General features: G+C 41.5%; 5 protein-coding genes, 1 non-coding gene and 2 pseudogenes across 14 annotated transcripts; 5 read left to right on the forward strand and 3 right to left on the reverse strand.

The window, feature by feature from the left end:
* Positions 1–9778: 9778 nt before the first annotated feature.
* RFTN2 (raftlin family member 2) lies at positions 9779–103351 on the forward strand. Of its 2 annotated transcripts, none has more exons than XM_050750721.1 (9): positions 9779–10543; positions 39640–39823; positions 42031–42145; positions 46527–46806; positions 49290–49499; positions 64066–64187; positions 65965–66068; positions 85047–85125; positions 101878–103351. In XM_050750721.1, exons 1-9 carry the CDS (start codon positions 10405–10407, stop codon positions 102148–102150), a joined length of 1506 nt encoding a protein of 501 aa, XP_050606678.1. In that variant the 5' UTR covers positions 9779–10404; the 3' UTR covers positions 102151–103351. The 2 variants fall into 2 exon arrangements, with proteins under 2 accessions (XP_050606678.1, XP_050606679.1); XM_050750722.1 differs by having other exon boundaries at positions 101881–103351.
* Positions 57116–61105, forward strand: LOC126932139 (glutamate dehydrogenase 1, mitochondrial-like; annotated as a pseudogene). The gene has a single exon (XR_007718120.1). The product of XR_007718120.1 is annotated as a glutamate dehydrogenase 1, mitochondrial-like (transcript).
* LOC126932308 (HIG1 domain family member 2A-like) lies at positions 102814–108719 on the forward strand (annotated as a pseudogene).
* Positions 108720–113401: 4682 nt separating this feature from the next.
* Positions 113402–167876, reverse strand: HSPE1 (heat shock protein family E (Hsp10) member 1). Of its 2 annotated transcripts, XM_050750747.1 has the most exons (9): positions 167541–167868; positions 166741–166905; positions 142898–142960; positions 129658–129758; positions 125093–125135; positions 124815–124901; positions 117451–117530; positions 115649–115760; positions 113402–115522 (listed from the first exon to the last, which is right to left on the reverse strand). In XM_050750747.1, the coding sequence occupies exons 1-9, from the start codon at positions 167541–167543 to the stop codon at positions 115391–115393; spliced, it is 786 nt and encodes a 261-aa protein (XP_050606704.1). In that variant the 5' UTR covers positions 167544–167868; the 3' UTR covers positions 113402–115390. The 2 variants fall into 2 exon arrangements, with proteins under 2 accessions (XP_050606704.1, XP_050606703.1); XM_050750746.1 differs by lacking the exons at positions 113402–115522; positions 115649–115760; positions 117451–117530; ... (2 more) ...; positions 129658–129758; positions 142898–142960 and adding exons at positions 164583–164817; positions 164897–164986 and having other exon boundaries at positions 167541–167876.
* HSPD1 (heat shock protein family D (Hsp60) member 1) lies at positions 167871–183388 on the forward strand. 2 transcript variants are annotated; one of them, XM_050750720.1, is made up of 12 exons: positions 167871–167983; positions 169121–169296; positions 170580–170832; positions 173540–173622; positions 174787–174882; positions 175292–175385; positions 176054–176222; positions 179018–179117; positions 180062–180307; positions 181132–181306; positions 181589–181767; positions 182771–183388. In XM_050750720.1, exons 2-12 carry the CDS (start codon positions 169123–169125, stop codon positions 182921–182923), a joined length of 1722 nt encoding a protein of 573 aa, XP_050606677.1. In that variant the 5' UTR covers positions 167871–167983; positions 169121–169122; the 3' UTR covers positions 182924–183388. The 2 variants fall into 2 exon arrangements, with proteins under 2 accessions (XP_050606677.1, XP_050606676.1); XM_050750719.1 differs by having other exon boundaries at positions 167940–168200.
* A 14327-nt stretch (positions 183389–197715) lies between these two features.
* On the reverse strand, positions 197716–220636 carry COQ10B (coenzyme Q10B). Of its 3 annotated transcripts, none has more exons than XM_050750750.1 (5): positions 220402–220636; positions 213600–213749; positions 210923–211115; positions 203055–203156; positions 197716–199099 (listed from the first exon to the last, which is right to left on the reverse strand). In XM_050750750.1, exons 1-5 carry the CDS (start codon positions 220491–220493, stop codon positions 198932–198934), a joined length of 705 nt encoding a protein of 234 aa, XP_050606707.1. In that variant the 5' UTR covers positions 220494–220636; the 3' UTR covers positions 197716–198931. The 3 variants fall into 3 exon arrangements, with proteins under 3 accessions (XP_050606707.1, XP_050606706.1, XP_050606705.1); XM_050750749.1 differs by lacking the exon at positions 220402–220636 and adding an exon at positions 220323–220347; XM_050750748.1 differs by lacking the exon at positions 220402–220636 and adding an exon at positions 220017–220298.
* A 13717-nt stretch (positions 220637–234353) lies between these two features.
* SF3B1 (splicing factor 3b subunit 1) lies at positions 234354–283789 on the forward strand. 3 transcript variants are annotated; one of them, XM_050750677.1, is made up of 25 exons: positions 234354–234478; positions 248521–248687; positions 251748–251852; positions 252338–252452; positions 254282–254361; positions 256308–256478; positions 264620–264857; positions 266254–266466; positions 266727–266848; positions 269360–269557; positions 269656–269757; positions 271053–271232; positions 271788–271874; positions 272001–272271; positions 272692–272837; positions 272933–273079; positions 273618–273743; positions 274257–274478; positions 274760–274942; positions 275028–275139; positions 276613–276733; positions 277077–277208; positions 279445–279717; positions 282583–282799; positions 283302–283789. In XM_050750677.1, exons 1-25 carry the CDS (start codon positions 234451–234453, stop codon positions 283458–283460), a joined length of 3915 nt encoding a protein of 1304 aa, XP_050606634.1. In that variant the 5' UTR covers positions 234354–234450; the 3' UTR covers positions 283461–283789. The 3 variants fall into 3 exon arrangements, with proteins under 3 accessions (XP_050606634.1, XP_050606637.1, XP_050606636.1); XM_050750680.1 differs by lacking the exons at positions 277077–277208; positions 279445–279717; positions 282583–282799; positions 283302–283789 and adding an exon at positions 276156–276225 and having other exon boundaries at positions 276613–276689; XM_050750679.1 differs by lacking the exons at positions 234354–234478; positions 248521–248687; positions 251748–251852; positions 252338–252452 and adding an exon at positions 252691–253975.
* LOC126933272 (small nucleolar RNA SNORA4) lies at positions 269982–270117 on the reverse strand. Its single transcript, XR_007718511.1, has one exon. It is a non-coding gene; the product is annotated as a small nucleolar RNA SNORA4 (small nucleolar RNA).
* Positions 283790–288358: the final 4569 nt, after the last annotated feature.

Genomic DNA, 288358 nt, shown 5'->3' on the forward strand with positions numbered 1-288358 from the left:
GATTCACAGCTGAATTCTCTCAGGCATTCAAAAAGAATATACCAACCTTACTTAAACTATTCCAAAAGATAAAGAGGGAATTCTCCCTAAATAGTTCTGTGAAGCCAGTATCACCCGAACACCAAAACCAGGAAAGGACATAACAAAAGAATAGAACATTACCGACCAATATCCTTGAAGTACATAGACGCAAAAATCCTCAACAAAATACTAGCTAACCAAATCCAACAAATACTAGCTAACCAAATCCAACACTAGCTAGCCGAATATCAAAAAGATAATCCACCATGATCAAGTGGGTTTCATACCAGGGATGCAGGAATGGTTTAACATATGCAAGTCAATAAATGTGATACATCACATAAATGGAATTAAAAACAAACATCACATGATCATCTTAATAAATGCATAAAAAGCATTTGACAAAATCCAGCGTTGCTTTATGATTAAAACCCTCAGCAAAATCAGCATACCGCAAGGTAATAAAAGCTATCTATGACAAACCCTGTAATCCCAGCACTTTGAGAAGCTAAGGCAGGTGGATCACTTGCAGCCAGGAGTTTGAGACCAGCCTGGCCAACGTGGCGAAACCCCATCTCTACTAAAAATACGAAAAAAATTAGCTGAGCATGGTGGCTCCTGCCTGTAGTCCCAGCTACTCAGGAGGCAGAGGCACGAGAATTGCTTGAACCTGGGAGGCAGAGGTTCAGCGAACTGAGATCGCACCACTGCACTCCAACCTGGGCCACAGAGTGAGTCTCAGCCAAAAATAAAAAATAAAATAAAATAAAAAACAATAAAAAAGAACCCAGACACAAAAAGCCACATACTGTATGATTCCATTATATGAAATATCCAGAACAGGCAAATGTATAGAGATGGGAAGTGGGTAAGTGGTTCCCAGGGGCTCTGGGAAAATTGGAATGGAGAGTGAATGCTTAATTGGTAATGGGGTTTCTTCTTGGGATGATGAAAAGTTCTGGAGCTAGATGGTGGCGTTCATTGTACAACATTGTGAATGCACTTAATGCTATTGAATTGTACACTTGAAAATGCTCAAGGTGGTAAGTTTTATACAGTATTATTTATACTTTGCCATAACTTTTTAAAATGTTACCTTACTATGGTTTGGATTTACATTTCTCTAAATACAATTGAAGTTGCGCATCTCCTCATATATACTTGAACCATATATGTTACTTTGCCTGTGACATGCCTATTTATATTTTGTGCCTGTTTTTCTATTGGCTTGTCTTTTTCTTTACTTATTTGCAGGAGTTCTTTACATACTTTTTCTCTCTGCATTTTTTAGATTTATTTTTTAAATTGGCACAACTGTACATAATTATGAGGTACATAGTCATGTTTCAATACATATAATTTATAGTGATAAGATCAGAGTATTTAGCATACGTCATCCCAAACATTTATCATTTATTTGTGTTGGGAACATTCAGTGTCTTCTCTTCCAGTTACTTGAAAAATATATATAATATGTCATTGTTAACTAAAGTAACACTACAGTGCTATAGAATACTGGAACTTATTCCCCCTATCTAGCTGAAATTTTGTATCTTTTAACTAATCTCTCCTTATCACCCCCACTTCCTTCTACCCTTCTCAACCTCTAGTAACCTCTGTTCCACTCTTCTATAAGATCAGCTACGCTGGATTCCACATATGAGCGAGCTCATATGGTATTTGTCTTTCTGTGTCTGGCTTATTTCACTTAACATAATGGCCTCCAGATTTTTATGTGTTGCCACAAATAACAGGATTTCATTCTTTTTTATGACTGAATAGTATTCGCGTGTGTGTGTGAGCACGCTCACACATTTTCTTTATCGATTCATCCACTGAAAGACACTTAAATTGCTTCCATGTCTTGTCTATTGTGATTACTGCTACAATATACATGGGGGTGCCAATATTTCTTTGACACACTGACATTCTTTCCTCTGGATAAATATCTAGTAATGGGATTGCTGGATACAATTCCTTTATTAGTTGATAATTTGCAAGTATCACTCACCAATTTGTATCTTGCCTTTTCACATTAAGGAGTCTTAATGAATAGAAGCCTTAATTATATTTATTAAATTTTATTTTATGGTTATCATTTTTACCTTAAAAGCACTCTTGTACTCTAAGCCAGAATAAATAACCACATTTGCACATAAAAGTGTAAAATTTTTGCTTTTTATCCTAAGCAAAAAGAACAAAGTTGGAGGCATCATGCTACCTGACTTCAAACTATACTACAAGACTACAGTAACCAAAACAGCATGATACTGGTACCAAAACTGAGATATAGACCACTGGAACAGAACAGAGACCTCAGAAATAACACCACACATCTACAACCATCAGATCTTCAACAAACCTGACAAAAACAAGCAATGTGGAAAGGATTCCATGTTTAATAAATGGTGCTGGGAAAACTGGCTAGCCATATGCAGAAAACATAAACTGGACCCCTTCCTTACACCTTACACAAAAATTAACTCAAGGTGGATTAAAGACTTAAATGTAAAACTCAAAACCATAAAAACCCTAGAAGAAAACCTAGGCAATACCATTCAGGACATAGGCATGGGAAAATACTTCATGACTAAAACACCAAAAGCAATTGCAACAAAAGCCAAAATTGACAAATGGGATCTAATTAAACTAGAGAACTTCTGCACATCAAAAGAAACTATCATCAGCATGAACAGGCAACCTATAGAATGGGAGAAAATGTTTGCAATCTATCCATCTGGCAAAAGTCTAATATCCAAAATCTACAAGGAATTTAAACAAATTTGCTAGAAAAAAACAAACATCCCCATCAAAAAGTGGGTGAAGGATATGAACAGACACTTCTCGAAAGAAGACATTTATGCAGCCAACAAACATATGAAGAAAAGCTCATGATCACTGCTCATTAGAGGAAGGCAAGTCAAAACCACAATGAGATACTATCTCACGCCAGTTAGAAAGGCGATGATTAAAAAGTCAGGAAACAACAGATGCTGGCAACGCTGTGGAGAAATAGGAACGCCTTTACACTGTTGGTAGAAGTGTAAATTAGTTCAACCATTGTGGAATACAGTGTGGCGATTCCTCCAGGTTCTAGAACCAGAAATACCAGTTGACTCAGCAATCCCATTACCAGGTATATACCCAAAGGATTATAAATCATTCTACTAAAGACACATGCACACGTATGTCTGGTGCAGCACTATTTACAATAGCAAAGACTTGGAACCAACCCAAATGCCTAGACTGGATAAAGAAAATGTGGCACATATTATGCAGCTATACAAAAGAATGTGTTCATGTCCTTTGCAGGGACATGGATGAAGCTGGAAACCATCATTCTCAGCAAACTAGCACAGGAACAGAAAACCAAGCACTGCATTTTCTCACTCATAAGTGTGAGTTGAACAATGAGAACACTTGGACACAGAGGGGGAACATCACACACCAGGGCCTGTCGGGGGATGGGGGCAAGAAGAGGGAGAGCATTAAGAGAAATACCTAAGGCGCATGGGGCTTAAAACCTAGAAGACAGGTTGGTAGGTGCAGCAAACCACCATGGCACATGTATACCTGTGTAACAAACCTGCACAGTCTCCACATGCATCCCAGAACTTAAAGTAAAATTTTAAAAAGTAAAGAAAAAAAGAAAAAGAAATTTTTTTAAATTGCTTTCGATGTTTAAGTTCTTTATATATAACTGAAACTTTTTTATATAACAGGAGGTAGGGATCCAATATTTCCTCATATGGATAACTAGTTGTCTCAGTTCCATTTCTCCACTGACCTACCACGCTACCTTCATCATATATTACATTTTCATGTGCCACGTCTATTTCTAGGCTCTTTGTTGTATTGGCTAATTTATCTATGCCTTGCTAAAAACACTATTTTAATTAATGTAGTTTTATACTAAATTTTAACATATGAAGAACTTGTCTGTCCTCCTTATCCTTCTTCAGAAGAATCTTAGCCATTTTTTGCCCTTTTATCTTCCACATAACTGTTAAAATCAACTTGACAAGTTCCCTGCAAAAGACCTGTTGGGTTTAGGTCACCATTGCATTAAACGTATAGCTCAATGATAGGTGTCAAGGGCTGGGGGAGGTTGACATATTTACTATGTTAAGGGTTCCTAAAAATGACTATGAATATATACCCATTTACTTAAATCTCCTTTAATGCTGGTCAGTAAGGCTTTATGATTGTCTACATATAAGTCTGGCTTAGTATTTTGATGGATTTATTCCTAGTTTATTTCTAATGTAAATGGTGTCATGTTCTGATAGTTAGCGCTTTTACATTCTTTGTTACTGGTGTATAACACTGATCAAAACTAGGCTGTTCTGTTTGAAGAAAGGATGGAGGGAAACCCAGAGCCTGCCTGCTTGGCCTCCCCTCATGATCAAACCCCCTCTCTTCACCAAAGCTGGCACGTCTTTGGAACCAAAGAGTTCTGCCATACGCAGTTTGAAAACACTGCTCCAGAAGACTAAATAGTTAAGAATAGTCAGTAACTTTTTAAAAAATATATATTTTTTTGTAACTTCTGGACATTGAAAAATTATAAACCCATAAACATTTTGAAGTCTGTGTTGCTGAAAAGCCAGACTATAGAACAAAATTAAAAGTCAAAATACAAATCATAGTTTATCTAAACCATAAGGTATGTGATAAATGTATCATTTCTAAACATTAAACAAAGAATGGCTTTTTCAATAAGTGATGTTTTTCAATAAGTCATTAACATCTTGGGACACTTGACTACATGATGAAACAGTAAGTAGTTAAAACTCAGGCCGGGCGCGGTGGCTCACGCCTGTAATCCCAGCACTTTGGGAGGCCGAGGCGGGCGGATCACAAGGTCAGGAGATCGAGACCACGGTGAAACCCCGTCTCTACTAAAAATACAAAAAATTAGCCGGGCGCGGTTGTGGGCGCCTGTAGTCCCAGCTACTCGGGAGGCTGAGGCAGGAGAATGGCGTGAACCCGGGAGGCGGAGCTTGCAGTGAGCCGAGATCGCGCCACTGCACTCCAGCCTGGGCGACAGAGTGAGACTCCGTCTCAAAAAAAAAAAAAAAAAAAAAAACCTCAGCATTGGTCTGCTAGCTTGTGAATTCTGCAGAGCATAAAATGTGGCTTTTTCATCTTTGTGTCCAGGTAGTGCCTTACATATACAGTAGACACTCCATAAATACTTGAGTTGTTGAATTTACTTCTTTGAGAAGGGATATCCAAGATAGACTACATTTAAAAGTTACTATTGTGCAAGTTTTCTCTGTAGGGAATGGGTTGGATGATACATAATTAACTCTTAGAAGCACTGTGCCTTTGGTAAACTCAGGTGATCCAAAGTTGCCTAGTAGCTATCAGAATATATATTTTTTTTTTTTTTGAGATGGTGTTTCGCTCTTGTTGCCCAGGCTGGAGTGCAATAGCGCGCTCTCAGCTTACCACAACCTCCGCCTCCCAGGTTCAAGCGATTTTCCTGCCTCAGCCTCCTGAGTAGCTGGGATTACAGGCATGTGCCAACATGCCCGGCACTGGTACATTTTGTATTTTTAATAGAGACGGTTTCTCCATGTTGGTCAGGCTGGTCTGAAACTCCCGACCTCAGATGATCCGCCCACCTTGGCCTCCCAAAGTGCAGGGATTACAGGTGTGAGCCACCATGCCTGGCCTATGCTACATTTTCATAAATTTCCTTCATTCATTCAAGGACTAAGGGAGTCCGTACTAGAGCACAGGCAAGAATTGATAATACATCTCCATCATACCTAGCCACGTACAAACCTGCACTTGGGGAAACCCTATTTACAATACAGAACTGAAAGCTGTCCCTGAAATCTGCCATTGGCAGCAAACAAATATAATTCATTACAGAAAATATGACCAGAATTAGAAGACATTTATTCCAAAATTGTATCCTAATTATTGTTAGTATTTAATATATGATAAGCCTGAGGAAACATCATTGATAAAAGGTTCTCTATGGAAACAAATGTGGTTGTGACAGTTGGATATCAGGCTGGAAGAGAAATGACTTGGATCTATAGCTTATCCTTTATATTACCATTGCCAGATGAATCAGAGTTAAAGCAGTAAGGAGGAATGAATAAGTGGACCATAGAGTTTTTAGGACAGTGAAACTACTCTGTGTAGCACTACAATGATGAATACATGTCATTATACATTTGTCAAAACTCATAGAATGTATACCTGGAGTGAACCCTAATGTCAGCTATGGACTTTGGGAGATAATGATGTGCCAATGTAAGTTCATCGATTGTAACAAACATGCCACTCTGGTGGGATGGTGATAGTGGGGGAAGCTGTGCACGTAGGAAAATGGAGCAGATGGGAATTATCTGCTTTCTGTTCAATTTTGCTGTGAACCTAAAACTGCTCTAAAAAAATTAAGTGTATTAATTTTTAAAAAACTAACAAAAAACAGAAAACAATATTTGTTCCAGAAAGAGAAATATACTACTGAAGAGCTGTAGATTACTCTTTAGGACACAAAGGAGAGGCAGAAAAAAAAATTTGTGTGTGTGTGAAACAGAGCCTCACTCTGTTGCCCAGGCTGGAGTGCAGTGGCGCCATCTCGGTTCACTGCAACCTCCGCTTCCCAGGTTCAAGCAATTCTCATGCCTCAACCTCCTGAGTAGCTGAGACTATAAGCATGCACCACCACATCTGACTAATTTTTGTATTTTTTTTTAGCGCAGATGGGGTTTTACCATGTTGGCCAGGATGGTCTGGAACTCCTGACCTCAAGTGATCTGCCCACCTCGGCCTCCCAAAGTACTGGGATTATAGGCGTGAGCCACCACACCCATCAGAGAAAAATTTTTGAATGAAAGTGTTTTTATGTAAATATATAGGCATGAAAGATATAGGCAAAATATGTAGTAACAACTGATAAAAGCTTAAAATATATAAGATTGATACCTTAAACAGTTTTATGGCCAACCACAAATTTAGGTAAGTAATACACGTGAGTTATTTAGTCATTAGAATGCATTTTCTCTGCTTATTGCTTCCTAATTGATTTCCTTGTCTTGAACTCCTAGCCTCAAGTGATCCTCCTGCCTTGGCCTCCCAAAGTGCTGGGATTACAGGCATGAACCACTGCACCCATCCTCTAACTGGTTTCTTATATGTAAACTACTTGACCATTTATGAAGTAGAATCTAAGTATTTAGAAAATAATCCAAAGTGAGGAAAAAAGTAACCCTTACAAAAATCCTCACAGTAAAAGTTTGAAAATGACCAAAATGTTACTTGGTAAGCATTGTATTAATGCAGTGAAATCCCATATAATTGTTATAATAGCAGGAATGTGTGCCATATTGATAAATGAAAATGTTTTTAAAATATCATTGAGTCTAATAAAATTTTATTTTGTTAGAATTTGGAGGAGAAAATTACTTAAGTGATTGTTCAATTATGAACTTAAGGAACTATAGTTCTTTTTTACTAAAGGTAAAAATAATTCCTTAAGGACCTACTGATGTACCACATTCGTTCAGTCAGCAGCTCTCTACTGGACTATTGCATTGACCCTCTTGACTGGTTTTCATTCTTGCTCTAAGTAAAACCATCTTCCTGAAATCAGCCACCGTAACCAATCTAAAAGGCAAACTGATGTCACTTGCCTGCTTCGGACTCCTCACTTGATTATTTGACTCATCTTTGTTGCCTACAAAATAAAGTCCAAATTCCCTTTTGTATGGTATACAAAGTTCATTACAGCTTACCCCTTGCCTCCCTTACAGCTTAGTCTTTTCTCACATTTTATGTTCTAGTAATTGTCAACTGTTTCATCTTCCTTCGACATGCCATACTTTTTCATGATTCCATGATTTTGCTCATGCTTTTCTCTTCTCCTGGCACAGGCTACCCACCTTTCTTTATCATCTTAAAAATATTTATCCTTGATGACAACTCAGACATCATCCTCCAGGCTGAGTTAGAGGCCCCATCTTGAGTTTCTGTAGCATCTTTAAAATACTTTTATTGCAGCATCTACCAAATTACACTGAAATCATCTGCATATAAGTCTGTATTCCCCATTACACTATAAGTTTCTTTAGGGCAGAGGCCATGTTTAATTATCTTGTGTACCAGCACCTAGTTCAGTGGCTGGAATATAGCATGCATTTAATAAATATAATGGGTACTTAAATAATCTTCCAGGTACTTCAGGAGATGCTAGTGACCTTCAAAGATACCATTTCTGCCATACAGGACCTCACAGCCCACCATACCAAAGAGGATATGGAAAATGACAGGCATGAAAGTACTGTGAACAGTCAGATGAGTCACACTGGGTCAGGGTTGGCTGTCTTTTTAGTCAAAGTCATCCAGAAATTGCTTACCACTGACAGTGCTCATCCTGGAGCATGAAAGACTATGGAATTTTTCTCTAAGACATTTCTGAGAAATGAAACATTTAAAGGCAAGTAGGCAGTAGGAAAAGAAAAAAAGGTAATAGTGATCTATAAAATAAATATTCCATCCCCCTTTTGAGAGTTTTCATGCTCAGGCTTCAATGTGATTGAAAAAATTTTTCAGGCTTGTACTCTCTAGAATCTCAACTGTGATAAGGGTTTATTTTGTAAATAATGGAAGCAGTGGCAGAATCACTTCCTTCCTATTCCTACTCCTAACACTGTTTTAGAATGTGCACACATCAACAAATATATTTTGTGCCATTAGCCAGGCCTAGTGTTAAGATATGAGATAAGATTATCTCATTCAGCCTTCATAACAAGCCTATGAAGTAAGTACCATATACAGAGGAGGAAACTGAAACTTGAAGAGGTCAAGTAACTTGCCCAAGATTACATCTCTAGTAGGCCTAAGAAGCAGGATTTGAACCCAAGCAGCCTGATTCCAGGGCTCGCCGTTTTGATGAGTGTACCATACTTCCTGACCTATACAGGGTAAAACACAATAAACATTCATTACAATTGGTCCATTATAAATTGTTCTTGAGCTTGGCTAAATGGCAATTTATAAGACTGAATGGGATTGGTAGTGGCTCACGCCTGTAATCCCAGCACTTTGGGAAGCCGATCCAGAAGGATCACTTTAGCTGAGGATTTCAAAACCAGCCTGGGCAACATAGTGAGACCTTATCTTCACCAAAAATACAAAAAAGAGCCAGATGTGGTGACATGTGCCTGTGGTGTCAGTGACTTGGGAAGCTGAGGTGGAAAGATCGCTTGAGCCCGGGAGGTCGGGCTGCAATGAGCCATGATTGGGCCACTGCACTCCAGTCTAGGTGACAGGCAAGACCACATCTCCAAAAAAATAAAATAAATAAATGAATCAAGTTGTCAGTTTTGTTTTATTTTTTAATGATGGATACTTTGAGATCTATAGAAGTATTAGTTGCTATCATAAGCCTTCTAATAGTAGAGTGTTTTAAACTCTTTAAGGATGTTGGGGAAACTAATTACACACGTAACTGTCTCTCCTTTGCAATTAAGTAAAGTCTTTTTATGAAAACATTTTAATATAAATTTTTTACACTTTGCTCTTTTAATTAGCATATGATTTTTCCAACAGAAAGAAACTTCATGTGGAAAGAAATTCTCAAAAGTACTATCTCAAGACTAAAGTGCTGTTTTTTTAACTTTACTTTTCTCCTTTTAGACTCCAGAAATAGTTTCCTCATAAAACTGACTTCCTTTCTGGAAATGATTTTTGTTTCTAAATATGTTGAGAATCCATTCTTTTCATTTTCTCTTTCTCTCCCTCTCTCTCTCTCTCTCTCTTTCTCTCTCTCTCTCCACCCCCCTACTGCCTCTCTCTCCCTCTCTCTCTCCTTTTGCTTTCTTGGTAGTAGTTGAGAGGAAGGAGGGTAGCAGGACAGAGAGAAGAGGGAAAACAGAAAAAGAATTGTATGCCACTATGTCTGAATATATCTTCTACTTGTAGATAATTACATCCAAGTTACCCTTTTGCCTTTTTATTTCCGTTTTTGGACACCTCTTTTTATCATCCAGCCAACTGGGATAGACAAAGCACCGCTGGTGCCCTGAGCGACAGAACTCTGGTAGGGGGCTGGCTGTAAATTGACGTGGCATGGAAATTCTCCGCTAAGTTGTAGCAGCTTGCATGTTTCTCTAAGATCAAGCCCAGCCTCCTGGAGCTGTAGCTTAATCATGGGTTCAATGACTTTACAGAAAAATGGATAGAAAAATTCTTCAACTCCTTTCTTTGGACCCAGATGTTTTCTTTTTGGTTATCTATGGTTTAGCTGAAAACAAAATCAAAGCAGTTAAGTCTATAAGTTTCTTTTTGCAGCTTAAACAACAGAATTTGCTGCTCTCCCTCCCCTTTCCTGCAATTTAATTCCTTACAGATTTTGCCATGGGGTGCGGACTTAGAAAGCTAGAAGACCCTGATGATAGCAGCCCTGGAAAAATATTTTCTACCCTGAAGAGACCGCAAGTGGAAACAAAGACAGAATTTGCTTACGAATATGTATTGCTGGATTTTACTCTACAAGGTACTTTTTGCTTCTATTTTGTTTGTTAAATGTTTCAGAGATAAGAGACTACTAGTTGTTTTTAAGTGTGGACTTACAAATTTTTAAACTGTTCTTCATAATGAGATTGTATATTCAAACAATAATGCTTTGCTTCTTAATTATACTTTGTAAGATTTTTGTTTTGCTGTTTGCTTTGTTTTTTTGGTAACATGGCTCATATGTACCTTCTAAAATTAGGAAAATTGCCTGGAAATACTTCTTTCGTTTTTAAATCAAATACTTATTATAGAAGGATTTATGAAAAATGCTTGATTTCCAGGACAAATAGCTATATAGCCTCAGTGACGGTTTGTATTGTGAAAAAGATTTGAAAATCACAAGAAGGTATTATGTAGGAAATATTACTTGCATCATATCGTGGAAGAGTGTTTGCTAAGACAATTCCGAGGCTTCCAATTGTGTTAGACTCTGTGATTATGGTAGTCATTTGATATTTTTGACCAAACTAAACTGTAAGTTTTGAATATGTAGTTAAAAAAAAAAAAGATAGCCTTCTGTAAGACACTTCCTTTACTCAGTGCCCTGTCCCCAACAGAGAAACTCTCTGTTCCCGAAAGTTGGAAACACAAATAAACAAGCCCAGATGGCAGCTCTGTGGAGGGAATCGAGGTGGTTCGATTTCACAAATACTTTGCCTCGTTTCTTGTGGAAACTTTAGAGTACTGTACAACTGCATAGACAAAGCACCTTTTAAAAAGAGCTAAATCTTTAATGATGAGGTACTGAAAATGAATTTTAGGGTGCCTTGCTTGCTGTTAAAGTTATCAGATATTAGTATTTAAAGTTCTTATTATAGTTATATTTTTAATTCTAATGAGCCACACATTTTATCCATTCTCAAAAAGTTTATACTAAATTATCATGTTGAATATTATCTTAATTTTTTCCAAATGTATTGTTTACACACATTCTCCTTTTTTTTTTTTTCCTTTGCTCTAGAAACAGTGCATCTTTGTGCAAGAAGCAAGAGCAGCCCATTTTTCTTTGTCAAAAATTAAGCTGGCCAGCAAACAGACTCCCTTCCAGGGACATACACAAAATCTGTACATAGACTTTTAATATGTTCACATCCTATTTTTGTTTAAAGCTAAGGCTACCAAAGGAAAAAAATTAATATTCTTAATTTCTTAATTTTCTTTTTAATTATGAATGTTAAAAATGGATTAAGATAATGACGATTATCAGAGAAGTATCCAAACAACCGTTTGAATTTTTTCTACACTTTTTCAAAAACCTTCATTTGAGAAAATATTTGTAATATGGTGCTATGTTCACACCACTGATTTTCCTTGTCAATTTTTTTTTAGGACTAGTTTCTGTAAATCCATAGGAGACAGATACATACTTTCCTTAATCTTGAAACACTGTCTATTCATGAATTTAGGTCAGAACCATTTTGATCTGTACTTTAGGATTCTCTGCACAATCCATCCTAGGATCATAGGGTTTAAAGTAACTTGAAAAGTTTTTCTGATTCATTTCCTTGCAACAATGTTAACATCTCAAACAAATTTGTATAAATGCAGTCATCCTTGAATCAGAAAGATCTGCAGCTTTATTCAAAAGTCATTTGGGTTTTGTTATTCTCAGAAGCCCTTCTCTCTGTGAAAGGAGTATAATTTCTACCTTCCACTCTAGGTGCTTAGAAGAGATAACAGAGTATTACACTGTAAAAGTTTAAGTACGGGCAGACTGTGCAAATGTTAACACATAAAGCAGGCACATACTTTAAAGCTGCACCTGGTTCCTATTTGGTACAGGCGCCTAGTCTCCTGGTGCCCCATTGCTCTCCCATTTTTCCACATGTTTTAGTTTTAGTCTTTCTTTGTTTCTGTCTTCCCCATTGCCTTTGCTTCAGAAGCCAGGACTCAGCATCAGCCCAGCTCCACAAACCACCTTCCAGGTCATAGTTTCCCTGCTGCTCTTCTGTTGTCTCTGACCTCCGGCTGCCACTCCAGTGTATATAGGAGCGGGTCATGGGTGGGTTAAAACATGCCAGCCTTCTGTTTGGCACTGGTAATTCTGTCCTGGGGTTGCCGGGAGGAGTCCTGAATAGTGGCACCTCCTGCCTGTCAGAGGCTACCATGGAATGAGCAACCTTTCAGGAAATAAAACGGCCTGGTGACGGCCGTGTGTGCTCATGATGAGCCTGTCTCTTACGTTATTTTCCTCTGTTTTTTCCAAATAGAGGCCATGGCACAGAAAGTAGATCCAATGGGGGCAGGAGGAGGAGACCCTCTGAAAATTCACAGTGCCTTGTCCTGCATTATGGTGGTTCTAACTTTCTTGAACAACTTACTTATTTTCCATTCAATTATATATCACTTTCAAAGCTCCACCCAGAAAACAAAACAACTTACACCTCCCATTCTCTCCTTATCTCTCTGTCTCTGTCTCTCTTCCTCTCCCTTCCCCACACTTTTTCTTTTTGGCCTTTGAATCATTATTTGCATCTCTATAGGAGAAATCATAGTGTAGACTTGAAGCATACAAAGCTCTGGAGTCATGGTTTTGGGGTCCTAATCTAGGCTGAAAACTGTGGCAAATTTTAAACGTTGCTCTACGTCAGTTTCCTCATCTATAAAATGGGTGTTCTCATGGTGCTGACATCACAGAGTTGTTTTAAGGATCAAAGGAACTAACATTAGATGATCTACTTGGAAAGGTATCTAGCACTTAGTAAGCACTTGATAAAAGTTAACTGTTACGATGCTTCCTCTGAGAATACCCTCTGTCTCCATATTCCTCCTTAAACCCAGCTCCTGCAGGATGCTTTTTGACCAACCTATTGAGGTCATTAAAATAATTCCTACATTTCCCCTCTGATATGTAATCATCAAGTATTGGTTACTTATATGTTCTTTGCAAAGGTTCATACACATTTTTCTTATTCTGGCCATAAAATTATTAGTTTGTGCAACTGCAACTAGACAAATGTTTTTGGAGTAGTTCCTGATTGCGTTGCCATGCTGAGTATCTTAGGTACTATGAAAGAAATAAAACACATAGCCCCTTCTTTCAAGAAATTTAAAGTCTCATCCAAGTAGGCCGAATTTTTCTGGAACTTTATGCCAAGTCTACCAATTGCACTAATGAGCCTTCAGTAAAATGTTTGTGATATGTTTTCTGGATTATTGTATAGTAATGACTTCTTTCACTGTATTATGATAAAGTAACAATTCATTATTCCTGCTTATTAGTGAGAATTTGAAGTCATCTAGAGATTTCTTATAGTATATCTATCTATATGTGTTTATGAAAGTATATGATGTATGTATATGAGTGTGTTATAGGGTTTCTTAACAAAAAGTTAAAATAACTCTACAAGTGATCCAAAAGGGTTAATTTACCTCCTTGTACAATTCCAGGAAACAACCTGAATAATAACAGCCTTAAGAATTTTTAGAGCATTTATAGCTTTGTGAGTAAAAAGAGGTTCTACAATACTAAAACCCAACAGAAAATTGGATGGTAGCTTCCTTATCTGAATTTCTGCTAGAATTACATAAAATATGAGTGAAATTTTGCTAGCCTCTAGCTTGCTTCATTATTATTAGAACAAGAAATTATATTTGCCTTTCATCATCACCATTAACAGGAATAGATATATATTATACATGTACTCTGTGGCAAATGCTGATTAGCATTGGAAATATAAAAAAGAGTAAGACAGTTTCAGCCCTCGAATATTTTGTATTCAACTTGGTCAAACTGGACAAGATCATGAACTCATCAAGGTTAGGAATTATATCATCTACATCTTTATACACCCTGTGTCCAGCACGAAGTTTGGAATATGAGTGATGATCAATATTCTTTGTCGAATGAGTGAATGAACAAAAAATTATAATACAAGGTACATGTGGAGGAAATAGTGTGCTACAACAAGTATCAGACAAAGGAGAAATCAATTTTGAATAGGATCAGTTAGAACTAGAGTTAGGACTTTAATTGACCCTTGAAGAAAGTGGCTTAAACAGAAAAAGATTCAGAGGTGGGAGTAAGTTCAAGGGCTAGTGAACAGAGCAATGAGCTAAAGGAGGTTTTCTAGAGAGGAAGCAAAAAGTAAGATTCTAAACTAATGGGATATGGGAAGGTTCTGGCTTAGCTAGGGAGTTAAGACCTAATTCTGTGGAAGATAAATGGCAGTAAAGGCTGTTTGAACAAGTAGTTGATAGGGGCAGAAAAGTGTTTTAAGAAGATTCATGTGGAATTGCAGTGAGAAGGGATGGAGGCAAGAAGTCAAGGCCAATGATGAAGAAGACCTGTGGGTGAAGGTCAGTAATAGGGATAGGATACAAGGGGTAGATATAACAGATGTTATGAAGGAGGAACTTGGCCTGTGACTGGCTGGATATGAAGGGATGGAAAGAATGAGGAATCCAGGATGACTTCCCAGTTTCGAGCCTGAGTGACTATGGAAATAATGAGTCCTCTTACAGACGGAGGGGCACCCCAAAGGGAGTCTGTCTGTAGTCAAAGAGCAATTTCATTGCAGTCATGTTGCATTTGAGGTGGCAGTGGAAGATCTTAGTTGAGGCAGTTATGGATGCACAGCTGACTGAAAATTTCAGGAAGGAATTGAAATAGATTTTTTTTTTTGAGACAGGATCTCACTCTGTCATCCAGGTGGAAGTGCAGTGACTCAGTCACAGCTCACTATAAACATGACTTCCCAAGCTCAAGCAATCCTCCTGCCTCAGCTGCTGGAGTAGCTGAGACTACACATGTGCCACCTTGCCTGGCTTATTTTTTAATTTTTTGTAGAGATGGAGGTCGGTCTTGCTATGTTGCCCAGACTGGTCTCAAACACCAGTGTTGGTAAATTGTTAGAATCATTTAGGAAAAAAAATGTGTGGCATTATCTACTTAGCTAAAGATATACCCAACAGAAATGAGTGTACATGTGCACCATGAGGCACTACAAGAATGTTCACAGAAGTGTTGTTTGTAATAACTCAAAAGTGTAAACAACCCAGAACTCCAAAAAACAAAAGAATGGAAAAAATAAATTGTGGTGTACTCACACAATACTGCAGAAATCAGCAAATACTCTGTAAAGGGTTGGATGGTAAATATGAGGTCTCCGACATAACTATTCAACTCTGCTGTTGTAGCGCGAAAGCAGCCGTAGACAACATATAACAAAACAGACCACAGGCCACAGTTCGCCAATTCTTACCACACTGCAGTGAAAACAGAGGAACTCCAATTACACAAGATGAATTCCACAAGCATGATATTGTGTGAAGATAGACACATAAGTCCATGCTATATGATTCCCTTTATATGGCTCAAACGGAAGTATAGTGTTTAGGGCTGCATTCTGGGAAGTAAACTAAGAAGAAAGGCAAAAAAGTCATTATCATGAAAATCAAGGTATTGCAGAGAGGACGGGAGCATTGTGATTGGAAAGCGTAAAGGCTTCTGAAGTGCTGGCTATTTTCTAATTTTTGAATGAATAGTGGTTACCCTAGTGCAGGGGTCCCCAACCCCCAGGCTGCAGACTGGTACTGGTCTGTGGCCTGTCAGGAACAGGGCCACACAGCCAGAGGTGAGCAGCAGGCCAGCGAGCATTACCGCCTGATTAGCAACGGCATTAGATTCTCATAGGAGCATGTATTGTGAACTGCGTGTGCAAGGGATCTAGGTTGCACACTTCTTATGAGAATCTAATGCCTGATGATCTGAAATGGAACAATTTCATACTGAAACCATCCACTCCCTGCCTCCATCCATAGGAAACCTGCTTTCAATGAAACCAGTCCGTGGTGCCAAAAAGGTTGGGGACTGCTGCCCTAGTGTTGGTAGTCTTAAGCATGTTTTGTGTCTTTTTCTTTTGTATGTTACATTTCCACTCACCCCAACCCAAAAAAAAAGTTGAAAAAAAGAAAAGACTGAATAGGAAGTGAGTAGGGATAAGGCAAATATGGCTGAAAGACAAAATGTACAAATACTCAGAAGGGACAGAAAACTCCGTGATCTGTCTGGAAACTGAAAATAAAACAGAATGGTAGGAATGTAGCATATTAAGGAGATAGCAGTAAACATAAGACTTCAGGAGTTTGGTCATAATTTGGTCCTTCCTATATCTGCCTATAATAATGAACTACATAGCTCAATAGAGTTGTATTGTATTTTAAAATTGCAGTTAGGAAGAACCAAAACAGTGAGTAGATAGTCACACATTGAGTAGATCATCCAAGAGAAAAAACTGGAATTCCACAGAAAGTGACAAGAAATACCTAAAACAAGGAAGGAGAAGGAAGTGAGGCAACTTGTTCGGTTGGGATCAGCTGAGGGCTGAGAGAGACTTCCCAGTATGAGGAAAGGTTAAGGGAGAGACCCTCAGTACTTCACCTTCCCACTGTGGACCCCTGCAATTCTAACCATGGGAGAGCTCCTCAACCCTTGAGGCCCTGAAACTAACAGGGAGCTGCCAAGAGATTGTGCCACAGGACTGTCCCAGGGAGGAAGGGCATACTGGGTCCCAAACACCCCCCGAGACTTAGGCAGCTACAGCAAGGCACCATTTTAGAGCCCCACCCCCAATAGACTGAGTACTGTCGTAGATCTCAGTGATGCTAGGGCTGAGCCACAAGAGATATGCGGACTATTGCCCTGTGACTGAGGCACAAGCAACTGCATGCAGGCTACTGCAGCCAGGCCTGAGGTACAATCCAGGTGCAGGCTACTGCCAGGTGCAGGTACATGCGTCTGGGCTGAGGCATCAATGACCACAGGCTACCATGCCCAGAGCTGAAGTGCTACCAAGGCATAGGCTATCACGGCAGAGGCCAAGGCACAAGCATCACATGTGTTCCCCACCTGTCCAGGCTGCCACCACTGAAGGCAGCACCTCCCACCCCAGTGACAGGACAGCAGCATGGCCACTGCTGCCCCCAACCTGAGCATTCCACTGGTGGCCTGGGGATCATCCCACTCCTGCTTACCATGACTGGTGCCTGCACATGCTATCGGAGGACTGAGGACAGCCCCTCTAGCCTAGCTTCACTTCCCTCAACATGCCAGAGCACACAGCCCAAAGGTCAGGGGATTGTTCAGCTAAGTTCACCACCACTGGCACCTGAACACTCCTTCCAGAAATCTACCCATCTGGCTGCTGCCACCATAGCTGGCACCTATCTGCATGCACCCACCTGCAGGTCTAGGGACTGGCCTACTCAGCCCACCACAGACACTGCCAACACCAGGTTGCACTGCTTGCAAACCAAAGGTTGCCCCATCACTGTCACTGCAATCACCCATGCCACCCTGGCTCTCCAGGGGGCCAAGAACCCTCCCACCCTCCCAACCCACTGCTACCACTACTGGCAAAATTAAGCTTCCTGGAAGTCCAAGAATTGGCCCACCTGGACCTGCTAACACCACTGCCAACATGTGCCTCACTGGGTCCCAAAGACAGGCATGCTCAACCCTCTGCTGCCACCACTGGGGCCCAAAGACTGGCCTACCTGACATCCCAGTCCCCAACAAAACCTCACCACAGCATCCACTAATAACCACACCCTAAGCCTCCATGGAAATCACAGCTACAACTGATGTTGTTTACAGCCAATTAAATCATACAGAGACTACACTATTCCACACACCTAGAATCAAAGCCAAAGCATCCTACCCAACCAACACCATAGATACATCCTCAGGAAAAACCTTTTCCACAAAAGAAAATTCAAAAAACTGGAAGAAGTGGCTGTTACACCACACGCATAGATATCAACATATGAATGCAGGACACATGAAAGTACAAGGAAATGTGACACCTCCACAGAAATGCAATAATCCTCAGGCAACAGATCATAAACAAAAAGAAATTCATGAAATTCCAGAAAGAATTCAAATTATTAACTCTAAAGCTCAGTGAAATACAAGAGATTTCTGAAAAATAATACAAATAAATCAGAAAAGCAATTCAGGACATGAATGACAAGTTTACCAGAGAGATAGATATAAAAATAAACCCAGCCAGGCACGGTGGCTCATGCCTGTAATCCCAGCACTTTGGGAAGCTGAGGCAGGCAGATCACTTGAGGTCAGGAGTTTGAGACCAGCCTGGCCAACATGGTGAAACCTCGTCTCTACTGGAAAAAATAAAATAAAATTAGCTGGGCATGGTGGCACATGCCTGTATTCCCAGCTACTCAGCAGGCTGAGAAAGGAGAGTCACTTGAACCCAGGAAGCAGTGAGCCGAGTACCACTGCACTCCAGCCTGGTAGCCTGGACAAGTAAGACCTTGTCTCAAAAAATAAAAATAAAAATGAACCAAACAGGAATTCTGGAACTGAAGAATTCCTTGAATTAAATATAAAATACATTCAAGAGCTTCAACAATAAACTAAATCAAACAGTAGAAAGAATCTCAGAACTCAAAGACAAGTCTTCTGAAATAATCCAGTTAGACAAAAGTAAAGAAAAAAAAAGAATTTGAAAGGATGAACAAAGTCTTCATGACATGTGGAACACCATAAAGTTACCAAATACTCAAATTATTGGAATCCCAGAAGGCAAAACAAGAATGAAAGGGTTAGAAGACCTATTTAACGAAATAATAGATGAAAACTTCCCAAGATTTAGACATTCAGGTACAGGAGACTCTGAGATCCCCAAACACATACAATGCAAAAAGATCTTCTCCACAGCACATTATAGTCAAACTGTCTAATGCTAAAGACAAAGAGAGAATTCTAAAAACAGCAAGAGAAAAGTATCCTGTCACCTATAAAAGAACCCCTATCAGACTAACAGCAGATTTCTCAGCACAAACTTTACAGGCCAGGAGAGAATGGAATGACATGTTCAAAGTGCTCAAAGAAAAAAACTGCCAGCCAAGGATACTACATCCAGCAAAATTCGCCTTCATAAATTGAGAAATAGGGCTGGGCGCAGTGGCTCATGCCTGTAGTCCCAACACTTTGGGAGGCTGAGGCACTTAAGTTTAGGAGTTCAAGACCAGCCTGGCCAACATGGTGAAGCCCTGTTTCTACTAAAAATACAAAACTTAGCTGGGCGTGGTGGCAGGCACCTGTAGTCCCCACTACTCAGGAGGCTGAGGCAAGAGAAATGCTTGAAGCTGGAAGGCAGAGGTTGCAGTGAGCCGAGATTGCACCACTGCACTCCAACCTGGGTGACAAAGTGAGACTCCATCTCGAATAAAAAATAAAAAAAGGAGAAATAAAGTCTTTCCCAGACAAGCAACAGCTGAGAGAATTCACAACCACTAGTACAGCCTTACAAGAAATGTTCAAGGGAGTTCTAAACCTGGAAAGTGAAAGGACAACATTTACCATCATGAAAAGTATACAAAAGTATAAAACTCACTGGTAAAGTAAACACACAAATGAGGAAGAGAAAGGACTCAAATGGCACCACTGCAAAAAACCACCAAGCTACAATGATAAACAGGAAGAGCAAAATAAAGGAACAAAGAACATACAGAAAACAATTAACAATATGATAGGAACAAAAACTCACATTTCAGTAATAACTTTGAATGTAAGTAGATTAAATTCTCCACTTAAAAGATATAGACTGGCTGAATGGATTTTAAAACATGATCCAATTACGTCTTGCCTATAAGAAATGCACTTTACCTATAGAGACACATATAGACTGAAAGTAAAGGGATAGAAAATGATATTCCATGTAAATGGAAACCAGAAGTAAATAGATATAGCTATACCTATATCAGCTAAAAGAGTCAAAACAGTAAGTCAAAAACAGTTTAAAAAAAAAAAAAAAAAAAAGAAGACAAGGCACATAATGAATGATAAAGGAATAAATCCAGCAAGAGGATATAACAATTCTAAACATATATGCACCCAACACTGGAGCACCCAGATTCATAAAGCAAATATTGCTAGATCTAAAGAGAGAGATGGACTTCAATGCGAGATTAGTGGAGTACTTCAACCCACTTTCAGCATTAGACAGATCATCCATACAGTAAATAACAAAGAAACATTGGACTTATTTATTATAAACCAATAGATTTTAATTTTGAGCAGTTTTAGTTTTACATAAAAATTGAGCAGAGAGCATAGAGGGTTCCCTCATATCTCTTCACTGCTCCCCCCTACCACCATTTTCCTGATTATTAACTTTTTAAAATAATGTCAATTTTTATTTTAGATTCAGGAGGTACATGTGCAGGTTTGTTACATGGGTATATTGCATGATGCTGAGGTTTGGGGTTCAACCGATCCTGTCACCCAGGTAGTGAGCGTAGTGCCCAATAGTTAATTTTTCGAACTCTGCCCCATTCCCTCTCTCTAGTAGTCCCAGTGTCTATTGTTGCCATCTTTGGGTCCATGAGTACCCAATGAAACACTGGATTTAAAACGGACATTAGATCACATGAACCTAACAGACATTTACAGAGCATTTATTCAACAACTTCAGATTACACATTCTTATTAGCACATGGAACATTCTCTAGAATAAATCATATATTAGGCCAGAAAATGAGTCTCAACAAAAAAAATTTTTGAGATAAGTTCTCTCTCTGTTGCCCAGGCTGGAGTGCAGTGGCACAATCATGGATTGCTGCAACCTTGACCTCCCAGGCTCAAGTGATCCTCCCACCTCAGCCTCCCAAGTAGCTGGGACCACAACCATGTACCACCACACCTAGCTAATTTTTTTTTTTTTTTTGTAATTTTTGTAAGTTTTGTAGAGCTAGGGGTCTCACTCTGTTGCCCAGGCTGGTCTCAAACACCTGAGACAAGCAATCCTCCTGCCTCAGCCTCCCAAATTGCCAGGAGTACAGGCATAAGCCACTGCACCTAGCCAACTTTTTTTTTCTTTGAGATGGGGGTCTCCCTTTGTCTCCCAGGCTGGAGTGCAGTGGCGCAATCATGAATCACTGCAGCATCAACTTCCTGGGCTCAAGCAATCCTTCCACCTGAGCCTCCTGAGTAACTGGGACTACAGGCACACACCACCACATCTGGTTGATTTTTGTATTTTTTGTAGAGACTGGGTTTTGCCATGTTACCCAGGCTGGTCTTGAACTCCTAACCTCAAGCAATCTGCCCACCTCAGCCTCCCAAAATGGTGGTATTACAGTCATGAGCCACCATATCCAGACACAATTTTTTAAAAAATGGAATCATATCAAGTATCTTCTCAGACCACAATGGAATAAAACTAGAAATCAATACCAAGAGGAACTTCGTAAACTATACAAATAGATAAAAATTAAACAGCATACTACTGAATAACTATTGGATCAATGAAGAAATGAAGAAGGAAATTTTAAAATGTCTTGATATTAATGAAGATGAAAATATAACATATCAAAAACTGTGGGATACAACAAAAGCAATACTAAGAGAGTAGTATATAGCAATAAATGCCTACATCAAAAAAGTAGAAAGATTTCAAATAAACAGTCTAATAATGTATCTGAAAGAACTAGAAAAGCAAAACAAACCAAACCCAAAATTAGTAAAAGGAAAAAAATAAGAAAGAGTAGAACTAAACAAAATACAGACAAAAACAATACAAAAGATCAATAAAACAAAAAGCAGATTCTTCAAAAAGATAAACAAAATTAATACACTGCTAGCTAGACTAACCAAGAAAAGACCAAAATTAGAGATGAAAAAGGAGTCATTATAACTGATACCACAGAAATACAAAAGATCATTACAGACTATTACAACTATACACTAACAAACTGTAAAACCTAGAGAAAAATAGATAAATTCCTGCACACATGCAACCTACCAAAATTGCATCAGGAAGAAATGGAAAACCTGAACAGATCAGTAATGAATAGCAAGATTAAATCAGTAATGGAAAGTGTCCCAACAAAGAAACTGGACAGACACACCACCTCAAAACTGGACAGATTCACTACCACATTCTACCAAACATACAAAGATGATCTAATAGCAACCCTCCTTAAGCCATTTCAAGAAATTGGAGATAATTCTCCCTAATTCATTCTATAAGGCCAGCACAATAAAAAAAGAAAACTACAGGCCAATATCCCTGATGAATATAAATGCAAAAATGCTCAACAAAATACTAGCAAACCAAACTCAATAGCACATCAAAAAGATAATACACCATGATCAAATGGAATTTATACCAGTGATGCAAACATGGTTTAACATACGCAAATCAATAAACATGACACATCACATCAACAGAATGAAGGCTAAAAAACATATGATCATCTCAATAGATGCAGAAAAAACATTTTAAAAAATTCAACATCCCTTCTTGACCAAAACTCTCAACAAACTAGGCATAGAAGGAACATACCACAAAATAATCAACGCCATATATGACAAACCCACAACTACAAGAAAACTACAAAACACTAAGGAAAGAAATTGAAGGCAGCCAGGTGCACTGGTTCACGCCTGTAATCCCAGCACTTTAGGAGGTCGTGGGAGGATCGCTTGACTCAAGGAGTTTGAGACCAGCCTAGGCAACATAGTGAGAACTCATTTCTAGGAAAATTTTAAATTTTTATTAAAAAATTTTAAAGAAAGAAATTGAAGAGGACACCAAACAAATGAAGACATCTCCTGCTCATGGATTGGAAGAATTAATTCTGTTAAAATACTGCCCAAGGCAATCTACATATTCAATTCAACCCCTATCAAAATACCAATGTCATTTTCACAGAAATAGAAAAAAAATACTAAAATTTTTATGGAACCACAAAAGAGCCAGAATAACCAAAAAAAATTTAGGAAAAAAAGAACAAAGCTGGAAGCATCACACTACCTTACTTCAAAATATATTACAAGGCTATAGTAACCAAACAGTATGGTATTGGTATTGACCAATGGAACAGAATACAGAACCCAGAAATAAATTTGCATGTTTACTGCCAACTGATTTTCAACAAAAGCGTCAAAAGCATACTCTGGGGAAAGGGCACCCTCTTCAATAAATGGATATCCATATGCAGAAGAGTGAAACCAAACCACTATCTATCTGTCACCACTACAAAATCAACTCCAAATGGACTAAAGACTTAAACATAAGACCCAAAACTATAAAACTACTAGAGAAAAACATAGGAAAAAAACTTCAGGACATTGGCCTAGGGAAGATTTTATGGCTAAGACGTCAAAAGCACAGACACCTAAAATAAAAATAGACAAATAGAATTATATTAAACTGAAAAGCTTCACAGCAAAGGAAGCAATCAGCAGAATGAAGAGAAAACTTACAGAATAAGAGAAAATATTTGCAAACTATTCATCCAACAAGGGACTAATATCCAGAATACACACAAGGAACTCAAACACCTCAACAATTTTTTAAAATCACGTTGAAAAGTGGGCAAATGACACGAATAGACAATTCTCAAGAGAAGACATACAAATGGCCAACTGGTATATGAAAGAATGTTGAATATCACTAATCACCAGGGAAATGCAAATGAAAAACCACAATGAGATGTTATCTTACCCTAGTTAGAATGGCTGTTACTACAGACAAAAAGAGATCCTGTGGAGATGAGGAGGTAGACAAAAGGCAACTCTTATACACTGTTGGTGGGAATGTAAATTAGTACAACCACTGTGGAAAACAGTGTAGAGATTTCTCAAAAAACTAAAAATAGAACTACTATATGATCCAGCAATTCCACTGCTAGGTATCTATCCAAAGGAAAATAAATCAGTATATCAAAGGGATGCTTGCACTCACCTGTTTATCAGAGCACTATTCACAAAAGCAAAGGTATGGAGTCAACCTAAGTGTACACCAACAGAAGAATGCATAAAGAAGATAATACATATGTACATGGTGGAATACTTTCAGCCATAAAAAAAGAATGAAATTCCAGCCTGGGCACCATTGTGAGACCTCATCTCTACAAAAAAATACATATATACATTTTAAAATTACCAAAACATGGTAGCATGCACCTGTAGTTCTGACTACTCTGGAAGCTGAGGTGGAAGGATCACTTGAGCCTAGGAGGCAGAGGTTGCTGAGAGCCTTGATTGCACCACTGCACTGCAGCCTGGGCAACAGAGCTGGAGTCATGTCTCAAAAAAAAAAAAAAAAAAAAGAAAAAAAAATGAAATGAAATCACGTCATTTGCAGCAACATGGATGGAGCTGGAGGATATTATGTTAAGTGAAATAATCCAGGCACAGAAAGACAAATATGGCATGTTCTCACTCATATATGGGAGCTAAAAAAGTTGATCTCACACAGGTAGAGAGTTAAATGATGATGACCAAAGGCTGGGAAGGGTGAGTGGGTGTGAGCAGGGGATAAAGAAATGTAGGTTATCAGGTACAAACATACAATTAGATAAAAAATGTAAGTTATATTGTTCAGCAGTGGAGTAAAGTGACTCTAATTAACAACAATATATCGTATATTTTAAAATAGCAATAAGAGAGGACTTGAAATTGTTCCCAACACATAGAAATAATAAATACTTGCCCAGGCACAGTGGTTCACACCTGTAATCCCAGCACTTTGGGAGGCCAAGGCAGGCAGATCACTTTAGGTCAGGAGTTCAAAACCAGCCTGGCCAACATGGGGAAACCCCATCTCTACAAAAAATACAAAAATTAGCCAGGCGTGGTGGTGGCACACGCCTGTAATCCCAGCTACTCGGGTGGCTGAGACACGAGACTCACTTGAACCTGGGAGGCACCACTGCATCTTGTCGCCTGGGCGACACAGTGAGACTGCCTCAAAAAACAAAAATTAAAAAAAAGAAATGATAAATACTCAAAGCAATGAATACCTCAAATACCCTGACCTCATTATTACACATTCTATGATTGTAACAAAATATCAATGTACTTCATAAATATGTAAAAAACTGAGTCAATTTTTAAAACTGCAGTTATATTACTTCAATTAATACATAAATGAGTGACTGAAGGGATGGAAGCTTTCATTGAAAACATAAGCAATAACAATTGAGATGTTATTTATATAGTAGTGTATATTTCTAAGTTATTGAAAACATTTTGATAAATAACATAAATCAGAAACTCCTTCTAATAGCCATGCATTAAATCGGTTAACAATTTATTATGGTTTAAAAGCTTTAACCCAGCTCATGTCTGAATTTTATTTTCACAAATTCTGAATTAATATGATCCAGATCAATGAAGTTTTGCTTCTCTGTAGGCACTAGAGTACACTGGCTCTGGACTCACTCTGTCTGGAGTCAATCACAGCCTCACAAATTAGTAGCAATTTGGGCCAGTAACCTAGTCCCTTTCTTCCTGAGTTTCCTCATCTGAAAATAACGATAATACTTACCTTATAGGATTTTTGCAAAAATTAAGAATTGGCACATAAAACACTTCACATATTGGCTGGCACAAAATATGTACTTGGTATGTTACTTGTTATTTTTTAGTATAATTGCTAGATAAAATATGGAGATTGACAGTCTATTCCCTTTTGAAAATGTGGACTTGCTAGTGTTTGTACATAGTTTTTTTGTTGGTTTTTTTTTTTTTTTTTTTTGAGACAGAGTTTTGCTCTTTTTTGCCCAGGCTGGAGTGCAATGGTGCCACCTCAGCTCACTTGCAATCTCTGTCTCCCGGGTTCAAGCAATTCCCCTGCCTCAGCCTCCCGAGTAACTGGAATTACAGGCGCACGCCACCACGCCAGGTTTATTTTGTATTTTTAGCAGAGGTGGAATTTTACCATGTTGGCCAGGATAGTCTTGATCTCCTGACCTGTGGTAATCCACCCGCCTCAGCCTCCCAAAATGCTGGGATTACAGGCATGAGCCACTGCACCAAGCCTGTACATTGTATTTTTCTCTGAGGAAATAATATCTTTTTTTTTTTTTTTTTTTTGAGACGGAGTCTTGCTCTGTTGCCAGGCTGGAGTGCAGCAGCACGATCTCTGCTCACTGCAACCTCTGCCTCCTGGTTTCAAGTGATTCTCCTGCCTCAGCCTCCCAAGTAGCTGGGACTACAGGAGAGCACCACCATGCCAGGCTAATTTTTGTATTTTTAGTAGAGACGGGGTTTCACCATGTTAGCCAGGATGGTCTCGATCTCCTGACCACCTGATCTGCCCGCCTCAGCCTCCCAAAGTGCTGGGATTACAGGCGTGAGCCACCGTGCCCAGTCCTAATATTTCACAAGTATTTCAAAAATACACACCAATCATCACAAGTAAATTGGTGGAAAGAAAATATGTATGTCTTGGACTATTTTCATAGAGTTACATCATCAGAGCAAAACTTTTAGCACTGAACAAAGTCAGCTTTAATATATGACTTTATGTTAAAAGTCATAGTATATGACTTTTTCTATTTTTAAAATTCAATGTTTGTCTATGAAGCTTTTAAGCAAAAGAGTATAAAAAGTCTTTGATGTTTTATTTTAGAAACTGTAAGAATAAATAAAAATGTTACTTAACCTTCAGCATGTTTTAATTTTAATAATAACATTCATTTTGCAGTTTTCAAAGTAATTGCAAAATGCTTTCTTTCATGAATTCCTCATGATAGCCTTACAAGATATATAAAGCTCTTACAAATAATGTAGCATCAATTTAACAGTAACCAACCACACCCATTAAAGCTGTAAACAACCCCATTTGTTTCTTACCCCAAAGAACTGAGAAAGAACTGCTGGTGGTTGGGGAGCTAAGAAGAGAAGGCTTGCAGCTACTCCTAACCACCTGCGCTGTTCAAATTCTAGCTAAACTACCATTACCTCCTCCTTAATTTCCTCTGTTTAAAAAGTAATAGGGGCCAGGCGCAGTGGTTCATGCCTGTAATCCCAGAACTTTGGAAAGTCTAGGTAGGAGGATAGCCTGAGTCCAGGAGTTCAAGACCAGCCTGGGCAACACAGAGAAACCGCATCTCTGCAACAACAACAAAAAAAAAAACTACAAAAAATTAGCATGGTGTAGTGGCATGCACCTGTGGTCCCAGCTACTCAGGAAGCTGAGGTGGGAGGATCACCTGAGCCCAGGAGGTCAAGACTGCAGTGAGCCAAGATGATGCCATTGCACTCCAACCTGGGCAGCAGAGAGAGACACTGTCAAAAAAAAAAAAAAAAAAAAGACAACTATGTGCATGCTTAGGGGTCACACACCCCACATAAGTAAGGTTTATGAAGACCAGGCATTGGAAGGAAGTCAAATCCAAGTCCTTAAAGGATACTCATTTTTTTTCTAAAACATCTATATTTTTAAGAAATAGGTCTTAGACAAGGTAGCACGAGGGGTGAAAAAACATAATAAAGGCTCTGATATTACTGCCCCAGCATAAGGACATCAAATCAAAGACTTGGCCTCAAACACTCAGCCTACCGTGGAAACATAATTATTCACTCTGGTAAGTGCTGATGAAAATTCCTCGCTCTACAGGCACAGCTCTCCCCTTCTTCACATCTCTAAACTGAAGCAGGTTTGAACACCCAGCAAGTTCCTAACAGCCCTCCTATCTCATTTCTGCATGGTTTTAAACATTATTAAGAACCAGAGGAATTACGTGAATGAATGTTCTCAACAAAATTCCTACATTTATTGTTCCTCTTCTTGCTCCTGAATTTACCTTCCTTGAATGATGATGGCATGTTTACAGCAACTCCCAGTGTTTACATTACAACTCCCAATGTTTACACTCCTTTTGTTTACATCAGGTCTCAATAATGAGGACAACTTTCTTATAGAGTGAACCTCAGCCCCCCATCACCATGATTCTCCCATCCCTACAAATGAGGAAAATGAGAAAAATGTTTAAATAACATGATGTTTAAAACCATGCGGAAATGAGATGGGAGGGCTGTTAGGAACTTGCTGGGTGTTCAAACGTGCTTCAGTTTAGAGATGTGAAGAAGGGGAGAGCTGTGCCTGTAGAGTGAGGAATTTTCATCAGCGCTCACCAGAGTGAATAATTATGTTTCCACAATAGGCTCAGTGCTTGAGGCCAAGTCTAGGAAAACTAGATTACTTTTTCTGTATCCTAGAAGGCTGAACACTGACTGTCTCAAATGGTCTAGGTGGCCTGACCTGGACCTGGGCAAGATCTGGTCTACAGAATCCCTGGGGTGACCCAGGGCAGAAGTTACAATCTAATGAGACTCAGGCTGTATTTAGCCTTCAGACAGGTCTCCTTTCTGGTGGACAGTATTAAATATTTTAATTAATTATCACTTTTTTAAATTGGGAAATATTACATAAGAATTGGATTTAGGGGTTTTCTTAAAAATTAGATGATCCTTGGCCAGGAATAGCAGCTCATGCCTGTAACCCCAGCCCTTTGGGAGGCCAAGGCAGGAAGATCACTTTAGGCCAGGAGTTCAGTACCAGCCTGGCCAAATAGCAAGACCCCATCTCTACCAAAAAAAATGTATATATTTTTATTTTTTTAACTGAGAAGATCCAGTGACCTGGGCCCACAATTCCACATGGCAGCACTGGGCCCAGGGATGGTGCAGTCTTTGGATGAAGCTTTGAGTGTTCTCCTCCAGGTCCTGCAGCCTCCTCCTGTGTAGCTCCTTTCTTTGTTTTATCAGCCTAGTACATATAGGGCATTTGAGTCAAGGACTCTATGTAGTAGATGAGTTTGAGCTAGAGACCACTGATCTTAGATCTAGGGACTCCTGATCTAAGTCTGAGTTAGGGACCCAAGATCTAGAGCATGAGTTCAAGATTTCTGCTCTGGAGTGTGAGTTAGAGACCTCTAATCCAGAGTTCTGTAGTTTGGGAACCAGGCCATGTTTTTGGAATATATTCAAATCCCTACCATGATCTTCCTGGAGATTTTTTAAACCAACAATGACTTATCTCCAAGGGCAGCTTCATTTGAAACTATCTTCTCAGAGCTGGACCATCAACAAATGGGCAAATCACTGATGTTTATTTGAGTGTTTACTTTGTGCCAGGCCCTGGACTCATGTTTTACAATTATTTTCACAATAACTCTGTGAAGTTAATACTATTCTTTATTCTTGTTTCAGAAAGGAAAGGTAACTTGTTCTAGATCACATACTTAGTAAATGGCATAATCAGGATTCGAACCCAGGTGAATTGCTTCCAGAGCCTAATGCTCTTAAAGAGAATAGTGTACCGCCTCTCTTTCCACAGAAGAGGACCTTATTACAAAGCAACCAGTGGTTGTAGAGCACTTACTATGTGCCGGACACTCTCTAGGAACAAAGGTTAATGTATTAGTCCTCCTAACAACCGTATAAGGAGGATTCTGATGATTCTCATTTTGCAAATGAGGAAACTAAGGCACATGGAAGGGAAATACCTTACTAGGTGTGGCAGAGCTAGGATTTGGATCCAGGAAGTCTGGTGCTGGAGTCTATGGCCTAAACCACTGCTCCATGAGTACCCTGGAGCTCTGTTAGTGAAATATATTAATAGTATGCCCAAGCTTTCATTCAGTCGGTCTTTTAATAAGTATTTTTAGGTACTTACCATAATGTCATCTCTGTGCTAGGTGCTACAGTTTTATGAAAACACATTGACCTCCAGATAGGAGAACATGCACACTTGAAACAGTTGAATATTAATGTAAAGCAGTGGGCCCAAAACAAATAGGGTGTGTTTTTTTGTTTGTTTGTTTGTTTGTTTGTTTGTTTGAGATGGAGTCTCTCTCTGTTTCCAGGCTGGAGTGCAGTGGCGCGGTATCGGCTCACTTCAACCTCCACCTCCTAGGTTCAAGCAATTCTCCTGCCTCAGCCTCCCGAGTAGCTGGGACTATAGGCACACACCACCACGCCTGGCTAATTTTTGTATTTTTAGTAGAGACGGGGTTTCACCATGTTAGCCAGGATGGTCTCTATCTCTTGACCTCGTGATCTGCCTGCCTCAGCCTCCCAAAGTGCTGGGATTACAGGCATGAGCCACCGAGCCCAGCCCCATGATCTTTACATAAGCTTATGTTCAAATGTGTTTATTAGCACCGATGTACAATATTTGTTCTCCCTTTCTAACTTTTCTGGATTTCTCAGTTTGTAATTCCTCCTGAAACTTTTATGTGTGTGTGTGTGTTTCTTGCATTAACATTTCTACTATGGTGAGACTCAAGACAATATCCTTACTTTATTGAGAATGCAAGAAGATGTGGATTAGACCAGAAAAGCAGAACTTATTCCAATGATGCAAAATTTTTCTGACATCACCAGAGACGAGGTATTTCTTGGGAACACATTCTGCACCTAAACAGGAGCCTCTTTAAGCATCAGTTTTATCCTATTATAGCTATCTTCTTGGTGATTATTTTAACATGTTATATAATTCTGCTTTTAAGAACTGTGTTCTGAAACAACAGAATGAAAGGGGGATGATTTCATTATTGTTATCAGTTTAAATGAATGACGTGTGTAAAAGCCCTTTATGTTGTGGCCCCAGACCAATGTTTGTATAGTTACTTTTTCTTTTTTTTTTTTTTTTTAGACAGAGTATTGCTCTGTGGCCCAGGCTGGGGTGCAGTTGCCCCATCTTGGCTCACTGCAATCTCCGTCTCCCGGGTTCAAGCAATTCTCATATCTCAGCCTCCAGAGTAAGTGGGATTACAGGAGGGCACCATCACTCCAGGCTAATTTTATATTTTTAGTCGAGATGGGGTTTCACCATGCTGGCCAGGCTGGTCTCGAACTCCTGACCTCAAGTGATCCTCCCACCACGGTCTCCCAAAGTGCTGGGATTACAGGTGTGAGTCACCATGCCCAGCCTATATTTGTGTAGTTATTTTATCCAGTTTTGTAATTCATTTTATTCCCTCTGGTGTCATCTGTCTCTTTTGCTATTATCATTGTGTCCTTGCTACTTCTAACCCAGTGGATCTCCAAGCCTCCACCAAAAGACTTGGCACTGGACATGAGATGCTCTTAGATTGTGTACACAGACACAGAATTAAACATTGGATCACTTAAACAGAAGAGTATGCCCTTTTCAACTTCATTTAAGCCACCCCATCAGTTTGGAGTTAATATGTCTTTAACACCCCTCTAATGGCTAATTTTTCTCCTTTTTTTTTTTTTTTTTTTTTTTTTTTTTTTTTTAAGACAGAGGCTCACTATTGCCCAGGCTGGAGTGCAGTGGTGTGATCATGGCTTACTCAAGAAGTTGCAGCTTCAAACTCCTGGGCTTAAGCGATCCTCCCACCTCAGCCCCCACATAGCTGGGCCTTATACACACGTGCCACCATGCTCAGCTAATTTTTAAACTTTTTGTAGAGACAGAGTCTCATTATAGCCCAGTTTCATCTCAAACTCCTGGCCTCAAGTGATCTGCCCACCTCAGCCTCCCGAAGTGATGGAAATTACAGACATGAGCCACCATGCCCAGCCTAATTTTCCTTGGCCAGCCCTGTGGCTCAGTCTTTGGCAAATAACATTATCTAGCTAGAATGTAATAAGTTTTCTTTTCATTGTATTTATTTGTATGACAGCTTTCTACTTAAGATAAATGATTCTGGTGTTATGGTTATATGAGTGATACAAATTCTTTTTGAAATAAATTTATTTTGCTTAAAATTAAAATTAAAAGAAAAATTTAAGGATATGACGAAAATTGTGAAAGTGTACTCAGACAACTAAAGTTTGGGAAGCACCACCCCAGTTCAGTGAGCAGTTGGTTGAGAGAGTTGTTAAGGGAAGGTGGCTCCATGCCTTTCTTATGGAAAAAGTGGATGGACTTTCTGAGAACTTTTTCTGGTAAATTGAGGTTATTTCTACTGTTCTGTTATTGCAAAAGTAATTGCTTTACCATTGAAAGCAACGGCAAACACCATAATTATTTTTGCACCAATCTAATATATTTTTGAAGTTGCTGGCAGTCTGCTTTCTAGTAAAGTTGAACAAAAATCTCTTTCACCTCTATTGGTTTAGCCTTTTTTTTTTTTTTTTTTTTTTTTTTTTTGAGACGGAGTCTCGCTCTGTCTCCCAGGCTGGAGTGCAGTGGCACTATCTCGGCTCACTGCAAACTCCGCCTCCCGGGTTTTACGCCATTCTCCTGCCTCAGCCTCCCGAGTAGCTGGGACTACAGGCGCCCGCCACCTCGCCCGGCTAATTTTTTTTTTGTATTTTTAGTAGAGACGGGGTTTCATTGTGTTAGCCAGGATGGTCTCGATCTCCTGACCTCGTGATCCGCCCGTCTCGGCCTCCCAAAGTGCTGGGATTACAGGCTTGAGCCACCGCGCCCGGCCCTTTTTTTTTTTTTACTAACCAGATAGATATTTTTTAATGAGCATGTCAGAGTCCCACTCCGCCCTGCCACATGCAGTTTGGGGTAGTATTCCCATGTGTAACTGAATCTTCCATTGCTTCGTCAGTGTTCTATCTGCCAGCCTCTTCTTTGTGACAGCCCTTCAGATATATCCAGATGGTGCCCTGTTCCTCACATATTATTTTGCACAGAGTTGAAGGACACCCATCAGGGTCTCCAGACCCCTCATTATCCTGAGCACTTCCTTTTGAATGTACTCCAGCTTGTTATTGAATGTCTCTAATTTCACCTGTAAATTGAACACAGTTTACTTATCCATTTGACAGATATTAATTGAACATCTGTCTGCTAGGCAATACTCTAGGTATAGAGATATGGCACTGAACAAAGCATGAATATCCTTGCCCTCGCAGAGCTTTCATCCTGGAAGGCAGATATTAAATAACATAAGTAGGTAAATAGTGTATTCTGGTTATTATTATTTGGATAGTGATTAATGCTAAAGCAAGGAATATACTAATGAGATGGTCTGCTCAATACAGAATTTAGTGAGCCTCCTGTCTTTGGAGGTAGTCTTTTTCCAGATAGCCAAAGATCACATTAGATTAACTCTTGGCTTATCATTAGTTTGCAGTCAGCTACAGACCACAGGATTTCCTCTTCTCCCTTAAATGAAAATATATTAAATCAGAGTTCTGTCACTCCGTGTTTTGAACTTAGACTTTATCCCTGTTAGATATTTTTGTTTGGGGACCTCTGTACCACCAAACCAAGAGCTCTTCAAATCTTCACTCTCTTAGCCAATGTATATACCACCACTTCTTTGCTATATAATTGACTCTAAGACACTGTTGATTATAAAACACACTATTATTTGATGTACCATTAAGAAAGAAAGGCGCACCAATTAAACTATAACTACCAGTAATTTTAGGTTTTACCCATGGCAAAAGCTCTTTTAGACATTTTAAACATAAGTATTTCATTATATATCTCACATACATAAGAAAAGGAAATTAAATGAAATGAAGATATTTCTAAAAGTTCCTCACACTTAAGATCTGACTCTTGTGAATCACTTTTACAACTTAGAGCCCTCATTTCCCCATTTTTCCACATAATCTTCCTATGAGCAGTCAAGAGAATTGGTAATGCCGCATTTCTTAAGCAAGTTCTAGGGTTTTCTTCCACGTAGCTGACACCCAGTCTGCTAAGTTTGAGACGGGGGCTTTCCTCATATTGCCAGAGGTTACCAATGGAAAGTTTTCAAGCAGCCACCAGGACTCATATTCTTTTCTTAAGTGATCCTTGAACAGTTTGTTGACTGAAACCTCAAGCACTCTGGGTTGTCCAGCCATGCCACATGGAAAAACAACCAACTTTGTGCAGGTAATGATAAGCACATAACAATCACCACCTGGCCCACAGCACTGAAAGATCCCGGGAGGATTTCCAAGGCTTGTTATTGGGTTCAATTTTATAATTTATAAAGACACCTTCACACAAATGAAATGCTCACCTCTACTCATATTTGTAATCAACCACAACCTACGGATTTTTGTGTTTCACTTTAGTCATGTAAATATTATTTTTAAAATAAGCCTTAAAATTCCTTACACTGTCATTAATTTTTAGGTTTTCATTTTGCAAACTACGTTGCTGGATAATGAAGTAAAACGGCTGGGAAAGTATCAAAGTTCTTTATTTTTCTTGCATCATTTTTGAGAAAGAAAGCATATGCCCTTTTAACCAATAAAATAGATGCCATTGTACTTTTTAAAAATTGTTGATTTAAACATAAGAAATAAACCTATAAAACTTCTAGAAAAAAAACAGAAGAAAAGCTTCATGACCCTGCACTTGGCAATGATTTCTTCCTTTTTGTTGTTGTTGTTGTTGTTGTTGTTGTTTTGAGATGGAGTTTCACTCTTATCGCCCAGGCTGGAATGCAGTGACACGATGGCTCACTGCAACCTCTGCCTCCAGGGTTCAAGCAATCCTCCTGCCTCAGCCTCCCAAGTAGCTGAGATTACAGGCATCCGCCACCATGCCTGGCTAATTTTTGTATTTTTAGTAGAAATGGGGTTTCACCATGTTGGCCAGGCTGGTCTCAAACTCCTGACCTCAGGTGATCCACCTGCTTCAGCCAGGTGATCCACCCGCTTTGGCCACTGAAAGTGCTGGGATTACAGGCGTGAGGCACTCTGCCTGGCCTGACAATGATTTCTTGGATATGACACCAAAGCACAGGCACCAAAAGTAAAAATAGATAAATGGGACTATATCAAACTTAAAAGCTTTGGTGCATCAAAGGACACAGTCAACAGAGTGAAAAGTCAATATGTGGAATGGGAGAAAATAATTTCAAATCATACATCTGATAAGGGGTTAATGTCCAGAACATATAAATAACTCCTACAACTCAACAACAAAGAAACAACCCAGTTTTTAAATGAGCAAAGGGTTTGAACAGACATTTCTCCAAATGGCCAAGAAGATGTGAAAAGATTCTCAATATCACTAATAATTAGGGGAATACAAATCAAAACCACAATAAATTATCACCTTATGCCTGTTAGAATAGCTACTATCAAAAAAAAAAGGGTTAGTGAGAATGCGGAGAATTAGAGCCCTTGTGCACTGTTGGTGGGAATGTAAAATAGTTCAGCCAGTATAGGAAACAATATGGAGTTTTCTCAAAAAATTATAAACAGAATTACTATATGATCCAGCAATCCCACTTCTGGGCATATATTTAAAATAATCAAAAGCAGGATCTCAAAGATATATTTACACACCCATGTTAACAACATTATTCACAATAGTCAAGAGGTGAAAAAAACCCACACGTTCATGACAGATGGATAAACAAAATGTGGTATATATATTCAATGGAATATTACTCAATCTTAAAAAGGAAGGAAATCTTGTAACATGCTACAGCATGGACGAACCTTGAGGACATTACACTAAGTGAAATGAGCCAGTCACAAAAAGGCCTACAGTGTTGTAAAGATACAAGGAGGATTCCCAAGCCAAGGCACATCCCTTATTCTTAGAGTGAATTTTACAATTTACGAAGACACACTTTCACAAAAATGAAGTGCTCACCTCTACTCATATTTTTTAAGTTATCAACCACAATCTATGGACTTTTGTGTCCATATGATTTTGCGTCAATATGATTCCTCTTATATGAGGTGTCTAACGCAGTCAAATTCATAGCAAAAGAAAGTGGAATGATGGTTACCAGGATCTGAGGACAGGAAGTAATGGAGAGTTGTTTAATGGGTATAGGGTTTTATTTTTTCAAGCTGAAAAAGTTCTGGAGATTTGTTTCACAATAATGCATGTATACTTAACACTACTGAACTGTACACTAAAAAATGGTTAAAATGACAAAATTTTGTTTTTACTACAATTTTTATACCTGTTAACATATATTATGTATCTTCTTATTATAGTAAAACATACATGACATGAAATTCACCATTTTAACTATCAGTAAGTGTACAGTTCAGTGACGTTACATACATTACTTTGTTGTGCAGCCATTACTACAATCCGACTCCAAATGACATTTAATTGGGTGGTGAAGGGGTTACTATGGAACTAAAATAATGATATAAAATTAATTACTAACTGCTGAGTATCTGGTAAAAATACAGAACAATTGAAATACTTTCAAATAATCAATATGTAGTAGCATCTTAAGTGCCTCTTTGAACTGCGTAAGTGCCTTTTTTGTGTGGGCTTTTGCAGTTCTTCACTATCTGGGATGACGGTAAGATTGCAAAGAACAGAGTGTTGACCTGCCTAAATTTCCCTGAAGTCTAACCCAAAAGTAACTCAAAGCTCCGGGAGGGTGGACTTTTCCCAACCCTGAGTTCTTGATTTCTGGAGTTTCCTTCCAACCAGTGATGCCAAGGTAGATGAGGTGAGGCAACATGAGGCATATGCCCTGACAGTGACTTCAATCAAGTCAGCAAGAGCAGCAAGACCAGCAGTATGCAGAAGTTCTCCCAAGCCCACAAGCTCGTGTGAACTTTTCTGAATAAAAGCCACATTCTTCTCCTTCATTAAATCATTATTAGTGGTACAGCCTTCTCCCAAATTTCTTTCCGGATTTCATTCAAAGATGGAGCTAATTAATTCCCATGTAGTTCCACCTCTCAGTATTTTTTCTTCATTTGCAACATGGCTTTTTCTCATTGTAATATCATTAAAATGAGGAACATGCAGTGGACCCTTATGCTAGAGACTCCTGAAGTGAATATGACCTTTAACTCTATTTGGATTCTCACTGTGTTCTTAACCATCCCCACTTCCATGATGAAAAGAATTTTTACAAATTCCACGTCACCGCCTATGTTTTTCTCTGTTCTGTCTCTCTTCTCCAAAGCCTAGATAACGTGAAGATTGTTCCTGAAATTGCTAGCCTAACTTTTTTTATTTCCACTAGCTAATCTCAATTGCTTGCCTCTTTTTATGCAATAACTTCATTTCTTAATTCCCCTTATGAGCAGTATTTCCAATTTAACATAGTGACCTAAGGAACATGCTAGACACAGAAAGGCATGAATACGATAGGTTCCTTACCTTAAGAAATTCTCAGTCTAACAACCAAGACACATAAACAAATAACTATAATACAATCTGATAAGGGCACTAGTAGAAGGACATGCAGCTCAGAGGAAGGAATAATTAACTCAGGCTGGGAGAACAGGGAAGGAAATGAAGTTCTGGTGGCATGAAACAGAGTGGCAGGTTCAGAAATTCCAAGTCCTTCCAGCATCCCAAAGCAAGACATGTAAGAGAAAGACTAACACAAGTGGAGGCTGAATCAAGAGGCAGAGGCCAGACTATGAAGATTCTTTTGTATCACGCTAAGGCATTTCCACTTCCTGCAGTAAATAATTTTCTTTAAATTTTTTAAGGATTAGTATATAGTTCTAAAAATAAGTTTAGGTTATGTTTCATTCCTTAGTCTTAAGAGTTGCTTCCATTTTGTTACAGTTTTTCAGTTCCTTTGTTTAGAAATCAGAGTTGATAGTCAAAATACTAAAGAGTAAAATCAAATGAATCACAGAATTACCACACCAACAAGCAGAGCTGGGCTGTTTACAAGGAAGTCCAGCTGTTTCTTCAAAGTCCAGGATCATTCTCTTTGTTTTCATTCCTATTCATAATGATGAAGAAAATATATTGTAAGTAAAATATTAATTTAAATCCAAAAGAGGGTGAAAATTGGAGGAAGTGGACCCTTCCTGGTTTATATAACTTTTCTGTTGAGCGCTTGTTTTAGTTTTCGAAGTTGGCATGAATACCCACTGATGGTGGATTTGTTTCATCTCATGGATACTAATGTAAGGGGAGGAGGGGATTTCCTCTGGCCCTTCCTCCTCATCTGCTTCTGAGCCTCCTTCCTGTGCTCAGGCAATCAGCAGCAGTTCTTTGCTGGACACCACTCACCGCACTGACAGAGGTCAACAGCCCACTAGGCCCATATCTAGAATTAATTTCATATGTCTTGTTACTTAAGAGCTAATCAAAATGCAAGTCTATTTCTGGATATTACTTCTTGATTGTTTTTCATACAATGAGAAATACTGTAACAAATAAAGTTGTTATTTAAATTAATACTGCTGGAACATTAAGAACATTTTCCCAGATAGCACACTCTTTTCCTTTTACTATTCTAAAGTCTGTACAGATAGTGCTATTCTATAGTTTCTACAGATTTGCTCTCCTTCAAGGAATGGTTTAATTGCAAATCAATTTTTCATTCAAATTTCCACTACGCTTAGAATTTTTATTTATCAAAGAGAACTACTGGATATTTTTACTTTTTCATTCACCTTTACTCAAGCATTTACATGAGTGCCATGAGAAATTATATGTTTAGCTTCCCAGATAAACTTAAAACACAGTGCTTTGAAAGAGTAATTAGAAATAAGAAAGCACTTGACAAGTGCTGCTTAATAAATGCCATTTCTCCCATTTTAAATTATTAGATTATTATGGATTTTATTTTTAAGAGATTATGCATCTTGGCTGGGAGCGGTGGCTCACACCTATAATCCCAACACTTTGGGAAGCCAAGGCAGGAGGCTTGCTTGAGCTCAGGAGTTTGAGATCAGCCTGGGCAACATGGTAAAACCTCGCCTCTACAAAAAATACAAAACTTAGCCAGGTGTGGTGGCACGCACCTATAGTTCCAGCTACGTGGAAGGATTGCGTGAGCCCAGGAGGTGGAGGCTACAGTGAGCTACGATCGTGTCACTACACTCCAGCCTGGGGGACAGAGTGAGACCCTCTCTCAAAAAAGAAAAAAAGAAATGATGCATCTCATCTTGTTCAGTCATAAAAATGACTGGCTCTTCAAATTATTGTATCTCCTATGTATGTCTTCAATATCTACTAATGGAAATAAAGTCACTCAAATGAAATCCTAAAAAATGAAACTGCCTTAATTGAAAAAACTCATTGTATTTCTGCTTTAGACATAGTGGTGATATTATGTATCTACTAATTTTTAAGGTCACTTTCCTTTTTTCTGAAATGACTTTAAAAACGTAGAAATACATGTTAATGTAAATTTATCTGAGATTAAGCCATTGGAGATGTTTGTTTGTTTGTTTGTTTGTTTGTAGAGACAGGGTCCTACTATGTTCCTGCTATGTTGCCCAGGCTGGTCTCAAACTCCTGGGCTCAAACAGTCTTCCTGCCTCAGCCTTCCAAAGTGCTGGGATTACAGGCATGTGCCACTGCACCTGGCCAAGATCTTTTCCTGTTCATTAGCATTATCACACATAGGTAGAAATAATGTATAATTCAATTTTAAGAATGTGCAAATTTCTCTTTGCTTTTGATATTTCAGCTTCATCAAACCCAGAAGTCATCAAGATAAATTCAATTCTAGATATAGTAACAAAAGTGGAAGACTATTATCTTAAAGGATATATTGTCGGGGCTATTCATCCTGTTATACAACCTGTGGGGCAGCGAAAACACCTACCTGCAAGTTACCTATACAGAGTGGTGCTCTCACGCTTGAAATTAAGGTAAGCATGCTGTTCAAAAAAGAGGCAGGTGTGGGTGACAGTTCTCTTTGTCTAAAAGAAAAACAAAATTTTTGAATCAAGTGACAGAGAATAAAGGACACATGGGGGTTTTAATTTAAAGCACATTTTCCAGCAGTGGAACCTGGATTGAAGCAAGGAAATTTTATACCTCTTTCCTTAAAACTCCTGATTGATTTTTGCTTCTCGCAGACAAATGTGTCCTAAGTGAGAATGTCAATGAACAAAGGGAAAGCAAAATAGATTCCAGAGGCACCTGGAAGCTCCTGTAGCCACTTCAGCAGACGCAGGAGTACCAGTGAGCTACAGATACTAACACTAGGCTAAAGAGCTGAGCAGACCTACCAAGTCCACTTTCACTAAGCTTTCTGACTGTCCTACATTGTTTTATTAATAGTGGCAACATAAACTGTCTCTACATTCTAAAACTTTTTTTTTTCAAGACAGAGTTTCGCTCTTGTTACCCAAGCTGGAGTGCAATGGTACCATCTCAGCTCACTGCAACCTCTGCCTCCCGGGTTCAAGCGATTCTCCTGCCTCAGCCTCCCCAGTAGTTGAGATTACAGGCTTCTGCCACCACAGCCAGCTAATTTTTTGTATTTTTAGTAGAGATGGGGTTTCACCATGTTGGCCAGGCTGGTCTCGAACTCCTGACCTCAGGTGATTCACCCACCTCGGCCTCCCAAAGTCCTGGGATTCCAGGTGTGAGCCACTGCGCCCGGCCCATTCTAAAACTGTTAATGACAGAAAGGCCTACTATGACAAGTTCTCACAAATTGGACAGACCTCCTGTTAACCTTTCTCCAAAATCTAATTGAAAAGCTAACCATTGCAGTGTTTTTTATTTTAATAGCTACTTTTCCAAACAATACTGCAACCATTTTTGCCAGCCTAGATTGTGAATTTGATAGTTTTCATGGTCAAATACTGTTGTTCTTTCCAATGAAGAATAAAAATAACCAAATATCTTAGATTAACACATTTAATATTTTTTTTACACAGCCTTTCAACTAATATGTTACTTAATGACAGGGATGCATTCTAAGAAGTGTATCCTCAGGCTGTTCTGTCATTGTGTGAACATCATAGAGTGTACTTACACAAACCTGGATGGTACAGCCTACTATGCGCCTAGGCTAGATGGTCTAGCCTATTGCTCTGAGGCTACAAACCTGTACAGTCTGTTACCGATTGAATACTGTAAGCAATGGTAACACAATAATAAGTATTTGTGTGGCTAAACATACCTAAAGATAGAAAAGGTACAGTAAAAATATGTTACTCTATAATCTTACGGGACCACCGCTGTATATGCAGTCCATTGTTGAGAGAAACATCATTATGCAGTGCATGACTGTATATCCAAACCATCCTAAAGACCAGGGGAAAAACTATGTTTTCTCTTTATAGTGATGGATCAACAACAATCACTTTATGAGAGGGCTAAGCAGAGAAGGAAAAAATGAAATTAGAGGAAAACTAAGAAAATAGGAAAATTTCAAGAAACAAGAAAGGGCCTTAAAAAATTCCAGGTGTGATTTTAAGGAACACTATCTCCCATGGAGTAATTGCCTACTTTAACATGTCTGGCAGGGTGTGTACAGGCTTCAGCTTTCACTAGAATATGAAGCCTCATCAGATGTTTACTAGTTCAAGCATTACTAAGCAAACATGACATTTTTGCACAGTAGTAATGCTTATGTCCTAATTACAAATCTTTTCAACCATGTGTGAATTATCTTTTCTGCTTTTAAGATTACTTCAGACAGACTTAGCAGTACCCTGGCAAGGCTAAGAATAAGCAAAGAAAAAAGATCAGAAAAGAAGAAAAAGGGAAAAGGGCAATATTTATTGGCATTTAAATGGAATTTTTACTTCTGCTTTTGTTCGATAAGATATAACAACAATCTAAAATTATTTCTTATAACTTTTATTAAAACTACAGACATGAAGCTTTTCTTTCTAAATTACAATTTAAATTAATAGCGGTTTAAATTAAGGAAATTTGAGTTAGTAGAAGTTATTGTGTTTTTCTGGTATTTTTTAATAAGGAGATAACCATCAGGCTTGAAATAACAAAAAATTATTACCTTGACCCTGTTTGTGAGTTGCTCACTCATTTTCACTGAGCATATTAGCTGAAAAACAACAATTGGCCTCCAACCATCAACATGTTTCCTCTGTTACAGCCCAAAGAATTCGGCAGCACCCAGTGGACAAAGACGCCCAAGGCTTGTGATTGAGGAATGTCCCCTAACTTCTGAGGCACAAACAAATGACACAGCAAAAGAACTGATAGAAAAGGTACTAAACGTATGCATTTTTTCATGGTATATTAAGAAACATTTGGTATTTCATCTTCATCAATTTCCTTTTTCACCCTAAAAAGAATAAGGAAATGACAGGCAACTTTTCTACCAGAATTTAAAACATATCGAAGTACTTGTGCCAAATTGTAAAGAGTTTAAAACAGAAATACAGTCCAGCGAAACAAAATGGACAATCAGAACTAAATTTAACCAAATATAAGAAGTTTAATGACAAACCTGATGAAATAAAATAGAGGAACAACCATTATTTAAGGAAGACTGTTGGGAAAGTAGGCAGTTGTTCTGCAGAGAATAAATTCCGCAGTTCAGATGAGATAAAGAAGTAATTTTTTAATATAAAAAAAAGAAAACAGGAAGAGTAAATATATTCAATGAATAGATTAAGGAGTTTGAGTATATAAATATAAGTTAACTGTACTAGGAAAACTAAGCTTAAAAAAGAAGAATCAAAGAGAAATCAGCAACAGACATGTCCTATGGAGCTTCATTTTCAAAATATACATTACAGGAAAGGAATACAAATCCATGAAAGTAATATGCAATCTTAAGTGGACAGAGACCATGGACAGCAAATGTAAAAGAAAGAAACATCAATAATTAGGAGACAGTTGGTAACAGGTTCAACCTAATAATGTTTAATGTTAATAAAACCTGAGAACTAATACCTCACCAGTATTAAACTGGGAAATTTAATTAAAATCCAGTATTGCAAAGCTTTAAGACAAGTTAAGGCCAGGTGTGGTGGCTCACACCTATAATCCCAACACTTTGGGAGGCCGAGGCAGGAGGATCACTTAAGGCCAGGAGTTCCAAGACCAGCCTAGGCAACACAGCAAGACCTCCAACTCTACAAAAACTGAAAGAAAAAAAAATCAGCTGGACGTGGTGGCACATGCCTGTAGTACCATGTACTCAGGAGGGTAAGACAGGAGGATCACCTGAGCCCAGAAGTGAGCCTGCAGTGAGCTGTGATCAAGTCACTAAAATCCAGCCTGGGTGACTGAGCAAGACTCTATCTCTAATAATAATAATAATAATAATAATAATAATAACAACAACAACAACAAAGAAAAGCTAACATTCATAGTACAATTGGCATTGTAACAAATTAATGCAGTATTCTTTAATATCTATTTAGTAAGAAGAATCATAAATCCTGTTTTGCCTTTTGTTGTTGTTGTTAAAGAAAATAGGCTGGAGTATAGTGGCACAATCATAGCTCACTGCAGTCTCCGACTCTTGAACTCAAGCAATTCTCCTGCCTTAGCCACCCTGGTAGCTGGGATTGTAGGCATTGACACCATGCCCAACCAATTTTTTTATTTTGTAAAGACAGGAGTCTGTGTTGCCCAGGCTAGTCTTAAACTCCTGGGCTCAAGCGATCCTACTGCCGTGGCCTCCCAAAGTGCCGGGATTATAGGTGTGAGCCACCACGCCTGGCCATAAATCCCATTTTATTTTTTAATCCCCTCCTTAGGAACTGATTGTAAGAAAATAATTGAAAAGGGGAAAAAAACATTTTTATACAAAGATATTTAATGAACAGTGAATAAGGGTCCAAATTCTCAATAACTGGAAGACTTTGAAAGAGACAACGATGGATTAATATAATAGAATATTTTATAGGCATTAAACATGACAACTATATTGACTGTCAAGAGAGAAAAGTCTATACAATATAACTTAATTGAAACTTAAATGAAAAGTTAAATGCTATATGTATATTGATTAATTAAAACAAAAAGTTGTACATTCATAAATACTCTAAACTGATGGGATTTTATGGTGAAAGGTGTTTCTTTTCCATTGCATTGACATATTTATAAGGTTTTACTTTTTATTTAAATACATACAGCTAAAATCTAAGGCATTTCCTTTCAGGTAAGAAAATGAAATGTGTTCACTTTTTTCTCTAGTTTTTTCCAAGCATTAAATACCATGTATGTAATATCTGTGGTTTGGGGATAGCCAGTTATAGTTGCTAATGATTATTTCCCATTTAGGTACAAAGTCACTAATCAATAAGGGTTTTTAGGAATAGTCTTTGAGACTAAATTTTATTAACAAACTACATATATTGTTTATTAGTACTATTCTGGGAAATTTTTTTCTGGTAATAAATCCACGCCAGCAAATTTCTTTTGAAAACAAAAATGTAGCTGCTAATTTAGTCTTAATAGATCACCATCAGAGCCCTTGTTTTGCATTTGACTTCCTGGACACAGTTAAAGATCTATTTAAACAGGAAAGTACTGTTATTTCAGCAATTCGAGTAACGGGGTTATTTCATTAAGAGAAAAGCTTCAGGAAACTAGCACATGAAATATTTGAGCATTGCTCCTGGTAAGAACAAGAGCCTGAGATGAATTGCCAAATATTTTTGAGCAGCTGCCTTGTGTAAAGAGTTGGTTGTTGAACAGCTAACTTTTAAGTCAAGTTCTAACATTATACCAGTGTTCACTCTGATTTTAAAATTAGGTTTACAAGTATTTTTCTCAGAATTTTAAACTAAAAATAACATTTTAAAAATATCAATCCTCCAACTTAAAAAATGGGAAAAAAATACTATATTTCTTACCAGTCCTTTCCAGATAAAATTTCCTAGTAATAGAAAAAAGCTTTTCTGCATATCTTCACTCAAATCGACTAATAAGACCTAGAGGAAGCACTGGCGACAAATTCACCCATTTCTCCCTGCAGAATGCCATATCTCTATCCCTCCCTCTTCTTCTCTCCCAGGACAATTGATATAAAGGAAAACTAGTGGTTGTTTTAAATTGTTATAATCTCAATATGTTAATTCATAGGAACAAATGATATTTCACCAGCCCTAGTCCTTTGTCCTAGCTCCACACACCCACACTCTCCCCGCTCTCAGAATTCTCCTGCCTCACAAGCTGGAGCTGAGTGAACTAAGTTGCCCCCATTGACTGGGCATTGCTCTCTGTTCTGCCCCAGTTCTTCCTGGCTTTTCTCATTCCATTTCATTCTGATTCTAAATGTTTGCATTTGCAACCTCCATCATAATTCTTTCTTCTCCTCCCAGATAGCATTTACATTTAATTTAAATGTTTAAAACAGTAGCCATATAAAAAAATTGCTATTTCTTCATTTAACTAATTTAACAAGTACTTACAGAGCACCTATGAATACAAAACACTGCAATACAAAGAAGAATAAGACATAGTCCCCTATGTCAGCCTTCAAAGGAGCTGCCAGTTGAACACATGAAGAAGACAAATAGAACAAAGAAACGAAGTAAAAGCAGAGAGGAACATGCCTTAGGTTTTTGGCTGTTACATTTAAACAAAAGCTAAATCTTACAGATATGTCAATGGGAAAAGTGTTAAATGTAAAAATAAGCATTCTTAAGTTCTCGAAATTATTTCACTGGTATTATATTATATTATATGCTTCAGAATCCTATTCTTTAATTGGTAGGATTAAATCTAATCCTATGTATTTGGCCCAGATGGGAGACAATAATATAAAGACGTAAGCCGATCAGAAAGCTTTGTAAGAGTAGTGGTATGAATTGGGCTTATGCTTTATACCTACACATTTGTCAAGCATCAGTCTTTTAACATTTTTCTTTGTTACCATCAAATAAACAAAACTAAAACCTATTCCAAGAAATCCCTAAAAATAACATTACCAAATACATCTTCATTAACAAAGAAAAGCTTTATTAATTTAAAAGCAAAATACATATAGTTTTATATACATATAGTTTATAGTTAACTAATTTAACAAGTACTTATAGAGCACCTGTGAGTACAAAACACTGCAATACAAAGAAGAATAAGACATAGTCCTCTATGTCAGCCTTCAAAGGAGCTGCCAGTTAAACACATGAAGAAGAAAAATAGAACAAAGACTCTTTTAATTAATTTAATTAAATTTAAAAGCAAAATACATATAGTTTTGCTTTTAAACTAACAAAGCTCTTCTTTGTTAATGAAGATGTATTTGGTAATGTTATTTTTAGGGATTTCCTGGAATAGGTTTTAATTTTGCTCCAACTGGAGACATCATTGTTAAATGGTCTGCAAAAATCATGCTACAGAATTATTAGTTCTTCCCAAACAGTGGCCCTTCAGAGAAAAATAATTCCTGTTTTCATAATTTATAAAGTATGTTTGGTTCTGTTTGAAGGTCATGATGATCATGTGGCATGGTCTTGGGGGCAGTGCTATTTTACAGGTGATTCATTAGTTTATGAATGAGTCTTTTGTTACTGGTCAGGTTACTCCATCTTCTAGTGGATTTCCTCAATAAGCCTAAAAGTTAATTGATAAAATAATCAATGAAAATAGAGTTTATATTTTGTTCTGCCATCTCTTTTTAAATATCAGATTAATGTCGCTGCTAAAAGAGGAATGAAATTTGTTGGATTCATATCACAGCATTATTCTCCATCTAAATTCTGCAATGGAGCCAACCATGATGGAGATATAGAATCAATGCTACATGTGAGACACGGTTCAGATGAAAACTGCAGAAGTTGGAATGAAGGGACATTAAGTGGGCAATCATCTGAAAGTGGAATTGAGGAAGAACTTCATCATGAAAGTGGACACTATCAAATGGAACAAAATGGCAGCCCTAGTTCCTCTAAATCAAGAAAGGAAGAAGGTAATAGACAAGATTAGTAGAAAGAGAATATACTACAGTTTAGATTAAGCAAAATAAGTTTTTGAGGTTTTCTTTTAGAAATATGAGGCAAAGTAAATTGCTAAAGATTATAATGACTAAATGAACTAATACAAACTTGTCATGATTTTTAAAAATTATTACAGCCAGCAATAAGGCATGGCAGTTTTTTAGACAGTTGTTTCTGGCAGCACATACAATGCCATCCACATAATGAAACTTTGTGTTGAAGATTGGTTTCTATTTAGTCATCCAAAACTCCCTTGTAAATTGGAGGCTGTACTTGTGTACCAAATAAGTGAGTCTATTAAGTCTAAAAAGCTGTTCTGATTTATGTTTGTACTAATAAACAGCGTGTGAGAATTTTCATTTTGGCCTTTCCCATTTCATGGATGGTTTTCACCTTTGAAATTAATTGGCTTTCTTTGATCATCAACTAGAATGTGAAACTGGCACATCACGATGAAACAATTAATATAACAATAGTGCCTGCATCCTAAAATAACTTTGAACAACAGTTGTATTCTTCTGTGCCAGCTAGCAAGTCTTCCCAAGAAATTGAGAGTATTTTATTCATGCATTTGGGACTGTTCAAAATTTTCTGATACCTTTGTGGGCATGCTTTAAAAAAGCACTATCAGAGAAAAGCAAAGGCTACGTATACCTTAGCATTAACAACATGGGCTCTGGAATCAGATACCTCAATTTCTTTATAAAAAGGGGTAATAGTAAGAACTCCCTCATTGGGTTGTTGTGGGAAGTAAATAAGAAATATCTACAAAGTGTTTGACCCAGTGCCTGGTACAGAATAAGCTCTATATTAACTGCTGTTAACTGATCCTTCAGTCGGTGTTGGCACTGGAGGAGCACGCCTTGGTGTCAGGCTTTCTGGGTTATGTTTTGATGTGCTTAGCATCCTATACATGGCAGAGATTCATTTAGCCACATAAGCTCCACCTCCTGAAGAAATAATTGGGAGCATTTACCAACTTAGATCTCACCCGTCTCCACCACCATCACCACTGCCTTCCTCTTTTCTCACTCATTCCCTAGCTAACAATGTCCCTGATTTTTTTGCAATGTAAAAATTATAGGAATGTGTATTAGTCTGTTCTCATGCTGCAAATAAAGAAATACCTGAGACTGGGTAATTTATAAAGGAAAGAGGTTTAATTGACTCATAGTCCAGCATGGCTGGAGAGGCCTTGGGAAACTGACAATCATGGCAGAAGGGAAAGCAAACATGTCCTTCTTCACGTGGTGGCAGGAGAGAGAAGAATGAAAGCCCAGCAAAGGGGGAAGCCCCTTATAAAACCGTCAGATTTATAGAACAGGATGGGGGAAACCGCCCCCATGACTCAACTGTCACTATCTGATCCCTCCCACAACATGTGGGGATTATGGGAACTACAATTCAGGATGAGATTTGGGTGGGGACACAGCCAAACCATATCAGAATGTAATAGTGAACAAGAGGTATGGGAATTACGGTCAGAGAGGTATTCACTATCTTCCACCCATTCCTACCTTTACACTCCATGTGAGTTCCCACCCTTACTTTGAGCAAATCAGATGTCTATTTCTATTTCTTTAAGTTCTAAATCCAATATAGTACTTAATGTAACTGTAAATCTTTAGATTCTCTCTCTCAGTATTTTTAAACTACATACTTCTCAATAACTTTTCTGTAGTAGTGGTTCTTAATTAGAAGAGGGAGAATGGGGGTAGCAAGAATTCACAAAAGACCTCTTTGAGTATCTGGTGAAATCCATGAAATCCAGATACTTTTGTCTGTCATACAGGTGATGTTAAACTTCCTAAAACACAAACATAGGTGTGGATCCATTGACCCCACGTTAAGAATTTGCCAATTCCTAGTAAAGCAGAAGATATGATCCAGCATTTCCATGTCTGTTCTAGAGTCACTCTCACACGTGTCCAAGAAGATATAAAGTTTGTAATAACAAAAAAACTGGAAATAATGCATATGTCCACCAAAAGGAGACTAGACCATTGGCATACTATGTAGCAATTAAAATAAATGAATAAGATCTATATGGTTATTTACATTTTAAAGGCATGTCGAACAAAAAGTCAATTCATATCTACAGTAGAATACCACTTTAAAAAAATTTTTCAAACTGTAAAATGTTACATATCATTTATGGGTTTATTAGTGTGTATTGAAAGATTAAAAGCTTGAATGAGAATGATAAACACCAACTTCATTATAGTACTTACTTCTAGAGAATAGAATTAGAGGATACTACATAGTAGCCTCAACTGTATCCAATTCTCATTTCTTTGAAAAAATACTCTGAAGCAAATATAGCATAATATTGACATTTGATTAAGCTGAGTGCTTGTTTGTATGCTTGGAATATCTCATGATTACTGAAAAAAATTAGGAATCTTTGATCAACAAAATTATAATTTTCCCTTTTTTTCTCCTTCTGAATGTCTAGCCTCAGACAACAAACTGTATACAGTCTTCAATGTTTTTGATGATGATTCAACCTCCTTGGCCTATCAGGAAGGCATCCTGTCAATGAAAGTAACAAGAAAAGGATCAGTCATTAGTACGCTTGATGCTGATTGGCTGGAGTTAACTACCTTTTATTATAAACAAGGCTTGTCTTTAATTGATTCTTTTGTATTCTGGGAAACATCTAAAGGTAAGTTTTATGTTAATGATATTTTATATCTGAAGAATTTGAACTTGTATCAAAATCAGTGAAAATGTTTTTACCTCTCAAGTTCTATGGCTGAAAGGACAGATACCATTCCTAAGGAAATAAATTCCAGCTGTTACACAGATATGTAGCTTTAATTTAAAAGCTTAAAGCTCCTTCAGCGCAATGGACACTTAAGGAGGGTGGGCAGAATTATAACATAAAATGTTCACTGTTGGGTTGTAATTGGGAAACCACCGTGTGATTGACTAGGAGAATTTTCCAAATAAGATGTACTATAATAGTCCAAATGAGAAGTTTATGATGGCATTTCATGGTTACTATTCATATTTATTACATTATCCCAATTTTGAATGCTATCTACCATGTTTATAGTCAGTCTATACCTGATTCTTTCTATAATTTGTATAGAAAAGTCATCTTTGGTTTAGAAAGTGACGTTGGCTTTGTTCTTATTTCTGTTTTCACCTTGTCTTTCATCCCTCTCTAGCCTTTCTCATTTAGTTACAATGGAGTTTGTAATTATTTGTGTCTATCACGAAAACAAAGAGAAACTATAACATATTATCAAAAATGACTTTCTAGGAAATTTTTTTCAGAGATGAGTGTTAAAAAAAGAAAAAGAAAAGGTAGTAATGACACTAGAAAAATGCATTAGGAAAGGTGAAGGTTATGAAATCCAGGATAATTAGGAACTCAACTCTGTGAGGTTAAAGGAAATAATTAAAAGCCAATAAGATCTCCCTGTACCTTACTACTGTTAAATCAGCCTAGTATTACCTTAACTGCTCCAACTAGAGACTTTGGATGATATTTTAAATTATCAGGAGTCATGTTCCAATAGGCCCTTTTAACTAGCAGTATTAAGGACCAAACCCATTGGAGCACCCCAGTAATACAACACCTTGCAGAGTGCTTGGCACATAGCAGGTGCTTAATAAATATTTCTTAGTATTTTTCAGTAGGCCAGGCACCGTGGCTCACACCTGTAATCCCAGCACTTTGGGAGGCCAAGGCAGGCAGATTGCTTAAGTCCAGGAGTTCGAGACTAGCCTGGGCAATATGGCAAAACCTTATCTCTACAAATAATGCAAAAAGTTAGTCAAGCATGGTGGCAGCCACCTGTATTCCCAGCTACCCAGAAGGCTGATGTGGGAGGATCACCTGAGCCCAGGGAGGTCAAGGCTGCAGTGAGCTGTGATTGTACCCACAACATTCTAGCCTGGGTCACAGAGTAAGACCCTGTCTCAAAAAAAAAAAAAAAAAAAAATATATATATATATATATATATATGTATATATGTGTGTGTGTGTATAAATTAAAAATATTTCTTAGTATTTTTTGGTTATTGGAAGCTTCTTCCACTTGGTCTTTTATTTTATTTTATTTTTATTATACTTTAGGTTCTAGGGTACATGTGCACAATGTGCAGGTTTGTTACATATGTATACATGTGCCATGTTGGTGTACTGCACCCATCAAATCGTCATTTACATTAGGTATTTCTCCTAATGCTATCCCCCCCCCTTCCCCCCACCCCAAGACAGGCCCCAGTTTATGTGATGTTCCCTGCCCTGTGTCCAGGTGATCTCACTGTTCAATTCCCACCTATGAGTGAGAACATGTGGTGTTTGGTTTTCTGTCCTTGCAATAGTTTGCTCAGAATGATGGTTTCCAGCTTCATCCATGTCCCTACAAAGGATAGGAACTCCTTATGGCTGCATAGTATTCCATGGTATATATGTGCCACATTTTCTTAATCCAGTCTATCATTGATGGACATTTGGGTTGGTTCCAAGTCTTTGCTATTGTGAATAGTGCCACAATAAACATACGTGTGCATGTGTCTTTATAGCAGCATGATTTATAATCTTTTGGGTATCTACCCAGTAATGGGATGGCTGGGTCAAATGGCATTTCTAGTTCTAGGTCCTTGACGAATCGCCACACTGTCTTCCACAATGGTTGAACTAGTTTACAGTCCCATCCACTTGGTCTTTTATAGTAACAGCAAAGTTTCATAGGAAAAACATGGGCTTTAGAATCAGACCAAGGTTTAAATCCTATGTCTTCTACTTATTAGTTGTGTCATCTTGGGAAGTTAGTTGAGCTCACTGAGTCTCAGTTTCTTAAAGAGGAATAAAAATACTCCTACTTTTTATTATTGTGATGATGTAATAAGATATAATAAAATAAAGTGACTTCCAGAATGCCTAGCCTACAGTCAGAGTTCATTTTCTGGTGTTAGTTTTCTTTCCTGCCACTTGTTATGTGCAATTACAGTACTTTTAGTGTGGATCATCTATTTAGAGGTTGGTTTGTGCTTCATAATCTCTCTCTCTCTCACTCTCTCTCTCTTTCTCTTTCTCTCCTGTTTCTCTTCTCTCCAAAAAGTTTAGTTGAAGCCATTTCGAATTTTGGTGTGTGACTTACTGCTGAACAGAAAAACAAAACATACGCTTTTCGCAATCTCTCTCAGACATCCCTGCCTTGGGTCTTGCCTGATGAGAATAAAATTAGCCACAGCAGTTGCCAGCCAGGCTCTGTGTGGCTTTTGTTCTTAAAGCCTCAGAATCTATTTAGAGAGCCCCAGGGTGACTCCCTCTTAGCAGCTCATGGGGCGGAGCGGGGTCATGGAGGGGGGTGCAGAATCTTCCCCTCTCAGCAGCTCTGGAGTGTCTCATTAGACATTTGACATTGCAGGCTATGGAAAGCCCCTCACGAGCCACATCAGTCTGCGGGGTCTGTCACCTGGGCACGTCATTTGGGACTTTCCTGGGAGTACACAGGGAAGCTGCCGAGGGGAAATTGTGACCAATAGCTGTGTCACTGTGCAAAGCAAGTCAGAGGAAGCAGGGCTGAATTGGTCGCTTTGTTTTGGTATGTTTGATGCTTGACATCTAAAGCACATGGGGAGGGTGGTAGGGGCAGACAATGCATATTTTGTTTGGTCTTGCTTCTATCCTCTTCCAAAATACTGTAAGAAGTTAGCCCACCATGAGGAATGGGAGAACAAAACCAGACAGCGCTCAGAAATTTAAATATATTACCCCACAAATCACATTGAATAAAATACTTCCCTCCAGAAACACAGAGGTGGGGGACAAATGTTTAAAAAGTTTTCTACTTCAGCAGTCAGAGTGTAAAAGTTGTAAGATCTGTGAAATTCCTTCTCAGGGTCCCTCCACGCTCACTCTAACAGCCTTTCCTGCTGTGAAGCACACCCTGGGACACACACACACACAATGACCCTCAAGGTGCCTACACTTCACCAGCCTCCAAATGCCCCACCACCCCCGGAGCACAGTCTTTCCCCACCTTAGGATACCACATCTTAAGGCTACATTTTGATTTTTTAAGAATTCTTTTCAGACTTCACTTGTTACTCATTTCAATCTTTCCACTCCTGTAAAAATGTTTGTGTGGCACTAGTGGAGGAGAGGTAGCACAATGAAGAGTGGGGATGGAGTAATAACATTGAAACTCATTCCATATATGCCAGGTCTCATGCCAGGCACTGGGTTTATAATACTCTTCCCTACTCGCAAGGTGCTAGCCGTGTGGCATTGGGCAGACAGGCAGTGAAAATGTCAAAACAAATGTATCTAATTTCAAAACTAAGAAAATTGTGTGACATGACCGTAGAGGATATTATGATGAGAGTACCAGGGAAGAACCCACTTAAAGAGGCGGTCAGAAGATCCCCTCTGAGAAGGCAGCAATCACACTGAGACTGGGCAGCTGGAGAGGAGCAGACCTGTGAGAACCAGATGTACGCCATTATAGGCTGGAGAAACACATCTAAAGGTACAAAGACCTTAGGGCAGAGAAGAGGAACTGGGAAACAGTCTGTGTTTCTGGAGCAAGGCAAGCAAGAGTATGGCTCTGGACACAGTGGAAGAGGTAGGCAACAGGCAGTCCCTACAGGGTCCTAAACAGGAAGAATGCAACGACAGCAGCTAACACCTATTTTGCACTTGCTCTACACCAGCATCGTGCTAAGCATTTTGCATTCATTAACTCATTTAGTCCCCACAGCAACCTGTGAGGTAAAGATGATTGTGGCCAGGCACGGTGGCTCACGCCTGTAATCCCAGCACTTTGGGAGGTTGAGGGGGGCAGATCACGAGGTCAGGAGCTTGAGACCAGCCTGGCCAACATGGTGAAACCCCTCTCTACTAAAAATACAAAAAATTAGTTGGGTGTGGTGGCATGCACCTGCAATCCCAGCTACTCAGGAGACTGAGGCAAGAGAAGCATTTGAACCAGGAGACAGAGTTTGCAGTGAGCCAAGATCACGCCACTGCACTCCAGCCTGGGCGACAGTGCAAGACTCCGTCTCCAAAAAAAAAAAAAAAAAAAAAAAAAAGGAATATATATATATACTTTATTTATTTATTTGTAGATGGGGTCTCACTGTCACCCAGACTGGAGTGCAAGGGCACAATCATAGTTCACTGGCCTTGAACTCCTGGGCTGAGGCCATCCTCCCACCTCAGACTCAGTAACCAGGACTCCATGCATACCACCACGCCCAGCTAATTTTTTAAATTTTTTTGTAGAGATGGTCTCACTTTGCTGCCCTGCTTGGTCCCAAACTCCTGGCTTCAAGTGATCCTCCAGCCTTGGCCTCCCAAAGTGCTGGGATTCCAGGCATGAGCCGTCGTGCCAGGCCATGCTTATTCTCCTTGTACATATGAAGGAACTGAAGCACAGAGATTTTACATAAGGTGCCTGCATTCACACAACTGGAAAGTGGTGGAGCCACCTAGATGGAGTGTGTGCTTTTATCAAGATACTTATTCCAATTCATTCATTAAAGATTTAAAGAGGGAGTCATGATCTCATTTGCATTTTTTAAAGAATTTCTAGCCAGGTGCGGTGGCTCTCGCTTGTAATCCCAGTACTTTGGGAAGGCGAGGCAGGCAGATCACTTGAGGTCAGGAGTTCAAGACCAGCCTGGCCAACATGGAAAAACCCCGTCTCTATTAGAAATGCAAAAATTAGCCGGGCATGGTGGGCGCCTGTAGTTCCAGCTACTCAGGAAGCTGAGGCAGGAGAATCTCCTGAATCTGGGAGGTGGAGGTTGCAGTGAGCCGAGATCACACCACTGCACTGCACTCCAGCCTAGGCAACAGAGTGAGACTCCATTTCAAAAAAAGAAGAAAGGAAAGGAAAAGAGAGGAGAGAAAAGGGAGGGGAGGGGAGGGGACGGGAGGGGATGGGATGGGAGGAGGGGAGAGGAGAGGAGAGGAGAGGAGAGGAGAGGAGAGGAGAGGAGAGGAGAGGAGAGGAACTTATTTGCCCTCATTATGAGAAATGGATCACAGAGGTCAAGAGTGGAAGTGTGGTGGGGAGGCTATTAAGAGGCTGTTGCAGTGGTCCCTGAGAGATGATGGTGGCGATGGAAAGAAGTGGATAGGCTAAGATTCTTTTTAGAGTTACCATACCTGCCTGCCCTCTACTTCAAAGATGCTCCTGGGCCCAACTCTGGGCAGCTGAATACCAAAAATGACATGGGAACCAAAAATACTACAATGGAGTGTTACCTCTCTGCACCTTTACAAGAATGTCAATGTCATGTCCTGCTAAAAGACATGTCCAGAAAAGTAAACCATTCTCTGGGAGCCCTTCAAACATGTGCTTTTCAAACCAGGGTTCGAGTACCCTCAGGATATGCAGCCTTGTGCCAAGGAGTACACAAGTTCCCAAGTTTGCAGAATATAACTCTTCCTGGAGTGTCAATATTACTTTAAGACTGAGTGGCTTTTATGTAAGATGAATATATTTGAAAAGAATGGGCCAGCACAGTGGCTCATGCCTGTAGCCCCAGTACTTTGGGAGGCCGAGGTGGGAGAATCCCTGGAGGCCTGGAGCTTGAGACCAGCCTGATGGTAGAGGGTCTTGCCTCTGTGTTGATGGCGGCTGAATGATCAGGGTGGTGGTTGCTGAAGGTTGGGGTGGCTGTAGCAATTTCTAATTTAATTTTTTTCTCTTTTGGCATAGAGTCTCGCCCATTCGCCCAGGCTGGAGCACAATGATGTGATCTCAGCTCACTGCAACCTCCGCCTCCCGGGTTCAAGCAATCCTCCCACCTTGGCCTCTTGGGTAGCTGGGACCAAGCAAGGTATGCACCACCACGCTGGCTATTTTTTTAGAGACAGGGTCTTACTATGTTGCCCAGGCTGGTCTTGAACTCCTGAGCTCAAGTGATCCACCTGCCTCAGCCTCCCAAAGTGCTGGGATTACAGCATGAGCTACTGTGCCTGGTCAACTGTGGCAATTTATTAAAATAATACAATGAAATTTGCTGCATCAATTGGCTCTTTCTTTCACGAAAGATTTCTCTCTAGCATATGATGCTCTTTGATGGCATTTTAACCACAGTAGAACTTCTTTCAAAATTGGAGTCAATCCTCTCAAACCCTCCCTCCAACTGCTTTATCACCTAAGTTTACGTAATATTCTAAATCCTTCATTGTCATTTCAACAGTGTTCACAGCATCTTCACCAGGAGTAGATTCCATTTTAAGAAACCACTTTCTAGGCTGGGCACAGGGGCTTACCCTTGTAATCCCAGCACTTTGGGAGGCCGAGGCAGGAGGATCACTTGAGGTCAGGAGTTCGAGACTACCCTGGCCAACATGGTAAAATTCTATCTCTACTAAAAATACAAAGACCAGCCTGACGAACATGGTGAAACCCTGTCTCTACTAAAAATACAAAATTAGCCAGACATAGTGACACACCTGTAATTCCAGCTACTCAGGAGGCTGAGGCAGGAGAATTGCTTGAACCTTTGATTGATCTAGGCAGAGGTTGCAGTGAGCCAATATCATGCCATTGCACTGCAGCCTGGGCAACAAAAGCAAAACCCGGTCTCAAAAATATAATAAATAATAAAAATGCAAAAATTAGCTGTGCATGGTGGTGCATGCCTGCATTCCCAGCTACTCAAGAGGCTGAAGCACAAGAATCACTTGAACCTGGGAAGTGGAGGTTGCAGTGAGCCGAGATCGTGCCACTGCACTCCAGCCTGGGCAACAGAGTGAGACTCCATCTCAAAAAAAAAACAACAAAAAAAGAAAGAAACCACTTTCTTTCTTTGCTCATCCATAAGAAGCAACTCCTCATCCATTCAGGCTTTACTACGAGATTGCAGCAATTTAGTCCCATCTTTAGGCTCCACTTCTAATTCTAGCTCTCACTATTTTCACCACATGAACCCCTCAAAGTCATCCATGAAAACTGGAGTCAACCTCTTTCAAACTCCTGTTCATGTTGATATTTTGACCTCCTCCCATGAATCATAAATGTTCTTAATGGCATCTAGAATAGTGAATCCTCTCCAGAAGGTTTTAATTTATTTTGCCCAGATCCATCAGAGGAATTACTATCCATGGCAGCTATAGCCTTACAAAATGTATTCCTTAAATATATGACTTGAAAGTCAAAATGGCTCCTTGATCCATGGACTGCAGAATGGATGTTGTGTTAGTAGGCATGAAAACATTAATCTTCTTCCTCCCTAGTAGCGGGGACTCTGAGAAAGCGCGCCTGTTCCGCGACCGTCACGCACCTCCCCTCCGCCTGGCGCCATGTACCGCTGCCTGGGCGAGGCGCTGCTGCTGTACCGGGCCGGGCCCGCAGCCCTGGGCTCAGCGGCCGCAGAGTCCGCCGCGTTGCTGGGCCAGGCCCGGGGACAGCCCGCCGCCGCCCCGCAGCCGGGGCTCGCATTGGCCGCCCGGCGCCACTACAGCGAGGCGGTGGCCGACCGCGAGGACGACCCCAACTTCTTCAAGATGGTGGAGGACTTCTTCGACCGCGGCGCCAGCATCGTGGAGGACAAGCTGGTGGAGGACCTGAGGACCCGTGAGAGCGAGGAGCAGAAGCGGAACCGGGGGCGCGGTATCCTGCGGATCATCAAGCCCTGCAACCAAGTGCTGAGTCTCGCCTTCCCCATCCGGCGCAACGACCGCTCCTGGGAGGTCATTGAAAGCTGCCGAGCCCAGCACAGCCAGCACCGCACGCCCTGCAGGGGAGGTATCTGTTACAGCACTGATGAGAGTGTAGATTAAGTAAAAGCTTTGGCTTCTCTGATGACATACAAGTGTGCAGTGGTTGATGTGCCATTTGGGGCTGCAAAAGCTGGTGTTAAGATCAATCCCAAGAACTATACCGATAATGAATTGGAAAAGATCACAAGGAGGTTCACCATGGAGCTAGCAAAGAAGGGCTGTATTGGTCCTGGCATTGATGTGCCTGCCCCAGACATGAGCAAAGGTGAGGGGGAGATGTCCTAGATCGCTGATACCTATGCCAGCACCAAAGGGCACTATGACATTAATGCACACGCCTGTGTTACTGGTAAACCCATCAGCCAAGGGGGAATCCATGAACGCATCTCTGCTACTGGTCGTGGTGTCTTCCGTGAGATTGAAAACTTCATCAATGAAGCTTCTTACATGAGCATTTTAGGAATGACACCAGGGTTTGGAGATAAAACATTTGTTGTTCAGGGATTTGGTAATGTGGGCCTACACTCCATGAGATATTTACATCGTTTTGGTGCTAAATGTATTGCTGTTGGTGAGTCTGATGGGAGCATGTGGAATCCAGATGGTATTGACCCAAAGGAACTGGAAGACTTCAAATTGCAACATGGGTCCATTCTGGGCTTCCCAGGGCAAAGCCCTATGAAGGAAGCATCTTGGAGGCCGACTGTGACATACTGATTCCAGCTGCCAGTGAGAAGCCGTTGACCAAATCCAACACACCCAGAGTCAAAGCCAAGATCATTGCTGAAGGTGCCAATGGGCCAACAACTCCAGAAACTGACAAGATCTTCCTGGAGAGAAACATTGTGGTTATTCCAGATCTCTACTTGAATGCTGGAGGAGTGACAGTATCTTACTTTGAGTGGCTGAAGAATCTGAATCATGTCAGCTATGGCCATTTGATCTTCAAATATGAAAGGGTTTCTAACTACAACTTGCTCATGTCTGTTCAAGAGAGTTTAGAAGGAAAATTTGGAAAGCATGGTGGAACTGTTCCCATTGTATCCACAGCAGAGATCCAAGACAGGATATCGGGTGCATCTGAGAAAGACATCGTGCACTCTGGCTTAGCATACACAATGGAGCGTTCTACCAGGCAAATTATGTGCACAGTCATGAAGTATAACTAACCTGGGATTGGACCTGAGAATAGCTGCCTATGTCAATGCCATTGAGAAAGTCTTCAAAGTGTACAATGAAGCTGGTATGACCTTCACATAGATGGATCGTGGCTGACTTCCTCACTGCCCTCTTCACCTGTAACTTCTGCAGACCTATCACAAGTTTACATGTAACCACAGAAATCCCTTTCCCTCCTGACATTAATAATGGATACCATTCTCAACAAGTCAGTCCAAATCAGCCCTTTAAGGAGAAAGAAATTAAGGTTAGGGGATCATGTACAAGCTGAGTGTGAAAGTAGAAATCACCTACACCAGAGAGCCATTTTGGTATTTTGCCTTTAAATAAAGTCTCCTCCATCTGGCTGTGCAGCCTTGCTCTGTGGCTGTCCCCAACACCATCAGTGCTATTGCTGGGGAAGGGACAGTCAAGAGCAGTCAGTTGCTCACTTATTATGCTCTGGACGAGTGTGGGACACACTGTAACTGTAACCCATTTAAGAAGTAGGTGTGTGGCCTTTTCAGAAGGTGGCATGGTCCTCAAGTGAGTTCTTAGTGTTTTATATCAGCAAAATAACTCAATTTTGCAGGTTGCAAACAAATATAAAAGCTGTTTCTGTTTATCAATTTTATTCTTTTAGAATAAAATAAGTACATGCTGCTGTCATAAAATTGCTTTTAATCACTTAACAAGCCTAACCTTGACTCAAACAGTGAATGCCTATAAAAATAACAAATGAAAAAAACTAGTATTTTTATATCATAAAACTGTCATTTATAGCTTATCAGTCATGTATTGCTGTTCAGCAGACATTAAAAGCCCTGTGGATAAATAAGTTATCGTCATACTTGCAAAAAGGTGGAGGCTATTTTCATTAAAACTATCAGAATTTGCTAACTATAATTATGACACATAGTCCAAAGAATGCAGTAACCTTTTTATCATGTTAACTAATTGGTCTCTTTTGAAGACCTATGGTTGACTAATTAAACAGTAATTCAAGTAGAGTGTCCCAGAAGAAAACCAGACTCCCTGTTTGGAGTCTGGCTGGCTCTGAGCATTGCCAATGGCCCTACTCACCTGATTTTGTGTCCTCTCCTTTTAGAGGCTTTGCATTCTGCACCCAGCTTCATTAGCAGTGGGCTGAAAACAACCTTGGGTTGAGTGTTTCATTTGGGAGTTATTTGGTCAGGGCCTTTTGAACAGTAGTGTCCCCATGAAGTGCTAGATAATATATGTGTAAGAATCAGCTTTTTTTTTTTTTTTAACTATAACACCCTTTCAGAAATTTCTAACTACTTCGTAACTGCATGGCTTAACCTGGTGATAAAAGCAGTTATTAAAAGTCTACGTTTTCAAAAAAAAGAAAAGAAAAGAAAACATTAATCTTCTTGTATATCTTGATCAGAGCTCTTAGGTGATCAAGTACGTTGTCAATAAGCATAATATTTTGAAAGATATCTTTTTTTCCGAGCAGTAGGTCTGAATAGTGGGCTTAAAATATTCAGTAAACCATACTATAAACAGATGTGCTGTCATCCAGGCTTTGTTTTCCATGTCTAGATCACAGGCAGAGTAGATTTAGCGTAATTCTTAAGGGCCCTAGGATTTTTAGAATAGTAAATAAGCATTGGCTTCAACTTAAAGTCACTAGCTGCATTAGTCCCTAACAAGAGAGTTAACCTGTCCTATGAAGCTTTGAAGCCCGGCATTGACTCCCCCTCTCTAGCAATGAAAGTCCTGGATGACATCTTCCACTAGAAGGTTGTTTTACTGACATTGAAAATCTGTAGTTTTAGGCCGGGCACGGTGGCTCACACCTGTAATCCCAACACTTTGGGAGACTGAGGCAGGTGGATAATTTGAGATCAGGAGTTCGAGACCAGCCTGGCTAACACGGTGAAACCCCATCTCTACTAAGAAAACAAAAATTAGCTGGGTGTGGTGGCATGCACCTGTAATCTCAGCTACTTGGAACACTGAGGCAGGAGAATCGCTTGAGCCTGGGGAGGTAGAGGTTGCAGTGAGCCGAGATCGTGCCACCATACCCCAGCCTGAGTGAAAGAGTGAGACCCTGTCTGAAAATAAATAAATAAATAATAAATAAAAATCTGTAATTTTGTGTAGCCACCTTTATCTATTCTCTTAGCTGGATATTCTAGATAACTTGCTGTAGCTTCCACATCAGCACTTGCTCCTTCGCCTTGCAATTTTATGTTATAGAGACAGCTTCTTTCCTTAAACTTTATGAACCAAACTCTGTCGGCTTCCAACTTTTCTTCCACAGCTTCCTCACCTCTCTCAGCCTTCATAGAATGGAACAGAGTTAGGATCTTGCTCTGGATTAGACTTTGGCTTAAGGGACTGCTTGTGGCTGGTTTGATCTTCTATCCAAACCATTAAAACTGTCTCCATCCATCCTGGCTAACACGGTGAAACCCCGTCTCTACTGAAAAATATGAAAAACTAGCCGGGCGAGATGGCGGGCGCCTGTAGTCCCAGCTACTCGGGAGGCTGAGGCAGGAGAATGGCGTGAACCCGGGAGGCGGAGCTTGCAGTGAGCTGAGATCCAGTCACTGCACTCCAGCCTGGGCGGCAGAGCGAGACTCCGTCTCAAAAAAAAAAAAAAAAAAAAAAAAAAAAAAAAACTGTCTCCATATCATCAAGAATTCTGTTTTGCTTTCTTATCATTCATTCACTTTTATTTTCCTTCAAGAACTTTTCCCTTACATTCACAACTTGGCTAACTGACACAAGAGGCCTACTTCACTGCCTGTCTCAGCTTTGACATGTCTTCCTCACTAAGCTTAATAATGATTCCCAGCTTTCGATTTAAAATAAGAAACTTGTGACTCTTCTTTTCACTTGAACACCTAGAGGCTGTTTCAGAGTTATTCATTGGCCTAATTTCAGGGAATGGGGGCTCAAGGAGAGGGACAGAGATGGGGGGAGGGCCAGTCAGTGGAGCAGTCAGAACTCCCACAACATTTATCAATTAAATTCGCCATTTTATATGGGCATGGTTCCCGGTGGCCCAAAACAATTACAATAGTAACATCAAAGATCATTGATCACAGACCACCATAACAGACAGAATAATAATGAAAAACATTGAAATATTGCAAGAATTATTAAAATGTGACACCAAGACATGAAGTGAGTTCACACCTTTGGAAAAATGGCACTAATAGACTTGCTCAATGCAGGATTGCCACAAACCTCCAATTTGAAAAAAAAAAAAAACAATATCTGCAAAACACTGTAAAGCAAAGCACAATAAAGCAAGGTAGGACTATGCTAGTGTCTTCAAATACTGAGAGCAAGAAAACAGACTTGGAGCCACAAAGCCCAGAGTTTTCACATTATATAATCCCAAAGTAAGAAAGGAGGAGATTATAATTAACTGTGTAATTATCACAGCATACAACTAATTTTAAAACACATACCTCTAAAAGGGAACTTGGGGCATGTACAATTGTAAAGATGATCTAGTGATGCCCTAAACTTTCAATCAGAAACAAATTTGATTCCACTGGTCACTTTGGTGTGATGGTAAATAAGTACATTTAAAGGAAATGAAATATATACAGTAATTAGAAAACCAATTTGAACTAGGAAACTAAACTTTACTGTTTTTTTTGTTTGTTTTTCATTTTTCTTTTTGTTTTCTTTTGTTTTTGAGATGGAGTCTTGCTCTGTCATCCAGGCTGACGTGCAATGGCACGATCTCGGCTCACCGCAATGTCCACCTCCCAGGTTCAAGTGATTCTCCTGCCTCTACCTCCCAAGTAGCCAGGATTACAGGCATGCGCCACCATGCCCAGCTAATTTTGTATTTTCAGTAGATATGGGGTTTCTCCATGTTGGTCAGGCTGGTCTTGAACTCCTGACCTCAGATGATCTGCCTGCCTCAGCCTCCCAAAGTGTTGGGATTACAGGAGTGAGCCACCGCGCCCAGCCTACTGGGTTCTTGGGAACCACTCTGAACAATGCAAATTCTTCATGGTGTTCTGCCATAACCATGAATGATGTCAAAAAAATAATAATAATGGTTTAATACTATGCAGCCATAAAAAAGGATGAGTTTGTGTCCTTTGTAGGGTCATGGATGTAGCTGGAAACCATCATTCTCAGCAAACTATCGCAAGAACAGAAAACCAAACACCGCATGTTCTCACTCATAGGTGGGAACTGAACAATGAGATCACTTGGACTCGGGAAGGGGAACATCACACACCGGGGCCTATCATGGGGAGTGGGGAGAAGGGAGGGATTGCACTGGGAGTTGTACCTGATGTAAATGACAAGTTGATGGGTGCTGACGAGTTGATGGGTGCAGCACACCAACATGGCACAAGTATACATATGTAACAAACCTGCACGTTATGCACATGTACCCTAGAACTTAAAGTATAATAATAATTTAAAAAATAATAATAATAATGATTTATCTCTTAAAATTTATAGCCTGATAATAAAAATTAAAACAGAAAATTACATTAAAATTACTTTTGTCTTTTTTATCTTTAAGCCTAAAAGATCATTTGAAAACTTTTCAGACCTTTAGAATTTAGAGAGCTGTCAACCAGAGAAACTTCAATGTGACATTGTGCTGCACAGAAACCAAAATGTTTAATTAACCAGCACATGACCATGGGAAAAATGTCTCCTATAGCAAAATAGGAGACAAAAGAACTTCCATAGAATCAGTTTGTGTAGGCCAGCTGGTTATTGTCAACTATTCAAGAAAAAGTCAAAGAGGCCCTCCCTTAAAACTTCCTTCCCAGCAGGAATTCTTTTGACAATGACTTCTGTTTAGGGTCTTCCTGTCCCTGTTTTTCTTTTTTTTCCCTTTTAACCCATCAATGAGGTAAAGAATTGTTCTGTGTTTAGGTCTTTTGAAGTAAACTTACCTAGCATTAATTTTAATATCATGCCTTTAATTTCCAATATTAACATTTTTATGCTGTTTCTCTTAATGGTATAATTAACATGCATACAACGGATAGACCCGCAACCAAATTTTGATTTCAAAATGAAGATCACTTCCAGATGCCTTTTAGATTGATTTTCCACTCTCTTCTCACTGTGCCACACTATTTTATCTTGGTTTTGCTATTGTAGTTTTTATGTGTATAGTTGGATTTTAATTCAGTGAAGTGAAAAAAAAAAAAAAAAAACTGTTGATCTTTGGGGAGAAAGAAAAACTTTCCATGAGGAGGAGGATATTATTGATTCCGCCAAAACAAATGTTTTTTAATTGCAATGTTTTTCCTTCAGTTTCCTATGTGGGTTATTTAAGGATTTAGATGGCTTTACGAGCCACTTGGTATTTACAGCCCTTCTTAATTGTATCCTCTTCCTCACAGGGGAACATTTGCCTAAATCTTTGGAAGGATTTTTTATCTATGAAGAAGAAGGTTCTGGAGTTCCAGGTTCTAGTAGGAAAGGAAATGATGCCATCGTAGTAGAACAATGGACTGTTATTGAGGTGAGCTGCAGTTTTCTGACAATTTAGCTTTACATATATAAATATAATATATATAATACATATATGTTTGGTTTGGGTATTTTTTGTTTTTTGTTTTTTGTTTTTTGAGACAGGGTCTTACTCTGTCACCCAGGCTGGAGTGCATCACAGTTCACTGCAGCCTTAACTTCCCCTGGCTCAGGTGATTCTCCAACCTCAGCCTCCCAGGTAGCTGGGGCTACAGGCATGCACCACTATACTCAGCTAATTTTTTTGTATTTTTTGCAGAGATAGGGTCTCGCCATGTTGCCCAGGCTATACATATTTTATTTTACATGTTAAAGCTCTTCAGTGCCTGGCACATGCGGTATCCTTAAACACATATTTGTTTAGTGTTTAGAATCTCATCACAAATGCATGAACACACTTCTTTCGGATTTGTGAGAAGGTAATTTGCTTTATCCAATGTTAAATGTTTTTGCAAGATAGAGAAATAATTAACTATGCATAAGTAGCAGTAATTTCCCAAAAATTTTAAGCCGAAAAAACATCTCCTGGCACTGAGCTTCTCTTTACAGCATTCTGTGACAACTGATTGAAATAAAAAAATTCAGTCACTCACCTAGTGTTTTGTCTCCAATCAACCAATGTGACTGAGGTTTTTTTAACCTTATGAATGACTTTCAAAGGCAAAAATATCCAAAAGATGTTCTCTCTCTCACCAGGCCAAACATGTACACACAGCATTGTCCTTCACAATCAGAGATGACATTGCTGCTGATGTTGTGCTCCCTGAATTCAGATGTCACTGAATGGACTGCCCTTGAGGTGTACACACTGAATTCAGGTATATTCTGTTTTGTATGTGAGGCCTTCCCTGACAGGCTGTTTCAGGGACACTTTTACCTTTCTGACCGTACAAAGGTTAAAAGACATAGCCCATTTTCAAAGAAACCAGAAAACCCATTGAGTGGGGAAAAAGGATTTGGGGGAAGAGGTAAATCTCCAAGCAAAACTCAATTCCAAATTAAGTAAAAAGCGGTGAAAAGACTCCCCACACCCAAGCACCTCTCATCTTCAATACCACTATCGTCACTCTCCACTCTTGTCCTCACTTCCTGGTCCCTAGGCCAGTGTTTCTGAAAACGTGTTCTAGAAACTTCTTGGATCCAAATCCCCTAAGGAGCTCGTGTGAAAATGCAGACTCTGCCTGGCACAGCGGCTCATGCCTGTAACCCAGCACTTTAGGGAGGTGAAATGGGAGGATAACTTGAGCCTGAGAGTTCAAGACCAGCCTGGGCAACATAGTGAGACCCCATCTCTACAAAAAAATTTAAAAAGTAACCAGGCATAGTGTCATGCACCTGTAGTCCCAGTTCCTCAGGCGGCAGAGGCAGGAGGATAGTTTGAGCCCAGAAAATTGAGGTTAAAGTGAGTTATGATTGTGCCACTGCACCCTAGCCTGGATGGAGGAATGAGACCCTCTCTTAAAATAAAATAAAATAAAATGCAGATTCCCAGCTTCCCAACCCCATATATTAAATTTCCGGAACCACTGCCCTAACAAGACCAAAGGAAGGCCCAAACTTCGGACAACGGGATGGAAACCTCTCTCCTTTACCAGTGTTTCTAACTTGGTTCAATTATTAGAAGGAAGCAGAGCAGAACATGAAGCCCAGGAAGGCTGCAACGGATGAAAGTGAACTCCCCTCATCCTAACACGTATCACCCTTTGTTGTAATTGTGTAGTTGGTTGTCTCTGCCATTAGAGTATGAGCTCTTATGCTTATTCATGCAGGGATGTGAAATCAAAACAGATTATGGCCCTCTGCTGCACACTCTGGCTGAATTCGGATGGCTTCTGACAAGCGTGTTGCCCACACCTGTATTGAGACATGACAGGTAAGGCAAAAGCATCCTTACATACTATCACTTAATTCTAATATATGACTTCATTTGTTAGATAGTTCAATTCAACAAATATTTGTTTAATGCCTACAGAAAACATTTCACTGAGCTTCTAATTTGATTTTATGGACCTTAGAGGTTAGTAAATCTAGTCCTTAGCATTATAGATGTATAAGCTGTTAGGCTCTGCAGCACATGTGCAAAACTGTCCCCACCCCAGCACACAGCCTGGTTTAGGACACAGTAGGGTTCCGAAGTGAGCAGGATGGAGGAGCGCTTCTGCCACCTCCCCTCCAGTGTGGTGAGTTAGTTCCCCTTGGCACATGGACTTGGTAGCTGTTTCCATTAAAATAAATACCTACATTAAAACCAAATGCCAATATTTTATAAATACTAATTTTCCTTTTCCTTTTCTCCTTTTACTAACTTTCTTGGAAAGGAAAAATTAAATGTTACTTTTTTGAGAGAGGGAAACAGAGACCAAGTAAGTCATTATGTAAAATGCTTTGCTATTCCTGGGACCCAGAGATGTGTCCTCTGCCTGCTTTGGCATCCAGGAAATGACTGGCTGCCAAGGCTGTCCTGCCTGGACAGGTGACTACCTGCAGAGGACAGCACAGTACCAACTGGGCCTTCCCTTTTAGCAGAGTCTGAGTGATTGGCAGGTGTGACTAAGGAAGGCAACCTCCCCTTCCTTAGTCTAACCCACTTCACTCACCTTCTCTGGCCTTCCCAGTTTAGCAACTTAGCCCTGTCCAGTATCCCAGTACCCCACATTTAAAAATCTTTGATTGGCATGGCTTTATCTGAAAGCCACACCTTCTTCAGGTAGGGAAAGGAATTAAGGTGGATATAAAGTAAAGATACTCAAGTTTAAAGAACAAAAAAGGAATGTTTGAAGTAAGCAAAGCAATTAATCTACTTTTCTTCCCAGAGCTCTGTAGTAACTGTTCTCAAATTGAGTGATGACTCCTGGAAGCATGATTTCCCAACCTCTTCTACTCTGTGACATACCTATCAAATAACGGAACAGTGGTAATTCTCAAGATTCAGTCTTCATGAAACGGGAGAATTCCCTGATACCCCTGCCCCCAACCTTGCAGGACGTGTAACAGGGGTGTGGCTTGTCTGTTCACCCTCCGCATGCTCAAACCACTTATGGGAGGGGAAGCACACAGATGGGCAGTTGCAGGAGCTGGGACGAGTGTTCTGGGGCTCTGGCCCCATGGTAGCGTCTGGGGTGGGTGCCTGCGACTCCCAAAGCCCAAGTAGGCATGTGTTACAGTGCTCTTTTAGTTTTGCCATCTGCAGACGGCTTAAGTGTTAACCAGCTCAGTGTCCTCTCAGTACCTGGGTCTTTGTCCAGCGTCCAGGAAGAACCAAGTTGCACAGGGAATTGAGGATGGTGATTGTGCAGGTTTTATTGAGGGTGGAGGTGGGATGCAGTGGGAAGATGATCATCTCCTGGAGTTTGACCATCCAGCAGCCTCTTTCTTCTCCAACCATCTCTAGCCAAACTCTTCTCAGCATTCAGACGCTCCTTCTCTTATCTCTGCCACGCCTTTCTGAATTTTAAATTCTAAAACTCAAATTTAAAAGGCAAAAAGTCAATCAATCAATAAAAATATGTGGAAGCTGTACATGGTTTCTGGCCCTGAAAGAGCTTGTGAGCTGGTTAAGCTTACGTTTCATACGTACAAAACAAGGGGCTTACATTCTGGTCAGAGCAGATCAAGCTTATGTATTGTGTAATATAATACAGTAACTCATCAAGGGCTACTTGAGGTGTCTTAGTCTATAGGTTCTATATTAAGGAATATTAAATATTAAATTGAAGGAATATTAAAAAGAAGAGACAGACCAGGCGTGGTGGTTCACGCCTGTAATCTCAGAACTTTGGGAGGCCAAGGCGGGCAGATCATGAGGTCAGGAGATCGAGACCATCCTGGCTAACACGGTGAAACCCCATCTCTACTAAAAATACAAAAAATTAGCTGGGCGTGGTGGTGGGCACCTGTAGTCCCAGCTACTTGGGAGGCTGAGGCAGGAGAATGACATGAACCTGGGAGGCGGAGCTTGCAGTGAGCCGAGATTGTGCCACTGCACTCCAGCCTGGGCAACAGAGCGAGACTCCGTCTCCAAAAAAAAAAAAAATTATAAAAAGAAGAGACATTTTAAACTGTCAAAGTTAGATGGGATCATCAAATACTAAAGAGATTAGAGGGCAGCATCATCACCATTTAGCAGATTTCCATTTAGGAATCTGCTACTAATTCTGTATAAAAGGTAGCCAAAAAACGTAATTTTAACAGTAATTGCCATTATGCAACGAGGCTCACTACAACACACAATGTCTACTCTTCTTTTGTATGCCAAGGAGCATTGTGCAATATTGGTGTTTATTTTGTTCCTTTGCATTTTGTAATTGGAGTCCTGCCAAGTGCCTGCAACATAGAAAATATAGGATGAAGGTCGTTTGGTAACAAGGATTGTTGGTAAAGCTTGTTTATCCTCTGCCTTTTTATTCTTGCACAAATATACTGTCCCTGTGACATGTCACATCCTGTTCTTAGCTGCTTTAGTACACACAATGATGTAATCATTGTCAATTATGTTATCTTTACAAATAAAGAAAAATGTTATATACAGTTGACCTTGGTCAAGGTAGAGGATAGAGCCCGAAGTTTTTAGTCTCTGAAACTAGAGGAATGGTTACAAGCTGCCCAGGCTTTGGAGCTAAGCAGATCTTGTTTTAATTATAGCTTCATCATTGTCTAGCTGTATGATTTGGGCAAGTCATCTGACATTTTTAAGATAAATTTGCTTATCTGAAAAATGGTACAATAATATCAATTTTAGTGGATTATCACGATGACTAAGATAATACATGCAGAGTACCTATACAGGGCCCAGGCATATTAGGCTAATGAATTAGGGCTAATGTTTTGGGACCTAATCCTTAGCAGAACCAAAATTTCTGATAAACTGAAACCAGTGTTCGGGCATGATAGCTTGGCCTGTCCTAAATCAGGATGTTTCAGAAAATGTAAATACTGTAGGTCACTATATACAAAATCAGCACTGAAGATGACAAGAAAATAAAAGCAACAGAAATACATAAGGACATTATTAAGATATCTGCTTACACATATTCTCACACCCAGAAAAACAAACGTCTATCATCATCTTCCTTTTGTGGCCCACATGTTGAAAACATAACTTAAAACTACTGCCAGTGAAAACGTTCTTCCTTATATATGTTTGTCTTATATGCAACAATAGAGTCTTAAGTAATTTCAACATTTTCCCTACTCTTTTATCACCTAAGCCATACTTGAATGGCCTATATATAAGATATTTTCCCCTCACTCAAATATATCCTGTTATTGGATTACATAGATATAGTGTGTCCCTAGGTTAAAGTTGTTGCTTCAATTACCCTAGGCAATATCTCACCAGTAAGGTTTAAAACTGCATTACCATGGAAATGTCATGATGCTGTAATCTTATATCACCACATTATTCCAGAGTTATTGTTGTCGGTCCTGAAAACATGCCAGAATCCCTTCTTAATCGTTATCACTATTAATAATACCCATGGGCTCAATCCTTTTTCCCTTCAAGAGCTCAAGGTGGAAGTTGACACTAAACTCTTCAGAGCAAATTTGGTGGAGGACCAAACTAGCTGAGCTAGCAGCTAATATCGTTGACCTTAAAAAACCACCAAAATAAAAGGGAAGGAAGAGCCAAAGTTCCCTCTGTTTGGCTACCTCAAGAACAGCAGCATGGCTCCATCTCCGAATTCTGGAGTGTGAGCAGGAATGTGCATTGTAACAGGAATCCCAAAACGATTTTGATGCACTTTCGGAAACAATGAATTCTAACCTTACATTGAGAGAGAGAAAGTGAGAAGGGTAAGGGAGGGGGTGAGAGAAAGAGAGGGAACTTTAGAACACAGGATAGAGAAAGACATGCACTCATTTATATCTAGAAGGCAGAATTTAAAGGCAGGGGCCTTTTGGTCCAGTTGAATCAAGTTATACTATACCGAGAACATTAAAAAGTCTGATCTTCAAGTGGACCTAATAGACAACTACAGAACTCTCCACCCCAAACCAACAGAATATACATTCTTCTCAGCACCACATCACACTTATTCTAAAATTGACCTCATAATTGGAAGTAAAACACTCCTCAGCAAATGTAAAAGAACAGAAATCACAACAAACTGTCTCTCAGACCACAGTGTAATCAAATTAGAACTCAAGATTAAGAAACTCACTGAAAACCTCACAACTACGTGGAAACTGAACAGCCTGCTCCTGAATGACTATTGGGTAAATAACAAAATGAAGGCAGAAATAAAGATGCTCTTTGAAACCAATGAGAACAAAGACACAATGTACCAGAATCTCCGGGACACATTTAAAGCAGTGTATAGAGGGAAATTTATAGCACTAAATGCCCACAAGAGAAAGCAGGAAAGATCTAAAATCGACACCCTAACATCACAATTAAAAGAACTAGAGAAGCAAGAGCAAACAAATTCAAAAGCTAGCAGTAGGCAAGAAATAACTAAGATCAGAGCAGAACTGAAGGAGACAGAAACGCAAAAAACCCTTCAAAAAATCAATGAATCCGGGAGCTGGTTTTTTGAAAAGATCAACAAAATACATAGACCGAGACCACTAGCCAGACTAATAAGAAAAGAGAGAAGGATCAAATAGATACAATAAAAAATGATAAAGGGGATATTACCACCAATCCCACAGAGATACAAACTACCATCAGAGAATACTATAGATGCCTCTATGCAAATAAACTAGAAAATCTAGAAGAAATGGATAAATTCCTGGACGCATACACCCTCCCAAGACTAAACTAGGAAGAAGTTGAATTTCTGAATAGACCAATAACAGGTTCTGAAATTGAGGCAATAATTGATAGCCTACCAACCAAAAAAAGTCCAGGACCAGACAGATTCACAGTCAAATTCTACCAGAGGTACAAAGAGGAGCTGGTATCATTCCTTCTGAAACTATCTCAATCAATAGAAAAAGAGGGACTCCTCCCTAACTCATTTTTGAGGCCAGCAGCATCCTGATACCAAAACCTGGCAGAGACACAATAAAAAAAGAAAATTTTAGGCCAGTATCCCTCATGAACAACGATACGAAAATCCTCAATAAAAAACTGGCAAACCAAATCCAGCAGCACATCAAAAAGCTTATCCACCACGATCAAATAAGCTTCATCCCTGGGATGCAAGGCTGGTTCAATATACACAAATCAATAAACGTAATCCATCGCATAAACAGAACCAATGACAAAAACCACATGATTATCTCAATAGATGCAGAAAAGGCCTTTGACAAAATTCAACAGCCCTTCATGCTAAAAACTCTCAATAAACTAGGTATTGATGGAACATATCTCAAAATAATAAAAGCTGTTTATGACAGACCCACAGCCAATATCATACTGAATGGGCAAAAACTGGAAGCATTCCCTTTGAAAACTAGCACAAGACAAGGATGCCCTCTCTCACCACTCCTATTCAACATAGTATTGGAAGTTCTGGCCACGGCAATCAGGCAACAGAAAGAAATAAAGGGTATTCAATTAGGAAAAGAGGAGGTCAAATTGCCTCTGTTTGCAGATGACATGATTGTATGTTTAGAAAACCCCATCATCTCAGCCCCAAATCTCCTTAAGCTGATAAGCAACTTCAGCAAAGCCTCAGGATACAAAATCAATGTGCAAAAATCACAAGCATTCCTGTACACCAATAATAGACAAACAGAGTGCCAAATCATGAGTGAACTCCCATTCACAATTGCTACAATGAGAATAAAATACCTAGGAATCCAACTTACAAGGGATGCAAAGGACTTTTTCAACGAGATCTACAAACCACTGCTTAAGGAAATAAAAGAGGACACAAACAAATGGAAGAACATTCCATGCTCATGGATAGGAAGAATCAAAATCGTGAAAATGGCCATATTGCCCAAAATAATTTATAGATTCAATGCCATCCCCATCAAGCTACCACTGACTTTTTTCACAGAATTGGAAAAAAACTACTTTAAATTTCATATGGAGCAAAAAAAGAGCCTACATAACAAAGGCAATCCTAAGGAAAAAGAACAAAGTTGGAGGCATCACGCTACCTGACTTCAAACTATACGACAAGGCTACTGTAACCAAAACAGCATGGTACTGGTACCAAAACAGAGATATAGACCAATGGGACAGAACAGAGGCCTCAGAAATAACACCACACATCTACAACCATCTGATCTTTGACAAACCTGACAAAAACAAACAATGGGGAAAGGATTCCCTGTTTAATAAATGGTTCTGGAAAAACTGGCTAGCCATATGCAGAAAGCTGAAACTGGATCCCTTCCTTACACCTTATACAAAAATTAACTCAAGTTGGATTAAAGACTTAAACGTAAGACCTAAAACCATAAAAACTCTAGAAGAAAATCTAGGCAATACTATTCAGGCATAGGCATGGGAAAAGACATCATGACTAAAACACCAAAAGCAACGGCAACAAAAGCCAAAATTGACAAATGAGATCTAATTAAACTAAAGAGCTTCTGCACAGCAAAAGAATCTATCAGCAGAATGAACAAGCAACCTACAGATTGGGAGAAAATTTTTGCAATCTATCCATCCGACAAAGGGCTAATATCCAGAATCTACAAACAACTTAAACAAATTTACAAGAAAAAACAAACAACCCCATCAAAAAATGGGTGAAGGATATGAACAGACACTTCTCAAAAGAAGACATTTGTGCAGCCAACAGACACATGAAAAAATGCTCATCATCACTGTCATTAGAGAAATGCAAATCAAAACCACAGTGAGATACCATCTCATGCCAGTTAGAATGGCGATTATTAAGAAGTCAGGAAACAACAGATGCTGGAGAGGATGTGGAGAAATAGGGATGCTTTTACACTGCTGGTGGGACTATAAACTAGTTCAACCATTGTGAAGACAGTGTTGGTGATTCCTCAAGGATCTAGAACTAGAAATACCATTTGACCCAGCAATCCCATTACTGGGTATATACCCAAAGGATTATAAATCATACTACTATAAAGACACATGCACACGTATGTTTATTGTGGCACTGTTCACAATAGCAAAGTCTTGGAACCAACCCAAATGCCCATCAATGATAGACTGGATAAAGAAGATGTGGCACATATACACCATGGAACACTATGCAGCCATAAAAAAAGGGATGAGTTCATGTCCTTTGCAGGGACATGGATGAAACTAGAAACCGTCATTCTCAGCAAAGTAACACAAGACGAGAAAACCAACCACTGCGTGTTCTCACTCATAAGTGGGAGTTGAACAATGAGAACACATGGACACGGGGAGGGGAACATCACATACTGGGGCCTGTTGGGAGGTGGGGAGCTGGGGGAGAGAGAGCATTAGGAGAAATACCCAATGTAAATGACGATTTGATGGGTGCAGCAAACCAACATGGCACATGTATACCTATGTAACGAACCTGCACGTTGTACACATGTACCCTAGAACTTAAAGTATAATAATAATAATTTTTTTTAAAAAAGTCTGGTCCCAGCCAGGCACAGTGGCTCATATGTATAATCCCATCACTTTGGGAGGCCAAAGAAGGCAGATCAGTCAAGGTCAGGAGATCGAGACCAGCCTGGCCAACATGGTGAAACCCCGTCTCTACTAAAAATACAAAAAAATTAGCTGGGCATGGTGGTGCGCACCTGTAGTTCCAGACCCAGGAGGCTGAGGCACAAGAATCGCTTGAACCCAGGAGGCAGGCGTTGCAGTGAGCCGAGATCACACCACTGCACTCCAGCCTGAGTAACAGAGTGAGACTGTGTCTCAAAAAAAAAAAAAAAAGAAAAAAAAATTCTGGTCCCTAAGGACAAGATGTGAATAACAAGAGAAATTGGTCTTCTCACTGTGATGCTGAGCTCCGTTCCCCTCTTCCATTTTCTGCAGCCCCTGTAGAACAGGCCCAACAGCCTCATGGGCATCACAGCTCAGAAGCACTGGAAATCTGTGGAGTCCCAGTCTCAATCTTCATGTGGCAGCCAGAGCAGTTGTTGCACATTTATATATATGCAGTTGAGGGAGAGGTTAGGATTTGGCCCATTCTAATGCAGTTCTCTGCTCTTACTAATTTAAATTCTGTAGAAACAGTGTCATGTAAGTCCATCATGAGTTAAGCTCATAGTAATCTTTTGGTAAGGCCACATTCTTAAAATAATCAATTTTGTCTATTATATGTACTTCCAGTTACCATCACTCTGTCTCATCTGAACGTAAATGTTTAACATTTTGTGGGGTGGGGAGGAGTTGGGACAACTACATTGTAGTGTGCCCTTTTCTTTGTTTTTAACACATACTGATACCTGAGAAACAAATTCAGGGTCATAGGCAAAGGAACTTTGTGACTAAGCACATAGCTGCAAAGTTGGAAGTCAACATTTAATTTTATAATTTTCCTTTTAAAAAGCAAAATTATATTTCAGTTTTCAAAAGCAAGAATTAACTCATTTACTTTTGAGTTGGAAATGTTAGGCCATGACAATTAATTAATGTGTAAGATGACGCAAAAGTCAACATAAAGCACAAATTAGCCTAACAATTCTATTTCTTTTACTCTAATGAATTTTGGAACTATAAATGAAAGCTTTTTGTAAGAGTATATTTCACAAGTGACTGAGCAGTTACGGATAAGCCCACTCTTTTGAAACTGGCTTAGTTGTATTGAAACTGATTCAGATTCATGCGTTTATTTTAACCAGAATGATCTTTCTGAATGCCTAATATTTCCTGAGTGCCTAATATGTGCAAGACAATATTTTACCCACTCTAGGGACAGACATATAGGAAGTCACACTCTGCTTTGAGAAACAACACAGTTCATGACAGGTCCTGCATGAAGGTCTAGAGCATGTATTCTCAACGGGAGTGATAAGTCCCCAAGATGATGACAATTGGTTATTGAGAGTGCGAGGGAGTGGAAAAAATCTCAGCTATTACAATGGTTTGTGGCCCTCCAAAAGGCCACACAGTATATACACAGATATACAGCATATCTTTGGTATTAAAATTTAACGGGGAGATATTAGGGGGAAAATATCTCAATATTGCTCCTCAGGGAAGCAATAATGAAAAGAGAGTTAACTATAAGGCAGGTGAATATGGTAGAGGAATCAATAAAGAAGGAGGGCAGGTCTGTGAAGCTCATGATGTCTGAGGGGGCACCATGATGAAAGAATAGTGCTTCTAAAATCAGTTTTAGAGAGGAAAGGTATTCCTTCTGGCAGATAGGGCTCACTTGGAGTAGTAAATGGGTTTCCTCTTACATGCCAGCACTAATCTGTTGGTAGTGGCTGTCTGGAACATTGCAGTAAGGATTCTGAGACTAGAACCAGCTCAGCAAAAAAGAATGTGGCACTCAATTAGTGATGTCTACTACGTGCATGGGAGCGGATGTTGCAGTACGAATACCACAGATTATTTGCTTTCTCTGGCAACCTTAAGCAAAGCATAGTCAGAAAAGTGCAGGATATACTTAAGGAAGAGTGAGTTGAGGTGAATGAATTCCTAAAGACTTCTCATTTAAAACCTAACAAATTCAAGACCAATTTTTCCGAAAGAATAAATGTAAAGGGGGAGGGAGCTTTTTTATCATGTATAAATCTACAACTATTCTTCTACTTGTCACCCTTAAATATACAATTTTAAAACAATTTTTGTGGCATAAAACACTCATATGGAAAGTGCATAAAACACACACTGAGTGCGGTGGCTCATATCTGTAATCCCAGCATTTTGGGAGGCCGAGGTGGGCGAATCACCTGAGGTCAAGAGTTCAAGACCAGCCTGGCCAACACGGTGAAACCTTGTTTGTACTAAAAATACAAAAATTAGCTGGGCATGGTGTCGCATGCCTGTGGTCACACCTACTTGGGAGGCTGAGGCATGAGAATCGCTTGAGCCCAGGAGGCAGAGGTTGCAGTGAGCCGAGATTGCACCACTGCACTCCAGCCTGGGCAACAGAGTGAGGCTCTGTCTCAAAAAAATTAAATAAATAAATAAATAAATAAATAAATAAAACGTGCATAAAACACAAATGTGCATAATTATACACAAAGACCTGTGTCATCACTGCAGGCCAAAATAATGAATATCACCCACACCCTAGAAGCACCCCATGTGCCTCCCCATCACCCTCACTTCCTCCACACAGAGATAACATTATCCCACTTTTAGGATAGTCATATCCTTTCTTTGCCTGATAGTTTTACCACTTGTGTATGAATCCCTAAACAATACAGTTTAGTTTTTTAACTTTATATGAATGGAATCATATCATATATATTCTTTTATGTGTTGCTGCTTTCACTTAACATTGTAAGTTTTACCCATGCCGTGTGTAGCAGTTTATTTATTCATTACACTATATATGGGTACATTCTGCTGCTGGTGGTTTGCTGTCTCCAGTTGTTGGCTATGACAAACCATGCTGTTCTGAGTATGAGCAGAGATCTTGATGCACACATGTGTGAGTTTCTAGAAGCAGAATTGCTTGGTCATAGGGAACTTCTTTAGCTTTGTTAGATAAATACCAGATTCTTTTCAAATAGATTGTTTCCATGTACACTCCTACTAGCAGAGGGTCAGAGTCACCATTGTCTCAACACAAAATATTATCATACTTTTAAATTTTGGCATTCTGATTGAGAGTATGTAGCGTGATCTCAGTGTGACTTCCATTTGTAGTTTCCTAATTACTTCCTGAGATTGAGCACATTTACATATGTTTATTGGCTACTTGGATTTTTCTTTCATATAGTACCTGTTTAAGTCTTTTTGCCCACATTTAAAATTCTATGTTTTTTTGTTTTTTGGTTTTGCTTTTTTGAGACAAAGTCTCATTCTGTAGCCTAGGCTGGAATGCAGTGGCATGATCTTGGCTCATTGCAGCCTCCACCTCCTGGGTTCAAGCAATTCTTCTGCCTCAGCCTCCCACATAACTGCGATTATAGGCACCCACCACCATACTGGCTAATTTTTTTTTTCTTTGTAGTTTTTTTAGTAGAGATGGAGTTTCACCATGTTAGCCAGGCTGGTCTCAAACTCCTGACCTCAGGTAATCTACCTCTCTCACCTCCCAAAGTGCTGGGATTACAGGCATGAGCCACCACGCCCAGCCTAAAGTTCTATTCATAAGGCTAGGCACAGTGGCTCACACCTGTAATCTCCACACTTTGGGAGACTAAGCTGGGAGGATAGCTTGGGCCCAGGAATTCAAGACCAGCCTGGGCAATATAGCAAGACCCCATCTCTATAAAAAATTTAAATTTAAATTTAAAAAATCTCTACTTATAACTTACTTAAATAAAACAAATAAAGAGTCCTTTATTTATTATGCATCTGCAATTATCTTCACTAATTCTTTGGTTTGTCTTTTCACTCTATGATGTCTTTAATTAACAAAAGTTTTTAATTTTAAAATCAACAAATGTATCTATCTTTACCCTTTTTAATATATTGTTTAAGAAATCCCTCCCTTCATTGAAGGTAGTGGAGAAAGAGTGAATTATTTTAAAATATGAGACATTTTAATAGTTCAAATTTATATAAAATTCTGTAGGCTATGGTTATTGTAAGGTCACGTAGCTGAAAAGTTTTGTGAGGAGTAGAAGGAAAAGTTAAGATTCATACTAAATGTCAATGAACCTCATAGCTGTAAAAGACCTAGCAAAATAAAAAATAAAGACCTAGCAAAGTCTTTCTTTTTTTTTTTTTTTTTTTTTTTTCAGACAGAATCTCGCTCTGTTGCCCAGGCTAGAGTGCAAAAAAGCAATTATGACTCCTCTAGCAAAGCTTTTATCTGTTCTGCAAGCTTTGCTCACTTGTCATGATCGGTTTTTCCTTTTTTGAAGCATGTTCCCTGGCATCAATATATTATCACAGAAACCAAATGACATTTATTTATAAATTCTTCGACTCTTTAAATATCTACTGAGCATGAGTTTCTGGTCATTAATGTGAAAGCTGCAGAGATGAGAAGACAAGCTCCTCAAGGACCTTAGATCTGGTGGAAGGAAAATGTGTACCAGTAGCTATATCATCTGGCCAAAGGGATTAAGCTTCCTAAGAGAGACCTGTGGGAACCCCGAAAAGGGGATGCTGCTCTTCAGTTGGAGGGTTACTGAAGACTTTATGAAAGACATCACACCTTAAACTAATCTCAAAAGATGGTCAGAATGGGAACAAGCAGAGGTGGTGGAGTGGGCACTCCAGATGGGAGGGAGAATGCCACAAGCAGAGATTCAGAGACCATCAAACATGACTTTGGTTTTTATATTTTAAAGAATATAGAACAACTCTCTCCCACCTAACCATAAATTCTAAGTACTCTATCTCTCAAAGATGCTTGAAATTATAGGCACATATTGAACCAAGAAGAAGTTCAGGTTGTCCTTGTAACTTCCTACAAAAATAATTTATAAATTTAATTATTGGCTGGGGACAGTGGCTCACACCAGTAATGCCAGCACTTTGGGAGGCCGAGGCAGACAGATCACCTGAGGTCAGGAGTGAGACCAGCCTGACCAACATGGTGAAACCCCGTCTCTACTACAAATACAAAAAAAAAAAATTAGCCAGGCATAATGGCACACGCCTGTAGTCCCAGCTACTCGGGAGGCTGAGCCAGGAGAATCACTTGAACCTGCAAGGTGGGGGTTGCAGTGAACCAAGACACACCACTGCACTCCAGCCTGGGCAACAGAGCGAGACTCTGTCTCAAAAAAACAAAAATTATCACTAAAGATATTGCCAAACTAGGCCAGGCGCGGTGGCTCATGCCTGTAATCCCAGCACTTTGAGAGGCTGAGGCGGGCAGATCATGAGGTCAGGAGATCAAGACCATCCTGGTTAACACGGTGAAACCCCGTCTCTACTAAAAATACAAAAAATTAGCCCGTGGTGGCGGGCGCCTATAGTCCCAGCTACTAGGGAGGCTGAGGCAGGAGAATGGTGTGAACCCGGGAGGCGGAGCTTGCAGTGACCAGATATCGCACCACTGCACTCCAGCCTGGGCGACAGAGCAAGACTCCATCTCAAAAATGATAATAATAAAATAAAATAAAAGATATTGTCAAACTATAAATAGAACTTTTTAAAGTTTCATTTTTGTTGCTTGTTTGTTTTTACAACCAGTGCTAGTCACTGTTGTGCAGAACTGAATTCATTTGGGGGAATGTTAAGGCAAAGCTTTCAATTATTAATCTTTTATGTCACACTTTAATACCGTGGATCATGAACTTGCTCCTGTCTCTTCTTGCATTTGCCACACTAACATCCGGACCTGTATGGTCTGCTTAAGTAGTCTAATTAGCCCAAGAAAAATGAACATTTGTGTTTATTTTCTTCATTATTCTCCACTATAACTTCTGAACATTATAAGCTGGAATGCTTAATTTAGGATGCTAAATAAAAATCTAGACTTTGGCAAAATAATCTTAGACTTATCCACGAATTATAAAGTTTTCTAGTCAGAATAGAATTAAGCGACATCTTCCTGTAGTCAGGGCTTCAGTGAGCTCTACAAGCAAATGTTGTCACTCTACATTTGCTTGTAGAGCGAATGCAGTGTTGTGGAAAGAGTGGGACCCAGAGGTGACCCAAGACAAAAACCTTAAAAGCTCTGAGTCTCAATTTCCTTATCCATAAAATAGAGAAAATCTCTGCTCTGCACACCTTAAAGGATTATCATAAGAAACAAGCATGTTAATGTACGCAGAAAGGACTTAGAACGCTGAAAGCACTACAGGAGTCAAAGTTGTTTTTATTAGTTCAGTCCATGAGATCTTCTGTTAGCGGGAAGTCCCAGTCTTCTTGATAGTCAGGTTCTTGTCACAGAAAATCCCTCTCCCTCAAAGGACATTCACGTAGAATCTTCTTTGTGCTTTCTTATGAAGTGCATAGAAGAAGGCAGGGAAGAGAAAAGGCAACATCTCTGAGCATCTCCTGTGCTCCAGGGTCCATCTCCAGGGTCTAGGAACTTTAAATCCACTATCTCATTGACAATGTTCAACCACCTCTGCCTGCAGAGAACTCAGCCCCTTCAAGGCCTGCCCCAGCTGACCTGTCCTTCATGTGGCCTGTGCCCTCGTGCTGAACACGGCACCAGGGATCATCTGCTGCCCTCAGAGATGAAGGGACTAGTCAATGTTCTCACCACTTCTCTGTAGACTGTTCTCTATACTTGTCACCAAAACAGTTTGTACTAGAGCTTTTTCAGAATTTAAATTACTATCTCTAAATCAAGCATATTTTCCAAAGTTGCCTTTGTTTTCTAATACATCAAAGCATGACTGTCCATTAAAGTCCAAAAGAGAACCAGAAGATTCTTAAATCCCTCTCAGGAAGATACTAAGTCACTCAGTTAACTAACTGCACCTTTTGGATAAACATTTTTGTAGGGAATAAGAGATGTGGGCTCTGTCCTCTGAAACCATCCAGGGCATTTTAACATTCTCTCAGGTCCCATAATGACCACCAGTTTGCTAAGGGAAGAATATTCTATCCTAGTTCTGTAAATAGAATTATCTCAGGAACGACTGGGAACTATAAGGGACTTACTTGCTTTACCAAATAGGTGTCCGTCTATAAGGCTTCAGACCTCTTTCCCTTAGGTCTGCCGTGATTAGAGTCTCGAAACCAAAACAAGTTCCACATGGTCTCACAGCTGGTCTAAAAATAGCAGGACCTATTTTAAATCAAAATGGCCCTCAGAAAACCAGGGACATAGAAGTTTCCAACATATCTCAAATTAAGGATCTGACTCTGAGGACCTCCCCAAAAGGCAGACAGATGCTGACCTTCCAAAGTCTTTTTTGAGCATCTGGATGCTGTCTAAAGTTGTCAGCCTTTGACAAACCATCTCCACGTTTGCTGTTTTATCTCATTAGATTCCCCAAACAGCACTCCTCATAGGGCCACTGGAAGGCATTACTTGTCAGTTTCAAACGAATGGTTTTAAAGCTCGTGCTCAGGCCAGGCAAGGTGGCTCACACCTGTCATCCTGGCACTTTGGGAGGCCAAGGTGGGTGGATCATCTGAAGTCAGGAGTTCAAGACCAGCCTGGCAAATATGGTGAAACCCCATCTCTACTACAAATACAAAAATTAGTCAAATGTGGTGGTGCGTGCCTGTAATCCCAGCTACTTGGGATGCTAAGGCAGGAGAATCCCTTGAACCCAAAAGGCAGAGGTTGCAGTGAACCCAGATCACACCACTGCACTCCAGCCTGGGCAACAGAGTGAGCCTCTGCCTCAAAAAATAAAATAAAATAAAATAAAATAAAATAAAATAAAAATAAAACAAAGTTTCTGCTTAAAAAGCTTCTGCCCTTTCAGAGGCAATTCCCCTTCACACCACAGGAGGAGCAGATTTGACAGTGCTCTTGCTTCACTGAAGAGGCTGTGGAGGGTTCGCCCTCCCCTGTGCCACATGTTTCACCTCTCTGCATACTGTGTTAAATATCAAGCAGAACACTGGCAGAGAGAATCCTATTTCAAACATACAGGCAATGATTCTCAACCCAGGATCGAGCAGTGGACTTCACACCATCTGAGGACTTTTTTCCTTGACATAACACCCCTAACCCACCTACCTCCCCCTCCAACCCACCGAGCCTTTGATAAGCCACGTCCTTCCTCTTTCTCCTTCCCACACTGCCTCGGGATCTGCTGGTAGAGATATTCTTTCATAATTTGGGGTTGCTGCCAGAAATTGTGTCAGACTGCAGAGGGAGTAACTCCTTGCTCACATTCCATATTTTAGACAATTCAGGTCAGGAATACATTGATAAACTAAAGATGGTGAAAAATATGTATCCTCAGCGTGGCTCTAGGCAGCCTATCTGGCTAAAATTGTCCAAAACATTTAAGGACACAAGTCACATTACAAAAATATGATAAAATAGACATCAAGGATGCTTCCAGAAACTAAGCCCTTTTTGTTTCCACACTCCATACCAAGAGGAACTGTTGGTGGGTTTTATTATTCAAGGAAAACAGTGAATGCCTTTGGTAGTAGCAAATATTACCAAGTAATCCCCAGGGCCTGAGAAGTCCACACCTCCAAGTATGTCTCTTCTGGTGATGGTTCCCAAATTTACTGTGCATCAGGGCCACCTGGGCAGCCTGGTGAAATGGAGATTCCGTAGACTGGAGTGGACCCTGGAATCAACAGGCACCTCAGTGTTTGGAATGCACAGTAAAGTCTGTAAAGCCTGCCATAGGCCAAACATTAGATCTTAGTGCATTCAGAATTGTGCCATCCACAGTGAGTGTGAAAGAACTGCCTGTAAGGTCTCCCACAATCCCTACCCCGATGCGTTCCTGCTTTCTCCTCAAGAAGAAGAATTCTACCCTGATCCCTCCTTCCCATCTTTGGATCGTTCCAGACCTGGTTCTTTCATGTGATTCTCCACCTGGATCACACACCTGGAACGTTACCCAGAGGATCTCTTCTGCATTCCCACGTACCCTGTCCCTTGAATTTGTTTTTCCTTTTTTCTTTACTTTTCTTTCTTTTTTTCTTTTAAGATAGGTTCTCTTTCTGTCTCCCATGCTAGAGTTCAGCAGCGTGATCAATAGCTCACTGCACCTTCAACCTCCGGGCTCAAGTGATCCTCCTACCTCAGCCTCCCGAGTAGCTGGGACCACAGGCACGTGCCACCACACTTGGATAACTTTTTTAAAAAGTTTTTGTAGATGCAAGAGTCTCAGTATGTTTCCCAGACTAGTCTCAAACTCCTGGACTCAAGGGATCCTCCGTCAGCTTCACAAAGTGCTAGGATTACAGGCATGAACCACCATATCTTTCTGTCCCTTGAATTTGCTCTCTGGAAGATATTCTTGATTCTGAAACTTTTCTTCCCTTCCCTTAACTGCACCCTATGTTTCACTAAATGAATGGAAAAGTGGAAGGAAATCACATTTGTTGTGCTCCTTCTCGTGGCAAGCACAATGCGAGGCTCTTCATGCACTCTTATTCTTCACTTATCACTTATTGAGGTCCCTGATAGAAAAAAATCAGAGAGACTGGGTGCAGTGGCTCATGCCTGTAATCCCAGCACTTTGGGAGGCCAAGGCAGGCAGATCACCTGAGGTCGGGAGTTCGACATGGAGAAACCCCGTCTCTACTAAAAATACAAAATTAGACCAGTGTGGTGGCACATGCCTGTAATCCTAGCTACTCGGGAGGCTGAGGCAGGAGAATCACTTGAACCAGAGAGGTAGAGCTTGCAGTGAGCCGAGATCATGCCATTGCACTCCAGCCTAGGCAAAAAGAGCAAAACTCCATCTCGAAAGAAGGAAAGAAGAAAGAAAGAAAGAGAGAAAGAAAGTGAGAAAGAGAGAAAGAAAAGAAAGAAAAAGAAAACAGTCAGAGAATTTAAGGATTAACTGATCAAAGGCATCAGCTATTAGGTACTATGACAGAGTTTGGATTTGAACCCAGGAACTGTCTGGTTCCAAAGCCATGGCTTTTTCCAGTATATGTCATGCTCCCAAAACATGTGACCAGCCTTTTCTGTACACATGCTAATCCCGCCCGTGTACCAAAGCCTCATGACGATTTGTTCCCAAAATTACTACACATTTTATAAATGTTTTTCGTTCCAATCAAAGATGAGGTCAAAATGGAATGAGATTAGACTAGAAATAGCCTTTCAAATATAAAAAAGAAGCAGTCTCCTCTTATCACTTTGAGAAAGATTTGATATTTCTCTAAATTCAGTGGCATCAGTAAGGTTGGGATTTTCAAATGGTGTGCAGTTGACACATAACTCTAAAGCCAGAGTTTCAGTGTTGCATTCATTTTCCAGAAAAAGGGCTCAGCATAAAATGCAGCTAATAGTAAGGTTTTGTTGGGGTTTTTTGCATAATAAAAGTCGTAACTGAGCAACATTAGCTACAGACACTCCTCCCCATAAATCCATGGAGACTCTGTGAAAAGCATTTCAGAGGAATACAAACCCCAAGTAGTCTTTGGCAAGGGGTAATTTGCCATGATGATAGTTAAATAAGGAGAATACTGAGTAGCTGACTACAAAGAAGCATCTGAAAATAAAACTAGCTATAGTTGAAGTCCCTCAATTGAAAATGGATGTAAATTTTCTCACATGTGGCAGCCTAAATTGGTCTCTTCTGTTTAGAAGGCAAGTTTGACAATGCATACCAAGAAGCTTAAATCATAAGGTTTGACCTAATACTCCCCCTCCTAAGTATTCATTTCAAGAAAATAATTCATAAGAGGAATACAATACATATTTTTATCTCCTAAGTATTCATTTCAATAAAATAATTGAATACAATACATATTTTTTGTTTATAACTGGCAAGAAACTGGAAGCAACCTTATTTTCCAATAATAAAAAAAAGACTTAGTACATTTTGGTATCTTAATTCTTTGAGTTATTATGCAACCATTAAAAATATGATTACAGTGTACAAACAAGAAAAAGAGTGTTCAGTGAAGGGCATAGAAACAAAATATAAATGTGCAGTGATTACAGACATGCAAATTACACAAGCTGATAAAGACTAAGAGGGGAAACAAAGAAATGAAAATATTGATGTTAGCTTGGTGAGATTACAAGTGTCTTTAAACATTAAAATTATTTTCTTTTATAGCGACCATATTCAGTTTTTAGGGATTTTTCTTGTTTTTCCAGATGTGGTTTCTATAAAATTACATTTTACATTTTTTCCATCACTGGAAAAAAAAAAGATTTATATTTTATAATTATTTTTGGTCAGAAGATTATTTTACAAAACTGCATATGGAATGTTCTAGTCAATTATGAAATACGGAGAATTACTAATTCGCAAATACTAATACTATTGTTTTAATTTGCAGTGAAGGGAATTTGGCTACAAAGCAGATCGTATTCCTTCAGAGGCCAGTTATGTGGAATTCAGCTGCTCAAACACCAGATGTGAGTAAAATTGATGCTTTATTAACTGAATGTTATATTGAAGCATTTAATCCTTAAACTCTCATTGTAATTCCAAATAAGAAAGCGTGGACATGACATGGAAACAGTCCTCTGAACCAACCTATAAGGGAAATGTGCTAGCAATCAGGCAACATGAAATAGTTCCAAAGGGGATTCTAATATGCCATCTCAAAATATGCCACTTTGGCATGAGGATTACTTTGAGCTAAAGGCAATTAAGAAACAGCAGACACAGGAGGGACTATCTGTCCTCCACCTTTCTGCTGAAAAATGGGGGCATACATTTCACTTTATAAGGGTGACATAAATTTCCATTTGTAAAGGTGTCAAATCACCAGAAACAATTCACAGTGATGAGTCTGCAAAAACAAACTGTACTAAAATAAGCTTGATCTTCCATTCGTTTACCCCATGTATTTGCCTTCTCATGATTTACTTCCCCAGAAGCCCAAACTCCTTTTCCCTCATCTAGTCACCTGTCCGCAACTTATCACCCTTTGTTAAAATGGTTTATAAACTCCCAGGTCTTCTATACCAAACTGCCTCTTTGGGTTTTTGCTACTTTTCTGTGAAGAGACTGTGTGCATTGAAAATAAACCTTTTCTCCTATTAATATGTCTTTTTGTCAGTTTGATTTGTAGTTCTCAGCTACTGAACCTAAGAGGATAAAGGAACAGTTTTTTCTGTCCTTACAGTTCTAAATCTTGTGAATGAATGTGCCTGATCTTGCAACGCATCCATGCAACTTTGGCTATCTTGACCTTTAGCAACACTTTTCTTTTATATTATCTAGTCAAGTTTGTATTTTTTCAGCACTTTGCTGAAGGGCTATTCTGAGCCTCAAGTCACCTTGATCTTACTGGATGCACAGCTAGAATACAATGATTGAATGCGGCACTCTGTGCATTAATAAAGCATAACTTGCAAAACAAGAGATTTGCAAATGGACCAGAAAATTTTTAAAGTGATTCTTTTTCTGTATCTACATCAAGAAAACGTTGTTTTATGTTTTCAGGCAAAGCTGCAGAGATTTGAAAAAAAGAAGACATTGTTTAGTAAACTTTAAAGTTATCTAAACTATCAAAGAGCTAGATTGACTGTATAATACAGCCATGCTAAATTATTTCACGTTAATTTTGAAAAAAGGCTGGCTGGGTTGGTAGGTAAATCAGTAGAGAGGTAGAGAGGTAGTTGGGAAGATGGAGAGGCAGGAGAATACAATGACCAAGTACACAGAATTAGAAACCACATTAGAGCCCACAGGTGAGCAGTGCAACCCTCCACAACAATGAGGATGACTCAACTTCATGAGTTTATTAAAAACTATCTGTCAAGGTCATGCACAGGGGCTCACAACTGTAATCCCAACATTTTGGGAGGTTGAGGTGGGAGAACTGCTTGAACCCAGGAGTTTGAGACCAGCCTGGGAAACATTAGCAGACCCTGTCTCTACAAAAAATTAAAAAATAAATTAAGCAGGCATGGTGGCACATGCCTGTAGTCCTAGCTACTTGGGATGTTGAAGTGGAAGGATCACTTGAGCCCAGGAGTTCAATGCTGCAGTGAGCTGTGATGGTGCCACTGCATTCCAGCCTGGGTGACAGAGTGAGACCCTGTCTCAAAAAAAATTAATTAAATAAAAGAAATATTCTGGCCCAGCCCAGTGGCTCATGCCTGTAATCCCAGCACTTTGGGAGGCCGAGGTGGGGATCATGAGGTCAAGAGATCAAGACCATCCTGGCCAACATGGTGAAACCCTGTATCTACTAAAAATACAAAAATTAGCCAGGCGTGGTGGCGTCTGCCTGTAGTCTCAGCTACTCGGGAGCCTGAGGCAGGAGAATCGCTTGAACCCAGGAGGCGGAGGTTGCAGTGAGCCTAGATTGCACCACTGCACTGCAGCCTGGCGACAGGGTGAGATTCTGTCTCAAAAAAGAAATATTCTACCTAAAAGCAGCAAAGGTGGGTATATGTAGAGAATGACCAGAAAAAGTTGTCCTTTCTTCTTCCCCCAAAGCAAACTTCTCATCATGTCACAATCTTTTTATCCTTTCTTTTTTTGTTTCTCTTTTTTTTTTTTTTTTTTTTTTTGAGATGGAGTCTCACTCTGTCACTAGGCTGGAGTGCAGTGGCGCAATCTCGGCTCACTGTAACCTCCTACTCCCTGGTTAAGCGATTCTCCTGCCTCAGCCTCCCAAGTAGCTGGGACTACAGGCATGCGCCACCACAACCAGCTAATTGTTGTATTTTTAGTAGAGATGGGATTTCACCTTGTTGGCCAGGATGGTCTTGATCTCCTGACCTCGTGATCCGCCCACCTCAGCCTCCCAAAGTGCTGGGATTACGGGTGTGAACCACCGCACCTGGCCTCTTTCTTTTTAACATTCTACAAATGGCCATTATTTTTAGGAAAAGTCATCAGAATTCACAGCCTCATGGGGTTTTGATCCATGAGGGCCATGGAGTTGTGTTTGTGACGATGTAAGACCTACATCCAGCTACCTCACAGTCTCCTTTACTTAATATTAGATATAAGGTTTTTAATTCCCTGAAAATGTTTAGGCCCTTTTGTTTATCATGTTTTACTTTTTTGTGAGACATGGTCTCCCTGTGTTGCCCAGTCTGGTCTCAAACTCCTGAGTTCAAACAATCCTCCCACCTTAGCTTCCCAAGTAGTTAGGGTTACAGGTGCTCACCACTGTACCCAGCCCTTTTTTGTTTAGCTTTAGATACTATCCAGTAGTCTCTAGTCACGGCTCTTCTTTGGGTAATCTTTATATTTCATTGTAAGGTAAAATTACTGGTTCATTTATATAATGGGAAGCAGATATAGTTGGTTTGTATCAATGACAAATCTAATAATAATATATTTTATAACTTACAATTCTGCTTCTAAATGGATTTACCATTTCTTCATTTGACAAATGTTTAATTTTTCTAGCAAGAAGCCACAGGATCCTGAGATTATTTCAGGGCAGAACTTGTAGGTAGGAGTCAAAGTGTCTAACAGCTATAACAGAAAGCTGATTTGCAAATTCTTTCAGTTTTTACTTAAGGAAACAATTTCTTACTTTATCTCAAAATGGTAGTAATACTTTCAGGAAAGTAAACTATTAATATCAATATAGAGTTAATTTATTACCAAAATGTTTTAGCTATCTCATATATATTTTGTGAAAGTTGTATTTACGGCTGGGCACGGTGGCTCAAGCCTGTAATCCCAGCACTTTGGGAGGCCAAGACGGGCCGATCATGAGGTCAGGAGATCGAGACCATCCTGGCTAACCCGGTGAAACCCCGTCTCTACTAAAAAATACAAAAAAACTAGCCGGGCGTGGTGGCGGGCACCTTATAGTCCCAGCTACTCGGGAGGCTGAGGCAGGAGAATGACGTGAACCTGGGAGGCGGAGCTTGCAGTGAGCCAAGATCGCGCCACTGCACTCCAGCCTGGGTGGCAGAGTGAGACTCCGTCTCAAAAAAAAAAAAAAGGAAAAAGAAAGTTGTATTTACAATATGCCTTGAAAAAATTTATGCAGTCACAGATCCATAATAGCACTGTTCTTTGTTAATACCTTTAAATCAGTTATTGTTTGAAAGGGCAAGTTGATGGGGGGATTGCTTTGTTTATAAAGTCTTTCAAAGAATTTTTTCAAAGATGTTTAGTTTTAAAAACAGTTGGTAGATATTTCAGACATTACAAGTGTTGTCCTAGGATTCTCAATGCGTTTTCATTAAACAATAAATTTCATGGGCTAATAGAAATTAACCTAGAGTCTGACCTTTGAAAAAAATTTCTCAGCTGAGTGCAGTGGCTCACGTCTGTAATGCGAGCACTTTGGAAGGCCGAGGCGGGCAGATCATCTGAGGTCGGGAGTTCAAGACCAGCCTGACCAACATGGAGAAACCCTTTCTCTACTAAAAATACAAAATTAGCTGGGCGTGGTGGCATATGCCTGTAATCCCAGCTACACAGGAGGTGGAGGCAGGAGAATTGCTTGAACCCGGGAGGCGGAGGTTGTGCTGAGCTGAGATCATGCCATTGCACTCCAGCCTGGGCAACAAGAGTGAAACTCCATCTCAAAAAAAAAAAAAAAAAAAAAAAAAAATTTATCTTGCTCTTTCTACTAAGACTAATGTCAAGATTTTTCCTATCCAATTTCACTAAGCACAGAACAGTACTGTTATGTTCAACAGATCCATTTCATGCCCCTGTTGTGGGGAGGAAATCGAGGATTGCACTATAAAGAAAGCATGTTGTTGGGTTTTTTTCTTTGGAAGTTACAGAGACCTTTACTTTTGGAATTTGTTTTATATTTCACAAATATATCTTATGCAATATTCTAGATACTTGTGAATGTTTTTAAACATGAAAAATGTCATTTCAAAATATTTAGACTCTCATTTACTGCCACAGTTTTCTCTAAGCTATTAAGAGATAATTCATTTTAGTAAAACTAGAAAACTATTAGGAAAAAACATAGGAGAAAATCTTCATAAAGTGGAGTTAGGCAAAGAGTTTTTAGGGGCCAGGTGCGGTGGCTCACACCTGTAATCTCAGCATTTTGGGAGCCTGAGGCAGAAGGATCACTTGAGTCCAGGAGTTTGAGACCAGCTGGTCAGCATGGCAAAACCCTGTCTACAGAAAATACAAAAAATAGCTGGGCATGGTGGCACACACGGGTAATCCTAGCTACCTGCAGGGGGTGAAGAGGGTGGATCGCTGGAGCCTGGGAGATTGAGGCTCCACTGTACTCCAGCCTGAGCAACAGAGTGAGACCTCGTCTCAAAAAAAAAAAAAAAAAAAAAAAGAGTTAGAGTTTTTAGACATAACACCAAAAGCATAATCTATTTAAAAATTGAAAAAAGAGACTTCATCAAAATATAAAACTTTTGTTCTGTGAATGGCACTGTTAACAGAAGAAAAAGACAAGCCACAAACTGGGAGAGAAAAACTCAGAAATCATATACAAGACAAATGATTTTACCCAAAGGGTATCAAGGACTCTCACAATTCAAGAGTGAAAAAACAACCCAGTGAAAAAAATAGTTAAAAGACTGGAATGCTTCACCAATGAGGATATGTAAATGAGAAGTAAACACATGAAAAGATGCTTAAATCACTAGCCATTAGGGAAGTGCAAATGAAAACTCATAATGAGATATAATACACCTGTTAAAATGGTTAAAATAAAAAATACTGACAATACCAAGAACTGGGGAGGATGAGGAGCAATCAGAACCCTCATACACAGCTGCTGGGGATGCAAAATGGAATATCCACTGTTTTCACGCTGCTGATAAGGACATACCTGAGATTGGGTAATTTACAAAAGAAGGAGATTTAATTGGACTCACCGTTCCACGTAGCTGAGGAGGCCTCACAATCATGGCAGAAGGCAAGGAGGAGTAAGTCACATCTTACATGAATGGCGGCAGGCAAAGAGAAAGCTTGTGCAGGGGAGTTCCCTTTTTTTTTTTTTTTTTTTTTTTTTTTTTTTTTTTTGAGACAGTCTCACTCTGTCACCCCGGCTAGGGTGCAATGGCGTGGTCTCAGCTCACTGCAACCTCCACCTCTCCGGTTCAAGCAATTCCCCTGCTTGCCTCAGCCTCCTGAGGAGCTGGGATTATAGGAACTACCACCACATCCGGCTAATTTTTGTATTTTCAGTAGAGATGGGTTTTGCTATGTTGGCCAGGCTGGTCTCGAACTCCTGACCTCGTGATCCGACTGCCTCGGCCTCCCAAAGTGCTGGGACTGCAGGCATGAGCCACTGTCCCTGACCCCATTTTTAAAACCATCAGATCTCATGAGACTTATTCACTATGATGAGAAAGCACAGAAGAGACCCATCCCTGTGATTCAATTATCTCCCACAGGGTCCCTCCCACAACACGTGGAAGTTATGGGAGCTACAAGATGAGATTTCGTTGAGGACACAGAACCAAACCATATCATCCACCCTGGAAAACAGTTTGGCAGCTTCTTATGAAGTTAAACAGACATTTACCATAGACCCAGCAGTCCCTGTCTTGGGTGTTTACCCTAGAGAAATAAAAACTGATGTTCACACAAAAGCCTACACACAAATATTCGTAGCAGTTCTATTCATAATCACCTCAGACTGGAAACTGGAAACAACCCAAATGTCTTCAACAAGTGAATGAATAAACAACAGCGGTACATCCATACAATTAAATACTCAGAAATAAAAAGGACTGGGCATGGTGGCTCACATCTGTAATCCCAGCACTCTAGGAGGCCAAGGCAGGTGGCAGCCTTGAGGTCAGGAGCTTGAGACCAACTGGGGCAACTTGGGACCCCATCTCATAAAAAAATAAAATAACATAAAGTCTGTCTCTACAAATAAAAAATAAAAATAAATAGGAATGAACTCACTGGTACACATAACTTGGATTAATCTCAAAGATGTTTTAATGAATAAAAGAGCTAGCCTCAAAAGATTGCAGACTGTATAATTCTATTTAAATGACATTCTTAAGAAGGCAAAACTATAGTGTGGAGAACAGATCAGTGGTTTCCAGGGATTAGGGGTGGTGGAAGGGTGTGATAGAGGGATATATAGAGGAGTGTTTTGGGGTGGTGGAACTGTTCTGTGTCCCAAATGTGGTTAAATCTATACACGTATTGAAACTCATAGACTTGTACTCCCCAAAGTCACTTTTACTGTATGTTCATTTAAAAGATAAAACGTCAAAGATCATTTGCTCTACAAATTACATAGATTCTTATTTTCTATGCCTTTGTCCTTCAGTAAAGACGGTCCTTAGGTCATGGAATGCTTATGAAGCTTAGTGAAGTTGCTGACTTCTCTTTTCTCTGTGTGATGTCAAAAGGCCAGGGTCTTTTTATCTTGCTGTTCCTTCTATCTATTTTTATTTTTCTTTATTTTGGGGAGAGTCCTCTAAATGAATTCGAGGAAATGATAGCTATGCTGAGTAGGAAGAATGATCCCTGCTGCCATAAGGGCAGATGTAGGATGGGAGAGCAGCACTCTTCTGGCCACCCAAGCTTGTTTCTATATTCCTTATTGGTGTTCTTTGGGTGGTAAGGGACATAAACTCTGTTCAGACTAGCCTATGTATATAAGGGAATTTATTGGCTTCTAGATGGAAAGGCTATACTGGCATAGCTCACAACATTGGAAAAAAAAAAAAAGGCCGGGCGCAGTGGCTCATGCCTGTAATCCCAGCACTTTGGGAGGCCGAGGCGGGTGGATCACGAGGTCAGGAGTTCAAGACCAGCCTGGCCAAGATGGTGAAATCCTGTCTCTACTAAAAATACAAAAAAATTAGCCGGGTGTGGTGGCACGCACCTGTAATCCCAGCTACTCCGGAGGCTGAGGCAGAGAATTGCTTAAACCTGGAGGGGTGGAGGTTGCAGTGAGCAGAGATCACGCCACTGCACTCCAGCCTGGGCGACAGAGCGAGGCTCCGTCTCAGAAAAAAAAGGACAGCTGGGTGCGGTGGCTCATGCCTGTAATCCCAGCACTTTGGGAGGCCAAGGCAGGCGGATCACAAGGTCAGGAGTTCGAGACCAGCCTGGCCAATATGGTGAAACCCCGTCTCTACTAAAAATACAAAAATTAGCCTGGTGTGGCGGCGAGTTCCTGTAGTCCCAGCTACTTGGGAGGCTGAGGCAGGAGAATCGCTTGAACCCAGGAGGTAGAGCTTGCAGTGAGCTGAGCTTGTGCCACTGCACTCCAGCCTAGGTGACAGAGTGAGACTTCATCTCAAAAAAAAAAAAAAAAAAGAACAAGGAAGGAATGAGCCTGAACAACATGGTGAAACCCCACCTCTACAAAAAATACAAAAATTAGCTGAACATGGTGGCAGGCACAGGTGTCCAGAGTAATCCCAGTTACTCTAGAGGCTGAGGTGGGAGGATCACTTGTACCTGGGAGGTTGAGGCTGCAGTGAGCCGTAATTGCACCACTGCACTCCAGCCTGGGCTACAGAGTGAGACTCTGTCTCAAACAGAAAAAAAAAAAAAATTTAAAGAAAGAAAGAAAAAGAAAAATAACTGAAGACCTCACTTACTGACATCAGAGATTCCACATTGTCAAGACTTTTCCTCTCATCTATTTGTTTGGCTTCTGTGTGTGTTGTGTGTGTGTGCAGAGGGCTTCTTAGGAGGTAAGCTTGGCCACCTTGTCAAAAAGAAAGAACTTGTTTATCCTAGAGTCAGTATAGTAGTCCCAGGGAATGACTCTGGTCAGGTCTGACCGGGTCACCTGCCCACGCTGCAGTAGAGAAGAAGATGGATAGGAAAGCTGGCTGGAGAGGTAGTAATAAGTCAACCATACCCTTCCCCCTTCCTAGGCTTCCATGATTTTGACAGCCCCAACCTGGGAAGATCCAGGAATGTGTTCTGTGAGCGGTCGAGGGTAGCGCCTCTTGTGTTTCAAAACCTCTAACTCTTCCAAGTGGCCCAAGAGCTACACTTAGGATTGCAAGGTTGAAGAAGGAAAGAAATCCTGAATGTCCATTCCATGTTTTTGTCACTTTATAAACTAAATTTCTTAGCTACACTTCCCTTGTATCCATCATAACACTATCCAAGATTGTGTCCAACACAATGTTTTATGATTGCCGGTAGAATTCTGACTTAAGTCTTTTGCTTTTAAGATACCAACAGTGAAGGCCGGGCGCGGTGGCTCAAGCCTGTAATCCCAGCACTTTGGGAGGCCGAGGCGGGCGGATCACGAGGTCAGGAGATCGAGACCATCCTGGCTAACACGGTGAAACCCCGTCTCTACTAAAAATACAAAAAACTAGCCGGGCGCGGTGGCGGGCGCCTGTAGTCCCAGCTACTCGGGAGGCTGAGGCAGGAGAATGGCGTAAACCAGGGAGGCGGAGCTTGCAGTGAGCTGAGATCCGGCCACTGCACTCCAGCCTGGGTGACAGAGCAAGACTCCGTCTCAAAAAAAAAAAAAAAAAAAAGATACCAACAGTGAAAACTGAAAGGTAGAATGGTAGAACACCCTAAATTCAACTAATGTGTCACTAGGACTCATGCATTTTTAATGGGTCACCCCTTTTTTTGTAAATAGGAATGGCTCTGAAAAGGTAGTAGATTTTATCAAAGGTTTTATTAGTTCTGCATCCAAATCTTAGTATAATTTCCTCCAATTTTACAGTGAAAATATCAGAAGAAAGTGAGGACATATATGAGTAAGGCTGAAAATGTAGCATGGGAAATCTTTATTTCTTTATTGACATAGAGAAATATTCACAATATAGTACTAAGTGGGAAAGTGAGGTATAAAACGTTTCATGGGCTGGGCATCATGACTCACACTTATAAGTAATCCCAGCACTTTGGGAGGCCAAGGTGGGTGGATCACTTGAGGTCAGGAGTTCGAGACCAGCCTGGCCAACATGGTGAAACCCCTTCTCTACTAAAAATACAAAACTTAGCTGGACGTGGTGATGTGCACCTGTAATCCCAACTACTTGGGAGGCTGAGGCAGAAGAATCACTTGAACCTGGGAGGCGGAGGTTGCAGTGAGCCAAGATCGTGCCACTGCGCTCCAGCCTGGGTGACAGAGTGAGACTCTGTCTCAAAAAAAAGTTTTATTTACTGTTTCTATACATCATCTGTGTGCATGCAAATATATATATATTATATATAGAGAGAATATATGTAGAATATATATAAATATATATATATATTTAGAGAAAAAAATAGGAAAATATGCCAAGGTTTTAACAGTTGCATTTCTAGAAGACGGAATTATAGGTGGGTTTTGCTTTTTCTTTGTTTTTGTCAAGTTTTCTATATTGAATAGGTGTTATTTTTATGATTGAAGGAAATTTTTATTTAGGAAACACACAGATCTTTTACAGCAAACCTACTCATATTTTTGCAGATGTGGGTAAGATAGTGTGAAAAGAATAAGGTGAGAGACTCGGGCTACAGTTCCGGGCCAGCGATTCCATCACCTTGGACAAATCCTGTTTTCTCTCTGGGTCTCAGCCCCGCCTCTGTAGAATAAGGGGACTGAAGTAGATAATCTCCAAGAACTAGTTGGGCTTCAGACTTCTACAGTCTAAGTTATGAGAACATCACAGTTTGGTTTGTTGGAAATGTTATTATTTGCATGTGGAATAAGGGTGGGGCAGGAGAGGTGATATGATTGCTGAAGCTGTATTTATTAAACAACATGTCACATGCGTCCGTGTGAAGAGACCACCAAACATGCTTTGTGTGAGCAATAAAGCTTTTTAATCACCTGGGTGCAGGCAGGTTGAGTCCAAACAGAGAGTCAGTCCAAAAAGGGAGACAGGGGTGGGGCCGTTTTATAGGATTTGGGTAGGTAATGGAAAATTACAGTCAAAGGGGGTTGTTCTCTGGTGGGCAGGGGCGGGGGTCACAAGGTGCTCAGTGGGGACCTTCTGAGCCAGGAGAAGGAATTTCACAAGGTAATGTCATCAGTTAAGGCAGGAACCGACCACTTTCCCTTCTTTTGTGATTCTTCAGTTACTTCAGGCCATCTGGATGTATACCTGCAGGCTTGGGCTCAGGGGCCTGATGTAACAGTCACATGGTAAAAAAAAAGAAAAAAAGTGTGTGTTGGTTCAGAAGTCTTTTTTAGAGGTGCAGTGCTAAGTATTTTGGCATCTTCTAACATTTGAAATTTACATTTGGTGGCTGTTTACCTATTAATGCTTATTTTAAAGTGAATTACTCTGAATATCTTAGTATTCTGAATAGCATCCCATTTTTATTAAGAAAATCCTTGTTAAGTATGTGAGAATTGGCCTCTATTAGCTGATACATAATGAACAAAGTATTGCAAAATTTACCTTTGGCCCTAGCGCTGGTGAGGAAGGCAAGATCCAGGAAGCCCCCAGCGACCCCCACCTTCCCATTTTGATTCCAGTCAATGTTGAGAGCCTTGAAAGCATCATTCAAGAGTGAATGCATTCCCGCCGTTGTGGTGGCTCATGCCTGTACTCCCAGCACTTTGGGAGGCTGAGATTTAAGCCTCCAAAGTGATCTGAGATTAAGTGATCTGAGATTAAGGCAGATCACTTAAATCCAGGAGTTCAACAACAGCCTGGCCAACATGGCAAAACCCCATCTCTATAAAAAATAGAAAAATTACCCAGGCGTGGTGGTGCACGCCTGTAATCCCAGTTACTCTGGAGGCCGAGACAGGAGAATTGCTTGAGCCTGGGAGGTGGTCAAGCAATTGTAAATAGTAATGACTGAAAAGTCAGGAGGTGGTCAGTGCAGTGAGTGGAGATTGTGCTACTGCACTCCAGCCTGGGCGACAGACAGAAACTCTGTCTCAAAAAAAAAAAAGAGTGAGTGCATTGTTGTGCATGTGGGAAAGATAGCCACTGGCCAGGCTTGAGAAAGGAGCACAGTCTGGCCGTGTTCATCAGCCGTATCTGAAGCCAAAAATCTGTATCCTTGCTGACCAATGCCCCAGTGCAGGGAAGAAAGTGCCATTCTCAAATTTTGTACATTTCTGAGAGTAAATCTGTCAGGTTCCATCGCATATATTAATTTCAATAAATTTGGTGAATAGGAATAAACAGGAAAAGAACTAAAGAGCTGATATTTGGCCAGGCACAGTGGCTCATGCCTGTAATCCCAGCACTTTGGGAGGCCAAGATGGGCGGATCACGAGGTCAGGAGATTGAGACCATCCTGGCTAACATGGTGAAACCCTGTCTCTACTAAAAAATACAAAAAACTAGCTGGGCGAGGTGGCGAGCGCCTGTAGTCCCAGCTACTCGGAAGGCTGAGGCAGGAGAATGGCGTAAACCCGGGAGGCAGAGCTTGCAGTGAGCCGAGATCCGGCCACTGCACTCCAGCCTGGGCGACAGAGCGAGACTCCGTCTCCAAAAAAAAAAAAAAGAGCTGATATTTGCATTTGATGAATGCAAGGGTGCCCATGTAAAATGTGACAACCACCAAACTGTGTCTAACTTGGGACCACAAAGGTGGGCCTTTGTTGAGGGACAACCTACTGTAGACTTTGTGAACCCCAAATATATGAGATAGGTCTCCGTTAATTTAGAAAGTTTATTTTGCCAAGAAGGACACACTCAGGAGGTCCTGATGACATGTGCCCAAGGTTGTCAGGCACAGTTTGGTTTTATACACTTTACGGAGACATGAGACATCAGTCAACATGTAAGATGAACTTTGGTTCCATCCAGAAAGATGAGACGAAAGGCGGGACAACTCGAAATGGGGAGGGGTAGATAAAAGTGGCTGCAATATTTTGAGTTTCTGATTAGCCTCTCCAAAAGACCAATCAGATATCCATTCATCTCAGTGAGCAGAGAGGTGAATTTGAATAGAACGGGAGGCAGGTTTGCCCTAAGTCATTCTCAGCTTGACTTTTCGTTTTAGTTTGGTGATTTGGGGGCCCCAAGGTTTATTTTTCTTTCACAACTTTTTCCCTTAAACTTGCCCAACTCTGGTAACTTGGCCAAGAAAAAGATGCACTGCCTCTGTGCTGCCAATAAACTTTCTATGCAACCCGCTGGGGCTGCATCTTCCTGTACAAACAGTGTCATGAACGGTATTACATTCCACAGTAGCGCACAAAATCCACTTTAATAAAGCTGCTTGTTTGCTTTGTGTATTTGCTGTAAAAACCAGTAGAAAATACCCCAGTATTTTATGCACTGCATTTCAACAGATGAATCATTAACAAACTTCTGTAAGATCAGCCTGGGCATTTGATTTCTACAATTTTTCTAAGAATTTTTTAATTTTACCTCTTACTTTTAGGAAAAATGCAACCCTAGTTCCCAAATAACATATAAATGAATTTTCAGTAAATGAGCTCTTTGTAAACTGGGAAATTACTGTGATTTTAAATGTATCTTTAAATCTATGTTCAGTTTTATGTGCCTAGGAGGATATGATCATATTCTCTAATATCTGCCATGTTGTCAGTATTAAATAAGCTCTTAAGGGCCAGATACAGTGGTTCACACCAGTAATCCCAGCACTTTGGGAGGCAGAGGTGGGCAAAACGCTGAGGTCAGGAGTTCAAGACCAGCCTGGTCAACATGTTGAAACCCCATCTCTACTAATAACACAAAAATTAGCTGGGCAAGGTGGCACATGCCTGGAGTCCCAGTTACTCAGGAGGCTGAGGCGGGAGAATTGCTGGAACCCGGGAGGCAGAAACTACAGTATGCTGAGATTGCAATCACTACATTCCAGCCTGGGCAACAGAGCAAGACTCTGTCTCAACAACAACAACAAAAAATGCTCCTATAATGAAGTCTCATCAGGAGTCTGAACATCACAAGTTAAGCAGCTAATTCTCCTTGTTGTGCTTTCCCTTTTTTGACTTAGCTATCTTATTTTTTTCATATATATATATATATGAAAAAAAAAAATATATATATATATAGGACCTGAGGTCTCGCCATGTTGCCTAAGCTGGCCTTGAACTCCCAGTTCCAAGTAATCCTCCCATTTCAGCCTCCTGAGTAGCTGAGACTACAGGCTCATGACACTTTGCCCAGCTAGATACCTTATTTTGACTTAAGTTGCCTGGGCAGAGACCATGTCCCCTTTATTCTGGACTGAACCAAGAACATTCTCTGCCCTCAGTAAATATTTATCAGCAAAAACATCCACAGTTGATCTGAGAGTCTGAATGAGCTGGATTGAATTGTTGAGCATGTATACTGTGTCAGGCAGAAGCAGTTTGCAGCAGGACAAGGAAAGGGTCCACTTCACCCTTGAAGACATTCTAGACACTCACTCAAAATAAACTCAGTCTGAATTATCTGTGTATATTAGTCTGTTCTCACGCTGCTAATAAAGACACACCCAAGACTGGGTAATTTTTAAAGGAAAGATGTTTAATTGGACTCACAGTTCCACGTGGTTAGGGAGGCCTCACAACCATGGCAGAAGGTGAATGAGGAGCAAAGTCACGTCTTACATGGAGGCAGGCAAGAGAGCATGTGCAGGGGAACTCCCCTTCATAAAACCATCAGATCTAATGAGACTTATTCACTATTGCAAGAACAGCATGGGAAAGACCCACCCCCATGATTCAATTACCTCCCACTGGGTCCCTCCCACAACACTTGGAAATTATGGGAGGTACAATTCAAGATGAGATTTGGGTGACAACACAGCCAAACCATATCATTCTGCCCCAGCTCCTCCCAAATCTCATGTCCTCGCATTTCAAAACCAGTCATGCCTACCCAACAGTTCCCCAAAGTTTGTTGTTGTTTTTTGTGGTTTTTTTTTTTTTTTTTTTTTTTGTTGAGATGGAGTCTTTCTCTTGTTGCCCAGGCTAGAGTGCAATGGTGTGACCTTGGCTCACTACAACCTCCACCTCCCAGATTCAAGTGATTCTCCTGCTTCAGCCTCCCAAGTAGCTGGGATTACAGGCGTGTGGCAGCACACTCAGCTAATTTTTATATTTTTAGTAGAGACGAGGTTTCACCATGTTGGTCAGGCTGGTCTGAAACTCCTGACCTCAAGTGTTCCTCCCGTCTCAGCCTCCCAAAGTGCTGGGATTACAGGCATAAGCCACTACACTCAGCCAAAAGTCTTAACTAATTTCAGCATTAACTCAAAAGTCCACAGTCCAAAGTCTCATCTGAGACAAGGCAAGTCCCTTCTACCTATGACCCTGTAAAATCAAAAGTAGGTTAGTTACTTCCTACATACAATGGGGGTACAGGCATTGGGTAAATACAGCCATTCCAAATGGGAGAAATTGGCCAAAATGAAGGGGTTACAGGCCCCATGCAAGTCCAAAATCAAATGGGGCAATCTTAAAGCTCTAAAATGATCTCCTTTGACTCCCTGTCTAACATCCAGGTCACACTGATGCAAGAGACGGGTTCCCATGGACTTGGGTAGTTCTGCCCCTGTGACTTTGCAGGGTACAGCCCCCCTCCTGGCTGCTTTCATAGACTGGCATTGAGTATCTGTGGCTTTTCCAGGTGCACAGTGCAAGCTGTCAGTGGATCTACCATGCTGGGGTCTGGAATATGGTGGCCCTCTTCTCACAGCTCCACTAGGCAGTTTCCCAGTGGAGACTCCATGTGGGAGTTTCTCAAACCCCATTTCTTGACTTCTGTGTGTCCACAGGCCCAAAACAACATGTAAGCCACCAAGGCTTGGGGCTTGCACCCTCTGAAGAAACAGCCTAAGTTCTACATTGGCCCCATATAGCCACGGCTGGGACACAGGGCACCAAGTCCCGAGACTGCACAAAGCAGCAAGGCCCTGGGTCTGGCCCACAAAAACATTTTTTCGTCCTAGGCCTCCTGGCTTGTGATGGGAGGAGCTGCCGTGAAATGCCCTGGAGACATTTTCTCCATTGTCTTGGCAATTAACATTTGGCTCCTTGTTACTTATGCAAGTTTCTGCAGCCAGCTTAAATTTCTTCTCAGAAAATTGGTTTTTCTTTTCTATGGCATCATCAGTCTGCAAATTTAAACATAAGTTCCAATTCCAAACCATATATTTGTGAATACATAAAACTGAATGTTTTTAACAGTACCCAAATCACCTATTCAATGCTTTGCTGCTTAGAAATTTTTTCTACCAGATGCCCTAAATCATCTCTCTCAAGTTCAAAGTTACACAAATCTCGAGGGCAAGGGCAAAATGCCACCAGTCTCTTAGCTAAAACATAGCAAGAGACACCTTTGCTCCAGTTCCCAAGTTCCTCATCTCCATCTGAAATCACCTCAACCTGGACTTCATTGTCCATATCACTATAAGCATTTTGGTCAAAGCCATTCGATAAGTCTCTAGGAAGTTCTAAACTTTCCCACATTTTCCTGTCCTCTTCTGAGCCCTTCAAACTGTTCCAACCTCTGCATGTTACCCAGTTCCAAAGTCGCTTCTACATTTTTGGGTATTTTTATAGCACCCCCCCCAACTCTACTAGTACCAATTTACTGTATTCGTCTGTTGTCATCCTGCTAGTAAAGACATACCCAAGACTGTGTAGTTTACAAAGGAAAGAGGTTTAATTGACTCACAGTTCCACGTGGGGAGGCCTCACAATCATGGCAGAAGGCAAATGAGGAGCAAAGTCATGTATCATGTGGTGGCAGGCAAGAGAGCATGTGCAAGGGAACTCCCCTTTATAAAACCATCCGATCTCATGATACTTATTCACGGGTAAGACCCACCCCATCATTCGACTACCTCCCACCGGGCCCCTCCCACAACACATGGGAATTATAGGAGCTGCAATTCAAGGTGAGATTTGGGTGGGGACACAGCCAAACCATATCACTGTGACTCTTCTGCACAGCCTGTGCCTACAGGAAATGGGTGTAAGGTGGCCATTGAAGCACCTTTTCTGCTCTATAGATCCCAACTAACACTAAGACAAAAAATGTATTAGTATTTATACCTTGCTTTTTTCTCCCAAAGTATGATTTCAACAAGTTTCCTTCCTTAGAGATGTCATTAAGGGCTGAGATGTGTACCCAACATACCTGCCAATAAGAATGATGTGCCAGGAACCTACAAAGAGTTACAAAACAGGGAGAAGGGAGTTCATTTCTATTTGGGTGGGGAGGGGAATGTGGAGGTAGCTCTGAGCTGGTCGTTGAAGATGAGCAGGATTTTGAAGAGCTGGGGGAAAGGACATTCCAGTAGGCAGAAAGGCAGCATGTGCTAGACCAGGGGGACAGGAAACACCCATCTTTTTAACTCCTGATCGCCAATGTCTTGTGTTTCAGAAGAAAGCCAGCCGCCACATAAAAGGTGAAGACAAGAACAAAGCCACCAGCAGGAGCATTGGATTAGACACAACCACATCACAACCTGCAGAGAGCAGACACCCGCCTGAGGAGTGCCGCCTTTCTCCCTCCAGGGAATGCTGGACAAAGGAGGGGACCCTGGCACAGCACAACAGCTTCTCTGGGTTCAGCAGCAGTGACAGCGTCCTCCGGGAATTAGACGACGGACAGTTTGATCAGGAAGATGGAGTGACTCAGGTCACTTGTATGTGAGCCATGAGATGAAGCAAAGGAAGGTCTTGTAAATAATTGTTAAAATAATTGCTAACTGACCTTATTGTGTTATTTTCTCTGCATTTATATAATATTTTTGAATTTTTCCAGACTCAGCCTTTCCTCTAATCTATGTAAACTTTGGCACAACCTCCCAGACAAGGAAGAATAACCAACATATTTATACATTTAGAATCATGTTTACACTTTTCTCAACTAAAACATCTGGTTAAACAGATGTTCCATTCGATTATTACACAATAATCTATTTCAGCTTCTCATGAATGTACAAAGTAGACTTTTCTTACAATTCCTGGTAAGGAAATTGAATATCTCAAACAGTATTTTACCTAATTAGAGGGAGTTCTCAGGAAGTTACAGTCTTATTTAAGCTGAAAAATAATCTCTTTCTTTTTTTCTCTCTCTCTCTGTCACACACACACACAGCTAATTAGTGAAAATAAATACCTATTTTCCAAATATAATAATTAATCCACATTTTGTCTTTAACTATAGCATGTATATACAAAGCAAGCCCCTATGTGTTAAAATATTTTTTGAAAAAAAATTTTTTTATATATCTTTGCTTTTAAAGGGTCACCATGTCACCAACCCTGTACTGATTCATTGCACATAAATGTTGTTGCTCCTAAAAGCCTAAAAATGCGGACAGTAAAGCAGCATCTCTTAAAATTCAATATGAAAAGAACCCATAATCTCAATAAATAAATACCTTAGTAGAGAGTAAGATTTAATTTTTTTTAAAGTCTAAATACTATGAAGAGGAAAAACACCAACTTCAAGTGGAAACTGAAGTATTTTACATCTGTCTAGATTTGAATTCTGCTTTTATTTTGACTTGCTAAATCCTGAAGAATGTTGAAACCTAGAATTTTCAATCAGGCAGGAGTAGAAAGATGCTCATAGCACATGCAATATGTATGATAACCTATTTTGTTTCACCTTGCTTTTCTTTCCCCTTCTAACAGAGGTAACTTTGCCTTGACCCAGACTTTAACAATCTTTAAAATTCTACAAAATAGAGGATTTTCATTTGTCTATGAAAGGCTTACTTTGAAAGATGAAACCTTCAAGTGAATTACAACTTACTCTATCATTGATGAATTCAGCCTATTATATATTTTTATTAACATTGATGTTGACATTGTAAGATCATTTTAATAATAAAACATCATTTTTATTGGGTTATTGTTTTGTTGAACACAAATATTCATATAATATGTTTGGTTTTGGGGTTTTTTGTGGCTTTTTTTGAGACAGAGTCTCGCTCTGTCACCCAGGCTGGAGTGCAGTGGCACAATCTCAGCTCACTGCAACCTCCCCCTCCTGGGTTCAAGCGATTCTCCTGCCTCAGCCTCCAGAGTAGCTGGAACTACAGGCAGTGTGCGCCACCACGCCCAGCTAATTTTTGTATTTTTAGTAGAGTTGGGTTTTCACCATGTTGGCCAGGATGGTCTCGATCTCTTGACCTTGTGATCCGCCTGCCTCATCCTCCTGAAGTGCTGGGATTATAGGCGTGAGCCACCATGCCTGGCCCTCATATAATATGTTTTATACATATAACAGATATGTATTACATGTTATCAATTATATAGTGTATCTAAACTAAGTCAATCTCCATTAATTGCTGATAAAATTAACAGGAGTTATTCCACTTTTATCATCCAGAAGTACAGTATAAAGGAATTTAAGAATATTCCTCTCACTCTTATTCTATAGCAATAGCTGTCAACAATATTTGCAGAAATGGTTTTTGTTTTGACTTTTAGATGGACTTGAGTTCCATAATCAAGAGTCAGTGGATTTTTGGTAGAAATAAGCACTGCTTCCGGAGTCCACAAAATGTAATGAAGTTAGGAAGCACAAAGAACAAATCAGAAAGTTCGTTTTTCCCACTGCCAGGATCTACAAGAGGTAGAGACTTCTTTATCATTCAGTCCGTATACACAGAGGATTGGAAGTAGTAAATTAAAAACAGAGACAGAAATTTATAGTTAACTAAGAAAAAACTCAGAAATATAGCATTAACTTTTTTTTTTTTTTTTTGAGACAGAGTCTCACTCTGTCGCCCAGGCTGCAATCTCGGCTCACTGCAACCTCAGCCTCCCAGGTTCAAGTGACTCTCCCGCCTCGGCCTCCTCAGTAGCAGGGATTACAGGCATGCACCATCATGCCTGGCTAATTTTTGTAATTTGGGTAGAGATGGGATTTCACCATGTTGGCCAGGCTGGTCTCAAACTCCTGGCCTCAAGCAATCTACCTGCCTTGGCCTCCCAAAGTGCTGGGATTACAGGCGTGAGCCACTGCGCCCAGCCATGATAGTGAATAATTTATGACCAAGTGGTTCTAGAGCATTTTAAATATGCGTAAATAGCTCTGAGCCTATTCTTTTAAAAAAAGGAACAAAGCTTAGGCTCTCTATGCCTAAGGAGTTAAATGTGTCTAATCTTATCATTATCTGCCAATTGTATATTCAGTTCTTTTTATAACACTATAGATTTCCTTAGGGGCTCTGGCATGTGAATTTTTTAAACCTGTAAGTTATAATGAAAGGTATCAAGATCCCAGATGTCGGGTGAAGATCTGTCATTCCCCTTGATGTAGTATCTACGGCATTTTCATCTTCGTTTTCAATAACCAAATGTTAATTCCATCCCCTTTGGATTGAGTATCACCCTGTTATCTTTCATGGACACATTTAACACCTACCTCATCACGGGGGAAATCAGCTCTGTCAGCGCCACTACAATTCATTTCAGTGAAAGAGAAAAGGAAAGGTCACTCTCTTTGAGAGATTCTAGGGCTTTTAGGAGAAGGAGAAGCAAATCATTTGTGCTATCAGGAGCAGGTGTTTATATATTTGAATATAAATGTATTTTCATTTTCATGCATTTTCATTTGTTTCATTCTGGAGTGCCGGAGGAGCTGTCCTGTTTTCCTACTCTTGCCTGTTATTGATTCCTCACCACCATTCCTTCGTGGCTGGAAGGACGGTGGCTCTTTCCCTCCCCGTATGGCTAAAGAGGATTTCTTTCTCTTAACTCTTCAGAGCCCCAGAGTAGTACTGTATGGAAAGAGTAAATTCAGATAGAGAATCAAATGAAGTGAAATTGCTAACAGTGGGGACAGTATATAACTAAGCACACATTATATAAAAATTTTCTAGTGGATACATAGAAAAACTGGCTAAATGTTACTCATCAGAACTTGTAACATATCGATTTAAATAACATTTGCTGGTAATCTATCATCCCTTGAGAATGAATTTTTTTGTGCAATAGTGCAAAGTTTGCAGAACCAGGTCTGTCAGATGCTTAAGTTCTGAGATGGTGTTTGTGGCAGAAAATTAGGCAAAACTGTAAAACAATGAGCCTTAGTTTTGGTGAGGTTCTTAAAAAGTTTTGGTGAAGACGACTGCAAAAAAATGGGTTCTAAAAATGTTTTGAGCATTCAAATTATTGTATGTAAAAATACCAAGTAATTAAATCAATAGAGGGAATAAATAAATAATTTACACGTAAGATAAATGTATAAGTATCAAGGTGAGTTTTTTGTTTGTTTGTGACAGAGTCACACTCTGTTGCCCAGGCAGGGGTACAGTGGTGTGATCTCGGCTCACTCACTGCAGCCTCTGCCTCCTGGGTTCAAGCGAAATTTCCCCACCTCAGCCTCCCAAGTAGCTGGGACTACAGGTGCACACCACCACACCCAGCTAATTTTTCTATTTTTAGTCAAGTAGGGTTTCACCATGTTGGCCAGGCTAGTTTTGAACTCCTGGCCTCAAGCGATCCCCCTGCCTCGCGCTCCCAAAGTGCTGGGATTACAGGCATGGGCCACCACGCCCAGCCAAGGTGAGTTTTTGAAGGCTTACATAAGCCACATTATTACCTGTAAGCAATAGAACTTAACTTGGCTTATTTAGCAATAAAGGAGTTTTTTGTTGTTTTGGTTTTTGTGGGTTTTTTGTTTTTGTTATTTTTTGTTTTTTTGAGACAGATTCTCACTCTGTCACCCAGGTTGGAGTGCAGTGGCATTATCATCGCTCATTGCAGCCTCAATCATCCTGGGCTCAAGCGATCCTCCTACCTCAGCCTACCGAGTAGCTGGTACTACAGGCATATCCCACCACACCCGGCTAATTTTTGTATTTTTTATAGAGGCAGGGTTTCACCATGTTGCCCAGGCTGATCTTGAACTCCTGGGCTCAAGCAATCCCTCCCGCCTTGGCCTCCCAAAGTGCTGGGATTAGAGGCATGAGCCACCCAACCCAGACCAATAAAGGAGTTTATTTCAAAAGATATCTGGAGGCCAGGCAGGGTCACTCACACCTGTAATCTCAGCACTTTGGAAGGCTGAGGAGGACGGATCACTTGAGGCCAGGAGTTCCAGACTTTTGTTCTACAAAAAATACAAAAATTGGCTGGGCATGGTCGTTGGTGCCTGTAGTCCCAGCTACTCGAAAGGCTGAGGTAGTAGAATCACTTGAACTCAGGAGGCGGATGTTGCAATGAGCCGAGATCGCACCACTGCACTCCAGCCTGCGCTACAGAGCGAGACGCTTCCAAAAATAAATAAATAAATAAATAAATTGACTGAGATCTGCTTCAGATATTTGGGGTTCACGATTTTTTATTTCCATGCTGAGTTACAGGTGTGAGCCACCGTGCCCGGTCAGGTCTCAGTCAATTTATAAAGTTTATTTTGCCAAGGTTAAAGACTCGCCCGTGACCCAGCCTCAGGAGGTCCTAACGACACGTGCCCAAGGTGGTTGGGGCACAGCTTGGTTTTAAACATTTTAGGGAGACATATAAATCAATACATGTAAGATGTACATTGGTTCAGTCTGGAAAGGTGGGACAGGGGAGAGGGCTTCCAGGTCGTAGGTGGGTAACAGGCCAACAGCTGCATCCTTTTTGTTTTTGAGACGGAGTCTTGCTCTGTCGCCCAGGCTGGAGTGCAGTGGCGTGATCTTGGCTCACCGCAACCTCTGCCTCCTGGGTTCAAGCGATTCTCCTGCCTCAGCCTCCCGAGTATCTGGGACTACAGGTACGCGCCACCACACCCGGCTCATTTTCACATCACGAACTCTAGGGTGCTTGTGAGGCCTTGAATGTTTACTTGCAAATCACTAGAGCCTGAGGATTGGCAGAGGAAATGATGCCTTGGACTTAGAGGGCCTTGACAGTCAGAAAGGCACAATCCAAAACCCCGATGTCAAAATAGAGATGCGTTGTGCAAATCCGGAGTTAACAGTTGATGCAGCTATATTGGCTTGTGATAAAAAATAGCCGGCCGGGCGCGGTGGCTCAAGCCTGTAATCCCAGCACTTTGGGAGGCCGAGACGGGCGGATCACGAGGTCAGGAGATCGAGACCATCCTGGCTAACACGGTGAAACCCCGTCTCTACTAAAAAAAATACAAAAAACTAGCCGGGCGAGGTGGCGGGCGCCTGTGGTCCCAGCTACTCGGGAGGCTGAGGCAGGAGAATGGCGTGAACCCAGGAGGCGGAGCTTGCAGTGAGCTGAGATCCGGCCACTGCACTCCAGCCTGGGCGACAGAGCGAGACTCCGTCTCAAAAAAAAAAAAAAAAACCAAAAAAATAAAAAAAATAAAAATAAAAAATAGCCATCTAGGCGACTCCAGGCCCTGTGACTCTGGAGGCCTCCTTTGAACCATGGAAGTCCCCATTCATTGAGGGGTTTAGCCTCACTGTTTACAGCAATCCAGAGGGTTTCAAGGAAAAGTTCCTTCGCAAGACACGCGAGAACCTGAGGGTACCCATAGGTTGCCTGGGCACGGCAGCCGCCCTCACCTAGGGCCTCTACTGCTTCCACCAGGGCCACAGCCAGCACTCTCAACTCACGATGCTCACACCTGGATCTCCGCGCAGGGCTTCACAGTCGCAGCCATCTTGCTGGGTCTAGTTGCAACTGCTATGAAGTCTCGACCCCGAGCCCAGTCTGGCCTTGAAAGCTTCGCAGAGATCATTCCAAAACCCAGGAGCACCACTGGCCCTACCATGGGACTTATTCCCTCCTCTCCTTTGAGAGGCCCTGTGTCCTTGGGGGAGAAAGTAAACCTTTGTGTAATCATAACTGAAAGATTTTTTCAAAAATTCCAGATTCTGTTTGACTGTTACGTACTTTTTTTTTTTTTTTTTTTTTTTTTTTTAAGAGGGAGTCTCGCTCTGTCTCCCAGGCTGGAATGCAGTGGTGCAATCTCGGCTCACTGCAAGCTCTGCCTCCCGGGTTCAGGCCATTCTCCTGCCTCAGCCTGCTGAGTAGCTGGGACTACAGGTGCCCGCCACAGCGCCGGGCTAATTTTTTGTATTTTTAGTAGAGAAGGGGTTCACCGTGTTAGCCAGGATGGTCTGGATCTCCTGACTTCATGATCCACCTGCCTCGGACTCCCAAAGTGCTGGGATTACAGGCGTGAGCCAACGCGCAGGGCCAAATGTTACATACTTCTATTTGTGCCACATCTCCTCCACTCCCCTGCTTAATAAACTCTAATCCACTTGTAGTACAGTGAGAAAAATAGCCATCTAAATGAAAGTGAACTGAGAGGGGTACTTACTCAACTAATATTGCTGCCTACAACCTAAACCAACAGTGACCAATTCTAGTGTCCTTTCTAAAGATTAAAAAAAAAAAGATAAAAAAGCAAAAAATAGCTATAAAGATTAAAACATGGATGGGCGTCCGCCATTGCTGAGGCTTGAGTAGGTAAACAAAGTGGCCAGGAAGCTCAAACTGGGTGGAACCCACAGCAGCTCTAGGAGGCCTGCCTGCCTCTGTAGACTCCACCTCTGGGAGCAGGGCATAGCTGAACAAAAGGCAGCAGAAACTTCTGTAGACTTGAAGGTCCCTGTCTGACAGCTCTGAAGAGAGCAGTGGTTCTCCTAGCACGGTGTTTGAGCTCTGAGAATGGACAGACTGCCTCCTCAAGTGGGTCACTGACCCCCATGTGGTCTAACTGGGAATACAGATAATTATTTTACATAAAGCATACTGTATGAGCATGTTCTTCTGATACAAAAAAAGGCAGAGATAATACTATAATCTATAACGTAAACTAGAATTAAGTAAATATTTTTAATTGTTATATAAGATATAGGTGACTCTCATGAGGTCCACCCAAAATAAAATAATACATACTCTACTTGGCTGGGTGTGGTGACTCATGCCTGTAATCCCAACACTTTGGGAGGTCAAGGCCGGCGGATCACCTGAGGTCAGGAGTTCGGGATCAGCCTGGCCAAAATGGTAAAACTCCGTCTCTACTAAAAATATAAAACTTAGTCGGGGGCCGGGCGCGGTGGCTCAAGCCTGTAATCCCAGCACTTTGGGAGGCCGAGACGGGCGGATCACGAGGTCAGGAGATCGAGACCATCCTGGCTAACATGGTGAAACCCCGTCTCTACTAAGAAAATACAAAAAACTAGCCGGGCGAGGTGGCGGGCGCCTGTAGTCCCAGCTACTCGGGAGGCTGAGGCCGGAGAATGGCGTGAACCCGGGAGGCGGAGCTTGCAGTGAGCTGAGATCCAGCCACTGCACTCCAGCCTGGGTGACAGAGCAAGACTCCGTCTCAAAAAAAAAATAAAAAATAAATAAAAAATAAAATAAAAAATAAAACTTAGTCGGGTGTGGTGGTATGGTGGTGCAGGCCTGTAGTCCCAGCTACTTGGAAGGCTGAGGCAGGATAATCACTTGAACTTGGGAGGAGGAGGTTGCAGTGAGCCGAGATCACACCATTGCACTCCAGCCTGGGTGACAAATGAGACTCCGTCTCAAAAAATTAAAAAAAAAAAAGATAGTGTATTTATCTATGGAATTCAAAACTGCTTTTAACAAGGTTTATGAGACAAATCCAGATCAACATAGTATCTTTCTTATGAAAAAATGAAGTTAGCTTTAAATATTGATGTCACAGTTAATCCTAGAATCATTATAACTTAATTGACATACTTCATGGATTTAAGTTCAGGGTGTCAATTTTTTTTTTTTTTTGAGATGGAGTCTTGCTCTCTTGCCCAGGCTGGAGTGCAGTGGCACAATCTCGGCTCACTGCAACCTCCACCTCCCAGGTTCAAGCGATTCTTGTACCTCAGCCTCCCAGGTAGTTGGGTTTACAGGTACGTGCCACCACACCCAACTAATTTTTGTATTTTTCGTAGAGACAGAGTTTCATTTTGTTAGCCAGGCTGGTCTCAAACTCCGACCTCAGGTGATCCACAGGCTTTGGCCTCCCAGAAGTGCTGGGATTACAGACATGAGCCACTGCACCCGGCCAATGTTTATATCGTTTGCAAATTTAGGTTAATACAAAAATTTAGTATTCTCTTTGTTTAATTACATTAGGCGCTCACACTTGATATGAAGCTTTGTGTACTATAAAAAAGTAGGCCAGGTACTGTGGCTCACCCCTGTAATCTCACTACTTTGGGAGGTTGAGCCAGGCTGATCACTTGAGGTCAGAAGTTCAAGACCAGTCTGGCCAATATGATGAAACCCCATCTCTACTAAAAATACAAAAATTAGCCGGGCGTGGTGATGCACACCTATAGTCCCAGCTACTCAGGAGGCTAAGGCAGGAGAATAGCTTGAACCCGGGAGGCAGAGGTTGCAGTCAGCCGAGATTGCGCCACTATACCCCAGCCTGAGTGACAGAACAAGAGTCCGTCTAAAAAAAAGAAAGTAGGCCGGGCGCAGTGGCTCAAGCCTGTAATCCCAGCACTTTGGGAGGCCGAGACAGGCGGATCACAAGGTCAGGAGATCGAGACCATCCTGGCTAACACGGTGAAACCCCGTCTCTACTAAAAAAAAATACAAAAAACTAGCTGGGCGAGGTGGCGGGCGCCTGTAGTCCCAGCTACTCGGGAGGCTGAGGCAGGAGAATGGCGTAAACCCGGGAGGCGGAGCTTGCAGTGAGCTGAGATCCGGCCACTGCACTCCAGCCTGGGCGATGGAGTGAGACTCCGTCTCAAAAAAAAAAAAAAAGAAAGTAGCAGAAAAATCACACAAATGAAGAGTAAGGCTCCACAATGAACCTAAAACCCTCTAGGGGATTCACTTGGTAGCTTTTCAGTTTCATAGTGTACTCTATACTAATAATGCATATTTTTTCAGGAAAACAGATTTGAATGTTCTTATCATCTCAAACTGCTAAGCATATTGTACAAATACATTTTTTTTTTTTGGCTTTGTTTTGAGACGGAGTCTTACTCTGTCACCCAGCCTGGAGTGCAGTGGTGTAATCTCGGCTCACTGCAACCTCCACCTCCCAGGTTCAAGCTATTATTCTGCCTCAGCCTCCCGTGTAGATGGGATTATAGGCATGCACACCTGGCTAATTTTTGTGTTTTTTTTAGTAGAGATGGGGTTTCACCATGTTGGCCAGGCTGGTCTCGAACTCCTGGCCTCAAGTGATCTGCCCACCTTAGCCTCCAAAGGGCTGGGATTACAGAGGTGAGCCACTACACCCGGCCCATATGTATTGTCTGTTTAGTTAACAATTAGATGCTTGAAGAAATAAAAATCCACTACTTTTACTAAAATATTTGCATGGCATGGAAGAACTACACACAAAAATCTTTAGCACATTCAAGAAGTATTCACAAAATAAAGTATATACAATTTAAAATTTAGCTGCTCAAAAAGATGTCATCATATAGACAGTAGGGCAAAGTACCCAAATAAAAAACTAAGTTCTATGATTACAGTGAATTTGACATCAACCAGTAAATGTATTTATAATCGTAACACAGTCCTTACTAACAATGTAATCAAGGATTTTTTTTTTTTTTTTTTTTTGAGACGGAGTCTGGCTCTGTTGCCCAGGCTGGAGTGCAGTGGCCGGATCTCAGCTCACTGCAAGCCCCGCCTCCCGGGTTCACGCCATTCTCCTGCCTCAGCCTCCCGAGTAGCTGGGAGTACAGGCGCCCGCCACCTCGCCCGGCTAATTTTTTTTGTATTTTAGTAGAGACGGGGTTTCACCGTGTTAGCCAGGATGGTCTCGACCTCCTGACCTCGTGATCCGCCCGTCTTGGCCTCCCAAAGTGCTGGGATTACAGGCTTGAGCCACCGCGCCCGGCCAAGGATTTTTTTTTCTTTTTGAGACAGTTTTGCTTGTTACCCAGGCTGGAGTGCAATGACGCGATCTTGGCTCACCGCAACCCCTACCTCACCGGTTCAAGCAATTCTCCTGCCTCAGCCTCCTGAGTAGCACCGCGCCTGGCTAATTTTTCTATTTTTAATAGAGACAGGGTTTCTCCATGTTGGTCAGGCTGGTCTCCAACTCCTGACCTCAGGTGATCTGCCCACCTTGGCCTCCTAAAGTGCTGAGATTACAGGCCTGAGCCACTGTGCCTGACCAAGGATTTCTAATTGTATTCTGATAGTAAAAGTTGTTAAGTCATCAAGAATTTAACTAAGAAACTGTTCTAGAAATTCAAATTTGACATCTCAAGTAAGAGAAAAGGAAATGTATATACACAAAAGAAGTGTTACTTATGGGAACATAATTAAAAGTTAGCTACTTTCCTAGATATGATAGAAAAAAAAGAATGAACTGACTATATCATCTTTTGGAAATAAAAACCTAAGTTTACCTTTGGATATACATAGGATAATTCAAACAAAAAGTGGAACCTGGCCGGGCGCGGTGGCTCAAGCCTGTAATCCCAGCACTTTGGGAGGCCGAGATGGGCGGATCACGAGGTCAGGAGATCGAGACCATCCTGGCTAACACGGTGAAACCCCGTCTCTACTAAGAAATACAAAAAATAGCCGGGTGAGGTGGCGGCGCCTGTAGTCCCAGCTACTCTGGAGGCTGAGGCCGGAGAATGGCGTGAACCCGGGAGGCGGAGCTTGCAGTGAGCTGAGATCCGGTCACTGCACTCCAGCCTGGGCTACAGAGCGAGACTCAGTCTCAAAAAAAAAAAAAAAAAAAAAAAAAAAAAAAGTGGAACCTAACTTCCTTATCACACAGAACTGTCCTTTTCCCCTCTTCTTAGAACACTTACTTTTATAAATCATTGGTTTGCCAGGCTCATTAATTTTTTAGTAGTATTTATGTATATATAAGTACCTTTTCAAAATTCTGAAAACAGTATTAAGGAAAAACAGGAACTGTTTCACTTAGGTCTTACCTAGTACAGTGAATCAACTTCACAGTGCAATGAATACTAGTAAGATATCAACATGAATACAAAAGCAAGACTACAAACTGATTATTTTCTTTTGGAGCTGTTTTATGATCAATTCCAAACATACAATACAGGGAAGGTGAAATGAGTAAGAAAAAAATCATATTTAATTCCCCGTTAACACTAAGCCATATTATTCAAAATGTGTTTCAAAATACTCAGCCAGATCACCAAATCTCAGTCACTACCTTAGTATAAATATTCACTAGGAAAATAGTCAAGCAACAGAAATCCATTGTGAGACACCATCTAGAGAGAACAGCTACACTGCTATATATAATTTATTAACTTAGTAGTTTAGTCTCTCAATATTTAGCAAGTTTGTTTAAAAATTACCATTACCATTGGTTTATAGTGTCATTAATATAAATCCATAATTTCAAAGTCAACATTCCTTTCACTGTGAACATAAGACTTCTTAAAAGCTGGTTGTGGGTTGGGGAACAGTAATGACTGTGGCTGGTGGGAACTGTTAAAAGACAAAAAGACTGGCAAGCTTGGAAAGGCATACATGATATATACACACACTCTCAGTATACTACTGTTCCCCATATTTTTGCTGTACATTCTTGTCTCAAAAGATGGTATAAATTATTCCCTTAAATTTGAAAAAACAATTAAGATGAATACATTTTCATCTTCATTTCAAAATTACCCTTTTAAATAAAAAAGAAGTTCCTCATGTTTGTTAAATCTGTTCAAAAGTTGGATTTAAATACTTTCTTCACAACATGTACAATGTTTTCACCCTTAGTGCCTCATTACAATCAGTTTGGCAATAAGACCTCCAGTGCTTTATCAAAAATGGCATTCAATAGATTATAAGATTGTTAAATCTGCATTTGAATTATTCTTATCACAATGAATTATAACAAAGTCCAAAAACTGTATGACTATTCATCAATACCCTTGGAACCTATGAATTATTGCAAATAATCTCACACGTGCATGTAATTCAAACATAAACTTCATGGGAGAGGGGGTGTAAAATAAATACTACAGTATTTCTTCAATTCTATTTAATGCTGCCTAGCTGGTTAAATGAAAGATTAATATTACTAACAGGAAGAGTCAAACTATTTTAAGGACTGTTTTCTAAGTAGAATAATTTTTGCAAAAGAAAGATAAGCAAGAGCCTATGCAAATACATTTTCTTGTAGTGTAATGTAATTGCTAATATGAGGTATAATCTGTAAGCAATTAATACAAATATAAATAGGTATAAGCCACCACTAACTCAGTCTGGTGAAAAGCTTCTCAGTTAAAGTATTTTGAGGATAAGGTTAAGGGAAATGAGAAGGGGTGGACAGAGCAGGTTTCCAGTGAGAACATAATTTATGTGCCTTATCATTATGATCATCCTGTATGTACCAGTCCATTGTCGCAGAAAGGTAAATCCTTTCCAAGTATGTTATACTTTATGTTACACAGTAAAATTATTTAAGTATTACTAATGCTTCATCTGCATTTGTATTTAGATGTACACATAATTATATATGCGTATCAAAAACTAGAAACAGAATTTTAAAACACTTTTATCTCAATTGGGGAAAGTTAACAGGTAAGACAAAACTATGTACTATAGAATTTTTTAGGATATCTAAACTCAAGGTAAAACCAATGGAAAACATTTCTACCTCTTTCAGTAAATGGCTTGTGTGAAACCTCAAGCTCTCAATCATTTTTTTTACAGATGGGTTTGTTTGATGAGGATTGTGATCCAATGATTGTTTAGCAGCAATTTTACCAAACTGTAAATTCTTTTATTAACAGGCATTATAAACAGATAATACTAATCTTATTTAAAAACCATGAGTGCCACACTGGTGAATATACAGCTTATGAATAACTTAAAAAGTATTTCCCATTTTAAAAGGCAAACCCAGCATACAAAAACCTATACTAAACAAAGAAGCTATAATATGGATACATGATTGATGTGTCTAAAATGATATATACAGTACATAATTAACGTTAATTATATGATCAGTACATTTTTCCATATGATTCCCTTCATGCTTCACTTTCCCCAGAAACTGAATTCTGTACTTCCTCTTCTAAAATTGGTACAATCAGGTTATCCTTGGACATCAAATTGTATTTCATCACAAACTTAGTAAACCGATGACACAAAAATGTTTCATTCTGTAGAGAGGAAGACAAAAATATTATTTTAATTCACTATCCCAAACCAAAAGACTAGAAATAACATCAATATATATTGTCATTCTGATAAGAATGTATCAAGATTAATTAGTGAAATATACTTACTTCATATTCATCAAATATCTGCCGATGATGAAAATAAGCATGTGAAAATATTCTGTAAATCCTACGGCATACTGATCCTAGTTTCGCTACAGATGATTCCTTTATGCTAACTCTAGAAGTAGAAAAGAAACCATAGATTCTTAGAACTGGATGGAATCTTAGGAACAATATAGTCCAATTTTCTCAGTTTACAAGTGTAGAAACTGACACGTAGGGAAAATAAGTGACTACTCTGAGGTCACACTGCGAGTAAATGCCTGGAGCCCCTACTCCTCACTTCTGGGCCAGTGTTCTCTCTACCTAATCACAGGGCCTAAGTTAAATTCAGCATTATAGTTTTGAAACTTTGTAAAAGTTTAACGCAGTTAGAATAAGTCCCTGACATTTCAAAATTTACTAAAACATCTATTTCCAACATTAATACATTGTCCACTAGAGGCGATTAAAACTCCTGAAAGGAATTATTGTTTTCTTTTACAGAACTAGGTTATTCTTTCTTTTTTTTTTTTTTTTAAAGAAATTAAGGTCGGGTGTGGTGGCTCACGTCTGTAATCCCAGCATTTTGACAGGCTGAGGCAGGTGGATCACCTGAGGTCAGGGTTCAAGACCAGCCTGGCCAACATGGTGAAACTCCATCTCTACTAAAAAATACAAAAATTAGCAAGGCATGGTGGCAGGCACCTGTAATCCCAGCTACCCGTGAGGCTGAGGCAGAAGAATCGCTTGAACCCGGGAGGCAGAGGTTGCAGTGAGCTGAGATTGCGTCACTGCACTCCAGCCTGGGTGAGCAAGACTCCATATATAAAAAAAAGAGAGAGAGAAAAATTAAAATTGTTTATTTAAAATTGAAATTGTCTGCATATTTCTGATATCCTTTTTTAAAATATGTATACACAGAATATTAAGGCCAAAAACCAGTATTTTTCTTAACATATTTTATACGAGCTCTTTGAAGCTAATCATATTTGGGGGGGAAAATCTCCAAATCTATCCATCTGGTAACAAATGCCTTAATAAAATAAAAGGCATTCACAAACTTCACCGATAATATATTACATAATATATTTAAGATCCGACTTCTCAGATCTTAAAAATCAATGAGCAAGGATAAGGAATTTTTCAAAAACAAATAGTTCAACTTAGGAAAGTCTGCTCTCTTTTTTTTTTTTTGAGACAGAGTTTCGCTCTTGTTGCTCCGGCTGGAGTGCAATGGCGCGATCTTGGCTCATCACAACCTCTGCCTCCTGGGTTCAAGCGATTCTCCTGCGTCAGCCTCCCAAATAGCTGGGATTACAGGCACTCGTCACCACGCCCGGCTCATTTTGTATTTTTAGTAGAGAAGGGGTTTCTACATGTTGGTCAGGCTGGTCTTGAACTCCCGATCTCAGGTGATCTGCCCACCTCAGCTTCCCAAAGTGCTGGGATTACACGCGTGAGCCTGCGCCCGGCCGGAAAGTCTGCTCTTTAGGCATACTACATAAAGGGAGGCCGAGTCTAACTATCATAGAGATTCAAGTGAGCAAGTATATACATATCCCAACGCTAAAGTATGAGAATGTCTGCAGAATGACACACATGAACAGGTGCTAGCCTTAGATTGAACTGGCCTTGAGCTTTGACAGCCGAGTCCTGCTGTTTAACTACAGTCCTAATTTCAAAACTTGAATAAACAAGCCAAAATACAATAGCTAAAAAAAAAAATACAAAAATGCATTAACAAGCAACCTAATGTTACTTTTAAAATACTAATCTTATAAATTAAATCTAAAATGTTTAACATTATGTTTAAAAGTTTCCATTACCTGCTGGGAAAATATTTATTGCTATTCAGAAGACATGCAGCACCATCAAGTGTGTGTCTAGTATAGTCTATAGCAGGACACTACAAAAGAAAGAATATAGAAATGCATCAACAAAGAGCTCTCTCTTAGGTTAGATATATTCATTATATGGGTATACCTTATTCCAAAGACATGAGCATGTTATAAGAAAAAAGTTCCTTATGAATGCTTGTAAAATATGTCATATTAATAAGTAAGGTTTATTATCCCCTTGAATCATATCACAATTCTAGATGATACATAAACCAGTCTCCCATTTTTATTCCCAACATCATACCTACAAGAAAACAACAACTACAGATAAGAAGAATCCTGATTTATTTCTGGTCTCTCCAGGGATGCCTTCTTATATCCTAAACAATATCCCTTACTATGTCCTTGGTACTCTATTATCAATCTAGCAGCCCTCTAAAGAACTTTCTCCCAAATCACCTTTGAATTTTAACATGAAATATCAAAGTTTCCTTATAGTTTAACAAATCTGACTTAATTCTGTTCCATTTATCAGAAACACTGAAAAAAAGAAACAATGAAACACTGTCTCATGGCAACTCAGTAAATTTATTAAAGGAAAAACAAAACTGCAAAGTAATTGTCCTCCTCCAGTCCTCCTGAGGGCTGACAAGGAGCAGCATCAAGGGGAAAGCAGTCTAGAAACAAACCAGGGAGTCAACCAGAAGGAAAAAACAACTAAAGGAAGGAGTAACAATGAGTCTAGCTCAATGACTCTACCCAGTAATTAGATTATTTTTCAAGTTTCAGACTGAAACTGTCACTTAGAAATACAGTTTAATAACTACTAAATATGGCTTAGTGCCATGGCACTAAAAAATTATCTAACAAAAAAGAAGTATTTTTCTAACAATATATCCATAGGAATTTTTGATTAGTGGAGTCATTGCCAAAAACAGTACCACGAGCAATATTTATTGAAAAAAACTACCTTTCTCCAGATACGTGACCACAGATGAGTTGGTCAAAAGCAAATATCCCAAGTCACTGTATTTCTCATATTTGTCATTTGGGTACACCATAGGAGTTTTACAACCTTTAAACCAGAACCATCAAGAGGAATACAGCAGACCCTTGAACAACACAGGTTTGAACTGCATAAATCTACTTATGCTCAGATTTTCCCAGAGACGGCAAGACCAACCCCACTTCTCTTTCTCCTCAGCCTACTCAACGACATGAACACAACAAGCAAGACCTTTATAATGATCCACTTAATGAACAGCAAATATACTTTCTCTTCCTTATGATTTTTCTTAAAAAAAAAAAAAGAAAGAAAGAAAGAAAGAAGGTCTCACTATGTTGACTAGGCCGAACTCCTGGCCTCAAGCGATCCTCCCATGATTTTCTCAATAACATTTTCTTTTCTCTAGTTTACTTCATTGCAATACACTATATAATTCATAGAACATACAAAATGTGTGTCAATTAACTATTATCGGTAAGGCTTCCAATCAACAGTAGGCTATTGGTAATTAAGTTTTGGGGGAGTCAAAAGTTATACTCAAGATTTTCAACTGCACAGAGGGTTGGCATCCCAATTCCAGAGTTGTTCAAGGGTCAACTGTATAATGCAAGCCATATATTTAATTTTAAATTTTCTAGGCCCAACGTGGTAGCTCACGCCTGTAATTCCAGCACTTCAGGAGGCCAAAGTGGGAAGATCATTGAGTCCAGGAGTTCAAGACCAGCGCAGGCAACACAGGGAGATGCCCCTATCTCTACAAAAAATTTGAAAAATTAGCCAGACATGGTGGCACATGACTGTAGTCCCAGCTACCAAGAAGGCTGAGACAGGAGGATTGCTTGAGCACGGGAGGTCAAGGTTGAAGTAAGCCAAGATCAGGCCACTGCATTCCAGCCTGGATAACAGGGTAAGATTCCATCTCAAAAAATTAATTAACTTTCTAAGAGATACATTAAAAAGGTAACGTGAAAGAGGTGAAATTAATTTTAATATTGTAGTTTGACCCACTATATCCAAAATATTACCATTTCAGAAGGTAATTGATATAAAATTAATGGGCTACTTTTTGACTTTTAAGATATAATTGATACAACTAAAATTTGCTCGTAAAAATTCAGTAGTTTCTAGTATATTCACGAAATTGTGCAACCATTACCATTAAATTTCAGAACATTTCAGCATCCCAGAAAGAAACCTTGAACAAATTAGCAGTCACTTCCCATTCTCTCCTTCCCCCAGCCCTAAGCAAAAACTAATCTAGTTTCTGTTTCACAGGATTTGCCTATTCTGGATATTTCATTAAAATGAAATAATATAATAAGTGGTATTTTGTGTCTGGCTTCTATTACGTTTTCAAGGCTTATCCCTGGTGTAGCATGAATCAATACTTCATTCCTTTTTTTAAAATTCAAAACTTTTTAGCCTTTAATGTTTTAAATATATACAAAATGCTGTACTGTATGTTTCTCCCTTTAAGACTTCATTCCTTTTTATGGCTGAATAATATTCCATTGTACACATATACAGTCAGCACTTTGCATCTACAGATTTAACCAACCAGATCAAAACTACTTTTTAAAACCCCATAACAAAAAAAAAAATACAAATTAAGAAATATAGTATAACAACTATTTACATAGCATTTACATTGTATTCAGTATTATACGTAATCTAGAGATGATTTAAAGTATATAGGAGGATGTGCATAGGTCATACGCAAATACTACGCCATTTTACATAAGAGACTTTGGTATCTGTGTTTTTGGTATTCACGGGGGTCCTGGGACCAATCCTCTGAGGATACTGAGGAGATGGCTGCAATACATTTTGCTTATCCATTCATCAGTTGATGGATATTTGGTTGTTTCCATTTTTTGGCTATCATAAATAATGTGACTGTGAATATTCATGTACAAGTCTTTATGCAGATATGTCTTCATTTTGGGGGAACTACATATCAAGGAGTGGAATTCCTGGGTCATATGCAACTCTATGCTTAACCATTTTAAGGAACTTCCAAACTGTTTTTCAAAATAGCTGAAGCATTTTACAATCCCATCATCAATGTTTAGGCGTTCCACTTCACATCTCACCCAGCACTTGTTATTGTCTCTTTTCTATTTTAGCCATTATAGTGGGTGTGAAAGTATATGCCATTTGGGGTTTTGGTGCTTTTTCCTTAACATTTTAAAAAACTGTAGTAAAATATATACAACACAAATTTTTCCATTTTGACCCCCTTTTTTTGGGAGGGGGGAAGGACTCTCACTCTGTCGCCCAGGCTGGAGTGCAGTGGCGTGATCTCCACTCACTGCAAGCTCCGCCTCCAGGGTTCATGCCATTCTCCTGCCTCAGCCTCCCAGTAGCTGAGACTACAGGCACATGCCACCATGCCTGGCTAATTTTTTGTATTTTTAGTAGAGACAGGGTTTCACCTTGTTAGCCAGAATGGTCTCGATCTCCTGACCTCATGATCCACCCACCTCGGCCTCCTGAAGTGCTGCGATTACAGGAATGAGCCACCAAGCCCGGACAGCTATTTTGACCATTTTTAAATGTACAATTTAGTGGCATTAGTTTACAATATTGTGCAATCATCATCACTGTTTCCAACTCCCAAACAGAAACTATTATGGCCAGGCATGGTGGCTCACGCCTATAATCCCAGCACACTGGGAGGCCAAGGCAGGTGGATCACTTGACACCAGGAGTTTGAGACCAACCTGGTCAACATGGTGAAACTCCATCTCTACTAAAAATACAAAAATTAGCCAGGCATGGTGGTGCACACCTGTTGTCCCAGCTATTCAGGAGCCTGAGGCAGAGAACTGCTTGAGCCTGGGAGGTGGGGGCTACAGTGAGCCGAGATTGCGCCACTGCACTCCAGCCTGGGCGACAGAGTGATACTCTCTTAAAAAAAAAAAAAAAAAAAAAAAAAAAAAAAGAAGAAGAAAAAAAAGAAACTCGGCTGGGCGCAGTGGCTCACACCTATAATTCCAGCACTTTAGGAGGCCGAGGTGGGAGGATCACATGAGGTCAGGAGTTTGAGGCCAGCCTGGCCAACATGGTGAAACCATGTCTCTACTAAAAATACAAAAATTAGCCAGGTGAGGTGGCACATGCCTGTAATCCCAGTTACTTGGGAAGCTGAGACAGGAGAATTGCCTGAACCTGGGAGGTGGAGGTTGCAGTGAGCCGAGATTGCGCCACTGCACTCCAGCCTAGGCAACAGAGCAAGACTCTTGTCTCCAAAAAAAATAAAATAAAATAAAATAAATAAATAAATAAATAAGTCTATTACCCTTAAGCACTAACTTCCCACACCTCCCATCCTTTGGCATGTGGTAGTTATACTGAATGTGATAAATTCAATTTATCTAACTACCTTCTGTCTATAATAATTTATTCACTCTAGATAAGTGGAATGCTACAGTATCTGTCCTTTTGCATTTGACTTGTTTCACTCCACATAATACATACTGGATTTTAAAGGTTCATCTATGTTGTAGCATGTATCAGAACTTCATTCCCTTTCACGGTTTTATAATATTCCATTGTATGTCTATGCTACATTTTGTTTCTCCATTCCCAGAGTTGTTTCCCTTTTTCTAATCAAGCATGGTTGTAGGGGAGACAATGTTAATCAGCTTAACAATAATGCACAACCCTCACATTAACTGTCTGTGGTTTTGAGATCTGCCTTAATAACTAATGTTGAGCATCTTTTCATGTGCTTACTGGCCATTTCTGAATCTTTTTTTGAGACATGGTTTCTCTCTGTCACATAGGCTGGAGTGTAGTGGTGTGATCTTTGCTTACTTCAACCTTGAGCCCTTGGGCTCAGGTGATTCTCCCACCTCAGTCTCCCAAGTAGCTGGGACTACATGTGCACACCATCACACTGAGCTAATTTTTTGTATTTTTAGTAGAGATGGGGTTTTACCATGTTGGCTAGGCTGGTCTCGAACTCCTGACCTCGGGTGACCCACCCACTTTGGCCTCCCGAAGTGCTGGGATTACAGGCGTGAGCCACTGCACCCGGCCTTACTGTCTTCGAAATCCAGTATTTATTTTGTGTTTACAGCACATTTCAATTTTGACTACCCACATTTCAAGTGCTACACAGCTACATGTGACTCATGGGTTACCATATCACTCTATCTTTAGACCTTTAACTGGTTTCTGAATTTTTCTTAATTTGGATGACATTTTGCCTTGTTTTCGCTGCCTTCCCTTCACCTTCCGCCAATTAATTCTAGGTAACTATTCCTAATCTGTAACAGTTATAACAGCAAAAAGATGGCAAAATATAGCAGGTTACAAAATACTACGTAATGGTGTTTACAAATTTACATATTATATTTTTCCAAATATATAATCATAATGCTACTGCAAGTGATCACAATCAGCATGTGACTGTGAGGGCTTGCAGACAGTAAGTTATAATGTTTGTTGCCTAGAAGCACTATTTGTATAATTTACTCTATATGCTGAATGTCTCTCTTTAATTCTCAAGGATACTGAATAAACGATTATCGGTGCTAAGTATTCTGCTTCTCTCACTTCAGAATCTACCTAGTGATTTTAATCCATGAGAGCAATTTTCTTAGCTTAGTTTGTCAGTTCCTATAGTTTCCTGACTAAGCAGTTATTTGAAAAGAGTTCAGAAAGTGTCCTTTCAAATTGTTCTTTTGTTTGTATTTTTACAGTAATTCCATTCAATATAACTACCACTTGGAAATCCTACTATCACCCTCCCTTGACACATGGCCAGTTCAATAGATCTGGGCTTCAGCAAGCAATGCTGCAATTCTAAGACTCATTTACAGGTCTTAATGCTAATGACTATCCTTTCATTTAATATTAATCAAGAAAGAAGTGGATATGAGAATGACAGTATATTTAAGAGTCATAACACATCACAAACTGGGTATCACTTCCACTCTAAAGAAAGAATAATACATCATTACTATGTGCCAGAACAAAACTAGCCTTGATTCAGCCTTCTTGATTCAGTTTCCTAATTGCAATAATCACATCATTCACTACATTAAGTAGCCAACTTCAGAGAATTATCAATGAAACCACTATGTGGATTTTCCCAGATGCAGACAGATACAATCTTAATACTGCTTCAATTAATTAACACAAAAATGTAACATCCTGAATGAAATCAGTCTTCCAAATAAGTACTACTCTCTTAGGTACCAAATACTCCTTATTTTGGAGCATTTATCCTTTTTGAAACAAAAAACACCAGACACTGATTTTTGCAACTAGGGCCTCACTTGTCTTCAAGCCTTAGAAGTCTATCAATATAATGACCACTTCGAGGTCTGTGATTCTACAGAATCGGCCTAACCCAATATCCCCAATGAGTCAGTGTCAAGTAAAAAGTAATTGTAACAGATTAAATGGGAATACAGATTAAGGGAAAAGCAATGCATACTTTAAACAACCCAGTTGTAAAGACTATTTTTGAGACAACTAAGGAAAAGTACACTGGGTATCAAATGATATGAAGAAGTTTTTAAAATAAGAAAAAGTAAAAAATTAATAAATAAGAAAAAGTATAGTAAGCCAGGTACAGTGGTTCACATCTATAATCCCAGCACTTTGGGAGACTGAGGTGGGCAGATTACTTGAGGTCAGGAGTTTGAGACCAGGCTTGCCAATACAGCAAAACCCCATCTCTACTAAAAATATAAAAATTAGCCTGGCATGGTGGCGCATGCCTGTAATCTCAGCCACTCAGGAGGCTGATGCACAAGAATCTCTTGAATCTGGGAGACAGAGGTTGCAGTGAACTGAGATCACACCTCTGTACTCCAACCTGGACAACAGAGTAAGAATCCATCTCGAAAAAACAAAACAAAAAAAAAACAAAAAACCGCTACGGCCTATAGTCTTACCTTGATAAAAACTAAGTAAGGAGAAAAACAACATGAATATTTAAAAGCTCAAAAGTAACATCTCTATTTAAACTAGGCATCAAAGAGTAATCAATAGTTCTTCCTATCAAAAGAAATAATCTGAACAAAAACCTAAATAGGTGTATCTCAATCATTACACAGTAGATATCAGCACAATGTGACAGATGTTAATCTGTAATAGCCAGTGGATCATGAAGTGAGTTCTAGCCCATGTAATTGCCCAATCATGAAAAATGATGCTTATCATAAGAAATCCTAAAATAGCGCTGCAGTAATAACCTCACAACAAGCAACTCAAAATGAAATAGCAAAATAAACAGTGAACTAAAACCCTAAAAACTTGTCTACCATTGTCTTGAGAGAGGTTTAGGCTATAATTATTTTATTAGTTACTCTATTTCATAAATCCTCACCTCTTTTGGAGTTTTATGAGCTGCACAAAGAAAAATCCATTGTTCAGTTGCTGTCATTTGTGTGCAAGTATCTGGATGGCATTCACTCTGTTAAAAATAATTAATTTCTTAATATGTAAAATAATAATGAAAAAGCTTATCATTTAGGTTACTATATTTCCATAACAAATTCTAGAAGTTAGAAATTTGGAGAAGTTTTTGTAAGCACATAAAGCTATAAAAACAGAGAAAAAAAATCAGAACTTTCAATTACAACTTTGATTTAAAGAAAATATTACCTGAAGTTTGACAGCAAGTCCATTTAGCTCAAGGCAGAACTGCCTGAAAATGCAAATACATAAATAAAAAGTCATTATCTATTCTCCACAGCAATTTTTAGAATATTAGCTGCAAAACGAGAATCCCATCAGTATCATTCCTCCTCCCTCACTACCATTATCAAAACCAGCTGAACAGACGACGACACATTTCTTCTAAAGGCTTACAGATTAAAAATAGAAAACCAATAACTCTCATAACATTCAATACCAGAGTTCAGTGAGCTGATCATTCTCTTATATACTAGAAATTAGTACAATTTTTCAGTGAAGTAATTTGGAAATATTTACCAAGACTTTTAGGAAGTGTATACTTTTTGACTAAGTCATTCTTCTAAGAATCTATTGTAATGAAATAATCAGATCTGCATGCAGATAAATGTATAAACATGTTCACAGGAGTTATATATGCATATGAGAAAATTTCTGTATTGTAGAAAAATTCAGCAACTGGAGGGTAATAAAATGTTGGTATACAGAAACACACAAAGAAATTACAGCAGGGCACGGTGGCTCAGGCCTGTAATCCCAACACTTTGGGAGGCCGAGGCAGGCGAATCACCTGAGGTCAGGAGTTCAAGACCATCCTGGCCAAAATGGTGAAACTCCATCTCCACAAAAATACAAAAATTAGCCAGGCATGATGGCGATGCCTGTAATCTCAGCTATTTGGGAGGCTGCCAAGGGAGAATTGCTTGAACCTGGGAGGCAGAGGTTGCAGTGAGCCGAGATTACACTACTGCACTCCAGCCTAGGCGACAGAGTAAGGCTCCATCTCAAAAAAAACAAAAACAAAAACAAAATTACATTACAATTACATTAAGGCCATCAGTTTTAGACAGTTATGTGATAAAAAGACAATCTTCTATGTCACAAAGACAGTTTTATAGCTGTCAAAATACTGAACGTGTTCCCTCCAAAAGTCCTACCTATTAATATTTAGTTCAATGTATCAAGTTAGATAAATCAATACTATGTTTCCTCATCAGAAAAAATTGAATCATTTTGGTTCCCAAAACAATGCAAAGCTAAAACCTATATAATCAGAAGACAAAAAAAAAAAAAAAAATCCCTCCAAAAAAGAAAAAAACCAGGATATATATGAACAAATTTGGTAGGAAAAACTTTAGTTACTGCACATTGTAACAGAAGAAAACAAAAAGGCAAGAGTCAAATTTTCAGTTGTTTGTAACTGCATTTCCTTTCCAGATGCCTAATAATGCTGTCCTTAGATTACAAAAATAACATTATTTCTAAATCACCATATCACCGTCTACTGCCCCCTATCAAGTAGGCTGCATGTTATGTGTTTTTTAGTTGTTTTCCACTAAGTGGTAATAAAGACTGGTTGTGATAAGTTTCTTACCTAACCTAACCCTTTTACAGCCAATAGCAAAATTAAGTTGATTCAGCAGTGCTGTGGGTATCATCTGTGGCAAATAATGCAAAACTTACAGCTTCAAGTTAATTTAATACAGGGCTAACATGTATACAGTTGTGCAGCTGAAGAGACCAACCAGAGCTGGAATCCAGCCTACATTCCAGGAACCTCACATGTATCCTGACATAAAGGAGTAACTTTTCCTAATCACTAAGACTCAATATGAGTTAGTGGGAGATTTGACTGAAGTCATGACCCAATTCAAATTAACATCATTATATAATCAACTACATTAACTAAAAATGGCAAGTGTACAGCCTCAAATCAATAAAGGATATATGCAAAAACAAACAAAACTCTTCCTGGTCAACTAATAAAAATATACACAATACAATAAAGAGATAAAAGAATATATACATGATAGTCCAAAAAGTGGTCAGCAGAAAAAAATAACAAAAGTAAAAATAGCATCAGAACAAATGAAATACTTGTGAGCAATATTTTATGTGAAGTTTTATGTAATGCTTTATATAACGTATGTTTCATAGAATAAGTTCAATAGGGAGGTAAATGTTTTCTTAGACCTGAAAAAAAAAAACTCTTGTACACTAAAATCAGCCCTTATTTGTTAGGAATTATGCTTGTAATGGAAAAAAAGGCCAACCACGGTGACACACGCCTGTAATCCCAGCACTTTGGGAGGACAAGGCAGGCGGATCACAAGGTCAGGAGAGCAAGAACATCCTCATCAACATGGTGAAACCCCGTTTCTACTAAAAATACAAGAATTAGCTGGGCATGGTGGCGTGCGCCTGTAGTCCCAGCTACTTGGGAGGCTGAGGCAGGAGAATTGCTTGAACCTGTGTGGCGGAGGTTGGAATGAGCGGAGATCACACCACTGCACTCCAGCCTGGTGACAGAGCGAGACTTGAGACTCCTGTCTCAAGAAAAAAAAAGAAAGAAAAAGAAAAAAACATGCTCACCTACTTTCATCATTAATGCCAAAGCATAAGAAAGCAGTTATTTTCAAGGCTGATTAAAAATAAAGCAAAGGATGTACTACATTGAAGTGCTGTCTTGGGTTGTAAAATGGGAAAATACCTACAAACTCATCTTTCAATTATTGTGCATTCAGATATGTAAAAAAGTTAGAAATAGTCAAGTAATTTGTCTAAAAATCAGCAAAGGGTACAAAGAAGTCTTAGCATCCTGAAATTGCTGAACTGTTATGACACGACATAATGTCTGGGCCATATCTAAAGAAGCATGCAGCATCAAAAAGTAAGTATTTTTTAAAAGTGCCTTGTCTTCAAGTTGAGGCACACAACACAGGAAACATGGTCAAATTTATTCAGGAAAAGTCATATTTCTACTCTACTTATCTAAAAATCAACTTACAAATAATAAGCCCCAATGAACACATACTGCACTCTCTATATTTATTAATAATCTGTCAACTCATCCCAGCTCCCATTTGCACTGGAAAATTTATAATTTCAAGAAACACCTAGTAACTTCAGAATATATCTACTTCTAAAGTTATCTCCACCTATCCACTAGTTATCAATTTTTTCATTCAAAGGGTATTACAAAAAGTACCAAAACTCCTTACTTCAGGATTACAATTAATCTCTATTTACCAAAGACAAGACTGGAAGTTTGCAATAATTTACAGGTAACTTATCAGATACCAAGCCTAGACTAGGAACTAGAAGTAATCCTCCACAAAAACATAAAGTGGCCAAGTGCAGTGGCTCATGCCTGTATAATCCCAGTGCTCTGGCAGGCCGAGATGGGAGGATCACTTGAGCCCAGGATTTCAGGACCAGCTTGGACAACACAGTGAGACTCCATCTCTACAGAAACAAAGGGGGGAAAAAAAAAGACAAGTCGGGCACGGTGGCTCACGCATGTAATACCAGCACTTTGGGAGGCCGAGGCGGGCGGATCATGAAGTTAGGAGTTCGAGACCAGCCTGGCCAACATAGTGAAACCCCATCTCTACTAAAAATACAAAAATTAGCCGGGCATAGTGGCACATGCCTGTAGCCCAGCTACTCAGGAGGCTGAGGCAGGAGAATCACTTGAACCCGGGAGGCAGAGGTTGTGGTGAGCAGGGATTGTACCACTGCACTCCAGCTTGGGTGACGGAGTGAGACTCTGTCTCAAAAAAAAAAAAGACAATAGATGACACAAAGTTATGCATAAATGGGGAAATGGAAATACCGTATTAGTGGTTAAGAGATACAATTAAGGAAAACCATGAAATAAGATAATAAAACCCAGGCTGGCATGGTGGTAATCCCAGCACTGTGGGAGGCCAAGGTGGGCAGATTGCTTAAGCCCCGGAGTTTGAGACCAGCCTAGGCAACATGGTGAAACCCTGTCTCTACAAAAAATATAAAAAACTAGACAGGCTAGTGGCATTCACTAGTAGTAGTCCCAGCTACTCAGGAGGCTGAGATAGGAGGATTGCTTCAGTATGGGAGACAGAGGCTGCAATGCGCCAAGATTGCACCACTGCACTCCAGCCTAGGCAACAGATCAAGACCCTGTTTTAAAAAAAAAAAAAAAGGTGGGGATAATAAGGCCCAAATCAATAAATGTAGAAAGGGTGGCTCAATACTTTGGGAGGATAAGGTAGGAAGATTGCTTGAATCCAGGAGATTGAGACTAGCCTGGGCAACATAATGAGATCCTGTCTCTACAAAAAACTAAAAACATTAGTGAGGCATGCTGGCACACGCCTGTAGTCCCAGCTACTCTGGAAGCTGACGTAGGAGGATCACTTGAGCCTCGGAGGTAGAGGCACAGTAAGCAGTGATTGCACCACTGCACTCTAACATGGGCAATAGAGTGAGACTCCATCTCAAAAAAAAAGAAAAGTAGAGAGGTGCAGAGGCAGGTCCAAGTTATCAGCTCTGAAACCACCTTTCAAAACGAGTGACTCTGTAGCATACTTTGATCTGGAAACAACCAGTGAAGAAAGCTGAGAACCTTGTGACACTGAAAATGCCAAAGCTTTAAAATTTGGCTTCTTAGTCTGCAGTTACATAGTAAATTTTACGATTCATAATTATCATTAATATGAAAGTTAGTTTCGTGAGAGGAACTATTAGCATTTTGATGTAACATAAGGACCTACCTTAAATGTTCATACTTCCAAACACCTTCATCTTGGCCTTCAGGTGGTTCAAGAATTTTGTCAATATTGGAGCAATCTGCTCTTATGTTCTGTTGAATATACTAAAAACAAAGAAGTTCTTATGGTTAATTAAATTATACCACCTGGTAAATCTTATATTAAGTACATATAATTTTTGAATACGTAACTGCTCTTGTGGTTCAACTTGGGTTATACACTAAATAGGAAACCAAGTATAGAATCATAATCAGTAACTCAGAAAAAAGTAGGTTACCCTTACTTATTTACTTATTTATCCTTCAATTCTACTTCATTTGTATAGAATCTACTACATAAATGCAGATATTGTATTTGTCAGGACTGTAACTGGGATCAAAATTGCAAACTGTAAATTTTTTTTTTTTCTATTTTTTTGAGACAGGGTCTCACTGCATCACCCAGGCTGGAGTACAGTGGCGCAATCTCAGATCACTGCAATATCCACCTCCTGGGCTCAAGCAATCCTCCCAACTCAGCCTCCTGAGGAACTGGAACTACATGCTGAGCTAACTTTTCTGTATTTTGTAGATACAGGATTTCGCCATAGGCAATGTAAATATAACTATGGTACATATTGTGATTCCGTTTATACGAAGTGTCTAGAATAAGAAAATCTATTGAGACAGAAAATAGATTTGTACCGGCGTAGGGCTTGAGGGCAGAGAGGAAGGCAGAGGAGACCAAAGATGGCTGCTAATGGGGATGAGTTTTCCTTTAAGAAAGGATAAAAATGTTCTAAAAGGCCAGGCATGGGGGCTCATGCTTGTAAGGCCAGCACTTTGGGAGGCCAAGGCGGGCAGATCACGAGGTCAGGAAATCAAGACCATCCTGGCTAACATGGTGAAAACCTACCTCTACTAAAAATACAAAAAAAAATTAGCAGGGCGTGGTGGTACACACCTGTAGTCTCAGCTGCTCCGGAGGCTGAGGCAAGAGAATCGCTTCAACCCGGGAGGCGGAGGTTGCAGTGAACCAAGATCGCGCTACTGCACTCCAGCCTGGGCAACAAAGCGAGACTCCGTCTCAAAAACAAAACAACAAAAAAAAGTTATAAAATTAGACTGTAGTGATGGCTGTGCAACCTTGTGAATATAATCACTCTAACTGTACAGGGATTTATATGGTACGTTCATTAGACCCAATAAAAGTTGTTTTAAATAACTAAGTTTAAAAAAAAGGCAAGGGAGGGTCACTTTCAATTTTTAAAATGTAATAACATAAAAATTTAAATTTCAGATCTCTGTAATGCTTTATGCAATCTTTTTGATATTCTGAAATCTGAATAGGTTAGAGTAAAAGGGTGGTTACAAAAACTAACTATAAGGCCTTCTTGAGCCAATCAATTTTGCCTACTTCAGACAATCTTTCTTAAATATCACTTGGGTACTCAAAAACTTTTTTTCCCAAACAAAAGGTCTCACATATTTAGTACTGAACCAGCCTACTGCAGAGCATAGAAACCAAAAGAAAAACCATTGTTCCAATACAGCATGTCCAACTGTCCAGATGATGGTGACATTTTCAGCTTGATATGGTGACATGATAGTGATCTTGATACAATATTAAATATGTGTGCCATCTCATGTAAAAATTCCTTCTAGACCCAGTTTGTTTTTTTTTTCCAATGTCTCCTCTTAGAATTGTACCTGATTTTATTACTCAGTTTTCATCTGAATCCACTGGGGAATGCAACGATTTTGCTTTTGTTTCTTGGTTGGGAATCACTTGATTCTAAAAGTCTTGTGGGAAGGCATGGCAAAGAACAGAGTCATGCACACACACCACGATGACAGGGAAAGGGATCAAACACTTTTTTTTTAGATGGAGTGTTGCTCTTGTTGCCCAGGCTGGAGTGCAATGGCTCGGCCTTGGCTCACCACAACCTCCGCCTCACGGGTTCAAGCGATTCTCCTGCCTCAGCCTCCTGAGTAGCTGGGAATACAAGCACCCGCCACCACGCCTGGCTACTTTTTGTATTTTTTGTGGAGACGGGGTTCACCATGTTGGTAAGGCTGGTCTCGAACTCCTGACCTCAGCGGATCCACCCACCTCGGCCTCCCGAAGTGCTGGAATTACAGGCGTGAGCCACCGTCCCCAGTCTCAAACATGTTTTAATCACTCTTTAATTATTACTGAAACCACTCTCCCTGATATTTTTTATCTCATCCTAATGTTTCAAAGTTTTGATTCTCCCTCTCCTTGAGGAGATACAGGTAAATTGTATACCTTCTCCACAGGCCACCTCAAATTCCATGTCACAATTCTGTCCAAATCTCTCATTCCCCTAGTACACTCAAGCACTCCCTGATTATTCGAATCCTCACAGAACTCCATCCGATTTCCTGCCATATTTGTAATTTGTACACATTAGCAATCTGTCTATTCATTTTTGTCTTTCCTGTTCCCACTACACCTTCTATGGATAGAACTTTTTTTTGTTTTTGAGATAAGAGTCTCACTCTGTCACCCAGGCTGGAGTGTAGTGGTGCAATCTCAGCTCACTACAACCTCTGCCTTCCGGGTTCAAGTGATCCTATTGTCTCAGCCTTCGGAGTAGCTGGGATTATAGGCATGCGCCACCATGCCCAGCTAATTTTTGTATTTTTAGTAGAGACGGGGTTTCACCATGTTGGTCAGGCTGGTCTTGAAGTCCTGACCTCAAGTGATCCACCTGCCTCAGCCTCCCAAAGTGCTGGGATTACAGGCGTAAACCACCGCACCTAGCCTTCTATGGCTAGAACTCTTAGCAGCATTTATTTCACACTTAATAGCACAACTTACTAGCGCTTACTTTCATGTGTCTCCTTCATACAGCAAGTCCCTGAACACAGAGACTTTTATTTATTTATTTATTTATTTTTGAGATAGTTTTGTTCTGTCACCCAGGCTAGAGTGCAGTGGCGCTATCTTGGCTCACTGCAACCTCTGCCTCCTGGGTTCAAGCAATTCTTCTGCCTCAGCCTCCCAAGTAGCTAGGATTACAGGTGTGTGCCACAACACCTGGCTAATTCAAGACTGCCTAGGCTAATTCAAGGCCACCTAAGCTAGTTTTGAACTCCTGGGCTCAAGCAATTATTCCACCTCAGCCTCCCAAAGTAATGGGATTACAGGCACGAACCACTGGGCCCAGCCCAATTTTAATTATTTAACCATATATTTAGAAACTGACTTTACATATATAATTACTAAATTTTGTTATTAAGTGGAGTTACAAGCCTCAATCTTGAAGACATCTAGAATCGTTTTATTGATACCAATTTATGTAAAGCAAAAAAGAAATCCTTAACTTAGAAATAAAACAAAAATGTCATTTTGGCGAGTCACAATGGCTCACTCCTATAATTCCAGCACTTTGGGAGGCAGAGGCGGGCAGATCACCTGAGGTCAAGAGTTCAAGACCAGCCTGGCCAACATGATGAAATCCCGTCTCTATTAAAAATACAAAACCTGGCTGGGCATGGTAGCACACACCTGTAATCCCAGCTACTGGGAGACTGAGGCAGGAAAATCACTTGACCCTGGGAGGTGGAGGTTGCTGTGAGCAGCAATCATACACTATTGTACTCCAACCTGGCAGTGAGACTATCTCAAAAAAAAGTCATTTTGTTTTCTATAATGAGTCCTCCATACTTTTATGCAACAGAGGCAACTATCATTTTTTTTAAAATGAGCTAAGAAGGCTGGATGAGGTGGCTCCTGCCTATAATCCTAGCATTTTGGGGGGCCAAAGCAGGTGTATCACAAGGTCAGGAGTTTGAGAGCAGCCTGGTCAATATGGTGAAACCCCATCTCTAATAAAAATACAAAAATTAGCCAGGCATGGTAGCACATGGAGGTTGAGGCAGGAGAATTGCTTGAACCCAGGAAGCAGAGGTTGCAGTGGGCCTAGATCATGCCACTGAACTCCAGCCTGGGCAACAGAGCAAGACTCTGTCTCAAAAAAAAAAAAAAAACGTACTTGAAGAAATAATGCTAAAAAGTTTCCAAGTTTGTAAAAAGATTTAAGCTTGCAAATTCAAGAAGCTGAGTAGGCTGGGAAAAAAAAGAGGAATAGGAAATTATTGTTTAATATGTATAGAATTTCAGTTGGGGAAGATAAAAAATTTCTGGACACGGATGGTGGTGATGGTTGCACAATGGAAATGTACTTAATGCCACAGAACTGTACACTTTAAAATAGCAAAAACGATAAATTTTATGTCTCATATATATTGCCACAATTTAAAAAAAAGCTGAGTGAACATCAACAAGGTAACCCCAAAGAAATCTACATCCAGACACATCATAATCAAATGGCTAAAACCCAAAGATAAGTCCAGGTGTGGTAGCTCAGATCTGTAATCCCAGCACTTTGGAAGACCAAGGCAGGAGGATCACTCAAGCCCAGGAATTAGAGATCAGCTTGGGCAACATAGTAAGACCACATGTCTACAAAATATAAAAATTAGCCAGGCATGGTGATGTATGCCTGTAGTACCAGCTACTTGAGAGGCTGAGTTGGAAGCATTGCTTGAGCCTAGGAAGTCCAGGCTGCAGTGAGCCATGATCATGCCACTGTACACCAGCCTGGAATGAGAGAGTGAAAAAAAAAAAAGGAAAAAGAAAAAAGAAAATACCACTAAAGAAGAGAGAAGAGGCCGGGCGCGGTGGCTCAAGCCTATAATCCCAGCACTTTGGGAGGCCGAGATTGGCGGATCACAAGGTCAGGAGATCGAGACCATCCTGGCTAACACAGTGAAACCCCGTCTCTACTAAAAAATACAAAAAAAACTAGCCGGGCGAGGTGGCGGGCGCCTGTAGTCTCAGCTACTCGGGAGGCTGAGGCAGGAGAATGGCGTGAACCCGAGAGGAGGAGCTTGCAGTGAGCTGAGATCCGGCCACTGCACTCCAGCCTGGGTGACAGAGCAAGACTCCGTCTCAAAAAAAAAAAAAAAAAGACAGAAGAATCTGAATGACGGCTTCTTTCTCATCCGAAACCATGGAAGCAAAATGGCAAAACATTTTTAAAGTGCTGAAAGACTTAGCAGGCTGAGGCAGGAGGACTGCTTGAGGCCAACAGTTCAAGACCAGCCTAGGCAACACAGCCAGACCACGTCTCTACAAAAAAAAAAAAAAAAAAAAAAAAAAAGTCAGTCAGGGGTGGTGTGCAACTGTAGTCATAGCTACTCAGAAAGCTGAGGTGACAGAATCTCTTAAGTTCAGGAGTTTAAGGCTGCAGTAAGCTATGATCATACCACTGCACTCCAACCTGGCGAAAGAGTGAGACACTGTCTTAAAAAAGATAAAAATAGCCGGGCGCGGTGGCTCACGCCTGTAATCCCTGCACTTTGGGAGGCCGAGGCGGGCGGATCACGAGGTCAGTAGATCGAGACCATCCTGGCTAACACGGTGAAACCCCATCTCTACTAAAATACAAAAAATTAGCCGGGCGCGGTGGCGGGCGCCTGTAGTCCCAGCTACTCCGGAGGCTGAGGCAGGAGAATGGCGCGAACCCGGGAGGCGGAGCTTGCAGTGAGCCGAGATGGTGCCACTGCACTCCAGCCTGGGCGACAGAGTGAAGACTCCGCCTCAAAAAAAAAAAAAAAAAAAGATAAAAATAGAGTCCAGGCACGGTGACTCACACCTGTAATCCCAGCACTTTGGGAAGCTGAGGAGGGTGGATCACGAGGTCAGGAGTTCAAGACCAGCCTGGCCAAGAAGGTGAAACCTCGCCTCTACTAAAAATACAAAAATTAGCCAGGCACGGTGGCAGGTGCCTGTTATCCCAACTACTCAGGAGGCTGACGGAGGAGAATCGCTTGAAACCAGGAGGCGGAAGTTACAGTGAGCCAAGATCATGCCACTGCACTCCAGCCTGGGAGACAGACTGAGACTCCATCTCAAAAATAAATAAATAAAAAATAAAAATATAAAAATGTAAATAAGGCCGGGAGGCCAGGCGGGGTGCCACATGCCTGTAATCACAGCAATTTGGGAGGCTGAGGCAGGCAGACCACAAGGTCAAGATATCAAGACCATTCTGGCCAACGTGGTGAAAACTTGTCCGTACTAAAAATACAGAACTTAGCTGGGTGTGATGGCAGGAGCCTGTAGTCCCAGCTACTCGGGAGGCAGAGGCAGGAGAATGGCTTGAATCTGGAGGTGGAGGTTGGAGTGAGACTAGATTGCGCCACTGCACTCCAGCCTGGGCGACAGAGCAAAACTATCTCAAAATAAATAAAATAAATAAATAAACAAAAGGCCAGGCACAGTGGCTCACACCTATAATCCCCGAACTCTGGGAGGCTGAGGTGGATGGATCACTTGAGGTCAGGAGTTCAAGACCAGCCTGGCCAATATGGCAAAACCCAGTCTCTACTAAAAATAGAAAAATGAGGCGGGTGTGGTGGCATACACCTGTCGTCCCAGCTACTGAGGAGGCTGAGGCAGGAGAATCATTTGAACCCAGGAGGTGGAGGCTGCAGTGAGCCAAGATCACGCCACCATACTCCAGTCTAGGTGACAGAGCGAGACTCCGCCTCAAAATAAATACATAAATAAATAAATAAAAATGTGCTAAAAGGAAAGAGTTGCCAAGCCAGAATTCTATATCCAACAAAAATATTCTTTAGAAATGAAGATCAGCTGGGCATGGTGGCTCACGTCTGTAATCCCAGTACTCTGTGGGGCTGAGGCAGGCAAGTCAAGAGTTCAAGACAAGCCTGGCCAACATGGTGAAACGCTGTCTATACTAAAAATACAAGAATTAGCTGGGGGTGGTGGCACACGCCTGTAATCCCAGCTACTCGAGAGGCTAAGGCAGGAGAACTGCTTGGACTCAGGAGGCTGAGGCAGGAGAATTGCTTAGTCAGTGAGCCCAGATCACGCCACAGCACTCTGGTCTGAGTGACAGAGCAAGACTGTCTCAAAAAAAAAAATGAATTGCTAAAGGAAGTTCTTCAGACAGAAAATAATACAAACTAAATTGGGAACATCAGGAGCGGGAGATATTATAAATATCTGGGTATAAACATAATAGACTGTTCTCATGACTTCTTTAAAATACATTTGACAGGTGAAAGCAAAAAGATTAACGATGGGGTTTTCAATGTATACTGATGTAATATATGGCAACTATAGTATAAAGGGAGAGGAAAAGGGGTGCATATGATAGTAAAGTTTCTACATTTCAATTAAAGTGGTAGAACACTGATTTTAAGTAAACTGCGTAGAGTAACCATTTAGTAATCAAGTATATAAAGATGTCAAAGTTAGAATTAAAACAGAGTACTAAAAATGTTCAAATAACCCTTAAAAAGACAGAAAAGGGGAAACGGGAACAAACAAAAAGCCTAGAAGGAACTAAAAAGTAATAAAATGGTAGGTCTAAATCTAAATAATAGTAAACATTCAGCACATCAATGTTAAATGGTCGAATATACCAATTAAAAGAGAAAGTCTGTCAAAATAAACTAAGAAATATGACCCAACCATATGCTGTCTAGAAGAAACTTACTTCAAACATAATTATATAGGTAGGTCAAAAGGATGAAAAAAGAAATACTATACAAATATAAATCAAAAGAAAGTTAGCAGGAATGCAAAGGTGGTTCAACATTTAAAAAAACAACAACAATGCAACATACTATATTAATATACAAAGGGAAAAAAACACACTATCATACTGATGCAGAAAAGATATCTGACAAAATCCAACATCTTTTCATGATAAAACTACTCAGAAAACTAGGTATAAAATGAAATTTCCTCAACATGATTAAGGGCATTCATGAAAAACTCACAGCTAACCTCAGACTCAATGGTGAAAAACTAAAAGCCCTTCCCTTAAAACCCAAATGAGACAAGGATGCTCACTTTCACCACCACTATTCAACACTGTACTAAAGTTCTAGCCAGAGCAACTAGACAAGATAAAGAAATAAAAGGCATCTCATTTGGAAAGGAAGTGGTAAAACTATCTCTATCCACAAATTACATGATCCTATATATACGAAATCCCGAAGAATCCACAAGGACGTTACTCTAAGTGCAAAATGATTCAGCAAAGTCATAGAATACAAGATGAATACACAAAAATCAGTTTTGTTTCTATATACCTGTAGAATCTAAAAAGGAAGAAAACAATTCCACTTACAATAGCACCTAAAAACTTTTAACTACCTAGAAATAGATTTAAATAAGGAGATTTTTTTTGCAGACTGAAAACTACAAAACATTGCTGCAATTAAAGAAGACCTAAATAAATGGAAAGACATCTTGTGTGCATGAGTAAGAAGGCTTAATATTGTTAAGATGTCAACGCTACCTAAAGCAATCTAGAGATACGAGACAATCTCTAGCTAAATTCCAACTGACACCTCTCTTTTTTTGCAGATACAGAAAAGGTGGGCCGGGCGCGGTGGCTCAAGCCTGTAATCCCAGCACTTTGGAAGGCCGAGATGGGCGGATCACGAGGTCAGGAGATCGAGACCATCCTGGCTGACACGGTGAAACCCCGTCTCTACTAAAAAATACAAAAAAACTAGCCGGGCGAGGTGGCGGGCGCCTGTAGTCCCAGCTACTCGGGAGGCTGAGGCAGGAGAATGGCGTGAATCTGGGAGGCGGAGCTTGGAGTGAGCCAAGTGAGCGCCACTGCACTCCAGCCTGGGCGGCAAAGCGAGACTGTCTCCAAAAAAAAAAAAAAAAAAAAGAAAAGGTGATCCTCAAATTTATATGGAATTGCAAGGGTTTCTGAATAAACAAAAAAAAATCTTGAAAATAAAGAATAAATTTGGTCAGAGCATGGTGGCTCATGCCTGTAATCCCAGCCAAGGCAAGAGGATCACCTGAGCCCAAGAGTTCAAAACCAACTTGGGCAACACTGCAAGATTCTGTCTCTGTTAAGAAAAATAAAATAAGGAATGAAGTTGGAGGATTCACACTTCTTGAGTTCAAAACTTACTACAAAGCTACAGTAATCAAACACTGTGTGATACTGGCATAAGGAGACTCATATAGACAAAAATAAATAAAGAAAGAACCCAGAAATAATGTGTCACGTACACAGCCAAACGATTTCAACAAGGCTGCTGAGACCATTCAATAAAGAAAGGAAAAGCATTTAAACCATTTTTAAGTGGCATTAATTATATTCCCAATGTTGAGCGAAGAAAAACCCTGGGCCTAACAGCTTCACTAGTAAACATTTAAAGAAAATACCAAACATTTAAAGAAAAACTAATGCCAGGCGCGATGGCTCACACCTGTAATCCCAGCACTTTGGGAAGCCAAGGTGGGTAGATCACGAGGTCTGGAGTTCAAGACTGGCCTGGCCAAGATGGCGAAATCCCATCTCCAACTAAAACTACAAAAATTAACCAGGCGCAGTGGCGGGTGCCTGTAATCCCACCTACTCAGGAGGCTGAGGTAGGAGAATCGCTTGAATCCAGGTGGCAGAGGCTGTAGTGAGTTGAGGTCGCGCCACTGCACTCCAGCCTGGCCTGGGCAACAGAGTGAGACTCTGTCTCACAAAAAAAAAAAAAAAGAAAGAAAGAGAGAGAGAGAGAAAGAAAAAAGAAAAACTAGCACCACCTTCTCAAAATCTTCCAAAAAATTGAAAAGAGGGGAATACTTTCTAACTCATTCTATGATGCCATCATTGTCCTAACACCAAAGCCAAACAAAGACACTATTAAAACTACAAACTGATATCCCTCATGAACACCAAAGCAAAATTCTCAATAAAATACCAGCAAATCAAATTCAGTGGCATATTAAAAGGTTTTTATACACCATGACCAAGTGGAATTTATTCCTGGAACACAAGAAATACAAAAATGGTTTAACATCCAAAAAAAAAAAAAAAAAAAAAAAAAAATCAATCAATATATCACATTAACAGAATGAATGGGCCGAGCATGGTGGCTCACGCCTGTAATCCCAACACTCTGAGAAGCCGAGGTGGGTAGATCACAAGGTCAGGAGTTCGAGACCAGCCTGGCCAACACAGTGAAACCCCATCTCTACTAAAAATACAAAATTAGCCAGGTGTGGTGGCACACACCTGTAATCCCAGCTAGGAGGCTGAAGCAGGAGAGTCACTTGAACCCAGGAGGTGGAGGTTACAGTGAGTGGAGGTCATGCCATTGCACTCCAGCCTGGGCAAAAAGAGCAAAACCCAAACTTAAAAAAAAAAACAAAAAAAACCAGAATGAATGAAAAGGAAACACATGATGTTTTGGCCAGGCGTGGTGGCTCACACCTGTAATTCCAGCACTTTGGGAGGCTGAGGTTGGCGGATCATGAGGTCAAGAGATCAAGACCATCCTGGCCAACATGGTGAAACTCCATCTCTACTAAAAACACAAAAATTGGCTGGGCGTAGTGGCGCGTGCCTGTAGACTCAGCTACTCAGGAGGCTGACGCAGGCGAATTGCTTGAACCTGGGAGGCAGAGGTTGCAGTGAGCCGAGATCACACCACTGCACTGCAGCCTGGTGACAGAGTGAGACTGTCTCACAAAAAAAAAGTAAGAAAAAGAAACACATGATCATCTCAATAGGTGCAGCAAAACCATTTGACAAAATTTAACACCATTTTATGATCTAAAAAGCACTGAATGAACTACAAATAAAGGAAACAACTTCAATATAATAAAGACCATATATGAAAAATCCATGGTGAACATCATACTCAACAGTGAAAAACTAAAAGCTCTCCTCTAAGATCAGGAAGAAGACAAAGATGCCCTCTTTCACCACTTTTATTCAAAGTAGTACTGAAAGGTCTAGCCAGAGCAATTAGGCAAGAAAAAGAAAGAAAACAGATCTAGATTGGACAAGTAAAATTATCTGTTTGCAGATGACATGGTCTCATATGTAGAAAACCCTAAAGATTTCACATCCAAAAACCTGCAAAAATAAATGAACAAATTCAACAAAGTAACAGGACACTTCCCCCTATTTTTAAAGAAATAACCATCTGTACATTTTTCTTCAAAATTTAACCAATTTCTAGGCATAGAGCTAGATCTAGGTTTATATTCCTTTATCTTCCACAAGGCCTAACTCATTGCTAGGTATATAGTGAGAACCCAATAAATATTTGCTGATTGAACAGCACTTTTTCTTTTTTTTTTTTTTTGAGACAGGGTCTCACTCTGTCACCAGCCTGGAGTGCAGTGGCACAATCACAGCTCACCGTTAACCCTAACTCCTGGGCTCAAGCTATCCTCCCACCTCAGCCTCCTAAGTAGCTAGGACTACAGGTTCACACCACCTAGCCTAACGTTTTTCTTTTTTGCAGAGAGAGGGTCTCACTATATTGTCCAGGCTGGTTTCAAACTCCCGGCCTCAAACTGATCCTCCCTCCTCGGCCTCCCAAAGTACTGAGATTACAGGTGTCAGCCACCACGCCTAGATGGGTGGTTTTTAATGCTCCAATAATTCAACTATATTTCTCTTTTATTTTCTAAGATCTTCAAATAACATAATAAATTCAAATAGCTATCTACTTTTTTTTTTTTTTTTTTTTTTTTGAGACAAAGAGTCTTGCTCTGCCCCCCAGGCTGGAGTGCAGTGGCGTGATCTCGGCTCACTGCAAGCTCCGCTGCCTGGGTTCACACCATTCTCCTGCCTCAGCCTCCCGAGTAGCTGGGACTACACATGCCCAACTAATTTTTTTGTATTTTCAGTAGAGACGGGGTTTCACCATACTAGCCAGAATGGTCTCGATCTCCTGACCTTGTGATCTGCACACCTCGGCCTCCCAAAGTGCTGGGATTACAGGCTTGAGTCACGACACCCAGCCAGCTATCTACTTTTATTATCTGGCTATCAAAATGAAGCCAAACAGCCTCGATTTATGGTATATTTTCCCTTTAAAAATGTTATCATCAGCCAGGGCAACATGGCGAAACCCCTTCTCTACAAAAAAGTTAGCCAGAAGTGGCAGTATGCACCTATAGTCCCAGCTACTTGAAAGGCTGAGGCAGAAGAATCAGCTGAGTCCAGGAAGTTGAGGCTATAGTGTGCCATGCTCGAGCCACTGCACTCCAGTCTAGGCAACAGAGTGAGACCCCATGTCAAAAAAAAAAAAAAAAAAAAAAAAAAAAAAAAAAAAAAAAAAGACAAGTGCAGTGATTCACACTTGCAATCCCAGCACTTTGGGAGGCCATGAGGTCATGGGGGGTGGACTGCTTGAGCCCAGGAGTTCAAGGTGGGCAACATGGCAAAACCCTGTCTCTACTAAAAATTCAAAACAAAAAAAATTTAACCGATGCCTAATCCAATACACTAGTATGCTCCAATGTATATTTTTTTATTTGCCCCTTAATGAAATTGTATTTTTTTTGTTTTGTTTTGTTTTTCAAGACAGAGTCCCGCTGTTGGCCAGGCTGGGGTGCAGTGGCACAATCTCGGCTCACTGCAGCCTCCACCTCTTGGTTTCAAGCCATTCTCCTGCCTCAGCCTCCCAAGTAGCTGGGACTACAGGCGCGTGCTACCATGCCTGTCTAATTTTTTGTGTTTTTAGTAGAGATGGGGTTTCACCATGTTAGCCAGGATGGTCTCGATCTCCTGACCTGGTGATCCGCCCGCCTCGGCCTCCCAAAGTGCTGGGATTACAGCTGTGAGCCACCGCACCTGGGCTATTTTTATTTTTTTTAAGAGACAAGATCTTACTCTGTCACCCAGGTTGAAGTACAGTGGCACAATCATAGCTCATTAGACCCTTGAAGTAGGATCAAGTAATCCCTCCACCTCAGACTCCCTAGCTACTGGCACTAAAGGTGTGCACCACCATGCCTGGCTAATTTATCTTTTTGTAGAAACAGGGTCTTGCTATGTCACGCTGGTCTTGAACTCCTGGCCTCAAGTGATTGGCCTCCCACCTCGGCCTCCCAAAGTGCTGGCAGCCACAGTGCCCAGTTTAATATGCCATCTTAAAACAAAATGAGGGTTGACTAAACTTTTAAATAGGCATTCCATTAATTCAGTGGAATCTTGTCTATGCTAAAAGATGTAAGAATACTTAACTACATCAAAGAGGTAAAATGCTTAGGTTATTGGAGTTGTAAAAGGAACTATTTTTTTTGTTTTATTTTGTGAAAGAGCACGCTTTATTGGGAAGCAGACTGCTGCACACTGACCAACAAAGGCCACCCAATGGGCACTTACACATTGTACTCCAAAAGACACAGGGTGAAAAGAAACTATTTTTATTACCTGTTGAACAGCTAGTGTACTGTCCATTTCATCAAAGGATTCATCAGGCCAATTATAGAAATCCTACAAAAATAAATTCACAGTTAAAGCACATACAAAATACTATTATGATTAACATCAATTCTTAATAAAGATCCAAAGCTCACACTGGAGGGGAAGAAAAAACTTTTGCAATGTAATTACCAGTGAAATAAGGAAATAAATTTTATTCAATTCTTCTTTTTCAGGGACGGTGTCTCACTCTGTAGCCCATGCTGGTGTGCAGTGGCACAATCATAGCTCACTACAGCCTCAAACTCCTGGGTGTAAGCAATCATCCCACCTCAACCTCTCACCTTAGCCGCCCTATTCTTAGGATTATAGTCCTGACCCACTGTGCCTAGCTGTTTGGTTTTTAAATGAATATCAAGATTTTATTTAAATGAACTACAAATTATGTTTTTTCCAATCACAAATTCCTCAAATATAGCTCCCATAAACCTTTAATATATTACTTAATTGGGGAGATAAGTCTGTCTATCACTTTTTTGTTTATGATGGTTAAATATCTCTCAGAAAGTTATAATGAAAAAAAGAAATCTCCAGACACCAAAAAGTAAATCAGATTTTTACCAAAAGAGAACAGCTAGCATTAGTAACTAATTTATTGCTCCATAAGTATTATTATTATGATGATGAGATGGGAGTCTCGCTCTGTCACCAGGCTGGAGTGCAGTCGTGCAATCTCAGCTCACTGCAACCTCTGCCTCCCGGGTTCAAGCGATTCTCCTGCCTCAGCCTCCCAAGTAGCTGGGACTACAGGTGCGCACCACCACGTCCAGCTAATTTTTGTATTTTTTGTAGAGACAGGCTTTCACTATGTTGGCCAGGATGGTCTTGATCTCTTGACCTTGCGATCCGCCCACCTCGGCCTCCCAAAGTGCTGGGATTACAGGCCTGAGCCACCATGCCCGATGCATAAGTATTATTTTAAGAAGAAATTATAAATTATTCTTCTCACTCCAAATAGAGTTTTAAATTTCTAAATCAAAATATGGGCACCATTAAAAAGTAATGATGAGGCCGGGCATGGTGGCTTACACCACTAATTCTAGCACTTTGGGAGGCTGAGGCGGAAGGATCAGTTGAGGTCAGGAGTTCGAGACCAGCCTGGCCAACATGATGAAACCCCATCTCTACTAAAAATACAAAAAATAGCCGGGCATGGGGGTGTGCGCCTGTAATCCCAACTACTCAGGAGGCTGAGGCAGGAGAACTGCTTGAACCAGGGAGGCGGAAGTTGTGGTCAATCAAGATCACACCACTGCACTCCAGCCTGGGTGACAGAGTGAGACTCCATCTCAAAAAAAAAAAAAAAAAAAAAAAAGGTAATCACCCATGGGTACAAAAAAATAGAAAGAATGAATAAGCCCTAGTACTTGCTAGCACAACAGGGTGACTATAGTAAAAAACAATTTAATTGCACATTTAAAAAAAGCTAAAAGAACGTAATTTTTTGCAACATAAAGGACAAATGCTTATGGTGATGGATACTCCATTTACCGCCCCCCCCCGTTGTGATTTTTTTTTTTTTTTTTTGGAGACTGTCGCCCAGGCGGGAGTGCAGTGGCCAGATCTCAGCTCACTGCAAGCTCCGCCTCCCGGGTTTAGCCATTCTCCTGCCTCAGCCTCCCAAGTAGCTGGGACTACAGACGCCCGCCACCTCGCCCGGCTAGTTTTTTGTATTTTTTAGTAGAGACGGGGTTTCACTGTGTTAGCCAGGATGGTCTCGATCTCCTGACCTCGTGATCTGCCCGTCTTGGCCTCCCAAAGTGCTGGGATTACAGGTTTGAGCCACCGCGCCCGGCCTGATGTGATTATTATACATTGCATGCTTGTATCAAAACAGCTCATGTAACCTATAAATATATACACCCACAAAAGTTTTAAGAAGAGAAGTAAACATCCAAATAAACCAGCCTTCTATTAAAGGGAATATTTTTATTTCTTCTTTTTTTTTTTAAGAAACGAGGTCTCGCTTTGTTGGCCAGTTTAGTCTCAAACTCCTGATCACAATCAATCCTCTAGCTTCAGCCTCCCAAAGTGCTGGGATTATAAGCATGAGCCACCATGCCCGGCCTAAGGGGGATATTTTTATAGAGCATCTTGCCCTGGTTCTGGAACTATCTGTAGATAACACAGTTAACAGACATTCCCCTAAGTGATTAAGAACCTTTCCATTTGACTGATTTTTCAGCAAACTTTACCTATGTAACCTCAGTAGGTAGCACAATGCCTGACACATAGTTGGAGCTCAAATGTCTCTGAGGTAAAACTTGGTGGGGAGGGGGTAAGAGTAAACCAATAATCTATAAACCTGTATATAAACCTGTAAAAGCAATAAACAAAGATTAAGTCTCCAAAACCTTGAGCAAAAAAATCAAACTGGAAGAAAACACAGTGTATATAAAATGAATAAAAGTTTAGGCCAGGTGTGGTGGCTCACGCCTGTAATCTCAGCACTTTGGGAGGCTGAGGTGGGCAGATCATGAGGTCAGCAGATCAAGACCATCCTGGCTAACATGGTGAAACCCCGTCTCTACGAAAAAATACAAAAAATTAGCCAAGCGTGGTGGTGGGCCTGAACCCAGGAAATGGAGCTTGCAGTGAGCCAAGAGTGCAGCACTGCACTCCAGCCTGGGAGACAGAGCAAGACTCCATCTCAAAGAAAAAGGTTTAAGTGCAAGGCATACTTATTGATATAATGCGTATATAGTAAAAGTATACAGAAAAGGAATGATAGAAGACAGAGAATGTCTTCCATAAGGATTCAACTATAATAGCAACATCCTTGTTCAGACAGTAGATAATGAGGATACCTTTCTAAGTGTCTTAAACATTTCATCTTTTTTTAAATAGCTGGCCTATCTGTATGAAAATGAACTAATTTTATTAAAGGAAGATATCAGGAAATAAAACAATCTTCTGGAAATGGTTCCAGGATTCCTTTACTTAGACATTGTCTAAATACTAAAGAGCAGTTTTAAAATTTTTCCTATATGATCTACACTAAATTTCTTTTTTCTTTTTTTTTTTTTGAGATGGAGTCTCGCTCTGTCCCCCTGGCTGGAGTGCAGTGGCGCGATCTCGGCTCACTGCAAGCTCCGCCTCCCGGGATCAAGCCATTCTCCTGCCTCAGCCTCCTGAGTAGCTGGGACTACAGGCGCCCGCTACCACGCCCGGCTAGTTTTTTTTGTATTTTTAGTAGAGACGGGTTTTCACCATGTTAGCCAGGATGGTCTCGATCTCCTGACCTTGTGATCCGCAAGCCTCGGCCTCCCAAAGTGCTGGGATTACAGGCGTGAGCCACCGCACCCGGCCGATCTACACTAAATTTCTACCAATACTCTATTATTTCCTTTTCAAAAAAAACTAAGAAAGTTTACAGAATATTGTTTTTAAAATATTAGAAAACACATGTAGTTATACAGTTGGCCCTCCATATCTGCAGGTTTCATCTGCAGATTCAATCAACCAGGAATTGAAAATGTTTCAGGGGATTAAAAAAATCCACAAAATGTTATATTGTTGCTGACATGTACTATGTACCTAGTTAGGTCTAATATAGTTGCGTATGTACTAAACATGTACCGGCTATTTTTTTTTGGTCATTATTCCCTAAATAATACAGTGTTAACAACTATTTACAGAACACTTGCATTGTATTAGGTATTATTAAATAATCTAGAGTTGATTTAAACTATGTAACAGAATGTGCATAGGTTACATGCAAACACTATGCCATTTTACATAGGAAACTTAAGCATCCTCAGATTTTGGTATGGGGTGGGGGTAGAGTTATCCTGGAGCCAATCCCCAGAGGACACCAAGGATGACTATATACAGAAAAGATGTTGCGAATGAAATGTTTTGCCTTATCATAACTGTGACATATTTTAGATGCCTATGAGAGACACCAAAAATTCAGCTTAATAAAGATTCTCATCTAATCCAATCAACAAACATTTTTTGAAAACCAACTATGAAGCCTGGCGTGGTGGCTTGTGCCTCTAATCCCAGCACTTTGGGAGGCTGAGGCGGGCAGATCACTTGAGGTCAGGAGTTCGAGACCAACCTGGCTAACACGCTGAAACCCCGTCTCTACTAAAAATACAAAAAAAATTTAGCCGGACGTGGTGGAGGGCGCCTGTAGTCCCAGCTACTCGGGAGGCTGAGGCAGGAGAATGGCGTGCACCCGGGAGGCGGAGCTTGCAGTGAGCCAGATTGCGCCACTGCACTCCAGCCTGGGGGACAGAGCGAGACTCTTGACTCAACAACAACAACAACAACAACAAAAATTAGCCGGGCGAGGTGGCGGGTGCCTGTAATCTCAGCTACTCGGGAGGCTGAGGCAGGAGAATCACTTGAACCTGGGAGGCGGGGGTTGCAACGAGCTGAGATCGCGCCACTGCACTCCAGCCTGGGCAACAGAACGAGACTCCTCTCAAACAAAGAAACAAACAAACAAAAAAAAACCCGCCAGGTGCAATGGCTCACGCCCATAATCCCAACACTTTGGGAGGCCCAAGTGGGTGGGTCACCTGAAGTCAGGAGTTCAAGACCAGCCTGGCTAACATAGTGAAACCCCGTTTTTGCAAAAAATTAGCCGGGCGTAGTGGCACGCGCCTGTAATCCCAGCTACTTGGGAGGCTGAGGCAGAAGAATCGCTTGAACTCGGGAGGCGGAGGTTGCAGTGCGCCAAGACTGCACCACTGCACTTCAGCTTGGGGGCAACAAGAGCAAAACTCTGTCTCAAAAAGAAAAGAAAAAAGAAAACCAACCATGTGCCTATATTCCAGTCTAACCAACTTTTTTTTTAATGTAGGAAAATACTCCACCTACTCTTCTATAGGGTTTGTTTGTTTCTTTGAGACCGGGTTTTTTGCTCTTGTTACCCAGGCTGGAGTGCAACGGTGCGATTCGGGCTCCCTGCAACCTCCGCCTCCCGGGTTCAAGCGATTCTCCTGCCTCAGCGTACTAAGTGGCTGGGATTACAGGCGCCCACCACCACGCCCAGCTAATTTTTTGTATTTTTAGTAGAGACGGGGTTTCATCATGTTGGCCAGGCTGGTCTTGAACTCCTGACCTCAGGTGATCCGCCTGCCTCGACATCCCAAAGTGCAGGGATTATAGGCGTGAGCCACCGCACCCAGCCCTCTATTATAGTTTTTAAATTGTTTTTCTTTTGACCCATTAGGGAAGGAGATATGGTTCTAAATATATCATTTTAGAACAGACCCATTTCACTAAAGGAAATTCATGTGATTAACAAGATAGGACAAACTATGGCGTAAGTAGTCTTTTTTATTTTTTATCCTTTTTCTGTTATATTTTATCTAACAACCCTGATCCATGACAAGGTGAAGAAGAAAAAAAAAAGCTTTCTTCTGTGACTTACAGCAACAGAGCAAGTCTATGTTACGTTATTAGTCGAAATATTTTATTTTCTAACCTTTCAAAATTAAGAACTTACGAATAAATAAGATGACTCTCATAATATGAACACAAAAGTCTACTTCTGAACATAAAAATGTAATCAGAAACAGTGTTTCCACAGAATAAGATGTAAAGGTATCTGAGAAAAGCATTTGGAAATAAAGTGTGGAAACGGTAAAAAAAAAAAAAAAAAAAAGGCAAACATATGTAACGCATAAATTTCCAGTAGTATGAAAACAAAACTGTAGTAGGAGTAAATTGACAGCTTAATGTGAATCCAAAATAAGACTTTAAAATTTTCTCTAAAATTCAGCACTAGAAGCAGTTTGTTAAAGAGAAAAGGTCACCAGTGAATTAACACTCAGATGATGTATCCTTGGGCAAATCCAGTTAATTCTCTTGGGCTTCAGTGTCCTTATCCGTAACATGAATCTGGGAAGGTAATCAATACCTGTATGCCCCCTTCGAAAGGTGTTCTTCCCATAATTCTGTATAACAAATTAGAATCTATTCTCAGACATACAATCATAGCTCCATGGTTGTTTTGTTTCAATTTTCATTTGCATCACTTTTTAACATTTTATAAACACATCTCTTTCGATTTCAGAGCATCTAGTCTATAGCAAGCCATTTCGGCTAGCAGAGTATTAATCAGCTCAAGTCTGGATGCCAATTTGATTTTTTTTTTTTTTAATGTGAGGCATCCCATCTTTTCCAAACCCTAAGAACCAAGGCCTAATCAAACACCAATTTACCACACATAATGCCCTACAAAAATGCTGACAAAATTATAATCAGTTCATTCTCTGACTACGCTTCACGCATATTAGCAAGGAATGACATCTAACAAGTCACAACTTGGTGATGAGAACTTGCTGGACCAGAGAACAGCTCCAGGGAAAGCGGCAGGGAGAGGTGGTTAAAGGGAAACAACGAGAATATTGGCACCCGGATCCGGCTAGACAAGCGGGATGGCAGGAGACAGGCAGGTACGTCCCAGGCCAGGTAGGAACTGGACGCCGGGTCGAGATAGGCTGTGTTTACACCCCCTCCAACCTCAGCGGCCCCAACCTTCAGGAAACCCCAGGGGTCTCCACCGGGCTGGTCGCGCCCCTCCAATGCTAGTCAGCTAGGGCTCCGGGGCAAAGTGAAAAGAAGCTGTTGCTGCCCACAGGCTCGCAGCCCAGGGCTTCGGCAGGCAGGTACCACCCGCAGCCCCCACCCGCCCCTCACGCCTACCCCTGGGTCGGAGCTCCGCAGGCCTCACGGCGGCCGCCACCGCCTCAACCAAATTGAGGGGCTGCAGCTCCGGAAGAGCAGGCCGGGCACCAGTGCCCCAGCCCGCCCGCCTGCCGCCTAGGCCCAACCTCCCCGCAGTGGCGGCCAGCTTCCGGGCGCGGCACTGCTCGGCACCTACTTGCCCGACAGGAAAGATGCGGACGTGGTACCTGCGCCTTGGTGCCCGGCCTGTTCCGCCTCAGCACTGCCGTCCCCTCCGCCATGACCATAGTGCCAGCGTCTAGGCGGCTGGAGTCGGTACCCGGATGTAGGGACCGCAGCCTGCGCGGGAGGCGGGGCAGAGCGGTGCTCTGCGTCTGGGAGGAGGAGCCGCCGCTGACGGAACAGCCGCAGCCTGCGCGGAGCAGGACGGGAGAACTGGGAGCCGGTGGGTAGAAGAAGCAGGGTAGGCGGAGGGAGAGTGCAAACGGAGAACTGCCGGACGGCGTTGGGCGGCGACCGGCAGGTCCTGAGGCACCGGAAGGCGGGAGCCAGGAGCCTCTTTGCGAGGTCTGCGGAGCGGTTTTGAAAGGTCGTGATCGCGGCAACTGCTGCGGCAGTGTGCACGGCTGCGTTGCAAGTTGGTATGGGCTCTTGTTAGTTACACGGGAAGAACGGACTTCGTACAGTGGCGGCCATTTCAGTAAACCCACGTGCAAGCAAATACTTAGAGAACCCTAATTCTGTCCCAGAAGCCACCTAAGGGATCAGGGTAGAAAACAGGCCAGCAGTCTGGGGAAATTCCAAAGAACCTGCGTGAAATCGACCCAATCTGAAATCAGACTAGGGATTTGAGTGTCAGTGTTATTTTCGCCATCCGGCGACTTAAAAGCCAAGGACTTTTTCAATGACAAGTTTGTTTACGTCGATGAAAGACGCAGATGTCAATTATGTGACCTGAAGAGTGGGCATCTGGTTTTGTGAGTTAGGTAGACAGATTTAGCTCGTGTTTTTCAAGTCAGAAGCAGGAGGAGGAAATTAGTAGTCCTTGATATACTTTACGTCTTACAGGATTCCACATTTACTTTGTTGCACATTTCAAGTGTTCTCTCTTAAGAAACCACAGCATTTTCGCAAACTTTTTTTCCTGCTTAGAATCCTTGAATCTTTTATCTGGGGTGAGGGAGGCCTTGGGATATCAGATGGAAAGACAGTTCAAAAAGTAAAAAACGCATACAGTAGCATGATTTCCAAAAGAAGAAAACATCAAATGTCCTTAGATAGAAGGGGTATTGAGAATGCTCAGGGAAGAAACGGAATTTGAGAGTAGAGGAGAGGTTAAGTTGAGTGGGTCTCTAGCTGAGTAATTGTCAGTGACTTAGAACTAGGCTTTGAAGGGTTTTACAACAGGAAGTTGGTTCTCTGGAAGATGTATTGACTGGTAACTTTTCAAGAATAGGGACTTAATTTTGCCCTCCCAGCACCAGCGTCTACATATGAAAAGATTTATTCGTTCAACAGATACTCATTAAGCCCCACTATATGGTAGGCGCTAAGGTGCAACTATGATAAGGCTCCGTCCTTCACTACAAATTGCTTTGACTCCAGCAACAGAGACGTGCAAATCACAAATTCGTATAAGGGTTAAGTACCCCTTATCTTAAATGCTTGGGACCAAAACACTTTCAGATTTCTGATTATTTTGGATTTTAGAATATTTGCATATACATAATGAGATTTCTTGGGGATGGAACTTAAGTTTAAACGTGAAATGCATTTGTTTCCTATACACTTTACACACATAGCCTGAAGTTACTTTTATACAATAAATAGGCCAGGAACGGTGGCTCACACCTGTAATCCCAGCACTTTGGGAGGCCAAAGAGGGCAGATCACTCAAGGTCAGGAGTTTGAGACCAGCCTGGTCAACATGGTAAAATCCCATCACTACTAAAAATGCAAAAATTAGCCAGGCGTGGTGGCGGGCGCCTGTAAAACTTCAAATAATTTTGTGCGTGAAACAAAGTTTTGACTGCGACCTGTTACAGAAGGTCAGGTATGGAATTTTCCACCTGTGGCATCATGTGGATGTTCAAAGCTTCAGATCTGAGAACATTTCAGATTCTGGACTTTTCAGATTATGGATGCTCAACTTGTATTAGATACAGTGAGAGCCTAGGACAAGTGACACCTAAATGTTACCTCCCTTAGAGAGATGGGTTGGGTCTGTGAGATAGCAGAGTCTCAGGGAGGCCTCTTGGTCTATGGATGACTCACCTCACTTACTGCAAGGATTAAGTTTACATTTCCCAGATTGTGTGGTATTTCCCTGAGCTGTAAATAGTCACCTATACTTGAATGGGGTCATCTTCACCTTCTCTTAATTCCAGATTTATTAAAATGTTTCAACCCATCTGAAACAAACAAAAAAACGTGAATGAGTAGATGTTAAATTCGGGAACAAAATGCACATTCATTGTTTTTGAAAAGTCCAATAAAGTTGCATTCTGATGTCAACCCTGGCCTTGTTCACAGGAAGGACCTTGTTCTTTAGGGATGGAATGTTTCTAGCTGATAACCTTCACATTTTCATTCTTCTTTCAGCCTGTAGATTATGTACCTCCAAACAAGACCAATTTTATAACTAGGGTTAATTTGTCTGGGGTAGGAAGAGAGAGAATAGAAAAACAAAAAGCATGATTAGCAATAACAGTTACATGAAATACTTGAATATTTCAGGTAAAGGAGGAGCCATCTGTTTAAAGCCTATATGCACCAATAGGAATAGCTCTGGACTGAGATTCAGAAAATCTAGATTTGTGGGGAAAAGAAAGAGAGATCAGACTGTTACTGTGTCTATATAGAAAGAAGCAGACATAAGAGACTCCATTTTGTTCTGTATTTGAGATGCTGTTAATCTGTGACCCTACCCCCAACCTTGTCCTTGCAAGAGACATGTGCTATGGTGACTCAAGGTTTAAAGAATTTTTGGGCTGTGCAGGGTGTGCTTTGTTAAACAAGTGCCTGCAGGCAGCTTGCTGGTTAAAAGTCATCACCATTCTCTTAATCTCAAGTACCCAGGAATACGCATACTGCCAAAGGTCGCAGGGACCTCTGCCTAGGAAAGCTAGGTATTGTCCAAGGTTTCTCCCCATGTGATAGTCTGAAATATGGCCTCGTGGGAAGAGAAAGACCTAATCGTCCACCAGCCTGACACCCTTGAAGGGTCTGTGCTGAGGAGGACTAGTGCAAGAGGAAAGAAGGCCTCTTGGCGGTTGTTGGCAGTTGAGATAGAGAAAACATCTGTCTCCTGCCCGTCCCTGGGCAATGGAACATCTCAGTGTAAAACCTGATTGTATGTTCTGTTTACTGAGAAAGGAGAAAACTGCCTTAGGGTGAAGGGTGGGCCTTGCTAGGGCAATGCTGCTCTTTATGTACTAAAAAAGTTTATGGAGATGTTTGCATATGCATGTCAAGGCACAGCATTTTTCCTTAAACTTATTCATGTTACAGAGATCTATATTCACATGTCTTACTGCTGACTTTCTCCCTGCAATGACCCTATTGTCTTGCCACTTCCTTTTCTTTAAGATGGTAAAGATGATTATCAATAAATACTAAGGGAATTCAGAGACCGGTGCCGGCGTGGGTCCTCTGTATGCTGAGCGCCGGTCCCCTGGGCCCACCTTTTCTTTCTCTATACTTTGTCTCTGTGTCTCATTTCTTTTCTCAAGTCTCTCGTTCCACCTAACGAGAAACGCCCTCCACAGGTGTGGAGGGGCAGGCCACCCCTTCATAGATTCTCTTGCCTGTTAACTGTAAGACATTGAACAAGCTATCAAATAAATGTTTCTTCATGTGTAATGAAGATTGTGCATAGCAGTTCTTTCCCTCTGCCCCATAAAGTATGAAAGCAAGCATAAAATTAAATATGGAACTCTTGAAGTTTTAGAAGAAAATATTTTATAAAGCGAAAGTATCATAAGTAATTTCTTTTTTTTTTAATTTTTTTTTTATTTTTTGAGATGGAGTCTCGCTCTGTCGCCCAGGCTGGAGTGCAGTGGCCGGATCTCAGCTCACTGCAAGCTCCGCCTCCCGGGTTTAGGCCATTCTCCTGCCTCAGCCTCCCAGTAGCTGGGATTACAGGCGCCCGCCACCTCGCCAGACTAATTTTTTGTATTTTAGTAGAGACGGGGTTTCACCACGTTGGCCAGGATGGTCTCAATTTCCTGACCTCGTGATCCGTCTGCCTTAGCCTCCCAAGTGTTGGGATTACAGGCATGAGCCACCACACCTGGCCTTTTTTTTTTTTTTTTAAGAGACTGTCTCACTTTGTTGCCCAGGCTGGTCTCAAACGCCTGGCCTCAAAGGATCCTCCTGCCTTGGCCTCTCAAAATGCTGGTATTACAGGTGTGAGACACTGGGCTTTATCCTTTTTCTTCCCCCTTGAGACAGTGTCTTGTGCTCTTGCCCAGGCTGGAGTGTAGTGGCATGATCACCACTCACTACAGCCTCGACCTCCTAGGCTCAAGTGATCCTCACTTCAGCCTCCCAAAGTGCTGGGATTACAGGTGTGAGCCACTGTGCCTAGCCTGTCTTTATTTTCTTGATAACACTAATGTGTATCTAAAATCATGCTATTTATTTAGTTGTTACTGTGTGCTTCCCCCATCTTATTCATCCCTGTATATCCAGTGCTTAGAACAGTGCCTAGCACATATTCAGAAAATGAGTGACTTAAAAATACTATAATACCCTAAAACTTAAAGTATAATTAAAATAAATAAATAAATAAAAATAAAAATAAAAATACTATAATAAACTAGCCTTTTGAACTGACATTCAAGCCAGGTAAGTAAATAACCATTGATGTTTTGCCAAGTCATGTCTTCAGGCTAAATGAGACTGAAAGGGCATTCTTTTGTTTTTTGGTTTTTTGGTTTTTTTTTTTGATACGGAGTCTCACTCTGTTGCCCAGGCTGGAGTGCAGTGGCTCAATCTTGGCTCACTGTAAGCTGCGCCTTCCAGATTCACGCCATTCTCCTGCCTCAGCCTCCCAAGTAGCTGGGACTACAGGCACCTGCCACCACACCCAGCTAACTTTTTGTATTTTTAGTAGAGACGGTGTTTCACCATGTTAGCCAGGATGGTCTCGATCTCCTGACGTCGTGATCCACCCACCTCGGCCTCCCAAAGTGCTGGGATTACAGGCGCGAGCCACTGCACCCGGTCTCTGAAAGGGCATTTTGCAAGCGAAATTTTAAGTGTCTTAAAGAATTAGGCTTAATCTATAAGAGGATAGGGGAATTTTAACCATTTCTTACATCTTTTAACAGGAAAATCTACAGATGGAGCCAAAATCAAAATTTTTTTTTTTTTTTTTTAAGAAAAACCCAAACTATAAAAATACCTAAAGAAACTGTGGAAGAAACTTCCAAGTTTTGGAGAAGACTTTTCAGAGTTTAATATCATACCCAGAAGCCATAAAGAAAAACATTTAATAATTCAAATACACCAAACTGACTTTCTACAAGCACAAGGCATAAACAAAATCAAAACCCAAATGACAAACTAGAAGGAAGAAAAACCACAAAGAACTAATTTCTTTAATAAATAAAAGTCATAAAAGATCAAGCACTCAGTCAAAAAATAGGCAGAAGATATTAAGTGAATAGGAATAACCAGTTAACAAGGGTAAGCAAGGTGGCTCGTGCCTGTAATCTCAGCACTTTGAGAGGCTGAGGTGGGCAGATCGCTTGAGTCCAGAAGTTCAAGACCAGCCTGAGCAACATGGCAAAACCCTCTCTCTACAAAAATTAGATGGGCGTGGTAGCATGCATCTGTAGTCCCGGCTGCTTGGTAGGCTGAGGTGAGAGGATCACCTGAGCCCAGGACGTCAAGGCTGTAGTGAGCCGTAATGGTGCCACTGCACTCTAGCCTGGGCAACAGACAAGACCGTGTCTCAAAAAAAAAAAAGTCTTAAACACATACAATGCTCATCCTCATTCATCATGATAAAGAGTAAAATTATCAGATTGGCGAAATAAGAACTTTATAACATCCTGCATTATAGAAAGAAGAAAAAAAAATACATTGTTAGTAGGACTATTTTTTTGAGACGGAGTCCCACTGTATTGCCCAGGCTGGAGTGCAGTGGCGCAATCTCTGGTCACTGCAAGCTCCACCTCCTGGGTTCACGCCATTCTCCTGCCTCAGCCTCCAAAGTAGCTGGGACTACAGGCACCTACCACCACACCTGGTTTATTTTTTGTATTTTTTTTTTTTTTTTTTTAGTAGAGACGGGGTTTCACTGTGTTAGCCAGGTTGGTCTCAATTTCCTGACCTCGTGATCCGCCCACCTCGGCCTCCCAAAGTGCTGGGATTACAGGCGTGAGCCACCACGCCTGGCCGTTAGTAGGACTGTTAATTGATGGACCTTTTGGCTGGGCGCGATGGCTCACGCTTGTAATCCCAGCACTCTCAAGGTGGGTGGATCACCTGAGATCAGGAGTTTGAGACCAGCCTGGTCAACATGGTGAAATCTCATCTCTCCTAAAAATACAAAATTAGCCAGGTGTGGTGGCGGGCACCTGTAATCCCAGCTACTCTGGAGGCCGAGATAAGAGAATCGCTTCAACCCAGGAGGTGGAGGTTGCAGTGAGCCAAGATTGTGCCACTGCACTCCAGCCTGGGCAATAAGAGTGAAATTCTGACAAAAATAAATAAAACTGATGGGACTTCAGTGAAGGACTGTGTATGTCTGTACATGTCTGTATATGTGCACATGTATGATTTAAAATTCACAGACCCTTTGACATAGCAGTTCTGTACCTAGGAATTTGTCTTACAGATATGCTTGTTCAAATGTACAAATGTATTTAGTACAAATTCAAATGTATTTAGTTACGCATACATTTATTCATTGCAGAAGTGTTTCTAATAGAAAAAGACTAGAATAACTTAAATATCTATCATGGCTGGGGGGGCATCCTGAAATAAATTATGGCTTATCCATATAATTGAACATTATACAGTTTTGTTTTGTTTTGTTTTGAGACGGAGTCTCGCTCTGTCACCCAGGCTGGAGTGCAGTGGCCGGATCTCAGCTCACTGCAAGCTCCGCCTCCCGGGTTTACGCCATTCTCCTGCCTCAGCCTGCCGAGTAGCTGGGACTACAGGCGCCTGCCACCTCGCCCGGCTAAGTTTTTGTATTTTTAGTAGAGACGGGGTTTCACTGTGTTAGCCAGGGTGGTCTCGATCTCCTGACCTCATGATCCGCCCGTCTCGGCCTCCCAAAGTGCTGGGATTACAGGCTTGAGCCACCGCGCCTGGCCATTATACAGTTTTAAAATATCTTTATATATAGATTAATCCCAGAGACCAATTGTTAATGTAAAAAAGCAAGGTGTCAAATGGTATGTATGGAATGTTATTTTTTAAAAAAGAAAAAATGAATATATATTTCATACACATAAGATATGTACATCTATACATACACATTTACATATATGTATATATACATAAAACACCTGAAAGGAAGAATATAAAAAGTTATACTAGTTACTTCCAAGGATGGAACTGGGTGGCTGGGGGACAAGGATAGAGAGCATTGTTTTTTGTTTTTTGTTTTTTTTTGAGACGGAGTCTAGCTCTGTTGCCCAGGCTGGAGTGCAGTGGCCGGATCTCAGCTCACTGCAAGCCCCGCCTCCTGGGTTCACGCCATTCTCCTGCCTCAGCCTCCCGAGTAGCTGGGAGTACAGGCGCCCGCCACCTCGCCCGGCTAATTTTTTTTGTATTTTTAGTAGAGACGGGGTTTCACCGGGTTAGCCAGGATGGTCTCGATCTCCTGACCTTGTGATCCGCCTGTCTCGGCCTCCCAAAGTGCTGGGATTACAGGCTTGAGCCACCGCGCCCGGCCGAGAGCATTCTTTTCAGGATACATAATTTTAAATTTTTACGTGAACATATTATTTATTTTTAAATAAAAATTTAACCAAAACAAATAGGCTTGAATCAAAACGTTAAGAGGCAAATCTAATGCCCTTGTTTTGCAGTTCATTCATAAGCTAAGAGAGGTTAGGTAATTTGTCAAATGTAACAGAACTAGTATGTAAGCAACCAGGACAAGAGCTAGGTTTGATTGGGCTCTCTGATAGAGGTTGCTTGAGAGTAAAGGAAAATAAGCTGGGTGCGGTGGCTCATGCCTATAATCCCAGCACTTTGGGAGGCCGAGGGAGGTGGATCACTTGAGGTCAGGGTTCAAGACCAGCCTGACCAACATGGTGACACCCCCATCTCTACTAAAAATACAAAAACATTAGCCGAGTGTGGTGGCACATGCCTGTAATCCCAGCTACTCAGGAGGCTGAAGCAGGAGAATCGCTTGAACCTGGGAGGCGGAGGTTGCAGTGAGTCGAGATTGTGCCATTGCACTCCAGCCTGGGCAACAAGAGCGAAACTCCTTCTAGAAAAGAAAAAAAAAAGAAAAGAAAAAATATATTTAAATACTCTTCACACAAATCAGTCAGAAGTTCAAAACTCCATTTTTGTGTGGGTGCAGTGAAAACAGTAATTAACTTGCTGGAGGAAGCATGACTTGGTATCACACTGAAGAACAAGCTGGCAGCTCATATAGGAACAAAGAACATACTTTCAGCCAGGTGAGTAGGTACAGGGAGGACTTGCCTTATCAGATGTCAAACTTAAATATAAAACTATTTACATTTAAAGCAATGTGATGGAATAGGGAGGTCAATGGAACAAATTATTAAACCCAGGAGTAGGCATATATAGAAATTTTGTGTGTGATAAAGGCAACATCTCTGATTTCTGGGCATAGAGAGAAGGGAGGTGGGGGGTGGTGTGCAGGGAGAAGAATGGATAATCCAGTAAGTAAACTTGTGACAACAAGCTACTCATTGATTAAAAAAATAAAGTAGTCTCTGGAGGCTGAGGCAGGAAGATTGCTTGAGCTCAGGAGAGCAAGACCAGCCTGGAGAGCACAGTGAGACCCCATCTCTAAAAAAATAAAGTCAGATACATACACCATTCACTAAAAAATAAATTATGCACCTGTGATTCCAGCACTTTGGAAGGCCAAGGTGGGAGGATCACTTGACCCCAGGAGTTTGAGACCAGTCTGGGCAATATAGTGAAACCTGGTCTCTACAAAAAATACAAAAATTGGCCGGGTGCAGTTGCTCACACCAGTAATCCCAGCACTTTGGGAGGCCAAGGAAGGTAGATCACCTGAGGTCAGGAGTTCAAGACCAGTCTGGCCAACATGGTGAAAACCCATCTCTACTAAAAATACAAAAATCAGCTGGGCGCAGTGGCAGGTGTCTATAATCCCAGCTACTCAGGAGGCTGAGGCAGTAGAATCACTTGAACCTGGGAGGCAGATGTTGCAGTGAGCCGAGATCACACCACTGCACTCCAGCCCAGGTGACAGAGTGAGACTCTGTCTCAAAAAAAAAAAAAAAAAAAAAAAAAAAAAATTAGCCGGGCATGGTGACATGCATGTGTAGTCCCAGCTACTCGGGAGGCTGAGGTGGGAGGATCAATTGAACCTGGGAGGTCAAGGCTGCAGTGATAGCACCACTGTGCTCCAGCTTGAGCACTAGAGGAAGACCTTGTCAAAAAAAAAAAAAAAAAAAAATTACCCACCATTGACACAGGCCTGTACTTCCAGCTACTCTGGAGGCTGAAGTGGGAGGATTGCTTGAGCCCAGGAGTTGGAGGCTGCAGTGAGCTATAATCACACAACTGCACTTCAGCCGGATAGACAGACTAAGGCTCTGTCTCAAAAAAAAAAAAAAAAAAAAAATTATTTCTTTAGCAATTCTGCTAGGCAGGCATCGCAGTAGGACTGCTTCTGTGGTTCAAAAATTATCTTATCCTTCTGATTTAGTAGGTTTGGATAAGGCCCTGAAATTTTAAGTTTACATGGCAATTGCAAGGATGAACCAAGCTTTGTGAACTATTACCTCATATATCAAAACTAATTTGTTTGGGTCTTAGGAAAATAGCATTGGAGAATAATGGGAAAGTCATAGCCTTTGAACAGATTCCTTACTCTACAATATATTAGCCCCATGGCCTTGGAACGATTTCTTCATCTCTTGAGTCAAGGTTTCTCATTGGTAATACAGAAAAATCTGTGCTCCCAAGGTTATGATGTGCAAAGCATATTATCTAGCTGTGCGTGAGCAGAGTATGAAATTGATAATCCACTTAGACAATATAAGAAATAACTTTTAGGGATAATTGCAGTATCTAAGTTTGACAAAAAGTAAGCTTTAGTATACCAAAGGCAGTAACAGGTGCATAAACGTAAATATACATATAGTGGAAGTACCTACTACTTTACAGATGGGAAGATGATCAAAAGTTGAGATCATTATTCCATGCCATTTAAAACTTTAAATTTTAATTCCTCTCAAAATCAATACGGGACACAACTTTTAAAAGACATTATCAGGCTGGGCGCGGTGGCTTAAGCCTGTAATCCCAGCACTTTGGGAGGCCGAGACGGGCGGATCACGAGGTCAGGAGATCGAGACCATCCTGGCTAACCCGGTGAAACCCCGTCTCTACTAAAAAATACAAAAAACTAGCCGGGCGAAGTGGCGGGCGCCTGTGGTCCCAGCTACTCGGGAGGCTGAGGCAGGAGAATGGCGTAAACCCGGGAGGCGGAGCTTGCAGTGAGCTGAGATCCGGCCACTGCACTCCAGCCTGGGCGACAGAGCCAGACTCAGTCCCCAAAAAAAAAAGACATTATCAGACTAATTTATGGATAATTAAACCTTGAAAATAAGTTTGATTACAGCCGGGCGCGGTGGCTCAAGCCTGTAATCCCAGCACTTTGGGAGGCTGAGGCGGGCGGATCACAAGGTCAGGAGATCGAGACCACAGTGAAACCCCGTCTCTACTAAAAATACAAAAAATTAGCCGGGCGCGGTGGCGGGCGCCTGTAGTCCTAGCTACTCAGGAGGCTGAGGCAGGAGAATGGCGTGAACCCAGGAGGCGGAGCTTGCAGTGAGCCGAGATGGCGCCACTGCACTCCAGCCTGGGCAACAGCGTGAGACTCCGTCTCAAAAAAAAAAAAAAAAAAAAAAAAAAAAAAAAAAGTTTGATTACTAAGACAGCTGGTAGCTGTTAAGCTTAAGGGTTGGTAATCAATTCTAGTGTATGAATCTTTTTTTTTTTAAAGACAGGGTATCATTCTGTCACCCAGATTGCAGTGTGGTGGCACAATCTCGGCTCACCACAGCCTTAACCTCCCCACCTCAGCCCCTCGAGTAGCTTTTTGTATTTTTTGTACAGACGGAGTTTTGCCATATTGCCCAGGCTGTCTCGATCTCCTCAAGAGATCTGCCCACCTCGGCCTCCCAAAGTGCTGGAATTACGAGCACAAGCCACCGCACCCAACCATTCTAGTGTAGCATTATTGGGTTTGAATCTGAAGTCTTCTCCCTAGCCGCTACAGCTACATCAAGCTGTTTATCCTCTGCTGTGACTCAGTTTTGTTAAATTCAACACATAGCATACTAGGCACTTAAGTGCCATACATCATTTGGTACTACCCATTCCCCATACCACAGTGGGTATCACCAGAATTAATTGGAATAATGTGTATTAAATGCTTAGAATTAACAAAGTAGCAAAGGCTATAAAGGATCAAGTTTTAAAGAGTCTGGAGGTGGACTGTGTCTGAATCCTGGCTTTTGCCACTTACCACTGAGCAACCTTGGTTATTAACCCCTTCTATGCCTTAGCTTTCTCATCTGCAAGATGAGAACAGTACCTATCTCATAAGGTTGTTGAAAGATTAAACCAATTAATACATGAAAAGCACCTTCAACAGTAGCCAGCACCTAGAAAATGCTCCTGTTAGCTATTCAATCACACAGTGCTCACCCTGGAGAGAAGGCACTCAGCCAATGTTAGCTATCGTATATATATACACACACATATATGTATAAATACCACATATATATGTGTGTGTGTGTATATATATATACTCTTTTTTCAAAACAGAGTCTCACTATGTCACCCAGGTTGGAGTGCAGTGGTACAATCTTTGCTCACCACAACCTCTGCCTCCCAGGTTCAAGCCATTCTCCCGCCTCAGCCGTTCAAGTAGCTGCAATTACTTGTCTTAGGTTTTTTTTTTTTTTTTTTTTTTTTTTTACCAAATTATGTAGTAGTGCTAAGTTTTTAAAAATGAAATGAGCCAGGCGCGGTGGCTTATGCCTGTAATCCCAGCACTTTGGAAGGCCGAGGCGGGTGGATCATGAGTCAAGAGATGGAGACCATCCTAACACGGTGAAACCTGTCTCTACTAAAAATAAAAAAAATTAGCAGGGCGTGGTGGCAGGCGCCTGTAGCCCGGCGACTTGGGAAGCTGACGCACAAGAATTGCTTGAACCTGGGAGGCGGAAATTGCAGTGAGATGATGCCACTGCACTCCAGCCTGGGCAACAGAGACTCCGTCTCCTGAAATAAGACATAAAGGCCGGGCGCCGTGGCTCACACTTGTAATCCCAGCACTTTGGGAGGCGGGCGGATCACGAGGTCAGGAGATCGAGACCATCCTGGCTAACACGGTGAAACCCCGTCTCTATGGCCGGGCGCGGTGGCTCAAGCCTGTAATCCCAGCACTTTGGGAGGCCGAGATGGGCGGATCACGAGGTCAGGAAATCGAGACCACCCTGGCTAACACGGTGAAACCCCATCTCTACTAAAAAAAAAAATACAAAAAACTAGCTGGGCGAGGTGGCGGGCGCCTGTAGTCCCAGCTACTCGGGAGGCTGAGGCAGGAGAATGGCGTAAACTCGGGAGGTGGAGCTTGCAGTGAGCTGAGATCGCGCCACTGCACTCCAACCTGGGCGACAGAGCGAGACTCCGTCTCAAAAAAAAAAAAAAAAAAAAAAAGAAACCCTGTCTCTACTAAAAATACATTTAAAAAAAATGAGCCGGGTGTGGTGGCGGGCGCCTGTAGTCCCAGCTACACGGGAGGCTGAGGCAGAATGGTGTGAACCCAGGAAGCGGAGCTTGCAGTGAGTGGAGATCGCGCCACTGCACTCCAGCCTGGGTGACAAAGCAAGACTCCATCTCAAAAAAATATAAGACGACGACGACATAAAAAAACACTAGGAGGATGCCAGAGCACCTCCACTATTGCTAAGTGGCCTTAGATACTTGGTCACTGGATGCTGAGCAGCTTTAGGTGAAGATGGTGGTCACTGAGGCTCAGGTAATCATGGAGAGCTTCTCAGCACCCTTCTTTTCAATGCTTACAAAACAAAGCTTAAAAGACGCAATGTAGCTGGGAAGTTAATTGGGGTGAAACTATGGATTACGGCTGAGCCACTGGAAAAATGTACCACAGCTGAGTGGGCTGACCCTGGTGAGCTCACTACTTTGTCATTGCTGCTGGCCGCCAAGGACAATCATCCCTCAAGGACTATGTGATGCCGTTTTCACGTTGTCTTACGGTAACTTGACAGGACGTCATATTCCTGGTATTAGATGCCAATATCAGGTTAGAAACTACACTGAAGTCTTCCCGTTTCCCACCTCAACTGCACTGAGGTCATACTGACTAGGTGAGCATGTGGCTGTTTTCCAGCCCTGACAAACTAGTGTCAAATAGAAAAGCATAAATATAACCCACCACCATTAAAAAATAATAAGGCAATGTCCTAACTTTAATGTACAGTAGTTGATTTTCCAAAATACTGACCAACTCTTAAACGTTCTAAAAAAAAAAAAAAAGCTGCCAGGTGTGGTGGCTCACTCAGGCCTGGGATCCCAGCAATCTGGGAGGCCAAGGCAGGCGTATTGCTTGAGCCCAGAAGGTTCGAGACTAACTTGGACAACATGGCAAAACCCCATTTCTACAAAAGATACAAAAATTAATAGGGCATGGTCGTGCATGCCTGTAGTCCCAGTCACTCAAGGAGGCAGAGGCGGTTGGATCACCTGAGCCTGGGAGGAAGGTGGAGGCCACGGTGAGCCATGATAGTGCCACTGCACTCCAGCCTGGGTGACAAAGTGAGACTGTCTCCAAAAAAAAAAAAAGACAAAAAAAAAGGAAAGTATAATTATTCCCTCAATTTACATGGTACTTGTGTACCTGGGAATTTATGTTAAACCATGCAAAAAATACTTTGTATTTACATAAATTGGAGTTAGGAATGAAAACCTGTATACACAAATTATGGAACACCTTAAGACCTGTAACTCATTAGCTTGTTGTATTTGGAATCTAAATGTTGCAGTGGTGGCTCAAGCTTGTAATCCCAGCACTTTGGGAGGCCAAGACGGGGGGGATCACGAGGTCAGGAGATCAAGACCATCCTGGCTGACACAGTGAAACCCCGTCTCTACTAAAAAATACAAAAAACTAGCCGGGCGAGGTGGCGGGCGCCTGTAGTCTCAGCTACTCGGGAGGCTGAGGCAGGAGAATGGCGTGAACCTGGGAGGCGGAGCTTGCAGTGAGCTGAGATCCGGCCACTGCGCTCCAGCCTGGGCGACGGAGCCAGACTCCGTCTCAAAAAAAAAAAAAAAAAAATTCCCAGCACTTTGGGAGTCCGGGACCAGCCTGGGCAACATGGCAAAACCTGTCTCTACCAAAAATACAAAAATTAGCTGGGCATGGTGGCACGTGCCTGTAATCCCAGGTACTCGGGAGGCTGAGGGAGGAGAATCACTTGAACCCAGGAGGTGGAGATTGCAGTGAGCCAAGATCGAACCACTGCACTCCAGCCTGGGTGACAGAGTGAGACTCCATTTCAGGGGGGGGAAAAAAAAGTAAATCCATGGCTTGGTATCAGTATCAATCATGTATTAATAAAGCTAAATTCAGTATGAAAATGCACCTACCTAGAAAATCTTGTTTCCCAAAATTCTCTGCAGGTTACTTGAAAAACAGAAAACAGCATAAGCTAGAAAACCCTAAAACCATCTTAAAATAACTAAAGACTAACCACTCATTTACATATTTTTATTTGGAAATGTTTATATCAGCACAAGGAAATAATTTTGGAGACACTGGATGTCATTAGTTTATTATAAAAGAGAACTATGGAAATTATTTACATGATGAAAGATTTCAGAACTTCAGTGGAATGGGCAGCTTCATGTTGATGCCATTTCAATAGTGATTTATTTCAGTCTAGGTACTTTCCAAGAATGTCACCATCTCTAAATAGGAAATAATCCTGCAAGTGAATAAACCGTTAGTTAAGACACCTAATCGCAAATATTTGACTTCTTTTTAGAATTGTTAAGTTTACACACCTTGTCATCTAGAACTACTTTGGTGCCTCCATACTCTGGCAGAAGAACTTTATCTCCAACTTTCACGCTAACCGGTTGAATCTCTCCACCCTTAAAAAAGGAAGGATGTTTATTAGCAAACATATCTAGTTCACCCAACATAAACAGTTAACTTTTAAATCACTACAACTAATGAAACACACTCACTCAAATTCAATTATATTAAAATTACACTTGGTGGCTAAGTGATACGATTCATACTAGAATTGCAGATCTTCACTCAAAAATACCACTGTAGTCGCACTTTTGAAATAATACACAGTGGCTTAAACTAAAACCTGACTCCAATATAAAAGTTCAAGAAAATATTCTGGAAAAGCTAACTTTACTTAACTAAAGCTAACTTTGTAACTGTTAAATATTAACGTAACTTATCAACTATATGAAATAAACCTGCAACGGTAGCCAGCACCCAGAAAATGCCATATACAAATGGTCATCTTTTCCTTCAACATACAAAAATGTAATATTGTTTTGTTCCCTCCAAAGTACAGATTTGGGGAAAGGGACTGCAGCTAAGTGTCCACTCCCCAAAGTCTTCCTATTCCTTCCTAACTCCATGACAGCTCCTCAATACAGCTTTCCTCCTCAGAAGCAACTGGAACAATGCAGCTAACATTATTTGGCCCCAACGGCATTTAGGCATTTACTGTGTATTTTGGCTGACATCTTTAGAAGCCTAAGGCCTAAATAGTTAACTGAGGAACATCTAAAACAGAGGTGTCCAATCCTTTGGCTTCCCTGGGCCACAGTGGAAGAATTGTGTTGGGCCACACATAAAGTACACTAACATTAACAGTAACTAATGAGCTTAAAAAAACTTGCAAAAGAAATGTTTTAAGAAAGTTTAGGGATTTGTGTTAGGTGGCATTCAAAGCTGTCCTGGGCTGCAGGTTGGACAAGACTAACCACCCTGTTCCTCGGATAGGTACACCAACTAAGGCCCCAACTGGTTAAGATTAGGGCAATGTCAATGTGTTAGGGGTTAAACGAATAGTCCAAGATTCCTCTCAATTCTTAAATGCCCCCTCATTTACCTTGAAGCACATCTTTTGTCTTTATTTATTTATTTATTTAGATACTAGGTCTCACTATGTTGCCCAGACTGGTTTCGAACTCCTGAGCTCAAATGATCCTCTTGCTTTGGCCTCCCAAAATGCAAGGATTATAGGTGTGAGTCACCATGCATAGCGTCTTTTGTCTTATTAAAAATTTAGAATGTAAGGCAAACACTGATCATACTAGGCTACCAAATTGCTATTGAAGGCTTTTTTCTTTTTGAGACGGAGTCTTGCCCTGTCGCACAGGCTGGAATGCAGTGGCGGGATCTCGGCTCCCTGCAACCTCCGCCTCCAGGGTTCAAATGATTCTCCTGCCTCAGCCTCCCCAGTAGCTGGGATTACAGGCGGATGCCAGCACACCCGGCTAATTTTTCTATCTTTAGTAGAGACAGGGTTTCACCATGTTGGTCAGGCTGGTCTTGAACTCCTGACCTTGTGATCCGCCCACTTCGGCCTCCCAAAGTGTTGGGATTACAGGCGTGAGCCACAGCGCCCGGCGTATTGAAGACAATTTTTAATACTCGAAACTATCACATAAAATAAACATCATAGCATTGGTCATATAAAATAAGCAACTTTATATTAGTCATTTCCCTTTAAGAAACAGATTAGAACCAAAGCAGTTAATGATCTTGGACATGACATAAATTCTACCTAATAGGAGACTTTTAATACTCCAGAATTACTCCTTTTCCCTCCACTGCACACTATAGAAAAAATAGTTCCACCGCAGCCCCCATTTACCTTTCCTTTAGAACCCGATCCAACAGCGACTACTGTTGCTTGCAATACTTTTCCTTGAGATTTTTCTGGAAGCATAATGCCTCCTTTGGTTACAGTTTCAGCAGCACTCCTTTCAACCAATACTCGGTCAAAGAGTGGAAGAAACTTTCTAAACGCTTGTCCTGCCTGTAGGAAGAGAAATGTTTTGAAACAAAAACTAAATGTAATCATATTATCAACAGGCAACGCCAACGTGTTGTATACATCTCAACACGTTTTGGCTTCGAAAGTTAACACCAAACCTCAGCTTATTCGTTAAGGAAACGCATTTGAATGTACTAACCAATATTCCAAGTTTAATTCCCGATTCCTTACATCTGTTAAGGGTCGTTGTCGCTCCTCTGGTGAGCAACCAGACCAGCTTTAAGGTCAACCTTAGTTTATTCCAAGGTCAAATGTTTTCCTTCTTCAGGGTTTTCCAGAAATTTTCAAGAAACGCTGGGTCAATCTCCCTGCCTGGCACCATGCTTTTTACCCAAGATATTACACATCCACAAAGGCCCTGCAGAGCAGGTGGGACGCTGCGCTTGCATCCGGGTTCCCGCCCCCTGCCTTACACACCCGCAGCACACGCGCGTGCAAAGAGCCCCCGGAGAAGAAAAGGGTCGGGCAGGCCTTGCCGCTCCAAGGTGCCGGCGGGCGCTGGTCACTGAGTGGCCACCAATCCCTCCCGCCTAGCCCAACAAAAGAGGGGCGTCAGTGATCCCCGTACGCCTCAGACAGGCCCGGGCCTGCGGGCTTCGGTGCCACGCGGGACTCACCATGACTCCCTCCGCCTCAGACTCGTACTCTGCTCTAGTGTAGCGCCGCAAGGAGAGACTCGCGGCGCAGCCCTGGCGACACGTGAAAAAACCGCCCAGCGCGCAGGCGCGCTCGCCCCAACCCCCGCCGCTAGCCCCCTCGCCCCTCCCCGCGAGAAAGGGCGGTCGCCCCGACGCGCGCCGCGATTCGCCCCAAGGGCCCTGCGCAGGCCGCTGACGCGAAGACTCGGAGGCGGAAGAAAAGAGGAGCTGTTTCTAGGCTTTTCTAGGCGCCCAGCCGAGGTGAAAGAACTACCCCTTCGTCCCCCCCCGGAAATGACGCGATTTTACCCTTGACCCGTAGGGAGCGCGGCACTTTCCGGAAAGTTCTGGAACTGAGCGCGGCCCGGGAACTAGCCTAAGCCGGCGGGAGAGGGCTGAGCGCGCTAGCACACCCTGCGCGGGTAGGGAGGGGCGGGGCTCGCGCGCAGGGTGTGCAGATTGCAGGGGCCCGGCTGACGGGAAGGGGGTGGGAGCTGCCTGCACACGTGGTGCCCCGGGGCGGGGGGAGAGGCGGAGGGAGGGGACACGGGCTCATTGCCGTGTGCGCCCTGCACTCTGTCCCTCACTCGCCGCCGACGACTTGTCTCGCCGCGCGCACGCCCCGCCGCCGCCCCGCAGGTATGCGGCCTTCCCACGCCGCCTTCCCCGGCGCCTGCGACCCCCAAGTGGGCCTTCCTCCTCTGCGGTCCTGCTGGAGGATGCGGGCGACGACAACCTGGAGTCCTGCACCGCACCGCAGGCCCAGGCCCACGGGTCCAGGCCTCCCGGGTCCATGCGGGTTCCATCACGTGCGACGCGGATCCTGGACCTCGGCTGGGCGCAGGAGGGACAACTCACGGGGATTGAATTTGGGGGATTGTAGCCACTTAGGCCCGCTGGTGCAACCCGCGCCTGGTCGACTTCAGGGAACCGGGGAGGGTGGTGTACGCGAGGGAACCGCTTTTTTCCCCCGCAGGCAGCTGGGATACTGCGCCTTCACTCTTGACCTTGCTGGGGGCGTTCGGAAAGAAGGACACGTGGGCCCGCGCCGAGTGGGCCGGGCCGCCGCCCCCAGCATCGCGGCCTTGCTGGCTGCTCTGATACTGTAGCCTTGGGTGGATCCATGGAGATACTTTGCTGAGCTGCTTTTTGCACCGCCAGGAATACTTTCAGCTTCCCTGGTCACTGGGATTTGTAACTTGCCTCTCTCCGGCTGACTTGGTTTCTCAGGGGCCACAGTTGGAGTGGGTCTGCCCACAAGGCCGTTTTCGCGGTGAAAGATTAACTCGTTTTTGGCGGCAGGGATAGGTGGCCGTGGGGAAGGAGCTGCATGTGCTTTGTGCTAGTGCTATAGGTCAGGCGCCGGGGCGGCTCTTTAGCTTGCGGTAGTGGCTGATGTTCCGAAGCTGCGGCGCCTTCCGTCATTCAGGTGTAGTGGCTGGCAGAGGTCAGCCAGGCTCACCATCTCACGTTGCTTGCTCTGTTGCACAGGTGCGCATGTTTGTGCTGCAGCGCAGCATAGGTGGTAGTACTGATTATCTATTTGCTTCCATCCCCAGAAATGCTTCGGTTACCCACAGTCTTTCGCCAGATGAGACCGGTGTCCAGAGTACTGGCTCCTCATCTCACTCGGGCTTATGCCAAAGATGTAAAATTTGGTGCGGATGCCCGAGCCTTAATGCTTCAAGGTGTGGACCTTTTAGCCGATGCTGTGGCCGTTACAATGGGGCCAAAGGTATCAGTATTTTTATTTTATTATAATTATGGTAGTATTAATAGCATTTTGCTCACAAATAGTCGCACTGAACTGTTGAACAGTACTTTCGTATCCATTTTTGAGAACTCAGTTTACATGTAAGAATTCTGAAGTATTGGTTAACTTTTTTTTTCTTAGACATGATCTTAAAGCTTAAACTGCTTCAGCCAGATTTTCGAAACTAGTTTGTTCAATGTGTGATGTAATCGGGTAGTAACATAGCTCAAGATGGATTCTTAAACTCGAGGTAGAATTTTGCTTGCCTAAGTTAAAATTTGGATCCTTTCTGAGTAGTTCATGCCAAGTGTAGAGAGAAGAGTTTAACTTATCTTCCATAATCCCTCAGGTATGTGCTTGTAGGTGCTAAATTTTTTTTTTTTAATTGTAAAATGTACACAACAAATTACCATTAAGTGTGCACTTTGGGGACATGGGGACATTAATTACATTTATGTTGTGCAGTCACCACCACCATCCATCTCCAAAACTTTTTATATGGGAAAATTGTAATTTTGTACTCATTATACAGTAGCTTCCCATTCTCTCCTCCACCTCAAGATGCTAGTTTTACCCATCGGTTTTCTGCTGTTCTCTTGTTCCGAAGCATATTTAAAATAAGTCTCATTTAATAGGGGTAATATTTTGAGGGGGGCTTTGAAGGTGGTGTGCGGTCAAGTGGTGCTTCATTTCAGTTTGAAGACAGTTCAGATATCAAGTGATCCAAACAACTGCATAAAACACAACATTTGCACACCTCACGAATAGAAAGTAGCAGCTTTAGTTCAAATCCAAAGGATGGCCAATAACTGTGCCATGGTTGAAGTTGTATGTTGAGTGAACTTGGAAGAGCACACTACTTGCCTTGATGGTTAATATTTTAAACGAATTTTAAAACAAGTCACATTGCTTTAAAAGATAACAGGCACTAATTAAAACTTAGGTATAAGTGATAGGAAGATGTTTTATTCTTTGTCTTGTGTTCTTGTTCATTTTATAAGATGACAAATTTTAGTCCCTAGTATTTTAATCTTCTAAATTACTTAGTTCAAAGTTATGCTCTTGGCAGAGAAACAGGTCATTCTATCTGTAGACAAAGAATGTCGATAAACTTGCCCTTGAGATTCATGCTGCAAGACTGATAAAAATGACACAATTTATGTGGAGACTTTGAAGTAGTTGCTTTATTATGAAGACTGCTCATTTTTTAAAATATAAGTAATCCTTAGGGTATGTGTGATCCTGTTACATTTTTTTTCTTGTAGGGAAGAACAGTGATTATTGAGCAGAGCTGGGGAAGTCCCAAAGTAACAAAAGATGGTGTGACTGTTGCAAAGTCAATTGACTTAAAGGATAAATATAAAAACATTGGAGCTAAACTTGTTCAAGATGTTGCCAATAACACAAATGAAGAGGCTGGGGATGGCACTACCACTGCTACTGTACTGGCACGCTCTATAGCCAAGGAAGGCTTCGAGAAGATTAGCAAAGGTGCTAATCCCGTGGAAATCAGGAGAGGTAGGAATGTCTATTGTCACTACAGTGTTCTAAACTTCAGTGTGCTTTAAGGCATTGATTCCTTGGAGCTAAGGAGAGTGTCTGTTACTTTAGGAAATTGATCCTTCTCTCATTCCTCTTGGCCTGGAGAAATCTTAAACTGGGTTTTCCTTTAGCAAGTAGTGATTGAATGCCTGGCTGTATGGTGGGTAGGTACTGTTAGGTAATTTTGATGTTTTACTTAGTTGGTTTCTTTTGTTTTTAGAGACAGGGTCTTGCTCTGTAGCCTAGGCTGGACTGCACTGGAACTCCTGGACTCAAGCAATCCTCCTGCTTCAGCCTCCAAGTAGCTGGGACTACTACAGGCACTCACCACCATTCCTGGCTAATTTTTAGTTTAGTTTTGTAGAAAGTAAGATTGAATACACTGGATCATTCAGAATGTCAGAAAGTTATGTTTTCCTCAGTTTATTTTTTTTTATTTTTTTGAGACAGTCTCGCTCTGTCCCCCAGGCTGGAGTACTGTGGCGTGATCTACGCTTACTGCAAGCTCCGCCTCCCAGGTTCACGCCTCCCGAGTGAACCTCCTGCCTCAGCCTCCCGAGTAGCTGGGACTACAGGTGCCCACCACCATGCCCAGCTAATTTTCTTTATTTTTTAGTAGAGATGAGGTTTCACCGTGTTAGCCAGGATGGTCTCGATCTCCTGACCTCGTGATCTGCCTGCCTCGGCCTCCCAAAGTGCTGGGATTACAGGCATGAGCCACCGCTCCCGGCCCATTAGTTTATTTTTTCTTAATAGTACACACCGTGTTATTGGTTTGTGTTTTGTTAGTGCTTGTAACTGGAGTGCAACTTAATTAACAGATTTGCTCCTCAGCATGAACTTCATGGCAGTGTAGACTTAAATTCTAGTCCCATCTTTGTCATTTATTAGCTGTGTGCTAAGACTTGGTTTTCCTATCAGCAGAATTGCTGTGTATATCCAGCGTATGTTAGGGTTGAAACCAGGAACCCTCTTGTGAGTGAAGGTGGGGGAGCTATTGATAATTTTTTGTCAGAATTGGCATACTAATGTATCATTACCTCATATATTTCAATGTTTATGGACCAAGTGACTACACTTCACTAAAAGCAATTTTTTTTTTTTTTTTTTTTTTTGAGACGGAGTCTCGCTCTGTCGCCCAGGCTGGAGTGCAGTGGCCGGATCTCAGCTCACTGCAAGCTCCGCCTCCCGGGTTCACGCCATTCTCCTGCCTCAGCCTCCCGAGCAGATGGGACTACAGGCACCCGCCACCTCGCCCGGCTAGTTTTTTGTATTTTTTAGATGGGGTTTCACGGTGTTAGCCAGGATGGTCTCGATCTCCTGACCTCGCGATCCACCCGTCTCGGCCTCCCAAAGTGCTGGGATTACAGGCTTGAGCCACCGCGCCTGGCTACTAAAAGCAATTTTACTGTAAATCACTAACAAGTATTAAGGTTATGAAGAGGACTTCCCAACACTTTGCATTGGATTTTTTTTGAAGTAACATTTCTCAAACAACAAGAGAGCTAGCACTACTCCCAGTTGAGCAAAATAGGACTGTTAAGAGTGATGTAAAACAAAAATATTTTGTTAGTTCATAATACATACTAAATTGAGGGGTTTTCAGATAATTGACACCTGCAGAGGCATAGTCACAACAGATTCCTATCACTTAAGAACTATACTTCTTGTTGAAAATAAGGGAGTGTTAACCATTTTGGTCCTTTTTTGCATCATCTAATGGACATGAGAAGTGTTGGGGACCCTACTGAAAACAGGCAGCATGATTGAGTTAGGAATAATTTGCATAGGATGAGTTCAGTGGTGAGACTCTTGAAACTATACATATCTACCTTGTTTTAGTCCTATTTTCTTTTTTTTTTTTTTTTTTTTTTTTTTTTGAGACGGGAGTCTCGCTCTGCCACCCAGGCTGGAGTGCAGTGGCCAGATCTCAGCTCACTGCAAGCTCCGCCTCCCGGGTTCACGCCATTCTCCTGCCTCAGCCTCCCGAGGAGCTGGGACTACAGGCGCCCGCCACCTCGCCTGGCTAGTTTTTTGTATTTTTTAGTAGAGACAGGGTTTCACCGTGTCAGCCAGGATGGTCTCGATCTCCTGACCTCGTGATCCGCCCGTCTCGGCCTCCCAAAGTGCTGGGATTACAGGCTTGAGCCACCGCGCCCGGCCTTAGTCCTATTTTCAAAATTTTGGCATTGTGAGATTTTATTTACTGTGTGAACCTAAAGTTACTGTTTAAGTACATGCCATGCAACTCTGTGTTATTAAGAAGCACTGTCTCAGAAGCTGTGTGTAAATTTAATATTAAGGCACTAAAGACCAAGCATAGGTACATGCCTGTAATCCCAGCTACATGGGAAGCTGAGGTGGGAGGATCACTTGAGCCCAGGAGTTCAAGACCAGCTTTGGCAACATAGCGAGACTTTGTCTACAAAAATAAAACGAGCTGAGCACGGTGGCTTGAGCCTGTGGTCTCAGCTGCTCCCTTGAGCCCAGGGTGTCAGGGCTTCAGTGAGCCGTGATCTGTGCTACTGCACTCCAGCCTGGGCGACAGAACAAGGCCCTGTCTCAAAAAAAACAATAAAAATAAATTTAAGGCATTAAAATATTTGTAACGAATCTCAAGATTTCTACTTGACTTAGAAGCCATGAGAGAAATAAACATTGTAATGACATATTGTTGAACTAGGTGTGATGTTAGCTGTTGATGCTGTAATTGCTGAACTTAAAAAGCAGTCTAAACCTGTGACCACCCCTGAAGAAATTGCACAGGTAAGGACTTAACATGTTATATGTGTTTTTAAAAAAATTTAATGGCATGTGTAATTTTTTTTTCCTTGATCACACCAATGTCAGAATAACAATACTACACAATCATCAATATTAGAATCATTGTTTCTTACTGCTAAAACCTTTGAAAAGAATAGTGACCATAATGGTTGTCATTTAGTTCTGCATGTGGTTGTCATTTTATTTTTTTATTTTTATTTTTTTGAGACGGAGTCTCAATCTGTCACCCAGGCTGGAGTACAGTGGCCGGATCTCAGCTCACTGCAAGCTCCGCCTCCCGGGTTTAGGCCATTCTCCTGCCTCAGCCTCCCGAGTAGCTGGGACTACAGGCGCCCGCCACCACGCCCGGCTAATTCTTTGTATTTTTAGTAGAGACGGAGTTTCACCGTGTCAGTCAGGATGGTCTCGATCTCCTGACCTCGTGATCCGCCCGTCTTGGCCTCCCAAAGTGCTGGGATTACAGGCTTGAGCCACCGCGCCCGGCCGTGTGGTTGTCATTTTAGTTCTACATGGCTGTAAAATGGATTTGTATGTTGTGAAAATGTTCTTAGCCATTGTCAAAGGTGCATAAATTTTGTCAGTTTGTAATGAAGTCAGCATTTTTAAACTTTTTGTTACAAGAATAGTTTTGTGTTTTTTTTTTTTTTTTTGAGACAGAGTCTCGCTCTGTCGCCCAGGCTGGAGTGCAGTGGCCGGATCTCAGCTCACTGCAAGCTCTGCCTCCCGGGTTTACGCCCTTCTCCTGCCTCAGCCTCCTGAGTAGCTGGGACTACAGGCGCCCACCACCACGCCCGGCTAGTTTTTTGTGTTTTTTTTAATAGAGACGGGGTTTCACGGTGTTAGCCAGGATGGTCTCAATCTCCTGACCTCGTGATCCGCCCGTCTCGGCCTCCCAAAGTACTGGGATTACAGGCTTGAGCCACCGCGCCTGGCCAAGAATAGTTTTATATATCATATTCTTCAAAACAATGTAGTCAAATAATGAATCAGAAAAGAGCAAAGAACCAGTGTTTCATGAAAACTACCATAACGTAAATTCCCCTTCTCTCCCCTGAATGAAAGTATCAATTTGGAAGTTACTAGGAAAAGGTAAGGGAACTGACAAAGGACACCACCCTTAATTGAAGAGTAACTTGATTATTTCAGGTTGCTACAATTTCTGCAAATGGAGACAAAGAAATTGGCAATATCATCTCTGATGCAATGAAAAAGGTTGGAAGAAAGGGTGTCATCACAGTAAAGGCAAGTGTGTTTGTATTTTTAAAGATAGTTTGAGTTATCTGATGATCAAAAGTTTGAGTTATCTGATGATCAAAACTGAATTTTCCAAATAGAAAAATTCTGTGTTTTAAAAACAGTGCTTTTTTATTCCTTCATATGTAGTCTCAGCACATGTATAGAATAAAGTACTTACTGTGTTTTATGTGAATTCGCCTTTACTCCATGAAATGAATCCATCTTAACTTAAATGATTATTCAAATAAGCACTTCTTGGAATTTTTTGCAGAAGTGCAATTGGATGTCCTGGGCTTTTTCATACTCCACCCTACATCTCTTATGGCCAGAGGAGTCTGTTTTTATTAATCTGGCCTGTAATTCCATGTTTTGTTTTCAATGAAATCAATATACCTAATTCTTTGACATTTCATAGGATGGAAAAACACTGAATGATGAATTAGAAATTATCGAAGGCATGAAGTTTGATCGAGGCTATATTTCTCCATACTTTATTAATACATCAAAAGGTAAGAACAAATCAATAACTGAGTAATTATTATTATTTTTTATTATTTTAGGCAGAGTCTCATTTTCTGTGGCCCAGGCTGGAGTGCAGTGGCGAGATGCAGTGGTGCATTGCTCACTGCAACCTCCGCCTCCTGGGTTCAAGTGATTCTCCTGCCTCAGTCTCCTGAGCAGCTGGGATTACAGGCACACGCCACCATGCCAACCTGATTTTTGTATTTTTAGTAGAGATGGGGTTTCACCAAGTTGGCCAGGCTGGTCTCTTAACTCCTGACCTCAGGTGATCCACCTGCCTTGGCCTCCCAAAGTGCTGGGATTACAGGTATGAAGTACCATGCCTGGCTAATTTTTGTATTTTTAATAGAGACAGGGTTTAGCCATGTTGACCAGGCTGGTTTTGAACGCTTGGCCTCAAGTCATCTGCCTGCTTTGGCCTCCTGAAATGTTTAAAATATACTTTCTTAATGTGTGTCAAACTATAGGTATTAGTTGGTGTCATACTCTAAAAAATAAATGTGTATATTCCAAAAGTTAATGCATATTAGACATGAAGGAGGAAAACAAACTCACTGATCAATTTTAAAATGTATTGGAACCTTGGTTTAGCTTTTCACTTAAATACATTGCAGTCATTTTTTGTATATTTTTGAAATCTTCATTATTTTTACAGGTCAGAAATGTGAATTCCAGGATGCCTATGTTCTGCTGAGTGAAAAGAAAATTTCTAGTGTCCAGTCCATTGTACCTGCTCTTGAAATTGCCAATGCTCACCGTAAGCCTTTGGTCATAATCGCTGAAGACGTTGATGGAGAAGCTCTAAGTACACTCGTCTTGAATAGGTAATAGGCAGTGGTATTTGATGATTTATATTTCTGGGTCAAAGACAGAATTATTTCTGTTTCTATTCACAGTTTCCATCATGTGTACCTCCACATTTGATCCAGTTGTGTTTGTATCTAGAATTGTCATTGTGTAAATCAGATGTGCTCTATGTATCCTTATGGTTCTGTTTTTGAAAGGGACCCCAAATTCTTTACTATTTTGCCCAGCTGTCACGTAGAACAGACTGATTTAGCACATTGGTACCTTTCTATATTTTGCAAGTGTTTACAGTTGTTTTGAAGGTACATGACTGGATCTTGTAATATTTTTTTTTTTTTTGAGATGGAGTCTCACTCCATGGCCCAGGCTAGAGTGTAGTGGCATAATCGTGGCTCACTACAATCTCCATCTCCTGGGTTCAAGCAATTCTTCTGCCTCAGCCTCCCGAGCAGCTGGGACTACAGGCATGTGCCACCACACCTGACTAATTTTTGTATTTTTAGTAGAGACAGGGTTTCACCATATTGACCAGGCTGGTCTCAAACTCCTGACCCGTGATCTGCCCGCCTTAGCCTTCCAAAGTGCTGGGAATTACAGGTGTGAGCCACTGCTCCCGGCTTGTAATTTTTTTTTTTTTTTTTTTTTTTTTTTTTGGAGACAGAGTCTCAGTCTGCCTCCCAGGCTGGAGTGCAGTGGCTCAATCTTGGCTCAAGCCTCCTGGGTTCAAGGGTGAATCTTTTTTTTTTGAGACGGAATCATGCTCTGTCGCCCAGGCTGGAGTGCAGTGGCCGGATCTCAGCTCACTGCAAGCTCCGCCTCCCGGGTTCTTTTTTTTTTTTTTAAAGGTTTTTCTGGTTAAAAATATGTATATTTTCAGAATATTATTTTGCATAGAACAGGGAAGTAAACAACTAACATTCCAAATAACTCAAATGGGCCAGGCACAGTGGCTCACATCTATAATCCCAGCACTTGGGGAGGCACAGGCAGGTGGATCACCTGAGATCAGGAGTTCGAGACCAGCCTGGTCAACGTAGTGAAACCCCATATCTACTAAAAATATAAAAATTAGCAGAGCTTGGCGGTGCACGCCTGTAATCCCGGCTACTCAGAGGCTGAGGCAGGAGAATCGCTTGAATTCAGGAGGCAGAAGTTGCAGTGTTCCGAGATTGTGCCACTGCACTCCAGCCTGGGCAACAAAGTGAGACTCTGTCTCTAAATAAATAACTGAGATGTAAGTGTATTTCACCATCGAATATTTTTTATTTGTTTTGAGAGACAGACTCTGTCACCCAGGCTGGGCTGCTGTGGCATGATCATAGCTCACAGAAGCCTTGAACTCTTGGTGTCAAGCAATCCTCCTGCCTCAGCCTCCCAAGTAGCTGGGACTACACACTTGCACAAGCACACTTGGCTGATCTTTTAATTCTAAGGGCATTATTAAAATGTTTGTTCTTCCTTATCTGAGAATTGAAGTATGTCAGAAGCAAGACTTTTCTTTCCATTTCATTATAGTAGAAATGCACAAATTAGGAGGTATGTTTTAGACATTACATGTGTTGATGTGACGCAAAAGCTCTAATGAGCTGCCTTACCCTGGAACGTTTTTCTTAGCTTGGATTTGCTTTGTTGGAGGGATTAAGAAAAGACTTGGCCAGGAGCGGTGATTCATGCCTGTAATCTCAGCACTTTGGGAGGCTGAGGCAGGTGGATCATGAGGCCAGGAGATGGAGACCATCCTGGCTAACATGGTGAAATCCCATCTCTAGTAAAAATACAAAAAAAAATTAGCTGAGCGTGGTGGCAGGCACCTGTAGTCCCAGCTACTTGGGAGGCTGAGGCAGGAGAATGGCGTAAACCTGAGAGGCAGAACTTGGCAGTGAGCCGAGATCTCACCACTGCACTCCAGCCTGGGCGACAGAGCAAGACTCTGTCTCAAAAAAAAAAAAAAAAAAAAAAAAAGACTTAAAGACTTGAGGCCAGAAAAAAACAAGTCTACGGAGTTTTCATTAGGCCATTTAACTGCTAGTTGAAAACTGGGATATCCAGTTTACATAGCATATAGCTTATTCCTCTAATTTTTATTTGGGTCCTTAATAAAATAGACCAGCTGTCTTTCCTTCTGTTTCACAATCTGTTCTCAAATGGACATTTGATTGCACATTCTAAGTATTCATTTACCTGGCAAAAATTTCAGGTGAGCTTAACAATACTGTCAGCTTTTTGTATAACATTTATAAAAGAAGTGAATTCAGAACATTGCTCATTCAAAACTCAGCATTAATACAATCTATGGAGTAGATGTTTATTAAATGACCCTCAAATGTAGTATTTAGTAATTATTTTTCTACCATTCATAATAGTTAATCACTGTATCCTATAACTTATTGTGATGTGATTTTTGCTGCTCAGCCTCCCGAGTAGTGGGGATTACAGGTGCCTGCTACCGCATTTGGCTGATGTTTGTATTTTTAGTAGAGACGGGGTTTCACCATCTTGGCCAGGCTGGTCTCGAACTCCTGACCTCGTGAGCCACCACGCCCGGCAAGGCCAACAGTTTATTAAGAAGATAAACAGATATGAACAAGTATAGATTAATAGAAAATAGCCTTAACTGTCTCACATCTTTCCTGTCTTAATTTGATCAAAAATTGCTAGGAAGCAAAAAAAAAAAAAAAAAAAAAAAAAACCAAAAACCAAACCAGATTACTTAGGGAGTCCTAAGTAATCTAAGTAGTAACAGAGCTTGAGGGGAATTTAAACAGAGGCATTTTTATTTCATTTAAATCTTACTGTCAACTATTCTTAACAGGCTAAAGGTTGGTCTTCAGGTTGTGGCAGTCAAGGCTCCAGGGTTTGGTGACAATAGAAAGAACCAGCTTAAAGATATGGCTATTGCTACTGGTGGTGCAGTAAGTAAAATAAATGCGATAATGGTTTGCTGAATGTTTATACTTGTCTGAAATTTATAGATAGTTTAACATTTTTCACAATTAGATACTACAGCTATCTGTTTCTGTTGGCTCTTTGGAAGGTAGGGGTTGGATTAAATTCCCTTTAATTAGCTACGAGGCCACGAGTCTGGCCTAAGAATGGGCTTTTATTGACTATTCTATATTCACTAAATCTTACTGACTGAATAAGGGGTTTCCTTTTTTTTTTTTTTTTTTTTTTTTTTTGGAGACAGGGTGTCTTGATCTGTCTTGACTATTCTTATTGACTAAATCTGTGGAGTTTCCTTTTTTTTTTTTTTTTTTTTTTTTTTTTTGAGACAGGGTGTCTTGATCTGTCACCCAGGCTGGAATGCAGTGGCACAATCTTGGCTCACTGCAACCTGCGCCTCCCGGGTTCAAGCAATCCTCCTGTCTCAGCCTCCAAAGTAGCTGGGACTACAGGTGCAGTACCATGCCCAGCTAATTTTTTTACTTTTAGTAATGGTGGGTCTCACTATGTTGCCTAGGCTTCTCAAACTCCTGGACTCAAGCAATATGCCTGCCTCTGCCTCCCAAAGTCCTGGGATCTGTTTTCAGTTTTGAAAGATAAAAGTGTGTGCTACAAATGATGTAGGACTTGAGAGTCAAGGCCTATGGTCTTGTCCTGGCTGTACCAGTAAGTGTGACCTTGGATGTTTTTTTCTCAAGTAAGGCTAATAATAATTACCAGAGTTGGGAGAATTGAGAAGTTGGAAATGCAATGGAAGACTATACTCAAGTCTTGTTCTGGACTAACAGTGATCTTACAGTCTCTCATTTCAAAGAATATTTCAGGATGATTCTCTTGCCTGGTATATTAATAAACTTGGTATAATGGTAGAAACTGTAACCTACAGCTGGTTTACGTTTAACTCATTTTGTAGGTGTTTGGAGAAGAGGGGTTGACCATAAATGTTGAAGACGTTCAGCCTCATGACTTAGGAAAAGTTGGAGAGGTCATTGTGACCAAAGACGATGCCATGCTCTTAAAAGGAAAAGGTGACAAGGTTGAAATTGAAAAACGTATTCAAGAAATCATTGAGCAGTTAGATGTCACAACTAGTGAATATGAAAAGGAAAAACTGAATGAACGGCTAGCAAAACTTTCAGATGGAGTAGCTGTGCTGAAGGTAAGATTCATTATTATGAATAAGTTTTTTGGGTTCTGAGTCCAAGAATGATTGTCCTTCTGTAGTATTCCCCAGTAGTACCATGGAACTAAACAAATATTTGAGGAATTAATAGTGGAATTTTGTTTTGTTTTGTGGGTTTTTTTTTTTTTTTTTTTTTGAGACAGAGTCTCGCTCTGTCGCTCAGGCTGGAGTGCAGTGGCTGGATCTCAGCTCACTGCAAGCTCCGCCTCCCGGGTTTACGCCATTCTCCTGCCTCAGCCTCCTGAGTAGCTGGGACTACAGGCGCCCGCCACCACGCCTGGCTAGTTTTTTTGTAATTTTTTTTAGTAGAGATGGGGTTTCACCGTGTTAGCCAGGATGGTCTCGATCTCCTGACCTCATGATCCGCCCGTCTCGGCCTCCCAAAGTGCTGGGATTACAGGCTTGAGCCACCGCGCCCGGCCTTGTTTTGTTTTAAGCCCTCCGTCACCTAGGCTGGGATGCAGTGGTGCAATCTTGGCTCGCTGCAACTTCCGCCTCCTGGGTTCAAGCAAACCTCCTGCCTCAGCCTCCCGAGTAGCTGGGATTACAGGTGCTCGCCACCATGCCTGGCTAATTTTGTATTTTTCGTGGAGACAGGGTTTCACCATGTTGGCCAGGCTGGTCTCAAACTCCTGACCTCAAGTGATGCACTCACCTCAGCCTCCCAAAGTGCTAGGATTACAGGTGTGAGCTACCATGCCCACCCCAGGATTGCTTTTTAAGTAAACTGCTTTTAAATGACTTGGCAATTAGCATCTTGAATGAAGAGGCCATACTAACTGGAATTCTTTCATCTTTAGGTTGGTGGGACAAGTGATGTTGAAGTGAATGAAAAGAAAGACAGAGTTACAGATGCACTTAATGCTACAAGAGCTGCTGTTGAAGAAGGCATTGTTTTGGGAGGGGGTTGTGCCCTGCTTCGATGCATTCCAGCCTTGGACTCATTGACTCCAGCTAATGAAGATCAAAAAATTGGTAAAAAGTTACCTTTTAAATGAGTTTGTGGCCTGATTTTAGTGTTTCTGTTAGAATAATAATGTTGTAGTCCCCTAAATGGAACAGCACATCCATTTCCTGAATAACAGAAGTAGAGTAGTGCTAATGTCAGAGCTAAACATGCATCACATCTTTTTCAGAGGAAATTATTTGACCTGTAGTAGGATTGGGATTTCCCTACATCAATATCCTCACAAATTATAAATGTGTTATAATATTTACAAATGAAAGTATTAAAATTTTGCTGAAATTTCTTTGTAGGTATAGAAATTATTAAAAGAACACTCAAAATTCCAGCAATGACCATTGCTAAGAATGCAGGTGTTGAAGGATCTTTGATAGTTGAGAAAATTATGCAGAGTTCCTCAGAAGTTGGTTATGATGCTATGGCTGGAGATTTTGTGAATATGGTGGAAAAAGGAATTATTGACCCAACAAAGGTAAATAGTTGAACACTTTCTAAAAATTCTTTTGTTGTTCATTTTGTTAATATCCCCACATCCCAAATCTTTGGTCACCAGAAAAATAGTCTAATAGCAGTAGCAACAGCAGTAGCACTTGTGCCCATCAACAATTCTCATGTACATCTTCAGAACCTAGATATTTATTTATTTATTTATTTATTTTATTTTATTTTATTTTTTTGAGACGGAGTCTCGCTGTGTCTCCCAGGCTGGAGTGCAGTGGCGTGATCTCGGCTCACTGCAAGCTCCGCCTCCCGGGTTCACACCATTCTCCCGCCTCAGCCTCCCAAGTAGCTGGGACTACAGGCGCCCGCCACCACGCCCGGCTAGTTTTTTGTATTTTTAATAGAGACGGGTTTTCACCATGTTAGCCAGGATAGTCTCGATCTCCTGACCTCGTGATCCACCCGCCTCGGCCTCCCAAAGTGCTGGGATTACAGGCTTGAGCCACCGCGCCCGGCCGAACCTAGATATTTAATACTCCACTAAAAGGAAGGGGGATTCCTTGAGTAGCAGTTGAGTCCATGCCTGGAGGCAGGAAAAAATCAGGATGGATCTGGAACACCCTGTTCCTGCCTGGCCAGTAAGAATACTTTCCAAGATACCCAGAACAGGGTTTTGTTTCATTTTTGAGACAGAGTTTTGTTCTTGTTGCCCAGGCTGGAGTGCAATGGCACGATCTCGGCTCACAGCAACCTCCACCTCCTGGGTTCAAGCTATTCTCCTGCCTCAGCCTCCTGAGTAGCTGGAATTATAGGCATGCGCCACCATGCCTGGCTAATTTTTGTATTTTTAGTAGAGATGGGGTCTTACCATGTTGGCCAGGCTGGTGTTGAACTCCTAACCTCATCTACCTGCCTCGGCCTCCCAAAGTGCTGGGATTACAGGGGTGAGCCACCATGCCCAGACAGAAATTTTCAGTAAGTCTTGCTCATATTTTACTAAGGGAAAACTAATGTTTAATTAAACTTTTTTCTAGGTTGTGAGAACTGCTTTATTGGATGCTGCTGGTGTGGCCTCTCTGTTAACTACAGCAGAAGTTGTCGTCACAGAAATTCCTAAAGAAGAGAAGGACCCTGGAATGGGTGCAATGGGTGGAATGGGAGGTGGTATGGGAGGTGGCATGTTCTAACTCCTAGACTAGTAGTGCTTTACCTTTATTAATGAACTGTGACAGGAAGCCCAAGGCAGTGTTCCTCACCAATAACTTCAGAGAAGTCAGTTGGAGAAAATGAAGAAAAAGGCTGGCTGAAAATCACTATAACCATCAGTTACTGGTTTCAGTTGACAAAATATATAATGGTTTACTGCTGTTATTGTCCATGCCTACAGATAATTTATTTTGTATTTTTGAATAAAAAACATTTGTACATTCCTGATAATGGGTACAAGAGCCATGTACCAATGTACTGCTTTCAACTTAAATCACTGAGGCATTTTTACTACTATTCTGTTAAAATCAGGATTTTAGTGCTTGCCACCACCAGATGAGAAGTTAAGCAGCCTTTCTGTGGAGAGTGAGAATAACTGTGTACAAAGCAGAGAAATATCCAATTATGTGACAACCTTTGTGTAATAAAAATTTGTTTAAAGTTAATAATTGTGTTAGCCTTTCCATGATTAGAAGATACTGAAAAATGAAAGCCAGTTGAAGGGGCAGACTGGCATGTGTATAAAACATCCTACCTATGATATTTTCATGTTTCTCTTTGTTGTAGACTGAACTACATTATTCCATTGATAATGGGGAAAGACAGTTTCTATTTTCCCCTGTGCAAGGATTTTACAGCTCTCTTGGAGAGAGACCTCCAAGAGAGCTGTAAAATCTGGGAGGTTGGAAGGAACTCCACCTCAGCGTGGCCTTTGGGCTGCTGCTGCAAGCAAGGCATTGAGGCAAATATTTCTGCTGTCCTTACCTTGGACAGAAGTAGAGGGGAAAAATAAAGTCCATCATCACGTGAAAGAGTCACTTGAAATCCTATACCTAGAATACCTTTGGCTTTGGTAATTTGATTGTGTTTGGGGTACAAAAAAAAGATCTATTTGATAGCACAACGGAATGACTATAGTCAATTGTATATTCAAAGATAATGTAATTGGATTGTAACAAAGGACAAATGCTTGAGGGGCTAATACCCCTTTCTCCATGATATGATTATTTCACATTGCATGCCTACATCAGAACGTCTCTTGTACCCCATAAATAAATACACCTGCTATGTACCCACAGAAATGTTTTTAAAAGGCAGAATTGGTCAGCAGATGAGAGGGTATTGAAAAAAGGCATGTTAACTGAAGAAATCTTGTCTAGAATGTAGTTTGGGCTGTAAAAGTGGCAAGCAAGCAAACGAGTAAAAGAAATCTAGGGAGATAATTTACATCTTAAGAGTCCAACTAGTTTATTAGAAGACCAGTAATGACTAAGAAACACCTGGACTTAGTTCGTATTAGAGCAGGGAGAGTGACAGGAGACTAGAGATTAACAGGAGGGGAAAAATTAACCAAGTGTTTGCTATGCATTAGACATCAGGATAGGTAATTTTAACCCTCATTGTTACGTTTGGGAGCTACATTTATATAAACTGAGACTCTGAAAGTGTAACTGCCAGCCGGGCACCGTGGCTCATGCTTGTAATCCCAGTACTTACGGAGGCTGAGGGCCCAGTACTTAGGGAGGCAAGTAGATCACCAGGTCTGCCCGCTAAGATGGTAAAACCCCATCTCTACTAAAAACAAAAATATGGCAGGTGCCTCTAATTCCAGCTACTTGGGAGGCTGAGGCAGGAGAATCACTTGAACCCAGGGGGCGGAGGTTACAGTAAGCAGAGATCGCGCCACTGCGCTCCAGTCTGTGACAGTGAGACTCCATCTCAAAGAAAAAAAAAAAAGTCATCTCAAAGAAAAAAAAAAAACTTCCACAGTCTCAGAGCTGTTAAGTGGTAGACCCAAATTTGAACCAGTTTTTTATTTAAACACTTAAGTTCTCAACCTAAGAACACGCTAAGCAGGGTCTAGTTTATTGTTGCAAGAAACCTGAAAGCTGCAGCCAGAGGAACTGGGAAATTCCCTTTTCCTTTCTTAGCTTATTTGAGAAGGAAAGCACCCAAGGTCACACTTATTGGTGAAACCAGAACTAGACTACAAACCTGAACTCCTAAGTTCTATGTCCTTTTGCCGTTTTTCTTTTTTATTTTTCCTTTTTTTTTTTTTTTGAGACGAGAGTCTCGCTCTCGCCAAGGCTGGAGTGCAATGGTGCAATCTCGGCTCACTGCATCCTCCGCCTCCCGGGTTCAAGCGATTCTCCTGCCTCAGCCTCCCAAGTAGCTGGGAGTACAGGTGCCTGCCACCATGCCCAGCTAATTTTTTGTATTTTTAGTAGAGATGTGGTTAACTTCTGACCTCAGGTGATCTACCCGCCTCAGCCTCCCAAAGTGCTGGGATTACAGGTGTGAGCCCCCATACCCAGCCATATCGTTTTTCAAAACTGAAAACAGATTTAGTCAATAAGTGCACTCAAACCAGCCACATACATGACAAGTTAAGAGATGAAAGGGACTTTAATCCATCCGCCACCTCCCAAATATCCACTAGAAATTGCATCTAATTGTGAAAAATGTAAATTTACCTATAAAGTGATTGTAGAAATTCTGAAGATATGCTAGAGGAGCAGGAGTAGCAACGATTGAGATGGTTACTTAAAGCATCCTTTGGTGATGGTTAAAGATGCCAGTGACTAGAAAGGAACTAACTAGATCCCCTGAGGAAACATGCTCATGACATTCATGGTACCTTGGGAAACCACAAAAAATACCTCCAGGCCCCAATCAGATGTTGACCTGAAGGAAAAATAGAGCCCGGTGGGATGGCCTGAAAGCAAACAATTTAATTGCTTTACTGTGCAGGATTTATTTGAACAATGGAGGGCCTTTTCAAGTCAAAATTTGCAGGAGTTTATTGGGAGAACAAATGTATAAGCCTGAAAGAAAAAGGGGAGGAAAGGGGGAAGCGAACAGTGATACAATATTTAAGCCCTAACCATGGAAATTACCTGGTTCTGCTTGAAAAACAGGAATAACCAAGGGAAAAGGAGTACAGCTATAAAGTCTTGCTATTTTGGGAAGAGTTGAGGAAATGGAAGGTTTCTGCTGCAACTGAGGTAACCCCAGCTAAACTCAGGTCTTGGAGAATCCAAAATGTGAAAAGCAAGTTTGAGCGCACATGACTAAGAATATCTTCCTGGTTCTTACAAACAGCTCCAGTTTGATTTTTTTTTTTTTTGACCCAGGGCCTCACTCTGTTGCCCAGACCAGTCTGAGTGCAATGGCAAGATCTCGGCTCACTGCAACATCCACCTCCTGGTTTCAAGCGATTCTCGTGCCTCAGCCTCAGGATTACAGACGCCCAACCACTGTTGGTGGCTAATTTGTATTTGTATTTTTAGTGGAGTATTGTATTTTTGTATTTTTAGTGGAGACACGGTTTCATCACATTGGCCAGGCTGGTCTTGAATTCCTGACCTCAAGTGATCCGCCTGCCTCAGCCACCCAATGCTGGGATTACAGGCATGAGCCACCACGCCTGGCCCAGTCTGATTTTCAGTTAAATGTGGACCATCAATGTTGGAGTAAGAAAAGCACACTGTAGTTTGTCATACTGAAAATAGTCTGAATAGTTTGAATTTAGTAACCTTAAATGAAGTCTTCGACTTTGTCACCAAAAAATGGTCTAATAGTAGTAGCAGCAACAGTAGCACTTGTGCCCATCAGTAATTCTTTTTTTTTTTTTTTTTTTGGAGATGGAGTCTCACCTTATCACCAGGCTAGAGTGCAGTGGTGTAATCTTGGCTCACTGCAACCTCCGCCTCCCAGGTTCAAGCAATTCTCCTGCCTCAGCCTCCTAACTAGCTGGGATTACAGGTGTGCACCACCATGCCTGGCTAATTTTCATATTTTTAGTAGAGACGGGGTTTTACCATGTTGGTCAGGGTTGTCTTGAACTCCTGACCTCATGACCCACCCACCTCGGCTTCTGAAAGTGCAGGGATTACAGGTGTGAACCACTGCCTCCGGCTGCCCATCAACAATTCTTATGTACATCTCCAGCACCTAGATATTTAATACTCCACTAAAAGGAAACAGGATTCCTTGAGTAGCAGTTGAGTCCACGCCTTGAGGCAGGAAAAAAATTAGGATGGATCTGGAACACCCTGTTCCTGCCTGGCAATGAGAATACTTTCAGAAACACCCAGAGCCTTTTTTTTTTTGAACAGAGTATCACTCTGTCACCCAGGCTGGAGTGCAGGCAGTGGGGCGATCTCGGCTCATTGCAATCTCCACCTCCTGGGTTCAAGCGATTCTCCTGCCTCAGGCTCCTGAGTAGCTGGGAGCTACATGCCACCACGCCTGGCTAATTTTTGTATTTTTAGTAGAGACAGTTTTGCCATACTGGTCAGGCTGGTTTCGAATTCCTGACCTCAAGTGATTCACTGGCCTTGGCCTCCCAAAGTGCTGGGATTACAGGCATGAGCCGCCTTGCCCAGCCGCAGAGCAGTTTTAAAGACAGAAGAGCCAGCACGGCTGGGTGCCATGGCTCACACCTGTAATCCCAGCACTTTGGGAGGCTGAGGCTGGTGGATGTTAGAAATGCTTGTTCCCCAGTGCCATAAAGAAATAGCACTTGAACAGATTTAATTTTCTCAGCAAGGCCATTTTTACTTTCTGCAGAAAGGGTACACTCACCAGCAGTTTTGCCACAAGAGTACACCGAACAAAAGAGACAGGGTCATTTATAACCTGGCACGTCCACCCTACTGCTGTGTCTGGTTTCCATTCACTGGAATTGGACCTCACATTCTGTATTTGTCCTGATTGGCTAGCGACTTAGAACTTTTCAAGAGGCAAAGGCAGAGGAGAACAAAGGAAGGAGGAAGTAACTTGCAGGACGCTGAGAAAGGTAAAAAAAACACCTCCAAATAAGGAAAAGGAACAGGCTATAACCTAATGCTTGCTTGGACCAGTATAAGCAGTCCAGGGCAAATATTTAGGCTAAATTGTGGGAGCTAAGAACACGAAGTATACTGATTTCTTTATTACAGCTAGCAGATATTTAAGAATGTTAGCACGGGTCTTTGAATAAATTTTGCTTCTAGGAGAAGTTGGTATTTCTTTTTAATTAGATGGGGAGGAACGTCTCTTTGAAGAGGAACCTCTATTTCACTTTGGGTTTTGTTTTGTTTTTTGTTTTGTTTTGTTTTGAAACGGAGTCTCTGTTGCCCAGGCTGGAGTGCACTGACTTGATCTTGGCTCACTGCAACCTCTGCCTCCCCAGTTCAAGCGATTCTCCTACTTCAGTCTCCAGAATAGCTGGGACTACAGGCTCCCGCCACCATGCCCAGCTAATTTTTGTATTTTTAGTAGAGGCGGGGTTTCACCATGTTGGCCAGGCTGGTCTCGAACTCCTGACCTCAAGTGATCCACCCACCTTGGCCTCCCAAAGTGTTGGGATTACAGACGTGAGCCACGACGCCCGGCTTTTTGCAATCACCTGAGGTCAAGAGTTCGAGACCAGCCTGACCAATATGCCAAAACTCTGTCTCTACTAAAAATACAAAAATTAGCAGGGTGTGGTGGCTCACGCCTGTAGTCTCAGCTATACAGGAGGCTGAGGTAGGAGAATTGCTTGAACCTGGGGGGATTGAGGTTGCAGTGAGCCGAGATAGCACCACTGCACTCCAGCCTGGGTGACAGAGTGAGATTCTGGCTCCCCGCCCCCCAAAAAAGAAGAGCCTGTCCAAGGGGTTTACTGGGCAAAATTAGTACCTTTTGAGTATCAATAACAAATCATTATGGTTACTTAGAATTAGAACAAAGCAGGCCGGGCGCGGTGGCTCACGCCTGTAATCCCAGCACTTTGGAAGGCCGAGGCGGGCAGATCACAAGGTCAGGAGATCGAGACCATGGTGAAACCCCTTCTCTACTAAAAATAGAAAAAAAATTAGCCGGGCGCAGTGGCGGGCACCTGTAGTCCCAGCTACTCGGGAGGCTGAGGCCGGAGAATGGCGTGAACCCGGGAAGCGGAGCTTGCAGTGAGCCGAGATTGCGCCACTGCACTCCAGCCTGGGCGACAGAGCGAGACTCCATCTCAAAAAAAAAAAAAAAAAAAAAAAAAACGAACAAAGCAAAGTGTTCATAATGATACTTAAAAGAGGAAAATGAATATAGAGAATAGAAAAAGTTCTAATATAAACTGGTGAATGTTTTTAATAAGCAAGCAGTGTTGCTGGGCACGGTGGCTCATGCCTATAATCCCAGCACTTTGGGAGGCCAAGGCAGGCGGATCACCTAAGATTGGCAGTCAAGACCAGCCTGACCAACATGGAGAAACCCCCATCTCTACTAAAAATACAAAATTAGCAGGGCATGGTGCTGTATGCCTGTAATCCCAGCTACTCGGGAGGCTGAGGCAGGAGAATCACTTGAACCTGGGAGGCGGAGGTTGCGTGAGCCGAGATCAGGCCATTGCACTCCAGCCTAGGCAACAAGAGCGAAACTCTAAAAGAAACAAAATAAGCAGGAGTGTTGACATACATGTCTGCTGATAAAGCACAGATTATATTCTTGTTTCTGTATGTGTAAACAGGAAGGAGTGAAATAAAACTGGTAAGCATCATGGCCAGGTGAAGTAGCTAATGCCTGTAATCCTAGCACTTTGGGAGGTTGAGGCGGGCAGATCACTTGAGGTCAGGAGTTCGGGACCAGCCTGGCCAACACGGTGAAATGCCATCTCCACTAAAAATACAAAAATTAGCGGGGCATGGTGGTGTGTGCCTGTAGTCCAAGCTAGTCAGGAGGCTGAGGCAGGAGAATCGCTTGAACCCAGGGGGCGGAGGTTATCCAAATTCTCCAGAAATATTGAACTTTCCAGGGAACTAAATTTTTGAGATGAACTCATGAATATTAATAAATTTATGAGATAGACATAACTTTCTATGTAATTTTCAGCATTTTGTCTTGTAAATAGTCTCTACTTATGAAATACAGATATGTTAATAGACAAATCAGGTCAATACACCATAAATAACAAGAGTTATATACCTAACAACTTAAAAGAGTATTTCATTTCCAGGAAAGGTATCAATTCTCTAAACATTTACATCTCTGAAACACAAAGGACATAAGAAACTCATGATGTAACAAGTAAAGCTTTGTTATAAAAAACAAACAAAAAAGGGACTCATCCTAAGGGTAAAGGCTCAGCATCACACTGACCTGTGCAACCAACCAGGTTACACATTAACAGTAACCCAGGCCAGGTGCAGTGGCTCATGCCTGTAATCCCAGCACTTTGGGAGGCCGAGGCGGGCGGATCACGAGGTCAGGAGATTGAGACCATCCTGGCTAACGCGGTGAAACCCCATCTCTACTAAACAAAAATAAAAAAATTAGCTGGGCGTGGTGGCAGGCGCCTGTAGCCTCAGCTACTCGGGAGGCTGAGGCAGGAGAATGGCGTGAACCCGGGAGGAGGAGCTTGCAGTGAGCCGAGATGGCGCCACTGCACTCCAGCCTGGGCAACAGAGTGAGACTGTCTCTAAAAAAACTGTGGGGAAAAGAAAGAAAGATCAGCCTGTTACTGTGTCTATATAGAAAGAAGTAGACATAAGAGGCTCCATTTTGTTCTGTATTTGAGATGCTGTCAATCTGTGACCCTACCCCCAACCTTGTCCTTGCAAGAGACATGTGCTGTGGTGACTCAAGATTTAAAGGATTTTGCGGCTGGGCGCGGTAGCTCAAGCCTATAATCCCAGCACTTTGGGAGGCCGAGACGGGCGGATCACGAGGTCAGGAGATCAAGACCATCCTGGCTAACACGGTGAAACCCCGTCTCTACTAAAAAATACAAAAAACTAGCCGGGCGAGGTGGCGGGCGCCTGTAGTCCCAGCTATTCCGGAGGCTGAGGCAGGAGAATGGCATGAACCCGGGAGGCGGAGCTTGCAGTGAGCTGAGATCAGGCCACCCCACTCCAGCCTGGCCTGAGACTCCGTCTCAAAAAAAAAAAAAGGATTTTGGGCTGTGCAGGGTGTGCTTTGTTAAACAAGTGCCTGAAGGCAGTTTGCTGGTTAAAAGTCATCACCATTCTCTTAATCTCAAGTACCCAGGGACATGCACACTGCCAAAGGTCGCAGGAACCTCTGCCTAGGAAAGCTGGGTATTGTCCAAGGTTTCTCCCCATGTGATAGTCTGAAATATGGCCTCGTGGGAAGGGAAAGACCTGATAGTCCCCCAGCCTGACACCCGTGAAGGGTCTGTGCTAAGGAGGACTAGTGTAAGAGGAAAGAAGGCCTCTTGGCGGTTGTTGGCAGTTTGAGATAGAGGAAACATCTGTCTCCTGCCTGTCCCTGGGCAATGGAACATCTCGGTATTGTATGTTCTGTTTACTGAGAAAGGAGAAAACTGAGAAAGGTGGGACTTGCTAGCGCAATGCTGCTCTTTATGCACTAAAAAGGTTTATGGAGATATTTACATATGCGTATCAAGGCGCAGCACTTTTCCTTAAACTTATTCATGTCACAGAGATCTTTATTCATATGTCTTACTGCTGACCTTCTCCCTAGGATGATCCTATTATCCTGCCACTTCCTTTTCTTTAAGGTGGTAAAGATGATTATCAATAAATACTAAGGGAACTCAGAGACCGGTGCCGGCGTGGGTCCTCTGTATGCTGAGCGCCGGTCCCCTGGGCCCACCTTTTCTTTCTCTATACTTTGTCTCTGTGTCTCATTTCTTTTCTCAAGTCTCTCGTTCCACCTAACGAGAAACGCCCACAGGTGTGGAGGGGTAGACCACCCTTTCAAAAAACAACAACAACAAAAACAGTAACCCAAATCCTGCAACTGTAGTTGGATTAAGATGGTGCTTCTTCTCGAGCCTAGTTAACATCCTGAATGACCAGAAAGGTATAAAAACGACCCTAGAAAGGCAACATTAATTCTCCTCCTAGGGTCTGGTGGAGTCTCCCCATCTTGCATCTCCCCGTCTGCAAGCCATCTACCTCTGCCCACCCGGGAATGAGGGATGAGGAGGGCTTGGGGGCTGGGTGGAATTCTGCCAGTTGGAGAAGCCCTGTGGCAGGAAGGTCTATGTCGACATAGAGTATACCTTTCTTCAGCCACTGACTGCATGTGAATGACAATGAAACAGCTGGAGTCGACCACCCTCAGAAGCAATCAGTGATGAAGGGACTGAGCCACACAGACTAGGTAGGATGTGTATCGGATACTGTCACGACTCTCAGTGGGAACTGGGCAAGACAGAAGTTTGTGGTCTTGTCACTGACTTACTGAAATGTCTCGGGCTCTGCTTTTCAACTGGTTCCTCTATTGGACTCAAAGGTTGGGAGTAGGAGACAATATCCCAGGCTGACAAGGGCTTGCCCTTTATCTTGAGCACCTCATTGCTTTCAGCCTGTGCCCTTTCTCCACCTTTGCCCTCCCAGTGGTTCGTATGTAGGAAGTCCATCTCAATTTGTCTCGAACCAAGGATGAGGGTCTAGTCTCTGCCATGACGGTGGGATCTGAGGCCTTTCCATACCCAGTCTGGTGCCTGCCCCACACTGTACCAGACACTGAACTCCTGGACCCTGTCCTCCTTCCCTTTATTACCCCTTTCCTTCAGCTCACTTAGCCCGGTGCCGTATCCAGCACCAAAAAAAAAAAAAAATCCTAAGTGTTTGTCCTCTGCTGGGTTTGGGGACACAGGGAAGCCTTGGGGTCTGGAAAAAGGCTGCTCTTATCTAGAGTTTACCCATAGGCCAGGGGACTCCCATTCTCTTCACAGATACCCCTGCAAGAGGAATTTCTTTTGGGGCACGAAGTGAGGACTTCGTTTCATCAGAGGCTGGCGATGGTGGGGGGTGGACTTCTTGGTATTTGTTTTTTGTTTTTTGAGACAGGGTATCACTCTGTTGCCTGGGCTGGAGTGCAGTGGTGCGATCTTGGCTCCCTGCAACCTTGACCTCATGGGATCAAGCAATCCTCCCACCTCAGCCTCCTGAGTAGCTGGGACCACAGACATGCACCACTCTGCCTGGCAAATGAGTTTTTGTAACATGTTAGGAGTAATGTTGCAAATTTACCTCTTCACTTTCTGAAGACACGTGAATATAGGACCAATGTATTTGTGACAAGCAAATGTACTAGTAGAGAAGGGCCATCCGCCCTGCCCCAGCTCAGATAGAGGTGCTGAGCCCATCACAGTTATTACATGTCTTAAGTTTTGTTCAATTATAGCTCTTTTCCCTTTCCTGATGATTGAATTTACAAAACAAAGTAGGCTGCTCAGAAGGCCCTGGAAGTGAGGAGGGGCAAGGATCACTGGTGACTAGTTAGGGAGGATGAGGATTGTTTTTTGCCAAAAGCCTAAGTAGAGTGGATCTGGATTATCTGGCACCCTCCTGGATGGAACCCTAGAGTACCTCCTGTGTGAAAGGGTCCCTGGATTTTCCCCAGCCCTCACCTGTCTCCACCTTCAGCCACATTGATGGCAGAGAATAACTTACAGCCTGTTTCTCACCAGAGAGCAAAACTGGTCATCTGGCTTATGTTCATAGTACATTATCTTTACTATGTGCCAGGATATCACACTTAAAAAAGCCACACACAAAAAAATGTAAAATACTTGAACAAGCTTATATAATAATATTAACGAGAGTATCTGCTTTCTGGGCTGATGTGATTCGTTCATTATTCCAGTTGGGTTTTAGTCCTTTGTAATTTGTAGTAATTATGCTTTTCTTTCTTTTTTTTTTTTTTTTTTTTTTTTTGAGACACAGTCTCACTCTCTCACCCAGACTGGAGTGCAGTGGCGCAATCTCGGCTCACTGCAACCTCTGCCTCCTGGGTTCAAGCGATTCTCCTGCCTCAGCCTCCCGAGTAGCTGGGATTACAGGCCCCCACCACCATGCCTGGCTATTTTTGTATTTTTAGTAGAGATGGGGTTTCACCATGTTGACCAGATTGGTCTCAAACTCATGACCTCAGGGGATCTGCCTGCTACAGCCTCCCCAAGTGCTGAGATTATAGGCATGAGCCACCGTGCCTGCCCCCCTTTTTTTTTTTGAGATAGAGTCTCGCTCTGTTGCCCAGGCTGGCTGCCGTCACGCAATCTCGGCTCACTGCAATCTCCGCCTCCCGTGTTCAAGCAATTCTCCTGCCTCAGCCTCCCAGTAGCTGGGATTACAGGCGTGTGCCACCACACCCAGCTAATTTTTGTATTTTTAGTAGAGACGGGGTTTCACCATGTTGATCAGGCTGGTCTCAAACTCCTGACCTCATGATCCGCCCGCCTCGGCCTCCCAGAGTGCTGGATTACAGGCGTGAGCCACCGCACCCGGCCCCCCATGCTTTTCTTAATACAAAAAAAGAAAGTATAAAAATAAACACTTGAGGCCGGGCGCTGTGGCTCACACCTGTAATCCCAGCACTTTGGGAGGCTGAGACGGGCAGATCACGAGGGCAGAAGAGCAGCTGCAAGTAACCGCTGATACCCGACTAAAAGTGAATTCAGCACTAGATGTCTGTTATCTCACATAACCAGAAGTGCAAAGGTGGCAATTACAGGGTTGGTTCATTCACCCTTAATGATGTTAGAATTCTGAGTTTGCTTCTCTGAATTATCTTAGCTCTTCCTCACAGCGAAAAGATGGCAGATGTAGCTACAAACTTCATGTTCTTAATCAGGTAAAAATAAGGAGAATTTCTTTTCCAACGATCCTCCCACAAAGAGAAAAATCTCATCTAACAGCCCCATCCCATCAGTCTTCCCCTCAGATTCCACTGGCCAGATGCCATTTTCAAAAAGTTTATAAACATGGTATTGTTTTTCCCCTTATTACATGTAAAGCATAGATGCCAAGTTTTAAGTCTACAATGCCTCTAAGAGTTCTACTTCATCTACTGTTTACTGCAAATCCTGCCGTTAGGTCAAAACAAGTTTGATGCTGCTTTGTAACACATACCACAAATCCTGTCCCTTAGTTGCCTAAGGTATATAAGCCCTGGGACCATGATGATCCACCAGGGGATCCACCATCTTATCTTGCAGCCACCCTGAAACACGGCTTCTGCTCCTGTGTGTAGGGCCCTATTAAATGTTTCTTTCTGAGAAACTGGATTTGTCCACCTTTCTTCTGCCTCTCAGTTTCCTCAGCTTTTGTGGCTAGGTTTGAACAGACCTGCCCACCACAGAATCAGAAGTCATGGCCTCAAGACTGTTGGGCTAGATAAAGCAAACATGAGAGCACAGATATTAGAGCCAGAATGTGTGGGGTTTTCATCCTGTCTTTACCAGTCACTGTGACCTCAGGAAAGTTACTTAATCTCTCTTTATAAAACTTTTTGTATGTAAAATGAGGATAATAGTATCTACCTCAAAAAGTTATGATGAGGCTGGGTGCGGTGGCTCAAGCCTGTAATCCCAGCACTTTGGGAGGCCAAGACGGGCAGATCACGAGGTCAGGAGATCGAGACCATCCTGGCTAACACGGTGAAACCCCGTCTCTACTAAAAAATACAAAAAACTAGCCGGGCGAGGTGTCGGGCACCTGTAGTCCCAGCTACTCGGGAGGCTGAGGCAGGAGAATGGCGTGAACCCGGGAGGCGGAGCTTGCAGTGAGCTGAGATCCGGCCACTGCACTCCAGCCTGGGCGACAGAGCGAGACTCTGTCTCAAAAAAAAAAAAAAGTTATGATGATTAAATGTCTACAAAGCATTTTCAACTGCCTGGCATCCAGTGCTATGTAAATGTGCAACACAAAATAATTCTGTTAAATGCCTAAAAACTTGAGCCTTGAAAACTGAGGTGGTCAGTCCCATGAAATTCCAGAGGTCTATATATCATGATCTTATGAACTCTTTCTCTTATAAACAGGGGAGGAAAAAATAAAAGGAGAATATCATAAAATTACCCTCAGAAAAACTCCTGACCAGGTCTGTCTCCTTCTTGGAGGGTCTGAGCTTAGAATGCTGTTACGCAGAATCAGATGAACTCCAGATATATAAACTCTGACACTCTAAGCTTGGCCTTAAGTATCTACAAAGACCCAGGATCCATTTGTTAACACTCAAATGACCACTGTGTTTGTTGTATAAAGGGAGCATTGGAGTTAGCTATTAGAACACTACTAGAGTCATTTTTGTCTGTCTCTTTGGAGACAGAGTCTCATTCTGTTGCCGGGGCTGAGATGCAGTGACATGATCACGGCTCGCTGTAGCCTAAACCTCCTAGGCTCAAGCTATCCTCCTGCCTCAGCCTCCTGAGTAGCAGGGACTACAGGCACATCCACACCTGGATAATTTTAGTACTAATTTCTAGAAATTGAGAGACTAGATTAGGCAACTGAGTTTAGCTCCAAGTTTACAACTTCCTTAAAATTTAGCATAAACCAATGAGCACCCTGACAAAGAGGAAATGAACATTGAGTATTGAGTTTTTGTATTTTTTTGTAGAGATGGGGTTTCATCATGTTGCCAGTCTGGTGTCAAATTCCTGGGCTCAAGTAATCCACCCACTTTAACCTCCTAAAGTGCTGAGAATACAGGTGTGAGCCACTGTACCTGGCTGGCATTTGTAAAAGGAGTGATAAAGTATGGGTTCCTATTTCCAACAAAAGAGAATACAGGCCAGATACAGTGGCTAAGGCTTGCAATCCCAAACACTTCGGGAGGCTGAGGCAGGAGGAGTGCTCGAACCCAGAAGTTTGAGACCAGCCTGGGCAACACAGGGAGCCCTGTCTCTAAAAATAAATAAATACATAAATAATTTTTTTTTAAAAAGACAATATAGTACACAGAGAGAATAAAACGTCTGAGTCTTATTTTTAAAAAAACTTTAAATGACTTCGCAATTTTAAAAAAACTTTGTGGCCAGGTGCAGTAGCTCACGCCTGTAATCCCAACACTCTGGGAGGCCAAGGTGGGCAGATTATTTAAGGTCAGGAGCTCGAGATCAGCCTGGAAAACATGGTGAAACCCTGTCTTCACTAAAAAATACAAAAAATACCATGCCCAGCCAAAAAAAAAAAAAAAAAAAAAAAACTTTCTTATTTAAAAAACAACGTTGGCCAGGGACAGTGGCTCACGCCTGAAATGCCAGCACTTAGGAAGGCTGAGGCGGGCAGATCACCTGAGGTCGGGGGTTTGAGGCCAGCCTGATCAACATGGAGAAACCCCGTTTCTACTAAAAATACAAAATTAGCCAGGCGTGGTGGTGCATGCCTGTAATCCCAGCTACTCAGAAGGCTGAGGCAGGAGAACTGCTTGAACGTGGGAAGCAGAGGATGCAGTGAGCCGAGATCGCATCATTGCACTCCAGCCTGGGCAACAAGAGCAAAATTCCGTCTCAAGAAAAAAAAAAAAAATGTATGTAACTATATGCAAACTACTTATGCTCTCGGCAAATACCTCATCTGTAAATGGAAAGATACTGCTTACCTTGTGTGAAAGCACAACCTGGCTCCTCATGAGTAGAGGCTGGTATGAATCCTCCATCACTCTATACCCAGTGTCTGAGAGAAAGCAGGTGCTCAAAACAGATTTATTAAACAAATCAATACATATATATACTTATGTAGAGAACTAATTACTGAGGTCCCTTGTTGATCTGAGGAAACAAAGTTAATAACACTATCACTGGAAGTTTAATGCCAGAGGGTTGTTGGTATGTAGTGAAAGGAGGACAGGAGATCAATGACTGGTTAAAAGAAAACTGAATTTTGCTTATATTTGTCAAAGTCTGTTTCTTCATAGAAATAGGTATTCTAGAAATCTTCATAGATTTTTTAAGACATGAAATGCTATCACAACACTTTACTATGTCTATGCAAATACACATTTAAACAATATAGGAAGATTTCAATAACCAAACTAACTGTACAAAAAATAAACAAATTAACTTTATTACGTTGCTACTTCAACTTCAGTCCTTACATTGATTTGTTTTTTAAAAAATATCAGTTTGAAACACATTACTGAAAGTGAGTATACACAATAAATAGAAAATAGGGATGCATAGTGCTGGAGACATTCAACCAACTTATCTTCATCTGTTGCCTACTGTTGTAGACAAAATTTGACACACAATTAGCATAATTGAAAGAGCAGCCAAACTACCTCGGAGAAAGTGGCAAACTACTGGAAAAGTAGCTTAAAGTTCTGGACCACTCACCAAAAAAAAAAAAAAGAAAAAAATTCACTGTTTATCTGGGAGCTAGCCTCATTATGGCACTGAATTTATCTACTAGTCATAAGAACAATTTTTAAAATATCAAAAGTCCCAGGGAACCTTCACTAACAGCTTTTGTTTTCGTTTTTTGTTTTTTTTTGGAGACAGAGTCTCCCTCTGTTGCCCAGGCTGGAGTGCAGCAGGGCGATCTTGGCTCACTGCAACCTCCGCCTCTCGGGTTCAAGCGATTCTTGTGCCTCAGCCTCCCAAGTAACTGGAATTACAGGTGTGTGCCACTATGCCCAGCTAATTTTGTATTTTTAGTAGAGATGGGGTTTCACTATGGTGGCCAGGCTGGTCTCAAACTCCTCACCTCAACTAATCTGCCCACCTCAGCTTCCCAAAGTGCTGGAATTACAGGCATGAGCTACTGCGCCCAGCCCAAAGTTTTTACTTTAAATATATGATTACTCAAATATCATAAGCCATATGGCAGGCCCTATAACAATAAGTTACAAATAGTCTGAATTTAATAACTTAAGTGTGATATGGTTAATATAATACATACTGCGTGAATATCTTAACTAACCTCTTTCAGGTAAGGTGATAATTAAAAGGTTTAAATTTACAGTTTCAACTTCTGCTCAAAAGAATCATGCCCGTATTCTAGCAATGGTGGTGACATCCCATTATTGTAATGCAGAACATGATAATGTCCATATTATTTTGAATTATACTTGATTGAAGAAATAATTCTATGTATAAGTGAGTCTATATTCTATGTGCAAATTTTCAATGGTGCAGGTTTATAACCAAAGTTGCGTTCAACAAATGCTTTCTGGCTTCTGAAAACATGTCATGAAAATACTTCCTAAAAGTGAACACACTAAAGTTAGAAGCAGGTGACACCAGTTCTTTTTTGCCTTTATGTGTGATGGACTTCATGAAGCATTAACTCCCGAGGTATATTTGTTTCTGGACCATACAGCTTACATGCTCTTCTTTCAAAGGCAGCTACCATCTGCTTCACAACTTCATCAAAAAACAATGTGGCAAGCTGAGAATGTAGAAGTGATCGAAATTCAAAAGAAATCTGTAGAAAAATATTGAAAATTATTTTTTGCTTTTTTTTTTTTTTCTCCTGGAGAAAGACTCTTGCTTTGTTGCCCAGGCTGGAGTGCAGTGGCACAATCGCGGCTCACTGTAGCCTCAACCTCCTAGGCTCAAGCAATCCTCCCACCTCTGTCTCCCAAGTAGCTGGTAGTACAGGCACATGCCACCACATGTGGCTAATCTGTGTGTGTGTGTGTGTGTGTGTGTGTGTGTGTTTTGTTTTTTGTTTTTTGCTAGAGAAGGGGTTTTGCCATGTTGCCCAGGCTGATCTCAAACTCCTGGGCTAATGCAATCTGCCCACCTCAGCCTCCCAAAGTGTTGGGATTATGGGCGTGAACCACTGCTCAGCCAGAAATTTCTTTTTTAAACTAAATCTCCACTTAGGACAGTGGTGTTCACACTGTGAACTGGGTATCTAAGGCAGAACTGTGTGGATGTATGTAGGTGGGATTTTTAGCACCCCCCGAAAAGAGGGAATCTTCTTTTACTGCAACAAGCACAACTGCTGGCATAATAAGCTTACATAAACAAGGCCAACCAAATTTCATTTCAAGGGAAAAAATTTTTGTTTTTTTTTTTTTTTTTTTTTTTTTTTTTTTTGAGACGGAGTCTCGCTGTGTCTCTCCAGGCTGGAGTGCAGTGGCATGATCTCAGCTCACTGCAAGCTCTGCCTCCCGGGTTCAAGCCATTCTCCCGCCTCAGCCTCCCAAGTAGCTGAGACTACAGGCGCCCGCCACCACGCCCGGCTAGTTTTTTTTTGTATTTTTAGTAGAGACGGGGTTTCACCATGTTAGCCAGGATAGTCTCGATCTCCTGACCTCGTGATCCACCCGCCTCGGCCTCCCAAAGTGCTGGGATTACAGGCTTGAGCCACCGCGCCCGGCCAAAAAATCTGTTTCTTAAGATTGGAAAAAACCTTTGCTGAATACATTAATCACTATGCCTTCTTATTAATGTGCCCCTTTTAGATCCATCCTATCCCACAAAAGGAAATAAGGAAGGGAAGCGATCCTTCTCATAGGTATCATTGAGAAGCACCAGCAGGAAGAGGAAGCTGGAACTGTGCATGCACATGTGTGCCTAACCCACAGGGCAGATGGTGTAAGTGGTTTAATCTTTTTTTTTTTTTTTGAGATGGAGCCTTGCTCTGTCGCCCAGGCTGGATGGAGGGCAATGGCCCAATCTTGGCTCACTGCAACCTCAGCCTTCCAGGTTCAAGCAATTCTCCTGCCTCAGCCTCCAGAGTAGCTGGGACCACAGGCACGCGCCACCATGTCCAGTTAATTTTTGTATTTTTAGTAGAGACGGGGTTTCACCACGTTGGCCAAGCTGGTCTCAAACTCCTGACCTCAAGTGATCCACCTACCTAGGCCTCACAAAGTGTTGGGATTACAGGCATGAGCCATCATGCCCCCTCATGTGGTTCAATCTTAAAGTAGCCAATGATTTGGACAAGCTTGTCCAATCCACCTTATTTTGTAGTTGTTGTTTTGTTTTGTTTTAGGCTTTTATCAGCCTGAAGCCATGGGTTTTAGTTTCTGTCTCTAGTGGTAAGTGGAAAAGAGGGATGAGGAAGAGGCTTTACTGGCCCAACCAGAAACAGAAACTAAGAACCCATGACTGTATTCTCTCCCTTGGATACCCTTTTAGAACTTTATTTATACCCTCTCATTGTTCCATATAGAATTCAAGACAACTGGTTTGAGAACTGTGTTTTAAGGACCAAATATGCTCTAAATATTAAAATGTTGGCCGGGCGCAGTGGCTCAAGCCTGTAATCCCAGCACTTTGGGAGGCCGAGACGGGCGGATCACAAGTTCAGGAGATCGAGACCATCCTGGCTAACACGGTGAAACCCCGTCTCTACTAAAATACAAAAAAAAAAATTAGCCGGGTGAGGTGGCGGGCGCCTGTACTCCCAGCTACTCGGGAGGCTGAGGCAGGAGAATGGCGTGAACCCGGGAGGCGGGGCTTGCAGTGAGCTGAGATCCGGCCATTGCACTCCAGCCTGGGCAACAGAGCTAGACTCCGTCTCAAAAAAAAAAAAAAAAAAAAAATTAAAATGTTTACTTTTCATTATGAAATAATTTCATTTTTGTAAAAGAAAACCTGCAAAACAATACAAAGAATTCCCATGTACCCATTACTCAAATTTCCCTATTTTAATGTCTTCAGTAACCATACTGTAATTCTCAAAATCAGGAAATTAACAGAGGGAGTTACTACTACTAGATAATAATGCTATTATCTAATTTATACAGACCTTATTCAAATCTTCCGAACTGTCTTTTGAGACAGTGTCTCACTCTGTCTCCCAGGTTGGAGTGCAGTGGTGCAATCTCAGATGACTGCAACGTCTGCTTCCTGGGTTCAAGTGATTCTCCTGCTTCAGTCTCTCAAGTAGCTAGGACTACAGGCATGCACCACCACAACCGGCTAATTTTGTATTTTTAGTAGTGATGGGGTTTCGTCATGTTGGCCAGGCTGGTCTCAAACTCCTGACCTCAAGTGATCTGCCCACCTCGGCCTCCCAAAGTGCTGGGACTACAGGTGTGAGGCGCTGTGCTCGGCCCCAATTGTCCTATTAATGTCTATAATGCTTTAATGAAAATTACTCAAGAGCTGAGAACAGCACACGATAATTTAGTCAAAATTGCCACCATTTCTTAAAATTCAATGCCCGAGTTGCATGTACAGAGAACAACTCCCATATTACCTGTTGGCAAAGAAAAACCACAACTTGCTCTAAGTTTGCTATAACTAAGATTACATGAAAAAAAAAGTTACTAGGCTGGGTGCGGTGGCTCATGACTGTAATCCCAGCACTTTGGGAGGCCGAGGTAGGCGGATCTCCTGAGCCCAGGAGTTCGATACCAGCCTGGGAAACATGGCGAAACCCCGTCCCTACATAAAATACAAAAATAAGTGTGTGCGGTGGTGCATTCCTGTAGTCCCAGCTACTTGGGAGGCTGAGGTGGGAGGATCACGTGAGCCAGGGAAGCAGAGGTTGCAGTGAGTAAATATCACAGCACTGCACTCCAACCTGGGTGACAGAGTAAGGCCCCGTCTGAGAAAAAAAAAACAACAACAAAAAGTTACCAGACTCTAGATTCAAAAAAATGAAAAAAACCTATTACCTTGTTTCTGCATCTTTTATTTTTAAATTTAATTTTTTTGAGACAGGGTCTCACTCTGTTGCCCAGGATGGAGTGCAGTGATGTGATCATAGTGCACTGCAAGCTCGAACCCTTGGACTCAAGCGATCTGCTTGTTAGCCTTCTCAGCAGCTAGGACTACTGGTGGGCACCACTACACGGGGATAATTTTATTTTTATTTTTATTTGTTTTGAGGCAGTTTCGCTCTTATTGCCCAGGCTGGAGTGCAATGGCACAACCTCGGCTCACTGCAACCTCTGCCTCCCAGGTTCAAGTGATTCTCCTGTCTCAGCCTCCCAAGTAGCTGGGATTACAGGCACATGCCACCACGCCTGGCTAATTTTTGTATTTTTACTAGGGTTGCACCATATTGGTCAGGCTGGTCTCGAACTCCTGACCTCAGGTGATCCGCTTGCCTCAGCCTCCCAAAGTGCTGGGATTCCAGACATGGGCTACTGCACTTAGCCTGTTTCTGCATCTTATATGCAATGTGTTCTTTCATTCGGTGTTAATTTAAAACTATTAAGTTCAAAACTGTTATTAAGCTAGTCAAAAAGTCATGGCATGTGTCTTATAATCTACAGATTTGTAAAAAATAGAAAGTAGAGAATGAAGGAATATTCAAGGTTGCAAGAAATAGAATAAAAAAGAAATGTTCATTAGCATTTATGCAGAAAAAGCTCTTCAATATAATTATGGCCTCTGTGTTCTAAAAAATGATTACTTTTTACCAATTTTACCTTATTAGTGAAACAAATCAAAGGCTTTATGAGACTTACTGAAAAATCCAAGGTACAAGTTCTTGGGTAGCCAGGAAGACCTGGGCTAAAACGCCAAATAGTCTCCAAATGATTGAAAAGTCTCCCATCAGTACAAGATGCCTAGAACAGAATGAAAAAATAAAACCACAGTTAAATACCTTTGCTACTGGCCAGAATCTAAGAATCTACTATGATTGAGGCTGATTTCTTTCGTAATAATTTTTATAGGTCAGACCACAGGAGATAAAGAGATCTAATTTTTAGTTGGTACTAGGAAGTAATGTCTTGCCAATATTAGCCTTTTTTTTTTCTGCAGGGATCCCCAAGATTGCCAGTTGTTTTCTCTTCCATTGCTAACACCTGCTTTGCTACTTAGCTTTCCTTCCTCTAGCAGCAAAAGAGGGAGCTTCTTAGAAGCTTATTTCCAGCTCTGTTACATATAAGTGATCGTGAACAAGTTAAATCCCCATACCCTATTTCCTTAATCTGCAAAATAATACCTACTTTATATCATGAGATCGCTGAAATGTTAATAAGGTACCTGGTACACATTTATCTCCTACTCAAAGACTTCTCTTATTAATCACGTATAGTCTTTCCTTCACTCTTTGCTCCTTATTCCTAGAGGCCTCTATCTAGTTTTCCTAACTGTGTAGTCCTGGCCCTTAGAACTGATCCATTTCTTTCTGATTTTTCAATGCACATGTATATTTTATATGCAGTAGGCACACAATCACAACACTTAACCATACTATGTGCAGTGCATCTTGGTAGTTCCTATTTTGTATCATTAAAAAAATACTTATTGTGGCTGGATGTGGTGGCTCACACTTGTAATCCCATCACTTTGGGAGGCCAAGGTGGGTGGAAGCACTTGAGCCCAGGAGTTCGAGGCTGCAGTAAGCTATGATTATGCCACTGCATTCCAGCCTGGGCAACAAAACGAGATTCCTTGTCTCTTCAAAAAAATTAAAAAATTAGCCAGGTGTAGTGATGCATGCCAGTAGTCCCAAGTACCCAGGAGGCTGAGGTGAGGGGACTGCTTGAGCCTAGGAGACTGAGGCAGCAGTGAGCTATAATTACGCCACTGAACTCCAGCCTGGGTGACAGTCTTAAAAATAAAACTGTCTTAAAAATAAATCAGGCCAGGCGCGGTGGCTCACGCCTGTAATCCCAGCACTTTGGGAGGCCGAGGCGGGCGGATCACAAGGTCAGGAGATCGAGACCATGGTGAAACCCCGTCTCTACTAAAAATAGAAAAAATTAGCCGGGCGCAGTGGCGGGCGCCTGTAGTCCCAGCTACTCGGGAGGCTGAGGCAGGAGAATGGCGTGAACCCGGGAGGCGGAGGTTGCAGTGAGCCGAGATTGTGCCACTGCACTCCAGCCTGGGCGACAGAGCAAGACTCCGTCTCAAAAAAAAAAAAAAAAATTAAAAATAAATAAATCAATAAATAAATCAATAAATAAAAATTTATTGAGATCCATGAAAGAGTTGCCATCTGCAATGTGAAAATGGTAACCAGAACCATAGTTACTAGTTCATTGTTAGGACTGATGATGCTGGTTATGACCCTGAGTGACGCTCAGCTTTTTTTTACTTTTTCCCACCTCAGCCTCCCAAGTAGCTGGGACCACAGGCGTGTGACACCACGCCCAGCTAATTTTTTTACTTTTTGTAGAGCTGTGTTCTCCCTATGTTGCCCAGGCTGGTAATGAACTCTTGGGCTCAAGTGAACCTCCTGCCTTGGCCTCCCAAAGTGCTGGGATTACAGCAGGCGTGAGCCACCTCACCTGCACAAATAACCCAGAGCATTCCTGAAGTGCACAAGTAATTTTTAAGAGCATCAAGGCCGGGCGCAGTGGCTCAAGCCTGTAATCCCAGCACTTTGGGAGGCCGAGATGGGCGGATCACAAGGTCAGGAGATCGAGACCATCCTGGCTAACATGGTGAAACCCCGTCTCTACTAAAAATACAAAAAACTAGCCGGGCGAGGTGGCGGGCGCCTGTAGTCCCAGCTACTCGGGAGGCTGAGGCAGGAGAATGGCGTAAACCCAGGAAGCGGAGCTTGCAGTGAGCTGAGATCCAGCCACTGCACTCCAGCCTGGGCGACAGAGCGAGACTCCGTCTCAAAAAAAAAAAAAAAAAAAAAGAGCATCAAGAGTCTATAATAAAATCTTGTTATTTCAGTTGCCCAATTTTAGGATAATACATTCTGCCTTTCTTTACAATCATTTAAGCTTATAGGAAATTTAACACTAAAGGATAAACAGGTTTTGGGAGTAAAGGATAAACAGGTTTGGGAGTCAGTTCCTCTATTTATTTATTTATTTTTTTGAGATGGAGTCTCACTCTGTCACCCAGGCTGGAGTGCAGTGGCGGGATCTCAGCTCCCTGTAAGCTCCGCCTTCCAGGTCCATGCCATTCTCCTGCCTCAGCCTCCCAAGTAGCTGGGACTACAGACACCCACCACCACACCCGGCTAATTTTTTTTTGTATTTTTAGTAGAGACGGTATTTCACCATGTGAACCAAGATGGTCTCCATCTCCTGACCACGTGATCTCCCCCTGCCTCGGCCTCCCAAAGTGCTGGGATTACAGGCATGAGCCACCACACCCGGCCTCCTCTGACTACTTTTATACAAAATCTGGCAGTATTTCACTCACTTCAATTATCTAGCCCAAAGATGCACAGATTTTTACTGTTATGTTTTGACAGGAACAGTTTGCCAAAGACCTCATTTCTAACAGCAGAGATACTGAACAGCAGAAGTTGTCACTATGATGACCCACTACTGACTGTTCTGAGAGAACTGATCCAGACCACTATATAAACTAATCCATACAAAATGTTTGTATCATGAAGCAGGCAGTAAAAGTCATTGAACTGTTGCCTCTCTGAAAATGTTCAAGGGCTTCTGGCCATTAAAGATTAGTGTAGACTAGAATTACTGACATATGAAGTGACAGGCATGTTTTGGTCAGCTCATAATTCGCAGAATTGTCACATGATTTCTGTTCTTCCCTTATAATAATTTTTACTGTATTGGGTAAAAAATAACAATAATTATTTTTACTGTGTTGTCTACTGGGTATTAAAATCCAGAACCTGGCCGGGCATGGTGGCTTATGCCTGTAATCCCAGCACTTTGGGAGGCCAAGGCAGGTGGATCACCTGAAGTCGGGAGTTCAAGACCAGCCTGACCAACATGGAGAAACCCCATCTCTACTAAAAATACAAAATTAGCTGGGCGTGGTGGCATATGCCTGTAATCCCAGCTACACAGGAGGCTGAGGCAGAAGACTCGCTTGAACCCAGGAGACAGAGGTTGTGCTGAGCCGAGATTGTGCCATTGTACTCCAGCCTGGGCAACAAGAGCGAAACTCCATCTCAATCAATCAACCAATCAAATCCAAAACCTGGGCAACAAGAGCGAAACTCCGTCTCAATAAATAAACAAACAAATAAATAAAATCCAGAACCTAGGCCAGGCATGGTGGCGCATGCCTGTAATCCCAGTATTTTGGGATGCTGAGGCAGGCAGACCACTTGAGGTCAGGAGTTTGAGACCAGCCTGGCCAACATGGTGAAACCCTGTTTCTACTAAAAATACAAAAATTAGCTCGGTCTGATGGTGCATGCCTGTGATCCCAGCTACTCAGGAGGCTGAGGCAGGAGAATCGCTTGAACTCAGGAGGCAGAGGATGCGGTGAACTGAGATCATGCCATTACACTCCAGCCTGGGCAACAAGAGTGACACTCGATCTCAAAAAAAAAAATTCTGGAAACTGAACCTAGGAACAACTGAAAGTTGAGCATATATTCTCAAATATGTCTTTAAAAAACAAACTAGCATTATTATGTGAGGCAGCTTATAATGAAAAAATAGGGGGAAGGAGAGTGGGGGAAAAAAAAAAGAAAAAATAGTTTTGGAGTCAGACACATGCAAGTGTGAATTTGCCCAAGGTTCTTAATCTCCTTAAGCTTCATAAAATTGAGATAGCTATGATCATCTAATGCAGGTTATTATGAAGATTACTTTTTTTTCTAACACAGTTTATCTCCCCCCTTAGCAGTGCTGCAAGTTACTCTTAAGATTATCATGAATGTCTCTCAATCTGCAATAATCCAAGAATACAGGTAGTGAAAGCTTCTTAAGTATGGAGCCTTCATGACTCCCATCATTATAGTACTGCTGTTAAGGATACAGAGATGAAAAAGACAGGGGTTCCTTCCCTCAAGTACCACAGTCTTGTCAAGGAGAAATCCTGTTGAAGAAATATATCATCGAGTGATAAGTGAAAGCATGAATAAAGCACCGAAGAATCACCAAGGTAGTGCTACTTATTAATATGAAAGGAGAGAGAGAAAATGACCCCAGATGGTCAGAATTTCAAGGAATATCAAGAAGGTAAGTGCATTACAGATAGAAGAATAAGCAAGATGCAAAGGCACATGGCTGTGGAATAGTACTGCACTGTGCATTCATGGAACTTTTAAGACATATAGTATTAGCTGAACATTAAGTATAGTATTACGTGGGACGAGGGAGCAGGGAAGTAAATGGGTCAATGTGCAATGATCAAGAGATTTACTTTATCCTGTGTGGTTTTGTTTTTGTTTTGTGTTTGTTTGCTTTAAGATGGAATTTCGCTCATTGCCCAGGCTGGAGTGCAATGGCGCGATCTCAGCTCACTGCAACCTCTGCTTCCTGGGTTCAAGTGATTCTCCTGCCTCAGCCTCCCAAGTAGCTGGGATTATAGGCACCTGCCACCATGCCTGGCTAAGTTTTGTATTTTTACTAGAGATGGGGCTTCACCATGTCGGCCAGGATGGTCTCAAACTCCTGACCTCAGGTGATCCACCCATCTCGGCCTTGGCCTCCCAAAGTGCTGGGATTACATGTATTAGCCACCTCATCCAGCCTGTTTGTTTGTTTTTTAGAGATGGAGTCTTACTTACTATGTTGCCCAGGCTAGAATGCAGTAGCTATTCACAGGCATGATCACTGTACACTACAACCTCAAACTCCTGGGCTCAAGCAATCCTTCTGCTTCAGCCTCCTGAGTAGCTGGGATTACAGGTGCATGCTACCAAACCTAGCTTATCCTGTAGGTTTTAAGAAGGCAGGGGAGAGAGGCTGGGCCTGGTGGCTCACGGCTATAATCCCAGCACTTTGGGAGGCCAAGGTGGACAGATCACCTGAGGTCAGGAGTTCAAGACCAGCATGGCCAATATGGAGAAACTGCGTCTCCACTAAAAATACAAAAAAATTAGCCAAGTGTGGTGGCACATGCCTATAATCCCAGTCACTTGGGAGGCTGAGGCAGGAGAATCACTTGAACCCAGGAGGCAGAGGTTGCAATGAGCTATGATCGTGCTACTGTACTGCAGCCTGGGCAACAGAGCAACACTGTCTCAGAAGAAAAAAAAAAAAAAGGCAGCAGGTTCGGAATGGAAGAAAAGCAGAGAGTGAGGAAGAAATGAGATTTATTTAGAGTTCTTTTAGTTAGAAGCAGCCTAATATATATACTAAGATTTAAGTTCTGGACAGGCGCAGTGGTTCATGCCTATAATTCCAGCACTTTGGGAGGCTGAGGCGGGCAGACCACGAGGTCAGGAGATAGAGACCATCCTGGTTAACACGGTGAAACCTCATCTCTACTAAAAACACAAAAAATTAGCCAGGCTCGATGGCGTGAGCCTGAAGTCCCAGCTACTCGGGAGGCTGAGGCAGGAGAATGGTGTGAACCCAGGAGTCGGAGCTTGCAGTGAGCCGAGATTGCGCCCCTGGAGGCGCCACTGCACTCCAGCGTGGGCGACCCAGTGAGACTCCATCACCAAAAAAAAAAAAAAAGATTTAAGTTCTAAGGGACTGAATGGTAAATTGAGCTCAGGAAATAGAAAAAAAAATTAAGGTTATAGAAATATTCACTGGTGTCAGACAGCTAGAGTCTTGGCTCTGTGACATTGGAAAAGTTTTCTATCTCTTCTAAGCCTTAGTTCGCTCAACTCTAAAATAAATAATAACCCCTGAACCTCAAAGGGCTGTTGTGAGAATCTGAATAATTCAAGTAAAGCAGTAAAATGGGCTCAATAAATGTTAGTTATTGTGAGAGACAATAGCTTAAATGCTCTAAAACAATGAGGCAAGCATGTGAAAACATTTGCAATAATAGCAAAATCCTAGTCTACAACATTTCAAGTGGAATTCAAGTTTTGAGGGTAAGAACAGGGCAGATAGGGTCTTAGCTTCACTGGACAGTTAGAGTGTTCTCTTTGTCTTTCTAGCTGCACCAGAAAGAGCACATCTGAGAGCTGCACCCCCTTCAATGCCTAACAAAGAGCTGACTAAGGTATTTGGCTCTGGCCAGTTACCAAGAAATGATATGATCATTAAATCCTGTGGGCAAAAAATAACTCAGTTTTAAAAATCTTTGGCCACTACAAAATAGGAATGCAAAAGAAATATGCATTATCGCATGGAATTCTGCCTTTTTGTTTTTAAGGCTGGTACCCTTTTCCATATGTGTATCCACCTCTGACAAGCATAAGACGATTAATATAATGTAAGAGGGTTGGCATTTCAGTACCTGGTACTTGGCAGGATAATCTCAACAATGTTTTTATATATATATATATATATTTTTTTTTTTTTTTTTTTTTTTTTTTTTGAGACAGGGTTTCATTCTTGTTGCCCAGGCTGGAGTGCAGTGGCATGATCTCAGCTCACTGCAACCTCTGCCTCCTGGGTTCAAGTGATTCTTCTGCCTTAGCTTCAAGTAGCTGAAATTACAGGAGCTTGCCACCACATTGGCTAATTTTTTTGTATTTTTAGTAGAGATGGGGTTTCACCACGTTGGCCAGGCTGGTCTCGAACTCCTGACTTCAGGAGTTGGCCTCCCAAAGTGCTGGGAGGCCAAAGTGCTGGGATTACAGGTGTGAGCCACTGTGCCCCCCAATATTTTTATATTTTTTCTTTTCATTTTAATTTTTTTTTGAGACAGGGTCTCACTCTGTTGCCCAGGCTGAAGTGCAGTGGCTTAATCACAGCTCTCTCTAGCCTCGACTTCTTGGGTTCCAATCTCAGCCTCCTGACATGACATATTTATCTTTGTTTTGTTTTTTTGTTTTGTTTTGTTTTTGAGACGGAGTCTCACTGTGTTGCCCAGGCTGCAGTGCAGTGGCGCTATCTCGGCATGCTGCAACCTCTGCCTCCGGGTTCCAGTGATTCTCCTGCCTCAGCCTCCTGAGTAGCTGGGAATACAGGCACGTGCCACCATGCCCGGCTAATTTTTGTATTTTTAGTACAGATGGGGTTTCACCATGTTGGTCAGGCTAGTCTCCAACTCCTGACCTTGTGATCTGCCCACCTTGGCCTCCCAAAGTGTTGGGATTAAAGGGGTGAGCCACAGCACCATGCCTGTATCTTTTCTACCTTTGTTTATCCTCTCACCACTTTAATTTTTTTCCTTCCTTCTTCCCCACCATTCCTTCTTCAATTTAAAAAACTATATTTTTAGTAAACAAATTTACTCTTCCCCCAATAATAAAGTATTTAATTCATATTTTAAAACAGCTGAAAAATTAAATTAAAACATTTCCCACTTGGGTGGTGCAAGTGATCTGTCCTGTGGGTCAGCAGTCCTCAACAAAATGGAAAAAAAAGGCAAAAGTTTCCCATTCCCATATTATATTCAAACTTTTATTTGGAAAGAATAATGCTAATATTGTATAAAGTAACACAGTTAGAAAACGTAATACATTTTTTTTTTACCCTCCTCCTGTTAGGTTAAGTAAGTTTTTTTAGGCTATTACATTTTAACCCATTTGACAGAGTTAATATATGGGAGAATATTTAAAAACAACAAAAAACAAAACTGTTACCTTTACTAAATGAGGTTTCACCAAGGTTACTACTGATGTATATCGCTCCAACACAGGTGGAAATCCAATTTCTAATCGTGTTTTACAATATCCAGATCTCTTTGATATAACATCTGATTTTTTGCACCAAGGAACAAAATGCTTGTAATCCTCCACTCCCGATACTACATCATACATTTCCTGCATTGAATATCTTTAAAAAATAAAAATAAAAAGAAGTATTAACTCCATCTAGTTATATAATATATGCATACTTCAAAGTGAATATGTATAAAACTTACTGTATATGATAAATAAATCATTCAACACATATGTTGAACCACATTCTGGAATCAATGACTTCAAAGCAGTACAGAAAATAAAAAGGTCTCTAAATAAATATATATAGGGTATAGGGTATGGCAGAGATCACAATTTGGCATCTCACAGGTTGAATCTGATATAAAGAGGTAGTTTTTGTTTTTGTTTTTTTTGAGATGGAGTCTCAATCTGTTACCCAGGCTAGAGTGCAGTGGTATGATCTCCACTCACTGCAACCTCTACCTCCTGGTTCAAGCGATTATCCTGCCTGTCCTGAGTAGCTGGGACTACAGGCACGTGCCACCACGGTCAGCTAATTTTTTGTATTTTTAATAGAGACGGGGTTTCACTGTGTTGAGGATGGTTTCAATCTCCTGACCTGCTGATCCACCCTCCTCGGCCTCCCAAAGTGCTGGGATTACAGGCATGAACCACCATGTCCAGCCTAAAGAGGTAGCTTTTAAATTTTTAGTAGCCAGCATTTAAAAACTGAGAGTATGGCCAGGCGTGGTGGCTCATGCTTATAATCCCAGCACTTTGGGAAGCTGAGGTGGGCAAATCACCTGAGGTCAGGAGTTTGAGACCAGCCTGGCCGACATGGTAAAACCCCATCTCTACTAAAAATACAAAAATCAGCCAGGTGTGGTGGCACATGCTTGTAATCCCAGCTACTCAGGAGGCTGAGACATGAGATTTGCTTAAACCCAGGGGACAGAGGTTGCAGTGAGCGAAGATCATGCTACAGTCTGGGCTACAGAGTGAGACTCTGTACACCACACCTCTCTCTCTCTCTCTCTGGCTACAGGTCCCTGGGCTGTAGAGTGAGACACTGTACACCTCTCTCTCTTTCTGAGACCCTGTACACCTCTCCCTCTATCTCTCTCTCTCTCTCACAAACACACACACATACACACACACAGTAAAGCAAACTAAATCACTACTTTTGTAGTTGCCATTTCTCTTTTTAACAGATAACACCTGTGGCAATGATGTCCATCCAAAGATTTGCACTCCTTTTACGTGGTGCTGTTGCTAGGATGTACCTGCCCATCAGAAGCAACAATTCCCAGTCCTCATTCCCACTACGTTTAGATGGGGTCACAATTAGCTGTTGCCAGTAATATCTGGGAGGAGGTGTTGTGTGTCACCTGCAGACCAATTAACACTATGAAGACTAAGTAATTACAGAGGTCAAAAGTTGGATGCAGCCTGGGTTTCTGAGTCACTACCTGGACTAGAGTACATGATACACCCATTTGAACTCTACATGAGAAAAAAATGAACTCTTGGGTATTATCTATATGGCTGTTAGCATTACCTTAACTAATACAGAGACTAGCTAGTAACAAAGGTAAACTTAGTGAACAATGCTGTTAAGTCTTTTACTACAGAAAAATAGGGAGAACAAAAGCAAATGAGTAAAATTAACGAAATGCACTTTCACAAAGCTTCATGGTCAGTTGGGAATTAAGAGCCATTTGTAGAAATTCCCCTATGGAGGGATGGTATATTACCGGTTTAGCAGAACTGTAGTGTCTTTACCACCTGCTCTATTTACGCCTGTATCAGGGGCCACACCTGGCCCACCACCTGTTTTTGTAAATAAAGTTTTACTGGAATGTGGCCACACCCATTTATTTACATATGATCTATGTCTGCCTTTGGACTACAATGAAGGAGCTGAGCAGTCCCTATTGCCCACAAAACTTAATATAGTTACTATCTGCCCCTTTACAGAAAATGTTTACCAAAGGTTCTAGATGAGGAGCCTTAGTATGTATGTACTTATCTATGTACATCTATATATGAGGAAGCTATGTAAACATATGGCTCAATGTATCAGTAATGGTGCTAATATAGAAAAGAACAATGTACAAAAAATGTAGGTCATAATTATACTGAAGACTTACCATATAATTATATTCATTCAACAAATATTTATAAAATAGCAAGGGCTATGAAAAAGGCCAACCTAGGTCAGGAGCGGTGGCTCATGCCTGTAATCCCAGCACTTTGGGAGGCCAAGGCACATGGATCACGAGGTCAGGAGGTGGAGACCAGCCTGGCCAACATAGTGAAACCCCGTCTCTACTAAAAATACAAAAATAGCCGGGCATGGTGGCATGCGCCTGCGACTTGGAAGGCTGAGGCAGGAGAATCGCTTGAACCTGGGAGGTGGAGGTCGCAGTGAGCCAAGATCGCACCACTGCACTCAAGTGTAAGACTCCGTCTCAAAAGAAAAAAAGAAAAAGAAAAGAAAAAAGTCAACCTAGAAAAAAGAGCTTAGTCTGTAAGAACGTAATCCAGAAAGAGGCATGATACCCCACAGAAAATTGTGAACATGCTCTTTTAGTTAGAATTCTTGTTATATACAAACCCTAAAATTCTTCTCTCTGAATATTCTTTCCTTTTGTTTATTAATGGTGCAGTGATTTTGAAGAAAGTTCGTACACATATCTCCTTAGGCAAAACTGAGGTATGTCGTGGAAGAGTTCTGCTCATCAGTATGCCACAGGAAGCTAAATATCTGAAAAGACAAAAATCACCTGATTTAGAGTGACAGTAAAAATTAAGAGGAAGCACAAATTATAGAGACTATAAAGTAATTATCACACTTTGGAAGGCTTTGCAACTTCAGAATGTTACTGAAAAAATACACACACACGAACAAAGAAAAAGTACAGCTTCTTAAACACTATTAAAAAACTAAAAATAGGCCGGGCGCGGTGGCTCAAGCCTGTAATCCCAGCACTTTGGGAGGCCGAGATGGGTGGATCAGGAGGTCAGGAGATCGAGATCATCCTGACTAACGCGGTGAAACCCCGTCTTTACTAAAAACACACAAAAAACTAGCCAGGCGAGGTGGCGGGCCCCTTTAGTCCCAGCTACTCGGGAGGCTGAGGCAGGAGAATGGCGTAAACCCGGGAGGTGGAGCTTGCAGCGAGCTGAGATCCGGCCACTGCACTCCAGCCTGGGGGACAGAGCGAGACTCCGTCTCAAAAAATAAAAATAAAAAAAAAATAAAATAAGAAACTAAAAATAATTGCTTAGTTAGGTTAGAAGCTTCTGGCATAAAACATATCTCTCCCAGAAAGTTGGCTTTCTCTGTAGTCGTGTGTTACAACTTACTCTTGCCATAAGCTTTGCTAGATACCCAAATCTGTTTTCCAATTTGTGTTGTCTACCTACGTTGTTTTCCCAGCTGGATCCACAGGTGTTTCTTAATTCTTGATCCACTCCAACGAGACTTAAAATTAGGTCTCAAATCTCTTGGCAGAGATCTGGTGGTCCTGTCAGTACTGATGCCAAGCATGGTGGCTCAAACCTATAATTCCAGTGCTTTGGGAGGCCGATGCATGAGAATCCCTTGAGGCCAGGAGTTTGTGACCAGCCTGGGCAACATGGTGACCCTGTCTCTACAAAAAAAACCTTAAAAATTAGCCAGCCATGGTGGCATGTGCCTGTAGTTCCCGTTACTCAGGAACCTGAGGCAGCAGGATCGCTTGAATACAGCAGTTTGAGGTTGCAATGAGCTATGAATAGACCACGGCACAGCAGCCTGGTGACAGGGTGAGACTCCGTCTCAACAAAAGCAAAAACAAAGCAAATAAAAACCAACTGTTGCTGTGTTCTTCTTTACCCCGCAGTCTCCATTTCAATGCATATATGTAAAAATATGTCTAACTAGAAAGTTATTGTTTGAGGTACTTCTATATACAAATGTTTGACATATGCTTGTTCACCTAAATATTTTCAACTTTCCTTAATAAGATTATTACATAACTGGCTGGGGGAGGTGGTTCATGCCTGTAATCCCAGCACTTTGGGAGGCCAAGGCGGGTGGATCATGAAGTCAGGAGTTCAAGACCAGCCTGGCTAACATGATGAAACGCCGTCTCTACTAAAAATACAAAAAGTTAGCTGAGTGTGGTGGTAGGTGCCTGTAGTCCCAGCTACTTGGGAGGCTGAGGCAGGAGAATTGCCTGAGCCCGGGAGGCAGAGGTTACAGTAAGCCGAAATTGTGCCACCGCACTCCAGCCTCGGAGACAGAGCGAGACTCCATCTCAAAAAATAAAAAATAAAAAAAAGACAAGAAAAAAGGTTATTACATAACTATTTGACACTAATAGTCATTGCTGGCCAGGATAATTCAATTTAAATTATCCACATATTTACTGAGCCCCTATTCTAAGTTAAGACTGTGCTAGGTACTAGGTACCTAGGTAATATGAGGTAATATTACTCATATAATACCTCAGGATATAATGGTGAATATATCACCATTATATAATGGTGAATAGGATATAATGGTGAATAGAACAAATATAAGCCTTATGAAGATTATATTCTAGGTGAAGATTGACTCAAAAAACTGCTGAAAAAGAAATGGGGGGAAGGGGGAGGTGTAATTAGGACCTCCTTTAGACAGGGTGACCTACGAATCCCTTAAAAGATTTCAATTGAGACATAGGGGACAAGGAGTTAGCCATCCAAAGAGAGAAAGATGTACATACATGATAACTGTGTGTGTGTATATGTATATACCAATACACATAGGCATTAGCAGCATTTAATGCCTCGTTCCATTTATTTATATATATGAATACATACACATATATACATACATATATATGTAAATGAAGTGGATCGCACCACTGCACTCCAGCCTGGGCCACAGCGACTCTCTGTCTCAAAAAAAGAAAAAAAAAAAAAAAAAAAAAAAAAGAAAAAGAAAAAGAAAATATGACCCCAGGCCGGGCGCAGTGGCTCATGCCTGTAATCCCAGCACTTTGGGAGCTGAGGCGGATGGATCACGAGGTCAGGAGATCGAGAACACAGTGAAACCCCGTCTCTACTAAAAAAAATACAAAAAATTAGCTCTGCACGGCAGGAGGCGCCTGTAGTCCCAGCTATTTGGGAGATTGAGGCAGGAGAATTGCATGAACCTGGGAGGCGGAGCTTGCAGTGAGCCAAGATCGTGCCACTGCACTCCAGCCTGGGCAACAGAGTGAGACTCCGTCTCAAAAAAAAGAAAATATGACCCCAAAGCATAAAATAAAACCTCAACTACAGGGAGACAAATTTGGGCTCTATAATACAATAAAGCACTTTAGAGCTGTTTATAAAAATTGAACAGACTTATTACGGAGAAAATGAAATAGAGGTCAATGAATGTGCTTAAGCTAAATACTACATGACTATCTGTTACAATGTAATGGAGGCTGGGTGCGGGGGCTCACGCCTGTAATTTCAGCACTTTGGGAGGCCAAGGCAGGTGGATCAATGGAAGTCAGGAGTTCGAGACCAGCCTGGCCAACATGGTGAAACCCTGCCTCTACTAAAAATACAAAAATTAGCCGGGCATGGTGGCACGTGCCTGTAATCCCAGCTACTCAGGAGGCTGAGGCAGGGGAAATGCTTGACCCTGAGACACAAAGGCTGCAGTGAGCCGAGACGACGCCATTGTACTCCAGTCTGGGCAACAGAGCAAGACTCCCTGTCTCAAAAAAAAAAAAAAAAAAGGTGCCATGGAAAAGAAACATAAACTGCACATGGGTGAACTTATTAGGACCTTTTAAGATTCTAAGATTCTTATATATTCTGCTCTAAATAACACTTTATGAATGAAAATATAAAAAAGCAAGATGGCTTTGTGAATTCTAAATTTTCTGGGACATCACAAGTAGTAGTTGATTTTCTAATAGTGTTAAGAGCATAATTCTATGTTTCGATACATATAATGTATAGTGATCAATCAGGGTAATTAACACGTCCATCATCTCAAACATTCATCATTTATTTGCATTAGGAACATTCAATATCCTCCTTCTACCTATTTGAAACTATACATTCTTGCTAAGTATAGTCATCCTACAGTGGTATAGAAGACAGGTCCCCAACACCCAGGCCATGGACTGGTGCCTGTCCATGGCCTGTTAGGAACCAGGCTGCACAGCAGGAGGTATTACCGCTCGAGTTCCACCTCCTGTCTGATCAGCGATGGCATAAGATTCTCATAGGAGCAGGAACTCCACGGTGAACTGCACATGTGAGGAATCTACCTTGTTTGCTCCTTATGAGAATCTAACTAATGCCTGAAGATCTGAGGTGAAACAGTTGCATCCCGAAACCATCCCCCACCACCACCCTCATTAGTGGAGAAACTGTGTTCCACAAAACTGGTTTCTGGTGCCAAAAAGGTTGGGAACTGCAGGTATAGACCACTAGAAATGTATTCCTCCCAGATAGCATTAATTTTGTATCCTTTAACACATCTCACTCTATCCCTTCCTTTCTCCCAGCTTTCCCAATCTTTAGTATCCTCTGTTCTACTTTTTACTTCCATGAGATCAACTTTTTTTTTTTTTTTTGAGATGGAGTCCTGCTCCATCGCCAGGCTGGAGTGCAGTGGTGCTATCTTGGCTCACTACAACCTCTGCCTTCCGGTTCAAGCGATTCTCCGGCCTCAGCCTCCCAAGTAGCTAGCACTACAGGCGCCTGCCATCACACCCAGCTAATTTTTGTATTTTTAGTAGAGACGGGGTTTCTTTTTTTTTTTTGAGATGGGGTTTCACCATGTTGACCAGGATGGTCTCGATCTCTTAACCTTGTGATCTGCCCGCCTTGGCCTCCCAAAGTGCTGCGATTACACCCATGAGCTACCGTGCCTGTTTGAGGTCAACTTCTTTTAGCTGCCACATACAAGAGAGAACTCGTCATGTGTAACTTTCTGTTCCTGGCTTATTTCACTTAACATAATGTCCTCCAAGTCCATCCATGTTGCTGCAAATGTCAGGATTTCATTCTCTTTTTATGGCTGAATAGTATTCCCGTCGTGTATGAATATATACACCACATTTTCTTTATCCATTCTTCTGTTTTGTTGTTGTTGTTGTGTCCCATCACCCAGGCTGGAGTGCAGTGGCACAGTCACGACACACCGCAGCCACTGCCTGGGCTCAAGCAATTCTCTCACCTCAGGTCCCAATTAGCTGGGACCACAGGCATGTGCCTGCCACCAAGCCCTGCTAATTTTTTACTTATCTGTAGAAACGAGGTCTCGCTATGTTGTCCAGGCTGGTTTCAAACTCCTGATATCAAGTGATCCTCCTGCCTCAGCCTCCCAAAGTGTTGGGATTACAGATATGAGCCACTGTGTCCAACCTTGTTTGTTTTTTGAGACAGGGTCTGGCTTGGTTGCCCAGGAATGAGTGCAGTGGCCCAAACAAGGCTCACTGCAGCCTCAACCTCCTGGGTTCAAGTGATGCTCCCATCTCAGCCTCCTGAGCAGCTGGAACCACAAGCTTGCACTACCACACAGCCAGCTAATTTTTCTGTATATAAGTATGTGTATACACACACACATTTTTTTTTTCTTTTTTTTTTTGGTAGAGACAAGGTTTTGCCATGTTGTCCAGGCTGCCTTCATGAGCTCAGGCAATCCTCCCGCCTCAGCCTCCCAAAGTGTTGGAATTACAGGCGTGAGCCACTGCGCCCAGTCCCATTCATCTGTTGTTGGACACCTATGTTGATTCTGTATCTTGGCTATTGTGAATAGTGCTGAAACCTTTACTTGAAAAGACGAGATCTTTGCTTCTAAAGAGGTGAACTGGGTATCTGGTTGACTTTTTACTATATATAAAGGTTCATGTGTTTAGTGGAAGTCAATACATGAACCTTTCTACCAGGTTTATGTATTGCCTCCCAGCCTACCCAAAAAAATACCCTTACACAATCTGATTACAATCCTAAGGAAAACACCTGTGTTTAAAGCAAACTGACAGGACATTTTCTGATCAATTTGCATGCTATAGTTACAGTGCCCTGGACAGCACATCTATTCTCATGCACTTCCAGGAATACTATGTCTTAAACTATGATATGAGGAGACACACATTCATATATACAGTTAAGCCATGAAATGAATACTGGACCACTGGACCACATGGAAAACAGCTTTTTTTGTCACTCCTCTTCCAGTACTACTCTCTCAAATACCTAAGTATAATAAAGGTCAGAATCTGATGACTAACGCTGGAAATGAACTCAAACTGCCGCCCTCATTATCATAAACAGTATTTATCTTGGAACTGAAGCCTCAATTTGATCACTAAAGCAACTGTATTTTTCTCAAAAGCAAGTGCTGTTTATTTGCAAGACAACATTTTATAAGAGTAATACAAACAGATCTGAAGTATGACGGGGTTATTCTGCTTGAAACTACTTTTTGAAGTTACTCTTTAAAGCAGGAGTAATTTTATGATTTTGCCTCATCCAACATTTGTCTAAAGGGATTTGGATTTGGTAAGGTTGTTGGTGTTTTTAAATATTCTTAATTGAATCTTTTTTTAAAAAAATTATTTCCTCGTTTCCCGTAGGGCTGGATCTTAATTTAATCTAAATGTCCTGGGGCTCAACCAGATTTGTGTTTTCTCTCCCCACGTCGTACTTTGTACACCTGAATTCATTTAAAACACACTAACTTTAATTTTCAAGAACATTACAATGTTATTAATAAAAGGAAACTATGTCGTACAAGTATGGTATCCATGTTCCGACCTCCATCTCCACCCTCACCTACCAAAAATTGAACCAACCAGGAAAATCGAAAGCAGACTACGGTTCAAGGTTACAGGACCTGTAAGTTACAGCAGAGTGAAAAAATCCAGGTCCCTTATGTTAGCTACATTTAGTTTTGTAAACACTAAATGGTGAGAACAAAGCACTCTTCCAGAAATTGGGAAAACGCATCTGACCATCTGGCAGGTAGAAGGAATCGGAGAAGGCAGCTCACCGCCAAACCACAAACTCCCATACAACCAGCAGCCGGCAACCCTTCCGCGCAAAGCTAACACTTTCCAACAGCAGCAGCCACAGGCCATAGGGGAGGAGACCGGAAGAGCCCCAAGGCACCAATGGCCAAATTGCTTCCAAAGTCGCTTTGCCGATGATTTCACCGCCTCTCAAGAGGGAAACGAGGCACGAACACAGCCTTGGGCCCAGGGGGATGCGCGCCGCTCTTGAGTCCCTCAGATGCCAAACGCAAAAGAGCTTTCTCCTCTAAAGGCACGGAAATGCACCGAGTCCGGCTCTGCCTCACCCCCAAATCCTTCCGGTCCTCCAACTCGGCAGCCAAAATGGAAAACTACTCTCGTCGCAGCGCCCCCGCTGTTGATTACCTGCCATTCGGGGCGCAGGCCGCTGTCGCCGACTTCGGAAGGCATCCCGAGAACACCCTTCTCAAGGCTGTGTGACCAGTCCGAGCTGCCATGATAGACTCTCCGAAGCCGGTCGTCACCTCCCAGACTAGCCTTGCAGCACCGCCCTTCTCTGGTCGGGCCGGCAGCCCGGCTCCGGTCCCTCCCAGCCAATCGGCTGGTCCCCTGCCGCAGCCTGACACGCCCCTTCTTCCCTTCCGGGTTGCACGTCGCTGACACACGCTCACTCTACGTAGGGCTGACTGTAAACGGTCCCGTCAGCCTGTCGGCCAATCGGAGGAGATACAAGCCCGCCCGGACACACCTCTCTCTCCGGACTGACCAATCGCTTTTCCCGCGCGCTCGCGCAATTTGCGTAATACTCAGTGACTCCTCAGTCCACGCCCCGCGCAGGAATTTTCCTGGAGTAACCAACCGCCGTGGTTCTCCTGGGGTCCGCTTCCGGTCGGAAGGCCAGTGACTTGAGCCCCACCGGGGGGCTGCGGGAAGCCCCAGGGTTAGGGTGTTAATTATGTAACTGTCCAAACCCATGAGCGCGGAGCAAAACAGGCGATCGCTCCTGGCTGCGAAGCCTGGCCGTTCCCGTCCTGCTTGTTAATGATTGTGTAATACAATGCCTGCTTTGCCTACCTCACGGGGTAATTATGAGGGCAACATAAGGTCCTGTCATTAGGAAACAGCCTCAGTTATCCAGCATCAGTTCCATCTGCCTTCTTCCTGCGTGGCCCAAATTTTAGTTGGTGTTCTTGTATGGCTTGGGTTTCCCTTCCATACTAATCAGACGACTTCGCTTTCATTTACTTGTTTCGGTGATAGTCGTCAAGTCCAGACTTCTTGTTCCCTCAGTTTGTTCTCAGGTCTTAAGGTTTGTACGCAGATAGTTTTCCTGCAAACTGTAAAGTGAGGATAGCAATACTACCTATTTAATATAGTTTGGGAACAGTAAATTAGATTGTTGATTAAATGTAGTCAGATATTTGTGTGGCACCTAGTAGATACTGGAGAAGTGAGCAAAAGTCTTCACTGTCACAGAGCTTATATCCCACTGGGGGAAAGAAACCAATTAGTTTATAGTACAATGGCAGCTTGTTATATGTCCTGGAGACTAAACAGTAAACCAGGGTAAGAAGATGAAGAGGGAGGAATATGGTAGGGTGCTGTTTTATATAGGGTAGTTAAGAGGGGCTCTGAGAGGATGACACTGAACAAAAGCCTAAAATGAAGTGAGGAAGTGAACTGATTACTTGGGAGAAAATGACTTTCAGGTGTGTGGAACAGCAAGCTCAGAGGCCCCAGGCAGGAACAATCTTGGCATGCTTTAGGAAGAGCAAGGAGTTTGGAGCACAGTGAGAGGAGGAAAGTGGTAGGAAATAAGGTCAGAGAGGAAGGTAGAGCTTTATCCTAGTGCCACGGAAGCCATAGTGTGCTACCAATTTTTTATTGTATTCTAAGTTCGAAGGAAAGCCATTAGAGTTTGAGAGCAGAAGAGTCACTTGATCTGATTTACATTTAAAGCAATATTCCAGCTGTTGTGTCTATGATTATTTTCTCCTCTTGCTTGGTTCATTGCAGTCACCCTTTACTAGATACTTTGTGGAGTAAATTGAAATCATCAGCTACAAGGTTTGTCAAACATTTTGCAGTACAACACATGATGTACTTGTAGATTGAGGTGGTTCTGTAGCTGCATGGACAATTCTGTATCAATTACTTTCAAATACACAATCCTTGCTCTTCTTTAAATCTTAAATATTTCCAGTATTCAAGTAAGGTCTTCTTTAAAGCACATTTTCAGGCCAGGGACAGTAGCTCATGCCTGAAATTCCAACAATTTGGGATGCTGAGGCAGAAGGGTCGCTTGAGGCCAGGAATTTGAGACCAGCCTTGGCAACGTGGCGAGACCCCATCTCTACAAAAAAAATTAAACAATTAGCTGAATGTGGTGGCACACGCCTGTAGTCCCAGCTACTGGGGAGGCTGAGGCAAGATGATCACCTGAGCCCAGAAGTTTGAGATTGCAATGAGCTGTGATCATTCCACTGCATTCCAGCCTGGGTGACAGAGCGAGACCCTGACTCAAACCAAAAAGAAAAGAACATGTTAAATGACACCAAGGGGATACTATCTGCCAATTCCAGAATATGGGAAATTCTATAGGACAAGTCACCCAGTTTATTCAGTGAGAAAATATTAAGTAAAAAAGGAAGGGGAGGGGGAGACAGTTGTAGATTTAAAGGATGTAAAAGGCTTTATTTTGATTTTGTTTTGCGCAAACTAAATATAAAAATATATATATGAGACTAAGAAATTTGAAAGCTGGATACTAGATGATTTTAAGAAATTATTGGCCGGCTGCGGTGGCTCACGCCTGTAATCCCAGTACTTTGGGAGGCTGAGGTGGGTGGATCAAGAGGTCAGGAGTTTGAGACCAGCCTGACCAACATGAAGAAACCCTCGTCTCTACTAAAAATACAAAAATTAGCTGGGCGTGGTGGCACATGCGCATAATCCCAGGTACTCAGGAGGCTGAGGCAGGAGAATCTCTTGAATCCGGGAGGTGGAGGTTGAGGTGAGCCGATATTGCGCCATTGCACTCCAGTTTGGGTAACGAGCAAAACTCCGTCTCAAAAAAAAAAAAAAAAAGCCTTGATTACATTGTTAGTAAGGACTGTGTTACGATTATAAACACGTTTACTGATTGATGTCAAATTCACTGTAATTGTAGAACTAATTTTTTTAGTGGGCATTTTGCCCTACTGTCTATATGATGACATCTTTTTTGAGCAGCTAAATTTTAAATTGTATATACTTTATTTTGTGAATACTTCTTGAATGTGCTAAAGGTTGAGCTCTATGGTAGAGAGGGTTTTCTGGCTGGGCAACAGTGGTTTACGCCTGTAATCCCAGCACTTTGGGAAGCCAAACCAGGTGGTTCACGAGGTCAGGAGATCGAGACCATCCTGGCCAACATGGTGAAACCACGTCTGTACTAAAAATATAAAAATTAGCCGGGTATGTGGTGGCACGTGCCTGTTGTCCCAGCTACTCAGGAGGCTGAGGCAGAAGAATCACTTGAACCCAGGAGGTGGACGTTGCAGTGAGTCAAGGTCACGCCACTGCACTCCAGCCTGGGTGACAGAGCAAGACTCCATCTCAAGAAATAAAAAATAAAAAAATTCAATTCAGGCCAGGTGTGGCTCACACCTGTAATCCCAGCACTTTGGGAGACTGAGGCAGGCAGATCACCTGAGGTCAGGAGTTCGAGAACAACATGGTGAAACCCCATCTCTACTAAAAATACAAAAATTAGCTGGGTATGGTGGTGCACACCTGTAGTCCCAGCTACTCAGGAGGCTGAGGCAGAAGAATCGCTTGAACCCAGGAGGCGGAGGTTGCAGTGAGCCGAGATCGCACTAAGAGAGGAGACCACCCCTCATATCGTCTTATGCCCAATTTCTGCCTCCAAAGAAAGAAGAAGTAAAAAAGGCAGAAATGAAATCCACAGGCAGACAGCCCGGTGCCACACCCTGGGCCTGGAAGTTAAAGATTGACCCCTGACCTAATCGGTTATGTTATCTATAGATTACAGGCATTGTATAGAAACGCACTGTAAAAATCCCTGTCTTGTTTTGTTCCAATCTAATTACCGGTGCATGCAGTCCCCAGTCACATGCCCTCTGCTTGTTCAATCTATCACGACCCCCTCACATGCACCCCCTTAGAGTTGTGAGCCCTTAAAAGGGACAGGAATTGCTCATTCAGGGAGCTCAGCTCTTGAGACAGGAGTCTTGCCAATGCCCCCGGCCGAATAAACCCCTTCCTTCTTTAACTCGGTGTCTGAAGAGTTTTGTCTCATCCTCCTACAGCGCCACTGCATTCCAGCCTGAGTGACAGCAAGACTCCACCTCAAAAACAAAATTAAAAAATTAAAAAATTCAATTTGAGTAGGCCAAAACTAGAAATTTCAGCAGAAGAAAATAAGATAATTAACTACCTAGGCAAGGCCAGAAAGGATGACGACATACTTAGCTTTCCAGATACAGAAATACTTTTTTTTTTTTTTTTTTTTGAGATGGAGTTTCGCTCTGTCGCCCAGGCTGGAGTGCAGCAGGCTGGAGTGCAGTGGCGCGATCTCGGCTCACTGCAAGCTCCGTCTCCCAGGTTCACACCATTCTCCTGCCTCAGCCTCTGGAGTAGCTGGGACTACAGGCACCTGCCACCACACCCAGCTAATTTTTTGTATTTTTTTTTGTAGAGATGGGGTTTCACCGTGTTAGCCAGGATGGTCTCCATCTCCTGACCTTGTGATCTACCTACCTTGGCCTCCCAAAGTGCTGGGATTCAGAAATTCTTTTTTTTTTTTTTGAGACGGAGTCTCGCTCTGTCACCTAGGTTGGAGTGCAGTGGTGTGATCTTGGCTCACTGCAAGCTCCACGTCCTGGGTTCACGCCATTCTCCTGCCTCAGCCTCCTGAGTAGCTGGGACTACAGGTGCCCACCACCACATCCGGCCAATTTTTTTTTCTATTTTTAGTAGAGAAGGGGTTTCAATGTGTTAGGCAGGATGGTCTTGATCTCCTGACCTTGTGATCCACCCACCTCGGCCTCCCAAAGTGCTGGGATTACAGGCGTGAGCCACCGCGTCCGGGGGGATTCAGAAATTCTTATGTCAGGGAACTCAGAGTAGATCAAGGAAACAGATTCTTCCTGTTTATATAACTAGCCTCCGAGCCAATCCTAGAATTCCTCGTTTGCAACTTCCTGCCACATACAATGGTACTTAGCCACAAAGAACTACTTCGAGGTCCCCTACAGACACTATGGCCTACATTGTCCTCTTTTTCTAGAAGGTCCTGTGTCCTATTCTCACCCCCATCTCCTCTATCATTTTTACCTCATCTGTAAGACTGATCTGGTGTTACCCTATCCAGGAAATCTCACTGTAGGAGTAGATTAGAGGTTACCAGGAGTTAAGTGAAAAGGTGGAAATGGGAAGTTATTGCTTAATGATCCCAGAGTTTCAGTTTGGGTGATTAAAAAAAAACAAAGTTTGGATAGAGGTAGTGTTGATAGTCGTATTAACAGTTTGAATGTAATTAATGCCACTGAATTATATACTTAAAATATTTAAAATGCATATTTTATATTATATATACTTTATCACACTAAAAGGGAGGTGTGGCAGCCAGCTATAGCCCATGGGTTGGAGACTGCTGTCCATTATAGATTATGGCCCGGGTGTTCACTTACCTCTTTCTCCACTCACCTGAGGATTCCTGAGGCTATTTATGTTAATGATAATCTAATAGCCAGATTATCTCCAGTTGTTATTCTTGCCATCTAAAATAAAAGCCCCTCCAATAATCATTCTCCTATTTATCCTCATTACTATACAGCTCACTGCTTCTTTTCCACTAACTTTTTTCTCTCAAACCTTTCCTTTGTGCCTTCTGAACCCCCTAATCTGTGATTCATAAACTTTCCAAATCCTCAAAATACATCTTTTGTTATAAGCATTTTTTCCCTTTGATTTCTCCTTTTATATTTCAGTTGGGGCATTAATTGATATTTTTCAAAATTACCTGTGTGATCAGATTCTATTCTCTATTAATTTTATTTCAGGAAAGTGGAGGGGGTCATGTGTCTTACAGAGTTCAGAACAATTTCCTTGGCTGACTCTTGGCACCCTGTGAAGCTACCCTGAGATTCCTCTCTCATATGAGGCTGCTTATTCTTTCTCAACCATAGGCACATTTTATCTCACACTGGGGTGAGTAGCGGGGGTGACAGACCACACATGCTGTTGAATATTTGGATATGTTTCTTTCTTCTGACCATAGAACACTGGACACCTGTCTGCCTTCTCCCAGAATTCAGACGTAGCTGAGAAAAGAGGCTTTGAGATGTCACGCTTCTCAAAGTGTGGCCACCTGTACAGTTATCAACACTTGGGTTCCACTTCAAACCTACTGAATCAATCTCTGGAGTTTGGGCCCACCACCTATAATTTTAAGAAGCTCCTCAGGGGATGCCCTTAGAGTTTGAGAATCACTGAAAAGGAGGTTCAAACACACACACACACAGTGCAACTCTGACTCTGCTTTCACACTCGGAGGCTCCTGGAGAGGCATAGCCATTGATAAACTACCATAAAGAAAACAATACATTCAAAATTGTTTTCAATTAATCACCATTCCAAGAAAGAAAGGGGTGTTTGGCTGGGCACAGTGGCTCACATCTGTAATCCCAGTGGATCATGAGGTCAGGAGGTTGAGACCAGCCTGGCTAACATGGTGAAACCTCGTCTCTACTAAAAATACAAACATTAGACGGGTGTGATGGTGGGCACCTGTAGTCCCAGCTACTCAGGAGGCTGAGGCAGGAGAATCGCTTGAACCTGGGAGGCAGAGGTTGCAGTGAGCCAAGGTCGTGCTACTGCACTCCAGCCTGGGCAACAGAGTGAGACTCCATCTCAAAATAATTTAAAAAGGCGGTGTTTGATAACCCTTGCTACCGAGGTACTTTAAGGCCAAGAGAACAGGACTGATGTCTCCTTCACCTTCACTCTTCACTACTTCTCTCAGATCATAATTTACCCACTCTCTCATGAAAACCCAAACTTTTTTTTTTTTTTTGAGACAGTGTCTTGCTCTGTCACCCAGGCTGGAGTGCAGTGGCGTGACCTTGACTTACTGCAGCCTCCACCTCCCGGGTTCAAGTGATTCTCCTGCCTCAGCCTCCTGAATAGCTGGGACTACAGGCGCGTGCCACCACACGCCTGGCTAATTTTTGTATTTTTAGTACAGACGGGGTTACACCATGTTGGCCAGGATGGTCTTGATCTCTTGACCTCATGAACTGCCTGCTTTGGCTTCCCAAAGTGCTGGGATTACAGGCGTAAGCCACCACGCCCAGCCAGAAAACCCAAACTTCTTTAAGATTTAGATTCTTGGGGCACAGTGTCACCATCTACTCTATTTCTGTATCATTGTCCATCTCATGGAAGGCACTTTAGGACACCTGTAGAGGATGCTATGTTGGGCTGCCCAGATTCCTTCCCCTTCCCCTAATACTAGAGCTATTGGAAGTTCTGTGGGTAACAGCTCTCCAATGCATCCCTCTCCAGGGATTGCTTGTGGCTAAAAGACAGCTGCCTCTTCCCTCCTCCTGTGGAAGCCAAGATCCAAATTCTTGTTGATATGGGAGAATAAAGTTCCAACCCCTTTACCTCAATTCAGGACAACTCTGAAGGGACACCTCATCACCAGAGTTCCTCCATCATTGCTTTAGGAATCTGTTGTAACTGAATGGCAGTTCAACTTCCTCCTCTGCCCAACCTGCTGCCTTTACTCTCCCACAGGTGTGGATCCTTACAGGAATCTTCCAAACTTGTATTTTTTTTTTTTTTTTTTATACGGAGTCTTATTCTGTCGCCCTGGCTGGAATGCAGTGGCGCAATCTTAGCTCACTGCAAGCTCCGCCTCCCAGGTTCACGCCACTCTCCTGCCTCAACCTCTCGAGTAGCTGAGACTACAGGCACCCGCCACCACGCCTGGCTAATTTTTTGTATTTTTAGCAAAGACGGGGTTTCACTGTGTTATCCAGGAAAGTCTTGGTCTCCTGAACTCATGATCCACCCTCCTCGGCCTCCCAAAGTGCTGGGATTATAGGTGTGAGCCACTGCGCCCAGCCTTTTTTTTTTTTTTGAGAGGGAGTTTCGCTCTTGTCGTGCAGGCTGGAATTTAATCTCAGCTCACTGCAACCTCCGTTCAAGTGATTCTCCTGCCTCATCCTCCCCAGTAGCTGGGATTACAGGTGCCCGCCACCACATCCAGCAAATTTTTTATTTTTAGTAGAGATGGGGTTTTGCCATGTAGGCCAGGCTGGTCTCAAACTCCTGATCTCAAGTGATCCGCCTACCTTGGCCTCCCAAAGTGCTTAGATTATAGGTGTGAGCCACCACACCTGGCTGCAAACTTCTTTTTTAAAAAAACTTTTTATTTTGTTTTTAAGAGAGCTAGGGGTCTCACTATGTTGCCCAGGCTGGTCTCAAACTCCTAGGCTTAAGCGATCCTCCTGCCTTGGCCTTCCAATGTGCTGGGATTAAAGGCATGAGCCACCATGCTTGGCTGGATTCTTGCAAACTTCTTGCATGCAGATCTTCATCTCAGAGTTGGCTTCATGGGCAATGCAACCTGCGACAACTGGGATCCAAGAATTATCCAAGCAGATTCAAAAATGTGATTTTTAGATCTGGATCACCTGTTATCTAGCCAGCAATGAGGACTCTCTCACTGGTGGTAGGTAAAACATTAACAGCTTCTACTTAGATACTGGAGAAAGACAATGAAAGGCTGAGAGTGATTAATCCCCAATGTAGGTTAAATGTGAAAGCTGAAGGGCATCCTTGGCAGTATATAAAGAGTCTCGGGAGGCCAAGGCGGGAGGATCACGAGGTCACGAGATCAAGACCATCCTGGCTAACACGGTGAAACCCCGTCTCTACTAAAAATACAAAAAATTAGCCGGGTGTGGTGGCGGGCGCCTGTAGTCCCAGCTACTCCGGAGGCTGAGGCAGGAGAATGGCGTGAACCCGGGAGGCGGAGCTTGCAGTGAGCCGAGATTGCGCCACTGCACTCCAGCCTGGGTAACAGAGTGAGACTCCATCTCAAAAATAAAATAAAATAAAATAAAATAAAAAATAAAGAGTCTCATCTCTGGCTGCTAGAGAGCAGAAAAAGCTGATGATTAGGACAAGGACTTTATATATATATATATATATATATATATATATATATATATATATATATATATATTTGATTCCTTTAAAAATAACTTGCTGGGCATAGTAGCTCATACCCGTAATCCCAGGACTTTGGGAGGCTGATGCAGGTGGATTGCTTGAGCCCAGGAGTTCAAGACCAACCTGGGCAACGTAATGAGACATTGTCTCTAATTTAAATATTGTTTAAATTTTTTTATTTTTAATTAAATTTAATTAATTAATTAATTTTGAGACTGAGTCTTGCTCTGTCGCCCAGGCTGGAGTGCAGTGGCATGCTCTCAGCTCACTGCAACCTCTGCCTCCCGGGTTCAAGCAATTCTTGTGCCTCAGTCTCCCGAGTAGCTGGGATTATAGGCACCTGCCACCATGCCTGGCTAATTTTTGTATTTTTAGTAGAGATGTGGTTTCACCATGTTGGCCAGGCTGGTCTTGAACTCCTGACCTCAAGTGATCCGCCCATCTCGGCCTCCAAAAGTGCTGGGATTACAAGTGTGAGTCACTGCACCTGGCCTGATTTTTATTTTATTATTTTATTTTTTTGAGATGGAGTTTTGCTCTTGTTGCCCTGGCTCTTATTGCTCTTGTGTAATGGCGCAATCTTGGCTCCCTGCAACCTCCGCCTCCCAGGTTCAAGCAATTCTCCTGTCTCAGCCTCCTGAGTAGCTGGGATTACAGGCGCATGCCACCATACCCGGCTAATTTTGTATTTTTAGTAGAGATGGGGTTTCTCCATGTTGGTCAGGCTGGTCTCGAACTCCCGACCTCAGATGATCCACCCACCTCAGCCTCCCAAAGTGTTAGGATTACAGGTGTGAGCCACCGCTCCAGGCCTGATTTTTATTTTAATTGAGACAAGGTCTCATTATGTTGCTCAGGTTGGTCTCGAACTTCTAGTCTCAAGCAATCCCTGCACCTCAGCCTCCCAAATTGCTGGGATGATAGATGTGAGCCACCACACCCCACCTAGGAGTTAGTATTAAGAGTAGCATGGCCCTAGGCCAGGTGCAGTGGCTCATGCCTATAATCCCAGCACCTTAGGATGCCGAGGTGGTCGAATCACGAAGTCAGGAGTTAAAGACCAGCCTGGCCAATATGGTGAAACCCCCGTCTCTACTAAAAATACAAAAATTAGCCAGGCGTGGTGGCATGCTACTGTAGTCCCAGCTACTTGGGAGGCTGAGACAGGAGAATCACTTGAACCTGGGAGGTGGAGGTTGCAGCGAGCCAAGGTTGTGCCACTGCACTCCAGCCTGGGGAACAAAGCAAGACTCCATCTCAAGAAAAAAAAAAAAAAAAGAATCACTATTACTGCTTTTTCCATTTGCCTCTGACTTCTCTGATACGGCTCAGCTTGGTACTGGCTGTCTTTTACAGGCCTTGGGTGAAAGAGGCAGATGCAGCTACAGAGATGAGCTCCATGATAGCAATGGGATGATGAGGTCCCACCATCACTACTTGCCCTCCTTAAGTAGTGTCAGTTTGGACCTTGTTTCCTACTTTAGTGATGCTTAACTGTCAGCAGCAAGGTGGCACAACTAGCATAAGGTCAGAATGGTTGACCTGCAGAAATACGTGATTCATACAACTGGGTATCCTTAGAGGCAAGATTGATGGGCAGTCTACAAGGGTACTGCTCAATCTATGCAACCAAGATAAATAAATATGAATCATCAGGAGGCTGAAGGCATTTGTCCCAATTAAAAAAAAAAGTCATCTTCGGCTAGTTTCCAGACCTGAGGTAGTTTTCAGACCTAGAAACTTGAGTTCAGGTCATCTAATTGAAGGAGAAGCTAGGTCTCCAGGAAGGATTGTTTAACACTACAGTATTTGTTTTGTTTTCCTTTTTTCTTTTTTTGTTTTTGTTAGTATTTGTTAATGATTCCCTTAATACTTCTCCAAAGGGAACTTTTGCTCTGGTACCTATACACTGGGAAAAGTGGAATAACCAAATATTTTAAGACCTGTGGGACACAAGGTCCAAATTGACATTGTTATCCAAAGTGTCATAATATCCTATTAGAGTGGGTATATATAGGGGCCGGGTCACACATGAAGTTCTCACCCACATCTGGCTCACAGTGGCAAGGACCCACCACATCTTATTTCCCAAGTTCTCGAAGTTGGTTAAGGGACTCCTGCCTGTAATCTCAGCACTTTGAGAGGCTCAGGTGGGAAGATCACTTGAGGCTAGGTGTTCGAGATTAGCCTGGGCAATCTGTCTTGACAAAAAGACAAAAAATTTGTAGATCCTGTCTTGACAAAAAATTTAAAAAGTAGGCAGGTGAGGTGGCTCACGCCTGTAATCCCAGCACTTTGGGAGGCTGATGTGGGTGGGTCACTTGAATCCCGGAGTTCAAGACCAGCTTGGCCAACATGGCAAAGCCTTGTCTCTACTAAAAATACAAAAATGAGCTGGGTGTGGTGGCGCACATCTATGGTCCCAGCTACTAGGGAGGCAAAGGTTACAGTGAGCTGAGATCGCGCCACTGCACTCCAGCTTGGGTGAAAGAGTAAGACTCTGTCTCAAACAAAACGAAACAAAAAATCAAAAAGTAGCTGGGCATGGTGGTGTCCACCTATAATCCTAGGTACTCAGGAGGCTGAGTTGGGAGAATCACCAGAGCCCAGGAATTTGAGGCTGGAGTGAGCCACTGTACTATAGCTGGGGCGACAGAGCAAGACCTCATATCTAAAAACAAAGCAAAACTAAACTAAAGAAGTGGGCCTGTGGGATAAGAACTATGACATTGGGATTTATTAGGGAAACTGGCTCCTGCAATTTTGGAGACTAAGTTCCTTGACAGGCCATCTGCAAACTGGAGGCCCTGAGATTCTGGTAGGTCAGTCCAAGTCCCAAGGTTTAGAACCAACGAAGACAATAATGTAACTCAGTCCAAGGCCGAAGGCCTGAGAACCAGGAGGAAGGTGTAGGGGTAGGGTGCTGCTGGTATAAATCCAGGATTCCAAAGGCTGAGCAGCTTGGGGTTGTTGTCCAAAAACAACAATAGAGGAAGAATGGATGTAGCCAGCGTTGGCGCATAAACTGACATTTTCACCTTTTCTCTGCTTCTGTTCTTCCTGGGGTCCCCATCAGACTGGATGGTACTTGGCCACACGGAGGGCGGATCTTCCCTACCTAGCCCACTTGTACTCACACGCTAATATCTGGAAATACCCATACAGACACACCACAAAAATAGCTTTACCAGGTTTCTAGGTATTCCTTAATCCAGTCAAGCTGACACTTAAAATTAACCATCGCATTTTTTTTTGAGACGGAGTCTCCCTTTGTTGCTCAGGCTGGAGTGCAGTAGCGTGATCTCCTCTCATTGCAAACTCCGCCTCCCGGGTTTAAGTGATTCTCTTGCCTCAGCCTCCTGAGTAGCTGGGATTACAGGCACATGCCACTATGCACAGCTAATTTTTGTATTTTTAGAGGGAGTTTCACCGTGTTGGTCAGGCTGGTCTTGAACTCCTGACCTCCTGGTCCACCCGCCTTGGCCTCCCAAAGTGCTGGGATTACAGGTGTGAGCCACCACGCCTGGCCAAAAATTTTATTTTATCAAATTTATTCTTTTACTGATGCTAATAAAAATCAGTGGTGGCTCACGCCTGTGATCCCAGCACTTTGGGAGACTGAGGCAGGAGGACTGCTTGAGGTCAACACTTTGGGACCAGCCTGGGCAATATAGTACGATCTCATTCTACAAAAAACAAAATATTAGCTGGGTATGGTGGCCCATGTTTGTGGTGCTAGCTACTCTTGAGACTGAGGCAGGAGAGTCTCTTGAACTTTAAGGTCGAAGTTAAGTTGAGCTGTGATCAAACCACTGCCCTCCAGCTTGGGCAACAAACCAAGACTCTGTGTCAAAAAAACAGAAAAAAAAAATCCTTTGTGTCACCTGATCCAAAGAAGGGAGTCTGTGAGAGGGAAAGAGGGAGCAAGGCTGCAGGTCAGGAGTCACCAGGGACAGGTTATCTTAAGCTCTCAGTCCAGCGCCATTGTCCATATATCTCCCACCTACCCCTAGCCTCAGGAAAATGGCTCCTCACTGTACCCAAAGTAGACATGGGGTCTTTCTGCAAGAGGAATACACCCATACCATTTTCCTCCCTTCAAACGACCATAATGACCCATGGTATGGTTAGTATTTGGGTTGTAGGTTTATCACATGGCGAGGTACTCCTTTCTTTGTGATGGCTCTAACCTTGATAACTACCTGTTTTCCTGGGCTGCTTCCGGGACCCATCTTTCTGAGCCTTTCTTTTTCATTGTCGAAGTCCAAGATCAGTGTGACGGTACAAGGTTATGATATTTTAATTGATGTCTAGGAAAACAGACTGCATTCTGATCTATTAAAATTCCTGATTTAGGAATACCGTCTACGATTTAAGAGAAACATTTAATGAATGTTAATAATGACGATGAGTGGTTTTCTAAGAACCCATAAAGTTAAAAGGCTTTAAAAGGGTGGTAAGATTCTCACTGTGCAACTCAATAACGATTTGTGAGGCTCAACGAAATTCTCACCCAAATTATTTGCAATTATTAAACAGAAATAATGAAAAATGACCTTGAATTACAGGGCGAGAGATGAGACTGTTAAGACTGTCTTTGTAACTAAGCACTGTAAAGACTGAGACAGCTGCAAGGTAAAGTTTTCCTCGAGTTCTTCTGGTGAATTGTGGGAAAGGGATTGAACGTCTGAGGTCTCTTCCAGCTCTGAAACCGCAGTGTTTCGTACAGTGTTCATTTTTTTTATGGGAGGGGTCTCGGGGTCTTGCTCTTTCGCCCGGGCTGGAGGTTGGAGTATAGTGGCGCGACACGATTACGGCTCACGGCAGCCTTGAACTCCTGGGCTCAAGCGATGCTCCCACCTCAGCCTCTAGAGTAGCTGGGACTCAGTGTCTGTTCTTAACTCCCCTCGTAGAACCCACTTTCCTCCAGGGCAAAGTTACTCACTTAAGGACCTTACGGCTTAGCCCGAGGATTTCCTGGGTCACCACGCAGGCGGCTTCAGGTCCCAACCGTGACTCCTCCCCCACCCACAATGCACCTCGCGGTTCCCTCTAGGTGGCAGCTGTGTCACGTGTCACCCGACGGAGCGCGCTCCTGTTTGGCGCACGCGCAGAGTGCAGCCCCCAGCTATTTTTTTCTCCGTGGCGGCGGCGACGAGCGGAAGTTCTTGGGAGCGCCAGTTCCGTCAGTGTGTTCGAGTGGACAAAATGGCGAAGATCGCCAAGACTCACGAAGGTAAGCGGTCTTTACCTGCTTACGTGTTTTCTTGGTTGCTAGCTTACTAAGAGCCTTTCTTCCTAGGATTCTGCCTTTTCCTATGGTTTCTTTCATGGGAGCCGAGCCCGCGTTTCGGGGCCAAGGGTCGTCTCCTCCGCGCCAGCGGCGCAGGCCACTGCCCCGCGTAATGGCGTCCTCCTCTTACACCCCCGACAGGCGCTTTGTTCGGTGTTTGGGACCTGCTACTTCAGAGTAGCTTCTCTTCTCTGACCAGAGGGCCTTGTTTAAGCGGCTTCCTCAGTAGGATTCGTGGGCAAGGGATCTGGGAAGCGGGCGTGGGGAGAAAGTCTCACTCGCCTGTCGACAGTGTCGTCCGCATAGTTTATGCAGAAGAGGGTCAGAAAAGCACTGAAATACGGCAGCCGCTTTTCCGGCAGGACTGAATCGAATTTAGTTAAACCGAGATTCCATTACTCCTGCCCCCGAGTGTGTTCAAGCGTCAGTGTTACTTGCTTATTTTTCTTGCACGAAACGATTTGGGGATAAAATCTGGTAGTTGTTTTCCCTCCCTTAGTCACTTTTAGTATAATATTGATCTTTTTCTTTGGAGACTGGTTATTGGAAGAGCCAGATGGAAAAGGAAAAGATAAATTACTTTCATTAACGGCCGAAGCTTTCAAACTAGTTGATCGTTTTATGGAATGCAGAGTGTGCAAATTAGGAAAACGTTGGGAATAGACTGGAGTTCATTAGGAAATATCCAGAGATGACAGGAAACGGGATCACTTTTCAGAAAAGACGAGGCATGGGAAGTTGGAACTGCATTCTTTGATTTCTGACTTGGAATCCGAGATTTTCACTGAGAACGAGACTTCTAATTCACTTTTGTTTCATATGTTCTTTCTGGGTATTTGGCTCAGCATTAGTCTGTGAAAGGTAACAGACTGAGGCCATCCAAAATTTTACAGTCAGGTAGGGGAAACAGATGTGTATGTCCTCATTCTCTCATGAGGCCAAATGCGTGCTTAAGTAGAAGAACAAACAACATGTTCTGGGAACCTGGATAACGGAATTATTATGCTTAGGGTTATTTCACTGAAGAGGTTACATGTCCCTGTTTTAAAAGGATCAGTTTTAAATCGGGAAGGACATCTGAGCCTGAGAACATCTTGTAACAAGGTATTGAATCGTGAAAGGTGTGTTTGAGTAGTAGCCCACTGTGGCAGGAACAGTGGGTGCAAGGAGAGAAGAAATAAATGAATCTGTAAAGGTTGGTTTAGGACCAGAATATGAATGGCTTCGAATTTTTGGGTCACCCGGAGGACCTGAAGTCCAGCTTTCTGCTGTTTATCAGACATGCTAATGAATTGGCAATGGCTTTAATACCAGTATTATTTTAGGTATTTAGGATTTAACTCTCTTAGTGTTCTTAGGCCTTATTATTTTCTTTAGACTATCTCAAATACAACCTTTTGCAAAATAAGTAGAAAATATAAAGATGTGCTGTTTTTGTTCATTCAGGAGGTTATTCATTTGGGGATATTGATAGTATAGCTTTGATATTTATTGGTAGCATAAGATGCTCTCAAACAGGAAAATCAAAGTTCTGATCAGTTTTCCTGAATTTTTTAGAAACCCAGCTAAAAGCTTTGGTCTATTGCTATTCATTGTCCAAACTTGTTATTTTTGAGATTATTCTATCAATGTGAATTAAGTGATGCCATAAGAAAATAGCAGAACATTCAATACTTGAACACTGTCTGTGCCCATCCCTATGGGTTATAAGTCAGGGGATAATAAATGTTTAGTAGAAATACACATAATACTGACATAGCTTCTTGCTTCCTTCCTAATGACATTTTCTTGGTGGAACTCTAGTTACTCATGGTCCATCACTGTTTTCTCTTGTTAAGCCATTTTTGATAAACTGAAGCAGAATTAATGCTTTTAGGGGCAGTGCTGCCATAGCACTCAGTATAAATGTTATATTACTTAGAGTAGTCTATTGTGTTAAGATTTTCTCTTCTACTTAGCTCCAAGATTGAGATAAACTGGTAACTATTTATTTATTTTGCTGTCATATTCTTTCCAAACATTTATTTTTTTATTTTTATTTTTTGAGATAGAGTCTTGCTCTGTTGCCCAGGCTGAAGTGCAGTGGTGCAATCTCAGCTCACAGCAACCTCCACCTTTTAGGTTCAAGCTATTCTCCTGCTTCAGCCTCCAGAGTACTGGGATCACAGGCATGCGCCACCACACCTGACTGATTTTTGTAGTTTTAGAGACAGGGTTTCGCCATGTTGGCCAGGCTGGTCTCAAACTCTTGACCACAAGTGATCCTCCCACCTCGGCCTCCCAAAGTGCTGGGATTGCTGGCATGAGCCACAATGCCTGAACCCTTTCAAACATTTCTATTAGGATCAGGCCTCACATCCTCTTTAACCAATCTGATTATATTTTACCCTGGCCAATGTGGCTTATGCTTTCCAGGATTGAAATATAAAAAGAGCTGGACTTACTCAAATCAGATAAAATCTTTTAGATCTTTCTGCATATTAAATTGTGTCAGGTGTATGGTTATGAATATGCATAATCTTGCCATCCAGCAGTTCTTCAGATACTGCTGACTTTGGCAAACAAATAGGGAACACATATTCTTCTCTGTTTTGTAAGGGGAAAAATGGGTTAATCAAAAATCCTGTGTATCAGCTTGTTTTGCCACTAATCCTTTGAATTAGATTTTTTGGTACATCACCAAGCTGAAAAAGTTTTTTCCCTAATTCTTTGCTTGATGAGTGGCTGGAATAGTTATAGTTTTGTTATTGTGTATCTTGCTGATGTATTTTTTTTTCCTGGGTTTATTTTTATTTTTATTTTTATTTTATTTTATTTTTTATTTTTTTGAGACAGAGTCTTGCTCTGTCACCCAGGCTGGAGTGCAGTGACCGGATCTCAGCTCACTGCAAGCTCTGCCTCCCAGGTTTACGCCATTTTCCTGCCTCAGCCTCCCGAGTAGCTGGGACTACAGGCGCCCGCCACCTCGCCCGGCTAATTTCTTTTTGTATTTTTAGTAGAGACGGGGTTTCACCGTGTTTGCCAGGATGGTCTCGATCTCCTGACCTCATGATTCGCCCATCTCAGCCTCCCAAAGTGCTGGGATTACAGGCTTGAGCCACCGCGCCCGGCCTTCCTGTGTTTATTTTTAAGACTGGGTCTTGCCCTGTTGCCCAGGTTGGAGTACAGTGGCGTGATCATAGGTCACTTAACCTACAACTGCTGGGCTCAAGCGATCCTCCCATTTCAACCTCCCAAGTAGCTGCAACTACAGGTGTGTGCCACCATGCCTGGCTAATTTTTTTTTTTTTTTTTTTTTTTTTTTTTTTTTGAGACGGAGTCTCGCTCTGTCGCCCAGGCTGGAGTGCAGTGGCCCGATCTCGGCTCACTGCAAGCTCCGCCTCCCGGGTTCACGCCATTCTCCTGCCTCAGCCTCCCGAGTAGCTGGGACTACAGGCGCCCACAACCGCGCCCGGCTAATTTTTTGTATTTTTAGTAGAGACGGGGTTTCACCGTGGTCTCGATCTCCTGACCTTGTGATCCGCCCGCCTCGGCCTCCCAAAGTGCTGGGATTACAGGCGTGAGCCACCACGCCCGGCACCTGGCTAATTTTTACAATTGTTTTTTAGATATGGGATCTTGGCTATGTTACCCAGGCTGATCTCGGAACTCCTGGGCTCAAGCAGTCCTCCTGTCTTGGCCTCCCACCGTGCTAGGATTACAGGTGTGAGCCACAATGCCTGGCCTTGAATTTTTTTTTTAATAGAATTAATCATTTGGGAATCAATTTATCAGTATTGTTTGTAGTGCTCAGTAAAATGATTTATATTATAGTTAGTTGTCCTGTTGCAGTTTTGTTTAATGAAAAAGTTGAGGGTTGGGATTCAGAATATACTTCCTATTTTTCTGTGATGTCTTTTAGAAGTCTCGTATTTGGGAAATACTTGTTCACCAGTTACGTCTGGCTGAAGGAGAATAGATATCACTTAGGGACCACACTAAAAGGTGTAGGTGAGAGATTTAACATCTGAGGGCAGTATCTCTGTAATGTGTAATGAGCGGTGATTAGAACATTGAACATAATCCAGATGAAAAATGAAAAATAAAGAAGCATCAAGGAGGAAGAAGTGCTATAAGTTGGGTTTAGCATGATCTAAGGCTTAGAAAGAAGAAAAGGGTTGGTGACGGTGTTTCACACCAATAATCTCAGCACTTTCGGAGGCTGAAGTGGGTGGATCACCCGAGGTCTGGAGTTCCAGACCAGCCTGGCCAACATGGTGAAACCCCCCTATACTAAAAATACAAAAAAAATTATCCGGGCATGGTGACGTGCGCCTGTGATCCAGCTACTCAGGAGGCTGAGGCAGGAGAATCGCTTGAACCTAGGAGGCGGAGTTTGCAGTGAGCTGAGATCACGCCACTGCACTCCAGCCTGGGCGACTGAGTGAAACTCTTGTCTCAGGAAAAAAAAAAAAAAGAAAAGGCACAGGAGGGGAGATCAGAGGGACAGAATTGGTGGGGAGCAGTTAAATAGTTGTATCAGATGTGACCTTCTGCTATCAGTGGTATGAGTTGTTTTTCTCAAGAGTTTGATATGTAGGTCTGAGTTTTAAAATACAGGAGGCCAGGGGTTGCTCATGCATATAATCCCAGCACTTTGGGAAGTCAAGACAAGGATTGCTTGAGACTGCAAACATACAGAAAAGTAGAGAGCGGCTGGCGCAGTGGCATGCCTGGGCAGATGGCTTGAGCTCAGGAGTTCAAGATTGGCCGGGCAATATGGTAAGACCCTGTCTCTACAAAAAAAAAATACAAGTTAGCCAGGTGTGGTGGTGTGTGCCTGTAGTCCCAGCTACTTGGGAGGCTGAGGTGGGAGAATCTCTCTTGAGCCCAGGAGATTGAGGCTGCAGTGAGCTATGATGGGGCCACTGTGCTCCAGCCTGGGCGACAGAGTCAGACCCAGTTTCTAGAAAACAAAACGGCTGGGCACAGTGGCTCATGCCTATAATCCCAGCACATTGGGAGGCTGAGACTGGTGGATCACCTGAGGTCAGGGGTTTGAGACCAGCCTGGCCAACATGGCGAAACCCTGTCTCTCCTAAAAAATACAAAAATTAGCTGGGCGTGATGGTGTGCACCTGTAATCCCAGCTACTAGCGGGGCTGAGGTAGGAAAATTGCTTGAACCCAGGAGGTGGACGTTGCAGTGAGCCGAGATCATGCCACTGTACTCCAACCTGGGCAACAGAGCAGGACTCCATCTCAAAAAAACAAAACAACAGACCGGGTATGGTGGCTTATGCCTGTAATCCCAGTTTGGGAGGCCGATGCAGATGGATTGCATGAGGTCAGGAGTTTGAGCTTGGCCAACATGGTGAAACCCCGTCTCTACTGAAAATACAAAAATTAGCTGGACTTGGTGGTGCGTGCCTGTAATCCCAGCTACTTGGGAGGCTCAAGGAGAATCTTTTGAACCGGGAGGTGGAGGTTGCAGTGAGCCGAGATCATGCCACTGCACTTTAGCCTGGGCAACAGAGTGAGACTCCATCTCAAAACAAAATAACAAAACAAAAAAGTACAGTGAGTAGTAAAATGAACCCCTCATATACTTATCACCTAGCTTCAACGGTTCCAAGGTTAGGCCAAGTTTGTTTAATTGGTACACTGGTCCCTTCTACTCTTCCTATTATTTTGAAGCAGATCTTAGACGTACCATTTTATCCATAAATATTTCAGTGTGTATTTCTAAAATGTAAGGACTTAAAAAGATAATACCATAATTACACCTAAAATTAAAATAATAAAATATCTAGTCAATGTTCTGTTTTACCCATTCTTTTAAACTTTGTTTTTCAGTTTCAGTCGGGCTGCCAAGAAAACTGATACATTTTGATTGGTTGGTTTCTCTTACATCTTTTTCATTTCACAGTACATTGTGATTGAGTGATTTATCTCGTAAATCTTTTTCAGTTCATAGGTTCCTCCTCTGTCTCTTTCTTTTTCCTTGCACTTCATTTGTTGCAGAACCTTTGTCCTGTGGTTTCCCACAGTCTGGAGGAATTGGGGAAAATGGCAGTCAAAACTGGTTCCCTCCTTCCCATTACTGCTGCAATCAAGATGTTAGGGGGCCCACAAGCAATGGAAGCACCCAGAAAATTATGGACTCTAGGTATGAGCATAGTTCTGAAATCATACTTCAGGTTTAGGTTGTGCTAGTCATGGTAAGGAAATCCTTTTTTTTTTTTTTGAGACCGAATCTCACTCTGTCGTCCAGGCTGGAGTGCAATGGTGTGATCTCAGCTCACTGCAACCTTTGCCTTCCGGGTTCAAGCAATTCTTTTGCCTCAGCCTCCTGAGTAGCTGTGACTACAGGCACCTGCTACCATGCTCAGCTAATTTTTGTATTTTTAGTAGAGACAGTGTTTCGCCATGTTGGCCAGGCTGATCTTGAACTCTTGACGTCAGGTGATTCATCCACCTCCGTCTACCAAAGTGCTGGGATTATAGGCGTGAGCTACCATGCCCGGCCAGGAAGGAAAGCTTTCTGTTTTTTTTTTTTTTGAGACGGAGTCTCGCTCTGTCACTCATACTGGAGTGCAGTGGCACGATCTCGGCTCACTGCAAGTTCCACTTCCTGGGTTCATGCCATTCTCCTGCGTCTGCTTCCCTAGTAGCTGGGACTACAGGTGCCCACTACCACGCCCGGCTAATTTTTTTGTATTTTTAATAGAGACGGGGTTTCACCATGTTATCCAGGATGGTCTCGAGCTCCTGACCTCGTGATCTGCCTGCCTTGGCCTCCCAAAGTGCTGGGATTACAGGCGTGAGCCACTGCGCCTGGCCCTGGGAAGGAAATCTTAAAAAGGATTTGTACATTCTGGTTCTCCCCCCACCATAATTTTAATGTCAATAAATATACTCTTCAGTTTTTTTTTTTTTCCTTTTTTTTTTGAAACGGAGGTTTGCTCTCGTTGCCCAGGCTGGAGTACAATGGTGTGATCTCGGCTCACTGCAAGCTCTGCCTCCTGGATTCAAGCGATTCTCCTGCCTCAGCCTCCGGAGTAGCTGGAATTACAGGCATGCGCCACCACGCCCGGCTACTTTTGTATTTTTAGTAGAGACGGGGTTTCTCCATGTTGGTCAGGCTGGTCTCGAACTCCCGACCTCAGGTGATCTGCCTGCCTCAGCCTCCCAAAGTGCTGGGATTACAGGCGTGAGCCACCAAGCCTGGCCTACTCTTCATTTTTCTAACAGGCCTGCTACCTGTTTTGTATGACACGCAGTTATACACATATCTTAAAAATAAGATGACCAATTTAAGAAAAACCTCATTTTTGACAATATGCCATCAAGACTTTTCCTTTAGGATGGCTCTTTGGTAAATGCAAGTCTGATAAACACTTCACTAAGTGCTCTGATCTCTTGTTTAAAACATTTTTAAAAACTACACTTGGATATGACAACTCAGGATTTTAAGGACTACCCGTAACTTCAATTTTAGGATTCTAAATATCTGTCATGATAGGGAATCACTTGTTTTTAAGATTTCATAATCAATAGCTAAGAGTCCTAGCATATATCCCTACCCTACCCCCAGTGAGTGGGTTTTACTAAAGATGGGAGTAGGGGAGAGGTTGAGGCAGGGAACAGAAATGTGGCTTTCATCCAGAAAATCAGGTAGTTAGGTAATCCATATCACCTATTTCTACCTCTGTACTCCTTTTTCTACTACCACAGAATTGAAATTTTACTAATCTCACTTATCCCAGCTTCTCTTTATCTTACTTGTTCCCTTAATATCTCTCTCCTCCATTTCATCTCTCAAAATTCTTCTTTATCTGTTACACATTCTGCTCTCCTCTGCTCTTTTTTTTTTTTTTTTTTGAGACGGAGTCTCGCTCTGTCGCCCAGGCTGGAGTGCAGTGGCCGGATCTCAGCTCACTGCAAGCTCCGCCTCCCGGGTTCACGCCATTCTCCTGCCTCAGCCTCCCAAATACCTGAGACTACAGGCGCCTGCCACCTCGCCCGGCTAGCTTTTTGTATTTTTTAGTAGAGACGGGGTTTCACCCTGTTAGCCAGGATGGTCTCGATCTCCTGACCTCGTGATCCGCCCGTCTCGGCCTCCCAAAGTGCTGGGATTACAGGCTTGAGCCACGGCGCCCGGCCTCCTCTGCTCTTAAACTTGGGGAAGTAAATCCATCAAAAAGTCTAAGTTTCTTATAAAGGTAAACATTTACTATAGGATCCAGCAATCCTATTCCTAGATATAGATGTTTACCCCCTAGTGTTTTTTGTTTGTTTGTTTGTTTTTGTTTTTGAGTGCTCTATTTCCCAGGCTGGAGTGCGGTCACAAGATCTCAGCTCACTGCAAGCTCCGCCTCCCGGGTTCAAACGATACTTCTGCCTCAGCCTCCCGAGTAGCTGGGACTACAGGCGCACACCATCACACCTGGCTAATTTTTGTCTTTTTAGTAGAGATGGGGTTTCACCATATTGGCCGGGCTGGTCTCGAACTCCTGACCTCAGGTGATCCATCCATATTGGCCTCCCAAAGTGCTGGGATTACAGGCGTGAGCCACCATGCTCGGCCTACCCCAGTGTTATTAAAACCTGTCTTCACACAAAAACCTCTAAACAAATGTTTACAGTAGCTTTACTTGTAATCGCTGCAAACAACTCGATGTACTTCAACTAGAGAATGGATAAACACACTAGCACAGTGGAATACTACCCAGTAACAAAAAGGCAGAAACTATTGATATGCACAACAGTGTGGAAATTGGAATATTTAACGGTTTAAATGGGTTAAAGAGTGCCAGCTTTTGGCAGTTTTGTGTGGCCAATAGGAGGTCCTAGTCTCTTTTTGCTCAGTCACTAGCAGACAGTATCCCTTTTTTCTTTGTCTTCACATCTGAATGTATTGAACTATGAGTCCAAATTGGGAAGGGATTAGGCTGGAACAGGATTTGTTCATGTTGGTCATAATTGAAGTTGGAAGAGATTATTAGCATAGACGTTTCTTTGCCTCATCAAGTCTTCATTGTTTTTGACCCCTGGTTACTCATTTTGTTATGTTCTCTCATTTTTTATTTTCATAGTTGCCAACCCCTCCTTTTTTTTGAGGTGAAGTCTCACTCTGTTACCCAGGCTGGATTGCAGTGGCATCATCTTGGCTCACTGCAACCTCTGCCTCCCGGACTCAAGCGATACTCTTGTTGCCCACGGGGGAGTGCAGTGGTGCGATCTTGGCTCACTGCAACCTCCACCTCCCAGGGTCAAGCGATTCTCATGCCTCAGCCTCCCGAGTAGCTGGGATTATAGGCATGCCACCACCATGCCTGGCTAATTTTTGTGTTTTTAGTGAAGACAGGGTTTCATTGTTGGCCAGGCTGGCTTTGAACTCCTGATCTCAAAGTGATCCAGCTGCTTTGACTTCCCCAAAGTGCTGGGATTACAGGCGTGAGCCACCGCACTCAGCCAGGTGCCAAGAAATTTTATGCATTGATCATTTGTTGTTAGAAATGATCTATTTGCACATTTTTAGTCAGTTTATATTTAAGAAATTACAGGAATACTTACACACCAGGCTGTAACTTAGTGTTGGCTTTGAAGATACGGAGTTAGAGACAACATTGTCATTCCCAGAGATACAGAATTTGAAGTGGAATTTTACAAACCTTGGCTGGCATAGATAGGGGAGAGAAAAATTTGGAAAATTACTTTTAATGACTTTATTTGTTTATTTACTTATTTAGAGACAGGGCCTGGCTCTAACACCCAGGCTAGAGTACAGTGGTGTGATCTCGGCTCACCGCAACCTCTACCTCCTGGGCTCGAGCCATCCTCTGACCTCAGCCTCCTGAATATCTGGGACTACAGGTGTGCACCTGTAGTGACTAATTTGTGTATTTTTGTCGGACTAATTTGTGTATTTTTTTTGTAGAGACAGGGTTTCGTCATATTGCTTTCGTCATACTGCTTAGGCTGGCCTTGAACTTGTGAACTCAAGTGATCTGCCTGCCTGAGCATCCCAAAGTGTCCAGCCTTATTGCCTTTTTATTGATTAATTAATTTATTTATTTGAGATGGAGTCTTGCTCTGTCGCCTAGGTTGGAGTGCAGTGGTGCGATCTCGGCTCACTGCATCCTCTGCCTCTGGGGTTCAAGCAGTTCTCTGACTCAGCCCCCTGAGTAACTGGGATTCCAGATACTCACCTGGTTAATTTTTATATTTTTAGTAGAGACGGGGTTTCACCATCTTGGCTAGGCTGGTCCTGAACTCCTGACCTCGTGATCCACCCGCCTCGGCCTCCCAAAGTGCTGGGATTACCATTGTGAGCCCCCATGCCTGGCCGAGATCACCTTTTATGAAATATTTTAACGTACAGAAGAGAATAGAACAAAATATAATGAACACTAACCCACTATTCAGCTTTATCAATTCTTCGTTTTCTGCCATATTTTTTCCCACCTTTTTATTTATTTATTTTGAAAATGAAACCTCAGACACAAAGTTACCTTATTTATGAATGTCATGGTAATAATTTGTTTTCTCATAAATATTTGGGTATATTATGTTTGGTATTTTGGCACATAGTTTATTAAGAAATTTCTGAGTTTTTAGGTCTGCGAATTGCATAATAAGCTGCTGAGTTTTATGGAATCTGATGTCTTAATTTTATGAATCACATGGTGTATGTGTAAATGTGCTGCAGTTTGCAGTGTGTTAACAAAGCCCATTAGCTTTTTGGACTTTATATCCATAGTTTCCAGCAGACAGAAAACAATGCCTGATTTGCATATAAACATTTAATTGTACTGCCTATAAGAAGTTCAGTAATAAACTCCCCTCAGGATTAATTAACTACAAACAACTGCCTAGGCCCAGGAGATTTTTGGCTGGGTAATTTTGTTACTAAATTTTAATAAGAATCTAGTCATGATTTACATGGATTTCATACCAACACTATTTCAGTATTTTATGAACCTTTGTAATTGGAAACTCTGATGCTAATCAGCAGGTACATAAAATCAGTAGGTAAAATTCAGTAGCTGAAATTAGTTCCTGAATAAATGTTATCCAGATGAGGAACTAGTTGCTGAAACTTTAGGATGGAAAAGTTCTTTAGACGGAAAATAAGAGAGATGCTTGATAAGGCAGAAAATGCAAGTTGCACAATATGTGTAGTGTGCAGTTTTTATAAAACAGCACCCCTTTACTATTTTTTGGTTGTGTATGAGGTAGAGGAAAGTATAAAATGATGCTTTAAATTGGAAAATTTGGTAGGGGTGGGCTGGGGTTGGAAATGGGAGGGGTGAAGGGCCAGGTAAAATAGTTTCCTAGGGTGTTTGTTAATGAGGCAGAATCCTGGGCTTCACAGCCTGAGTTGGAGGTTTGGAGTTAGTGTATCCAAGACCTAGGATTCCACCTTTGTAACAGGTGCACCAGGTCCTTTCTTTGTACGTGGTCCTTAGTCTATACTAATGCTGTATAGGAGATTGCAGACTGTCCTGATTCACCCATTTGTTTCTTGCCTAAATCCTCATGGAAGTCCATTTGTGGTCCTTTTACAAAAACCTATTTAGGTAAAAGTGATAAATGTACCTGTGGTTTAAAAAAAAAAAAAGCCTGAAGCTGGGCGTGGTGGCAGGCACCTGTAATCCCAGCTATTTGGGAGGCTGAGGCAGGAGAATCGCTTGAACCTGGGAGGCGGAGATTGCAGTGAGCCGAGTTCGGGCCACTCAAAAAAAAAAAAAAGAAAAGAAAATGCCTGAAGGGGCTGGGAGTGGGGCAAATGTAGATTAAATTTTTCAAAATATAAAACTACGAACAGAAACAAAAGTAGAGATCATAGTAAAAAGAACCACCCTGCTCAAGTGAGGATATTTCTGGCTGCCTGGGCTGCTGTAATGGTTTGGGGAGAAAGTAACATCTGTGCATGTAGTGCTGCTGTGTAACACGATACACTATAAGAATTTTGAGATCTGATCACAAACTGGGGCTGCTAAATTCAGCATTAAAACTATTCTATCATTTTGAGTTTCTTTCTGTTTCTTTGTTTCTGAGACAGAGCCTCACATCCAGGCTGGAGTGCAGTGGCAGCAATCATGGCTCACTGCAGCCTTGACCTCCTGGGCTCAAGCAGTCCTCCCACCTCAGCCCCCCAAGTGGCAGGGGACTATAGGTTTGCCACCATGCCTGGCTAATTTTTGTAGTTTTTGTAGAGATGGGGTTTTGCCATGTTGCCCAGGCTGGTTTTGAACTCCTGGGATCAAGTGATCCGCCCACCTCAGCCTTCCAAAGTGTTTGGATGACGTGTGTGAGCTACCGCGTCCCGCCTCCAGTTTCTGAGACCTGCTCCTGTTCCTTTCTTACGTGGAAATGTGACCCAGCTGTGCCTTAGACTAGATAAGGACATTTTGTTATCCTGCACATCTATCTTGAGGAACTATAGAGGGCTTTCTCCTTTAGCTGGGAGGTTTGGCAAATGCAGGATGCTATTTGAATCTTTAGCTTTTGATTCATGCAGCTAGCAATTGAGCTTATTTATTTATTTATTGAGATGGTGTTTTGCTCTTGTTGTCCAGGCTGGAGTGCAATGGCGTGATCTCGGCTTACTGTAACCTCCGCCTTCCAGGTTCAAGTGATTCTCCTGCCTCAGCCTCCTGAGTAGCTGGGATTACAGGCGCCTGCCACCATGCCCAGCTAATTTTTGTATTTTTAGTAGAGACAGGGTTTTACCACATTGGCCAGGCTGGTCTCGAACTCCTGACCTCAGGTGATCTGCCCGCCTCGGCCTTCCGAAGTGCTGGGATCGCAGATATGAGCCACTGTGCCCAGCCTAGTTTTTATTTATTTATTTATTTTTTTGAGGTGAGTTTTGCTCTCTTTGCCCAGGCGAGAGTGCACTGGCATGTGATCTTGGCTTACTGCAACCTTGGCCTTCGGGGTTCAAGCAGTTCTTCTGCCTCAGCCTCCTGAGTAGCTGGGACTACAGGTGTGCACCATTACACCCAGCTAACTTTGTATTTTTACTAGAGAGTAGGTTTCACCATGTTGGCCAGGCTGGTCTCGAACGCCTGACTTCAGGTGATCTGCCCGCCTTGGCGTCCCAAAGTGATGGGATTACAGGCATGGACCACCACGCCTGGCCAGCAAGTAAGCTTTTTAAAAGTGCCTGATGTCAAAGGGCTTAATTCAGCATGGGCTGGCAAGAATTTAAACAGCTATTTGTCAGGCCATAGAAATCTTTTGCAATCAAAACTATTTCTTTATACATCTATGTACTATTTATATTATTAAAACAAAACGTTACTTTGCAAAATTAACGTGGTGTCAGGAAAGACTACAAAATGGAAGACTAGTCTGTATTTAAAGAAGAACAAAGAGAGTGACAACTAAATGCAGTGTAGGGTGCTTGATTGGATCGTGGGTTAAAAAAGAACATCTGTAAAGGCTGTTACTAGGGCAGCTGGGGAAATTTGAAGCTGGGTTATATGTTAGATGATATCTTATCACGGTTTTTGGGTTTTTTTTGAGAGACAGAGTCTTGCTCTGTCACCCAGGTTGGAGTGTAGTGGTGTGATCTCCGCTCACTGCAACCTCCGCCTCCCGGGTTAAAGTGATTCTCCTGCCTCAGCTTCCCAAGTACCTGAGACTACAGGTGCATTGCCCCCACACCCAGCTAATTTTTGTATTTTTTAGTAGACACGGGGTTTCGCTATATGTTAGCCAGGCTGGTCTCGAACTCCTGACCTCAAGTGATCCGCCCACCTCGTCCTCCCAAAGTGTTGGGATTATAGGCGTGAGCCACGGCGCCCAGCCTATCATGATTTAATTTCTAGAGCATGCTTACGCTGTTGTGATTCCTAGTCTCTTATATGGTACAATTATGTACATTTTCTGTATTTAAGAGAGTATTTTGATAATTACCTAGTAAAGAAATGCATTGTGTTGGGAATTCTTTTGGAAAGTGAAATTAAGAAAGTCTGTATCATCTTTTTATAGATATTGAAGCACAGATTCGAGAAATTCAAGGCAAGAAGGCAGCTCTTGATGAAGCTCAAGGAGTGGGCCTCGATTCTACAGGTTATTATGACCAGGAAATTTATGGTGGAAGTGACAGCAGATTTGCTGGATACGTGACATCAATTGCTGCAACTGAACTTGAAGATGTAAGTTACAAATTATGTACAAGAGGCAGTTGTGTGTTTTTTTGAGAGAGCAAGAAATGTGAATAACTTTTGTTTCAGCCATCTGGTTTAATCTGGAGAAACATTTTTGGGATTTTTTTTTTTTTTTTTTTTTTTTTGAGACAGAGTCTCGCTCTGTCGCCCAGGCTGGAGTGTGGTGGCCGGATCTCAGCTCACTGCAAGCTCCGCCTCCCGGGTTCACGCCATTCTCCTCCCTCAGCCTCCCGAGTTGGGACTACAGGCACCCGCCACCTCGCCCGGCTAGTTTTTTGTATTTTTTAGTAGAGATGGGGTTTCACCGTGTTAGCCAGGATGGTCTTGATCTCCTGACCTCGTGATCCGCCCATCTCGGCCTCCCAAAGTGCTGAGATTACAGGCTTGAGCCACCGCGCCCGGCCATTTTTGGGATCTTTTAGAGGATAAAACTACCGGAGGTATCCTCTCTAAGGTTCAGAAACTTCACTGGAAATGCTTTGTTCTGAGAATTTTTGGTAAAGACTAGTTTGTTTATCCAGTGAAGCACCTGCCAGCCATTACCGTTATAAAGTAAACAGTAAAGTAAATCCCTGCCATTACTTATCAGCTCTATCTAGAGTAGCCTGTGTGAGAAGTGACTTAATTGTAAATAGCCATCTGTCCTTGCGATTTGATTACTGATTGTACTTGATACTGTTTTTTTCCTCTTGGTATCTTAATGTGAATGAATTTTCTTTTCTCTCTTTTTTTTTTTTAAGACAGTCTCGCCCTGTCGCCCAGGCTTGAGTACAGTGGCGTGATCTTCGCTCACTGCAGCCTCGGCCTCCTGGGTTCAAGTGATTCTCCTGCCTCAGCCTCCCGAGTAGCTGGGATTACAGGCGCCTGCCACCATGCCTGGCTGATTTTTGTATTTTTAGTAGAGATGGAGTTTCTCCATGTTGGCCAGACTGGTCTTGAACTCATGACCTCAGGTGATCCACCTGCCTCGGCCTCCCAAAGTGCTGGGATTACAGGCTTGAGCCACTGCGCCCAGCCTGGAATTCTTCTTAGTACTGATATTGATGAGCTTTTCATATCTGTTTCAATTACTGTGGAGGAGGAGTGCCTTTCATTTTGATATCTGTTCCCTCAGAGCATTTTTTATGTATTCCAGGTAGCTTATATTTTATCAGACCATTCCAAACTCCAAATTTGGTGATTCAGTTAGAGATAAACTTTATGTATATAGATTATCAAACTTTTTTGTTTTTGGTCTCCCTCTGTCGCCCAGGCTGGAATGCAGTGGTGCGATCTCGGCTTACTGCATGCTCCGCTTCCTGGGTTCATTCCATTCTCCTGCCTCAGCCTCTAGAGTAGCTGGGACTACAGACGCCCGCCACCACGTCCAGCTAATTTTTTGTATTTTTAGTAGAGACAGGGTTTCACCGTGTTAGCCAGGATGGTCTCGATCTCCTGACCTCGTGATCCGCCTGCCTTGGCCTTCCAGAGTGCTGTGATTACAGGCGTGAGCCACCACGCCTGGCCCAAACTGGTTATTTTTTATTTTTTTTAATTTTTGGATAGGTGATGTATATTTCTTTCTTCCTTTTTTTTTTTTTTTTTTTTTTTTTACTATAAGTTCTAGGGTACATGTGCACAATGTGCAGGTTTGTTACATACGTATACGTGTACCATATTGGTGTGCTATACCCATTAACTCATCATTTACATGAGATATATCTCCTAATACTATCCCACCCCATGACAGGCCTTGGTGTGTGATGTTCCCCATCCGTGTCTAAGTGTTCTTATTGTTCAGTTCCCACCTATGAGTGAGAACATGTGGTGCCAAACTGGTTATTTTTAAGAAATTCAAGTCACATTTTACTTTATAGTTGGCTCTCTCTTTCCCTTTTTTTTCTTGAGAGAAATTTAAAAGAAATTCAAGTCACATTTTACTTTATAGTTGGCTCTCTCTTCCTCTTTTTTTTTCTTGAGAGAAATTTAAAGTCCCAAAAGGTGAAATTTCTAGAAGCCAGTGGTGGCCTAGTTAGCACTTTATTTGGGGGTCTCATACCCTAATGGTAAAATAAAGTGATAGCTCTATGTTTCAGAAACTGAGGAGGAAATTGTCACTTTATTTTTAAATAAAATAAGTGAGGTGTTAAGATCTGGAGAATTACCCCGTGTTGCATTTTTTATTTTTTATTTATTTTTATTACAATAGAGATGAGATCTCACTATGTATGTGGTTTTGTTTTTTGGAGACAAAGTCTTGCTCTGTTGCCCAAGCTGAAGGCAGTGGCCAGATCATGGCTTCCTGCAACCTTCGCCTCCCAAGTTCAAGCAATTTTCCCACCTCAGCCTCCTGAGGAGCTGGGACTACATATACACACCACTACGCCTGTCTAATTTTTGTATTTTTTTGGTAGAGACAGAGTTTCACCATGTTGCCCAGACTGGTCTTGAACTCCTGGGCTCAAGCAGTCCCCAGCCTCGGCCTCCCAAAGTGTTGGGATTACAGATGTGCGCCACCTTGCCCAGCTGGGTCTCTGTTGCCTAGGCTAGTCTCAAAACTCCTACACTCAAGCCATTCTCCCACCTTGACCTCCCAGACAGTTGTACTTTTTATACTAGAAAAGTAACAGTATAACATTGTTCTGTTTAAACATACTACTAGGGGCAAATACATTTAAAATTAAATATTTGTTTCAATGGTTGTTAAATTGTGTTAAAAAAATGAGTTAAAAGTAGAAAGTTCTAAAATAAGTTGTAGTTATCAAATTGAAAAAACATTAAAATTAAATGCTTGGGTTTTTCTAGTCCATACCTACTTTATCTTAATTGACTTCTATAGAAGATATTCCCTGCTTAATCATTTTAAAAATAAAGATAGCTTTACTGAACTGAATTTAATAGGTTTTTGAAGTGAAAGAAGACCAATTTTATTTGTTAGTTTTATGAAAGAGGGCTTAGACATCACACTGTCAGTAGATCTTTTGATTTCATGTTGAATCTTTGCATATTCTTTCTAATTTTTAAGTTCTGACATTTTGTTTATGGCTTTTTGGGGGGTTTTCATTGCAGGATGACGATGACTATTCATCATCTACGAGTTTGCTTGGTCAGAAGAAGCCAGGATATCATGCCCCTGTGGCATTGCTTAATGATATACCACAGTCAACAGAACAGGTGACCTTTTATTTTAAAAGCATAGTTTATTCAGCTAAAGAAAAGTGAATGTCTGAGTTCCCATAGAAACCCATAAATTTTAGGATGCTTTAAGGAGAATTATAAATAATAATTTATTTTGTAAAGGTGTAATCTTCTTTTTTTTGACACAAGGTCTTACTGTCTTGCTCAGGCTGATCCCAAACTCCTGGGCTCAAGCATTCCTCCTGTCTCAACCTCCCAAGTAGTTGAGATTATACACACAGGCCATCACGCCTGGCTGTAATCATGTAGTGAAGCATTGAACTATGGAAATGTGGATATGTATATTACCTTGTTTCCATATGCCTTATTTTTTTATATTAACATTTATCTGTGAAGCAGTACAGAATATTAGTAGACATGTATTAAACATTTGTGCTTTACAGTGTTCTGATTTTTGTTTATGATATTCTGCTTTGTTATTTTAATAAAGTGGATATTAAGTGAGACATACCTCTTTTCAGTATGATCCATTTGCTGAGCACCGACCTCCGAAGATTGCAGACCGGGAAGATGAATACAAAAAGCATAGGCGGACCATGATAATTTCCCCAGAGCGTCTTGATCCTTTTGCAGATGGTAATTCTTTCCCACTTTTCTATAAGTATTCAGAAATTTATTTGTATTAAGTTGTCTTTAGCCCTTTGATTTTTTTTGGCATGCTTCTGAATTTGCTTTTCTTTTTAAAAATCCCCCCTACTATAGATTTGTATAGATTTGGTTGAAGTCACAGATGCCATATTCTTCATCTTTATAATGCAAGTTTTCTTTCCAGGTAGAAGGACAAGAAAAAAATGAGCCAATGCCATAGAAACGCAAAGGGTTAAAGGTTTTACTTTTACTTTTGTTTTGGGTACGCTTTCTATACTTGGAACAAATGTGTTTTTCTGCTCAAAATACTTTCAAATTATTGAAAGTTTTCATTCCAAATCCTAGATGTTTAGGATTGTTACCCTTGAGAAACTGTTTCTCACACTAGAACTCCCCCCATAGTGCTCTAAATATAGCTTAGTAAAGGCACCTACTTTGCTCTAAGCATACTTAAAGTTAAAACAAAAGTATGTATACAAAGAGTGTGATATTTTTAATAGTTGGAGTCTGTTTTGCTAATTTTAGTGTGCAAGTCAGCACAAGGGGCATAGTGAGCCTGTGGAAGCTTTCCTCAGGTGAGTGAGTTTCACAATCAAAATTAGGTGCCTGTTTCTTAAAATTAGATTCTGCTGCAGGTTTACATACTAGATTTTCAGCCTGCATGAATTAGTAGGGATATTCTTTTTTTACTTGCATAATTGTAATTGATTTAAACATGTATGCCAGAATTCACAGGCCCATACTAACTGTCCTTAATTTCTTTCCTACAGCAGTACTGCTATATGCCAGTCCTGTCTGCATTCTTAAGGGTGCAGTTCAACACATCCTCTCTAGATTATGGTGAAAAAGTATTCCAAAGGAAGTCTTATCAGAGCTAGTGTCAGAAAGAATGACACTACCAATTGGGCATGATCTTCAGCATAGGAAATGTCTTAGAATTTTATTATTTTTTCCTAAATTGTGATGCTATACCACTTGTATAGCTAGTTACCACATTTCTAAAGCATAATGTGCCTCTGTGAATCTTGTTATATACTGTTTGGGCTTCTGTAAGATATTTTGAAGTTTGAAAAGCAAATACTGAAACTTTAACCAAGAGACCAACACATCTCTTTGTACACCATGTTGCTTCTGTGTGCATCATAATAACTGGTAGAAGTAATATATTTCAAGTAATATGTTTCCAGTTTTAATTTATGCTTTCTAAGAAATAAAAATATGTTTTCTGGGTCAAAAAACTTAAAGCATGAAGCCCTTTTTAGTAACGTGACATCAGAATATAGGTATATTTTTAAAATCAGATTTTCTAAACTACAATTGTTTTAGAACACTGTATGAAGAACTTATCTAGTCATAGTTATTTGTAGTCAGGATTTTAACAACTTGCAACAGGTAATGTTTTGAATATAAATATCTTTCCAAAGTGTTACTAATGGTAAAGAGATAATTTTCTAGGCTTCTATTCTGCTGCTTGAAGTCAGAACTGCTGATGGAGACAAAGGCACGAAAGTGTACGTATTCCGGATTAGCAACCCAGGAACCCATCACTTCTGAAGACTCTAAACTGTGCTGTCATTTTGTTTTTATATGCATTAAAATATTTGTTTTAAACTGCTGTAGATGTTTGTGTTCAAACAGGTTAAATTGATCAGCAAACTCAATAAAAAGTAAGATGTATAATTATTAAAGTTTTCCATCAAAAAATAATTTAAATGATTATGGAATAACATAATATTTAGAGCAGGGCAGATAAATCAGTTGAACCCGATTATCTTTTATTTATTGTACTCTTTTCCTGTTGCTGTTCTTTTCTGCAGGAGGGAAGACCCCTGATCCTAAAATGAATGCTAGGACTTACATGGATGTAATGCGAGAACAACACTTGACTAAAGAAGAAGTATGTAAACCTATCTCCTGTTCTAATGGTTATGAAAGAATGTAAATACAGTTGTGATTGAGAGACTGTTATGTTTCTTTTTTGCTATTTGCTGCACAAATATTTTAATAGTATTAATAAAAATTAACTGAGAAAGAATCTTACCCCCAAATTATACCACCTTTCAAAATCATTTCTATATCCTTTTCTAGTCCTGGGCTCCTTGGCTGTATATGTATGTATGTGTCTTACAGGGGATTTTTTTTTTTTTTTTGAGACAGAGTCTCACTCATCCAGGCTAGAGTGCAGTGGTGTGATCTTGTCTCACTGCAACCTGCGCTTCCCAGGTTCAAGTTATCCTCCCACTTCAGCCTCCTAAGGAGCTGGGAACACAAGTGTGCGTCACCACGCCTAACTAATTTTTGTATTTTTAGTAGAGATGGGGTTTCACCAAGTTGGCCAGGCTGGTCTCGAACTCCTGACCTCAGGTGATCTGCCTGCCTCGACCTCCCAAAGTGCTGGGATTACAGGTGTGAGCCACTGTGCCTGGCCATTACAGGGGTTGTTTCCGTGAGGAAGGTTGATGGTATGTATCAGAACCTAGTATGTTAGGGAAAAGTCAAAGAGTTCAGTGTGAGATTCTATAAGTTTCAGTTTGGATGTAAGTGGAGAATTTTGAATAATTCCTTTTGGCCTACAGAGATTATGCCATTTTGTCTAGTAACCGCCTATTTTTTTGTTTTTTGAGTGGAGTCTTGCTTTGTTGCCCAGGCTGAAGTGCAATGGTGCAATTTCAGCTTACTGCAACCTCTGCCTTCCGGGTCTAAGCGATTCTCCTGCCACAGCCTCCCGAGTTCCTGGGATTGCAGGTGTGTGCCACCATGCCCAGCTAATTTTTGTATTTTTTTTTTTTTTTTTTTTAGTAGAGATGGGGTTTCGTTATGTTGGCCAGGCTGGTCTCGAACTCCTGACCTCCGGCAACCTGCCCGCCTTAGCCTCCCAAAGTGCTGGGATTACAGGTGTGAGCCACTATACCCAGCCTCCTCCATTACTATTATGAATATGTAATAGATTTTATATGTTGAATGAGTTAAATGGGATAGTAAAACCTCATTTTAACAGTATAGAGTGAATTAAATGTACATCCATTACCACTAAATTTTGAGTATTTATATAATTTGTCAGTATAAATAAAACAATTTTACTATTTTTATCTTTTACCATTTTTCTATCTTGTTGCATAGTCTTTTTTTTTTTTTTTTTTTTTTTTTTTTTTTTTTTGAGACGGAGTCTCGCTCTGTAGCCCAGGCTGGAGTGCAGTGGCCGGATCTCAGCGCACTGCAAGCTCCACCTCCCGGGTTTACGCCATTCTCCTGCCTCAGCCTCCGGAGTAGCTGGGACTACAGGCGCCCGCCACCTCGCCCGGCTAGTTTTTTGTATTTTTTAGTAGAGATGGGGTTTCACCGTGTTAGCCAGGATGGTCTCAATCTCCTGACCTCGTGATCCACCCGTCTTGGCTGGGATTACAGGCTTGAGCCACCGCCTGGGATTGTGTATCTGTAATCCCAAAGTGCTGGGATTACAGGCTTGAGCCACCGCGCCTGGCCGTTGCATAGTCTTAATTGCTATTTATATTAGTTTTGAAGAAAACCCTATTTTTCAGTGGAAGCATTATGGTTCTCCATTGTTGACTGAAGATTTTACTTCACCTACAATATATAAACTACAGTGTGCTATGTTACAAATTCTGAACTTTCTTATCTTTTGTTTAGAAAGACAGGCATTATGTAAAATGAAATAAAGACACAGACTTTGGAACCAGCTAGCATAGAAGGGAGACCACGAGTACCATAGAAAGGAGAATGAGCAAAGTATAAAATGGGATGTTAAGTGGAAATGATTGTGCTAATGATAGAAAAATATATTGAAAGCATTTTAAAGGTAAACACTTACTGTTTTTTTTTCAGCGAGAAATTAGGCAACAGCTAGCAGAAAAAGCTAAAGCTGGAGAACTAAAAGTCGTCAATGGAGCAGCAGCGTCCCAGCCTCCATCAAAACGAAAACGGCGTTGGGATCAAACAGCTGATCAGACTCCTGGTGCCACTCCCAAAAAATTATCAAGTTGGGATCAGGCAGAGGTAATTTCTTTTTGTTTTTTGTTATTACTGTTTAAAATTTTTTTCTGTTATGGACTGTATTAGTCTGCTTGGGTTGCCATAAAAAGATACCACAGACTGGGTGCCTTAAACAACAGACATTGATTTTTTTCGCAGTTCTTGGAGGCTTGAAATCCAAGATCAGAGTACCAACAGGGTTGGTATTTGTTGAGGGCTCTCTTGCTGTATCCTCACATGGCCTTTCTTTGTGCCAGCAAGCTCTATTGTCCCTGGTCTTCCTATGAGGACATCAGTCTGTTAGATTAGGGCCCTACCCTCATGACCTCATTTGACCTTAATTTACCTCCTTAAAGACCCAGTCTCCAAATACAGCCACACTGGGGGTTCAACATACAAATTTTGAGGGGCATGCAATTTAGCCCATGTCATAGAGTAAGGAAAGTTCTTTTTAGAATATTAAATACAGACCTGTAGGTATGTTACATTGTGGAGGTTGAGTGTGATATAGTGGTCTTCCTTATCTTCTAGATAGATAACTTAAGACCCTCACTACAGGCAGCAAATAGTCAATGCTACTTCATTCCCTTGGCCAGCCTACTCTCCTACTTTCTTTTTGTTTTTTTAAACATTTGTTTTGGAGGTGGAATGCATTGGCTCATGCCTGTAATCCCAGCACTTTGGGGGCCCAGGTGGGAGGATTGGTTGAGCTCAAGGAGTTTGAGACCAGCTTGGGCAACAGAGGGAGACCCTGTCTTTACAAAAAAAAAAATTAGCTGGGCATAGTGGCACATGTCTGTAGTCCCAGCTACTGGGGTATGGGGAGTGGTGGGGGCTGAGACAGGAGGATCCCTTGATCCTAGGAGGTAGAGGTTGCATTGAGCTATGATCATGCCATTGCATTCCAGCCTGGTGACAGAGTAAGACCCTGTCTCAAAAAAACAAAATGATGGAGTCTGTAAAATCATTCTTATAAATGTATTTCCTAGTTCTGTAGAAATGGTTATATTAGATGTTTTCTATCATTTAATAATATATACTTGCAGACTAAAAGATACAAGTTTGCATAAATGTTAAACTATCATATGTGCCTTTATTGTGTTTGTCATTAGCCTGAATAGAAAGGCCTTTAAAATGGATTTTTTAGAAAGCACTTGAAAATATTTAATTATTGCTAGAAAAATAAAATATAAAGGGGCCAGGTGTGGTGGCTCATGCCTGTAATCCCAGCATTTTGGGAGGCCGAGGCAGGCGGATCATGAGGTCAGGAGTTCAAGACCAGCCTGGCCAACATAGTGAAACCGTGTCTCTACTAAAAATACAAAAAAATTAGCCAGGCATGGTGGCATGCGCCTGTAGTCCCAGCTACTTGGGAGGGTGAGGCAGGAGAATCGCTTGAACCCGGGAGGTGGAGGGTGTAGTGAGCCGAGATTAACGCTACTGCACTCCAACTTAGGCAACAGAGTGAGACTTTGTCTTAAAATAAATAAATAATGAATTAAAGCCACTCTTTTTGCTTATGTACCATTTCCCTTCCCCTCTTGGAGACTCTCATCGTGTACCATTAATTTTTTTCTCCATACTAGATTATCATCATCAGCAAACATGTTTTACCATGCTTTCTTAACAACAGCAACAAAAAACCTGCAGAAAACATCTCTTAACCCTCATTCACATCCACATTCAGTGACAGTCCTGTTTCTATATCTTTTTAGAACAAAGTGCTTTGTTCTTTGTTTTTTTCTTGAGGTAGGGTCTCATTCTGTTGCCAAGGTTGGAGTGCAGGGGCGCAATAATAGCTCACTGCAGCCTCCACCTTCTGGGCTCAAATGATCCTGCCATCTCAACCCCCCAAGTAGATGGGACTGTAGACACGTACCACCATGCCTGGCTATTTTTTTATTTTTCGTAGAAACGGGTCTCACTGTGTTGTCCAGGCTGGTCTCAAACTCCTGGGCTTAAGCAGTCTGTCTGTCTCAGCCTTGCAAAGTGCTGGGATTACAGGCATGAGCCACAAGTGCTTTGAATGAGTTATTTGTACTTGCTTTCTCTGCTTACATAGTTCGTCTTTTTTTTTCGTTTTTTTTTTACATTCAATTACCCCATTGTAGAAGAGGAATAATTTATTTCTATATGATTTTAATAATGTTCCCTAATTTTCAGATTCAAATTAACAAATATGTTTGTTAATCTAAATAATTACATATTTATTGATTTATATATGTATATATTTTAATGTTTCTGTAATTCAGTTTTTAACGGTGAACTTTTACATGTTGGAAGCAGCAAAGGACTCAATACATAGTACATTTTGATAGTATTTGATAGGCTTTTTCAGGTCAGTTAATTTAGTTGTTTGCAAATACAAATCAAGCTTGTTCTAGTTCCACAAGGACTCCACCACAGTCTTTTTTTTTTTTTTTTTTTTTTTTTTTTTTTTTTTTTTTTGAGATGGAGTCTTGCTCTGTCACCCAGGCTGGAGTGCAGTGGCGTGATCTCGGCTCACTGTAAGCTCCGCCTCCTGGGTTCACGCCATTCTCCTGCCTCAGCCTCCCGAGTAGCTGGGACCACAGGCGCCCGCCACCAGGCCCGGCTAATTTTTTGTATTTTTAGTAGAGACGGGGTTTCACCGTGTTAGTCAGGATGGTCTCCATCTCCTGACCTCGTGATCCGCCCGCCTTGGCCTCCCAAAGTGCTGGGATTACAGGCGTGAGCCACCACGCCCGGTCTCTCACCACAGTCTTTAGGATGGAGAAAAATCACTGGTTTTCCATGTGCTCCTATTTTGACCTCTTCTCTTAAACTGCGGATCTTCTTTTTTGTCAAATCCATCACAGCTGCATTAATATTATCCACCTTTGACCTTATCAAGATACACATGAAAATCACGATTAAATTGCCATCAAAATGTTATTCCCCATCTCGATGCAGATGTGATGCATTCCTCCAGCCTTGTTTTTCTGCAGAAAACCTGCAATTGGACTGTCACATCCCAGTGGATGAAGCAGTTCCATCTTGGTATTTCCCAGGTTGACAAAAACAACAGATACTTCATGTTCAGGAAGAGGGACCGCTTCACTTACCGGGGCCCCCAGAATATTCTCATAAAATGTTGCACGTTTTCCAAATCTGGCACTGCTATGGTTACATGATTGAGTCGACCACGGTTCCACACAGAACCTGCCATTTGATCCAAGGGCCGTGACGTGGAAGAAGCTCTTACTGTTGGTATGGGAGCTTGGAGTCTGGAAAAAAACCCCTTTGAGTGTTCCCAACACAAAGCTGGTCATGCCTGGAGTTCGGCCGAAGTAGTAGTTGTTTTTACAGGACTTGCTCTCCTTTCTGGTTTCTCCCCAGTCTGGCATTCGCGGCTGCAGCCCTCAGCGCGCGCGCCATTTTGGAAAGCAACCCGCCACGTCCAGACCCGCCGAGGACCGTCAGTTCTAGTCTTACGTAGTTTCTAGTCTTCTTACGTAGTTCTAGTCTACTCCACCTAAAATCTCTTGTCAAGGTCACTTGACCCCTAATTGATAAATTTAAAAAGTGTATTTTCATTTCTCATATGACTTAGCATATAAAGAACATTTGACATTTCTTCATACCCTTTTCTCTCTCAGTCTCTGGGTTTTAGTCTTTCTTGCTCCCCCTCAAAATCTCCTCACTGGTTACTACTCCTTAGTCTTGTTTGCTGGATCCTCATTCTTCTTACCTCCGAACTTTGGGGTATTATAGTAGTGCTGAGTTTTTTGGATTCTTTTCCATCAGTGCTCGATCCCTAGGATCTCATTCTTGTCTTTGTATACCATTTACATAAAATAGCTCCCAAACTTATAAATCTTTCCTCTGCTTCTGTTCCGCAGACTTGCGTGTTTGTTCAGCCTGACATATTTATTTGGCTGTTCAATGGGCATTTCAAAATCAGTATTTCTGAAAGAAAATTATTGATTTTTTTTGCATACGTCTCTTCTCAGTCCTGCTCCCCTGGTCTTTCCCATGTCTGTTTGGCTCAAGCAAAACATTTAGGATCGGGTCCAGTGGCTCATGCCTATAATCCCAGCACTTTGGGAGGCCAAGGTGGGTGAATTATTTGAGGTCAGGAGTTCGAGATCAGCCTGGCCAACATGGTGTATTTTAAAATACAAAAATTAGCCCGGCGTGTTGGCGGGCGCCTGTAATCCCAGCTGCTCGGGAGGCTGAGGCAGGAGAATCACTTGAACCTGGAAGGTGCAGGTTGCAGTGAGTGGAGATGGCGCCACTGCACTCCAGTCTTGGCGACAGAGCGAGACTGTGTCTCAAAAAAAAAAAACAAAAACAACAACAACAACAAAAAACATTTAGGGAGTCATCCAATACTCCTTATTCTCTTATCCCATATCCTACCCATATACATTTTCTTGGCATCAGCTTTAAATATATTAAGGAGCTAGCCACTTTTCATGATCTCTGCCTCTACCGTCCTTGTCTAAATCACTATTAGCTCTAGCCTGGACTGCTATATATTTAACTTATAAATCAAGAAAAAACCTATCAGATCATGCAGTATTTCCCCAAACCCAGAATTGGGATATAAACCTAATACATAATTTCTAAACAATTTAGTTTAAGGTGAGGACTTCTCATTTGCTTGGTGATATGTAGGAGGGGTATGGTTCTGCTCAATATAAGTAACTACTGGCTTTAATTTTAATTTTAATTTTTGAGACAGAGTCTTGCTCTGTTACCCATGGGTAGCTGGAGTGCATTGGTGCAACCTCATCTCATTGCAGTCTCCGCCTCCCAGACTCAAGTGACTCTTGTGCCTCAGCCTCCCAAGTATCTGAGATTACAGGCATGTGCCATCAGGCCCAGCTAATTTTTGTATTTTTAGTAGGGACAGGGTTTCTCCATGTTGGCCAGGCTGGTGCTGAACCCCTGACCTCAAGTGATCCCCCGACCTTGGCCTCCCAAAGTGCTGGGATTACAGTTATGAGCCGCCGTGTCCAGCCAAGTAACTACTAACTTTAATTCTGTGGATGACATTCAGTACTAAGTATGAGAAAGATAAAGAAGTTTGTCCTGGTAATTGTTTAACTGTATGCACATAACTAGACACAAGAGCTGATACCTTTCTTTTTTTTTTTCTTTCTTTTTTTTTTGAGACAGAGTCTTGCTCTGTCACCCTGACTAGAGTGCAATGGCATGATTTCGGCCCCCGTGCACCCTCCGCCTCCTGGGTTCAAGCGAGTCTCCTGCCTCAGCCTCCCAAATAGCTGGGATTATAGGTGCCTACCACCATGCCTGGCTAATTTTTAGGAGAGACGGGGTTTTGCCATGTTGGCCAGGCTGGTCTCAAACTCCCAACTTCAGGTGACCCACCCGCCTTGGCCTCCCAAAGTGCTGGGATTACAGGTGTGAGCCACTGCGCCTGGCATGAGAGCTGATATGCTGATATCTTTCTTATAGAAACTACAGAGACTTGGCCAGGCACGCTGGTTCATGCCTGTAATCCCAGCACTTTGGGAGGCCAAGCGGGCAGATCACCTGAGGTTGGGAGTTTGAGACCAGCCTGGCCAACATGGTGAAACCACGTCTCTACTAAAAATGCAAAAAATTAGTCAGGTGTGATGGCAGGCACCTGTAATCCCAGCTACTCAGGAGGCTGAGGCAGGAAAATTGCTTGAACCCGGAAGGCAGAGGTTGCAGGGAGCTGAGATCGTGCCATTGCACTCTGACCTGGGTGACAGAGTGAGGCTCTGTCTCAAAATTAATAAATAATAAATAAATAAATAAATAATTCAGAGACTCAAGACTTTTTTTTTTGTTGTTCTGTTCATTTAATGCAACTGTAGTCATAAATGTAGGAATTAGATAATAGAATTTATTTCCCATCTTTCCTTATAATTCAGCAGGAGGGACAGATGCCAGAATGGAGATTTTAAACGATTTGTGTGCTTTATTTACCTAATCCAGAATTTTTCAACGCTGAGTAACAGTAATATCTTTTTTTTTTTTTTTTGAGACAGAGTCTTACTCTGTCACCCAGGCTGGAGTGCAGTGGCACGATCTTGGCTCGTTGCAACCTCCGCCTCCTGGGTTTAGGCAATTCTCGTGCTTCACCCTCCTGAGTAGCTGGAATTACAAGTGTGCACCACCACACCCAGCTATTTTTATTTTTTATTTTTAGTAGAGATGGGCTTTTGCCATGTTGGCCGGGCTGGTCTCAACTCCTGGCCTCAATTGATCTGCCTGCCTGGCCTCCCAAAGTGCTGGGATTACAGGCATGAACCACCATGCCTGGCCCTGAGTAGTATCTTTTTAAAGGAAAAACTATTGAGTCTTAAACTTGTTTAATGGTACCATGCAAATTTGCAAACATAAAGGTCGATAAAGTCCTTGTGTCTATAAGAGCTCCCAACTTTCCCAATTTTTTTTTTTTTTTTTTTTTTCTGAGACGGGATCTCACTCTATCACCCCCGCTGGAGTGCAGTGGCATGATCTCGGCTCACTGCAAACTCCGCCTCCTGGGTTCACGCAGTTCTCCTGCCTCAGCCTCCCAAGTAGCTGGAACTACAGGCGCCCTCCACAACGCCTGGCTAATTTTTTTGTATTTTTAGTAGAGACGGGGTTTCACCGTGTTAGCCAGGATGGTCTTGATCTCCTGACCTTGTGATCTGCCCGCCTTGGCCTCCCAAAGTGCTGGGATTACGGGCGTGAGCCACCTCACCCAGCCAAGAGCTCCCAACTTTATTTTTTTTTATTTTTTTTATTTTTTTGAGACGGAGTCTCGCTCTGTCACCCAGGCTGGAGTGCAGTGGCCGGATCTCAGCTCACTGCAAGCTCCGCCTCCTGGGTTCACGCCATTCTCCTGTCTCAGCCTCCCAAGTAGCTGGGACTACAGGCGCCCGCCACCTTGCCCGGCTAGTGTTTTGTATTTTTTTTTTAGTAGAGACGGGGTTTCACCAGGTTAGCCAGGATGGTCTCGATCTTCTGACCTTGTGATCCGCCCATCTCGGCCTCCCAAAGTGCTGGGATTACAGGCTTGAGCCACCGCGCCCAGCCGAGCTCCCAACTTTAAAACAAATATATAAAGTACATTACATAACCTATGGAATACTTATGAGGCAGTATATAATTACAAATTTTGTTTTCTTTACACTCAACTCTATGCTACTTTGATATGATACTGTCTTTATTGGTGGAGATTCTTTTGCTATCACATGCAGTCAGTTGTCCAGCTGTTACTCTGTGAAGTACTGTGGAACCTTTGATGTTACTTAAACCCACCTCTCAGCCTGGGCAGCATAGTAAGATGCTTATCTCTCCAAGGAAAAAAAAATTAACCGGGTGTGGTGGTGTGCGCCTGTATGTAGTCTCAGCTACTCAGGAGACTGACATGGGAGGATCGCTTGAGCCTGGTAGGTGGAGACTGCAGTGAGCCGTGATTGTGCCACAGCGCTCAACCTGGGCGGCAGAGTGAGACCTTCTGTCAAAAAACAAATGAAAACCCACCTCTCATCTTTTTTCATTAGTCTTACCAGCCTCAGCTAGGGTAATATTATTTGCTACACATGTAACTGTAAATACAAACTGATCTCAAGATTACCCAGGAGGTGGAGCTTGCAGTGAGCGGAGATCGTGCCATGGCACTCCAGCCTGGGTGACAGAGGGAGACTCCGTCTCAAAAAAAAAAAATTACATAGGTAATCTGAAGCATGCTTATATTAATTAAACACACACAATTGAACAAAACATCAGCAGGACTATTTTCTTAGAACGCGTGAATTCCTTCTCCCCTAAATATGTGTCTCTAAGCCCCACTTTGAGAAGTACTAATGTAATTAGAGCTGAAAGCCTTCGATTACAGATCTAGACAGAGAAACCTTATTGATTTCCCCCAAAGTCACAGAGCTGTTAATGGCATATCAAAGATTCATACCCAGAATATTTTGTTTTTTTAAGCTGGAACTTTTGTCAGTGCTTCGGATTGAAACTTTACATTGTTTTTAATCATAAACATTTGCTAGAAAGTAGGTATATTTTCCTATAAGTAGAGGTAGTGTCCTCTAACTTAATTAATTATAGTACATAGAACTAAAACATTTTTCATTTAAAGTTTTATTTTATGGAAATTTTCTAACTATTTCTATGTGGGTGTGTGAAATAAATTTTTTTTTTGCTTTTTTAAGACCCCTGGGCATACTCCTTCATTAAGATGGGATGAGACACCAGGTCGTGCAAAGGGAAGTGAGACTCCTGGAGCAACCCCAGGCTCAAAAATATGGGATCCTACACCTAGCCACACACCGGCGGGAGCTGCTACTCCTGGACGAGGCGATACACCAGGCCACGCGACACCAGGCCATGGAGGCGCAACTTCCAGTGCTCGTAAAAACAGATGGGATGAAACCCCCAAAACAGAGAGAGGTACTTCTAGTGGAGTATGGGTGTGTGGGTGAAATGTTGAGTGGTATGTTTACAGACTGAAATGTGTTCTGTTTATTCCTGGGTGGACGCATATAAGGGGACAGATTAAGAACAGAACAGATCATATGCTTGATTTTTTTTTTACTTCTTGAAGAGGTTTAAGATTTAAGGAAGAACCTTAGGCTAAAGTAAAGTTAATAGGCCGTAACCTTTGATTTTGTTGGTTTCTTTAGAGACAGGGTCTTGCTCACTGTAGCCTTGACGTCCTAGGCTCAAGCGATCTTCCTGCCTCAGCCTTCTGAGTAGCTAAGACTATAGGGGCATGCCACCATGCCTGGCTAATTTTTTTTTTTTTTTTTTTGAGACAGAGTTTTGCTCTTACTGCCCAGGCTGGAATGCAATGGCGCGATCTCAGCTTACTGCAACCTCAGAGACGGGGTTTCTCCATGCTGCTCAGGCGGGTCTTGAACTCTGGACCTCCGATGATCCGCCCCCCTCGGCCTGCTGAAGTGCTGGGATTATAGGCGTGAGCCACCGCGCCCAGTCCCCGGCTACTTTTTAAATTTTTTGTAGAGACAATGTTTTGCTTTATTGCCTAGCCTGGTCTTGAACTCCTGGCTGGGAGGGGTGATCTCCTGCCAAAGTGTTGGGATTACAGGCATGAACCATTGTGCCTGGCTTACCCTTTGTTTTTTATTATGGAAAAATGTACCTAACATCAAATTTACTTTTTTGTTGCTCTTGTTGAGACAGAGTCTCACTCTGTCACCCGAGCTAGAGTGCAGTGGTGCGCTCTCACCTCACTGCAACCTCTGCCTTCCGGATTCAAGAGATTCTTTTTTTTTTTCTTTTTTTGAGATGGAGTCTCACTCTGTCGCCCAAGCTGGAGTGCAGTGGCGCGATCTCTGCTCACTGCAACTTCCACCTCCCGGGTTCACGCCATTCTCCTGCCTCAGCCTCCCAAATAACTGGGACTACAGGCGTCTGCCACCACGCCCGGCTAATTTGTTTGTATTTTTAGTAGAGACAGGGTTTCACCGTGTTAGCCAGGATGGTCTCGATCTCCTGACCTTGTGATCCACCCGCCTTGGCCTCCCAAAGTGCTGGGATTACAGGTGTGAGCCACCGTGCCCAGCCAGGTTCAAGAGATTCTTTTGCCTCAGCTTCCTGAGTAGCTGGGATTACAGGCACCCACCACACCTGGCTAATTTTTGTATTTTTCGTAGAGACGGAGTTTCACTATGTTGGTCAGGCTGGTCTCAAACAACTTTAAATGGGTCACCATTTTAGGAATATTCTGTTTTAGAACTTGATAGTTTTGAGTATAACTGTTTGAGAATAAAGAATATTATTTTAACAGGAATTAAAATTGTGGTTTTACTCACTCTTTTTAAAGATACTCCTGGGCATGGAAGTGGATGGGCTGAGACTCCTCGAACAGATCGAGGTGGAGATTCTATTGGTGAAACACCGACTCCTGGAGCCAGTAAAAGAAAATCACGGTGGGACGAAACACCAGCTAGTCAGATGGGTGGAAGCACTCCAGTTCTGACCCCTGGAAAAACACCAATTGGCACACCAGCCATGAACATGGCTACCCCTACTCCAGGTAGAACTCTCTCTCATTGGAAATAATTGTTTTTTTCTCCATAAATTATTTAATTTTTTTTCTTTGTGGTATTCTGCGTGCTATTAATGTCAACTTCTAGCAAGAATAAAGAGATATAAAAATTTAAGTCTTGGTTTGCGTTTATAATGTAAAAGCAAAATAAATAATAGGGTTGATCTTAATTCTCTTTTATCTCAAAGATATATGTAATAATACAGTCTTGCACTATAGAGTATATAAAACTTTGCTTTTCTTGGTAGGTCACATAATGAGTATGACTCCTGAACAGCTTCAGGCTTGGCGATGGGAAAGAGAAATTGATGAGAGAAATCGCCCACTTTCTGATGAGGAATTAGATGCTATGTTCCCAGAAGGATATAAGGTAGTACATCAAATATGATGTATTTAGGATATGCCTTTATTTTAAATAGTGAAAAAAATTGATCGAACTTGCATTGGCTTTGCCCAAATTCACTATTGTCATTCCATTCTCTTAGCTATTTCCAGGTATATTTCAGTTCCAAATAGAGATGAAAAGAAATGAACAACATGATTCTATTACTATTTGAAAGACATCTGGAGGACTTGTATACAGGTCTATTGGTTATACTTTGAGAACTGCTGGTGTGCTTCAGTTTTCTAGCAGTCCCAGGAATAAGCTTATTTAGATTGTGGTTATTTTACTTGGTGCTTCACCAAGATTTTGTATACTTAAGTTTATGGATTGTCAGTGGACACAAAGAATATTCTTTTTTTTTTTTTTTAAGATGGAGTCTCATTCTGTCACCGGGTTGGAGTGCAGTGGCGTGATCTCAGCTCATTGCAACCTCTGCCTCCCACGTTCAAGCGATTCTCTTGCCTCAGTCTCCCGAGTAGCTGGGATTATAGGCGCCTACCACTACGCCCGACTGATTTTTGTATTTCTAATAGAGACAGGGTTTCGCCATGTTGGCCAGGCTGGTCTTGAACTCCTGACCTCAAGTGATCCATCCCTTTTAGCCTCCCAAAGTGCTGGGATTACAGGCGTGAGTTACCGTGCCCAGCCTTCTTTTTACCATGTCAACCTAAAATTTATTTTGAACTATAAAATTTTCTAGGTACCTCGTACTCAGGGAGTATTTGTTAGTCTGAAGATAGCCTGTGGTCATATAGCTGACATCATAACCAAGGGGAACCAGATAACTTTGTAAGTCATCTGATGGCCTTTACAGAGCTTTTTCTGTTAATGACTATTGATTTTTAACAGTTCATGCATATGTTTTTTGTTTTATTTTGTTTTGTTTTAGAGACAGGGTCTCACTGTGTTGCCCAGACTGGAGAGCAGTGGCGCTGACATAGCTCGCTGCAGCCTTGATCTCCTGGGCTCAAGTGATCCTTCTGCCTCAGCCTCCTGAGTAGCTGGGGCTACGGGCATGCACCACCATACCTGGCTAATTTTTTTATTTTTTGTAGATATGGAGTCTCACTGTGTTGCCAGGCTGGTCTCAAACTCCTAGGCTCAAAGTATCCTCCCACATTGACCTCCCAAACTGCTGGGATTATAGGCATGAGGCACTGTGTCCAGCCTTGTTTTGTTTTTGATCCCTGTTATTTATGTTAGAGTATTTGTTTCAAGTTTGCATGAAGTTTTGCCTTAAAGCTTTTCGTAGCCTCCACACAATGCTGTGGGTATAGATACAACTTACTGTTGACTGCCTGATTGTCTTTCTCAGTCGTAGTCATTGATTTCCTTAGAGTCACTAGGAGGAAAAGTCTCCCTTAGTGAATCCTACTAATAAGCAACATCCTTACTAGTGAATGTAAAAATATAGTAGACCTTTAAATCCTTAATGGCAAGTGATGCCTGTGGACTTGACATTGATTTCCCTAGGTCTCACGTCTATACAGTATCCACTTTATCCAAAATGCTAGTGGTCTGCTGGTGCAGACATTAACTAGCAACAAAAAATATCTGTACAAAGTGCAGATAGCATCAATGTAAATTTAACATAATTTAATCTTTAATAGACAACAGTTTTAGGCTCACTGACATGTATAGGTTTATCGATATCCCCAGGAAGCTGTATTTTTTTTCTTTTACTATATATTAAATTATATAAAATAGAAATGGGGTCTTGCTGTGTTGCCCAGGCTGGTCTCAAACTCCTGGGCTCAAGCGTTCCTCCCATCTCAGCCTCCCAAAGTGCTGGGATTACAGGCATGAGACACCACACCTGGCCTGCCCAGAAGTTGTGTTTTTTTTTTTTTTTTTTTAAGTCTGTTACCAGCTTTAAAAAAAAAAAAAAAAATTCTTTGTGATTTTCAGCCTGCATTTTTTGAAATTTTACTTGTTTTGCAAAAGGTTTGATCAGGTGGTGTGTATTTTACAGGGCTTTGGCAAACATTTTGGTTTTAGTTTTTATGCATTTAACTAATTTTTTGTAGAGTTTTACACTTAAAAGATTTTATAGTACAGGAATTTATGTGATATTTTAATACTAAAATAAAACTTTTTATGTTATATGCCCCATATGAGCTTATTTCCATTTTATATAAATACTTATGAAATGTTATTTGCTCGACTAGAGCAGTTTTTTGGAATTGCTGACTCAGATTTTATAATTTTCAAATTTTTAATAATTTGACATTTTGACCCACAACATGTTTGAACGTGATCGGTATTTTCTAAGCTCTTGTATTTCCTCAGTTCCCTACACCACTGATATAATCAGTTAGCAGATGAGAAGCAGATATTTTAGGTTTGTAATTAAGATAGAAAAGCAAGATAGATGTTGTCTCCAAGCAAATGAAAATCTTATTAGCTAATAAACTAAAATATTTTAAGTGCAAATATTGATCCTTAAGGTGTTTTTTAAGTTAAGAAAATCCTAAACTGTCTTATAACTTTTATTAGGTACTTCCACCTCCAGCTGGTTATGTTCCTATTCGAACTCCAGCTCGAAAACTGACAGCTACTCCAACACCTTTGGGTGGTATGACTGGTTTCCACATGCAAACTGAAGATCGAACTATGAAAAGTGTTAATGATCAGCCATCTGGAAATCTTCCATTTTTAAAGCCTGATGATATTCAGTACTTTGATAAACTATTGGTAAGTGATACTAGCAGAAATAAACTATTACATTTTGTTCCAGAATTATAAATCATAACATTTCAACTTCCCTTAACATTTTTTTCTTTTTACTGTAGGTTGATGTTGATGAATCAACACTTAGTCCAGAAGAGCAAAAAGAGAGAAAAATAATGAAGTTGCTTTTAAAAATTAAGAATGGAACACCACCAATGAGAAAAGTAAGTCTCAGTTTGTTAAATTGTCATGTTTGTTGCTTATTTATTTAAATAAAAAAAAAATTTTGTAGTTTTTGTAGAGACAGGGTTTTGCCATGTTGCCTAGGCTGGTCTCAAGTGATCCTTCTGCCTTGGCCTACCTCCTAGAGTGCTGGGATTACAGGTGTGAGGCACTGCACCTGGCCAAGTTTATATTTTTAAAAATGTTTTTAATTTTTTCACCAGGAAATGTAGGCCATAAAATAGTACTGAACTATTGGTATAACCCGCTGGAGTGCGGTCTTTCCTTTACTCTTCCAAGTAGCCCAAATTGGTAAAGGTTGTTTAGAAAGCTTTCCCCACAAAAAAATTAGCTTTTGGTTGTGTTATATTTTTGTGTTTAGGAATTTATAATTACTTTCTTCATCTTTATCAAGGACATAGCATGATGGAAAAAAATTTATGTAGTGTGAAGGATTTAACTTTTTTGCTTGTTTTTGTTATTAATATTATATATATATGTTTGAGACAGGGTCTTGCTGTCTTGCCCGGGCTGGAGTGCAGTGGTGCAGTCTTGGCTCACTGCAACCTCTGCCTGTTGGGTTCAAGCAATTCTCCTGCCTCAGCCTCCCAAGTAGGTGGGACTACAGGTGTGCACCACCACGCCCTGCTAATTTCTATATTTTTAGTAGAGACGGGGTTTCACCATGTTGGCCAGGCTGGTCTTGAACTCCTGACCTCAAATGATTAACCTGCCTCAGCCTCCCAAAGTGCTGGGATTACAGGCGTGAGACACCGTGCCCAGCTGTTTGTTTTTATTATTTAAATACTCCAGGGCTCAAGATATCCTCCTGCCTCAGTCTCCCAAAGTGTTGGGATTATAGGTGTGAGCCACCATGCCCAGCTGGAGTTAGCACAGAATTCTTTGGTTAAAAAAGCTAATAAAGATGCTGAAATACGAGATTCTCCATTTCTCAAGGCCTTTAAAATATGCTTAAAGCTTGAAGATAATTAGTGAAATTAGTGAGGGATTATATTAACACTATATGTGCCTTGGAAATGGAAGATACTTTAGGGGAAGTGAAGGCTAATTTGGTACATACCTCTGTGGTTCTTTTGTTCTATTAAATTACTCTTTTGAATTAACATAAAATATCTATCACAGTAGTTGAAGATGGAAATGCACTCATGCTGTCTGTGTAAAATGTGTGTAAAAGTAAACACATATTAAATTATGGAAAATCTTCTTTGAGTAATTTGCTCATTCAAAATGCTTGATTGTAAAGAAACCACACCTATTACTCTGCTCTTTTTCCCAGGCTGCATTGCGTCAGATTACTGATAAAGCTCGTGAATTTGGAGCTGGTCCTTTGTTTAATCAGATTCTGCCTCTACTGATGTCTCCTACACTTGAGGATCAAGAGCGTCATTTACTTGTGAAAGTTATTGATAGGATACTATACAAACTTGATGACTTAGTTCGTCCATATGTGCATAAGGTTTGTTCTTAATAGTGTTTCTGATAGTTTTAATATTTTAACTTTTTCAGTTAATCAATGTTAAATTTACATATCCCTCTAGACCTTTTTCTTTGCACAAGTACACATCATACATGTACAAATACAGTTTTATACAGATGTACAGATATTAGTTTTTATCATCTTTGCCATAAGACATTCATATTATTTAATTTTTTCATTTGCTTTTATTGAGATTAGATTAGGATGAGAACATATGTGATTCTGTACTGTGCCAGTTAGTATTAAGAACCAGTTTTTTTCACCGATGGTAATTATGGTGCAGTATGTTCATAGGGCATATAAGTTATTTCTTTAAAAAATATTGAATATTAGTGTGTCACTAATAGCTCTCTTAAATTTTCATCTCTATCTGGAGTTTGAACTTGTGTAATTAAAATTCTTAAACAATTTGTCCCTTGATAAACGAAAATCCTGATAAATCTAAATTTCTTGTATATGTTTAATTCTGTACATGAGTATTTCATCAGTAATTGATGTGAAAGTGTAGCTGCTTCTCTTTTTTCTCTTTTTCAGATCCTTGTGGTCATTGAACCACTATTGATTGATGAAGATTACTATGCTAGAGTGGAAGGCCGAGAGATCATTTCTAATTTGGCAAAGGTATTTACATTTAATTTCTAGAGAAGACAATTTATTTCTGTTTATGGAATTATTTGATTATGGAAGGAAATGGTTGAAGATTAATATTACCAACTCATGACTGTCCTTTCTTTGTTTACTTTTTAGGCTGCTGGTCTGGCTACTATGATCTCTACCATGAGACCTGATATAGATAACATGGATGAGTATGTCCGTAACACAACAGCTAGAGCTTTTGCTGTTGTAGCCTCTGCCCTGGGCATTCCTTCTTTATTGCCTTTCTTAAAAGCTGTGTGCAAAAGCAAGAAGTCCTGGCAAGCGAGACACACTGGTATTAAGATTGTACAACAGATAGCTATTCTTATGGGCTGTGCCATCTTGCCACATCTTAGAAGTTTAGTTGAAATCATTGAACATGGTAAGTTGTAATGTAACTTTTTTTTTTTTTTTTTCTCTTTAAGAGACAGGGTCTTACTATGTTGCCCAGACTGGACTCAAACTTTTGGGCTCAAGTGATCCTCCTGCTCAGCCTTCTGAGTAGTTGGGACTAGAAGTACACACACAGCCTGTCTACTTTTAATAGACAGCTGTCCTAAAATTTGGGCTACTGATTTGGGGAGATAAATGGAAAGGCATAACTGTACAAACTATAGATTTTATGATGGGTTTGTAATATTATCTGCTAACAGGCTATGGTTCATATTTTGCTTTTACCTAATTTTAATGTGAACATATTCTGTAGTTTGGCTAAATAGTTGATATATTGTGAGAATCTGGATGACATTGTGTGACTTAGGTAATGTTGGGGCATAGTTAAAACCTGTGTTTGGTTTTGTAGGTCTTGTGGATGAGCAGCAGAAAGTTCGGACCATCAGTGCTTTGGCCATTGCTGCCTTGGCTGAAGCAGCAACTCCTTATGGTATCGAATCTTTTGATTCTGTGTTAAAGCCTTTATGGAAGGGTATCCGCCAACACAGAGGAAAGGTAAATCCACCAATTACCTTTTGATTTATCTTCATTAAAGTTAAGGTGACATAAATCTAAATTACTAAAGTACATATATTTTTATTTAAAAATAGGGTTTGGCTGCTTTCTTGAAGGCTATTGGGTATCTTATTCCTCTTATGGATGCAGAATATGCCAACTACTATACTAGAGAAGTGATGTTAATCCTTATTCGAGAATTCCAATCTCCTGATGAGGAAATGAAGAAGATTGTGCTGAAGGTAATTATTCCAGATTTGTTAATGTAAACTGGATTTGTTTCATGGTTCTAAGATAATTTTTTTTTTTTTTTTTTTTTTTTTTTTTTTTGAGACGGAGTCTCGCTCTGTCGCCCAGACTGGAGTGCAGTGGCGCGATCTCGGCTCACTGCAAGCTCCGCCTCCCGGGTTCACGCCATTCTCCTGCCTCAGCCTCCGGAGTAGCTGGGACTACAGGCGCCCGCCACCACGCCCGGCTAATTTCTTTTTGTATTTTTAGTAGAGACGGGGTTTCACCGTGTTTGCCAGGATGGTCTCGATCTCCTGACCTCGTGATCCGCCCGCCTCGGCCTCCCAAAGTGCTGGGATTACAGGCTTGAGCCACCGCGCCCGGCCGGTTCTAAGATAATTTTAAAGTGTTTTTTAAAAACAACAATGTATGTTACACCAGTACTGTTTCATTTGTTTTTAAATTTTATTTTTTAAAATTACGTAATCAGCAATGAGTAGTCTGTTCATTTCAAGTCAGTTGATTTATTATTACTATTTTTTAACCTTTTAGGTGGTAAAACAGTGTTGTGGGACAGATGGTGTAGAAGCAAACTACATTAAAACAGAGATTCTTCCTCCCTTTTTTAAACACTTCTGGCAGCACAGGATGGCTTTGGATAGAAGAAATTACCGACAGGTAAGCTTTTATTTTAAAAGAATATTCTCAAAAATCCTTTTGACTTATTCTTTAGTCGACTTGAATGCATATTATTTTTTACCTTAATTATCTCACAGTTTATATGTGCTTGATTATGAAAGGAGATGGATTTTAGTCAGCTAACTTCCATTTTGATTTTGGATTCAAGGATTAATACTCAACTGTGAGGAGATGGATTTTAGTCAGCCAGTTAACTTCCATTTTGATTTTGGATTCAAGGATTAATACTCAACTGTGAATTGATGTTTTTGTGTGGTAAATTCAGTGCTTTATCTGGCTAGATGAAACATGGACACAGTTTTACCTTGAATCATGTTAACTTACACTCATTTTTCTATGTTTGGTCACTTTTCTCTTCAACTTTAATAAATAGCAGTGAATCATTCTTACCATGTTCATTAGCTAAATAGTGTATTTAGAGTATTTGGTTTTCATGATGTTTTATGTCCTTGGAAAAGCAGTCTAAAACGTTTTTTTTTCTGTTCTTTTTAGTTAGTTGATACTACTGTGGAGTTGGCAAACAAAGTAGGTGCAGCAGAAATTATATCCAGGATTGTGGATGATCTGAAAGATGAAGCTGAACAGTACAGAAAAATGGTGATGGAGACAATTGAGAAAATTATGGGCAATTTGGGAGCAGCAGATATTGATCATAAACTTGAAGAACAACTGATTGATGGTATTCTTTATGCTTTCCAAGAACAGACTACAGAGGTAATGATAACTAATTATGGCACATTGCTACTGACTTTAATATTTGTAGAAAAACGTATTAGTTGTCAAGCAGATTTTTCTAGAATGCAATTGAATTTGAAGTAATTTTTAATATGCTCACTCGGTTACCAAAAAATGTTATTCTACCTCAAGTTTTAAGATTTGATGTAAAAAAACAACCACAGATGTTTGGGTGGTTAGAAAAGGTTGACTATTAGTATATTTCAACTGTGCAGTCATAAACCAAATGAATGTGTCTTTTTTTAAAATTTATTTTTTAGGACTCAGTAATGTTGAACGGCTTTGGCACAGTGGTTAATGCTCTTGGCAAACGAGTCAAACCATACTTGCCTCAGATCTGTGGTACAGTTTTGTGGCGTTTAAATAACAAATCTGCAAAAGTTAGGCAGCAGGCAGCTGACTTGATTTCTCGAACTGCTGTTGTCATGAAGACTTGTCAAGAGGTAAACTTCTTTTTCAAATTATTACTTCTTCACCAAATAGTTTAATGTAAATAGTAACATTTTAACATTCTTTGTTTTATTATAGGAAAAATTGATGGGACACTTGGGTGTTGTGTTGTATGAGTATTTGGGTGAAGAGTACCCTGAAGTATTGGGCAGCATTCTCGGAGCACTGAAGGCCATTGTAAATGTCATAGGTATGAAATCTGCTGGTTACATAAGACTTTTTCTTGTTTTAATTTTCTTTCTTTTTTTTTTTTTTTGTAAGTAAAGTCTTATTTAGGATTTGGGAGGTTTTTGTTACTTTTTTAAAAGCACTTCAATATTGTAGTTAAGTCGGGGGGATGTCACAAAAGTTTTGTTTCCCAAAACCCATTTATATTTTACTTTAAAGAGAAAAAAAGGGCAAGTTTAGGACCTACAGGAGAGGTGGGAGTAGTCACAGCTCAAAAAGCTTTGAAGTCTTGGAATACAGGACCCTAGTAGAAATAGTGTTTCAGGTGAAATATATTCTGCCATGTTCTGCTGCGAGGGGGAAAAGGCAAACCTAAAGTTTTAATTCAGTTTTAGAACTATATGTGTATATTTAAACCTTGAATTAGTGATTATGACAGGTTTTTTACTTGCCGTCAGTTTCAAGGAATATAATCAGAAAAGTGAACTGATCAAATTATTGTCTTTATTTACATACTCAAGTTTTCAATACTGTCCATTCAGTTTTCTAACCCAAAACACAGCTATATTACAAATGGTCTTGGATATGGAGAGCAAAGTTTTTATTCTGTTAGGGCAGTATGACAAAGAAAACAAATGGTTTCTTGTATTTAATCTTTTTTTTTAAATTGATTATAACTGTTGCCAAATGTAACTCCTGCAGAGTTTAGAGGCTCTGATAACCTAGCAGAAGTCAAAATGGCTGACTGTGAGAGAGCCACTGTTTTTTCTTATTTTGTAAGAGGTATTTATGCAATATACATTTTTAAACTATTGTATTTGCATATAATCTCCAATGCAGCCCAGTGCTATACTTGAAGATAGCCACTTGCCAAAAATCATTTACATGGGCACTTGTAGGTCTCTGGTTTGCAGGGAGTTTTAAACCATATTGTTTGTCAGAGAGGCATGGGAAGAGCAATGGAGAGAGAATCAGAGCAAGTGATTCTAGTTAGAGCAAGAGCCCCTGCCAGCTGCCTCCTTTTTTCTCTCTTCATAGGTGTAAATACCATCCAAGTATGCCCTGCATTGCAGGGAGACTGGAGATCTGTTTGTTTTGCAGTTAAAGGGTAAGGGGGCCCTTTCTGGAAATTTTTGCTTTATTTACTTGTTTACCTCTGGCTTATATTGTTGTGTACGGCCGGAACATAAGCTGTCCCCATATTTAAATGTCAGTGCACAAATACATTTCAGAACCAAACAAAACTTTTTTGTTATTGAGTATCCATCATTCTTTAAATCACTTCACTGATTTCTTTCATTTCTATACATAATCAAAAATTGTTAATAAAAGTTAAAAACGATTCTGAGTCTGGTCAGAATCCGCGGCTTTCTCTTTCCATAGGCAGCTGTAAGTTTATATTTATGCATAGTCATATATGACGTTGCTAAGTAAAAGGAAAGTGAACAAAAGTTGCAATTCAAATGTTGATAGTTTATTGACTTCTATTAAATAGGTATGCATAAGATGACTCCACCAATTAAAGATCTGCTGCCTAGACTCACCCCCATCTTAAAGAACAGACATGAAAAAGTACAAGAGAATTGTATTGATCTTGTTGGGCGTATTGCTGACAGGTAAGCAGATTACCCACACATTTTTATAAGCAGTATCAATTTTCAAATTTGGCCACTTTGTATTCAATTAGCAAAATTTTCTTAATGTCACTAATATAAGTGTATATGATTAGGCTGTCTAGTATTAATATTTTCAGTCAAATTTCAATTTGGATGGTAATGGGGTGGCCATGTAATTTTAGGACTAAACCTGTAAGACTAACTCTTCAGCCTTTCTGAAGAGGAATAACTCTTATTTAATGCTTAAAATGAGTTAACAATCATGTTTTTAGAACTGAATTTGCAAATTTATCCTTAAAACTTTTCCTAATGTCACAAATAATATGTGTATTTTTTAAATTAGGGGAGCTGAATATGTGTCTGCAAGAGAGTGGATGAGGATTTGCTTTGAGCTTTTAGAGCTCTTAAAAGCCCACAAAAAGGCTATTCGTAGAGCCACAGTCAACACATTTGGTTATATTGCAAAGGCCATTGGGTGAGTGTCACTTACTTCCATTAAAAAAAAAAATTATAATAAATTTGTTGTGGTGTTGAAAAATACTTCATGTAGAAATCTCTTTTGAGGCATGGTCTGAATAATGCAGTTGAGCAAGCTCTTCATTTAACCATTGACCTTCTTATTTTTGGAATGTATTCTTAAATTCAATTTGTGTGTTTTTTTTTTTTTTTGAGACGGAGTCTTGCTCTGTCACCCAGGCTGGAATGCAGTGATTTGATTTCAGCTCACTGCACCCACCACCACCTCCCGGGTTCAGGAGATTCTCCTGCCTCACCCTCCCCAGTAGCTGGGACTATAGGCATGCGCCATCACGCCCAGGTAATTTTTGTATTTTTTAGTACAGATGAGGTTTCACCATGTGGGCCAGGCTGTTCTCGAACTCCTGACCTCAAGTGAGCCACCTATCTTGGCCTCCAGAAGTGCTGAGATTACAGGCATGAGCCACCACACCCAGCCTGTAGTCTTAAATTCTTAATTGAATTAAAATAGATGGAAGGGTTTAAGATTTACTTTAATTATACTTTAGGTGTTTTCAGGGAGGGAAACAGTACCATTTTCAGAAAAATACAAAATGTGTACTGGTCTTTTAGGATATTGCTTAAACTATTAAGGCAAATTTTTAGTCTCACAGCATCATTTAAGTCTCATATTAATGCTTTATGTGTTTTAAAAGTTGTATTATGGATTGTTTGAGCTCAGGAGTTTAAGGTTACAGTGAGCTGTGATTGTGCCAGTGTACGAGACCCTGTCTCTAAAAAAAAACAACAAAAATGCTATTCTAACATTACTCCACGGATTTAACTGAATTATAGCTGCTTTGTGAGATAATCTATGGTTGTTTGCTTCCATTCCATCACAACTAAAGTAGGAAAAAAGTCATTATAGAAAACGAGACACCACATGTCCATGTGGCTTAAGAAAATGTGTTCAAGGAATATGACATGTGAACGTCTGATTAATTAGGTAGAATTAACCAGACCACACCCCCTCCCCTAACACACACTAATTTCTCTCCTATTTTGGTAGCATAATATTTATTTCAGTGGTGATGGAGTCAAGAAATTTGTAGTGAATAGCTGTCGTGCAAGCTTTTAGCCCCAATGTCCCTCTTTAAGTTTATGTCAAAGAAGAGGCAAATAGATGCAGCAAATTGTGTGGGAGGGAAGATAAAAGAAAAGAGATTTTATGGCCGGGCGTGGTGGCTCACGCCTGTAATCCCAGCACTTTGGGAGGCCGAGGTGGGCGGATCACAAGGTCAGGAGATCGAGACCATGGTGAAACCCCGTCTCTACTAAAAATAGAAAAAATTAGCCGGGCGCAGGGGCGGGCGCCTGTAGTCCCAGCTACTCGGGAGGCTGAGGCAGGAGAATGGCGTGAACCCGGGAGGCGGAGCTTGCAGTGAGCCGAGATTGCGCCACTGCACTCCAGCCTGGGCGACAGAGCGAGACTCCGTCTCAAAAAAAAAAAAAAAAAAAAAAAAAAAAGAGATTTTATATGGTTTATAATGGGAGACCACAATTCAGATATTCCCCTCACCACTCCTACCTAGTTCTAGTGCCCATTTTGACAACTCAGAATTACTCACTTTAAACATTTAGTTAAATTTCTTTATATTTCAGAAAGTTTAAAAACTGAAAATTACATATGAAAATTAATTTGAGTTAACTTACTTTTTTTTTTTTTTGAGAAGGAGTGTCACTCTGTCACGCAGGCTGGAGTGCAATGGCATTGTCTCAGCTCACTGCAACCTCTGCCTCCCAGGTTCAAGTGGTTCTCCCACCTCAGCCTCCCAAGTAGCTGGGACTACAGGTGTGTGCCACCACACTCGGCTAATTTTTGTGTCTTTAGTAGAGACGGGGTTTCACTATGTTGGCCAGGTTGGTCTCGAACTCCTGACCTCGTGATCCGCCTGCCTCGGCCTCCCAGAGTGCTGGGATTGCAAGCATGAGCCACTGCATCCGGCCAAAATTTTTAAAATTTGTACAGCTGTGACCTCTGATCTTCTCAGAGTTAACTTTTTTAAACTGACCTTTTAATTTATATGAAATTTTAATGTAGAAACAATGCCAGTGACTTGGAAGTATTGCGTTTTATAAAATTACTGAGTTCCCTGTAATTATTAATATTTAAAAGTTTTCATCTTTATGCATTTTTTCTTCCATAAATTTTTGACTTACAATGTAACAGCTTGTTGACCCATTTTTTTTTTCAGCCCTCATGATGTATTGGCTACACTTCTAAACAACCTCAAAGTTCAAGAAAGGCAGAACAGAGTTTGTACCACTGTAGCAATAGCTATTGTTGCGGAAACATGTTCACCCTTCACAGTACTCCCTGCCTTAATGAATGAATACAGAGTTCCTGAACTGAATGTTCAAAATGGAGTGTTAAAGTCACTTTCCTTCTTGTTTGAATATATTGGTGAAATGGGAAAAGACTACATTTATGCTGTAACACCGTTACTTGAAGATGCTTTAATGGATAGGTAAGTGACTTGAACTGATGACAAGAAAATAATTATAACTCTTCCTTCATTTTAGAATATCCTGAAATAGTTATTAGATGACTTTTTACTGTAATGTAGTTAAAGAAAAAAATGCTAGCCTGGAGTCTTGGGACATCATAAATATGACTTATTATTTTAAAATAATGTGCACACTGTAGTGATTCCCCAGACTTTCTTTCAAGTTCCCCCACCCCCTTTAAATCTCTTTTCATATCTGTTGAACTAAATACATTTTGAAAAGGGTTGATTGATAATCTTTTGTTTTCAAAATTGGTCAAATATAGTTAGAGGACATGATGAGCAGGAGCTAATCAGTGTGGCAGAGACCTGATCTTTTTAGCTTTTTATTGCAGGTAAAGGATAGGTTTCTCTTAAGCCTTTGAATTACTGAACATAGCCTGCCAGAGCTACACTCTTCCTATTGCAGGTCCCTGGTGTTTCAGATAGTGACCACCAGTACAGTACTGTTCGAGTTATTTGACAGATTGCTAATACCTTTTACCATCTAGACTGATGCACAGCCTTAAACACAGAAGTAACTGAAGAAAGTGCAAAGGAAAGTGCAGGCATAGTAAGGGAAAGAACCGTTTCACTGGCTCCTTATTTTTCAGGAGAGAGAAGTTACTCAAATCAGAGCCCATTCACATACTTTTGTGTACAGATTAAAGTTATTCATTAATAACCTTCTGAAAGGGAGACTTAACTGGACTTGACAAGTTACCAGAAAGTGTATATGCAAGACATGGAAGCAAAGTAAGAATTGTGCTCTGTAAAAGCCTGGCTGCCCAGGGCTAAAAAAAATGAGGGTAAATCACCCTTGCTCCATATTCCTCAGTGAGAAGTGCGTGAGGACCATAGTGCAGTCATTAATGTATGTCACCTGCAGTTAAAAACTTTGTTCTGTGTACTGAGAAGTGGAAGGAGTAATTCCATTGAAAATTACTAAATGAAAAGAATACTTCAGTTGGAAATTTTATTAATGAGGAATACTGCTTCATTCTTATGCTGAATGACATTATTAAAATAAGAAAAACAAGAATATTAGTAAATACAAGTATTTTTCTCTTTTGATATGGTCTGTGTTACTATCTTTGGAGCAAAGTGTGGAAACTCATTTTGTTTTTTAGACGGACTTTCGCTTTGTCGCCCAGGCTGGAGTACAGTGGCACGATCTCGACTCACTGCAGCTTCTGCCTCCCAGGTTCAAGTGATTCTCCTGCCTCAGCTCCCAAGTAGCTGGGACTACAGGCATGTGCCACCGTGCCCAGCTAATTTTTTGTATTTTTGGCAGAGATAGGGTTTCACCATGTTACCCAGGGTGGTCTCTATCTCCTGACCTTGTGATCCACCGGCCTTGGCCTCCCAAAGTTCTGGGATTACAGGCATGAGCCACCGTGCCTGGCCTGGAAACTCATTTTCATACCCGTTGCATATCCCAGTGTGTTAGCCAATGAGCTCATACTTGGTTGAATAATTGTGGAATGAATAACTGATTGATTTTTCATGAACATAAACTCAGTTAACATAGGAGATGATAGTTACTTCTGTAGGTTTGAAAAAATTGTTGATCTTCCTCTCCCCAGATTGAGTTATTGAAACTTAAACTTTACGTGAGAAGGGAATTTAATTTTAATTTAGTTACCTATTATATACCAGTATCTGAAGTACTAGTAAAGATTTAAGTTTATAATCAAGAGTTTAAAATGATTTGGGAGGCCAAGGTGGGAGGATCACTCGACCCCAGGAGCTCAAGATCAGCTTGGGCAACATAGCGAGGCCCTCCATATCTCTAACAATAAACATTTTTTAAAATAATTTTTCTTTTTTCTTTTTTTTTTTTTGAGACAGAGTTTCGCTCTTGTTGCCTAGGCTGGAGTGCAGCAGCACGATCTTGGCTCACTGCAACCTCCGCCCCCCAGGTTCAAGTGATTCTCCTGCCTCAGCCTCCCGAGTAGCTGGGATTATAGGTGTGCGCCAGAACGCCTGACTAATTTTTGTATGTTTAGTAGAGACGGGGTTTCGCCATGTTGGCCAGGCTGGTCTAGAACTCCTGACCTCAGGTGATTCACCTGCCTCGGCCTCCCAAAGTGCTGGGATTATAGGCATGAGCCACCATGCCCAGCCTGAAAAGTAATTTTAAAAAAGAGAAAAAAGTTTAAAATAAGATATTACCGTTTATTATTCATACATTAGAATCACATACCTCCTCTTTAATAGCATAATAAAGCCAAGACTTCACAGAGCCCTCCTGCTCATATTCCTTTTAAAAGTTAATTAGAAGGCTAGGCACGGTGGCTCACGCCTGTAATCCCAGTACTTTGGGAGGCTGAGGCGGGCAGATCACAATGTCAAGAGATCAAGATCATCCTGGCCAACATGGCGAAACCCCATCTCTACTAAAAATTCAAAAATTAGCTGGGCATGGTGGCACACACCTGTAATTCCAGCTACTCAGGAGGCTGAGGCAGGAGAATTGCTTGAACCTGGGAGGCAGAGGTTGCAGTGAGCCAAGGTCACACCACTGCACTCCAGCCTGGGCGACAGAGTGAGACTCTTGTCTTAAAAAAAAAGTTAATTAGAAAATATGGCTTAATTGTTGAGCCATAGTGAAGCTTGAGTCATTAAAGCAAAAGTTCTCAAGTGGAAACATTAGTTATTCTAAAGGATATATTAAACACACGAAATGTTAGGATGACTTCACATCTATTCAGTGCACTGAATTAGTAATTTCGTTTCCAATGGGCAGGTGAATATTTCCTGTAAAACTAAGACCATATCTTGAAGGATTTTTTCCCCTTTCTTATAAGACTGTATCTTAAAGGACTTTTTTCCCTTCCCTTATAGAGACCTTGTACACAGACAGACGGCTAGTGCAGTGGTACAGCACATGTCACTTGGGGTTTATGGATTTGGTTGTGAAGATTCGCTGAATCACTTGTTGAACTATGTATGGCCCAATGTGTTTGAGACATCTCCTCATGTAATTCAGGCAGTTATGGGAGCCCTAGAGGGTCTGAGAGTTGCTATTGGACCATGTAGAATGTTGCAGTATTGTTTACAGGTAAGTTAAAGTTGTTTTTTTTTAATCGGTGAATTTTTTTTTTTTTTAATAATACTTTAAGTTCTGGGATACATGTGCTGATGTGCAGGTTTGTTACATAGGTATACATGTGGCATGGTGGTTTGCTGCACGTATCAACCCATCATCTAGGTTTTAAGCCCCGCGTGCATTAGGTGTTTGTCCTAATGCTCTCCTTCCCCTTTCCCCCCACTCCCTGTAAGTTAAAGGTTTTTAAAAGATTACTTAGCAAGAAAAGTAGTGTGTTGAATTAAGTTACTTTTCCTGATTATCAACAGGGTATATTGTGCCATATGGTAGAACAATTGTGTGGTGACGGGGGAGTGCGTTTTGTCTCTTCCATTTTAGCTTTGTATAATTACTAGGCCCCCCCCACTCCCCAAGGGAAATAATTTTGAATCATATCTTTATGATTTGTTAATTTTGTTAAGGTTATGTGTGTTCTTGAAAATTGAAATAAGGTAACTGTTCAATATTATTTTAGGGTCTGTTTCACCCAGCCCGGAAAGTCAGAGATGTATATTGGAAAATTTACAACTCTATCTACATTGGTTCCCAGGATGCTCTCATAGCACATTACCCAAGAATCTACAACGATGATAAGAACACCTATATTCGTTATGAACTTGACTATATCTTATAATTTTATTGTTTATTTTGTGTTTAATGCACAGCTACTTCACACCTTAAACTTGCTTTGATTTGGTGATGTAAACTTTTAAACATTGCAGATCAGTGTAGAACTGGTCATAGAGGAAGAGCTAGAAATCCAGTAGCATGATTTTTAAATAACCTGTCTTTGTTTTTGATGTTAAGCAGTAAATGCCAGTAGTGACCAAGAACACAGTGATTACATACACTATACTGGAGGGATTTCATTTTTAATTCATCTTTATGAAGATTTAGAACTCATTCCTTGTGTTTAAAGGGAATGTTTAATTGAGAAATAAACATTTGTGTACAAAATGCTAATTTGTGTGTGTTTTTTGAACATGACTTGTAAAATGCGGAACTTTGATAAAGTATTGGTTTATGTGGAATAAGTGGCTTAATTTCATTTTCTGTCACCTGGTTAATAGAAAGTAGTTAGCCAAATAAAAATTATATGAAGTGATGGCATCTTTGTCAAAATTCCGTTGTTCTGTTAATAATGACAGCAAGAACAGTAGCCTCAGGAGGTGTTCCCCTCAAACTAGCACAACCATTCCATCATCATAGAAAAGTAGCACTTTTGCTAAACTGTCTTGAATATTTTGTACTTACATAGCGCCTTTCATCTCTTGATTTCTCAAAATGCTTTATGAACATGTTTAAAGGAAGTGGTTTAAGTCTTGTCCAACGCTTGAAAGTCTGCTGTGTTTAACAAGTGAGAAATTTAACTTTACTTCAAAACTGCTTTCTGCCTATTAGGAGTGAGGATACCTAAGTAATGCTGATAGAACAGATTCCTTATGTACTGTGATAATATACGGTGGCAGCAGCTAAAATGTCTAGGTTTGCTTAGCTTTGTATTCAGTAATAAGTTGATCTAAGAGTTCAGCATATACTGAATGAAATGCCATTTAATGATAGAGGAACCAAGCATTAAGGCAGTACTCGACTTAATTTTTTTAGCAAATATGTAAAGTATATTTTCAACCTTTTATAATGTTATGGCCCCAAATTTCTTGGTGTTGGCCTTTTTACTACCTATACTATTTTTACTATTTTGTTTTGTCTCCATGTGGTAGTACTTCTGCGAACGCTAAAGAGAAAATAAATTCTGCAAACAGCATTAGCATATAACTACTACTGTAAGTAAAACTGCCTGTTAACACTTGAGGAGTTCCTGCTTCGGAAGCTTAGTTAAGAAACAGCTTGTGGCCAGGCACGGTGGCTCACGCCTGTAATCCCAGCACTTTGGGAGGCCAAGGCGGGCCACAAGGTCAGGAGATCAAGACCATCCTGGCTAACACAGTGAAACCCCTTCTCTACTAAAAGTACGAAAAATTAGCCGGCCGTGGTGGCGGGTGCCTGTAGTCCCAGCTACTTGGGAGGCTGAGGCAGGAGAATGGCGTGAACCCGGGAGGCGGAGCTTGCAGTGAGCCGAGAAGGCGCCACTGCACCCAGCCTGGGCCACAGAGCGAGACTCTGTCTCAAAAAAAAAAAAAAAAAAAAACAGCTTGTAATTGACTTTCAACAAATCGATACTGAGCATTAACGGTTTCCAACTTGGATTTGTAATTCCTCCTCATTCCTTGTATGACAACTTTTTGAAAATATGTCACTATGTAGTAAAATTAAACACTCCAAACATCTTTCTGTTACAAGTTTTCAGCACTACTTCTATGCAACTTTAACTCTCACTGCTCTCTATGGTTGATGTCAAATGACCTTCAGTAATGACTGAGAATTGAATACAAATAGATTACAAAGTCAAAATTTGATGTTGTATCACTTTGGAAATTTTAATTATATTTTCAGTTCAAGTACTTAGTAGCTTACGTTTGCTTGGCCTCTGGCTTTTTATGGAAAATAGGCTTTGTAGTGGCAGTGTGGAGCAAAGGAGACTGTTAACACCTTAAGTAACTTTTTTTACTGATGAAAATAATTTGAGGACAGGAGGGAAGTAGTGAAAGCTATGACCTAAAAAATTGGGACGAAATAGAGGCTCACAGATACTTGGATTATTTTATGTGCTTATTATTAAATAAGGAAAGCATTTTGTGATACATGGAAGACGCTATGTGAAGTTTTACCTATCTTCTAAAAGACCTTTTCTTTCGTATTTTCTTTTGGTGTTTATTAAAGCCGAACTAAGAAGGAAATGTTCTTAGGGACACAGGGTGGGTTTTTCTGTGGGCCTTTGTTGGTTTTTCTGTGGGCCATCACCCTCTAATGGAATTGATCTCTGGCTGTTTGTTTTTTTTCATATTGTATTTTTAAAATTTGTTGTACGGTGCCCTGTGAGCACCAAGTACCACTAGATGAATAAAACGTATTATATCTAAAGTCTTAGTAGACCAATTTTTAATCTTAGTTGACTCTGTATTGTTATCACACTGCACTCTGTTGTGGTTGTGCCATTTTTGCAATATTGAGCTCTTTCGGTTGTTTTCAAAATAAGGGAACTTAATGTTGAAAAACCAGAGAACTTTTTCTTAATAAGAAACTAAAAATGTTGCAGCCACATAGGTTCAGTTCAGCTCTTTGGTTTCCAGTGGCTTTCAAATCCCCTAAGGTTAAAAGAAAACACTACAGCTACCCTGGGGTTTCTCAGCCTTGGCATTATTGACATCTTGAATCAGTCATTATTGTGGGGGTGCTGTCCTGTGCCTTGCAGAATGTTGAGCAGTGTTCCTGACCTCTACCTGTGAGATGCTAGCAGCACACCGTCATCTCAGTGTTAAACCAAAAATGCCTCCAGACATTGTCTCATGTCCCTTAGAGGGCAAAATCTTCCTAGGGTGAGAACCACTGAGCTAGCCTTAGACCATTGTTTAAGCAGAACTTACATGTTTAATAAAATTAAAGCATGATATATAAAACGTTTGATTTTAGGCAGCAGTTATCTAGGAAGTAACTAGAAATACAACTTAGCAAATACTTAAATGCCTACCTTGGGCTAAAGCTCCGCATAAGTCTTGGGGAAAGTAAGCAGTGAAAATGTGTAAGATGACCCCACACTGGTCCTCAGAGCATCTTTTGACAGTTGGGAGCCGGGTGGGCAGCTCGGGCAGGAGTGCTGGAGGTGGCTTGGTGCTCTCCACTTGGGATGCTGGTCTTCAAGCGTTGGAGTCTCACCTGTGAGCTGGCGATAGTGGGTTATATGGTATGGCTGGAAGAGGAGGGCAGGCAGGGTACAGAAACCTCTTCCTCACCTTTCAAAAAATTTGGATAGGAAGCCGTGGAAGGAATTTAATGAGACTTGATAGAGAATGTAGGTTTGCAAGGCAGTCAAGATTTGTAGGCAAGAGGGAATAAGTAAGTAAACCAGAGTAGTGAGTGTAGTCAGTTACATCTCTAGTGTTCCTGCTAGAATAAGTTTTAAAATTTATTTTGTGAATTCTAAAAAGATTTTCATAAAAGCACATGCTTGGGCCTTATGTTGGACAGTTACTTTTTTATAGCCTGGCTGATTAATGAAGTTCTGGAAGGAAATTTTAACATGTTAGCTGAGAGGCTGGTGAGGGGATTTAATCTAAATAGGTTTGTGCTAGGAAAAAACTTTTAAATAGAAGAAATTGTTCTATAACTCTGCCTAAATTTTGAAAAAAATTGAAAGACTATTACAATGAGCAACCGTATATTTTCCACTTAAATTCAACAATTAAAATCTTTGCTATTTTGCTTTTATATGTTTATTTTATTTTTTTAATTTTTATTTTTTTTGAGACGGAGTGCTCCGTCGCCCAGGCTGGAGTGCTGTGGCCGGATCTCAGCTCACTGCAAGCTCCACCTCCCGGGTTCCCGCCATTCTCCTGCCTCAGCCTCCTGAGTAGCTGGGACTACAGGCGCCCGCCACCTCGCCCGGCTAGTTTTTTGTATTTTTTAGTAGAGACGGGGTTTCACCGTGTTAGCCAGGATGGTCTCGATCTCCTGACCTCGTGATCCGCCCGTCTCGGCCTCCCAAAGTGCTGGGATTACAGGCTTGAGCCACCGTGCCCGGCCATCTTTTAAATAGTGAATTTCTTGAGTATTGCTGAAGAGAAGTTTGGACTAGATAAAACAGAGGAGGAGGCTAATGAGCTAAACAAAGTGGGCGATTGCTTGAATGAACGATGAGGTGGAGAAGGGTGGAAATCAGGCACAGATGGAAGGGTTTTCCTGAAGAGGAGGAGCAACATCTTTCCTGAGTCCATAAGGAAAAAGATATCGTGGGCTATAGGCATGGAAGTTCATCTATGGCATGTCAGAATTTCAAAACAGTTTTCTTGGTGCTTTAGAAACAAGTGGACACAGGAAAATGAGACTTGTGTAAAAAATTCATGCAAAAAGAAACTGGTAAAGTTTAACACTCAGACACTCTGGTGTCTATAGTATGTATAATGTGTAATGTATAAACTGATGCTTTGCATAGTTTTGGTCACAGAAGCAGAATATAATTTATACATTTGGGAAGAAAATCACTTAGCAACAAGATGATCACCAAGGAAGAACTGTTCACATGCCACATATCTAGGTCATTGTTACTCAAGTGTGGCCTGGAGATTGGTATCAATGTCACATGGGGATTTTAGAAACACATGCTAGTAAGCTCCATCCGGAACCTGAATAAGAAGCTGCATTTTGGGGCTGGGCTTGGTGGCTTCGCCTGTAATCTCAGCACTTTGAGAGGGTGAGGCGAGCAGATCACCTGACGTCGGGAGTTCAAGACCTGCCTGACCAATATGGAGAAACCCCATCGCTACTAAAAATACAAAATTTGCCAGGCATGGTGGTGCATGCCTGCAATCCCAGCTACTTGGGAGGCTGAGGCTGCAGAATTGCTTGAACCCGGGAGGTGGAGGTTGTGGTGAGCCGAGATCACACCATTATGCTCCAGTCTGTGTAATGAGCAAA

The sequence above is a fragment of the Macaca thibetana genome, chromosome 12 (genome assembly GCF_024542745.1).
Source record: "Macaca thibetana thibetana isolate TM-01 chromosome 12, ASM2454274v1, whole genome shotgun sequence".
NCBI lineage: Eukaryota > Metazoa > Chordata > Mammalia > Primates > Cercopithecidae > Macaca > Macaca thibetana.

Excerpts from the sequence above, each read along its gene's own strand:
- RFTN2 (XM_050750721.1), top strand. The coding sequence starts at position 10,405 with ATGGGGTGCGGACTTAGAAAGCTAGAAGACCCTGATGATAGCAGCCCT. Across the intron at positions 10,544-39,639 it reads GCTGGATTTTACTCTACAAG|CTTCATCAAACCCAGAAGTC; the intron begins GTACTTTTTGCT and ends TTGATATTTCAG. Across the intron at positions 46,807-49,289 it reads TAAATCAAGAAAGGAAGAAG|CCTCAGACAACAAACTGTAT; the intron begins GTAATAGACAAG and ends CTGAATGTCTAG.
- HSPE1 (XM_050750747.1), bottom strand. Across the intron at positions 142,961-166,740 it reads GATCGGGTTCTAAAGGAAAG|GATTTCTATAATTGGCCTGA; the intron begins GTAAATGGGGGC and ends TTATTTTTGTAG. Across the intron at positions 117,531-124,814 it reads CTCATAAAACTCCAAAAGAG|TGTCCTGCTATAGACTATAC; the intron begins GTGAGGATTTAT and ends TTTCTTTTGTAG.
- HSPD1 (XM_050750720.1), top strand. The coding sequence starts at position 169,123 with ATGCTTCGGTTACCCACAGTCTTTCGCCAGATGAGACCGGTGTCCAGA. Across the intron at positions 169,297-170,579 it reads CCGTTACAATGGGGCCAAAG|GGAAGAACAGTGATTATTGA; the intron begins GTATCAGTATTT and ends TTTTTCTTGTAG. Across the intron at positions 170,833-173,539 it reads TCCCGTGGAAATCAGGAGAG|GTGTGATGTTAGCTGTTGAT; the intron begins GTAGGAATGTCT and ends TTGTTGAACTAG.
- COQ10B (XM_050750750.1), bottom strand. The coding sequence starts at position 220,493 with ATGGCAGCTCGGACTGGTCACACAGCCTTGAGAAGGGTGTTCTCGGGA. Across the intron at positions 203,157-210,922 it reads TGAAACCTCATTTAGTAAAG|GCATCTTGTACTGATGGGAG; the intron begins GTAACAGTTTTG and ends ATTCTGTTCTAG. Across the intron at positions 199,100-203,054 it reads CTTGTACCTTGGATTTTTCA|ATTTCTTTTGAATTTCGATC; the intron begins GTAAGTCTCATA and ends ATTTTTCTACAG.
- SF3B1 (XM_050750677.1), top strand. The coding sequence starts at position 234,451 with ATGGCGAAGATCGCCAAGACTCACGAAG. Across the intron at positions 254,362-256,307 it reads AACACTTGACTAAAGAAGAA|CGAGAAATTAGGCAACAGCT; the intron begins GTATGTAAACCT and ends TTTTTTTTTCAG. Across the intron at positions 273,744-274,256 it reads ATAGAAGAAATTACCGACAG|TTAGTTGATACTACTGTGGA; the intron begins GTAAGCTTTTAT and ends TGTTCTTTTTAG.